The following is a 271369-nucleotide window of genomic DNA, read 5'->3' as shown; positions in this document are numbered from 1 at the left end:
GCCCTGGGAGAGACCCCCTTAGCCGTGCTGGTCAGACCTTGCCAGTCTGTCAGCACTTCCAGATCCTGCCTTCAAACCCTCTTTCCAGCTCCAGCCTCTTCTTCTCTTTCACCTGCTGTTCTCGTTCGCATCTCTTTTGTCTGACTGTTTGGTCGCACAGCGCCTTGAGACGATGGTGTCACGACAGAAGCTCTATAAAATAAATGCAGGTGGCTCTAAGAGTGCTCATCAATAACATCTCTCTTAACGAGCTCGCGGACAACGCATTTCATTGCCGACACTGCTGTATGCTGTACTGTTCAGTGCATTGTTAAATAAACCTTGATTGATTGATGGATTGATTAATTAATTGATTAATTGATAACCATATCACAGCCATATCACCCTGCAACTCACAACTGGCAACCCACTGAAGCTCAGCATGTGTGAGCCTGGTCAGTACCTGGATGGGAGACCTCCAGGGAAAAACTAAGGTTGCTGCTGGAAGAGGTGTTAGTGGGGCCAGCAGGGGGTGCTCACCCTGCGGTCTGTGTGGGTCCTAATGCCCCAGTATAGTGACGGGGACACTATACTGTAAACAGGCGCCGTCCTTCGGATGAGACGTAAAACCGAGGTCCTGACTCTCTGTGGTCATTAAAAATCCCAGGGCGTTTCTCAAAAAGAGTAGGGGTGTAACCCCGGCGTCCTGGCCAAATTTCCCATTGGCACTTACCAATCATGGCCTCCTAATAATCCCCATCTCTGAACTGGCTTCATCCCTCTGCTCTCCTCCCCACTGAGAGCTGGTGTGTGGGGAGCGTTCTGGCGCACTATGGCTGCCGTCGCATCATCCAGGTGGGGCTGCACATTGGTGGTGGTGGAGGGGATCCCCATTACCTGTAAAGTGCTTTGAGTGGAGTGTCCAGAAAAGCGCTATATAAATGTAAGCAATTATTATTATTATTATTATTATTATTATTATTATTATTATTATTATTATTATTATTACAACTCTTCCTGAGGTGGTGATGGGGGCTGAGTTGCAGCTACTGTCTGCAGTCGAGGGCCGTGCCTTCTTTCGGATCGCTGCTGGGCGAGGTGACGAGAGCACGAGCCTCCTGACTTCATACCCTGAGGCCAACAGATCTGGATCGGCCACACTCCAACACTTTGAGGCAAGAAAGATAAACAAATTAAACTTTGGGGGCCAGGACAAATATGGCATATGGCCTGTGATAAATTGGTTATAGCAATCCTCTGACAGGCATAATGGAGTAAATTACGGAGAGTGAATGACAGAGTGAGCAAATTTACATTTATATAGTGATAATGAGGCTGCATTGTGAGGCTCGCTTAATAAGGCAGCTAAATCGTATTATAATATTAATGAGTGACTATGAAGACGGTGTGTGGGTATAGAATGGCTTGATCTTGAAACTAATACTCTGCACTCTTTTATTTTTTTGCATCCGTAGTTGTTTTAACCACTGCCTTGGATCGTACTTCGTCTTTTGTTCCACTGTTAAAATGAGAAATAAGACGTAGAAACTGGAAACGAAACGTTCTAAATGAAAGCCTAAAATTGCCTGACCACTGAGTTAATTCTGCCCTTAACACAAGTCCTTACCACCAAACTCCGGACGTTGACAGAAGCGAGCCTCAGAGCTCACGTCACGAGCCCTGAATGAACAGCCATGTAAACTGTTCAGTATGTGACGGGGACACTATACTGTAAACAGGCGCCGTCCTTCGGATGAGACGTAAAACTGAGGTCTTGACTCTCTGTGGTCATTAAAAATCCCAGGCCGGTTCTCAAAAAGAGTAGGGGTGCAACCCCAGCCTCCTGGCCAAATTTCCCCTTGGCCCTTACCAATCATGGCCTCCTAATAATCCCCATCTCTGAACTGGCTTCATCACTCTGCTCCCCTCCCCACTGAGAGCTGGTGTGTGGTGAGTGTTCTGGCGCACTATGGCTGCCGTCGCATCATCCAGGTGGGGCTGCACACTGGTGGAGGTGGAGGGGATCCCCATTACCTGTAAAGCACTTTGAGTGGAGTGTCCAGAATAGCACTACATAAGTGTAAGCAATTATTATTAACAGCGCAAAGTGTCATGACACGGGCACGATGCCAGCTGTCTCGCTGTGTATTTAACCCTGAGGAACATAGTGGGCTGGGACCCAGAATCCTACTGTTCCAGGGCCCTGGCACATCGTGCCCGTGTCATGACACTTTGCGCTGTTAATAATAATTGCTTACACTTATGTAGCGCTATTCTGGACACTCCACTCATCATTGTGTTGTGCCCTTGGTTTGAGCCACAAAAGCAAAGGCCCAGTCAAAGAGACTGTGCAGCAGCAGCCAAATCTCTGCAAGTCCCTGTGTGTCATAATGTCCGCTGGGTGAGCTTTACTTGCTGTGAGAGACCAGAACCTCCGTCTGTCGTCCCCTCTGAAGGAGGTCTCATCCAGCAGCTCTGCAGGTCTATCAGTAGGCTGCTGTTTGTGTCCTAGCCCCCAGCTTTGCTGTAATAACATTGGAAACACAGAGGGTGGTCAAATGGGATGAAAGGGAAAGAAAGGGCATGTTCAAGTTCAAGTTTATTGTCATTATACTCATAAACAGGTATATGGTATAACGAAAGGCTATTTAGCTAGCTCTCAGACGATAAACAGTACGAAAAAACAACAATACAATTGTATAATAAAAGAAACAGAGACAGAGACAACAGGCAGTGTGCAAAACGACATCAGGTGTGCAAAAACATGCATCAACAGAATGAAACGAAAGGATAGAAATTATGGGGAGTGAGCTTTTGACATGTAAGGTAGAGGTAGATTTCAATGTGTGTTTGAGTTTTTGGTAAGTTTTTGGTAAAAACTATCTCTGAGTCTGGTAGTCCGGGCCCGAATGCTCCCAAATGTGCAGGTGGAAGAGGAAGCAGACGTTTTTTCCCCGTGCCAGGGAGCTGCTGGGAGCGTGCACCCTGGAAGTTCCGGGACAGAGCGACGACGGAGGTGTCAATACGATCCAGAAAGCGCCTGCCGGTGAGGAGAATACACAGCCCTGGCTCTCTTTTGTTCCCGCGCTGTCGATCCCAGCCCCTGTGCGTTTTCAGCCCTGGCAGACCACTGCTCCTGAGGTGAGGCCTGCAAACGCCGATAGTCTTCGCTAGCGGGGGATCAATTATAGCAGTTTAAGGGGGGTCTCTCGGGGGAGGATGGCGCTCGATAGAAACGGCACATCTCGTATGCGTCCCGTTTCACAGGGGGAAGTAAGAAAAAGAGAGAGGTTTCATTGAGTCCCAGGTCCCCATAGAAACAAACGGTTAGGCAGCCCCTGCTTAGGCCAATCCATATGAAAAATCCGTCTTGCTCCCGGGTGGAATCCTACTGCCGCTTTCAAAGGGAACTTTAAGGCCTCTAGGATGAACTGGGGCTGAGGAACAACATCCCTAAGAAAAGGAAGAAAACAGACCTCTTTTCCTTCTTTTAATGGCCTGAAGTTCTGACACCTCAGACGTAGAGTATTCAGATTTAAATGTGCTCTCCGTTACCACCCAAGGGAGCAGAGTCGGCTCGCATTTAGCAGACTGCTGTAAAAGGAGGAGAATGCCGCCCTCCAGCAGGCCGAACCCCTCCGGGAAATGTATAGAAATTGATAGAGAGGGAACAAAGGCGGCACTCAGTATGGTCGAGAGCGTAGCGTGGAAATTCTATTCAAAATATCTCAATTGTGGAAAACCGCGCGCAGCCCTTCATTTCAGCTGGAGAACTGGGAAACGGCATCTTCCCCGGTTAAGAGAAACTCTCAGAACGCAAGTTCTTTTTTTTTTTGTCTCCTTGATTTAAAACAGTCCTCAGAAGTCGCGGGGAGCGTCATTCAGGAGCAGAGTTACAAAGGCTCCTCTTCGTTGTTGGCCAGACACTTTTTGAACTCTGTTCTGTGGGATCCCCTCCAGAAAAGATGAGCTGGTGATATACTGTAGGTACTACTACTAATAATAAAAATGCTCACACTGATTGCTGGACAAACGCCCCCTCTGATCTGTAACTTTTCTTAGAATATTGGTTTGGTTTCCTAAATAACCAGTATTAAAAAGTCCAGTTTACAAGTTGTTCCCATGTGTGAAACTCATTCGCTTTAGATCTAGAAAAACTCTGTTTTTGAGGGAAATATCCTCTAGCAGTGTTTCACCCAGCTTTTTACTGCAATGCCTTTGGAGAAATTGTTTTTGGGGTGACTTAAGTGAGAAATAGTTTTGGGGTGACTTAAGTGAGAAATAGTTTTGGGGGAGTTATGTGAGAAATGTTTTTTGGGGTTAAGTGTATTGCTCGTGTCATTAGCACTGTTCTATTTCCAGTACGAAGCCGGTGCAGGGAGCAGAGGTATTTCGTCTCTGATTCTCTGTATCAGACTCTTCAAGGTTAGTCTTCGTCATCGAATATACAGGTCCCATGGCGTGCAGACGCCGCTGGCAGCCCGGGGTCCCGACGGCACGCTGTTTCTTCATCGGCGAAGAAGACCACACCAGACTTTCATCTCCTCCGCGTGTCCTGTATCACACCGCGCGCCCACGTCCCCCCTTCCAGTCTGTCAACATTATAATAATATCCAAGGACTGCCTGGGCTCCCTGATTACATCTGTGCAAACAAGATTATGTGGTTTTACACAGGAATTTAATATAATCCGAATACTAATAGCCGTCCGCTGTCGGTTAAGACGATATGGACAAGCTTACATGAAATGAGAATGTTCCGCCAGCACCGTGTCAGGCTGGGGGCCCGGCAGCGTCCCCAGGTAAGAAATTTTATTAGCCACCCCACCACATGCTGAGCTCTCTTTACTCAGTCTGTTAAAAAAAGAGCAATGTCTCCTGCGCCGATTTACAGAAGGATGAGAATGTGCCTTGACCCTTTTTTCTAGAGTCCCGGATCTGAATTGAAAATCCTTGTGTCCGAGAGTGCCCGGCTCTCCCCTCAGTTCCCATCAGACTGGGGTTCCTGTCCTTTAAATCGCGGGGCGCTGTAAGAGCGTGCGAGAGCTTTGATTTTTGTGGGGGGTATCCTTTTGCAATTCGGATGCGGCTGCCTGTACGCTTTGTTAATCATCCTGCCTTTAATTTGTCCTAAACCTCCTTTTGCCAGCTTCGTAATCTGTTCAGAATGCCGTATTTTGCCTTGGTTGTGATTTATTGTAGGAAGGGGGTTGCTTTTCCGAGCGCCTAAACCACAGAATGACACTTGATCACTCAGCATTTATCCCTGTCACTGTCAGAGCAGGGGCAGGGAGAGAGAAATGGACTAGTGAAACTAGGCCAGCGCAAGTACACGCACTGACTGGTTCCCTCTGCCACGTAGCCAACGTTTTCCTTTTCAGTCCTTGTAACACCGAAACAGACCCTCAATCGTATTCTTGTATTCCCGTTTTTCACTGAGGGGTCCAGAGTTCCAGAAACCTCTAGGGGTCCTCAGAGGCTCTCAAGGGGTCCTCCTAGGGAGCACAGAGGCTTTGATGGAGTTGATTCCACTGTCAAACTGAAAATGATTCATTGATTTGACTGGTGCTTTTATTCAAACTAGCATGCTGTCAGTATACAGTTCTTTCCAGGCCCTATGCAGACTTCACAACCCGGGGTAGCGAGGAAATACTGGGGAGAAAAGCATGCAGGATTCGGGAATAAAAACAGGGGGGCGTGTCCAAGGAGTGCTGGTGGTCGGGGAAGGTGTAGCGAGGCAAACAATCCAGAAACGAGTCCAAAGAGTAGTCCAAAACTAGGCAAATGTCCATGGCCAGGTGATCCATCCAAGATAGGAGATTAAAAACCAGAACCGGGTCGGGACCGGCAGGGGGAACAGGAACAGTAACTTAAAAGCATAACGGAGCCAGACGCATCCAGGTCCTGGGCTCCCATGATACGGGAACCAATGCAGAGCCCGGATTAGTGTCAGCATCTGGCTTTTAAGGGGGAACTGAAAAGGGGCTGGAACCAAGAACAGGTGCGGGGAATGAGGCAAAACAAGGAAGAGCTGGAGCGCCCTTAAGAGGAGGGGTTTGTGATCGTGACACATTCATTTGGACCCATTTTACCCATTTTGCTGGAGCGACACACCTCTACTTAAGGCTACAGCACCAGTGACCACACCTGGGATTTCCGGGTACGAGATCAGGCTGAGCCTGAGCCGGCACCCCAGTGGTCATCATCTCTTCGTAGACACAGCGACTGGCCCATACAGTAGCCTGTTGCGGTTGTATTGTCCGTGAGCGGTCATTCGTCTTGGTTTGAACAGGGGGATCCTTGCCAGCCTTCAACAGAGGGCCCCATTCCCTCATGGGGAAGTTCATCACCTCCATTTAGATCGGTCCTTCACACGACCAGCCCTGCCTCACTCACAAGCTGAGGATTTCCTGTCCTGTCCTTCTTCTTCCCCTGAGCTCCGTCCGCTGCCTCCAGCGCGTCTACAAGAAAGCTTTTTATCTTTTTCATTTTTCTCTTCAGCTGTCTGCTTTTCCAATGAAAGCAGGGTAGTGCACCTCACATCAGGGCGCCCAGGAAGGTGTTATTAGGTGCTCTGAGATTTCCTTTATTTCACTTGCAGAGTGAATTGTGCATTATTTATACCCTCCGTACCACGCTCTTAATAATTGGGCACAAATGAACTGTCATGGCCCACTGTCTCCATTCAGCCTGTTCCCTATCCCTTGTAGGGAACATGGCGCCCTGGGCCAACCTGTAGTTTGGTAGTGATGCCAGGGACTGGGGTTGGGGTGGTGCTCTCTTTCAAGGATCTGAGGTATGCGAACCCACCACATCACGAGGGTGTGGGTATTCACTTCACACCTTTTCCACGTTTGCGGTTTTCATTGGATACCCTGTCCCAAACCACCCCATCGGGGGAACACATTATTTTACCCAGGAGGCAGAGGGATTTTTCACCACCCACTGCCCAGCAGCAAACCCGGTCCTGCCTCTCTCACCCTGTGTGTTCAGGCTGGAGCAGAAGCTGTCACAGGAGCTTGTCCTCCTCCTCCTCACTGCCAGCTGCAAGGAGAGTCGTGCGTCTGTGCTGCTCTGAAGGTCCATCTGAACTCACTTCTATCAGAGTAGCGTTTCTGTTAAACCTTTCCTTTCACAACCAGCTCTGATCTCCATTTTCTATGGGGAAGTGGGAGGAGACATATTGAGATAATGGCTGTGAATGGTACTCAATTCTATTAATATTATTATAAACGGAAAATCTCTTTTATTATAACAACACACAACAAAATATGCATTTGCTAGTAATGTAATAGTCATGTAAATGCAGTAGTGCAAATTCTGTTTGTAATAATAATGATGCTCTCGCCATTTTAACAACACTGTTGAATGATGCTTCAGGAGCCCAGTGTCCACTCAATAAAAAGAGCTCTTCAAGGTAAGTCTTCAGTAATGCAGGCCAGCCCAAGCAGGGGGCTTTAAAGAAACAGTAGCAACCATATTTATTATCCTTATTGATTTTACAGTTTGCATATGGTGTCTAAAGTTCCAGTGTGTACAGGAAACACATCTGCCTGAAGTAGACACGTAACTTTGAGAATTACCCTGGAGGTTCTCCTAAGCCGGTCCAGTTCTGTCGAGGTTAATGCCCTCGAGGCGGTTCTGGGGCACGAGGGAGAGCCTGAGCAGCGCCAGTCCCAATGCCAGTCCGGGTGCCAAGCAGCGGCCCAACAGGAAGCACGCCTCGCCATCGCTGTTTATTAGAAACGGGAGACGTCCACTCCCATCCTGCCCCTTAAGACGAGATGTGATTAATCTCAGCTCAGCTGCAGGCTGGCCCATTTTTCAGGTGTACCGCGTTAAAAACTCAAGGCTCGTGTCCTCGAGGGGTCTATGGGCATCTCCCCTCGGTATTTATTGATATTCTGTTTCCCCAAATACAGCCCAATTTGTCTCCACTGTCACATCCGGCTCTGGCCTCTTGGCAGCTTGGCTCTGAATCGCGCCATGATTGATAGGCTATCTCGCCACCTGTGTCATCAATAGATTTTTCATCCCGGGGAAAAGATATTTTGAAGAACTGTAATTGCCTTCCCCTGCTGCTAATTGCTCCATTCGCTAGGTGGACTAATAAGTGAAATGAATCCCCCTTTTTTAAAATAAATTGCTCTTTAACCGGTACGTGGAGCAAGAGCCAGGAACTCTGCTGCCTCTTATCTGCCTTCATTATGTTAATCCACTTGTTTTGTCTGAGATGAGGTGTAAAACTCGTTTGTTAGCACTTAGCCCTGAAGTGAGCATTCTGCTTCTGAATCGTAATTGTCTGTGGTATTTTTATATTGTGTTTCAGCATCGTGGCCAGCAGACAGTAAACTCCTTAACCCTTTGATCTTGGGGGCTTCAGTGTAGAGTGGCTGGATGACATCACAAGATAATTCAACCGAGTGGCCCTCACTCACCTTCTGTCTGGGGGTCTCAGTGTGCAGCACATTCATTATGTGCCCAGGCAATTAATTATCCTCTTCAGCCGTCTGCTCGACCTTTATTACAAGTGCAATATGTCTTTCTCCCCAGATGCACTGTAACAGAAAGGGGAATGTTCAGAAGGACAGGCGGGGAGCTGCGTCAGCATGCGTAGGCTGCAAAGGAACAAGTAAGAGGTTTATTCCGTGCTAAAAAGAGAAGAAAGAAAAACAACGTTTCAGCCGTGGAGCCTTCTTCGGGTGTGAGAAAGACTGGGCAGTATCCAAAGGTAATGTAGCGGGAGAACAAAGGCTGGGAGAGAGGAGGAGCGAGAGGCGGGAGCAGGGGACAGAAAGAGAGGCCAATCAGGAGGTGTGAGGTCAGGAGAGGTGAAGAGAGGTGTGAAATGAAACCTCCAATGAATAGAGAGAATTTAGAAGAAAAGTAGTCTGTCGTTAAGAGAAGGGGGAAGGTGTGAAAGAGAGCAACACACAGGGGTCGTTACACAGGGATAGGGTGTCAGTATAACAGGGGTGCAAAACCAGTGAAGTATTTACACGAATCCGGGCGATCTCACCAGACTGTCCGCCTGTTTTGCAGTGGATCAGCTGCACTGGTCAGCAGCTTTCCTCGTCCCCGCCCTGACCACTACTACTCCCATCCTGCCCCTCGCCGCGTACCCCAGCCAGGCGCTCTTCAGCCGCAGCGCCGGGCGAATGAGCTACAATCCGAAAGGACCGGCGCGCCCTTAAGAGGAGGGATTATGATCGGGACAGAAACTATGACCAAGAGTGGTCACATGGCCTGCTTTTCCAGGATCAGTTTGATGGTGGATAAATAAATCCAAAAGACCAAACAAACACTCGAAACCTAAACCACAGTAAACAAATATTGGACAGACTATACTGGAGTGCGTTCCAGAACCCAAAACTCCACAACCAGGTTTCCCTGCTCAGTTGCTCACCGTGACATTCCCTAATACAAGTGGACGCAAATCTTTATCTGGGAAGGGGAAGACTGTTTTCATGGAATAAATATTCTCGAACGTAAGCTCCCACTCTTTACTGATGCTAAACAGAGCCTTTGATTGTTAGATAAAATGCACCCAGTGCGAGTAAGAGAGACCGATTTCAAAGGAGATTTTCAACTGATACGAAAAATACAGCTGCTTTCTCCAAATTTAAGACGAGCGCCCAGCACCTGAGCTGGGTTTGGCTCACCAAAGAGGAATAAAAGTGTTGAAGTTTGTCGCCCACACTCCTGTCTTCCTGTTTCTCCTCCTCCTTAAGTCTTCTTCTCCTGGGTGATCAATCGTTTAAGTACAGTGCTGGTCACATGCACTTGGCTGGTGTGGTCCAAGAAAATAACGCTGTTGAATATTTGGTGACTCCACTGAGTGTTTCGTACGAAGGCACAGTCAACATCCTATCCCGCTCAATCTAACAATTTGTAAACACCTCATCCATGAGGGACAAATTCAAATAACCTGCGTGTTCATCTTCAGCACTTGGCAGTATAAAATAATTTCTGTTATACTTCAGTGGCAGAGAAAAACGTACATGTTTTACCTGTGCTTCTGTTTTGTGTTGCTCTGAGCCCACAGTTAGGGGAATATAAATTCTCAGTGCTGGCAGTAATATGGATTGTTAATAAACGTCAGACGTGATGCTGCAATAAGACTGTGGTGGAGTGCAAATGTGCTCAGATGTTAAAACACTGAAATGTTTTTATACCTGCTGTTGTTGATATTATTTATCCTAATGATGGTGAAATAAATCCCTTATCTGTCAACTCTTGGTATGACAAAACACAGCCCCCCTGCAGGCCTAATCATGTGAAGCTAAATTGGAATCTACAGCTCGAGCTATTTGGCATGCTATCAGATTGAACTGTTTCAGATGCAGAGAGGAAGATGGAATAAAGCTCTTTGAATCCCAATGCTTTCAAAAAGGGCCGTGAGCTGTGTGAGGCTCTCCCCTCCAGATGGAAACGCAGTTTGGGTGATGTGTGATGTGGATCTGGAAGTAGGTTGCATTTTCACAGGACGCAGCTGCACAGAGCCCGGGAAAGGTTCAATTCGATTCAATTTATTTTATATAGCACCTTTCACAACAAGGTTGCCCCAGGGTGCTTAACAAAGCTGTGTGACAGTACACGACAGAGAAAAAGCCAGAAGACAACAGAGGAGAGGAACCAAAAACTCCTCTGTAAGGGATAAAGAAACCTCTGGGGGTCCAAGGTCAACTGGCTGCCAAGCCCTCTGGGCATGCTAACATTATACAATTTTAAAAAAGTACTAAATGTGGAGTATTAAGTCTTCCATCGTATCCTTCTGTGTGCCAGTACTCCATGCAGTTCGCTGTAGACCAGCAAATCCTCCTAAACGAATGCTGTATTCGCGGAGTCCCTCTTGGATCCATGGCAGTGATGCAGCATCCAACTCAGATGGTGCCCAGCTTGGCACGTCATGCATGTTTTGTGTTGAAACTGGATAAGTTAAAGGGTTTTTTCATGCGGAGGTTCCCAGTTAAGACTATGCCACTCGCTGTGTCTCCCCAAGCAAGTTTCTCAAGCTTTTTGTGCTCCGTCCTTCAGCCGAGACTCTGTAAAGCACTTTAATGTTGCTTTTGGAAAAGGCTTGCCATCCTTGTGCTGAATTATTGATTATGGGTCAAAGAAAGAAACCAGGTGCTCCTGCTCCCCAAGAAACTCGTACAAGTGAGGCGAAACACTGTGCTGTATTGATGTCCTTAGTTTTTTCTGTGCTGTTGATTTAGCAAAGGCACAGCGCAGTTCTCCTTTCTGAATCCCAGTTCATGCGTTGCCCTGAATTATCAATCCCAGCTCCAGTTTCTCTCCTATCTCGATCCCAGATCCAGTGTCTCTCTCCTCTCTTGATCCCAGCTCCATCATCTCTCCTATCTCGATCCCAGCTCCAGCGTCTCTCTCCTCTCTTGATCCCAGCTCCAGCGTCTCTCTCCCATCTCAATCCCAGCTCCAGTGTCTCTCTCCTCTTTCGATCCCTGCTCCTGCGTCTCTCTCTCCTTCTCGATCCCATCTTAAGATCCCGATCTTAAGTAGTTCAGGTGGGGACCTGCGTCAGCATGCATACACTGCAAAGGAACAAGTAATAGATTTATTTCATGCTGAAATAACTCGCACCAACCTCACACCTGAAGAAGGCTCCACGGCCGAAACATTGTTTTCTGTCTTCTCTTTTCAGCAGGGAATAAACCTATTACTTGTTCACTTGCCCTTTAATGTTCGGACAGAACAGGGGCTTTGTCTTCCAGTCCAGTAGGGGTCTGGTGGATGTGTTTGAGTCAGGTTAGGTTTTCTGCAAGTTCCTGTTGGCTTGGGGATGGGGTGGGAGTTGACGTCACGTGTCTGCTTCCACTGTGCTCAAGCTGTCTGTGTTCATGGAGGAGGCACTGTCTTACATGGGGAATAAAGCCTGTCCCCTGGTCTCCTGAGTTGTTGCTGTACTCTAAGGTCAACCCTCATATTCCATTCCCCTTCTGTTCCACTATCTGAGAATGACTGTTCTGAGCACGACTCAGCTCCCACGGCTGGGTGGCTTGACATTTGTACATGATCTAGTGACAGGCAGCTCGGAGATGGAGGAGAGATTTCTGATGAGACAGGCCCACCGGGAGTCCCAGAAAGACAGGAGATAGACAGCCGTGTACAGAACCTGGATTAACCTCCCTCGGAGATGAAGGCATTTTGTTTTTCTTTTTTTATATATACATCCACTTCGTATTGAAGGGGCGGGGGGGAGCTCTGGATGTTGCTCAGGGGGTCTGAAAAGAAATCCTCTCAAAGGCATCCTGTGCGAGTCCCCAGCCTCCGTCAGCGAACACAGGCACCCAGCTTGGAATCAGGATTATGGCACACGTCTGAAGATCAATGAAAAAAGACAACATAAGGCGTTGAATTCCCATCCTGAACCTATTTGATTTCCGTTAAAATACATCCCATCTGGGTGCTCCATTTGATAGTTTTAGGCTCCTCTTTTGCTTACTGTGGTTCTCCAACCAGCATATATTCCACTGTGATTCCTGCCTTGTTTACCGATTTGTTCCTTTGTCTTCCCACAACCCTAAATGACTCAGGCTTTTATGTCTTCAGAGGGAGGGCCTGCAGACCCCTGTTTAATGGCGCGTCCATGTCAGGCTGATATCACAACGTTACAGTGCCACTGTCATGATGAAGCTGATGTCACAATAGCTCTCTGTCGCTTAATTCACTCTTGAGTTAAGGAGAGCGTCTCTCCCTGAAAAAATCCCAGGAGCTGCCCGAAATCTGAGCATTCCCAGGACACCAACGACCCCACCTGGACCCAGTGATGCTCAGCCAGTGGTGATCCCCCCCTAGAATCCTGAATCTGGCGTGTCTCAAGCAACTTCCCACGTTTCTCAAGATTGAGGAAGGACCTTTTGATGTTTTTAAAGCTTTTTTGTTCGTTTGTTAATGTTGTTGCAAAGAGTGTGCATATCCAGCCTGACTAAATTCTGTGCAGATCGCAACGTCTGTTCTATAAACTCCAGAGATGGTCAGACAGGCTTTTAATATTTTAAACACTACAAGATTTTCCAGATGCTGTTAACAAGCCAGACTGTCCCACAAGCTCCCTATCCTCTCAGTGCTCTCTCATTCTTCACTGAACATTTTACCACCCTTTCTGAACAAGGAGCGAGCCGACATAAAAGAGTTCTGTTTGTTTTAAGATGTGTTCTTGACTTTTATGATGTCACAATAGCTCTCTGTCGCTTAATTCACTCTTGAGTTAAGGAGAGCGTCTCTCCCTGTGTTTAACTGCTTGACACCCTAGAAACTAACAGCACCCTTGGGAGACACTGTGGTCATTTTGGTCTCTCAGTCAGGTTTGCTGCTTGTGTGCTTTTTCCTGTCTCTCTTAATTAAATCGGTCGTTTCAGTGTCTTCCCTCAACACATCACACCGCTGGGTGAGTAACGAGTTGCTTTTTGCTTTTTAAAACACAAACACAGCTGATGAAGGGGGTGGCAAGGAAAGGTGACTTTATCATGTTGTGTGTTTTCAGTTCTTCTGCTCGCTGTTCTCCACCTGCTGTTTTGGCCCTGTCCAGCAGGGGGAGTGTCAGTGTACTGCCCCACTTAATCAGGCAAGCCTGAAATTAAAGTGTTGAGGATACCTGAAGAACAGGGATAACAACATATGGGACCAACAGCCAATTATGCAATGTAAAAATCGAATACTTCTGGGATGCCTATTAGAAAACTCAGGGTCTAAGTGCCCCGATCTATAGGAATCTCATTTCTTGATGAGTATTTAATGCTGCTGTTTACGCTGGGGATGTAAGAGCTGGTTAATCAGCCTGCGTACCCTTTAACGTGCCCACTACATCCATATTTGAATTATTCAGAGATTCCTTAAAGCGTTTCTTGTGTTTCTGTGAATAATTGAAGATGCAGAGAAACAGGTAAGAAAAAGAAGGCAGTGATAAGGCCTCAAATAGAGCATTAAAGAGGTCTGGCAGGCAAAGCTCTGCTGGCCGATCAGTAAATATTAGATGCAATTCTTGCATTCATTTGTAACTGGGCTTATTGACAGAAGCTCTGACTCCCGAGAGCTGTTGAGAGAAGGGTTTCTTTTCCTTGTTAAATTGTTCTGCACGGCTCACAGTAATAATAAGAGACCGCCATTCTCGAATTGACCAAAGAGAACTGACTTTTGAAAGAGCCCCCATCTGCGACTGTGAAATTGTCATCTTCCAGTAGCGCTCCAGCCCCTATCATATGAACGGCCCACATGAGGTTGCTGTTCTGCATGCTGCAAGACGCCAAGCTGATGAGTTTGTGCCTGCTCCAAATTGTGCTTGGTGTGGTATAGGTGGCTGGGTTTGCTTTGCATTACCATTGTGGGGAATCTGTTCAGCTCAACATGATAGAGCTTAAATAAGAGGACCCCCTAAACTGGGAACTGAGTAATATACCACAATTAACTTTGTGTGAGCTGTTGTTAGAATTTCTTTTTTGCTTAGACAAGCTGAGGCTGTTGGTGCCACCTGTCTACCTTCATTTGTGGGGGTGACAGATCCAGGAGCGCTGTTTGAAACTTAAATGCAGTAATATTTCCAAAGCAGATCTGACATTCTCGGTTGTTGTGGACACCGTCGCTGCGTTGGTTGGGAACCCACAGCCGATCCAAAGTGACGTTCTTTTGACAAAGGGCGGGGAGTGCTCACGTTAACTGTTCCAGAACAGACCAGTGTGTCTGCCGAAGTAAACCCCGCACAATCCGAAGGGACAAGGCCTCAGGTGTAACAATGGCTCTGTCGGACTCTCGGTGATCTCCTGACTTGTGTGCACGCAGAGACTGGCTGCCGGATCTGGATTAGTGTGTTCCTGAGTGGAGCATGGCAGTACTGCAGTGCCTGTTCAGTGCAGGGCAGCTCCACACTTCCCACAGGCACTTTCTTATCTAGAGGCTCCCGGCGGTGCGGCCCTAATTACATAACTACTTAGTTAACTGGCTCCTTAATTTAATGAATATGTTAAAAAAAACAAGAGGAGAGGAAACAGTGTTTGACAATTTTAATTATTTCTGCTCTAGTGAAGTGACTCAGCGTTGCACTGCCTATTTGTTTTTTGGCTTTCTCTTTATGACAGGGCTCCTTGCTGGATCCTGCGCTGAGAGACTCCCCGTCCGCCTCTCGCAAGAGGGCTCAGGAGGCCCCGTCTTTGCTTGTGACCTTTCTCTGGCAGCAGCTAAGTCTCCCTGCTTTGGAAGTGAATGCTACAAGAGATCCCACTCCTGCAGAGGGATGGGAAGTTCATCCCCTATCCCCTCTGGAAAACCGGGCTGGGTTTGGGCTGTAGGTGTTTCAGAGCTCTGCAGCTTGTACCCCACTCTTCCTGCTGTACAGGTGAGAAACAAGTAATAGGTTTATTCCATGCTGAAAGAAGAGAGAAAACACAATGAACTCTCTTTTCAGCATGGAATAAACCTATTACTTGTTCCTTTGCAGACTATGCATGCTGAGGCAGCTCCCCACCTGAACTTCTGCCGTACAGGTCCCTGAAAACACGCAGTGAGCAGAGAGAGCTCTAGAAAACCTCCGCCAGTTAAGCAACGGATTGATGCCTCGGAGTCATTCCATGGAATGGAAACCTCAAGACCCTCCTGCTCTGACGGCCAGGGTCATGGACAGGGGGAGCATTACCTCAGGTAGAGCTGGGACACGCACTGTGTGTCTCGAGAACACAGAACATGCAAACCTTTTACTTGTTCCTGGCTAACAACCACTCTCCGCCCTCTCTCCGACACACCCCAGGTGCCTCCCGTCCTCCATCTGCAGCTCCTGCCCAGTAGTGTTGACCTGCTTGTTGCTGGGAGCCAGGGGGTCAACTAGCTGAAACGCTGAGGGAGTGAAGCCGAGGGCGGACTCCTGTAGCAGGAGAAAAAAAAACACAGAAAAGGACAAAAAGGGAAAAACCGCTTTGCACAGCGTATTTAACGAGGGCCAGCCTGGGGGAAAAGGAGTGAGGCCAAAAGCAATAAGAAACTCAGCCTGCCCCCGTGAATCCTCACAGCGGGACAGGAAAAAAGAAGCAAAGACGCGGCCTCAACGCTCTCGTCACAGTCCCCGCTGGGACTGTTGCTGGGAGTTCCTCCCCTTGCTGGGCTCTGCTCGTCCCTCCGGGGAGGAGCTCAGTGTGTCTTCCCCACAGCTGGGGCTCGTCCTTAACTAGCCAGGGCAGCTGTGGTTGCTAAGGCAACGTCCGGGGCTCCGCCTCCACACTGACCACGCCCCCCGGAATGCCACACACCCTTGCTTCTCACAGCCGCCCCTCCCCCCTGCCCCGCCCACTCCGACTCGGCCCGCAGCCTTGTGTCCCCACCCTACCCCCCCCCAGGGGAAGCATCTGCCCTGCATCCCCAGGGCCCCACCTCTGCTTCTGTAAACGGCCTCATCTCTTCGTCCCCGCCGGGGTCCCAGGGATGAAAGCACAGCCCTGTGCATGTGTGCGCTGGCAGCACAGGAGACAGAGAGAGAGGAAAACGCACTCTCTCACCGTGAGTCACTCACCGAGGTTTATTTCTGCTTCTGAAATAACAGGTGGGTGTTAAATCACCATGGAAGCACTGCTATTACAGTATAAGAAGTACCTGATTGTATACCCTGATGCAGTGAAAGGCCCTTTGTGATTGAATCTTTTGTACCGAATATGTAGGAAGATGTGTCTCAGTTACGTACATTTTCATCATTTTTTAATATTTTTTTTACCAGGCAGTTGCATTGTACTATGAACATAATTATTGGTTTTAACTTTTGTCCTGCACATAACATTAATCTAAGTGTGATGCCTGTCTGGGAAAATGTTAGGAAAGCCTGCCTGAGCTCTGTTTGCAGTGCAAACAGCCTCAAAAGCAGTGTTCCCTTCCTTCATTTGGAAGCCATGAGAAGATTTGCAAAAATCTTTGTCCTCTTTCACTTATTGAGACACAAGAGCTCAAGGTAACTCTGTAGGGAAGGAAGCTATCCTGCCCACTGGTGCTTGTTAATTTCCTGTACACTAAAGCAATTCTGTCACAGGGCGACAGATAATTCAGAGGTGCACTTTCTAGCGTTGGTGCAGAATTGGCTTTTAATACATTTCCAGTGGTGTCCTTGTACTCGAAACGTGATGTGAAACAGCGATCAGCGTCACCTTTCTTGTATTTCCTTTAACGTTTGCAAAAACCAGTTTCATCCCAGAACGTTGTCTGTCGGACTGAAAAGATTAAGTTCCTTCGTAAGGAAGGGGGCAGACGTTCAGCGCCTCTAGATCGCTTGGCTGCCATTAACTAATCAATCTCGTCCAGTAGTTTGAATCCTTCCCTCAGCTCCTTAAATAAGTCATGGTGCTCCTTTATGGCCTTGCTGCAAAACCCTCTCTGTCCCTCTTCTTTAGTTATTTTAACGCAGAGCCTTGTGCAGCACTGCAGATGTGCAGAACGTACAGTGACCATACAGATGTGCAGGGTGACACGCTGGCCGCTGTGTCAGCAAGTGCACAGCACTGAGAGTGAAGCAAGAGATCCGTCATTCACAGCAAAATGACAGATTCGCACATTACACTGAGGGATTTGTTAGCTGCCTGCTGTAAAACCCTGGAAATCGGACACTAGAAATGAGTAATATGGCAGCACAGTTACTCATCTTTGTAGGAGTCTCTGGCCATTGATATTGTGCACAAAGGAGGCTTTTCTATGATTTGTTTCAGCTATTAGAAGGACCTCAGAAGTGCTATTCTCTGGATTCCTGCTTTTATGACCAGACAACGAAACAAGGCTAAAGACCAAAAAACTTCTGAGGCTGGAGAAGAGTTACTTGATAGTGTCCTCCTTCTGTGCACATCGAAGCACCTAATTTGAAGGCATTACTAGGTTACAAACCCCTAAGGTGTCGTCCTCACCATACACAGCAGGTAGCTGATTAATCCTGTTCATGAATAAGCGCGCGTTATTTTAAGACGACCGACATGACAGCCCTCAAAGATTTACCGGTGTATCAAAAAAGCATCCTTAAACATCACTGGACAGCCACTTCTGTCTGCTTACCTTGGGCCTTGTGAGGGTAGTGGGTGAAACAGTCACATGAAGCACGGTGACCTCTAACACCAAACATCACTGCACTGCTTTGCAAAGGTTTTAGGTCTTCCCTGTTTATTGAAATGAAGTTTTAAAAGCATGTCATTCCATGTTGGACGCAAGGAGACACAGAACAGGCAGATTTTCTATTGCACTTGTGAAGCTGTGTGCTAAACCGGTCAGCTGCCCTCCAGTTTATAAGCTTGTTGCAGAGGTTGGCACAGTACTTGGGCGGCAGTGTGGAGCACTGGTCAGGGTTCTGGAGTTGGAACTGGAAAGCTGTGGGTTCAGCTTGCTGCTAGGCGAGGTGCTCCGATCACTCCAGTAAAAGACCCAGCTGTCTAAATGGGTACGGATGAGCATTGCTTTGCATAAAACATTAGGCACATAAATTTATAAAACTATAATGTCTTACTCATGGTGCTTTTGAGAGAAATATTAGGAGACCTATAATGCTTTTAGTGTTACACTTATGGGTACAGGCTGCTGTAAAAGCCTAGTTCTGGATCTCGCTCTGCCTGTTCCCCCGAACTGAGGACAACCACAGCGCTAGATCCTTAAAACATTGTGTGCGCCTGTGTGCTGTATAACACAAAGTCCGGAGGCTGAACCCAGCGGCGTTTCCAGTGGTGCTCTTGGCTCGTGTGCAGACAGACCGTCGGGAAGGTGGCAGTGATGATGGGGAGGACAGTGGAGCTGATACCATCATTAATGATGTTCTCCTGCGCTGGGCCAGACGGAGATCGCGGGCAGCCAGCGGCCCCCAGCGCCGAGCCCATGATGCTCGTTTCTGAGAGCTGAGCTGAGCCTCTGGCCAGCCCTGGAATAGGAGAGGTGAGGCCAAACACCATGGGATCTGGGGGCTGGGTGGGGTATTGGGATGATGAACGTGGAGTAGATAGATGGAGTTATCACCAGTGTAGTCATTCCCCAGTTTCATAATAAACAATTCAAATTTTATCTAGGTGTCCAATTGGATCTTCAATTGTGTTCTTATCTGGGGGTAAGAGAAGACTGGCCTCCTAGCTTGTCTCATTGACATTGCACACCTTGATCCAGAACAGAAACAGCTGTGCACGCCAGAAATTCATCTTTCATTAAAGTTCGAAGGTTGCTTATTAGAATTAGAATTATTATTTTATTGCGAGGCTGGAATTTGTGACCCAGCAGAGAAAGAAACCAACTTCCTCGACAGGATTCAGGCAGCCGGTGCCAAACAGGCAATATAACATAATGTAATAATATTGCTTCACAAATTATTTTCTATTTCTGTTGAAAGAACACTGTTGTCCCAAAAATTAAAGGTACTGTCTGAATTGCAGTTGACATTTACTCAATGAATTAGCTTTCAGCTCTTTAATTAGTAGGTGTGCGTATCTCTGAAACAGACCTGAACATCAGTTCCATCAATTAACGGAAAAACAAGACGCAATTAATCTTAAATGATATGCATATAAAATGAGCACTTAAAATTAAGCTTTTTCTCATTTATGTTTTTTTTGCAAGGTGCACACATAGTGCTCCACAGGATCCTGTTGTTCCTGGCCGACCTCTGAAGGTGAGGGTTTGTTCAGATGGGAGGCCTTTCAGTTCTGGCCCCAGGTGATGCCTTTTTGAAGAAGAAGGTTCTGTGTCGAGATTCGGACGGTTTCTCCCTGTGCTTGGGTTATTGCCAGAGTCCTGCCATGTCCACCCTCCTCCTAGACACACACTGGCCTGGCTTCTCTGAGCTCCTCGATTGTCCCTTTTCTTGAACGGCCCTACAACAGACCGTTGAACAACGAATCCTGTCAAGAGAAAAAGCAGCCCTCTGCTCTGTCGCGCCTTAACATTGTACTTCCTGTGCTTCTGGGCTAGGGTCTGAGTGGTCCTGACCCTGCCCAGCTTAATGACGATGAAAGGATCGAAGACTGTGTGTCAGGGGCAGAGCTGGGGGTTTAAATTCTCTTCAGGAAATGAAAACCACTTTGTGGCTGAGGGAGACCGGGTTAGCAAGTCTCCCATTGTTTTTGTCCTGTTGACTGATACAGGATTGACGACGTTTCACTGTGCTGTCTGCCATATAGCGTCCTCACTGTACGCTGGAATATATTGTACCTTTCAAAAGTGTGCATTGTCTTCAAATGTGTCACAGATGTAGATGACAGGCTTTCAGCTGTAACACAGGTGATGCCCGACTTTCTGCGGGATTTCTGAATGACCACAGCAGGTATGAGCCTGGTCAGTACCTGGATGGGAGACCTCCTGGGGAAAACTAAAGTTGCTGATGGAAGAGGTGTTAGTGGGGCCAGCAGGGGGCACTCACCCTGCAGTCCATGTGGGTCCTAATGCCCCAGTACAGTGACGGGGACACTATACTGTAAACAAGCGCCATCCTTCGGATGAGACGTTAAACCAAGGTCCTGACTCTCTGTGGTCATTAAAAATCCCAGGGTGTTTCTCGGAAAGAGTAGGGGTGCAACCCCGGCATCCTGGCCAAATTTCCCATTGGCCCTTACCAATCATGGCCTCCTAATAATCCCCATCTCTGAACTGGCTTCATCACTCTGCTCTCCTCCCCACTGAGAGCTGGTGTGTGGGGAGCGTTCTGGTGCACTATGGCTGCCGTCGCATCATCCAGGTGGATGCTGCACATTGGTGTTGGAGGGGAGACCCCATTACCTGTAAAGCGCTTTGAGTGGAGTGTCCAGAAAAGCGCTATATAAGTGTAAGCAATTAAGTGTAATTAATTAATTCCCAGCCCAGCCTCTGACCACATGGCATTGCACAGACTGTCACACAGCAGCGCTGCACAGGGAGGCCCAGAGAGAGAGCAAGAACAGCTGCACTTGATACAGGAGTGGGACAAAGCGGAGCTCTCAGTCAGAGCTCTGGAGCGCGTGATGTAACCAATTGGAATGTTACTGTCAAACTGCATCCCAACATCAATCAGTAATTCTCATGCATTTTGATAGTGTTCCTGGTTTCTCTGCAGCACGTTGACAACTAAACAGAAGCTTCCCTTCGCTTGTAATAGGTGCATCAATTTTCTGGTCTTTTTATGGCTGATAGAAATGTAAATCTGCGCCAGTCTATTAATTTTCCGTTCGCCCCAGAGCTGTATCCTTAAATAAATCGCCACGCAGCATCGTCCCTTGATTGTGACAGGCAACGAGACTGCTGCGCTAACAACTGAAGGAGTGCGTTCTGCACATCGGGAACTGTGTGGCAGATAAGAGAGTGGGAGGACAAGGGGAGAGAGTGCTATACAGTCTGTCAGAAAAGGAAAGTCTCGGGTAACAGGTAACAGCTCCCTCTGTTGACAGTCCGGAGGGACTGTACCCCACCTGGCATGGCGGGGGGTGACAGAATCGACTGCCGGTTGGTGATCAAATGTTGCCGATTAAACAGATGTGGTGCTTCACTCTCTAGCCTCTGCGACAAACCCCTCCACCACACTCCATAGCTGCCCGACTCATTGAGAAAGAAGGGTTCGCTTGCAGGGGCATTAGTGGCAGAGAGGGGCGACTATCTGACCGCGTGAAAAATGAACCGAATTCCGTGGGCATTTCGACATGATGGAAACCTGGCTGCCAAGAGATATTTTATCTACAGTTTCTGTTTCTAATGCCCCTGGGACAGAACAATATGTGCGTGTTGAGATATATGTATTTTCTATTTCACGAATGCAGTAAAACATGCATAAAGGTTGAGTTCCAGGCTTCATAAATGCAGGCTGGCTTGGTAAACATGCTGGAGGAAAAGTCTCAGAGCCGTCTGATCCACTGCGACCTTGGCACGGTGTTTCTGTAAGTAAAAAAAACAGACTTTTATGGAAGGGGTATTAAGGATTCATACACTTTTGCCTCCTGGAGTCTTGATGATAAGGCTCCATCATCCTCCTTATCCCCCACATGTCAATGCTGCATAGTTTTTAACGCCAAAAAGCACATTTGTTTTGTTTGCTTTCATTATTAAAAGCACCACCCAAATCCCCAAGATTTAATTGCCACTGGGATGCGCAGCATTAAAAGTTTAGTATTGTCTTTTTTTTCTCTTCTGGAAGTGGGCGAGACATTATTGACCCAGTTGTAGCCCCTGTACAGTCAATAAACCGTATAGTGACCTTTCAGATCATTCTTGTGTCTATTTACAATCAAGGGGTGTTCGAGATCGTTTTTTAGGTTCAGTTTTAGGACAATGGGACTGGAGCGAAGGGGTTGGTTTAGGACAAGGAAACCGGATGAGTTCCCTGCACACAGTTAAGGCTGGAGTTTGTCTGAGGACTGGAATTTGCTGCAGGACTGAGTCTGGCAGGGAGAATGAAGGTTACAGTAGGTGTTACAGTGAGACTAATGAGGTCCGTGGCTGGGACTGGGGTCGCGGTCAATCGTTCAGCCTCCTGCGTGCTCTGGGAGAGTGGACTCATCAGCAGCTCGGCAGTCGGCGGTCTGGAGTGTTAACTCGGTGCACAGGCTGGTGATGGACAGAGTGGCACCGGATTAACAAGGTGCTGATCCCCATCAGACACGCACAGCCCTGGGCTGTGAAGGCAGGGAGAGAACAGAGACCTGCTTGCTTGTGTCTGGTGTGTGGCACATACCCTCCATACTCTCCTGAAGGCTTAAAATGCTCTTTGACGGCTGCAAGGCTTGTTCTCTCTTCCTGTTTCAAAGGCTGTGATTCCAGCACTTTCCCCACCCTGCGATATCAGAGGATTCACACTGGCGGTGGCTGACCTGCCAGGGCATAAATGCATCCGCGCGTGCTGGCGGTGCTGGTATCGTAGAGTGGAGGATCCTGATAGATTTCTTGGGCAGCACACCAGCTGGTCTAATGGTTCAGCAATTAATCATTTATTCATTATTGGAATTTTTGCCGTGTTTATCTCACTAAAAAGGGCTCCGGCTTTAGCAAACGGAGAACATTGTTTTTCACTTTGGTGGCTCAGTTTCCCTCATGAAGAGTCTGGCTCAGCTCGCGTTCTTGTGCACTGTCTCAGGTCAGGCGGGTTCCAGGGCCATTAGACTCCGGTAATGACCCAGTCGTTGAAAAAGAAGCCGTCAGCGAAGTGAAATTGAAAGCACTCCCTGATGTGAAGCAGCAGATGGAATTCTGTCGAATTTCTGTAGAGAAATTCTCCAATTTCTCGAACTGAAGCCCCACGTGAGATGACGAAAACAACGCCGTTGGGTGAATCTCATTCCAGGATTGCATTAAAATTTAGTTTTTGTGGATTAGTAATCTTTCAATTATGTGTGTTGTTGTAAAACGCGCACAAAGGACATTTTGTAGACAAGTACGCTCCATTGTCTTTGGTTGTTCCTCCAGCGCTATCAGGATACACCATTGCTCTAATTAATTATAATTTATCCATTAACTGCAGAAAGATAGCACTCCTAACTGGGATCGGAAGTGTTACATAAGTAACTACCTCTAATGAAAGGCAATGTTTTGAGTAATCAGCTGTGAAAGACCTTTCTCATGTTTGCCTCCTGAGAAAATTATTACATTAATTGGTTAAGTGACTACTCCTGTTGGAACCACCCATGGAAAAGACACCAGGAACCTCCAGGAGCTGAGTCTGAGACCTTCCTTTAGTTGAACTGTAGTAAAAAAACAAACCAGCAGCTTCACCCGAGTGAGACTCCAGATTGTGTCTTGCGTCTAATTGATTCGCGCACGCATTATCTGTACAGTGCAGAACCATAAGCATCTGCTGATTAAATCCTTTGCCTTCCCCTGTTAATCATTTTGATGCAAAACGCCACGACCAGGCGGGTGAAACGGGTGGCCCACCCCCGAGCAGAGGGGTGCCGCGCGTCTGATGCGCAATGACACAAAAATAAATTGAAATGCACTTTGTGGCGAAGTTAATTGCACTGTTGCTAATTAACACTCTGGCAGACAACCTGCCAATACCCTTCATAAAAGGGGACACGTTACCTTTTACTGTGTCTAATTGAACTGTGTCACCTTGATGAGGCTTGCGTGACAGATAAGGGCAGTCAGGAGGAGAGGGGGAGGCCGCCATGCCATTTATCCCTTACTTCTGCCTTCGTCACGTTCCGATCTGCGTTCGGGAACACCCTGCGCCAAGCAAGCCGCTGCAATAATGCGAAACTTTATTTTAATTGGCACCTTTAAAAGTGGCTCCTCAAAGAGTTTTACAGAATGACGACAACAAACAAAAGATATACACAATGAAAATACACATTGAGAGGAGACAGGAGATGGGTAGGAGCAGAGGCGGTAAATAGCAGAACCAGTTAAGTAAAGGCTCTTCTAAAGAAGAGGGTTTTGAGTCTGGATTTGATAGATTTTAGGGAAGGTGACTCTCTGATATCCTTAGGGAGAGAGTTCCAGAGCTTTGTGGCATAACAGGAGAAGTCCCTGTCACCCATAGAGTGTAGACAGGCTTCGGGGACAGATAGGAGACCAGAATTAGAAGTGCGAAGGTTGCGAGGCAGGGAGTAGGGCGATAGTAGCTCAGACACATATTGAAGTGCCAAGCCATGCAGAGCCTTATAGGTGAGGATGGGGATTTTAAATTCCACACGGAATTTGACAGGAAGCCAGTGCAAGGGCGCCAGGATAGGAGTTATAGGTGAGAGGTGAAAATACACAATAAGAGGAGACAGCAGAATTATACAATTGCAATAATGGTTAGGAATACATTGGGATAGCAAAGGGGCAGATACAAGGGCAGTTAGACAAAAGCCTTTCTAAGGAAGAAGGTTTTGAGTCTAGATTTGAAAGAACCTGGGAAAGGTGACTCTTTGATATCCTTAGGGATTAAGTTCCAGAGCTCTGGGCCACAGCAGGAGAAGGCCCTGTCACCCATAGAGTGTAGACAGGCTTGGGGGACAGACAGCACACCAGATTTAGATGAAGGTTGTGAGATGGGGAGTAGGACAACAGTAATCCAGGCAGGTGCTGAGGTGTCAAGCCATGTAAAGCCTTATAGGTGAGCAGGAGGAATTTGAAGTCAACACAAAACCGGATTGGAAGCCAGTGTGGGGACTCCAGGGTAGGAGTAATGTGATCACTTGCACTAGGCTTGCTCAGGAGTTGCAAAAGGGAAGCGAGAGACCTGTGTCACAGAGCCGTATACAGGATTGTGGGGGCCACAGGCCTGACCCCATGCACTGGAGCAAGGGGTCACAGACACATCTGACCGCTTGTTCCCAACATGTGTTACTGGCAGTGAGCCATGGAAGACCAGCCAGGGCTCTTTGGAAATGGTATTTATTTTGTTTTGTTTTTGTTTTTGTTGTTCATGGCTAAAGCCAGCTCTCCTCCTTCTGAAACTGAAAACCGTTCAAGCTTGATGTCAAACACAAGGCACTGCAGATACAGAAATAAAGAAGAGTTGGGTTGCACTCAGAATAAGAAACAATACCATAAAAGTGGGTCTGAATGTTTGCAAAAATGTTGTATACAATTTCCAATGGATGTTATTGATGACAATTTGATTGCTAGTCATTGGTGTCAATACTGCGTCCACACTTTTTCTGGGCCAAAGTAAAGGGGGTTGACTAAAGGTGACACTGTTGACAGAAAAGAGTGGTCTTCACGGTCAAACACATGAAAACCAGTTCATACAGCAATAACTCATCTGTTTAATTGGATTTTTTAAAGAGTTTTGTTAGGAATACAGCAGTGTGAAATTCAGATTTCCCTGTTAGAGCCTCTGTAGACTACAGCTGTCCAGCATTAGAAGAATTTATATCAGTCTCATGAAACTCAGATTAGTTCCCGTCGATAAGCAGCAGATCTTGGAAGAAGTTTTGTGAATTCTCTGCTCTGGACCATTAACTCACTATAACTAAGACAGATCTTCATCTCCCTCTTGTGGCTAAAAGAAATGAAAGTTTCTGACTAAGAATTTCACGAGGATGTGAGTGAAATGGGATAAAAACATAGTGTCTATGATAATAGGAAAGCCCCCAATACCTTAATGTACTTTTCCTTTCGTTACTAAGTCATAAAGCATTTGAGTGCTCTGCCAGTTCATTGGCATTAGAAATTCAATGTGAAAGAGCACTTCCAGCACTTTAAATTGTAAACTTTGCAGGAAAGTCTTAAGATAAGATAATAAGATCACTTTATTGGCCATATACAATTTCTTGCATGAGGAATCCAACTTTTCCACATACCCCAGCTTGCTCTCCATGAGACACAGACAGCGAGAGAAGCTCGGGGTCAGAGCACAGGGTCAGCCATTGTACAGCGCCCCTGGAGCAGTTGGGGTGAAGGGCCTTGCTCAGGGGCCCAACAGAGTAGGATTCCTCTGCCGGCCGCGGGATTTGAACCAGCAACAGGCGCAGATCCTTAGCCACAGAGCCACCGCACTGCCACGTTAGATACGTTAGAAAGCAAGTAAGCAAACAAATAATTAAACACTGCTGAAACCTCTTTTTTATCGTTAACAGGGGTAAGAAGACACATCCATTATGCCAGAAGGGGAAGTAAATGATTGCGGGACACATGAAATTGGTAAGAAATATTATTTTGTATCTTTTTAGTATATTTACATGCCAAAGCAAGCACCATGTTGTATCTGTTGACTGCTGTATTGCGGTATGATGGCACGAGATTTATAGATAGCGGGTGCTTACAGCAGGAGGAGGTTGGCACAGTGGACGACCTGATGGGAAATCGAAATGGCCATCTTCTTCTCTTGACCTGACCTGAGGTCAGCCCAGATCACTTCCAGGTTACCTTGAGAGCGGTTTCTAGCTCCCAGCTCTGGGCCTACACAGGCCCAACAAATCCCAGAGCCCCCTGCTTTTTCATCACTTTACCATACAACAGTCGAATGACTCACCTCTTAAACCTTCGGGGGCTGGCAAATAAAAAGGATATTAAAATTCGTTCTTTAAGTTTATTGTTGCCAGGAAAGGGCACATTACATTCATGTGCAAATCCAGTTACGGAGAAACTTCAACGAGCGTAAAAGCTTGCCAGGCAGGCAGGATAGCTTCCTGACCCTGCGTAACGGCCCCATGAATTTGAGTCCACAGATTAAAACGTGAAAGGGGTTATATATAACTGCACTTATATAGATTACAAACACATATTTTTCCGCCCGCCACGATACACTGTAGCGCGAGTTAGACCTCCCATTCAATTAAAGAAAACTCCTTTCATTGATTTTTTTCGACTTCTCGTTTGCAGAGGTGTGTGAGTGTTTTGCGACCTGCACTCCACTTTCACTGTGTCCTTGAGGAGCAGAAGAGGAGACAGCGTACAGCCACTAACGACAGCATATTCTTTTGACCGCCCAGCACTGACACGTCAGAGCGTTGGGTTTTAATGCTTTTGTGCTGAGTGACCTGCACTGACAGCTGTTTAGGCCTCTCTGAACTGTCCTGCACCTTAGCGTACACTCAGTTACAGGAGGGTTTCTGAAGTATTACCCTGAATCCTCAGATCCTGGTAGGAGGTCTCCAGTACACCGACATCCCAGCCAGACATTGCTGCCCGTTGAATTCCCAGTACTGTTGTCCAGTTGTCCTGGTTTCCCCATGACCCGAAAAGTCCGTTTTAAGCCGCTTGTGCCATTGTTCAGAAATCTACCTCTCCTCTCTCATGCTTCCATTTACATAGCGTTTATGAGGCCAAAGGATTTCCAGTATGGAATGGCCCAAAGCACTGCTGCTTGCGTCTCCAGGCCGCTGTACTGCTATTGGCCTGGGAGTCACTCCTTGATTTGACTTGGTGTGAGCCCGGCAGGCTTTTGAATCCCGTCCCCGTGTAGTGTTCGCTGTTGCAGGCTGCGCGTCGTGCTTCCTTTAGCCTGTCTGAGCCTGATGCTCTCTTCGGGCCAGGAAAACGTCTGCTTGCTCTGCCTCACACCGCCCCCAGAGCGGCAGTTTCTTGTCTGTTGCGTGGTGACCAGAATAAGATAAGATACTGTAAGATCAGATCACTTTATTAGCCATATACAATTTCTTGCATTGCAAATTGCATTAATTTGTCTTTTCGCAGACCCCAGCTTGCTCTCCATGAGACACACAGACAGGGAGAGAAGCTTGGGGTCAGAGCGCAGGGTCAGCCGTTTATATGGTGCCCCTGGAGCAGCTGGGGTTAAGGGCCTTGCTCAGGGGCCCAATGGAGTAGGATTCCTCTGCCGGCCGCGGGATACGAAGAGGCAACCTTCCAGTCACATTCACAGATCCTGAGCCACAGTGCCACTGCTCCAAATGGAATGCAGTACTCCAAGATAGGCCTAATCTTGTATAGTTTAACATGACTTCTCTTGATTTAAATTTGACACTCTTGGCACCCCAGACCTTTTGCTCCTGCCTCCTGGTGTGCACACACTGCGCACACACACACACACGTCTGTGAACCTCCCCCCCCGTCCCCCGTCGCCCATGATCAACAACACTGATTTAGCAACACGGCTTGGCACAGCACGCCGCAAAGGGTCTCCTCTCTGTTGCCCTGGAAACCCAAGGCAAAACACACCGAATCTGGGCGTCTCCTTGCACAAATCCACCATATTTCCGAATCGCAATATCTGTGTTTCTTGAACTCCCTGGGAGGATGCCCCTGAAGCATTTGAACCGGCTTTACCCCCATAGTGATGGTCCTGCTAGCACTGGCCTCTCTGAGGCAGGGCTATCCAGCATCAAGAGTCATTGTGCAGTCCCAGCGGAAATATTTCCATTGGGTAACAGTCTGTTCAGGAGGCAGTGATTCAGTTATCGACAGCAAGAGGGGTCACATGACAGCTCTGGTAAAGGCCCTGTCGAAACTTCCAGGTGGTGTGCTATTACATACAGTATACAGTATTTCATTTATTAATATAGTTCTAAATTCAGCCCGACTCTTCCACTGATATAAATATACAGTATTCACACATTATACTGTGTATATGTATTGTAGCACTCTCAGGTTCATGTGGGTATGCACCCTCACCACTGCCACCTCAGGTCAACATCCCACCACTGGGAACCCAGCCAGCTGAGCTAAAGGGAGATCTCCCCCCGGCCCGGCGGCTGAGGTCCCTGCTATTCACAGGGAAGGGCGGTGACGTCACCGCGCTGGCAAGCCGGCTCGCACAACCTGTAATGTCGGCTGTATGCGTGACAGTATCTTCTTTGCAATCCTGTTTTCTTAATTGCATTTGTCACCCTCGATTTGAAAAAAAAGATCTTTCAGCTGATTCAGAGGCACAAACTTTGCTTACAATAAATATATGCAGGTTGCTTTGCACAATGTTTATGTTTTAATATCCCACCCAATGGAAAAATCAAATTCGAAGTGAACGCTGAAGATACAAACCCCACTGCAACAAACACACTGTACCTCTAATTTATTAGATGGGTAAGTATATTCATTGAGTGTGTGTGCGCATTGCATGAAGTATATATTTTATTTTTCACAGAGGCACTTGGAGAAAGAGAGGCAATTACTCCTAAGCCACTTATGACTAATTTGAAATCTATTTCCATGTAGCAACAAAATTAGGGAGCAAAAGTGACAGCTGTTTAATTAAATTCCAGAGCCACTGAGTTGGCGTTAATGTGCAAAAACTCAGCAGAGCTGCAGCGAGGAACTGTGGAGTGAGCCTACAGCAACAGTAACCTGAACTGCATCCAGTCAAAACTGCGCTGGGGTCTTTTAATGTGTGTAAGGTGTTAATGCGTTGAAGAGACTTGTTTGAAAGAAAAGGGCAAAGTTAATTCGGTGGAAGTAATGTGAAGCACTAGATTTTATGATTCACAAACACTTTGCTGGCCCCCTGAGAGAGAGGAGCAGTTCGCTTTAGGATCTGATCACTGCATATTCTCCTGATTCCTCCCTGATTTTTCCTGTTTTTTTTCCTAGATTTCTTCTTAGACAGGGCTTTGAGAATGTCGGCTTCCCGTTATCTGTAAGTTATCCCGTTGACGGCTTCCCGTTATCCGTAAGGGCGCCGCCCTGCAGTCTTAATTGTCAAGTGCATGTACATCAGCACACTTCAGGCTTGTTTTCGGGATCATCGTTTGTAATGATTCTTCAGTTTTTCTATTCTACATGATCCTGATGCTGTTCTCCATGTTGACTGGGATCAGATGTGGATTCATGTGGATGAATGTCAGATCATACCAGTTCTGTCCTGCCTGATCTGTAAACCAAATGCTGCAAAACTCACTTGTGAAAGGACAGAGACATTTCACTTGTGCACTTGTGCACCTAACAATAAACCGAACTGAACTGAAATAGCCATAGCAAATGGCACAGTCAGTTATTCATGAAAACAGCATGCAAAGGCCAAATGATTTGATCCAATTGCTAAACCCAGCCGAAAGGGGTGAAAAGAGAGCTTGCGAGATGTTTGTTTTCTCCTTTGATCTGTCTGTGAGTAAGGTCTGAGTCTCCTCCTTTGGACCTATCAAGATGTCGAGTGAAATCTGAACCTAGTGAGGCACCTGAAAGATTCTGCGTGTGGATCTGGAACAGATGACTGGGTGGAGTGGTAGCTCTGTGGCTAAGGATCTGTGCTTCTGGCTGGAGGGTTGCTGGTTCAAATCCCATTGGGCCCTCTGAGCAAGACCCTTAACCCCAACTGCTCCAGGGGTGCTGTATAAATGGCTGACCCCACGCTCTGACCCCCAGCTTTTCTCTCCCTGCCTGTGTGTCTCATGGAGAGCAAGCTGTGGTCTGCGAAAAGACAAATTCCTAATGCAAGAAATTGTATATGGCCAATAAAGTGATCTTATCTTATCTTCCTCTCACACTGCATCCCTAACAGGACAGCCAAAGGCAAACAGGAGAGGACTGATTTCAGGGTGGAAACCAGAGTAATCGTAGAAATCCCATGTAGAAAAAAAAGAAGGGAGCATGCAAACTCCACACACACAGTGTCCCAGCCTGGGATCAGACCCTGGACCCAAGAGTTTTGAAGGACTAGTACTCACCACCACACCACTGTGCTATGATGATGAGCAGACGATGGAAAGAAAAACAGCTTTGAAGTTTGTTTTCAGCATCTCATCAAGCCCACATACTGTACAGCTTGCATTCCATTCTCCTCCATAGGCAGTGGGCATTCGTTTCGGCAGAAAATGCTACAGATATGTTTTTTTACCATTGAAAATCATGAATGTGGTCAGTCTGCTGAAAGATAAATGAGCGTTTAGCAGCTGCTCAGGATAACTCGCTCAGCTTAAGGCCTCTTCTTTCATCTGTGCACAGAGGGGAAGGCTGCCTGGCCACATGTGGTCTTGCACTAAGCCCTGTTTACTCACTCCTCGGTGAGCACAATAAAACAGAAACAGTTCAGATGTCTCCATTGTCTTCTGGTCTTCTGTTCTGTATGTATGTATGGTCACTTGCATTGCTAAGCGCCTTGGGGCAACCTTGTTGTGAAATGCGCTATATAAAAAGAAATTGAATTGAATTGAATTGAATGTTGGTCCGATAGAAGAAAGTTTAAAGATGTGCATTAAAATATAGAGATGGGCTATATGGGGTGCATTCAAAATACAGGGATATGATCAGCCTGCTCCTGGCACCCTCATTTTACGGTATGTCATCTGAAACATTGTGTTAGTGAGTGCAGTACAGTTAAGGTTTTAGAATCTATATCCCTCTTCGCAAACTTGAAGCCCAAAGCCGAGGGGCTTATTTTGTGCTCCCTGATGTTATATCTGTTACCTGTACAAACACACCAGCGTCCACAAGGTAGCTCCACGTGTAGGTGGTTATTAATAATAATAATAATAATAATAATTATTATTATTATTATAATTGCTTGCACTTATATAGCGCTTTTCTGGACACTCCACTCAAAGCGCTTTACAGGTAGTGGGGACTCCCCTCCACCCCCACCAGTGTGCAGCCCCACCTGGATGATGCGACGGCAGCCATAGTGCTCCAGAATGCTCACCACATATCAGCTATCAGTGGGGAGGAGAGCAGAGTAATGAAACCAATTCAGAGATGGGGATTATTAGGAGGCCATGATTGGTAAGGGCCAATGGGAAATTTGGCCAGGACACCGGGGTAACACCCCTACTCTTTTCGAGAAACACCCTGGGATTTTTAATGACCACAGAGAGTCAGGACCTCAGTTTTATGTCTCATCCGAAGGACGGTGCCTGTTTACAGTATAGTGTCCCCGTCACTATACTGGGGCATTAGGACCCACATGGACCGCAGGGTGAGCGCCCCCTGCTGGCCCCACTAACACCTCTTCCAGCAGCAACCTTAGCTTCCCAGGAGTCTCCCCTCCAGGTACTGACCAGGCTCACACTGCTGAGCTTCAATGGGCTGCCAGCTGTGAGTTGCAGGGTGATATGGCTGCTGGCTGATTAATACATCCTTTAATATGCCATTGTTAAAAATAGAATGGGATAGAAGACGGAGAAGAGGAAATGAGCTGGGAGGTGTACCTCCAACAGCGGGGATTCCTCTAGGTGAAGAATAAGGGCTTCTTGTCCGGAAGGAGGGGAGAGGGCGGGGGGAGGAGGTAAGAGGGATCTTCTTCCAGATGGGAAGTACAGGGGTGAAAGAACTAGAGCGCCTCAGGTGACCCCCGAAATAATGGGGCTCTGGACAGGGAAGGACATGTTGGCGGGAGCTGCGGTGGGGGTGCTCCCCACTCCCCCGAGAGGGGGGGTCAGCCCTCGGCGGAGAACCCCTGGCCTTTCCAGCGAAGACGCAGCGTCGCCCCCTGCTGGCGGGTACCGCTGGGCGTCCGTCAGCGTCCCACCTCTGCGCTGCCGGCCTGGGCGCCTCACACAGACACTCGTGCTCCAGGCTGAAGAGGCGTCTGCGAGGGTCTGACGTCCCGGTGGGAAAACCAGACACGTCGGGGGTGGAGTTCCACGGGAGGGGTCCTGGATCTCCACGGATGAAGAGCTTTGATGCGGACAAAGGCGTTTCAAATACGAGGAAGAAATTCCAAGGCTTAGATTCTTACCAGAACATTTGCCTCCCACACGCTGCCAGTTGACTTATGCACGGGTCCGAGTAAGTCTCGTAACCGATACTCAGAGCCTGCAAGAGACCAGACAAGATGTTAGCAATGAGGTCACTAGGTCATTTCTAGATCATGATGAGACTATTCAGGGTGGCAGTGGTCAGCACTGCTGCCTCGCAGCGCTGGGGTCATCATGGCGGCAGAACGAGGATTCGTGAGCCGTCTGAGTTTACACACACTTCCGCTGCGAACATGAGAAGCCATGAAACTAATGGGCAAGGACGGAGCCTGCTCACTTGTTGATGAAGTGCTAATTGATTTCCGCAGAGTGAATTACAGCCACAGCCCTCAGATTCACAGGACTCCTCTTTCGCCGCTCGGCAAGAGAGTGACTAATACACCGAGCGTGCCATGTTTGTACACAGCCAGGCGTAAGCATTCAATTCCGAATCAACGGGAAAAACACGGGATGAATGGAGTCCGCGCCGAGATCAGCGAGTTGGCTGTTCTGCTAGAGCTGAGGCTCACAGGTCTGGTTCCGCAGAGCCGCTCACCTGTGTTTTTGGACAGAACTGGCACTGGATGCAACACCAAGCATAGATCAGAGCACGCACCAACACAGGCGTACCTTGGTGGGGGTGGGGGTGTGAACGGGCGTGTTCATTGGTGCTTTCATTGCATTATTGAGTGCCCTTGCACGCTCGCCTCAGTTTATTTTTTGTCGAAATGCGACGGCCTCCCTCCTGGCGTCCGCAGGGTGGGGCGCGCTGGCAGGTGCCCGTGCGTCTGTGACCAGCTGGGCCGTGCCGATAACCAGGGAGCTCTTCGTCACTGCCAACTGCAAACCAGAGGCTTGACAGCTCTTTTGAGACCTGGTAAATGTCCTCTCTTACCGTGGTTTTGCCTTTGCTTTACTCCGTTGTTTGCCTATAGCACTAATCTACTGAAAGGCATAAAGAAAGGCAACAGACGCTGTGGTTTCTCACAGTCTGTCTGAACACGCTGCCCTGTGACTCAGAATAATGTGCTGGAGTCGTGGTTAACCGATAGCTCGCCTTTCAGAAGTACCAGGCCATGAAATGAGAGAGTGGTGTCTGCAGTGGTTAATGGTCTAAATGATCGTGAGCAGGAAACCAGTGTAGACCACAGATCCTGGATTTGCCAATATAAGACTTATTGACGCAGCCCAAAAAATCCAACAGCCTTTCAGTAGAAATTGATTATTCATCCCAGAGAATCTCAAGTATAGCTGAAGTACGGCCCAACTGTGCAGGAGATCAGGGGGAGGACTGAAAAACACGTCTCAGCTTGCTTTCACCAACCAAGAACACCCAAAGTGTAGCCCTTCCCTCTGTTTTTACACTATTGCAGGGACGCTACCACCTCCTGTCCCATTTATTGTAACGCAATAAGTTCTGCAGTGTGAAATACAATCTGCAAGCTTTCAGGTTCACTTTAAACAAGTAAAAACGTCTAAGAAAACCTTTGACAACCCACCCTTCCCACCATTGAGCCTTTAGCAGTACCTTCCTGCTGGTAGGGCTCCACCAGCGATCTCTCCTCCGCTAAGCCCAAGTCTGGTTACTGCGAAAGCATCGCTACCCTTCTTCAAATCGTCAGCAGCTCAGGGCTGTGGAGAAGAGATAAACAGGTCCTGTTGAAGCCCTAATTGGATCACTTGAACACTTCTTCCATGTTAAAAGGTGTTTATAACCTAAGGATGCCTAGAGAGAACCTGCAGGACTGTGGACCCTGGGACTAAGATCAGGGAACCAGGGTATCAGGGCTGTCCAGCCCTGTTTTTTTCTTCCCAAGCTCTCGGCTACAAAGTAGTCTAATTATCCGACTGCATAATTCAATCCTGTACCAATGAAACACGCCTTAGTGTCTGATTGGAAACTGTACTTTTAATTGAGGACCTGTACTGCTTTGAGTGATCAACTGTAAGGAAATTCCTATATTCTTGCAGAAAATATATACTAAGAAAATAAGGAGACAGTGTAATTGATTACTTAGGTTGGAACAAAAGCCAGAAGAGACAAGGACCTCTGGAGAACGGGGAACAATCTTAGAACAGTCCAAAGGCCAGCTCAGATCAAAACCAGAACTGAACCAGAGCACATGCTCATACTCATTCCCCACCCACCCCCCATTTTTTCCAGCTCTTCATTTTCTTCCATTACAGAGCCTGCAAGCAGCACAGCACCAAACTCCCTCACTTACCTGCCCGTGGGGCTAAGAGCGCTTGATGAACAGGATCACTGGTGTTGTTCTCTTCCAGGCGCCCCATTCTGAGCAGTGTGGAAATTCTACATTTCTACATTGTTAATCAGCACTCTTTTACCTTTCTTCTGGGCAGGTATCGTCTTTGTAGAAATGGCTGCCCTGTACTGCAGACGGAGGTGGGGGGAGACTCGGTGACGTTCGTACAGGAGGAGGAGACGATTTGCGCCGCGTCAAGCCAGCTCGTTACAGCGGGTTCCTGCCAACTGTGGTGCGGGCTGGGCAGAGGTGGGCTTTGAGACGTCCCTGCCCTTTAATGAGAAATAATGCTCCCTCCAATATCCTTTTCCATTATTCATGAGGTGGCCAGGCTGGGCCATCCGTTTTAGAAGTTTGCGAGTTATTTATATGAATGGTACTGGACTCTGTTTTTAAAAGTGATAAATTGCATGTCCTGCTTGTGTTAATTGGAAAAAAAAAACAAGCGGAACAGATGTTTTTTAAAAGGAAGCTACTTCCAAAGCTTCTGAGGTGGCAGCCGACTGGGCTGTGAAGTGGGCGCAAAGTGCAGTTGAGAGAAAACCAACAGGGGGCAGTGTTTTTGAACGCCCAATTAAAGAGAGCCTGCTGCTTTTTTCAAAGTCTGTCATGTTTTGGGGTCTTGCCATTCCAGTACTGTTTGCTAAACTGGTTTTTAACTCAGTCCCGGTTTTCCGGATAAGAATCTATGAAGAATTTTTGCATTTTAAAGAGAAACAAACTCGATCCCACAACAGACTTTCTCTGGACAGATGTTAACACAGTTGTCATGGATCACACCATCTTGGAGGCTCTGAGACCTCTGTGTGCCTGGCTCAGTGAAGTTGGCGTGATTTATGACCTTCCTACATGTGCCTTAGGAGTCCCAGAGGGTGACAAATGTGTGTCTGGAAGCTCTTGTACCCTGTGCCCTTCGACGTCCCCTGGAGACCCGCTGATAAACCCTCTCCACTGCTCTCTTTTAAAGTGCTTGAGCAACACTTCTGCTTCCTAAAGGTCATTCTTTGAAATGCCCCGTGAGTTTTAACAACTGGGGCAGTGCGGTGCCTCAGTGGCTACGGATCTGCGTCTGTGGCTGGAAGGTTGCCGGATCGTATCCCGCGACTGACAGAGGAATCCTACTCCGTTGGGTTGCATGCGGCCCTGGAACAGATGACTGGGTGGAGTGGTGGCTCTGTGGCTAAGGATCTGTGCTTCTGGCTGGAGGGTTGCTGGTTCAAATCCCGTTGGGCCCTCTGAGCAAGACCCTTAACCCCAACTGCTCCAGGGGTGCTGTATAAATGGCTGACCCTGTGCTCTGACCCCCAGCTTCTCTCCCTGTCTGTGTGTCTCATGGAGAGCAAGCTGGGGTCTGTGAAAAGACAAATTCCTAATACAAGAAATTGTTTATGGACAACAAAGTGATCTTATCTGATCTAACAAGGTGCCTCAACTGCTTTATGGCTTATAGTAACGTGCTCTTTCTGTGTAATAGAACTCCACTACAAGGATCGGGCATCCCCTAGTCTGCAAGAGGCATGGGCACAGTTCTCTTTGCAGTGTTAGCTTTCTGTGGGAGCTTCACAGGCTGGACATCGCACTCTGATCAACAGTTTAAACTGTATTTCATCTGTATTTCTTCAGATATGGGGTTGTTCAGTATCAGTCTCAGGTATGGTTTATTGTGCTGTGGGTGAGTGATAAATCCCGGTGTGAGTCCTGCGGTCCTGCTTCGGTCCGCCACACTGGAGCTGGGATAGTGAATCACACACCAAAACCACAGCAATTGTCACTTTTGTTCTGGGGGGGCCTGGAGGCAAATCCAGTGCGTTGTTCATTCCTTCTCCCTTCCTCTCCAGCGGAATCTGACCTGCTTAAGTGTCGGGCTTCACATCCAGGTCGTCCGGGCGACTGGCAGCAGGATTATGCTGGATATAAGGATATGTTAGTCTGCTAGATCTAGCTACTTCTCTCACAACATTGGAAATAACCATAACAACCCCAGGCATCTTTTCTCCACCATCAACAGACTGCTTTCTTCTAACCACCTGCTATTCCTTTACAGATGGCATCATTATAATATTGTAATGCTCTCAGGTGCTCATGGGTATGCGCCCTCACGGCTCCCGCCTCAGGTCAGCCCTCTACCACTGGGGACTCAAACCCAGGCTTCCAGTGTCACTCAACAGGAACCAACCAGCTGAGCTAAAGGGAGCTCTCCCCCCCAGCCCGGCGGCTGAGCTCCCTGCTATCCACAGGGAAGGGCAGTGACGTCACCGCACTGGCAAACCGGCTCGCACAACCTGTAATGTCAACTGTATGCGTTACAGTATCATTCCTAAAGGTTTTCGCCTGAAATTGAACACTTTCTCCTTTGACTCTGACACCACCCAGGGTAACACTCCTCACACCCAGAGAAGGCTGCACAGTCGAAACATTGCATTTCCTTTCTTCTCTTTTCAGCGCGGAAGAAACCTGTTTCCTTTCTTCTCTTTTCAGCACAGACTAAACCTCAACTTGCTCCTTCGGAGGTGGAATGAGGGCGCATTCCGAGCTGTCTCCCGCCCTGCAGCTCAGCCGGCGACAATGCCAGACTGTGACCGCTTGGGAAGCCCCACTGCGGTGCTCCCATGACCACAAGAGCCGTGAGTTCCGTTGCTTTTAATTAACGCCCGCTGCTCCAACGCACCACTGACACTGCAAAAAAACAAACAAATCAGAGGTCTTTAATAGTTCAGAATCTGAATCGCTTTCTAAACCGTTTCTAGCGGCGTGCCAACCACCAACTCTGAGATTTATTTAAAAAAACAAGGAACCTGTGCAGGGATTTTTCAGCTGGGAGTGGCGCTTTCATCCATATAATAACCCTGTGCCACTTTTCTCTCCAGAGTCTTACACTGGCTTTTTCTAGCGTTTCTGTGTTTATGAGACCTGCCTCTTAAACAAACACCTTATTTATCATCCTGAGAGGAGCGCTTGTATGGAGCTGCTCAGAGAACACTGAGGACTTAGAAAATGTTTGGAACCGTTGTGTGAAATAATGCTTTTAGACAAAAACAGCGCCTCTCCTGTAATCTACCAGGGATGTGAATGGAAAGCTGTCTCCTGCCAGCTGTCAGCATGTGGGGTGGCTATGAAGACAGACAGAGGTGAGCAGAAAACACAGGGGGCGTCTTTTTAACTCATTAACACATTCCTCTGCTTTGTGGCTGCACAGATGCACGGGATCAGATGGACACGAGCTACCAAACCAGGCTAGATGGGCCGAGAGGCCTCCCCTGCTCCGTAACCCTGCTAACGTTTGCAGAAACGCAGACACAGACTCGGACAGGAAGAGCAGAGCCCGCGGAAAGGCACAGAGAGACGGAATGTGTCACCGGCTATTTTCCTTCAAGACAGCGGCCCAGGGAAACGAGCTGCTGCCGTCAAAGGCGACACGAGCTGTGTGTGTCAGTGTCCATCCGGCTGGCAGGGTGGGGACACAGGCAGACAGTCTGGGGCCCACGGCTCCCCTCGACAGTCACACCGCCAGTCACCTGGGACGAAAGCTGGAGAAAAGCAATTTATTCCAAATTTCACTGCTCCCCCAAACCCCACCACCCCCCCCGACCTCGTCAGTTTTCAGCTAACACTGTTAAAAGTGTTGCAGGACGTGTGTCCAGTTAAATACAGCAACAGTGGCGCAGCAAAGGTGACAGAGCCCTTCTCACAGTTACAGTTTGTCCTCAGCCATGCCTGACGAGGAAGAAAAATGCTCTGCTCCTCTCTGAGATATTTCACCTTCCCCATCCTCTACAGCCTGTGATTATTTTTTCTTTCTTCTTTGTCCTCTGTTCTCTCCTGATTTTCCTTCTGCGACGCATGATTTCAGCGTCTTTGATTTTAATAAGGACAATGTCTGCAAGCATAATGCCAGTGTGGGATGAGCAAGTGGCAGCACACAAAGCCCTTTACACAAGTCGATTCTCCAAGCAGTTTGCGATGTGGTTGCGATGATAGCTCATCAAGCCCCGCTCTGCGACGTGGCGTATCAAATAAATTAGCGTGATTGCATTTGAAAGGATGTCAGCGTTTGGGCTGATTAGCATTTAAACTTGCAGGCTCGGACGCGCTCAAAAGCCTCAAACTCGCGCTGCAGTTTCCTGAAACCATTGTCCAGCTGAGGAAACCTGAGAAATAAGGGACAGAGAGCAAAGTTTTAAAAAAAAACAATAAAGCAGATTGATTTGGCTGAGTAACAACCAGTGGCACCCGGACAAAAGATTCCTGCCACTTTCAGTAAAGGGTTCACGTCTCAGAACACAATTAAAGATGTTGTGAAACTCATCACTTTTGGCAATATTGGCAAACAGCCGTAAAAGTGGAACACGTGTCCCTGGCATTTATTGATAGCTGGTGGGCCGTGCTGGTTCAAGGCATGTGCTCAAAACAGGTGCACAATTAAGTCAGCTTCCCAGTGAGTGAGACCCACAGAATCCTAAAGGTGTTGGACTCTTTCCTGTTCATTTACAGCAAATGTTTCTGCTGGGGAAGTGATGAAACATTTTTATTGTGCCATTTTTTTTAATGCATGTGTCCATGAATTATTGGTCGTTTTATTTTTTGGTTAAGGTTACAGAAAAGCCGATATCCAGGTCACTGTGTTAGAAGCACAGTGAGCAGTGGAACAAAAGTGACAGCAGGCATCCTCTCTCATTAACAAGTGCAAATGAAACACAGTTTAATGTCCACTTAGAATCGCAACAGGGGCCACAGCAGCTCCTGGTGAATCTCTCTTAGATTCCTTTATTTTTTTTTGTAATCTATTCTGCGATCACAAAATCGATGACTTCACTCACCGGTGAAGTGCAGCACAGCAGATCAGAGAGGAGTGCTTAGGAGTCCGGACTCATTACTGGGAGGTTGCAGGTTCAAATTTAATGTGAAAACACGGTGTGGTTCTTCAATGAGGTGCTTTTTTGAAACGCCCTGCTGTATGAATGCACACGTCAAGAGCTTTCAATAAGAGCATCAGACAGGTAATAATAAAATGACATCGTCGTATGACTTAAGGAGGAAGGCACTTTTATATCTGCTTACAAATCAGGTCAGTGGGTGTGATGCCTTCCCTGATATCAGCACAGTCTTGAAGTGTGGCCCACCTTGCTGACTGGCTAGCTGCAGGGGAGATCTCGGCAGTTTCAGATTTTATTCTTCTCCATGGAAACCGCCTGTGTTTGTGCAGTGCGAGTGTCAGACTCTAATCTCCAGCAGTAAGGCAGACAGAAGGATTGGGGAAACGACTGTCAAGTCCAGAACAGCAGCAGCATTTCAACTGACTGGTGGACGCTGGGTTGGACAGGGGGGGGTGCAGTATGTGGTTCTGTTTAGCCTGTGTTCAATTAGCTTTTTTCCTGATGACTTGACATTTTGTCTCGGCAACAAAGGCAGCACCTGTAAGTGAAAATATGAACACTAGTGCACAAGTAATGCTGTGTCCATGCAGTTCTGAAAAGTTGCACGTTAAGAGTTAACAGTCATAGAGGTTGGATGTTAGTCAGCCCTGACACCAGCATATGTATGAGCAAATTATGAAAGTTAAATACTATAACACCCACATGGGTCAGGGAATACTGAACAAGGTCACATGGCCTCTTTCATTTTCTGGGAACAGGCTGTGGTTGTGAAATAGGCAAGAGCTTAGCAGACGAGGACTTAAAATGTAAAACTAACACTGAACTAATATTTATCCATTAGCCACCACAGCCACCCTTCCCTACTCAACTGCTCACTGCCACAATGCCTAACCAGCAGAAACGCAAACAGAAATCTTTGTCTGGGGACATAAAACCTTCCATTAAACACCTGTCCTCCTAAGTGAAGCCCACACTCAAAACTGATGCCAATAAAGCAGCCCTCGTTCCTTACAGGGAGTGCAAACCAATTATGCTTTTCAGGCACTTAATAATTCTTTTCACCAAACGGCTTAACGTGCAAGAGGAGGCTCGCCTCACACACCGCTGAGGTGCAGCTCGGGCGGAGGCTTCACCTGTGGACATTGGGGGAATTTGAGGGCACGTGGATTGTACGTTCCAAGAGTGTCATTTTAGGCAGGCAGGCCCCCCGGGAGCTCAGATGAGGCCCAGGGCCCTTTCACACTGTGAGGGCCCCCTCATTGTTTGGGAAGAGGAGTAAAAAATATTTGAATGTAAAGAATGGCATGATGGGAAGATTAAGGCGGGCATTTTGAAAAACCGAAAGAATGGTAGATTCAGCACTGAAAGGGGGCCGTTTTTTCACAGCTGTGGACTTGAGTGAAGAATCACAATATGTGGTAAAAGTCCCAAATTTGACTCAAATCAACAAACACAGTCAAAGGGTTAAAGTGGAGGGCCATCCACCCTGGGCTGAGGTGAGGCCTCCCTGTGAGGTGACGCCTGGGCCAACTGGCCCTACTGCCCCCTCCCCCCTTGTAGGGCCTATAGGTAGGATACAGAGATTAAGACACCCATTGTAATCAACCTGGACTCAGTTTACCGTCTCATCTTCATTACAGCACCTCCTCTGCCATTGTGTCTTTAGTCACCATACAAGGCAGTGGTTAGGAAATGTTTTACCAGAGGGAAGAGCACCCCCTACTGGTCCACCAACAGCTCACAGCAGCCTGTTTCTTTTGCCTCGCCTGGTCCACCCTGGCTTGGTTCCTGAGATCTGATGAGATCAAGGTAAAAGATGGTAGGTGGTTCATTAGTGAACTGATGGATGATTTGACAATAGTGCTGGAGACCCCCTCTCCTTTCCGTCTGTGTGCTGGAAATAGGTTAACAACAGCAACTGCACTAGTGGTGGGTGCTGCACTTCGGCGGCAGGTGAAGTGAAAAAAAATTGGGATCCTTAGCTGTTCGTGGCAACGTGAACATAGCAGGTAAAATCCAGAAAAAACATCCAACCTCAAAAGTCCAGCAAAAACATCTGGTGCCTCCACTGGATCAGGGGTTTGCCAACCTGATCAGATACCCTTGCTCTCTTGTCTGAGATAAGTGCTTGTGGGTTCCTGTAATATATCAAGCATCTCTGAGAAGAAGAAGAGCATTTCATACAGCAGTACTCCTTTCCAAACGAGTCCTTTAAAACCATTTTTGCAAAACAGTCACATCCAGCACACACTTCTTCCCTCGCAAGGCTGTATAATCTATCTTACCTTCACAAAAAAAGCCCTGGGAGAATTTAAACACTCTGTAAAAACTCTTCGTGACAATAGACGTTTTCATTGACATCAACCTTGAAAAGAATGTCACTTAGCTTAGGGGGAAAAAAACAACAACTCTTATTTCACTAAAGCAGAAAAAAAACAGTCTGTGCCAAGAGCAATAACTGGGGCTTCACTGACATCTAGTGGTGAGGTACCTGAAGATCTCGGCAGTGCTCACTGCTGTGTGTCTTCCTCACAGCGACCAGAGCACTGCGCCACCTGCTGCTGAAGAAGAAGAGTGCTGGCAGAGGCCCTGTCGTCCACCTCCCATGACCATCCACGACCCTTCTCTGCTGTTCGGATTGCACAGCAGCTTCAGGCGGATCGAGGCCGGCGCCTTCTCTTCTCGGCACAAAGTTCCGTACTGGCGGGACACTGGCCCGGAGCAGCTCGGATCTCCTCGGGGTTAATGGAAGGTGAGCCGTTTCCAGGCCGGGATCACGCTGGCCAAGAAGCGACAGCACAGCTGGCACAGTGTCACCTTCCTGGAGTTCATTCAGATCTGGGAGCAAAGGCTGCAGCCTCAGCGTGTCTACAGCTGGGGCGGAGCGGTGGCTCTGTGGCTAAGGCGCTGTGCCTGTGGCTGGAAGGTTGCTGGTTCAAATCCCGTGGCTGGCAGAGGAATCCTACTCTGTTATGCCACTGAGCAAGGCCCTTAACCCCAGCTCAATGAGGTCACTAAGAGGTGAGCTGGAATGAAAACCCAGAGACACAGTGGCCCTGCAGGACTGGAGTTGTGCTCCATAGACTCAGAACATCATGTGTCCCAAGGGGAGCTGAACTCTGTTCCTGGAGGGCCAGAGTGTCTGCAGGTTTTCATTCTAATGTGACTCTTAGCAAGCTAAACCAGCTTCTAGTCTTTAAAGCTGTGCTGAGATCATCCTGAGCTCATCCCTGTATTGCTGGGTTCAGTGTTTTCAACACCTGTTTGTCAGGTCTTGGTGGGAAACAAAGTGGCTGAAAGGCTGTGGCCTTAGTGTGTCTAGTAGCTGGGATGTGTGACAGCCCTTCCTGCCATGTCCTGCCAACGGATAGCCCAGCCCAAGGTTCACTGCGTTTCAGGTGTGTGTGGTCACTTACTTTCACACAGCTCGTGAAAGAAAACGCCTCTGTGCACCTTCCGTGTCTTCATCCCTCGGGACGCTGATAGAGTGGGCTCGGCATTTTGAGGCCAGATGCTCTCGGCTTTTCCTTCAATGCAATATTTTCAGCACATTTCCTGAAGTGCAAGCTGAGTGCGTTAACACAGCATGATAAACACTGCACTCTTGCTACGTTAATGGCACTGAATTCCTCTTAGCACCTCTGTTACAATATTCTTTGTTTTGTTATGATAATCGGGGCTTTTCATAACACTGTGACAACGGTGCAATTCGGCTGTGTTAAGACCTTAATTATTCTCTAGCTGGTTTTCTACTCTTTTGTTTATTGTTTGCTGTTTTATCAAATTATTGAAAATCCCTGACAAACTCAGCCCAGCGAATGTCTTCACGTTATTTCACTTATGCTTGTTCGAGAACCTTATATTTTGCTACCTAGTTCCCCAAGACCAGATTTTGCTCAAAGATGACCTTCACAGGCAATTTCTTCATAATCAGCATCAGATTTCAGGTTTGTCTTTCAAAATTGAACATTAATACTCCATGGTTCAGCGGATACTTCTCTCGGCAGAGTAAAACATAGAAGCGCAAAGCCGTTCAGGACTGTTAGCGATGTGTTATCAACAGTGAAACACACTTAGAATACAAAGGGTACAATGTGAGGAGATCGCCATGTTAGAGAAAAGATCAGGTGGCAGCCCACACTGGCTGGCTGAAGGAACTGAGTCTCTTTAGTCTGAAGGGAGTGTCCCTCACTGACAGGCTTGAGGAACTGAGTCTCTTTAGTCTGATGCGAGTGTACCACACTGACAGGCTGAGGGAACTGAGTCTCTTTAGTCTGAAGGGATTGTCCCACAGTGACAGGCTGGTGGAACTGAGTCTCTTTAGTTTGAAGGGAGGGTCCCTCACTGACAAGATGAAGGAACTGAGTCTCTTTAGTCTGAAGGGAGGGTTCTTCACTGACAGGATGAGGAACTGAGTCTCTTTAGTCTGAAGGGATGGTCCCACACTGTCAGGATGAAGGAAACTTTCAGTCTTGAAGAGAGAAGGATACTAGAAGGATTCAAAATCCTCAGAAGCCAATGACAAAGTCCAGCCAGCAGAAGTCTTCTAACTGACTAGTGAAGTAAAAGTGGGGGGAGGTAGTAGACATTACGTGGAAGTGCACTTAAACCTGAGAACACTGTTTTACACAAAGGGTGGTGGGGGTCTGGACTACCCAGCCATGATGTAAAAGCTGATATCCTGGCATATTCAAGAAGTGGCTGGATGAGATCCTGGGATCAGTTAGCTGCTACCAGACAGGCTGATAGGCCAGATGGCCTCCTCTCACCTGGGACCCTGTCTTATGTTCTGTATGGAGCCCTGAGACCTATTTCACGACAGGTGCAATAAAATGAAGATTTTGGCGATGAGAACCTGATGTGTTACATGTTCTGTACAAGTTCATTTCAAGAGCAAAATATGGAAAAAAAACCTACCTGCGCGTGAGGAAGAGCCCTTGATTCACCTGGGTCTTCACCTGCCCGCTCGCTGCGGAGCCCCTCCTGCCTGCCCGTACAGGAGGAAGTGAACGAGTTTCCCTCTTGCTCGGCCTGTACACACAGCCCGCTGCCCACTCAATCGGCGCCAGACCCCCGCAACTCTTTGTGCAAAGGTGTGCCTCCTGTTCTCTTCTAAATGGAGACAAATTTACTTTACTATAAGACAGAACTGGCGCTGTGGTAGCTCCTGACTGGAAGGTCCCGGGTTCAATCCCAGATAGGGGCCAGCAATGTAGCTTGCTCTTATTCCTTCCTGACAGCTCCCAGGTCCACTCAGCCTGCTCTCCAAGTGAGTCCCAGGGGTTAATCCTTCTGGGGGAAACAGGCCGGCAGGAGCGTGATGCTGACCACAGTGATCCAGTGTCGGATAGTCAAGGAAAAATGGTGGCCTTGCCCCCCATTCCCCATGGGCCTGGATGGCCTGAAAAGGGACCTACCTACCATAAGATGGGACCTGTGGGCTGACTTGGTCAGGGCCTTTACAATGGCACATGTTGCCTCTCTTGCAAAGCTCGAGAAGGTCTTTATTATTTCCTTCCCGGCGCATTTTCAGTGGAGGGCGCAGAAGAACTGTTTCTGTGTTTGCGTCTTTCATGCCTAATGTTCCAGAGTCTGAACAACAAAGTGCTGACTCTCCAGAGTTCGGCCTCGGCCTTATCTGATCGATGTAGCGCATTTAATTAGTCTCTTATATACAGCTGTAACAGCCACTGAGGGGGGGCGCCCGAGATGCATTCATAGTGCGTGGAGTCTGCTGTGCCTAGTGCAACAGAATTGTTCATCACTGTGCTGAAGGCAGGACGCTGCGCAGATCACAGATGCCAGTAGCTGTGCGGAATGACGCTCTGCTGCCACAGTGTAGATGAAGGAAACCAGATCGGGGCATCCCAGTGTAGCTACTCCCCCTCTTCCTCTTGGCCTGTTCGCAGCGCACGACAGTGACTCACTCACACAGGTACTGCAGGTGCTAACGGCCTCTGAAAAGGGGGGGAGTCCTGCCCATGGCCACCCTAGAGGTGGAACTGTCACCCAACCTGAGCAAAGCAGAACACTGAAAGCCAGCACTTGAAAACCAAATCAGAGATCAGTTTCAGAAATCATTTTCTCAGTGGGGAGGAGAGCACAGTGATGAAGCCAGTTCAGACATGGGGGTTATTAGGAGGCCATGACTAGACCAGGGGGAAATTTGTCCAGGTCACCCTGGGTAACACCCTGGGACTTTTAATGACCACAGAGAGTCAAGACCTCGGTTTTACATCTCATCTGAAGGACGATACCTTTTTACAGTACACTGGCCCCACTAACACCTCCTCCAGCAGCAGCCTTAGCTTTCCCAGGAGTCTCCCCTCCAGGTACTCTCCAGGTACTGACCAGGCTCACACTGCTGAGCTTCAGTGGGCTGCCAGCTGGGAGCTGCAGGGTGATCTGGCTGCTGGCGACATCTCGTGAACCTACCATTTTAATCCGAAAATGAATATAATGCCAATGGGTTTTGTCTTCAAATCAGCTTGTCTGTATTGCAAACAAAGACTTGTGCCACTCCCCTGGTGCTGCTGTGCCATCAGAGATGGCTGATGGGGGTTTCAAAGCTGATCTTTGCTAAAGGTGGACTACCACAACATTGCCACGAATAGCTGATGCATTTTATTTGTACCTGAGCATTTCTCCAAGCGTGAGGCTTCCAGTAGAACTAAGAACCCAGATGGCAAAAGAAAACAAAATCCTGAAATGAACTGTGAAGTAAAGTCAGGTCGATTTCAGCTGCTCTGGAGGAACCGCAGAACGAAACACTAATTCTGATTAATGTATTTGCTTTCTCTGTGCGCCGTAATTTTACTCTCATCTTAGGAAGGCGGTAAATGAGAAGAGGCAAATATTCTCGCTCCTTTTTTTTTCCTGTCGATATGGTGATTTTTGAACAAAAGTCATTACATTTCCATTAACATCTCTTTAATGGCTTTTATTGGAGTCTAAATATGCATGAATTAAAAAATGCTAAGTTTATATCTGGCATCTCTCTGGTCCTTCATGACATAGTGTCAGGAGTGTCTCGTAACCTTTTTAATGCACTTGATTAATAGGTCATGTGAGCTCTGCCGGCATTTATTATAATTATTTATGGCTCCAGTTTCCAGCTCTGTATGACTGTGGCATTGGGGTATTAAAAGCTTGACTGAAATTTTAAATCTTTCACGTTCTCCTCAAAAAGAGAGGCCCGTCTTCCGCATTAAAGGCTGTAACGCAGGCGGGAAGCCAGAGCGGCAGAAATTGAAACACTAAATAAAAGGAAATCCTGAAAGATGAGGGAGACAGGAACAGACGATGCAGAGACCCCCCATGCAGAATTGTGTCAGGGGTCACGGTGTAATTTATTTCAATCGGGTTATGCTGCACCATGCACGGCGGTCGCCCTATATAGTAATTTGCAGTGGTGCATTCTGCATCTTTCCTTTTTTTCAGTTTACCTGTAATATCATAACCTTTATTCTATAAAGCAATCATCTCAAAGCAATACCTGCCAACATGTAATGTCCCATTGCGTACAATGCAATTCGATTATTGAATCTAGATAAAGGGGATAAATAATTACTAATTGAGCAATTGCACTGCTTGTACTTAGAGGGTTTAAATAATGTTCATAAGAAGTCGTTTTAGAAGTAAAACAAGATTGAAAATGAAAGGACAGGCTTTTGCTCATAATGAACTCGAACAGATCTGTCACGTAAAATGTGAGTTCCGAATTACTCTGGGGAAAAAAGGAATATTGAAACCTACAAACCCATGTGTAACAGATTTGCATTATGACACCCATGCTTTAAATGCAAATATGCATACAGATAAGAATATGGAGATGCATGATTGAATCATAACGATAGTATCTAATATTTTAGAAAATAATGGCTAAAACGTTCATACACTCATGATGCTCTTTCAATGTAGAGTGACATTGTTCAGGGAATTGTAGCTTGAATTTCTGGAATAAGTTCAGGACACTAGAAAGGTGTCATAACGAATAAAAGCTATCAATAATCATCTTAGAACAGTGAGTGAGGTGCCACGTCAGAGTACTGAGGAGCTGAGATGTGTTGAGCGAGTGTGTGCGTGAAAAAGCCCACATGTGTGGTACTTACAGTACAGAACAGCCGTCCAGCTGGTTTCACTGAAGAGTCAAGGGGAGCTGGTGTCCAACCTGACAGGTACGGAGGCCAAGGTGGGACGCCAGTCCATCGCAGGGCACACAAACACACGCACGTCCAGCACGCAGTGCAGAGACCCAAATTAAACAGCACAGCAAGTCTTCGGACTGTGGGAGAAAAGCAAAGCAACTGGAGAAACCCCCCCATTTGGACAGTGGGAGGACATGTTCTAATACCAGAACCAAAGAGCTGGAGAGAGTGGTGGCACTAAGCGCCTCACTACTGTGCCAACCTGGCATATATATACATAGCAATTGTTGGGAAAAATCATTAGTAGTAATAGTTTGAATTATGAAAAGGCATTTCACAGCAAGCTCCCCAAGAACAACACCAGAAAAGGAGCAGAAAGTGACACGTAATTTCACAACACGACGCAATAAGCAAAGCACATGATTGGTGTTTTTTGGCTGAAAGTGCACGGTGCTGGGCCACAGGCGGACAGAGGCGAGGAGAGAGGACTGGGAGGGCAGGGAGCACGACCACCCTGCCCTACTCCTGCGCGTCCCGCGGAGCAGCGGGGTCGCGGCCGCGGCGGACCAGGAAGACCGGGCACCCGCCCCCCCCCCGTCACGAGCACGTCCCCTCGACCCCCCGGAGCCTGGGTACCTGCCGCCTCCGCCCGGCCCCCAGACAGCGGGGAGGCGAAGGTTTGAAGACTCGGCCGGCCCGGCGCCAGTGTTTTCTCCCCCTCAGTGAGCGTTCGACCCCCCGGCCGCCGGAGCGCGGGGCGGTCCGTCGGCCGCCCCCCTCCTCGCCGTAAGGCACCGTTGTCACAACTCTTAGCGGTGGGTCACTCGGCCCGCGCGGCGATGAAGAACGCAGCTCGCTGCGAGATTGATCATCGACACTCCGAACGCACCTTGCGGCCCCGGGTTCCGACACCTGTCTGAGGGTCGCTCTGCCATCTATCGGGATCGGCCCACCCCCCGCGGCTGGGGCCGTCGCAGGGAGAGCCCGGAGCCCCCCCCCACACACCCCACTGGGAGGAGGAAGCCCGTTTGTCAGCTCCTCTCCTTCGCAACGGGCGGGGGCTCGCGGCCGCCTGGCCTTTCCCAGCGCTAACGTGACGAATCCGCCGAGAAATCCTCTGGAACCGGAGAGGAGATGAGAAGTATCATCCTGCGCTGCCGGAGAATCTGTGGGGGGGGGTGGGGAACAGAGAAATCTATTTAAAAAAAACAGATTCTTATTTATGAGCAAAGGGCTCCATTGCAAAGCCACCTGAACTGATGCCTTTAATCTCACAGCGCCCACAGCCCCGCCGCCATTAATCTGAATTAGGGAAGCCTCCGGGAGGCTCCCAGCACACCGATTCCGAGGAGGCGGGCAGCTCGAGCGCTCCGGCCTTCACAGGACTGCTCGGCGGCAGCAGGGAGCCAGGCCGGAGCAAGCTCGGCAGCGGCAGGGGTTCTTCAGGTCCAGCCGGATCGGCGGTCTCGTTCTCCAGTAGGGGGCGCTCCAGCCAAGGGTTGGGGAGGAAGGTGCGAGGCCACACCAAGGCGTGTACTCGGGTTCAACGCGAGGACGCCGTGTGCCAGAGAGCCAGCTGCTGGGCTCATCCATCTTTGCAGCAGTTTTGCCCGTCCAGAACATGTTAATTTGCGCTTCTGATAGATAGGCTTTCTAGAATAGTCATTCTAGGCTTTGTCAAGAATGCCCCCCCAACCTTTCTGGTTTCACTCCAGGGCTGTGATTTATCACAGAGATATAAGAGCATACGGACACTTACCACTAGATTCTTCAATAGCTTCTATCCACAAGCAGTGAGACTGGCGAACACATTTAGCCATCCCCCTCGGACCACACCTACACCATCACCATCTACCTCATTATGATTTCTTATCTATTGCACATCTCCAGTCATTGTTTACACGTCTGTATTGTTTACATTCAAACTGTCTACATGTTTACTTGCACATTGTCTATTGTTTGTCTGTACATTGTCTTGATGCACTGTCTGCACTTTGTTTTGTTTTTTACACTTGTTTTACAATCGAGAGACTTTCTGTAAGTAAGAATTCCATTGTACCAGTACATGTACCGGTTACATATGGCAATAAAGTTCAAGTTCAAGTTCGTAGCAGCACTGGTGCAGAGGCTAGGGGGTTGTTTGTCTTCTGTGCACACTCTCACATAGGAAGAGAGCACGCTAGAAACTCGCTCTAGGCCCGGCCGAGTTTGCCTCCACCCTGCAGTGTTAGAGCGTGCGTGTTGCACAAGGCCAGGGCTGTGGGCTCCGCTCCCTTCGGAAGGGGAATTCCCGTAACCACCGACGGGAAAGATCAAGCCCTGGCCTGAGCCGGCGTGCCAGATCAGTCCGGTGGGATTCTGTCCCGCCACACGGACTCCGTCTCCCTGCGTCTGGACAGCTGGGTGGGTGGCGATGTCACTGCCCGAGCTCCGCCGACGGCAGTGGATCGCCGGGGCGACCCGGGACTGGCTCTCGTTCTGCCTTTCGGGCTGCGATCCGGATCCCGAACGTCGCACGGAAGCTGGACCCGTGGCCTCTCCGAGGAAGAGCTGGGGAGTCACCTGCCCCCGCCTTGACTTTCCCAGTGGACCCATCCAGTCCGTACGGCAGCCAGGAGCGGGGTGATCGGAGGATCTCTGAACTGGCTTCATCCCTCTGCTCTCCTCCCCACTGAGAGCTGGTGTGTGGGGAGCGGACTGGCGCATCATCCAGGTGGGGCTGCACACTGGTGGTGGTGGAGGGGATCCCCATTACCTGTAAAGAACTCTGAGTGGAGTGTCCAGAAAAGCACTATAGAAGTGTAAGCAATTATTAATAATTCTTAATTAGCTCACCCAGCTGCGTCTTGAAAAGAAACCGAGGTTCCGGCTTCAGCAACACAGCTGGGCAGCTTCTTCCACCCTTTTCTAAGCTACTTACAGTACGTTGCTCCTTCGTGTTGAGGACCCCACCCCAGGTGCTTGAAAGCAGCCACGCCGGACTTGTCTGGCCCTCCCGACGACGGACACAAGCCTCCCGCCTCCGGAACCCTTCCGGGTGAGCTCCACCTCCTGGGCCCCCCTGGGACGTCCCTCCCCGGCCCTCGCCGGGCTTGTAAGCTCACCTGGGTGGGGAGAGTGTGCCCTCTGTGTATGACACCTGTTCACACCAGCCTGGGCACCCCCTCCCCCCCGGGCGTAAGTGCCCTGGGCCCTTCACAAAAGGAATCCAGGCGCCTGTCCTGCTGGCTTGCGGTCAACCCGCCTGCAGTGTCCGGCTCCTCTTCTCCTGCTACAGAGAGAGAGATGCAGACCAGAGCTCAGGACCCGGGGGCCTCGGACAGGTAGCGCAGAGCGACACAGCAGGGCCAGGAGGGCTGATCTGGCACGAACACAGCCACAGCGGGGGGAGCCTTCTGCCCCAGCAGCTGCATTTGCCCCTGCGGGGGCAGCTCGTTCCAGCAGGGGGCAAAGCAGCAGTTAACAAGCGGGGTTCGCTTGGCTTCGTCACATCGGAAGAAAGCAATGTGCATTAAGAAGTGAACTCAACATCCATTAGGAGTTTATTAAAAATAAACACCTGTCTCTCCCCCCCCCCTCATTTTGTTGCATTGACACACACAAATCAGTCCTGAGAGATCTTTTCATTGTGGGTTTAAGGCCTATAAGATGTAATCTGATGCCAGGGCAAATTGCCTTTAAATGAGTCGGTATTTGTTTTGTCTTGTAAGCGGGCATTAATTCTGCTCTGCTGAGGGGAGGGCTGCAGGACACCGAGCGGATCCAAACACCGGTGCAAAGCGGACTGCTGCCGAGGAAAAGCATTATTAAACCGCTCCGATAGGATCACTCACTCGTACAGGAGGAATTCAAGAGATTCTGGTGATGCTCTGCCCAGGCTCCGAGGCTGAGAAAGGCCGAGAAGGACATTGAAGGGTTTTCTTCCCTTCGGGGTCTGTAGTGCATTTCTACAGCTGCTTTACAGCAGTTTAGAGACACGACAGTAAACACATAACCTCCCCTCCCCACACAGAAAAGAAAAGCTTTGCTGGGCTTTGGTCATTTTCCTTAGACAGTCTGTTAATCAGGTGAATCAACACACCCTGGAGCTGAGGTACACTTTTAAGCAGAATCTGGTCTGGTACACATGCATTTTTCCTTGTCCTCGCCTTCTGATCTGAATGTGACGTTTTTACCCAGTAAAATGTTCCACAGAGGGCAGCCAAGCGCTTATACTGCTGTTGTACTGAATACTCTAGTCTAAGCAATGTACATGTGCAAACTGTAACTTCTGCTGTCTTTTGTGGAACAGAACAATGATACAAATATAAATACTTAAGACAAATGACCGATAAGAAGATGGGTGGGCATTCTTCACACCCGAAGAAGGCTCCACAGCCAAAACATTGTGTTTCTTTTCTTTTCGGCATAGAATAAACATTTATTTGTTCCTTTGCAGCCTACGCATGCTGACGCAGCTCCTTACTTGAACTATGTAAGAAGATGGCCCGGATTTAACCCAGATCTTTCAAGCGAGTGTTGCACCAGTATAAAGAGTTGATGCTATAGGAGTCCAGTCGACTTGTTCCAGTCCAGTTGACCAGATTAATGAAAAGAGTCTCTACAGCAGCGCAAAATTCAGCTCCCACAGAGGTGTATCAGACCGTGCCAGCATGGGTATTTTCTGTTCCCTGTCCTCCAGAAACCAGGTGAATTCCCTGCAGCTTCATTAATCCTACAGGCCAGGCCGGAGCGCTTTAAAGGAGCCACAGACAACATTTCTAGCTGTGCTGCTCCTGTGGTGGCCTGATAAAAGTCAAGAGACATCTGCCCACTGCACTGAAGAACAGAACATTCTCATTATACACCTGCCGACACAAGACAGCAGATTTATATAATCGTTAAAAATAGTAACTTTTTCAGGTAGGCACAGCCAAGATAAACGTAACTGCCTGTGAGGTACAGAATCCTTGTTATTCAATCGGGCTGAATGCCGATAGTCATGTACATTTGAAACAAACGGTGCCTTTCTAATTTAACCTCTGGATACCTGTTCATTTACAGGGAGTTTTTGTCTTTGTGTATCTACGTGTAGGTGATGCTCAGAAACGTTTCAAGATTGCACTTCAACAGAGGAAACATGACTCATTTCCCTAGTAGAGAGCAGCTATTCAGTGCTCACACACTTACACACACACACTATCAGGCTGTGTGCTCGCATGGGTCCTAATCAGATGAGATGCTCTCTTTAATTGAAATAGTCCATTTTTGTTCCTGGTTCACCTAATTGCAATAACCTGCTGACTAAAATAGAAGGTAAGCCATTGAAATTAGAACACTTGTTGTTTTAATGGAAACGTTAAACTGTGCTTTATCAGTTACAACCCACGGCTGTAAATTCAAGAAAAATATAACATGATCATCTTTTTCCACTCCTTGAATGTTTTATGATTCCAGTGCTGAATGCAAACTGCCACAACCTCTTAAACTGTTGATTACTCTCTGACTTCTACCACTGGATTCCAGACAGTAGTAGCAGGTAACCCAGGAGGTGGCCCAAGAGGCTCATCGGCCGTGGTCTCACAGAGATTAAACAGCTCTATGAGGACTGCTGCTGTGGTAGAATTCTGGCCATCACAGAGGACAGTCACCACCCCGAGCATGAGCTCTTCACCCCACTGCCCTCAGGCAAGAGATACAAGATCATACGGACACTGACCACCAGATTCTTCAATAGCTTCAATAGCTACCCACAAGCAGTGCGATGGGCGAACACATCTGGCCATGCCCCTCGGACCACACCTACACCATCTACCTCATTGTAATTTTATTTATTGCACATCTGCAGTCATTGTTTACATGTCTGCATTATTTACATTCAAACTGTTTACTTGTATGTTGTCTACTGTTTGTTTGTATATTGTCTTGATTCACTGTCTGCACTTTGTGTTTTTACATCTTTGTAACAAATCGAGAGACTTTCTGAAAGTAAGAATTACATTGTGCCAGTACATGTACCAGGTTTCATATGTCAATAAAGTTCAAGTTGAACCTTGTTTGGGAATCTGTGTCTAGCCCCCATTTAACATTCTGGTGTTTAAAATGTCTTATTTTGCTGAAATTATCCACTGAGTGCTTGTTTTAGAACAAAACAATAGAATAGAATAGAATTAAAACAGGCCTGCCCTGCCCTCTTATGGAACAAAATGTAAATGCAGTGTTGATTTTTTTTGTTCAGTGTTGATTTGAATGATTGTGGAATTTAACCTGGTCCAAAGCTGCTTTTTCATTTTTTTTCAAAATGTCTCAAAAAGGTTCTCATGTATTGTTAGAAATATACAAAGCCATTATGAGGAATGACATTCACCAACCTCCTAGAGTTCAAGTAAGATCAGATGGTGGGGAGGAGGCGGAGTCTGAGATGGGGATGGGGAGGGGAGGAGGCGGAGTCTGAGATGGGGATGGGGAAAGGAGGTGGAGTCTAACATGGTGATGGGGAGGTGAGGAGGCGGAGTCTGAGATGATGGTGATGGGGAGGAGAGGAGACAGTCTGAGATGATGGTGATGGGAGGAGAGGAGACAGTCTGTGATTACAGTGATTGGGAAAGAGGTCTAAGTTGATGGTGACTGAGGGGAGTAGGCAGAGCCTGCGATGATAGCGATATCCTGAAAGACACACATACCCCTTTACAACACAACTGGTTTCACCCCTCATGGGGTCTACTTGAACAGGTCAGATTGCACACAGCAGACGTGAAACCAAGCCCTCTCTGCGGTTCAGGACCTGCATGGTGTACACCATGAAACTCCCGGCCAACCCAAGCAGGACAACTCAGCAGGGCGACACAGCTGTAATGTACTACATCGTCTTGTCTGACCTACACGGAACAAAACGTAAAGCAGTAAAGGGGTGTAGCGGTGGCTCTGTGGCTAAGGATCTGCGCCTGTGGCTGGGAGGTTGCCGGTTCAAATCCCGCGGCTGGCAGAGAAATCCTACTACGTTGGGCCCCTGAGCAAGGCCCTTAACCCCAACTGCTCCAGGGGCACCGTATAAACGGATGACCCTGCGCTCTGACCCCCAGCTTCTCTCCCTGTTTGTCTCATGGAGAGCAAGCTGGGGTATGTGAAAAGAAATTTCTAATGCAAGAAATTGTATATGGCCAATAAAGTGAGCATCCAGGTGGGGCTGCACACTGGTGGTGGTGGAGGGGATCCCCATTACCTGTAAAGCGCTTTGAGTGGAGTGTCCAGATATAAGCATAAGCAATTGTTATTATCTTATCTCTAAATGAAGTTAATGACTGTGCATTGCTGAATTAAATTCAAAATTAAAACCTGGAAGTAGAACACATCTGCATCAAACTTACATGAATAAAAGACACTCACCGTACGACAAGCAGACTTCATTTCTTACCTCCAGGCAAGTCCCAGCTGCCGGCAGGGAGCCCGTGGGAGGCTGGAGGCCTGTGATTCAGCAGCCCGGAGTGCTGGTCTTCTACCACCCCCAAACACCCACCCAGCACCCCGCCGCTGCTACAGGACCCCATGAGACACAACTGTCCAACCTCACTCCAGACTGAGTCGGGCCACGGCGTCTTTTCATCTCAGACTGTGTTTTATTGGAACACCAGACGGGCTCGGCCCGCACGAGATCCACTCAGCAAGCGAAACTATGTCAAAGCGTCACTCGTTTATTTTTTTTCATCTCTTTTGTTTGGTAGAAAATGAAACAAACAGGGAAAAAAAAAAAAAGAAAAGAGGTCTCTTGTACAAACGGTTAAAAATTACAAACCCTGGGAGGCCAACGTCGGAACGTCGCTGTACAAACGGAAAGGGTCAAGGTTCCTGGAACGGCCCCCCCGTGGTCGCGGTTGCCATAGCGATGCTGAGAATGCCACACGCGCTCTGCCCCTTCCTTTCGGCGTGTGCGTGGGCGTGGCGCTGCTGGCTGTGCTGGGCACCACCGCGCCGGTTCTGTCGGTTTCAACCCCTCAGACCCGAAACCCGGTCCGGCAGGGAGTTGGCTTCTAGTGGAAGGGCAGGAGTAGTCCCGAGTGTTGACAGACCACAGCTGTGTTTATTGCCCTCGAAACAGGAGAGGAGGGCAGGGCGAGGGTGTTCTGCGGTCACTGTCCCACGGGCTGTAAACACGTCCCTCCTCTTGTCCAGGGCCGTCTCCGCTCTGCTCCTGGGTCACTGGCCGCCCTGGCCTTGACAGCACAGCCCGACCTGACCCGACTGAGGTATCCAGTCCTCACAAAACCAGTGGGGTCTCCCGAGCTGTCAAGCTCTCTCATTTGTCCTTTGTCCAGAATCATTTTTACCGTCATCATCGTCATTATTATTAATAATTAATAGCATCTTATCTAATCATCCCTCCCCAACCCGCCCCACCCCCACCCCCATCACTCCCCCCGACAGCGATGCTCCGGAGCAGCGGCCCCTGGGAAAGGGGAGCTCTCCCAGGGATCCTCGGGATCGCCCCCCCCCGGGAGGAGCGCCGTGCTGCGCCTCGCTCCGGGAGGCAGGCCGCCCCCCCCCCCCCCGCGGCGCGGCGCCGTGACGATCGGGGCGGGGGCGCGGGGAGACGGGGTGCTACTTGCTCTTGAGCAGCTCCAGCTGGTCCTGGTACTCGGTGAAGAGCCTCTGGAAGCGGAGGTTGACCCCGATGACGGGCAGGAGCTCCCGCAGCAGGTCGCGCTTCCGCAGGCCCTGGGGGCCGGGCAGAGAGAGAGAGAAGAGGGCGTTAGCTGGGGGAGCAGGGGCCCGAGTCCTCCTGCCTCGCTGGCCTGGGGGCAGAGCAGGGGCCCGAGTCCTCCTGCCTCGCTGGCCCGGGGGCAGAGCAGGGGCCCGAGTCCTCCTGCCTCGCTGGCCCGGGGGCAGAGCAGGGGCCCGAGTCCTCCTGCCTCGCTGGCCTGGGGGCAGAGCAGGGGCCCGAGTCCTCCTGCCTCGCTGGCCTGGGGGGAGCAGGGGCTGACAAGCAGCTGACAAGCAGCCTCCATTTAGGCCATGGAAGGGCCCAGCTCTGTAACTGGACACAAAATGGAGGCACGACAGACAAGGGCAGACTGCAGACCCACAGAGCTAAAACAAAACAGGACCACTGAACAGCAAAGGACCACCTCAAGAGAGGTCACAGGACAAAGGCCTGCACTGCCTTCGTCACAATTACTAATATCAGTAACGCTATACTGTCACAACAGTACAGAAATGTGTTCCCTGCACAAACAGCTCCTGGCACGGTCTCTGGCAGGGCCTCACGCAGACACTCGTGCTCCAGGAAGAGGCGTCTGCGAGGGTCTGACATCCCAGTGGGAAAACCAGACACGTCGGGGGTGGAGTTCCACGGGAGGGGTCCTGGATCTCCACGGATGAAGAGCTTTGACGCGGACAAAGGCGTTTCAAATACGAGGGAGAAAATCCCAGGCTTAGATTCTTACCAGAACAGTTGCCTCCCACACGCTGCCAGTTGACTTATGCACGGGTCCGAGCAAGTCTTTACACAGCTCTCGTAACCGATACTCAGAGCCTGCAAGAGACCAGACAAGATGTTAGCAATGAGGTCACTAGGTCATTTCTAGATCATGATGAGACTATTCAGGGAGGCAGTGGTCAGCACTGCTGCCTCGCAGCGCTGGGGCCTTGGGTGCTGTCTGCGTAGAGCTTGTATGTCCTCCCCGTGTCTTGTGTGGGTTTCTACATGGTGCTCCGGTTTCCTCCCACAGTCGAAAGGCATGCTGGTGGGCTAATTAGCTTCTGGGAAAACTGGCATTAGGTGAGCGTCTGTGTTTGTGCCTGCCTGCCCTGCACTGGAGTGGCGTCGCGTCCAGGGCGTACCCTGCCTTGTGCCTGCTACTTGCCGGGAGGCGCAACGCTGAAGTGGAAGAAGTGGTTAGAAAATGGATGGAGGGATGGAGGGATGGAGGGAGGGATGGATGGATGATGTTATTCCAAGGAGTTTCAATTAGCATCACATACAAGGGGACCCTACTTCACCCACTGCTGAAGTGCAGCCCCAAACCCAGTTGATCAGGTGGAGACCAGGGTGCCAGACGGTACAAGCCCAGAGTGGGACACAGCACACCAATATTAACACCCCTATTTTTACAAGGAATGTTGTCGGTCACCTCTTCCTCAGTTTAATGCCTTTTCTGAAGGACTCTCCTACCGCACAGTATCCCCACACCATACTGATATATTGGCTTGGAAAATGTAGTCCAGTGGGAAGAGCCTTTCCTTAGAGGTCTCCCATCCCAGTGCTTACCAGGCTCAGCTTTGCTGAGCTTTGAAGGTCCAACAAGATCAAGCTACACAAAGGTGCAGGTTCAGGCCATGTCACTTAATAATAATAATAATAATAATAATAATAATAATAATAATAATAGCTTACACTTATATAGCGCTTTTCTGGACACTCCACTCAAAGCGCTTTACAGGTAATGGGGATCCCCTCCACCACCACCAAGTGCAGCCCCACCTGGATGATGCGACGGCAGCCATAGTGCGCCAGAACGCTCACCACACACCAGCTCTCAGTGGGGAGGAGAGCAGAGTAATGAAGCCAATCTATAGATGGGGATTATTAGGAGGCCATGATTGGTAAGGGCCAATTGGAAATTTGGCTTTGGCTTTTTAATGACCAGAGAGTCAGGACCTCGGTTTTACGTCACATCCGAAGGACGGTAATTTTAACAGAATCCCATCCAGGAACTGAACCCACAACCTCCAGATTCAAGCTTACAGCTCTGAACTCTCTTCCACACTGATTGGTCGCTAGCAGCTAACCAATCAGAGAACGTCACCCAGACATTCCATGAAGCCAACAACAGGACTTATTTCAGACCACCTATAACCTTTGAGTTAAAAAAAAAGGTACCTCCTGTTCTCAGTTTTAAACGCACTTCCACTGAGTCTCTGGAAAGTGCAAGTTCTGATCTTCCAGGAAACTTCGAAACCAATCAGGACCAGCCCCGCAAGAGCCATGGCAGGGCTTATTGTAGTCCATCTGTCAGGTGACCTATGGGCTTGGAAGGTCAGCTGACAGACTGGGATAAAGTAAACTAGACAATGTGGATTAACAACTCTGATCTTTAAACATTAAGCTCTCAGGGGCCAGGATCACAGAGGGATGTTGAGACGAGATGCATTTAGCAGTAAAAATAGGAGGCATTTCTTCACATCAGGAGTTGCAGGGGGTTGGCGCTGTTGAAAAGGGTACCCTGGGTTTGATAAGATAGTTGATCGATCAGCTGCTATGCCAACACCCTCCTCTCCTTCGTGACCCCGCTCGCGGTTCGACCGCGCACGTCACTCACCCTCGTTGACCAGGAAGCGTGCATAGATGAGCAGCCAGTGGCGGTACTCCTGGCTGGATTTGAGGATAAGTGCCGAGGCCAGCTGGTTCTCCAGGAACGCCAGCGTCATGCCCTGCTGGACGTGGTGGGGGGTGGAGGAGAGCCTGGACGCCTGCCGCCCCGCGCTGCAAGCACACACGGGGAGACGCGCGAGTCAGTGGTGCTCTCGCCTCGACAGACCCGCGCCCCCCAAAACCTACACCCCTTGGAGAAGTCACACGGTAGTAGCCCTCACGCGTGTTTGCGGCAACAAACGCATTTCAGCAAGATCTACATATCCCCGTGAACATCATCCCCTCCCGGAGAACACTTCGGATCCCCAAGCAGACGGACAGCAGTGACCGCGAGTCCGGCCCTCGCAGACCAGGCTTACTTGACAGTCCGCCCCTGCGTCACGGCCAGGGGGCCGCTGGCCATCATGGCTTCCTGTGAGGGGAGGCAGTTCCGATAGTCCGCACAGTGGGCCAGGGAGTCCTGCTTGTCTGCAATCAGGTTCCTAGACGACAAGTTACACCAGCGAGGTTAGGCACACGCCCCTTCCCTTAGCAGTAGGACAGTCCTACAGTCAAGACCTACTTTAGAGGCAAGAACCTGCTGGGCAGGCTTGTGAAAATATGTCAGAAGATCACTGGTGTTGATCTTCCTGCCCTCTCCTCCATCTATCATAGATGGGTTTCACAAAGAGCAAAATCCATCTGTGACAATCCTTCACACCCCTTGTTTAATCATTTCCAGTTACTCCCATCAGAACGCAGATACCGACTCCCCAGCTCCAAAACCAACAGATTTAAGTTCTCATTCATACCTGTAGCCATATCCTTACTTAATACTTGACTCTCTATGCAAATATGTATATTGTTGTTCCTGTTGTGGTTTTTTTCTTCTGTCTGTCTGTTCACCAACACCCCTACTGTAAAAATTCACCCCCTCCAGCGGATAATAAAATCTCTCTCCGAGTCCAGTTTGTCTGTAATTGGCTTGTTCTCTTACCCATGAGAGCAAGAGTTAAGTACATTTAGTTTTACGCTGATCCTCTCTAAATAATGAGCAAATAATGAAATCTTTACTGCACTCCAGTCCAGAATCCTGCTGCCTGAAAATGGGGGGAAAGTGGTTAATAATTTGTTTTCAGCACTAATCTTCCGAGAGTTCACACACGGCACCCAGACGTCTCCCCAGGGAACTGCAGTGCCACATTCAGCAGGTAACAGAAATGTCCGATGTCTTTCCAAGAGTATTAAATCGCTGGCACTTTGTTGAGGCAGGAGGACTCTAACTAGGAGGAGGGCAGTGCATGAGTGAGGAACCAGAAGGGAGGTGGACCATGTTGGACAAGTAGCATGTTCAGAAACCTGCCCGGCTCGAGCTGCAGATGAGAGCCATTTATTCAAGCTTCCCGTACCGGCTCTGAGCTGCGATAGACCCCTTTCCCGAAAACGCCTTTGACGCCAACAGCCGAAAGATCCCGAAAGTAACGGGACGCGTGGCACAGCGCCGGGCGAGTGCCAACACTCTCGCCACAAGGCACGGAGGGGGAGGACACCGCTAAACGCTCAGCGAGATGCTCAAGAGCCCAAAATCGCCTTGTGAAAATCACCTTCCGGCACCTGCCAGCACAGCTGTCAGACAGGCGTTGAATGCCTGGTTGAGGAACCCGCACTGACAATGAGGAGGCAGCTCTAAGTGGAAATAAAGAGGTCTGTCACTCGTCTGCGTGCTCTCGCTGAATTTGCTCAGCTCTTGGGACAGGCCAGCACCCCCCCGAGACCCATTACAGGAACAAAAGAAGCCACACAACACGAGCAGCAGCCAACATGAACACCACAGCCCTGGGACTTGGCCTAACAAGCCAGAATCCTGCAATATGCAACTCTGTCAACCACACCAAAAAAGTACTTGAACTAGACAACCACAGAGCTTTAGAAACTTGTGCGCTGCGTGCTCATTGCCTTATTGTGATACTCACCTCTAAAAGCTTACTGTTTTTACACAGTGCACGGAATCTGCTTATATCCCGGAGTTTCAGATTAACCCATACAAATTGCATTCAAGCACACATAGGGGGAGCTACATTTTGACGTTTCCATTTAAATACAATCTATGTGAAGAGGCATTTTGACCCACGGGTTTAATAATTATCAATGTGTCTCAGTGCTGATGAATGAACACCAGCCAGAACACACCTCACCTGCTCCAGGTGTTACTGGAACCCAGTAACAGGTGCAGAGAATTTAGACTTCCCACCTTGGGTGCAGCTGTGCTAAAACCATACTGCACTGTGCTCTTCAACTGCCATCAGCGGGACTGGCAAAACCCGAAATGGATGACACTGCTATGGAAGATCTTCCCACTTGACCCCCACGGCCCAGCACACAACACTCACCATGTTTCCAGAGAGGTGTTGAAGCAGTAGGACTTCCCATTGGAAAGGCTGATGACTGGGACTCCCTGCTGAGTCAGGAAAGACTGGGAGACCGTCGTGTCCGTCCCTGCAGGGACAGAAACCCCATCACACCCCATCTCAACACAAACAGCTTCCTTGTCCCCCCCCACACCGTGAGACAGCGGCCCGTCTCCCGTCAGAGGACGCAGACTGAGTGGTACAATGCTACAACACCCCCCCTGGTAATTAGCACCAGAGGACGCACTGTCAGATACAAGAGGCTGATGTCGTGATTGTTTTCATCAGTTCGATCTGCCCAGTGCAGCTGCTCGCCCTGGTCCCGACCAGCTCGCTGGGCAAGAGGAAGGTGAGTTTGTCCACACCGCAGCGTCTCTCTTTCATGCCTCTGTTTCTTTCATGGTCAGGAAGAGGGCTTGGTAATGGCTTAAAAAGGACTAAAACGAAGACCCTTTTGCAAAACCTTCACATTTACCAATATATTTTGCGATGTCACTTTTCCTCATGACAGTCAAAACACAGAAAACCACAACAGACCAATAATAATAAACCAACATGAAATCCACACATCACATTTCTCAGATTCTCAGGGGCACCTCCTGTCTGTTTTTGTTCCATCTAAAATTTGAGCTACATCATGGAACTCATTATTTTATTCAATGCCGAACTGTAACGCTACTCAGCAGACGCTGGGGCATTTTCACAGGAGACTGCACTTCAATGAAGGGAATGTTTTGCGTAATCGGCTGTTCAAAGAAACAATTAAAAAAAGGTTGTTTGACAAGTAGAGTTGGAACCAAAACACGCCAGATCTCTGTAAGGCCTTCAATTTAAAAAATGAAGTGCTCTTCTGCCAAAGTGCCCAGTGGAGTACACCAAAAATTTCTCTCACCTGATAAGATAATTTGTAGAGATTCGTTTTTCACCAGAACACACTGCTTCTGGACATCCCTGTAACGCAGACAGTCATTAAATCATATTTTGCTCCTTGAACGAGATTCACTGCCGCTTTGTCTAAAAACACATGCAGAGGTGTAGCAGAGCAAAACCTAGGAAGACTGAACGCTGCAGGGGAACAGAGAAACCGCGTTTGGGTGAGCAACGCAAACCTTGCACAAGACCGAAACAAAACTTCAAAAGTCATCCTGTTGGCGTGAATACGAAAATAACCACAGAACAGATTATGTTCTAGCCCAGGAACTAAAGATGCAAGCTCATCTCCTGTTGAAAACAGTTCAGATAATGACAGACATTCAAAACGTAGCAAATGAGCACTGGAGGCAATAGCATGTGCCTTTTTAATGACTTTCAGTGTATTTAAAAGCCTTAAAGGGGAGCTGCAGTCCCAAGTTTTCAGACCGGCTAGCAGATCTCGGTAAGAAAATAAATTCATTGACGCTATAGAAAAAAAATTACAAACTTCGTATTAAGCACAAAACTGTAACTTTGTGAAAGTACTGTAAGTTCCCATGTCGTTGCAAACTCGCATTCAAGTTCCCACGAATTGCGACGTGATGTGGCCCTTCCTGCTCACTAGTCCCTGCGATGACTAATGTACAGTATGAGAGAATAAGTGCAGGTTGTGCACCAGACATTTCACTGCAGACATTTTCCAATATGATCTGCCTGCAGAGTTAACAAGTAAGTGGTATTCGTTGGAAAAACTGTCTTGAATTCAAGAGCAATATTTCTATTGGATTAAAAGAGATGCATTTACAAGCCCACTTGTTTACACTGTAGCAGGGCCACAACACGTCACCGGAAGTCTCGATGCCTCGTTCTGAACTGCAGAACATGGTGCTGCGTGTACCTGGAAAGTTTATCTATTTTGTGATGTGAATAGGAGGTTTTACATGTTACTGTGTACATTTTACTTTTACTGTGGTTTGAAATGCACTCATCCATGCTGATTCTTGCTAACCCGGCAATATAAAGATAGCATTGCAGCTCCCTTTAAAACCAGACTGATGTCGGTGGACCAGTAGGGGGCGCTCTTCCCTCTGGGCCAGAGTTTTAAAAAGCCAAGGCCAAGGTATGGAGACAGGGCACACTGTACTGTAGCAGGTGCGAACCTTTGGGCAATTCATTTAATTGAGGCATTTAAATATCATTATAAAACTCCTAGCTGTTCGTAAGAGTTTGTAAGGGTGTTCTGGCTGAATTCCAGTCCAGACCAGTACAGTTCGGCCTTCTCGGGATGTAAATTGGAGGTTTAACAAGTGTGCACATGTCACTTTTACTGCGGTGTGAAATGCTCTCATCAATGCTGATTCTTACTAACCCCTTACTAACAGATATGAAAATAGCCTTGTAGTTGCCCTTTAAACAGAGGGTTTTAACTTAAACAGTGGACCAGCGGACACTCAAACGCGCAGATTTCAGCCAACGCCAGCAGAGCAGCCAGTTTCCTCGGACCCAGGTTGCCCGGACATCCCAGAGGGGGGCGGCGCCCTTACCAGACGGAGAGCGTGGCGCAGGCCGTGAGAGCCATGACGTAGAAGCCGGCGCAGTGCAGCGCGGACATGGGCGCCTGCAGGAGGATGGCGGGGAGCAGCCGCCGACCGCAGGCCGAGAAGACGGAGAGCATCCGGTCCTCGCACGCCACGCAGATGACGTCACTGGAAGGAGACAGAGGAACAGCCGCTGAGCCCCTCCCGTCCGCGGTTTCTTCCTGCCTGCTGCTCCTTTTCGCTCCGTGGAGGAGTTCTGGCCCCTCAGGCCCACCCCCAACCCAGAAGGGGATGTCATTTACTCTTCCAAGAATATTTATTAGCAATCGGTCATTTCTGTAGTGTAACATTCATGGTTTTCGTCCAACCTTCATTTATTTCCTTAACTGTCTAATGGTAGCATGCCCATGAGGGGTTGGGCAGCCAGTTGACCTTGGATCCCCAGAGGTTTCTTTTCTCCTTACAGAGGAGTTTTTGTTTCCTCTCCTCCGTTGTTTTCTGGTCTTTTCTGTTCTGTATTCACAACATGTATGGTCACTTGTGAAAGGCGCTATATAAAAATAAACTGAATAGAACTGAACTGAACCTTCGATGTCACTGCTATCCCAGCCTCCAAAGCTCCTGCTCACCGCCTCGATGCAACATCATCGCTCCGGCGCTAAACGGGTTTGAAGGAGCACTCCTGCAGCTCGCCGGGCTGCTGAAGGAGCGTGCGCCCGCACCGCAGGGACTCACCAGCTGCCGGCCGCGGTGATGATGCGGCTGGGGAGCAGGGCGTCCCACTCCCTGCCTTCCCGGTGGCACTTCAGCCGGCACAGCTTGGCCCCGGCCAAGGCGGACACCTCGTTCTCCACCTCGATGTACACGGAGGGCTCCGAGCTGATCTGGGGTGAGAAAACGAGACTGTCGAGTCCTCCCCAAGCGCTACTTCCGCAAGGTTAGACCCCCGAACTCTCCCATACCATTTTGCAAGAGCAAAAAAAACAGGATTTAAATGCACAGAGCGTATGATTTTGCACAACTGTTGCCATTTTGCACATTACCTGTTACTTGTTGTTTTGCACATTGCCTGTCGTTGTTTTGCACATTGCCTATTGTCTCTGTCTTTCTTTTCTTACAATTGTATTGTATTGTTGTTCTTTTGTACTGCTTACCAACTGAGAGCTAGATAAATAGCCTTTCGTTATGCACGAGTGCACCTGTGCACGAGTATAATGACAACAAACTTGAACTTGAAAATATCCAATGGCTTGAAAATGTATTCATACAGAACTCCAACACAGGTCACGGATGCCATTCAGCTGAATGCGTTTCTGCGTCACGCCCTTGTTCACTCAGTCTTCTGTACTTCTGGAGCTGAGCTTCCCCAGTATCAGGAGGTCCAGCAGGAGCTCAGATACCAGGACTACAAATACAAGCTGCAATAAATGGCCCCTTCTAGGGTTCGAGTGCTCTGCGGAGTGCAGCAGTGTTTGAGCTCGAGCCCCCCCCTCCCCTCACCTGTAGTGTGAAAGCTTTCTGCGGTGTGGGGGTGGGCAGCTTGAGCACCGCCATGGGGGTTACAACCCTGGAGGGCTCCTTCTCAGCCGAGGGGGTCAACTGCAAAATAAACACAATGCGACTGTCGTTAGGAGCACAGCGGTGACTGCATGGCTAAGAATCTGTGCCTGTGGCTGGAAGGTTGCTGGTTCAAATCCCGCGGCCGGCAGAAGAATCCTACACCGTTGGGCCCCTGAGCAAGGCCCTTAACCCCAACTGCTCCAGGGGCACCGTATAAATGGCTGACCCTGCGCTCTGACCCCCAGCTTCTCTCTCCATGTCTGTGTGTCTCATGGAGAGCAAGCTGGGGTCTGTGAAAAGACAATTTCCAAAAACAAGAAATTGTATAGGGCTAATAAAGTGATCTTATCTAATATTAGGGGTTGGTTATTCAGCAATATGGAAACTGCAGCTACTGAAAAAGTAGCAGCAATTCTCTACAATTACGTACAGTACTAAAAAAGACATACAAATAATTCCATGACTCTCTTAGCAGAGAAGTAATAGAAAATTACCATTTTCATTTCCGATACTTGCAAGAACAAGCTGGAGGATGATGATGACGCGACAGCATAGACAGGAACATTGAAATATTTTTTGGAGGTTTGTCGCCAGTAACACAACTCACTCACTGCAAATTCAAAACGACCACAACCTGAACTGGACTCTCCTCGCCCCTGTGGGGTACCTGCAGTGTCGTTGGCGTAAGGGTTACAATTTTGGCGGAGTCTTTCCTCGGCCTCCCTTTCTTCCTCTTCTCCACCACCTCTGCGCCCTCCGCATCGCCCTTCCTCTTGGACAGGGACTTGATGGCTGCCATCTTGTCCTCGCTGTCGCTGCTCGTCTCCTCCTTCACCCTGGACTCCTTTGCGCCGCCCGCGTCTTTCACCCTGCGGAGGAGAGAGAGAGAGACGATGGTCGAATCCTCAACAGCCAAACCGAAACAAAGCGCATGGCTCTGCTGACTTTCCAAGGAAATCAACGCCTGTCTGTAAGCAAACACTTTTGGGAAAGTTCATCAGGGACAGTTTAGAGAGGTTAGATGGTGATTACTTGAAATCTGATGTGTATACTTATGCAAGCATAAATAAATCAACTTTGCCACATCATTTTTTTTTAGGATTGGTTACTTTAAGTCCAAAACAATCTTCAACAGCACTTCCAGAGATCTCGGACTTGTCTACATGGTGCCGGAAATCAAAAAAATTATCAGGCAAAGCATCACGAGAAGCACAAACAGCCTCTGCACTACGATCATGATGACCTGAACACTCAACGGTCAAGTCTCACCGTTCTAAGGGGGCGACACTGACTGCAGGAGAGGATACGGCGACCCCAGGCGTGGCCTTCGACCTCTCGGTGAACCGGGAGTCGAGTGCTTTCATTGGCTCGATCTTGGCCGCAGTGGTCAGCAGCAGGTTCGTTTTCATGACAGTAGAGTTGGCGACAGTGGCGGGAACTGAGGAGGAGACACCGACGCTGCAGGACAACAGGCAAACACAGGGGGATCAGATCAGAAACAGGATCTTAAATATCATAGGCCTAAGCATGCTGGCTAACACACATGCACATGCATGACCACGCCCATCTCAGGCATGAAACCACACCCCTTCCGTATAACCACACCCCTCACTACCTAACCACACCCAATATCATGCAGCTAATAGCACCCTGTCCATCTAACCACACCCACTATCACGTCCATCTCAGCCCTTGGCCTCCTGGTTTTCTTTCTTTTTTTTTTTACACTTAAAACGGCCTCATCAAGTCACTACTGATTTCAGGTCTAAATATAGCAGCCTGTCAGGAGAAGAGGCCTGGTCTCCCGTACACCCACAGCTGAAGGAAACAGTAATAAACCAATCAACACGCTGTAGTACAATCCCAGGCAGAACCCCCGGGTGCTGACATCAACAGGGCATCTCTTCCAGGCTGTCAAAGCAATCTTCCAACTCCTAAAGACAGATTTCTTCATGGATTTCCCTATACCCCCAAACAGACAGTTCTTTTCCTACTGTTAGTGCAAAGGAATCTAATACTTTAAAATTCAAGGCAAACGCTCACACAGAAGACTTTCACAGACAATGTGAAAACTACAAGTGGGCAGAAGTCTTTTGCAAACACTTTGAAGAAGTTTCAATGTTTCTGATTCTATACCAGGGGGAGCCTGTTTTTGCCCTTTTCAAAACGGCAGTGTTCAACCTGATGTGGAGGTTGGCGGGGGTCACCCACCCATCTTTGTGCTGGGGTTCGTCTGGGGGCTTGCTGGGGGGCGCGGGGGGCGTGTCCTGAGAGGGCTTGAGGCCGAGCGAGTTGGCGGTGTTGGAGTCGGAGGAGGTCAGCTGAGGAGTCAGCTGGGAAGACATGGACGACCCGGGCAGGATCGGGACACTGTTAAAGAGGGCTGGCGAGAAATCCCTGAGGGAGAGACAAAGCCACACGGTTAATCGATTTTCCGAAAACCGCCCGCAAAGACCCGCGAGTCATTAGCGCTCAAGAATTATGCTATTTAATTTGATTCATCTCCTCTTATGATTGCCTTGTAACAATAAACTTGATTAATCTCAGTAAAGTCCTGCAGTGGAAAAGGAGCGTCATATCCCCCAATCTGGGATGTCTTCCCAAAGACTTCCAAACTTCCAGCAGCAATGAAAACCGAGTCGGCCAACGACGCATCCTGGCTGGGAAGGATGGATGAGGGTTTGATTCTAGCCAGACCCAAGCAGAAGACGTTCTGTACATGGCCAGTATAGATCAAAGCCTACAATAATGCTGCCTCACTCTGTTCAAGTCTGTTCAAGCCTCAACTGAAGTGATGATCTGAACATCTGACGGAGATCGTGCTACGTGGGCTCCTGTAGACAAAATGCTAATTAAACCACAGCGCTTGATACTTTGTCCCCTGAAGGGGCGTCAGGCGGGCCGCAGCACTGAAAACTCATTGCGCCCAGAGGAGCACACGTCAGGAAGGACAGAAGGAGCCTCACCCCGTGTCCAACTGAGCAATGCACAGAGGAGTGATCCTGCGTCGGCCATCCGCAGTCCTGGTCTCCACCTGCTTCTTCAACAGGTTCTGTCACACGGGAGCAAGGACACAAAACGTCAGCAAATCAACGACCAAACAGTACGACCCACACGCCGAAAACACTTAAAACAATAACTGGGTGGTGAGGCCAGTGATTCAGGTGCAGTGGAACTACAGTTCCGCCAATTTTGGGAGCAATTGAAATGATTAAATCAACTGAACTGGTCTCAATTAACTGGAGCCACTAAGAGATTGATCAGAACGGAACCCAGAATGCTCCACGGCTCTCTAGGACCAGGGTGCTGGGCCGTCGTCAATGCCTTGGTGACGTACTTTCCTGATGTCCTCCAGGGACTCGCCGTTCACCACGCTGGTTAGCTTGGGCGCAGCGGCCTCGCGGCTGGCCGCATCGCGGTGCTCCGCCACCTGCTTCTCCTGCTGGTACTTCAGCATCTCGGGGTTCTCGATGATGGTGGTGGACAGCTGCGCCTCGGTGGTGATGGCCAGGCTCTTCCCATAGATGTTCTGGTGAATGGAGTTCTGCCAGCAGGCAAAAACAAAACAGAGATCTCAGCACAACACAAAACACAGCACGCTGGGAAGTGCAGTAAAGGGCCCGGCACAAAGTCCTTATATAAAGTCCTTGCAACAGCATGACCTAGTGCCCAATTAGAACTGTGAAGCACCTGCGAACCACAGAGTTGAATGATTATAACAGACAAGCGAGTTTGTCCTTCTCAGTTTCTCAGGTTATTGAGTGGACGTCACCAGCACTTGGGGTTAGTGCAGACACAGCACTGTAGGGGGCGCCAGGCTCCTGAAAACGTATCACCACTGCTGTGACACAGGCAGTCAATTGCAATTTGTTTGTATTTGAACCAGGTCACCCCAGGCAGAGGACTTCAAAGGGCAAAGCTCCCAATCCCACATGGTAAAAGGCCCCTTTACCTTTTCATCCTCATTGAGAGGGTCCCCAAGTTCATCCTGAGAGAAGTCCAAAAAGGCTACTGAGCCGTCCATCGAGCACACCAGGATCCCGAGCCCATTTAACGTCCTGAGGAGGAGAGACTGGCTCACACGGCTGAGCTATACAACGATTCCAGCCTTCTGCATGCAACTGCGAAAGCAGCACGGGCTCTAGTTGAACTAGTGCTGCTCGAGGCCACAGTCTCACAGGGAAGCAGAGCGCATTGCTCACAAAAGTCTGAGCAGGTTAAAGCTGAGTGGCAAACTCAGACAAGCTGGTAGGCGCATACAAATTCAATAGCACGTTATGAATGTTTAACTGTATTGCCAAAACAGAAAGGTGCACAGTATCACACAAAAGGCTGAATTTGGACTTAATTGACTCTTAAATGCCATTCCCTGTTCACAGATGGAAGACTGCATGCTTTCGCTTGCAGTTGGGTTGGCAAGGGTATATGTCAGTAAGGGCCTTACCATGTGATATCCATAATGGACTTGTCAAACAAATCGTGGATGACCACCAGGGGGCGCTTGAGGCAAGTCAACTGGAAAACAGACAGAAGGAACGAGACATATTCATAGATGGCTTGAGGCACGACTGTACTGCACCGAGAATGCCCTTGTCCATTGTAGCCAAACGTAACAGTTCTTATTACAATTTTAACTGGGCTGACTGGTGTTTTCAGAGATGCAATATGTACTTGAACAAAACCAGTTATACCACAAATATTTCCTGGAGCCAGCGATGGAAGTCTATTGAGCATTATTTAAATAGAAGGGTATGTGGTTGATCAATAAGGTCTGTTTCAACCTGTGAGATCACGGGATAGGGAAGAGGACCCATTATCAAGATGTTTTAGAACACCGTCAACCTCTATTTGCTTGTTGTTGTTACGACAGAATAATTAACTGTTTTTTCCAAACTCATGCTTTCAGGGTTTCCAATCAATACCATGATTTTACAAGCCCATACAGGACAAGATGGTAACCCTGGCTCCTATTGAACTCTCTTCTCGAGCTTCTCACCACTCTGAAAACACATGGCGCTGTGGGTTATGGGAAATCGTCACAAATCGTAAATAAAATCAATTGACTGGTTTTCCTGGCGTTTCCAAAGATTAAAAGGAGAGAGAAGGAACTCTTACAAGATGAGAGAAAATATTGGCCACCTCCGTGCACGGCAATCTATCGGCAGGCTCCAGAGCCCAGCCCTTCTGGGTCCCATGAGCAAAGAGACCTGAAGTCTTCAACACCCTAGCTAACCTGCACTGACTACCCAAAACCAGACAAAACAAACGGCACTCACCCGTACTAAACTAGTGTACTAATACAAAATCAACTAAGTGTGTAAGTGTACCCAACAACCTAAACTAACCTTATATACAAAAGTTCACACAAAAACACAAGGGAACCAGGAAGACAAATAAGGGAAAACAAGAGTAATCAACAGGAGCAGGGTACAAAAGAACACAAAAGTTGAACATGTAACACTGGGGCAAGGTAATGGCAAAACAAGGATGAACACACAAACAAACGAAAGTAACACTGCTCCTCGCGGATCGACCCCAGGCGCCCACACCCGGCTCACCCAGACCGAGACAGATCTGTCCTTGCTCCCAACAGCGCAGCAGCAGTACGGGCAGCTGGGCTTCGGGGAGCTGCCGTTCTTCTGCTTCTTCTTAAAGATCTTCGGATTGAATTTCTGCAACAAAAAAAGACGCCGACTTTGGAAACGTCAAGGGGGCACGAGGGTTTACACAACGGTGTTTCCCCCCCGAGACGCAAGCACTGACACGGCAGATCCCGGCATCTCGAAAGAGCAACAGAGGCCGCCAGCGTTTCCAGACGGTCGGAACCTGGAACGGTTTCATGGAGCACTCTGTTGAGAAACGCAGCAGCTCGGAAACGAGCAACACATTCGAGTTAAAAAAACGCCGTGCTCAAGAGGTCGGCTCTTTTGGTCCCCGTGCATGTTCTTGTCCTCAATACCCTCACATGATCTCTTCAAAAATGTAATGAAAAATCCGTGGAGCATCTCGACCCACAAAGAAACCACCGAGAGCTCAGCAGGTTGAGGGCAAGTATGGAGACAATGCCTGTCTGATCCTAGCACGATCCTCAGCACGATCCGGTGGACTGGCTAGAGAGCGCTGAGCAGAGAGCTTGATGGAAAACACCAACCCAACTGGAGAACACGTTAAAAAAAAAAACTAGGAATGGGTCAGCTGCTATTCGACCACCATCAGGTCAGCCTCAGGTGACCACCTTGTCGTTTAAAAAGCAGCCGCAGAAGGAGGACCACATGATCCATGAGGAACACTTTCGCTTTTCATTTTTTTCCGGGATTTATTTGTGATTTATCATAAAAACTGATAATCTTTCAGCAGAAAATGCCCCGTTTGTCCAAGAGAATAATACCGCTAGGTTCTGGACTCTCTCCATAAACACGCAATCTCTCAGGCATCAGAAGGCGCTCGCTATAAGCATCCATTACCCAGAGTGTCTATTCTAATCCACCTAGGCTGTCAACACTCCCTCATATATAATATAATTAGCATTCAGCATCTGCATAAGGCCCTACACAGCACAATTTATCAGATATTGCTGGGCTTGTGCATCATGATTCATCATGTGCTCCTTATTGTTCACAGTCACTACTATTTATAATTGGACCGACACATTCATTCAGAGCTCTTTACATCTGCACCTACTTACACCACTGAGTAGTTTATTTGCACAGGGGTACAAGATCAGTCTCTCCCCACCCAGGATTTGAACCCACGACCTTGTAGTTTGTAGTCAATATCGGAGCCCTCACCTCTCTGCCACACTGCCCCCTGTGTTACAGGTGGTTTAAATGCAGAGCAGTGGGTCTCAACCTGGGGTCTGAGACAGGCCAGATTTATTTTGAAGTTATGTCATCTTAAACACAAATTAAGCACAGGCACATAAGGTCAACCACTGTGCTGCATTAAAGCTTGGTATTTTAAAGTAAACCTAAAAAAAACTGTTTAATTTTGCATGTAGTCTCAATTTTACCACGGAATTCATTCTTTCATTCTACAGTTCTGATCTACCTTAGATTTAAAGGAAAAACACAAAGTAAGCACAGGCACATCTGTACACATAAGTACAACTAAGTTGCGTCATGAAACTGAGATATTTTAAGGGAAACTTTCCAAACAAATTCCATGCAATTCTCAATTTGACTGGAAAATGAAATTAAACATATAATTCAGTCTCTTTCATTCTGTAGTTCTGATCTATCTTAGATTTGAAGAACTGACCTGTTCTTCAATGTTCAAGGTGTTCTTGATCAGGGGTGAGCGAACAGGTGCTGGGAGCCGAAGTGCAGGTTAAGGGAGCCGAGAGCCGAGAGCCACGCAGAGGCGCCCCTCACTTACCACCACCGTCACGGCCTTCCGGTGCCCCACGAAGTCCATGTTGGTCTTCCAGCCGTCCCGCTCGATGATCTGCGCCGTGGGGCCCGAGTTGTTCATGGCGTGGGCGGAGACCAGGTACTGCCCGTCCGGAGACCAGCTGAGCCGCAGCACGTGAGTCGTGCCCCCGCACTGCGTGCACGCGTGGAGACACGAGCGGGTTAACAGGGCCGCTCCGGCGCCAGGGATTCGATTTTTCAACACACAAGCACACAAGCACACAAGCACACAAGCACACAAGCACACAAGCACACAAGCACACAAGCACACAAGCACACAAACACACAAACACACAAACACACAAACACACAAACACACAAACACACAAACACACAAACACACAAACACACAAACACACAAACGACTGCCGCACTCACAAGAGACCCCGGTCAACTACATAGCATGAAGAGCCAGAGGAAAAAGACAAACTCATCTCATCTCTCTCTTACTCCATGTTCAACCGGCTGCAAGGGTCAGCATGCAGCAGACACACAGTCCAGGAAACTGCCCCCAGCAGGGCCGTGCCGCCCTGTGGCGGGGTCCACTTCCTGAAGCCCCCCCGTGCCTCACCTCGTTGAAGGGCTTGGTGATGCTGGTCTCCAACTGCCAGTCCATGGTCCTCCACACCTTGAGGCTGCGGTCGTCGGCCTGGGAGGCGATGTACTTCCCCACCGGGTCCCAGGTCAGCCCCTTCACCAGCCCCGTGTGGCCTTGCAGGGTCGTGATGATCTCTGAGGGGAGCAGGCGACACCCAGATCCTGAAAACCCCTGCGTGCCGGTGCCAGCCCCCCCCCCCCCACACACACTCCTCCTCGCTACCACATACACAGACGCTACCTGCACAGCACAGGCTGCTGTTTCGAGCAGAGAGGCCTTCAGAGTCCAGGAAAGAACCGCTGCACAGCAGAAGCCTGCATAAGGTTCTGCAAATCTGCACACGGTTCCAGCAAGTAGACATATACAATTTAGTCACCTTATGCACGGCTATTTGAAGTTGATCAGATAATATCCAGGAGAATGCCTGCACCAGCAGTTATCCTACGACTTACTCAGGCAGCCCAGAACAGTTCAGAGAGATTTCCCCTTCGTGGGTTACACTATACCACAGTGAGACAGTTCTTCTCCAAATGCTTGACTATATATTTTATTGCAAAGGCATCTAATACCTTTCAATTAAAGGCACATGCTCAGAGAGAAGACTTTCACAGACAGACATTTTTTTCCCCTCCAGGGTGAAAACTACACGTGAGCAGACATCTCATAAATACTTCGCAGAAGTAAATGTTTCTGAATCTATACCGGTTGGAGCTCGTTCTTGCCTTTTTCCAAAACCAGAGTGTTCAGCTTAGAGGGGAACTGCAGTCCCAATTTCTCAACCGCTTATTACATCTCGGTAACAAAATACCAGAAAAATGTATTGCCGGTATAGAAAAGAAATGACAAATTTCGAATTAAGCCAAAATCGTGAACTTTGTGAAAGTACTGTAAGTCGCCATGTTGTTGCAAACTCCCGGTCTCACCACAGGAATTGTGACATGATGCAGCCCTTCCTGCTCACTAGTAACAACTAACGTAATGCGATGTGCCCCGAATAAGTACAGGTTGTGCAGCACACATTCCACCACAGAAATGCTCCAACGTGATCTCCTTGCAGTGCTAACAAGTCAGTAGTCTTTGTCGGCAAAACCACCTCAAAGTTGACAGCAATATCTCTATTGGATTAAAAGAGATGTATTTGAAAGCCAGCTTCTTTACACTATAATAAGGCCACAACACATCACTGTGCTGGGGTTCCCTCCGGGCGGCAGGTCTCCTCCCTCCACCCTCTCTGTTCGCCCGGACTCACCTGGAAACTTGCGGGCGTTCCAGATGACGACGGTGTTGTCCACGCTGCAGGAGGCCAGCCAGACGTCGTGCGGTGACCACGCCACATCCATCACGTCTGCAAAAGCACAGCGTCACGTGCGTGGCCCCCGAAGACCCGCAGCCAGCGCGTCGCCGGCCACAACCGAGACCCCCCGCCCCCCAACCGGCCTCCTGGTGCCCCAGTCTGCACGCCCACTCGCCCGATCCCCCCCGCCGCCCGGCCCTACCTCCCGTGTGGCTCCTCAGGATGGTGACACACCTCCACTGCTCCACGTTGGCCAGTTTGCTGCTGGAGCCGAAGACGGTGCTGGGACCGATGTACCTACAGCGAGGAGGACAAACAGAGCGTCGGGGGTCGCCCACGTTCGTGCCAGCCATTTCCCTTGCCCGAGAAACGTTCTCGGAGAAGAAAGGCGTCTGACCGGTGTCTGGAAACTCCTGGCTTGCGGCGGAGTTTGCCAGAAAGCGCCCATCGCGCGGTACCCATGATTACACACAGCACGCAGTATGGGCCTGGGGATCTCACTGGTGAGCTGGGATACGTTTATTATACGTTATGTTCCCTCTAAGTTGTGCGTGTGTGCGCAAGCACACACAGGTTATGAAATCAGCACACATAAGAAATTGAACTGCGCACAAAAAAATTAATTACAAAAAATGATCAAACAAACACGGTCGTCAATTGAAAAATGCTAAATTGACCACACGAGACTGGCTGCGATAGTAATGTGTGCATCATTATTGCTTCAGTGCTCGAGAACCGAGATCAGTGCTCTCGTAGTCTCGAACCTCTCTGCTCACACTTGCTCCACACTCAGTCTCTATGCCTGGACTTGTTGAATCGCTGTCCCGGTCTGTTGGTGATATGAGGATGACTAGATTAACAAAAAAATATTTCAGGTTTACAATTTGACAAACACTCAATTTAGCGCGCACACGTTTTTGTCCCTGGGAGGAAATTTGCACATCTTGACATTGTTGTGCACAAAGGCAATTAAACATTAGAGGGGGCAGTGGTTATAAGACAAACACATCGCAATAGTCGAGGGTTTGCGAAAGCTGGATTTCATAGCAGCAGGCCTGGGAGTGTCGTGTGCTACCGACACCGACAAGCGTCACCTTTAGGAGTCTCTTGCCTCTTACAGAGGGTGATGCCATTTCTATAGCACTGCTGATCCCATTCCCACCCAGAAACAACAGAGGCTTGGGGCACCTTCAGTTGGCAAAGGAGAGGACAGACAAGTGGTACCATCTGCCCCCTTGCCAACCCCCCCCCCAGACTGGAGCCCTGCCAGGGACCAGGCACCCAGGAAAGGGGAGAGTACGTACGCCGCTCTCTTCCACACCATGACCAGCTTGTCGTCGCCCCCGGACGCCAGGTACAGGCCGTTGTTGGACCAGCGAACGCAGTTCACGCAGGCTGCGGAGGGGGAGAGAGAGACACACAGTCAGGGGGTCAGACACGGAGGATCACTTCCCATGGACCACACCTTCTTCCCAGCACCCCCAGGGCATTCCGAGAGCCGGGGGAGGGAGCCCTGGGGAGCGGGACTGCAGGAAGCGGGGGGACGTGCGGAGAGCGGACTCTGCAAACCACACACTCGGGGGGGGGACGGAATAAAGAGGCGCACCGGGATCCTATCTGACTGAGGCCACAGAAGACATGCAACTAAGAAATAAAGTAACCACGTCACACACACAAATAAAGATGTATTCAACTACTTCTTTGCGTCATCCGTCCAGCCTCTCATCGCTTTATCCCATTCAGGGTCAGGGGGGAGCCGGAGCCTATCCCAGCATGCAACGGGCGCAAGGCGGGGTACACCCTGGGCTGGACGCCAGTCCACTGCAGGGCAGGCACGCACCGGCCCTGGTGTGAGTGTGTCTATTTCCCCAGAAGCCAGTTCACCCATCAGTATGTGTTTGGACTGTGGGAGGAAACCCACGCAAACGCAGGGAGAGCATGCAAGCTCCACACAGACAGCACCCCAGGAATTGAACCCGGGGCTCCTGTGCTGGGAGACAGCGATGCTCACCACAGCACCACCCATCTTTCTCTGACGATCGCTTGTTTTTAAAAGTGCAGCCGCCTTTCAATGAACGTTTCCTATATCGGCATAACAAAGAACGCCGCGTCATCACTAACTTGTTTTCATGAATTAAGACTGCTGTCCAGAGCATGACATTTTCTGCAAATAAAATAGTTTTGATTGTTAATAGCATCCTGAATCATGACACTGGCAACGCTCATCAGATACCTTTCCTTCCACAAAACAGGACTTCTTGTGGCCCGAATGGCTCCAATAGAAGTTTCATGTAAGACATCTTTAGAAATATTGCTGTATTATACAATGCAGGGTAGCAGCAGTCTGCAACAGGCACACGCCTACAAAGCTAACCACATCAGCATGCCCACGTACAACACTATACTGCGTGTTTTTACCACTGATGAGCGCATGACCGTTTTCTCCAAAGAAAACCAAGCTTTGGCCAGTACCTAAGTGGTTGTCCATTTGGCAAAGCATCTTGGGAACGGTCTCGTTTTTCTCGTCCTCTTCTCGGAGGACGGGCGCCATGTTCCAGATGACAACCTTCCCAGAATCCTCTCCTGTCAACCGAACAGCAACATCGTCAAGGTGCGAGGACAGCCAGTACGAGACCCGAGGGGGAAAAAAAACTTCAAGAATTTTTCGCAAAGAACAATACACAACCTCCTCAGACCTTAGCAACTCGTTTGGTTGCTACCAATTACTAGAGCCAAGGCTCTTGAAGGATTGTTTCCAGCTTCAACGACACATCTAGGCTCCTAGTGCCCCCTCTGTGGTACAGACGCACCCGTGTTCAAATTAATTTCCAGGTGTCCTCCAGTCTGGCGCATCCATGATGACCTCACAACCATCCTGGCACACAGTTTCCAACATTAACAGGCAACATGGGTCACTTTGTTGCCCCCAAAGGCGAGAGGAAACAGTATCTTCCCTTGTAATTAAAAACCAATCTGGCCAGACTGGAGCCTCACCTTGTCCACCTGTCGCAAACTTTGTTCCTTCGGGATGAATGTCAATAGAAAATATTGGTTTTCCTGAGGAAAACGAAAGAAAAATAAGAGTCACCAGGCACACAGAATGGCAGCAGTAAAACGCTAGTATAATGTGTAACTTTTCTGAGATGTTTGATCATATCTGACTGCAAGAGAGAACAGAGATATTTAAAAATATTAATTATCGCACATACTAGATATATAAACTGAAAGCGGAAATTGACTCAGTCAATGTTCCGAATTTTAGTGTGTTTTTATATTAACTCTGCCTCCTGAAAAGCGCATATCAAACGCGTCAATGTCTGAAGTCTGCAATAACACCTGTGTTCTAGCTACACGTGCACGGCCAATATACAAGTTACCGTTGGAAAGAATCATTTAATTCAAACTGAAGCCAAAACTATGAATGCATTAAAAAGAAGAGCAATAAACAGAAATCCAGAAATCCAAAAGCGAGCTTTAAAAAATAAAGTAACTTATATGCAAACAACAATTGTCCCTTAACTTTAAGTTCTGCTTTAACACCGACATCTCTTTCAATCGATATGCAATTTATAAATGACGTATTGTTTTTCCAACTTCAAGCATGCAACATTCGGTAAATGCAAATAACACTTCACTATGTTAACAAAAAAATAACTTCGGACAATCCTATCAAAAGGTAAATAAAATAAATGCCGCGGTCTGTAAAACCAACCATGTAAACAACAGCGCGTTTTCATGAAAGAAAATGTTTCTTTTTTGCGCTGAAGTTCGCTACACTGTGGAAAGCGGGGTCTCCTGTTCACACACACAGCTCCACAAGTTAAAAAACAAAATGTTTCGGCTTTGCAGCAGCGACAAGTATTTTCCTGACATTCTCGGTTCTTCCGAGTAAAAAAAAAAACTCAACCTTGCCTTTTTTTTATTTTGCTTTATCTGGTACCTACCGCCGGGGATGAAAGATCATTTTATGTTCTTATCTTTCAATAAAAAAAAAGACACTTGCATGCGCTTCGGCGAGGACCTGCAAAATCCCGAACAAGTGTCCGGCGAGCTCCAGCCATCCCCAGCCCACAACAAAAGCGCAACTTCAGAGCCCCGGATTCCAGCGCTACAGCGAGGTGACTCCTGCTTACCATTGTGACTGACCCAAGTTGGTTTCAACAGCTTCATCTCCAGCGCAAAACCCCAATTTTAAGAAAAGGAAAGTCTCGGCTGCCGGCTCTCCAGTCTCTCCCCCCCCCCGACGCTCCACTCTCCCCTCTCCGTCGCCCCTGGACTGTGCTCCCGGGGTACCCTTCCCCCGTCTCTCCGCGCACTGTTTCGCCTGTAGCCCCGTTAGTTACTTCGGTCCTTCAGTGAAACTCCATTCCCCTCGCTGGCATCCCTCAAGCTCCCTGCAGCCGCAGCAGCAGCAGCAGCAGCAACACAGGAAGTATCCGACCTTTCCTAAAGTTCCCCTGGAAACACATGCCCTGAGAGAGGTCAGGCCCGTGCGAGCTTTTTTTTAATTGCGTGGCCCTACGAGCGAGAGAGCGGGCAGACCCAGGGTGCAGACTGCACGTTTCTGAGTTCAGCTCCCGTCTTAGAACGCTATTTTCTAACTTTTCTTCCTAATTGATGTGATGGACACAATTCTCAACGTTTGTTTTGGAGAAAAAAAAAACAGCATATCAACCCAACACTATACTATCGACATCTAGGGGTTAATAAGCTTGAATGAGTTTAAGGTATTGGGGTTTTTTTCCAGAGACATACATGACAATTAAATCAATCATACCCACCCCCCCCCTTAGTTAAATTAGACTTCCTTAACTTTCTTCTGTCACTTTTTTACTAATAATATAATCGGTTTTATTTTCACACTGGGGGGCTTTGTAGTTTAAACGACGTCGTGAATGTGAATTCGATTTTTGTGAGCAGAATCCCAAAATGGTTTTCTGTACTATACGCATTTTCTTCGAAGGAAAAAACAATTGCAATTGACTTGATTTTAGATGGATTCAACAGTGATGATAGAATTGGAGTCCCAGGACCCCTGACACCTTCTCTACCACCCACTATCCTCTCTGGCCTTTAACAGTCAGAGGCTTTGTGCATTTCAAAAGCTGAACTCCTCAGTGCTAACATCAGAAAATATCCCCCCCCCCCGCCCTCCTTCAGTTCCTTCTGGCAGTAAGAGGAGCATTTTCTTCCACGGTCTGTCTCAGCCCCATCTGCGCAGGGGACTCGGTGACTGGCCCCTCTCGGGGTCTCTAATGCTGAAAACAGTGGAGCTTCAATATCACTGGAACACGAATCTGAACAATCACAGTTGGAAGGTGAAGGGGGCAAAGAAGGCGATTTGGTTCAGAATTTTGAATTGAAGTGTCGAGCAGCTCCACTCTGCTGTGACTCCCCATCCAGGACAGAGCCTGGGATATTTCTCGGAGCCAGAGGGACCACAGTGGCCCTCTTCGTCTGGACTCGTCCTGAAGCACCCCGAGCCGACAGGAGCTGGAGAGGAGCTGGCTGGGAGGACAGGCACGTGAACAGCACCAGCACTGGCATTCCGGCGCCTTTCCCCCTCCGCAGTGCTGGGGGAAGGAAGACCACCCTCACCCGCGTCACCAGGAGCGAATGAGCCTTCGGAAAACAAAAAACTTGTCATGCCATCATTATATCTACACCTACAGGCCTATCCGCTTGTCATAAAGGGGCCGTTCGACTGCTCAGGCACCCTGTAGTCCCCAGCAGGGGGTCCAAGCAGGGGTGGACAGGGCCTCCCTCCTCAAGCTGCTCCTGGGAGCACCAGGGCACCCATAGAAACCCACCGTCCGAATTCGCACCCCGGTCCGCCAGGCCCGCTCGGCCGCACGTGGGTTCGGCCATTTTCAGTGCAGCTGATCTCCGTGCCGACCGATCCGTGCTGTAAACACACGCCGAGCCTCCGGAGCGCGGAGGGCGGCCTGTGTCTGTCTCAGAGCCCCGAGCACCAGCAGGAGTCACGCTGTCTCTTTTTCACTCTCCAGGACAGGTACTAGTGCCTGGAGGATCTTCTTCAAATGCAAAGGCATTTTGAAGTCTGTTTTACACACAGGAATGTAATACAACATTACAGGAATGAAATGTATCCAGCATACATTTTTATATGTGTTCCACGGAAATATGTAAAAGACTAATTCTATGCCGAAGAGCAGAAAGTAGAAACACAACTTTTCAGTTGCTGGTTCTCCTTCAGCTATGAGCTCCCACGGGTCCTGGTCCAAACTTGAACCCAGCAACAGGTAACTGTGGAGTATGAGCAGGCGTGTTTATGAAAAACAATATGTCCCATTGACTAGTTTAAAAGTTCCCATCCACTAGAAGTCATGAAGAAATCAAATATATATTTTTGGGGTTGTGCTGCAGGAATTCATACGGGTCACTGACATATCGGAAATCCGTCGCTCAAGTGCGGCGAATCAAGCTGGAAGCCGAACGCGCGCATTTACAGGAAGACCGAAGAGAGGAATCAATGTTGCGAGGAACAGAAATGATTCGTGCGCGCGTTTCCGGCCGGACAGGGTCGACTGGGACACAGGGTGTACAACTTGTGGAGAGGAGGAGAGCGAAGTCGGGACGGCAGGTTGACTGGTGATCTGTGTGGTACCGCGTTTTTGAGCTTCCCCTACAACGATAAGGCGCTTGTGACTGTCGAATTGGAAAAGCTAAATTAAAACCAGCGATGTCCGCGCTTGCATCTCGCTTTATGTCGTTATGGTCCCGACAGAGTAATACGCTGTGGTAAGTCCTTGATGTTTGCAGATGAAACACCATGCTTTTATTTCCAAGATCATTTTTATCAGAGCTCAGCACGAGCAGGCAGTGCATCGACCGCACGCTTGGCGCTCAAGGGCATTTAAACTCCAGTCTTTTTTTCCCCTTAAATGTCTGACAGCTCTTCCACTGTTAAAAAAGCAAAAAAGGGACTTGTTTTATTTCCGTTTCGCCCACAGCAGAGGCACAGATGGACATTGGCGTGTTTTAATGACAGTAAAGTTATATTTTAACGCCGCCTCCGCTTGCGAGTTCGTCTCCAGCAGAGTCCTTCATCTGTGACGTTGTGCTTTCTTCCATTGGCCAGCAGAGGTCGTCGCTGGGCTGTTGTGTCTAAACCGTGCGTGTTTCAGTGCAACTGTATTTGGCATTATACTTACACGGGTGCATAGTATGGTGAAAAGTGTTTCTCATTAGTCTCTCAGCATATAAATAGAACAGCAGACAAGACAATACACCGTAATACAATAAAAATAACAGTGTACAAATCAGTATGGTGCCAGTGCACAATTGTCAAGAACTGTGCAAATCTGCAAACAGAGAAAAGTATACAAGCAGGACAAAAACAGTGCAAAAGTAATACAGCGATTAATAAATTGTACAACTAGTACAGTTTTAAGTACAATTTAGGCTTACATTTAGTTGTCATGTATGCAGTGGTGTAGGAGTACAGTCATTGTGGGTACAGGAAGAAGTGAGGAGAGATCAGAGTATGATGGGAGGGAGTGGGGGCGTCACCAGCTTGATGGTTCTGGGGAAGAAGCTATTTCGGAGTCTAGTTGTGCGCGACTGGAGCGTCCAGAAGCTTCTACCAGATGGTAGGGGGACAAACAAGTTATGAGTGGGGTCAGACATAATTTTTGGTGGCTTTTGTCAGACTGCTGGTGTTGTAGGTTTCCTGGATGGATGGTAAGGCACTGCCGATGATGTGTGGGGCAGTTTTGACCACCCGCTGCAGTGCCTTGCGGTCGGATGCGGTGCAGTTGCTCTGCCCCAACGTGAGGCACGAATTCTGTTCTCTGAATTGCATTAACAAGAGGATAATTATAACACGAACTTTATTTCTTGTTTGTAGCTCTCTTACAGCTCGGGACCTCCAGAGCAGAAACAGTCACTGGTTGCCCTCGTTGTTGGCCCTGAAGACCTCTCCCCCTCTCAGGTGAGGATGCTGTGCTGCCTGACCTCCTCTGAGAGATGCTTTGCAGGGGAACGGCTGCCACATAGTTGTTCATTTGCACAGTCTTGATCACATTGTGCTAAAATGCAATTTTTGTATTCTTTTCACATTAAGCCTGCAGTGAGCATACTGTAAATGTAGAGGAACAAGCAAAAGGTTTATTCCCTGCAGAAAAGAAACAACGTTTCAGCAGCAGAGGCTTCTTTGGGTATGCTGTAAATGTAAATTGAATTGAGTGCAGTTGTCATAATATTTAGGATCAATATTCAGATTTTTTTATTTGCTTTCCTGTGTGTACATGTATATACTGTTAAGGTAGTCTGCTCTTAATGTGCCGGTTCCAGTGAATTGGCTGGCATCGAGGCTGCATTAATGCTCGTTAGTTTACTGGCTTTGCTCTCAATCGACGCCTGTTCTCGTTAAGTTCAGTTCAGTTTATTGTCATCTGCACATGTGCAAATGAAATGCGCATTTGCATGTGTGCTCCGATAAAAAGACATTAAGGAAATGCCAAAAACATAAACACAGAGCAGCAGCAGCAGCAGCAACAGCAAGTTAAATAACATACATCTTAGAAAAAAACACATCAGTGTGAGTGAGTGGCAGGGGTAGAGTCCAGTATTCTGACAGCTGGCGGGGTGAAACTGTCTCTGAGTCCAGACATTCCTGCCTTTATGCTCCTGTAACGCTTCCCAGAGGGAAGGGGGGAGAAAAGTGAGAAACCAGGATGACTGATGTCCTTAGCAATATTTCCAGCCTTTCTGAGCCAGCGAGTTGTAAAAATGTCCACAGTAGAGAGGAGCTGTACCCCAATGATGGACTGGGCGGACCTGATCACCCCCTGTATCGCCTTCCAGTCAGACAACGAGCTGCTGCCAAACCCCACTGTAATACCACACGTGAGCACACTCTCAGTAGAGCACCTGTAAAATGTGGAAAGGACTGCTGAAGGACAAGTTACAGCAGGGAGGTACAATTAAAACTAACAACAGCAGGCAGATCCAGGGGTGGCAGGAGTCTGGGACCAGCTGCTCAGCCGTGCTGTTGAAGCTGACACTCTGGCTTCAGATCCAAGAAACGACTGGATAAGAAACTCAGGACAATTATCTACGACCAAACGAGCCACATGCATAAAAGCCCTCTTCTCAATTTTAGCCTTAATTTTGTCTCATTTGTATTTGTGATATTACGCAGCTAATTTTTTTCCCAGAATGTGTCCTTTCTAGTGTCCAGTCAGACAGAGCAGCTGCAGTTGGCTTGACCTGAGTTATTCTAAAATTTTGCTTGCTTTTAGCCGTAGGGAATTTTCCTGGTCTCCAATCCTCTTGTCCTAGATCCAACTGGCAGCTGGTTAAAGTCATGATTTCTTCCCATTCCTACAGCTGTACTCCACCCCAGATATATCCCTGTAGTGGCTTCAGGTGGTGCTTTGAAGCACAAGTCTACAAGATCTCTGGCTGTGAAGAAAGAGACTTCAGAAGTGATTTTGCTTGGGCAGTGTGGTCAGAAAAGATGTTATTAAAGGCTGCTTGTCTTATATACTTATTCCTCCAAGTCAGATGGCAGTAGACGTGTAGGTATGCAGTGCGTGTCTCTGTGTATTGATTGGCCAGCAGCTGATGTCTGTATTTTCTCATCCGAATGCGTCTCGGGAGCAGAGCGGAGCCCAAGAAGAAGAAGAAGGTGGACCCGAAACGCGAGCTGGCTGCCAGGGACCGTCTGAAGAAGAAGCTGAAGAAGCTGGAGAAAGTCCCCCCTGAGCTCATCCCCATCGAGGACTTCATCACCCCAGCCAAGTACCTGGATGAAACGAGGTACCCCGTGCCAGTAGCCTCTCACCCTAGGCGTTGTGAGGTGCAACAGTTTAGATGTCCCATTCAGCTTTTTTTAAACCGGCTTAAAATGTGTTCTAATTCCTACCCACTGCTTGCAGGTGAGGCCTGTCGTGTTTGAAGAAAAGCAGGTTTAAGCACAGGCTGACCAAAGTCACGACAACACAGTTCACACCCAGGCCTTCAGCGGTCACGCTGATTAGTGTTTCAAAAGGGCTTCTGTATCATGTAGCGAGACATTTGCTGCAGAAGATGGGGTCGAGTCTTTCATCGGGGAGGTCAGGGTTGCAGATGAGCTATTGATTCGGGCATGTTGGAGTGTCAACACAGAGTAGCAACGTGAAAGCATTCTTATTGAAGGGGATCTGCTCTCAAGATTTCTCAGTGCTGCTCTCGGTTATTAAAACTGGGGAACAAACATCGACAGTATCGCAAAAATGTCCAAAGTACTGTAAATCGCCATGTTGTTGCAAACCCCTGGTCTTGACGCAGGCGAGAGTTGACAACATTTGTGATGTGAAGCAGCCCTTCCTGCTCACTAGTCACGTCACTGTAATGACTGATGTACGGGGGAAATAAGTACAGGCTGTGCAGCAGATATTTCACCACGGACATGTTCCAACATGATCTGCACGCAGAGTTAACAAGTTCAATTTAACAGCAAAACCATCTTGAAGGCGAGGGCAATATTGCATACGAGATGTATTCACAAGCCTGCTTGTTTACAATGTAATAGTGCTGCACCATGTCACTGGAAGTTTTGTTGCCTCATTCTGAATCGCAGGATGTGGTGCTGTGTATACCTGGAAATGTGGTCTATTTAGTGATGTAAATTAGGAGGTTTTACAAGTAAAACTTACACAGTAACTTTGATTGTGGTTTGAAATGCACTCATAGGTGCTGATTTTTTCTAACCCCTGAATAAAAAATAGCACTTCCCAGTTCCCCTTTAAGGTGCAATTTTTTTGAAACCAGTCACTTTAAGACGTACCTTTCCAGCAGCACCTGTTTCACGATTTAATCTAAAGGTCAGTAGGTCACTGTAGTGGGGTCCCCCCTCCTGCTCGCTCATGCCCTGTGGCTGTGTTCCTCCCCCGCAGGGTGCGCCTCCCTCCCCAGCTGTCGTTCGAGGAGAGCGAGCGGCGGGCCCTGCTCCTGAAGGAGTGGGCTCGGTACAAGCAGTCTCAGCACGAGGCCGAGATGAAGGCCATCGGCTCAGCCCTGGAGGCCCAGCGGGAGGCCCTGGAGGAGCTGCGGCTGGAGTCGGAGGAGCTGTACCAGGCCGCTGTCCGGCCAGACCTGGAGCTCTTCCCCTTCGAGCGCCAGGGGCCGAGCTACACCCCCCCGAAACCCGGCTACCAGGCGCCCGATGGCAAATACAACGACATCACCAAGGTCTACACGCAGTAGGCGGCAGATGAAACAGGGATCCATTCTGATCCAGTCCAGGCTTTCCAGTGACTCACATGAAGGCTTAGTCAGAGGCCCCGTCTGCTCAGCCACTGGTAACAGCCGGGTCGGACTGAAGAGCCGAACTGGACTACACGGAGTTGCGGACTGCACACCACGAGCTTCTCCATGTGGACAGGTGTCTCAGACTCACACTTGGGGGTGTGTCCCACGTCGGAACATGTTTTCATTTCACCTGGACAAAAGCAGTGTTTCTCTCCAGGCATGCAACTGTAAAAGCAACCGTGACCTTGAAAGCAATATATAGACCTGCCTAAAAACGACTTCACTTGAGAACCCAGGATTGGAAACAAGATGCCCTCCAAGAGCTCACCATGTTCTGTCTAGATATTTAATAAATTTATATAAAATTCAACACCGTTTTCTTGTTTCCTGTGAAACCATGTCTGGATGTGAACAAAAGCCAACAAAGGTGTGAAAGTTGTTTTTCTGAAATTTTTAGGAGCATGTTACACAGTAATGGACATCTACATTGAATACATTTACATCAGTTAAACTGATGAGAAAGCATTATTCATTTTTATACATGCAAAACTTGCATTAAACAGAGTACCGTACCTTGCGAGATCTTGAAATCTCTGCTCCGATTCAATTTGAAACAATCACAGCTACGATGCTTTTTACATTAAATGGAAGAGAAAATGTCAGTGATAACCCAGTTGTATCCTGGCTGGGTGCACAGCAGAGACGAAGACAGACATTCTGGTTCTGCGCCGGTAGTCTGCCTCGAGGCAAACTGGAAATAAGCAGTCAAACTAGAATGGGACGGGTACTGTATTTAATCAGAAAGATCTCAGCTCAGGTCCTGAAGAAACGCCGTCAGTCGTGTGCATCTCTTCACGAGAACTTGACGAATGCTGGACCGGCCTTAAGCCGACACACAGTTCCGGGTGGTGGCAGAGGTCTGGCTGCAGTCCTGCTGTTGTCACAGCATCACGGAGGGCAGCTGGGCTCCTCCCCCCGTCGCTCAGGAGCCCTTAAGCTTCCCCTGCTGGAGGGGCGCGTGCCAGTCCGCTGGGGGGGTCTGCCGGAGCTCCCACACGGGCACGAACCCCCTCTGCTGCTCCACTCTGGCTCGCTCGCTGTCCCGCAAGGCCTCCTGTGGTCACAGAGGAAAGTCACTGGTGCACAGAAACAGGGTTCACGCCGTCTAATCGCTGTGCCTCGTGCCCAAACTCCCCAAACCCAATTCTCCCTGCGCCACAACTGGCAGGCGGAGGCCACACGGTCCAAGCAAAGGCTTGATCGGCGAAGAGTTCCTGGTTCAAACCCAGGCGCTGCCACCAGCGCGCTGTGTCACCCTGCTCAAATCATTGAACCTCCTCTGAGCGCAGACCTGAGAGTGAGAAGTGCATTCGGCACCTCGAACCGCAGCGTCTGCCGTTTACACGAAGAGTTGCGGGGGTCTGGAACGCGCTACCCAAGCACGTTGTCGAGGCCGCTATCCAGCCGTTTCTGAAAGGCGCCAGGGTAAGAACCTTGGACTGATTAGCTGCTAACCACCAACACAGCGAGACCTTTGGTAGAAGGAACGTATTAGACTTACTACTGACTTATTACACATGCCCTTTCTTATAAGGAGTAGAACTAAGGTTATGTTGAGAAGTAAATCCCAACAGGCTACGATATAAGAACCTGCCGAGGAAAAATGGATCAACAGACAGCTTGAACAAACCACTTGCTGATCAACGGAAAGGCCAAGGGTGACCAGGGTCCGCACGGCGCTCACCTTGGCCTCCGAGCCGCGGTGCCTCTCCCACTCGCAGCAGCTGTAGTGGTCCGTCTTCCACTGCTGGCACGAAGGGGCCCGTCCGAAGGTGTAGTAGTGGTGCAGGCGGTTCATCAGGCTCCTGCAGTGCCTGTATTCGCTCAAGTAGTCGGCGCAGGACCGGGGAGGCTGCAGGCGAAGCACATGGAGGTGAAACTGTTCCCCACAGTGCTCGCAGGTCACTCCTCCCGCCAGCAAGGGCAGAGAGCACAGCGAGAACCCTTACAGTAAGAGCAACCTATAGACATCTACCTATACACATCTTATAATAATAATAATAATTGCTTACACTTATATAGCGCTTTTCTGGACACTCCCCTCAAAGTGCTCTACAGGTAATGGGGATCCCCTCCACCAGCACCAGTGTGCAGCTCCACCTGGGTGATGCGCCAGTCCGCTCCCCACACACCAGCTCTCAGTGGGGAGGAGGGCAGACTGATGAAGCCAGTTCAGAGATGGGGGTTATTAGGAGGCCATGATTGGTAAGGGCCAAGGGGAAATTTGGCCGGGACACCAGGGTTACACCCCTACTCTTTTCAAGAAACGCCCTGGGATTTTTAATGACCACAGAGAGTCAGGACCTCGGTTTCACGTCTCATCCGAAGGACGGCGCCTGTTTACAGTATAATGTACTCATCACTATACGGGGGCATTAGGACCCACATGGACTGCAGGGTGAGCACCCCCTGCTGGCCCCACTAACACCGCTTCCAGCAGCAACCTTAGTTTTTCCCAGGAGTCTCCCCTCCAGGTACTGACCAGGCTCACCCTGCTGAGCTTCAGTGGGCTGCCAGCTGTGAGCTGCAGAGTGATATGGCTGCTGGCTTTACCATCTTAACCATGCTCCGCTCATTTCTTTATCTTTAAAACTCGTATTTAGAAATATCTTTACTGCTATTAGGAAAATGCTATTAGGGTTAAGTATGAAGTGCCAGAAATGATTCAGTATTCAAGAGTAAGCTCATTTCAAAATGTATAACGGTAACTACCAGGGTAAAAACAGAAGTGTTCGGTGAACACCGGCGTATCTGTTATTTAATGGATTTTACTCTGCGGAGAAGCTACCGGTCATTCAGCTAATCGATCCGTACTTTTTTTTTGTTGAGACCACAAACCATATTCGAAATATTTAACGCCAAATTTATAAGCTTACCCTCCAAAGCGCCATCGTGAGCAGCAGGACTTCCGGCAAGGACAGGAAGTTTTGAGGCTGTTCTCTGGTCAGCCAATCACAGACAGGGCATACGCTCTGCCCCCTCCCTCTTCCCTGCGCTCCTGTCACCAGGCTTGCTTCCTAAGTAATCACTTGCCCTTCAGCTCCTGATGTGGTAATGCGAGTCAGTTAGACGCCTTTCTCATAAAGATAAAGGGGGTTCATCCATTCATAGTTCTACTAATAAAATTACTTTTCCATTCCATTAAACTGTGTGCATTTAGGAAGAAACCAGACCACCCTGCAAAAAGTCTCAAAACAACACAGGAGAACATGCAAACTCCACACAGAGGTGTCTGAGGTCAGAGTCGAACCCAGGACCCTGGAATCATGCAACAGCAACACCCACCACCATGCCAGTGTGCCAATCCCAGCAAGCTTTATAGATCAGCAGGAGCTTCAGCCCTGTGGTAAGAGGGAGGAACTAGTCCAGTTAAGCCTTAATAATAATTGCTTACACTTGTATAGCGCTTTTCTGGACACTTCACTCAAAGCGCTTTACAGGTAATTGGGATCCCCTCCACCACCACCAGTGTGCAGCCCCACCTGATGTAGTGCACCAGAACGCTCACCACACATCAGCTATCAGTGGGGAGGAGAACAGAGTGATGAAGCCAGTTCAGACATGGGGATTATTAGGAGGCCATGATTGGTAAAGGTCAATGGGAAATTTGGCCAGGATGCCGGGGTTACACCCCTACTCTTTTCTAGAAACGCCCTGGGATTTTTAATGACCACAGAGAGTCAGGACCTCAGTTTTACATCTCATCAGAAGGATGGCGTCTTTTTACAGTATAGTGTCCTCATCATTATACTGGGGCATTAGGACCCACACAGACCGCAGGGTGAGCGCCCCCTGCTGGCCCCACTAACACCTCCTCCAGCAGCAGCCTTAGCTTTCCCAGGAGTCTCCCCTCCAGGTACTGGGCAGACTCACACTGCTGGGCTTCAGTGGGGCTGCCAGCTGGGAGCTGCAGGGTGATATGGCTGCTGGCTAATTAATTGCCTTAGTAAGGCAGTTTAATCCTCACCCTGATGTCAATGCTGATGTTTCAACAACACGAGTGGGCCCTTCGCATCCTACAACCACAAACCATTGTGTGAAGAAGTCTCTGCTGTTTCCCGTGCGTGATCGATTTTCTATTGAACTTTTAGGATTTCAGTACCTGTATTAGTGCCCATGTTGTCAGGTCATGTGTTCAATGCTATAAGGATTTCTTTAAACTGTCTGGAAGATTTTCTTATCAGCCCAGGAAATAACCTTGCAGGGCCGAACGTTTCTGAGCCAATACCTCAGAAAACTTCATTCTTTAATGACATCCCTGAAATTAAACACAGGGATCTGCAAATCACACTGCTGCACCATATAGGAGAAAACAAAATATTGCCTCTTCAAATTGTACAGACAATACAGATGAAGAATAAAAGCACTCATAAGTGGGTTTATATCGGCTTTATTAAAAGTATTAAGTGGTTTTGATATATATAGTACATAAATTAGCAAAACAGTGAATCCCTGTATTGTATTAACCAAAAGTTATAATGCAGTTATGTGAAATAATTCCGATATCTGTAGGACAATTGTTTTCTTCCCCAATCTTTTTCCATAAGTTTGTTCCTGTGTGAAAATTCTTTGTTGAATGAAAACCAGGAAAAAAAAAACTCTTCTGGGGCTCCGAATTCCGAAGTGAGGGACACGCAGAGAGGAAGTCTGGCTCTACCCGTCGGCAAATTGATTTCACTCGTCACTGGTGGGTCCGGGTCGGAGCTCAGGGCCTGCGTGTCCACCCTCTGTCCGTTCCCTGCTTGACAGGGGGGGGGGTCCTAGGGTTTCCTCCCTTTCTTGCGCAGCGACTGGCCCTCACCGGAGAAGGCGATGAACCTGTTCACGGCATCCTCCTGCAGAACAGTGGAGACGGACAGCAGACAGCGCCTCGTTAGGCTCTCTTCAGGAAGCGGCCTCAACAGGCATAGGGCCCCAGTGCATGGGACAGCTGGACGCCACGCCTGGCAACCAGGAGGGAGTCTCCACAGCTGCTTGAGCCCACTGAAGCTCAGCAGTGTGAGCCTGGCCAGTACCTGGCTGGAAGCCTCCTGGGAAAAACTAAGGTTGCTGCTGGAAGAGGTGTTAGTGGGGCCAGCAGGGGGCGCTCACCCTGCGGGCTGTGTGGGTCCTAATGCCCCAGTATAGTGACGGGGACACTATACTGTAAACAGGCGCCGTCCTTCGGATGAGACGTAAAACCGAGGTCCTGACTCTCTGTGGTCATTAAAAATCCCAGGGCGTTTCTCGAAAAGAGTAGGGGTGTCACTCCGGCATCCTGGCCACATTTTCCATTGGCCCTTACCAATCATGGCCTCCTAATAATCCCCCTCTATGAATTGGCTACAACCCTCTGTTCTCCTCCCCACTGAGAGCTGGTGTGTGGGGAGTGTTCTGGTGCACTATGGCTGCCGTCACATCACCCAGGTGGGGCTGCACACTGGTGGTGGTGGAGGGGATCCCCATTACCTGTAAAGCGCTTTGAGTGGAGTGTCCAGAAAAGCGCTATATAAGTGTAAGCAATTATTATAATTACTAATTATTAATTAAAACACTACGACCAGCACATGAATTCGGGATTTAAAGTGCAATATAAAACCGAGAAGGACCCCACTGCTATTTTGACATGGGAGGGGAACCCCACTTTGTTCCACTGCTATTTTGACATGGGAGGGGATCCCCACTTTGTCCCCCACTGAAGTGCAGCCCAAGGTGAGTGACAGGCTGCACCTTTCTGCACAGTCTATCAGGTGGAGGAGTGACAAGCTGCTTCACTAAATGAATTAAGCTGGGACTTTAGGAAGGCCAGATTGTTCAAGAATTTAAACAGGACACCAGGATTACACCCCTACAGGGCCAAGAGGTCTTTAATGAGCAAGTAATCAGCTTAATGTCTCTCCCAAAAGGACAGCACCTCCTACGGTAGCAATCTGGTCACTACTGGTGTGGAAATTGTTTTAGAGGAAAGAACGCCGCCTACTGACAGCTGGACAGCCATCTTGCACAGCCATCTTGCACAATGGATTAACGCAGGGGAGTTAAGTTTTGATTTCATCTGCTTCCGAGTTAAAACATGCAGGGACAAATTCAGAACTTGAATCTCTTTTTAAGTTGAAAGGACAAAGACAAAAAAGGGCAACTATTTCTTTCTTTCCTTAACACTTACATCGTCTATTTTCTTCGGCTGCGGCCGTGAATTCCTGATGAAGGTTATCTTCCCCATCCTGAAGTCGTAGTTCGGAATGCCCCTGAGGGAGAGGGGAAAACCACCGGTCACTTCAAGCCGAATCCTTGCGGATCAGTGCGGGATCTCGGCTCACACACCTCCCAGGATGCGTGATGTCTAAGAGCTCGGTGCGCAGCTGAAAACACCTGAAAATACAGCGATTCCCTACACTTCCCCCTTTGCCTCCCTCGTCCTGCTTACCGACAGGCCTCGCCGTCTTCATATATAAAACCATGTTTCAGTAATAGGTGTGCAAGATGGAATCACCAGTGCACCGGTCATCAACACTGCCCTCCCACCATGGGGCAGGAGGCACTGCCTCTCCAAAAGCTTTACCCTTCTGCCCTGCGCCAGAAAAAAAATCCCTAGTTCTTGGAAGAACTGTCCAGAAGCCACAATACATTTAGGTAGGCTCTAATCTCTATTCTCAAACATTTTTTTAGAAAATTGGCTTTTTGTTTTTTGAAGGCTCTGAACATCCGTGCATGTCATCAAGTTAATGGGGCGGAGTGGTGGCTCTGTGGCTAAGTATCTGCGCCCGCAGCCAGCAGAGGATTCCCACTCCGTTTGGCCCCTGAGCAAGGCCCTTAACCCCAACTGCTCCAGGGGCGCCGTATAAATGGCTGACCCTGCGATCTGACCCCAAGCTATTTTTACTTTCTGAATACAATGGTTAAAGCCCCAACATGTTTAACAACAAGCAGGTCGAATGAATCTTCATGTGAAGGGTCTGACTGTGAAACTGAGGGCTCGGCTGGAACACGAACAAACAGGTGTGCTCGTCACCAGCACCAGAGCTGGGGACCACTGCCACAGACTCCAGGCCCAGACGGTACCTCCCAGCAGAAGATCCCCGCTCTGGGATTGGCTGAATTAGAAGCTGGCAAACGAATCGGCATGCTCTGATTGGGCGGGAAGTCATTCCCTAACTTCCCTTCTCTAATGTTCTCCTTTCTGGCCCCTTTGCTACCGGAAGATGACCAGGGGACCCGAGCTCTTTTTGCGACACGGAAACGCACAGACAGGCCAGCGTGAGCGGGTGGGAGACCTTTTGATGTCGTTGGGGTCCAGAGGCGCAGGGCTGGGCTCGATGCCCTTCTTCTTGCCGTCCAGTCGGTTCCCTGATCCCGTGAATGCCTGACAGGGACAAGGGAGGATAAGAACAGGATCAGACGAGATGCAGCCCTTTTCGCTCCCACAGTGCTGAGCAGCTAGTTGACCCCCAAGATCTCATCCTGCCTTTTCTGTTCCTTGATCGGGCAACACACCCCCCCCACTCTTTGTGTAAACCAGATTAAATATGACAAGAAGAAGTGCTGATCATAAGTGAGCCCACATTTATGATTATGATGACGGATTATTACTATAATAATCTGCTTATAACTCCTTGAGTCCTAGAATCGATTTCTGCACTTCAGGAGTTTGCACTCCTTGTTTACTTTAAACTTTAGGAGGGTTTGCACTCCTGGAGAGACACGGGGCCTCAGTTTCATTATCTAACCAGATGTTCCGTGAAGTACGTCTGCTCCCAGTTGTGGTGTGGACTGCCTTCACTGGTCTGTACTGCTCTGGACGGAATTATAATAATTCCAGACAAGCAAATGCAGATATGGTTTCTTGATACAATTGGCCCCAACCCCAAGCTGCTCAACAATGTATTATTTTATTTCCACAGGAAGAAATAAAAAAGAGTCATAGAATCCTAGCAGTGTTGCTTTTTCAAACACTGATTTACTTCAGATGCAAAAATACATAAGAAGGTTTCCAGTCATGAAACCATCATTCCATATTCTGTTTAACTGGGAAAAAAAGTGTCACGGAAGCACGGAAAACTCACTCTGAAGCCAACATCCATTTCAGCATAGCTGCTATGGTCAGCATCCTCCTCCTACGCAGAGAATCATGGGAAATCAGTTCAAAGGGCAATGACAGTACAGCTACAGGAGCGTTTACCCAGACACAACCACAGCGTGAGCACTGCCAACGCAAGCTACCAATAAAACGACTGTTTAGATGGATAGGATGGATACGACAAACCTTTCGATAAAGACAGCAGAGGCACCCCAGAAAAACGGGCGTCCTTAAAGACGGACCCCGGCACACCCCCATCTACAAGCTGCGGCATCCCACCAACGTGGAGGGTACAAATCAGTGCCGGACCAAAGATCGCAGGGGGACGTCACTTGTCGTTCCTGCCGCCGCTGTCCTGCTTGCGCCCCCCTGCCAAGCGCGACCGAGACGGAACCCCGCGCCGCGGCTCCCATACCGTGGGCTCCTCGTGATGCTGCGAGCGCCGCTCCGGCTCCTTGTAGCCCAGAGGGGCATCGAAGTCCACCTGCAGGAGACGGAGAGACGGAGCAGAAAAGAAGACATGGTGAGGGACCCCCGCTCTGACCCTTGCTGCCAGGGGCGGATTAAGAGCAGGCTGGCATAGGCTGTAGCCTAGGGGCCCCAGATTGATCAGGGGCCCCTGATTGGCCAGAGTATTTTTTTAACTGACCTGTGGGCCTGTCCAGGGGCCCCTGATTGGCCAGAGTATTTTTTTAACTGACCTGTGGGCCTGATCAGGGGCCCCTGATTGGCCAGAGTATTTTTTTTTAAACGGACTTGTGGGCCCCCATTGGTCCATATAAACATTGAATAATTTTTGAACCAATGATTGGTTAGATGCAATGGGTTCACAGTTCAAATTTATTTTGGCGCATTCATCGGGTCAGTGATCTCTGGTGCAAGTTTACGGTAGCCAGCCTCAAAATAAGCAGTAGAGAAATATTGGATCGTCGGTTTCAAAATAAGCGTGCGCATGATTTCTGTTGTCAGCTCGCAGATTGCCTGTGAATCTGATTAATTGGTTGCATTGGTGTACTTGCATTACAGGCTATTGTAGTGTGTGTGTGTGTGTGTGTGTGTGTGTATTTGGGCTCCCTGTGTACGCGTGTGTTCCCTGCGTGTGCCGCGCTACATTCCGTTTGAATAGGCGGTAGCAGGCTCGTACTCCAAGCGCGTCACTGAATTATTAAAGTAATTTCTCTCGCTTTTTTTCTGGTAATGGGATGGGGGAGGGACCTACACAACGCGTAGCCTAGGGGCCTCTGACCACCTTAATCAGCCACTGTTTGCTGCATCCTGCCAAGGAAGCCCTGCACAGCAGCAGGTACTGTACTGGGACACTAGTGTGGAAAACCCGGTCCAGAGGCAAGAGCACCCTCTACAGGTGAACCGAAAACATTGACAGCAGCAACCTGGTTTTCCTTAGAGGTCACTCACCTCAGCACTGACCAGGCCAAGTCGTGCTGAGCTTCTGAGATCTGACCAGATCGGCAACGCGTATATTTTACGGTCTAAAATATACCAAATTCCCCTAACACAAAGTAAAACCGTCTAAACTGTTACAAGAGCAGCGCTCTGCATTACGGTTTGACAAGAGAAACGTGTAAAATAAAATAATAATAATAATAATAATAATAATAATAATAATAATAATTGCTTACACTTATATAGCGCTTTTCTGGACACTCCACTCAAAGCGCTTTACAGGTAATGGGGATCCCCTCCACCCCCACCAGTGTGCAGCCCCACCTGGATGATGCCCCAGTCCGCTCCCCACACACCAGCTCTCAGTGGGGAGGAGAGCAGAGTGATGTAGCCAGTTCAGAGATGGGGATGATTAGGAGGCCATGACTGTTAAGGGCCAATGGGAAATTTGGCCAGGACGCTGGGGTTACAGCCCTACTCTTTTCGAGAAACACCCTGGGATTTTTAATGACATTAATAACGCCAATGTGAAATGTGTTATTTATTGACGTGTGTTCTATGGCTTCATCAGGTTCATCAGTGTTGAGGACTGAGCGGCGGCTAAGGCTCTTACATTCATGTCGCACTCAATGATGGACACGGCCTTATCTGGTTTGGTCTCCATCACTCGCAGCTCGTAGATCTGAAGGGACAAGGGAGGGGAAACAAAATGATGCCAATTCTGTACAGGCTGCACATCAGCTGTACCTCTGTCAGCACACGCGATCCATTCTAGTATCCCTGACCTAGACTCTAGGGATCACTCACAATTCCAGTTCAGTCACCAACGTTTTACATAAGAATATAAAGGAGGATTTGCGAAAAGACAAATTCCTAATGCAAGAAATTGTATAGGGCTAATAAAGTGATCTTATCTTAAATAAGAAGAGGTCATTCAACCTATCTTGCCCATCTGGTTGCTGGGAAACTCCTCGCTCAAAGATCTCATTTTATGGAATGCACTTCACTGCAATACCCTCAGGTCTGATAAGAAAAAAACAAATTCTTTACCTTTTCATTGTAGTTGATTGCAATGACATCACCAGTCGTGAGGCAAGCGAAGTTCCTCAGGGCATTTTCTAACCTATAGAAGTGGAAGTGTCGTGAAGGAAACATGAATGGCGGAAAAATAACTTAAGAGGAACAAGCAATAGGTTTATTCCCTGCTGAAAAGAGAAGAAAGAAAACACAACGTTTCGGCCGTGGAGCCTTCTTCGGGTGTGAGATCTCTCTGGGAAGAGATCTTATCCCAAACTGCCAATTCTTGAAGGTTCAGGAAGTCTAGAACTGCTCCACGATTCAAAAGCCGAGTCCATAGCTGTCCACAGGAATAATTACAGCAATGTTGTCTGAATAAGAACAGATCACTTCATTTGGCCATATACAATTTCTTGTATCAGGAATTTGTCTTTTTGCAGACCCCAGCTTACTTTCCATGAGACACTTTGACAGGGAGGGAGAAGCTGGGGGTCAGAGCGCAGGGTCAGCCATTTATACAGCTCAATGGAGTAGGATTCCTCTCCCGGTTGCGGGATTTGAACCGGCAACCTCCCAGCCACAGGCGCAGATCCTTAGCCAGAGTGCCACCGCTCCGCCCAAGGAATGAATTGCCTGTCATCTTATCCAAAGGTATTTGCTCTGTAGGAATATTCTGTGGAATTACTCCTGTGGAAAGCGTTGTCATTTTAAGTAGGATCTTTCTCCAGGCCTTAGTGGTACTTGAACCCATGTCTGAAACTGGAAGGATACACTGCTTTGGGGTTGGTGATGTCGAGGAAGTCTGGGCTCTGGGGTTGGAACTTTGAGTACGTTGCGACCATGAGATTCACACTCTCCACCTGGACCAGACCTCCTTCCTCCAGCAAAAGATTCTGCATCATCTGAAGGAAAACAGGCCAAGCAGACAAATAAGTGAGGGCAGGAAAGGCAACCAAGTCAGCAGCTTTCATTGAATCAATCACCCAGCTCTTACTGCCTGGGCACAATCAATGTTCACTGTAACCATGCAACATGAAGCAGTTCTCGGGGCTTTATAAATAAAAGTATGCAAGTGTATGCTCTTTTACTCCAATTGCCAGATCGACAATAAAACCAACCCCTTTTACTTTAACAGACATTTTATAAACGTTCACCTACAGTTTTTTACTTTCAATACCCGAGTAAAAACATGAGAAAGGTTACAAATAAGAAAAAGCAGTGGAGCTGATCCAGCCTCTAGATTTCATCACTGACTGATCTGAGGATCTCCACCAGCTCTTTCAGAAAAGAACCCTCAGCAATAGCTCATGCAAACATGTCTCTCACATTGTTTGTTATGTCACATGACATAAAAAGACTTTCAATTCACACAATAAAAGCTATTAACAATACTATTTAATACAGATGATTTTAAAGCGGAATATATTTTTTCAGCTTTACCAAACAGAAATAGCTTTACCAAAGCAAAGTTACATATTTTATTAAAACATTTTAAGAAGGGGACACTCACCCAGTGAGGCAAGTAACAGATTCCTTCGTCCGCGACAAACTCCAGCACTCCGCAGTGCGTCATGCGGTCCGAGTTCTTATTAGTCAGCTTGAACAGCATTGGATAGGTGATGTTGAGACGACCTGAAGGAAGACTCGAGTTAAACTGTGCGTGCCCGACAAAGCAAGGCTCTTACGGATCTGTTTTCCAGACGAAACTGCTAGTTCTTCATTACCAACACAGACGCACATGGCAAACACAGAACATATTTTTATATATTACATATTTTGTCACTGGCGTACTTACTGAGCTGGTCCAGCGCAGATGGAGGCATTATAACTAGAACAAAAAAAGAACAACAAAAGCTTAGCATTGCTGAAATACATTTCTTTTACTATGCTACATTATGACATAATAAGGAACAGGTAAACGTTTTTTTCCTCGCTGAAAAGAAAAAAGTGAGACAAAGTTTTGGCTGTGGAGCCTTCTTCAGCTGAGGAAGAAGAAGGCTCCACAGGCAAAACGTTCTTTTTGCAGCAGGGAATAAACCTTTACCTGTTCCTTTGCAGCCTAAGCATCCTGCTGCAGCTCCCTACCTGAACTTATGACATAATGTCATATACTGTATCACATTTATATTATGCTATGTTCTGTGGCAAGATGTTACAGTGCAGTACAGCTGCTCAGCAAGCCTGTCAGAAACTGAGCTTTTCACCCTATTGGCGTTCTAAATGGGTGGCATCAAGCCAGCTGCCCAGACCCCACGCTGAGGACCGGGCGACATCTCAGGAGACCCAGCAAAGCCTCCCCTGCTCTTACTTTTCCCTCCTTTCTCGACGTCGGAGCGGTCGTTGGGCCCGGCCAGCATGGAGACGGAGTAGCAGCGGTACTGTGTGGAGAACCGGTTCTGGAAGGCCCGTGGAATCGGGTGGTCAAACATATTGAAGGAAAACTGAAATGAGAGGACAGAACGATCAGCCCCCAGAAAACAACAACGAAGGTTTCATCTCAATAGGTGTGGAGACAGCTGGTTGTACAGGTATACAGCGTGGTTCCACTCACACTTCTCTGACCAATCTGAAATCAACTTCAGCTCCAAATACTACTTTCAGAGATTCCATTCAGATCTAAAATATTTTCGCAGAGACCTGGACTGTCATTGGAGCTCCTGTCTTTTATTATAATAATAATAATAATAATAATAATAATAATAATAATAATAATAACTGCTTACACTTATATAGCGCTTTTCTGGACACTCCACTCAAAGGTCTTTACAGGTAACGGGGATCCCCTCCACCACCACCAGTGTGCAGCCCCACCTGGATGATGCACCAGTCCGCTCCCCACACATCAGCACTCAGTGGGGAGCAGAGCAGAGTAATGAAGCCAATTCAGAGATGGGGATTATTAGGAGGCCATGACTGGTAGGGGCCAATGGGAAATTTGGCCAGGATGCCAGGATTACACCCCTACTCTTTTCGAGAAACACCCTGGGATTTTTAATGACCACAGAGAGTCAGGACCTCGGTTTTACGTCTCATCCGAAGGAGAGCGCCTGTTAACAGTATAGTGTCCCCGTCACTATACTGGGGCATTAGGACCCACATGGACCGCAGGGTGAGCGCCCCCTGCTGGCCCCACTAACACCTCTTCCAGCAGCAACCTGTTGTGAGTTGCAGAGTGATATAGCTGCAGGCCATTTTACAGCCTATTGCCATTACAAATACAGGCACCCTGGTGTTGTTCTGCTCTCGCACAAAAAGCACAACTTTCAGACCTGGACCATGTGGGAGAATGTCAGGTCCTTCGTCAGGAAATGTGATTTATATAAAAGGAGCAGCATACTGGCTACTGCTTTTCCTGCTGACATCCCAGATCAAGGATGTCCAGTTATGGCTCTGGAGATCTACCCAGACGTCTGGTTTTCAGTCTAGAAACCAGGTTTCTTGACTGAGTTCATAACTGGCTTGATCAGTAATCAGGCTCTGTTGACTGAAACTCCGGGCTCTACAACTGGGGCAGGAGCACTCGATTTGCCTCTGCTTCTCCCCACCATCAGGTAAAAGGGCACCAGAGTTTTGCCCCCGTTTATAACCGCTCTTGGGGTGGTATCTCCCCGCAGGCCCGAGCAGCCCTCCCGACCTATTTTTTTGGTCGTCAAAAGCACGAAGTCAGTCCCTGGCAGATTGATGTCAACTTTCTGTTGCTGCTCAGGGTCTCCAAAAACCTTTATTCCATTCCGCCGCGGGTGCAACCCAAACACTGCTGTTCTCATTTACGTGCAGACAGAGAGGATGACACCTATCTTGATATTTACACCTACGCCACAACGCACAGGGCGGAACGTCGCTCGAAGAAGAGTGGTCTTTCCAGTGTTTACATCTTTATGTGAACTTGAGAAAATAAACTCGTCTTCAGACGTCTGCTGTCATCACGACGCCTGGTTTATTAACAAATCTGTCCACATCTCGGGAACTTGTAACAGTGACGGTGCATCTTTCTTTCTGTACAGCTCTGGCGCTGTAGTTCAATATGCGACGTATTAAACACAAAACCACCAATCCTTCTGTACTTACCATGATGAACTCTTACTCTTTAGGGTACGATGTTTAATGAAAACAAATGGTTTCAACCAAAGAAGAATAAAGTGAACCTACAATCGACCATCTCCTAATAGCAGAAGATTATTAAGAGGAGTTTGTTCCGTAACCGGGAAGTAAATAGTCGCCAAGGGAAGTGACCCGAGGAGAAACAACAACCAATCCCCACGTCGTTTCCAAAGTCAATAACCAATCATTTAACAGTACACCGCCTCTACGTAAGTGATTGGTCTAAAGTTTTGTTTTGACGTGACGTCACACCAATCCGCGTAAAATTCTATGGCGCATCGTCTACCTGTGGTGGCGAACCATTGGCTTGTTCCAATAACCTATCAGCGACGAGTAGCTGAAGGATCTTAACTCTGATTGGCTAGATCGATCTGTTACAAGCCAATAGGAAACAGGAGTCCATCAAACTGATTTGGCGCCAGGTTTTTAACAAGGAACGGAAGATTCTGTATCTCTGAAGGAGTTGGTGTATTTTAAATCAATTTATACGTTTGTACGAGTTATTTTTTAATTTATTTAAAAGGTCATTTTTATTTTTTTTTATTCCTAGTCGTCGATAGAAAGGGGTTTGGAAATGTTCGTGTCTGATATTCGGAAGGAGTTCTACGATGTTGTTGTGAATCAGGTAAAAAGATCCCTTTGTGTCGTAGTGCTCAATTATCGAAGAGAGACTATTAAACGTGAGGGTTTCGTTTTAACGCGGTGTATTGTAACGAATTCGAGAGGTATTAAGGGTATTAGTGCCAGTTAATGGTCTTCAGGAGTTCCATATTTATACTTGGGTGTTTTAGCAGACGTTGGATACTTAGTTTGCCTGTTTTTTCAGGGGTTGTCATAACTCGCCCAAAGAAAAACAATGTTGCACTATCTTTTTAGGGCGGCAGTTTAAACAGGCGACCGAGAGGGCGATTTATTTTTCTATTTTAATAGAAGGAAGGTGTTTGGTGTTATTTACCTTCGTGTTCCGTGTGAGTGTTTACATATGACATCTGTAGGTGTTAATAAAATATCGTCGCTTCATGCGAAGATGTGTTCTGTAATTGTCTTTATATTTTATTGTTGTTTTTCCTTTTTCAAGTGTTTTGTCTTCTGTGTTAGATCAGTGCCTGGCCCATGATCAGGTCGACGTTGGCAAAGTCAATCCGTCATCAAGCTGACTTGCTACAGAGCATTATTCTTCCATTATATACAGTGCATAGAAACTTAATGACAGGTGTAGCCTTGTATTTCCTCAATATAGTGAAGAATAGGAGGTCTAGGTTCTTTATTCGGGGCCCACACCAGGCCGGCCCGAAGAAAGCCGCATCCTCAGCTCAGCTCGGCCACAGATTTAATATTTTTTCTCTGTTTTTCCCCCCACCCGTGATCCTCTCCCTCCCTGTTTCTCCAGAGGGTCGCTCTCCTGGTCTCCTCGGACATTGACGCGCTGTGCGCCTGTAAAATACTGCAGGTGCGTATTTAAGAGTGCAGGAGCGTTCTCTGAGAAGTGTCCTCTACAAGGTGTTTTTGTAGACGTTATCCTCTTTAGAGCCTGTTTGAGAACCATATAGGGGAGAAAGAGTCCTTCGTCAGGAAACGTGCTTTATATAAAAGTTGCTGCATACTGGCTACTGCTTTTCCTGCTGACATCCCAGATCAAGGATGTCCAGTTATGGCTCTGGAGATCTATGATCTAGAGATCTGGCAGTCCATGCTCTAATAATGCGTTCTGAGTGCACCTGTGCGAAATCGGATTCAAAGCCCAGGGAAAGAAAGGCGAGATCCAAGAGTATCAATTTAGCTCATCTTTATTAAAGCAGTGTGGCGCAGTAATTGGGTACTGTAACACTGAACTTTGCAAGTCTGATCTCTTTCACTTGAGAAGCACGGAGGCCGTAGGTCAGTTGTTATCACGCAAGCGTGCACAGGGATGTGCTAGTCCTCACAGAGTGAGCCATTAACTGTTGATAACGGGCCAGGACAGCTGGAAACCCAAGAGTCTCCTTGGACACAAAGCGAACCGCGCTGGGCGTGAGTTACAGGTTTTGGACAAATAATGCCATGTCACCACCGTTCAATCTCAGGCTCCCAGGCTAACTCCTGAGCCAGCAGATCGCCCGCTGTAGGATCTGTGATCTGTCACTGTTGCCTTGCGGATCTTCTCGAAATGCAAATAGAAGAAAGAGTCCCAGTCCATCTCCCCCAATCCTTTCCAGCATCTGACACGAACTTTCAACCCGTCAGTCTGTGTGTGAATGATAAGGACGGGTCTTTATCGACGTAATCCCTAACTGCCGATGGAGGTGTTTCATCAGTTGGGAGGTAAATTTAGTTCCCTGGTCAGTCAGACTTTGTTCAGCCTGCACGGTCACTGACTTTGGCTTTTGATGCCGTTATTGGGCAGCTGGTATCCTGCACTATTTTCTCCAAAAGTCCAGTTGTTTCCACACTGAGGATGTTTCCGTGTTGCTCAGCGGACGCTGTCAGGTCAGGAGTCGGCCGCCTCCCGTCCAGGCTGCCATCGCTGAAGACGGGATCTCCAGACGAGGCCATGTCCGGAGGACAGAGCACAGGGCGATTCGGTGCCCTGCTCGGGGGGAGACTGTAGCAACTGTGTGGCTGAGACACGGGACCTGAGTGGGGAACCTCCCAGTCACGAGGTCTTTAAAGAGAAAATGACCTGCGTGCTGTTTTTCCTTTCAGGCTCTGTTCCACTGTGACCATGTTCAGTACACGCTGGTGCCAGTCAGGGGCTGGCAGGACCTGGAGACAGCCTTTCTGGAGCACAAGGAGCAGGTCAGGATCGTGGCATAATGCTGAGTTTGTGAGGACAGGGTGGTATTTACTGTGTTCTCCTATTTTAAAAAGCGGGATGTTGAGGATCTCTCTGGTGGTAGCTGTTCCTGGATGTTTTGCACCAGAAGTTGACATTTGTAAGGGATGAATGGGAGGAAACCTGTCTATAAACTGTAATAAAACTAACAGGCTACTGCGATCCTGGGTTCGAATGTGGGTCACGTCGCCAGCCGATTCCTCAAGTAGCACATACAGTTGAGTGGGATTAGTCACCCTGTCTGTAAAACAGTGCCCCTTTCTGTCAATGAGGGATGCGTACTGTGTTTAATCCCATCTGTCTCAAAGGTGGGGAAGTGGGAGGAGTCTGCCTTGACTTCCTTATTCTCCCCCGTGTGTGGTCGCAGGATTCATAGCTGTGAGCTGAGGTCTGAAAAACGTTAGATAAAAGCATTAGCCCAAAAATACATAAAACTCCTACAGTACATTACTTTTTATCAATAACATTCATTAATGTGTTTTAAAAAGTCAGAATTTTACTGGTAGCACAGATCCTGAATCCTGATAGGAGCCCGTTCCTTGCCCAAACGCATGGGCTTTGATGTCTTGAGTTTTTCCCCTGGGGTGCTCAAGCCTCGTCTTTGTGTTGCCTCGCAGTTCCGTTACTTTGTGCTGATTAACTGCGGCGCCAACGCTGACCTGCTGGAGACCCTGCAGCCGGAGGAGGAGACCGTGTTCTTCATCTGCGACACGCACAGGCCAGTGGACGTGATCAACGTCTACAACGACACGCAGGTACGGCCGGGGGCAGGCTCGGCACGCACGCTAGGCGTCTTCCAGTGGCGCCCGCATGTGGTCTGAGTTTGGAGCAGGGCCTTTGAGCCACTGGACTTTCCGTTGAGCTGTTCCTTCAAAGACTCCAGGCTGTGAAGCGGAGGTTTGAAGGCAGTGTGGTTTCTAGCCCATTCCTTTGGAGGATTTTAAAAGAATGAGCTTGTTAGATTTTGGTGTGTTTATACTGAGGCCTCCCAAGCGCGTTGCCTCGTCCCTGCTGTTTGCCCACTCCTCTCGCCCCTTGCTCTCCGGCAGATCAAGTTGCTCATTAGGCAGGACGACGACCTGGGCATCCCTGCCTACGATGACATCTTCAGAGACGAGGATGAGGACGAGCAAGACTCCGGGAATGAGAGCGACGAAGGCTCCGAACCCTCTGGGAAGCGCAGGCGTTTCGAGGAGGCAAGTTTCCTCGTTCTTTTCTTCCTTGGTGGCGATTTCAGAGACGGCTGACTCAGCTTCGCTTGGTGGCAGGTTTTCCGTCTGAATGCCTGCCGTTTGGTCTTTGTCCTGCTGTTCACAGTGTAATGTAAAATCTCTTTAAGAATCTTGATTTTGTTTTTGTATTTCTTGTGTAGTTTTTTCCCCTGTCTTTATTACAGGAAGACCAGTGATTTTAAAAAGTGACCTGTCTGAGTATAAAGGTTCAAATCCACGAAGGCAAACTATGGGAATCCGGAAAATAATACCCCTATTTTTCTTTTTTCCACATCTGTTCCATTAATTTCCGTTAACGCCACAGTCGCGCATCCTGTACTAAGCTTTTAGGGGTCAGTTAAAGCTGGAAAATTATTCCAGTTGGCACATGGCTTTAGGTACTAAAAGTAAGATCTCCCATCTAGAAGCATGTTCCATTAAACATCTTGCATTATCCTGGAAGGTATAGCTAGTACAGGTCAGATTGACAGCTTGACAGGTTGAATTTAAGGTAAAGGACTTGATGTATAAATATTGCCCTCTTGTAGACCACAGGCGGGGATTAAATTTAATTGAATACATCAGCTAAGTAAGAATTAAGGTGGAAGGAGTCAAAGAAGCCTTGAATTGCTGGGTTTGAAGAACATGGAGTGACCCAGCCTGTTGCCTGTGGACCTCCTGCAATGGAGAAACTGCCACTTGAATGTGGGCCTGAGGGTCTGTGGGCTGTGTTGTGACGCGCTGCTCTGTTCCTCTGCAGGGAGCTCTGGAGAGGAGGATAGAGAGGCAGAGGGAGAGGAGGGAGTGGGAAGCTCGCAGGTGGGTCTCTAAGCTTTTTGTCAGTGGGGCGGCAGTGTGGAGGAGGGGTTCTGGGTTCGAATCCCAGGCGAGACGCTGCTGTTGTACCTTTGAGGAAAGTACTGCAACAGAATTGTTCCAGTGAAATACCCAGCTGCACAAATTGGTGCAAATGGATGAAAGCTTCAACCAAAAAATAATTTATAATAAAGTAAGATTGTAAAATTGCTAGTGATTACAAAAAAGCTTAAGTAGGAAAATACAGTATAAGAAACCTTGCAAATGAGGAGGCCATTTAGCAAACTGACCCCAGAGTCTCATCCAGGATTCTTGAAAGATGCCACCACGTGGTTGAATAGCGTGTTCCCTGCTCCCACAACCCTTTGGGTATAGGATTGTCTGCTGTTCAGTGTTGCTTCCACTCCTTCACCCTGGTTGATTCCGAAAACGTCTTGTGAGCTGTCAGCTCTGTCAGTCTCTTGGAGGGTTCTGCATCCCTGGGCCTCGTAACCTTCTCCGTTCAAGGCTGAAAATTAATCTTTTTTCAGCCCGTTAGTGTTGGAGCACTGTTAAAGCATTCAGGCATGCACTGCGCTGTTCCACAAAGGGCAGTTAATAAAGTCGTATGTGCACCATAAACCTGTTACCTGGGATTACGCAGCTTAATGCAAGGTAATGCCTCTTGAGTGTGCTGACTTCCTGCTTTACTTATCGCAGCATGCAGAAACGCAGACCCCTCGTGCTGTACAGCGCAGGAGTACAATACAGCACCCTCCACTCATCGGCCTGCTACAGCTTCTTTTTAACCCTCTTTTCCACTTCCTTCGTAGGCGAGAGATCTTGTTTGACTACGAGCAGTACGAGTACCATGGAACATCAGTAAGTGTTTACCGAGGACTGCGTCCTGCTTGGCAACAAGTCTTTTATTTTCACAGAGGAGATGGTTTCCTTCAGCATTAAAGCTCCTCTGTTTTTTTTTTTCCCTTGTTAGTCTGCGATGGTGATGTTTGAGCTTGCCTGGGTCATGTCCAAGGACACCAAAGACATGCTCTGGTGAGTGACTGACCTTCCATGTGGACACAAGGACTTTGTAACCAGTAGCTTCAAAGGGCTCTTAGGTGGCATTTACTGACGTCCTTCCTGAGACCCCATCTTTAACTCTTTGAGGTTTCCATATGTTCATCTTTCAGAACATGGGGAAATGGGAAATTCGTAAAGAAGATCCGAGAGCAGATAAACCGTGTAATAATAAACTTGCTTTTGTATAGCGCCTTTAACAGTAGCTTCTCAAAGAGAACTTTTTATAGTAAGAATTAATACAATGATAGGAGATAAGTTAGTACAATAAAAACAAGGCTTTTGCATGTGGTAGAAAATGCCAAGGGGCAGCAACAAACATTAATTAAATAAGAGCCCTTCTAAAGAAGAAGGTTTTGAGTCTGAATCTGAAAGTGCTCGGGGAAAGTGCCTCTCAGATATCCTTAGGGATAGAATTCCAGATATTTGGGGAACAGCAGGAGGAGGGCCCATGATCCACAGAGTGTAGATGGGCTTGGGGAACAGACAGGAGACCAGAATCAGACGAGTGAAAGTTGTGAGGTGTGGAGTAGGAAGATAAATCAGACAGGCACTGAGGTTGTTGCCAAGCCATGCACAGCCTTAAACCAGATAGGAAGCCAGTGCGTGAATTTCGGGACAGGAGTATTGTGAAGAATACCGTGCAATTAGCAGATACTACAGCTGTGCTCATCATTACTCTCAATCCACTTCATTCTAAAAGACACTTATTGAAATTGAACGACAATTTTTTCCTTGGCTAAATTGTAGGTCCTCAAAGGGTTGTTTTTCTGCCTAGCTTGCACTCGTCAATGGCGACTGGCCATACTGTTGCCGCTAACGACCATCATTCTAGGGTGACCACGTTGTCTGTTTTCTCGAGCAGGTGGTCGGTTGTGGGGCTGACGGACCAGTGGGTGCACGACAGAATACCCCAGTAAGGAGGCCTCGGCTGCCCTTTTTTTTTTCCTTGTTGTTTCTGCCACCCGCTCATCCGCCCCGGTCGGTAACGGCGGCCTCGCTCTCTTCCAGCATGAAGTACGTGACCGATGTGGCGACGCTGCAGCGGCACGTGTCCCGGCACAACCATCGCAACGAGGACGAGGAGAACTCCCTCTCCATCGACTGCATGCGAATCTCTTTCGAATACGAGTATCCTTCCCTGGCGGGGGTTTGTTCACAGCCTTGCCGGTCGGCGCGAGGGCCTCGTGAGCTTTATTTGCGGTTAACCATTTGAGTCTGACCCTTAAGATGTCAATTTCACTCCATTCCCACACTCCAGTGGAAAGGTTTAAATGCGCCAACTTTTCCCCTATTGTGGAGAGACGCCCAATTTTAATAAGCGTCCGAGACGGAAGTCAAACTTCCCATTTCAGACCGTTTGGACTTCATACATGGGGAAATTGTCAGGAACAGTAAAACATTTCTTGTGATTGTGGTTTGATTTTCTTAATGCTTTCCCTGTGTTCAGCTCGCCAGCACAGATGGGGGGGGGGGGGACTACAGTAAAACAATAAAAGATAAAAGGGGGTCACAGCAGCCCCAGATGTAAGACGCCTATTCTACAAGCAGCACTGAAACTCCTCAGTGATGTGCAGCATCCCAGCACTTAAGAGTGGCTGTCCGGGTTTCTGTCCGCTCTGCGGCTGGCCAGCGCCGTGCTGGAAACCCTGTGCCGCTGTTGGCCTCCTTGACCGCGTCTCCCAGCCTGCGCCTGGCCCTGTACCAGCACTGGTCTCTGTACGAGAGCATCTGCAACTCCTGCTACACCTCCTCCAGCTTCAAGCTGTGGTCGATCCACGGGCAGAAGAAGCTGCAGGAGTTCCTGGCGGATATGGGGTGAGCATCCCGCGCGCCCCAAGACTGCTTAATATTGCAGAGCAACGTCCGATGTGATGGACAAGCTTAGATTTAGGTTTTTTTGCCCCCCCACATTGTTTCAAGAGATCAGATGAATGCACCTTAACAAAGCACAGACCCTTTGCTGTATAAGGACACTTTGTAGTCATTGTGTGATATATTTTTTTAAAAAATATAACTCCCGCAACTGTGCGGCTTTCCTTTTCAGAGCTTTTGAAATGAAGGGCGTTCTGGGTCATTGGTGACCCAGCCTTTGTCCTCAGCCTCATTCATGTCATCAGCGTTTGAACATTGTGTAGGGGGCGTAGTTGGGGAAGGGGGGGGGTGGGGTTTCTGGTTTTAATTCTGTTTTTTGCGTTTCTCTCTCTCGCTCACACACAGCCTTCCCCTCAAGCAAGTGCGGCAGAAGTTTAACTCCATGGATGTCTCCATCAAGGAGAACCTCCGCGAGGTCATCGAAGAATCTTCAAATAAATACGGGTAGCGGCCTCGTTTTCCCGGGATTTGCATTGTGCTCTCGGCCGACGTACAGTAGAAGGCCAGGGGCTGCGAGCAGCCTTGACTGACCCGAGGTGCGTTTCTTTTTCCCCTCCCTTTCTGTCCCCAGCATGAAGGATATCCGGATACAGACCTTCGGAGTCCACTTTGGCTTTAAAAACAAATTCCTGGCCGGCGACGTGGTCCACGCCGCTTCTGCGCTGCTGGAGAACGTGGAGAGGGACGAGAAGGGCACGGACAACTTCATCAAGGCCTTGGACTGCCTGTCCAGGTACTGTCCAGGTTTTGTTTCCGTCTCCCTCTACTGACAGCCGCCTCAGAACGAGTCGCTTGTGCCCAGACTCCTCAGAGGGTCTAAGGCCACTGCAGTTGCTGTGAGCATCAGTGTCTAAGGATAGCCAGCAAACTAGAAGACTTCTTGAGTCTAGACCTGCATGTAAACCCATCCATAAAAACAGAAGTTGCAGGTTGTGGGTGCTGGGGCTCTGCTGGGGCTAAAAGGGGGCACTGTCCATTTATTTTCAACTTCCACTGTGTCAGTGTTTAGCTTATTCAATAACAAGTTAACGGGCTTGACCCATGCAGAGCCCCGTGCTGACTTGTAGACCGAACACTGCGTCTCCTAAAACCCCCGGAATAGATCTGTCGGCTGTGGCGTGATCTAATTGTTTAATTGCACAGTGTGGGTTTTTATCCCCCGCCCCCATTCCATCAGTTTGAAGCATACCCCAGAACGGCGATCGCACGTCTCGAGGACGTGGGATTCTGAAATGTGCGTTGTTGTTGTTTCTTATCTTCCCTGCCGCAGGAGCAACATCGAGCAGCTGCACCAGGGGATCGACCTGGGGAAGAAGAAGCTCATGGCGGTGCAGCAGACGGTGGCCAGCTGTATCTGCACCAACCTCATCATCTCGCAGGGGCCCTTCCTCTACTGCTACCTCATGGAGGTGAGGCCCAGCGCTCGGGCCTAGAGCGGAGGCCATTGGGGTCCTCAGGAGCCGGCTTCACTGTCCCTACAGGCCGACTGTCAGATATGAGCATCCTGCTAAATCGGAAGGCCCTCTGAAACTGAGGGCCCGGGATATTGGTACTGTGGTCGTGAAGAAAACTCAGTTCAGGGTTTACTGTCCCCCTGGTGGAAATGTCCCTTACAGCAGAATCCCAACACGACAACAAAAGGACAGACATCCCCAGCAAACAGTACAGCACAGCGGTGCTTCAGAGATAAGAATTATTTTATATTGTTTTGGAGCGAGATTGCAGAGAGGGACAAAAGAGTTCCTCCATCTGTTGACATGAAGGCTGCAAGTGTTTGTGTGTTTCTATCACGGGGGGGGCTTCAGGAAGGGTGTGATAAGAGAACAAGTGCTGGTGTGCCTGCAAGCAAGGGACGGGAGTATTCCCTTCTCCCCAACCTGTCTTTTTTTTTTTTTTTTTTCTGGTCTTGCCGATCTGATTTTCCTGTTCGCCGTGTCTGGGTTTCTGCAGTGCGTTTTCATGTGCGGTGCAAGGCTGAGTTTTTGTTTTTTTTTTCCCCTCTCTCTGCTTCAGGGGACCCCAGACGTGAAGCTCTTCTCCAAGCCCCTGTCTCTGACTCTGCTCAGCAAGTACCTGCTGAAGGCCTTCGTCCGCTCGGTGAGTGAGGCACTTTGGATCGGCGGGCGGGTGTGTTCATCGGCACGCGCCCAGCCGGACCGGCTAATCGCCCTCTCCTGCCTCTTGGAGCACTTGGGCTCTGTGCACGCTGTCTGCGTCTTTGCAATCCTTATACCAGCAGTTAAGCACTCCGGGTGGCGGATCCTTGTTTATTTTTGTGTGGAGCTGTAGGGGGGTGGGAAGGGAGTGGGGGGGTTGCTCACTAAATTCACCGCGGCGGCTCTCTCTGCCCAGCAGACGAGGAATAAGCGCTGTAAGCTCCTGCCGCTGATCATGGCCGCCCCGCTGGACACGGAGAAGGGCACCGTGATCGTCGTGGGCATCCCGCCGGATTCGGAGTCCTCGGACAAGAAGAAGTAAGTGGGTGCGCGGATGTGCCCTCTGGCGGGCAGAGCTCTGTGTTCGGGAGCACGAAGGGCCCCATTTCCAAGGGGACTGTTTGGCCCGTCTCGCTTGTCTGGTGCTCAGTGGGTCATTGATCCCAGGATGGCATTGTGCTGTTGCTTAATTAATCCCGGGGAGCTGCATTCAGTGGCTCAGCGGGGTACTTAATGTTCAAGCAAACCTGCCAGGACCCCGTTATGTGAAGAAATTCTTTCCGTCATCAGATCTGAATGCAATTTCTTAACATCCACTTGTGTTCCGAAGATTTGTCGTTTTATCCAAGTGAGCAAGTCCTGGGAGACGTAGCCGGCAGCTGCTGTATATTGTTCTGCAGCTCCCAGCTGGCAGCCCAGCAGTGTGAGCCTGGCCAGTACCTGGAGGGTAGACTCCTGGGAAAGCTAAGGCTGCTGCTGGAAGAGGTGTTAGTGGAGCCAGTAGGGAGCGCTCACCCTGCGGTCTGTGTGGGTCTTAATGCCCCAGTATAGTGACAGGGACACAGTACTGTAAAAAGGCGCCGTCCTTTACATGCAATGAAAAACCAAGGTCCTGACTCCCTGTGCTTAGTTAAAAAACAGGGATTTTCTTGAGAAGAGCAGGGGTGTTACCCTGGTGTCCTAGCCAAATTTCCTCCTCAGCCTTTCATAATCAGTCTTCACACTGATCTGGCTTCATCAGTCTGCTCTCCTCCCCACTGAGAGCTGGTGTGTGGGGAGCGGACTGGTACATCATCCAGGTGGGGCTGCAGGGGATCCCTATTACCTGGGAAGTGCTTTGAGTGGAGGGTCACCCCAATGATAAGGGATCATGATCATGTAAAACCAAACCAAAACCGGAATTGGAAAGTGCTATGTAAGTGTAAGGATAATTTATAAGTGATGTTTAGTTGGGATGACTTTGGCAACTGGGTCTGAATAGTTTTTAGTTTTTAATGGTTCCTTAGAGCCTCTGCTTCAATCCCCTGTGCTCAGAGATTGTTAGAGGTTCAGTTCCTCTGGTCTGTGTGCGTTCCCTGCGGCGCTGACAGGAATCGGAGTTTCCCTTCCCTTGTAAAGGCCGCTGGCTCACCCATGTCCCTTTCTCCCTCTCCCGCGATGCAGCTTCTTCGGCAGGGCGTTCGAGAAGGCCGCGGAGAGCACCGGCTCCAGGACTCTGCACGACCACTTCGACACGTCCGGTGAGCGTTTCCTTTTAACTTGTATCTGATTGAAATGTTTTTGGGTTCCTTCAGATACTCCCTCCTGCTTCCGGCTTCTTAAGAATCCAGTACTTACAGATCTGCGATTGAACTATTCAAATCTCTGCTAAGAAGCATTCCAGCCACTACAAATGCTGCTGGTACTCATACTCTTTTTGCTTCTTTTAATGCCTCTCAGGATTCCTGTTTTTCTGGACTCGGCAGTAAAATCTGTGAGCATCTCAAGTAATTCAAGGCCGATATGTGCCACTAGGGGGCAGGCCACTGCCATTATTCCCTTGCTGAACAGACCAGCTCAATGCATTCTGACCACTTGGGTGTGTCTCTTGCCTGCACAGATTCTGAGTTTTGCACAAAAGCTTAGAAGAATCAGTTTGTCCGGCCTTTGCCAAACTCATTACTCGTCCCAATATCTACAGCACAGACCTAGCCTGGCCGGAGGCTAACAGAAACGCTCGCGCGCATTGGAGGGGGGCTGTGAATTGAGCAGCTCGAGCACAGGCCACGAATATACAGTGACGAAGTTGTGCTCTGCCTGTGTTCCAGTTATCGAGCTCAAGACCGAAGACAGAAGCAAGTTCCTGGATGCGCTGATCACACTCCTGTCGTGAAGGTGACCAGGTTTGCGTTTTTGTCCCCGAGTGTCTGCCCTCCCCCACTGCACAGCTGATCAGGAGAGGGGGTGGGGAACTAATTTAGTGAATTATGGGTGAACTTCAGAGAGGCCAAACTGGACTGGACTGGAATTCAGCCAGAACAGCCTTAAAAACTCTTACAAACAGCTGTAAGTTCTTTAATGACAGTTCAATGCCTCAATTAAATGAATCGCCCAGAGGTTAGCACCTCCTACAGTACAGTGTGCCCTGTCTCCATACTGGGGCCTTGGCTTTAAAACTCTGGTGCAAAGGGAAGGGTGCCCCCTACTGGTCCACCAACATCTCTGGTTTTAAGGGGAGCTGCAATGCTATCTTTATATTGCAGGGTAAGCAAGATGAGTGCATTTCAAACCACAGTAAAAGTAAAATGTACACAGTAACTTGTAAAACCTTCAATTTACGTCACAAAATAGATAAACTTTCCAGGTACACGCAGCACCATGTTCTGTAATTCAGAACGAGGCAACGAGACTTCCTGAGAAGTGTTGTTGCCCTATTACATTGTAAACAAGCAGGGCTTGTGAATACATATTTTTTTAATCCAACAGAAATATTGCTCTTGACTCAGAGATAGTATTGCCGACAAATACTACTCATTTGTTAACTCTGCCTGCAGATCATGATGGGACATTTCTGCAGTGAGATATCTGCTGCACATTATGTACTTATTCACTCGTAAATCACATTGCATCAGTCATTACAGTGACTAGTGAGCAGGAAGGGCAACACCACAATTCGTGGGAGCTCTCGCCCGTGGGGAGACCACATGCCTACAACAAAGTTCACGGTTTTTCTGCTTAATTTGAAGTTTGTATTTTCTTTTCCTGTAACATCAATTAATTTATTCCGTTGCAAGATTTAATGATTGGTCTGAGAAATTCTGACTACAGGTCTCCCGTTCTGACCCAAAACAGGCCTGTTCTGGCGTGTTTCTCTACTTTGGGTGTCAGTGCCTTTGAGGATTTTTGTTCAAGGCTAAAATTTATATCTAGTTTAAGGTGATATTTTATGCATTTTGTTTTGTTTGTTTTTTTTCTAGGATTCAAATCTGGGGGAAGATCTTGTACAGTCGGGTGCCAGTTTTGTATGTACATTGTAGACTTGATTTTTATGTTTTGTTTGTGTAACCCATTGTAAATACTGTGTACGTGTAGCATATTGGAGAATAAAATATGTTAAGCTTTTAATCTTTGAAAAGTAAAAAGTTCTATGTTGCTGTATAGTAGAAAGCCACATGTCCTGTCATTGTCCATGTTACAGCCACCTGTTGTGCTGTAGATTAGATTATTTCTAATACTTAAATATTAGGGTATCAGAAACAACAATAGGGATTTTCATTAAATGTTCATCAAAATCAGAAATTGAACCTTGTTGGCTTTATCAAATTTATCTATAACGCCAAAACCTTTGCAATTACAAAATCACTTCAATTATGCCATTTGAGGTCAAACTATGAGTTAAATTCTTTGATACCTAAAACGTCTGGAATTCAATATTTACAAACACTTGAGGATGAGGACTATTATTGTGAGACTGCAATTATAAAACCCCCCCTGTATTTCCTGACACTCCTTGTGGGGGGGGGGGAAGTGTTTACCAATAGGATTGTAAAAATTCTGGACTCAGAGACAGAAATCATGCGGTTTCCTTGACCCATTCCTGTTGGATAGCACTTCCAAAACAGTCCTCCTTCAACAGGAAATGAGCGCGCAGGCTGATTAACGTGTTTTCATTCCCAGCTGGGATCACGCTAATGACCGCTGAAACATAGAGAACCCCCGCCACTAATTAACAATGTCGACTGAAGGCAAACTTCCAAAAATTAGAGCAAAGTTCATTTCAACAGGCCCGAGAAAACCTCGGGCTGTGCCTCCCTTGTGCTGTTGCTCCTGATCTTTCTTTTTTTTGTGCATCCCAGAAACGATAAGAATAGTTCCTTCGTATGAAACATGTTTCGCAAACCTAGTGCTTGATACAGCCCAAATCCCTGCTCCAGTTCCAGCAGAGGAAGCAGTGAAGGCTGTTTTCTGGTGCTATTATACAGACAACTGGATGGATGAATACCCTCGTTCATTTATTTCCTTTTTTTTTTAATTGTCTGATGGTAGCCTGCCCAAAGGGGTTGGGCAGCCAATTGACCTTGGACCCCTAGAAGTTTTTTTTTCTCCTTACTAAGGAGTTTTTGGTTCCTCTCCTCCGTTGTCTTCTGGTCTTTTCGGTTCTGTATTCACAACATGTAGGGTCACTTGCATCGTTAAGCAACCTTGTTGTGAAAGGCGCTATATTAAAATGGAATTGAACATGTTCCGTATGATAGGTCTGAGTAACCCTATAAAAATGTACTCTTCTGGTAGTTCATTTTAGGAAGAACTGAGCCAACTACCTCTGCTACCTCGTCGTCAGCATCTTGCAGGAGGACTCTTCATATCCAACCCTGGTCATGGAGGGGCCCGGGAGTTTCAGGATAAGCCTCCAGTGCTCCTGGCTCCTGCTGTGAAGTGTTTTGGCACAAGAGCTTGACAACCTGCTGCCACGACGTGACCCTTTCTTCTGTTTTCCAGTTCACTCTTGGCAGCTGTTCTGGCTGTAAATTCGGGATGTTTTGAAAGGCATGCACCAGCTGTGCTCCAAATCCGCATGTTCTCTTTCAGCTTTTGTTTTGTTTTTTTTTCCTTAAAAAGATTAAAGGTATAATTAGAGGTGTATTTATAGGAGTTTAAAAAAAAACAAATGTGGAGGAAGACGAGTCCCAGCACAGTCCCAGTTCTCCAGATCGCAACGATTCGTTTCAGGTACTTTAAAAATAGACACCTGGGATTATAGCTTCTTGCCGTTTAAGATATCAGTTTTAAAGGGACTTCACTTCCGTTCTTCCGCATTTGCAATTTTCCTGCCCACTAATAACGGGGTCTGATTGCGGGCAGTGGGTCTGACGGCAGGACCGTGGAGCTTTGTTTCTGAAAGGGGCTGGGCAGTGCTGCACCGGTTCTGAGCCGGTTTACTCTGGGCGTGCATGAGCTGCTGCGCGCAGCAGGATCTTCGCAGTAAGCCGGCCCAGGTGCCCTTGGCCTTCTTACTGTACTGGCCTCGCTGTACCTGAGGCTGCGCTCGTCTTGAGGGTGAACCGGATCTGACGGTTCTACACTCGTCTCATTAAAGAGCAAGATTTCAACAGTTGCCCACGGTGTTCTTTGAAGCTGGTATTGACGTTATTGAAGGCTGTCCATTTTTCTGGAGGTGGTGGGGTGGGGGGAAAGCCCACCGCTAAAAGCAGCGGACTCTGTTCGGCCCGACCCACGCGTTCGCGAAGTGTAAACTGTTCAGTCATCCTGCTGAAGAACTGAAATCCTCTTCCGATTCCCTTTGTACCCAAAGCGCAGGCCCTTAACATTGATCCCCCTGTCTTACAAATAAACCAGGGATGGGAGAGAGTCGAAGCGTTTTTTTTTTCCCCTCCCGGCTGTGAGAAGATGTTTAACGAAACGTTAGTAAGAGACGCCACGCGGGAAAGCGCGAATCCGGAGTGACTCCGATTCTCTCGCTAGCTCTTAATCTGGTGAAGACAAAATCCCAACCCGGACGCGGTCTAAGGTTTTACTCTTCGAGCTGAAAACAAAACGAACCGGGTAGCTTTCTCTGCCAGCAATTTATTTCTGAATTCTCACCGGACTTGAGAGGAAAAAGCAACAACCGAAAACGACTAAAGGGTGGGAAGTTATTTTTTCCATCTATTTTCTACACAGGAGATGACAGGGTATTTTAAATTGCTGGTTATTTTTAGAAATGTTTCTCTGCTCCCCTCTCAAGTCGTGGCCAATTAAATTAATTGTGTTTTTAATATGCCTTTTTCATCGAGCATTTTTTATCCTCTCGTACTTCTTGAGACGTTTCCTGTGTGGATTGCTCTGTTATCGTCCGGTGCAAATGAGTTTCTGCTCATGAGCAGTTTTTAAAGATGTATTTTGCGGCCGGCTCGCGACGGGACCGTGCCACGCGTGGGACCCCTGCAAGGGTTTCGCGCGCGGGGCTCTCGTGACTGCGGCGCATCCACACGCACGGCCCTGTTTACAGCCTGCTGGGCGGGTAGCCGTCTGCCGCCCGTGTTTATTTTCTGTAATTGTTGTTCCGAACAGGGCAGGGGGTAGAACTGAGCCAAATAATTGTTTATCTGCGCTTGTCTTGGAGGAATATACAGTGACGATAGAGGCGAACGCGCTTTCTGGAGGGAACCGCCCACGCCGGGCTTCTTGCGTGGGGGGGCTGATTATCACGGAGTCGGGAGCAGCTGAAAGCTTTTACCCTGATAAATTAGGTGCCCGACCGAAGCTGAGGTGCGCAGAGGGGTGCAGGCGTGTTTCTCCTGAAGAGGGATCTCTGGGCAACGTCCTTAATCTGGTGCGGTGACCTCCCGGAGATGTTCCGGATTTGTAATAATAATAATAATAATAATAATAGTTCCTTACACTTCTATAGCGCTTTTCTGGACACTCCACTCAAAGCGCTTTACAGGTAATGGGGATCCCCTCCACCAGCACCAGTGTGCAGCCCCACCTGGATGATGCGCCAGTCCGCTCCCCACACACCAGCTCTCAGTGGGGAGGAGAGCAGAGTGATGTAGCCAGTTCATAGATGGGGGTTATTAGGAGGCCATGATTGGTAAGGGCCAAGGGGAAATTTGGCCAGGATGCCGGGGTTACACCCCTACTCTTTTCGAGAAACGCCCTGGGATTTTTAATGACCACAGAGAGTCAGGACCTCGGTTTTATGTCTCATCCGAAGCACGGCGCCTGTTTACAGTATAGTGTCCCCGTCACTATACTGGGGCATTAGGACCCACACAGACCGCAGGGTGAGCGCCCCCTGCTGGCCCCACTAACACCTCTTCCAGCAGCAGCCTCAGCTTTCCCAGGAGTCTCCCCTCCAGGTACTGGCCAGGCTCACCCTGCTGGGCTTCAGTGAGACTGCCAGCTGGGAGCTGCAGGGTGATGAGCGGCAGAGCAGAAACGGCTGTTGCGCGCGTGATGTCTTGCGTTTCTGTTCACAAGGGGCACGGTGCTGCGCGCGGGAGCAGTCCTTCCGGTTGAAGCTGTCTCGTGGCGCAGCATCAGTGGTGCATCGGCACGGCTTTCAGGCTTTCCTCTCCCACCGCCCCGCCACCCCGGGGTTACGCCGTGCAGAGAGCCGGTATCAAAGAAACGCTCGGAGATCTCACCCATACCCCTGCCGGTTAGGGTTCGGGGGAGAAGGAACCCCCTTTTCATTCAGTGTCTCCGAGTGTGAAGTCTAGAAATCTAACGCACGGCCTTACAGCCCCGCTACTTCCGAGTTGGCAACAGGTGTGGAGAAGCCCAGCGATGGCTTGTAACGGGCGCGGGCTGTCTCGATTCATACCCGCAACGGGTGCAAGTCCACGGCTCTTCTGCCCTTTTTTTTCTTTCGGTACATTCCCACGTTCAGCCCGTCCTCCTTGCGATCTCGCCCATGAAACCAGGCGACAGCGAGTCGAGCTCGGTTCTGCGTCCGAAATTTGCAGCTTTTGCGCCGCGTGCCCCCGTGGAATGCGACAGCCGCGGCTCGCGTGGGGGGCATTATTATGCTGAAACGGGGCAGAGGGGTGAGTCGGGACTCGAAAGCCGGATCGGTGCGAATGCATCTCCAGCCGCCGCCGCCACCTTCTTTAACACAACACGGAGTCGCGATTTCCAATCGCTGCGCCGCTGGGGAGAACGACTCGGCCCTGAAGAACACAGCCGCGTCGATCCTGAGCCGCGTTCGCTGCTAAGTTTGATCCCTGAGTGCAAGGCCGCAGGCCGGAGTCGCTGGGCTGGGAAAGACAGAGGAGGGATTCCTGGCTGGATTAGCGGTCCCCCAGCCCGGACAGTGGGGCAGTACTGTTGCCCTCCCGGAAGGAGTCAACGGCAGTCAGACATTCCCGGCTCTGTCCTCCCCCCCTCCCCCGGTACGAGAATCTGCACCTTCCAATGCACTGACCCCCAAATTCACCTTCACCCCGAACACGTTCCGAACACCCCACCCACTGTTGGGGGTCGTATGGAGCGGAGGTTGTTCGCTAGTTATTAAATACCCCGGTGCTATGAAGAGCTGTGAAGCGCACTGATACTGAGGGAGGCCAGCCGCCTGGCCTGACTGTGACGGGCCCGCTGTGATGCCGGAGTCTGCACACTCCAGCGATCTCAAACAGCGCAGTCGGCTGTGCACCGCGGAGCGAAGCGCTTTGGCTAAGAGATGTGTATGATTTCACACCGTTTCTCACCATGAACGCGTGTGAACCCCGCTGGGATCTGTGAGACGACAGTCCACCTTTAACGACACGGCTGTTGCGTCTCAAATCTGAGCGGACAGACTCAGTCCCTCACACAGGGGTGCCCAGCCCTCATCGCAGCCGAGCGCTCGGGTGCAGTGAATCCCTGCTCTGAGGCAGGGAGAGTTGAAGTGACTTCCGACGGGCGGTAGTTAAAAGGCGACGGCCTGCGCGTTAGGGAACTTTGTTCAAACTAAAACCTCTCATTGCTGCGGTTCAGTTCTTTATTTCAGCTCTCGGGTGGGACAGACCCCAGCAGGTATGGGGGGGGGTCCCCGGGACCGCAATTCGGAACCCCTGCACCCCACTAATGAGAACGAATGGAAAAGGCACATGTGCGCGTTTCCGGTCTTCTTTTGTTGTTTTTTAAGTGCTTTTCAGGGAAATAAAGCAAGAGAGGACGCGTTTTTCTTAATGCTTCAAATACACGTGTCCGCCGGCTTGGACATCATTATTATTGTTGTTGTTGTTGTTGTTGTTGTTGTTGTAGTGGGGCACACATTGCCACATTATCACCGAACGCAATACCATCTTGTAGCTACCTTGGTTCACTTTCACTGCTCAATCCCAGCGAGTGTGCTTCTGGATTTTTCTACTCAGAAAGCGGGGAGCTGGTGGGGAGTTTTTCTGTGTTCAGCCCTTAGGAATGAGAGCGGGGGGTCAGTCCGAGGCGGTGGGGGCGAGGAGGGGAAGCTGGGAACAAGAAGGTGTTACGGTAAACCGAGGTGTTACGGGAGGACCTTCTGACGCAACTGAAAACGCATTCCGGGGGGCTGTAGACCCTGCGGGGCGCAGGCTGCCCCTAACCATGCTCGGCAGCTGAGAGGCGGTCGGTCATGTGGCCTGTCAGCCGGCCCTGTGCTGCGGTGCGCAGAGCCGGCGGGCAGATCGAGTGCTCGCCGCGGAACCGCACGGATTCCCGCAGTGAAGCGCCAGGGCTCTCGGTAACAGGTCTTCATGAAAGGACTCGATTGCACAAAGCTTTCATCAGCAAGAATCCGCAATCGGGTGGGGATTTGTATTTCCAACCTTCCACTTGGAACAGCAGAACGGTTCCAAATTCAGCCCAGACAGCCCGTTTAACATAGGCAGTGAGTAGCAAAATGATTTCCGGATCTCATTTTGAGTTAGGGTAGGGTATGTTCCACCCTCCCACCACTCTTTGCATAGAGACGTGCCCCCTGTTCAAATACACTGCTACCTAGTGAGTCAAATTATCAGAAGTGTCTCTTGAAGTAGACAATTTAAGTGACGTCACTCAGCGTTTGTAATACCTTTATACATTAATAATAATTTATAATAATTGCTTGCACTTATATAGCGCTTTTCTGGACACTACACTCAAAGCGCTTTCTAGGTAATGGGGATCCCCTCCACCACCACCAGTGTGCAGCCCCACCTGGGTGATGTGCCAGTCCTCTCCCCACACACCAGCCCTCAGTGGGGAGGAGAGCAGAGTAATGAAGCCAGTTCAGAGATTGTAAGTCTTCCCTGTATTACCAAACCAGATGGTAATGGTAACCAAAATGAAAGATACACAATACGAAGCGCAGATCCAACACTGTTACTAACAATGAGAATCTGTTAACATTTCAACATGCGTGTATAACCTGTTGAGGTGAAACTGCTAGAGACACCCAGAAGGATTCATATTTCTACCCAGATAGTTTTTAAACAAACCAGCTCCTGCTTTGTTGATGCTTCTCCAGCAGAAGCAGAGATTGCGCGATAAAAATATCCCCAGACTGTAAACAGTGGCATGTCAGTTTCCTGCGAAATGGTATCTGCTTTCCACCACCACAACAACAACATTTTTCTTGAATTGTTTTCTGTGTCGATAAAACCAGGATCCGAAGGTGGCTGCTGGGAAAACACCCCCTCGGTCCCCTCTCTCCACCCTGAGACCGAGTTCGATGGTTAGATTTTCAAAAGCAAGGGCAAGCGATCACTTGTGTCAGAGAAGTAACGCACACTCATACAGTCAACTATGTTGACACGTAAACCCCCCCAGATAAGTTACACAATAGAATGAACTGTGATTGCACCTGGACCAGGACTAGTTTAGAAACCTAAAACAACAAAGTCAAATGTTCAGATATTGCTGCAAGGCTGAGACTCTTTCAGACTTGCCGACAGTCTGACCAGTCTGGGTTCGGGGTGGTTTTTATTGTGACAGGGAGCACACACCTGATTAAAGACTGGATTACGCCTTGACTTGGGATTCGATGATTGTCTTGGGAGGGCAGCAGTCTTGTTTCGTATCATGGCATTGTTTAGTTCTTGGATTGTTTTATTGTTGTATGTGTTATTCGCCTCACGGGCAGTAGAGGTTAATTCAGTTTCGTACCCTGGTGCAGCGGTGTGCCCTGCTGCCTCACAGTGCTGGAGCCCTGGGTTCAGTTCCTGGGGGGCTGTCTGTGTGGAGTTTGTATGTTCTCCCTGTGTTCTCATGGCGCTCCAGTTTTCTCCCACAGTCCCAAGTCAGACTGGCAGGTTAATTGGCTTCTATGAGAACTGGCCCTGCTATGAGTGCGCCTGTGTCTGTGATGGACTGGCGTCCTGTCCAGGGCGTGCCCCGCCTTGTGCCTGTTGCTGGTGTTTGACGGTTCGGGGGGTTCCCACCCCTGCCGCTCCTGCCCTGCCAGTTCGCCCCTCACTGCCTGGGCTCGAACCCGGGTCTCCGGCGTCACGCAAGAGGGATCTCGCCAGCTGAGCTAAGGGAGAGCTCCCCCAGCCCGGGCGGCTGAGATCCCTGTGGTACGCAGGGGCGTATTCGTGACGCTTGCCAGGGTGGGCTCCAGCTCGCCTGCAGCCCAGAAGGGGAAGAAGCGGGTAGGAAAGGGGGAGCTCTTTCCTGGGGCCGGCACAGGTGAGGGCAGTCCTCAGGGTGACCGTGCCCCTGCTGCCTCCTGCCGGGTCTTCCTCCGGGAATGCGAGATCACCCCGCGGGTGACGACTGCGAGGGCCCCCCTGCGCCGAGCTGCTTTCCCTCCCTCTTCCCGTTCCCACCCTGCAGGCGGATGTGTGGCGGTCTCTCCCTGCAGCTGCTCAGAGTCCCTGCTCTGACACAGCTCGCCCTGCGGCCTGTTTCTGCTTTTGACGCCTCTCTCTGGAAAACAACCCTTTTGAATAGATATTTCCCCTATTCACACACACACACACACACACACACGCGCCCGCCTCCCCCCCTCCCTTGCTCCCAAAACCCGGAATGCTCCTCCGGGTTTCACTGGAAAACCAGGATGGCCATGAGCTGTCACTGTGGTCACAGTGCATCGAGCAGGCAGGGAGAGCTGTCAGCTCTCAGGCTGGTTCTGCTCGTTCCCTCCTCCCTCTCTGCTCGCTGGCAGCCCGATTCTCTGCTTTTTTTTACGTTTTGATTTAGGCTGCATGGCAAAGCATGAAGGACAGCAGAACAAGAGAACCGTGAGTCCATTTCTTGGTTTTTTTTTGCCTTGCCTGAGTTTGGCGTCAGTTTTTAATTGGACCTGTGCTTTCCCTGGAAAGCTGCTGGCACCTCCTGTGTGGCCACACGTCGCCGATGCTGGTTGGGCGGGTTCAGGTCGGGGGGTCAGAGACCGCAGGGTGGCCTGCAGTGGCAAGTGGCTCTTCTCTCCCCCGTGGGCGAAGGGTCAGGGCGTGCGTCGGGGGAGACACAACGCTTACAGGCCCAGTACAGCACAGCGCTTTCTGCCAGCTCAAGTGTAGCACAAGCACGAGGCTCGAAGATCTATCACAGGCCCTAAAACATCACGTCTCACACCAGGCTGGAAGGTGCTACAAGACCCTCTTTAGTCCTTGTGTCAGCCTCTGCCTTAACAGAATAACTCAACACAAGTAGACAACGTTTGGATTTGCAGTGTCTTGCACCAGACCTCAGTCCTGTTTCGGACACTTGTGATGGTTTCAGTGTGATCGTGCCTGTTTGTGACGGTCAGCTTTGCAAGCAGACGGCTGTACTGCAATATAATCGCCACACACACACACACCAAAATCGCATCTAATCACAGATGTACTGTGGCTGTGATCTGAATTCCCTCTGTCACTAGTGAAGATTCTGGAATGCCTCTTGGGCAGTTCTGGAATCAGAGTATTGCACGGATTTGTGGAATCAGTAGGCTGGGAGGAATTTGCTGTTCTGTTAAACACGGCCGTTCTGACAAAGTTGTAGCCGGTCCCTGTATCCAGGCAACCAATGGCCCTCAGCGGTTGCCATGGCGAGAATTCTTTTCAGTGATGTCATCACCGCCAAATCTCTCCTTTTCTCCCCTCCGCCGAAAGCAGGAATGAGGGGCTTTTAAAGGGGGCAGAAGACCCCCCACCCCCGCCCCTCTGTCTGCGTGGAGTGGAACTAACAAGCTCACAATAAGCAGCACTGAGAGCCGAGCCCAGCTCCAGCTGCTACACCCAGGCCACTTCTGGACTGGAAAACAACCACCATGACCAGGTCTGACAGGCACTGAGGAGCAGTCTAAAGACACCGCGTGCCTGCTCTGAAACTTACTGGGTCATTTTCATGTCTGAAACCCAACCTGAGTCCTCAGTCCCACAGCTCTCAAGGCACGTGAGTCTATACCACGAAGGATGTCGTGGGCAGAGTTTGTTTCGCATTAATCTCTTTATCTCGTGTATCAGGTCTGCTGCTCTGTGCCTGAGGAGCCTGGCGGAAAATCGGAAATGAAAGGTTTCAGCGCGCTGAGGGCACCCAGCGCTCATTCTAACGGCTCTTGTTAACTTTCATTGTGAGTTTCAGGTGCTGCGGGAAATAATCGCAGGAATTGTTCTCGGAAATAGATCTCAGCTCACAGGGCCCCCGGAGTACAGTTTGTCTCTGCTCCCCCCCCGATCGGGTGAGTCATGAGGAAATGAGCTCAGGTCCGAAGCACAATTCCGTGCAACCGCCGGAGCTGGAACCAGCACAATTCCAGTCATCGCAGCGGGAGGGGTTGCCAGGGATACCAAAGAGATAACAGGCTGCGCAGTTACAGCGGCGAATGAAGCAACAGGTGTTTCGCCTTAAATGCAAAAGTCACGTATGCGTTCTGGCACAGGGACGCGGCCCAGGAGTTTCTCCATCTGCTTTGTTCCCGCAACAGATCCGACCAGCAGAACCCAACTTCTAACACACCCGCCGTGTCCCCCTGTTACTCATACACCTCGGGAATGAATATGAGTTTCAGACCTGGACTGGTCATCTTCGCATGACACAGAAGATCGCCTGTGCAACTTCAATGTTCTCAAGATCCCAGCTGGAACGCAGCGGGATTGGGTTGACATCTTACGTAATCACACCCGAAGAAGGCTCCACGGCCGAAACGTTGTGTTCTCTTTCTTCTTTTTTTTCAGCATGGAATAAACCTCTTACTTGTGTCTTACGTAATCGATTGGTTCGATGCACTAAGAGCCGTGACAGGCGGCGGGGGAGACGTGCTGGCGGTGGGATGCATCCTCGCCCTGCCTGACCCTTGTTATCTGTCCGCCTTACCCTGCCTGCCCTGTCATTAACACGCACCTAAATGCGTGCCGAGGAGTCAGTCTCAGAACTTTCTGTGGGTTGGTTTTTTTTGTACCCGTCCACTCTCTCCCCCCACATTCGCGCTGATCGGAGCTCTGACCTCAGAGAGCGGGGGCGGGGTGGGGGTTGAGCCGGTTGTCTGACTGGGGTTGTGCGCTGACGTGCTCCCCAGGGAATTCGCTTTGTCCTGCGCGCTTTATGACTTAACAATTCGTTCTCCCGCGGAGTCCTGGTGCAGGCTCTCCCGGGGGACGTTTGGACACCCGAAGAATTAATCTCTCAACCCTCCCCGAGACGGTTATTTGTCGGGGAAACCGCGGCGGTCAATACCTGCTGTAGTCACAAACGTTATTCTGAACGCACGCCCCTCAGTGCGAGAGGTAAATCTCGTAGCTTTCTGCTTCTTTGTCTGGGCAGTCAGGGGAGCCTGGGACGCGGTGTATCTGTTGCCGGAGAATGAAAGTTTCCGAATATTATTAAAGAGTCTAAAACCGGTGAAAATGCACTTGGTGACCGCGCATTTGAGGAGTTAGTTTGCGGTGAAATAAAAAGACGAGAGAAGGTTCTGGAGTTCTCTCCCGCAGCCTACAGTAGCTCTGCTTTAGACGAGTACTTTGAAAATGAACCCCAAGAGTGAGGCGAAGACAGCGCAGAGCACCGAAACAGATGTTCGTGAACACCACAGAAGTTCACACAAGAAAATCTCAAGCATGAGAGCAGTTTATTTCTCTGTACTTTTTTTGTTTTACACGTCACACTTGAATTGATCAAACATGCATTTCTTTTTACCATTTCTTAAATACAAAAATAAATGCTTTCAGATGAAAAGGCGGTTGAAAAAAAAACGTTACACAGTTGCGCACGACACAAAGCCGGACTGGCTGTACAGGAGAGTTACGTGGTTTAGTTTTTCTGTCTTTAAACAGAGTATTTCTGCTCGGATGCAGCCAAAACAACGAACAAGCAGCCAGGGACGAGCGAGACAAAGCTATGAGCTCGCTGCTGTTTCTAAAAACATCAGCCGCGTCCCTCTGTTACTGATGCACCTGAGGAATGAATATGAGTTTCAGACCTTAACTGGCAGCTTTGTATGACATAGAATTTCGCTTGAGCGACTAACTGTTCTCAAGTTCCCAACTTGAAGTTGCTGGATTTAGTTTCAGTGAAACATAATGACGGAAAAATGTCTTTGGGGGACAGCGGTATTAAGGCAGTGAGCCCCTCTTATCAACAGTAACACGCTTCCAGGAACACACACTTCACGTTCAGTTCAGTTACAGAATATTCAGAAATACACTTTTCATATAACATTTACAGATACAAATGCACAAGGGCTATCAAATCCCGAGTTACAAGGTGTACAACGGTTTAGGAAAATCGACGAGCTACGACTAAAATCTAAAGAAAATATATACTTTCAAATTCATAACAGAAGCTCCGCAGTCGAGCCTGCGGCTGAACCCGGGTACCTAGAAGAAATGCGTTCGACTGGTCGTGTCCTCCTCTCGGTTTCCTTGGATATGTCGAAACAAATTCGGTCACACCGATTCGTTTATTTGCGATCCATGACAAGTCGATGGGGGGGAAAAAAAGCGAATCGTCCCGATTCCAGTTCGGACTGGTCGGATCACATGTGCAAAAGCGTGATTTCCAGAGTGGGGCTCTGCTGGCAGTCGATGTGAGGTCTTCGATCAGCCCAGAGACCGACAGGTGCCGCTGGCTAAAAACACAACAGCTGCCCTTCACGGGGCGAGATGGGGGGCAGCTAAACGTAATTGCCCTTGTCGTAGTCGCCGTTCTGCGTGGCTCTTTTTGTAGGGGCGTATTTGACCGAGTAGGAAGAGCTCCCCGGCGGAGGACACGAGCAACAGAGCAGAGTCCCGCCGATCAGCAGGAGAGCCGTGGCCGCCCAGCCGATGTACAGCGCGGCTCCGATCTCTCGCTTCTGCGACGTGGGCACCTCGGGGTTGTAGAAGTCCACGATGATTTTGTTGGCCATCCAGCACAGGGGCACCAGCACGAACAGGCCGCTGATGATGTAGATCACCCCGCCGGCGTTCACTACGCGAGCTTTCACCTCCTCGCCCTTGATGCAGTTGGTGCACTGCGCGCCCGCGATGGTCACCATGAGCCCCAGCACGCCCATCACCGAGGAGATGATGGTGAGGGCGCGGGCCGTCTGCAGGTCCTGCGAGAGCGCCAGCACGGAGTCGTGCACCTTGCACTGCATCTGGCCCGTGCTCTGCACCACGCAGGTCATCCACAGCCCGTCCCAGATGGTCTGGGCCACCACGATGTTGCTGTCGATGAAGGCCGAGACCTTCCACATGGGCAGCCCGCACGCCACCATCACCAGCAGCGAGCCCACGATGCACAGCCCCAGGCCGAGTATCTCCAGTCCCGCAGAAACCATGTTCCCTGGCTGCCTTTGTGTCTTCGGCGTCTGCCTCGCAGAATTCAAAAGCGTCGCTTTTTCTAGGGGGGGGGGGGGGTCTTATTCTTGGCGCTGGAGTTTAAAACCTCCGCCGTGCCTTGGAAAGCGAAGAACTTTTTTGTATTCTTCTCACTCGCTTCGAGGGCACATCGCTGTCTGTGGGCTTGCTTTCTTTCAAACAAAACCGAAAAGGGTCTTTCCTTGGCGGCCGTCCCCGTGTTCCCTCCGGCTGAGACGCGTCGCAGACTGGAGTGCAGAAGTAAGCGGCTCGGAATATTTAACTCGCGGGGTGGGGATTTCCACGGGTGTGGGGAGCCAGGCGAGAGGGAGGCCGGCGCCCAATGAGGGAAGCCGGCATCCTCTCTCGGCCAATGGCGAGTGCGCTCGACAGGGAGTGAGAGACACAAAGCGCCGGCGATTTCCAAGAACAGTTACTCAGCGCTGAATGGGACAGGGGACAGGGGTGGGAGAGGCAGAGGGAATGGGGGGAAGAACACGTTCGTTGTTTCGTACATCCTGCCGTGGTTTTTAAGAGGGCTTGTTCGTAAAAAAAAAAACGTTCGCTTTCTGCTGGAACAACCCATTGAACTCTGCGGCGCTCGGGTGCACCACCATGGCATCTGGAAAGCAACAAGTGCGGGGCTCTTTCTTGCAGTTGTTACAGCCTCAGAAAACAAACGCCGAACCATATTCTTCTGTAATAACCGACTGTGTGTTATTTTATTTTACAACCAGGCTCGTTGCGGGTTTTTTTTTGTTTATCTGAAGGAGAAACGTGTGGAAGGCCGCGATTGTATTTAGTCACGGCGAGCATCCGTGCCCCTTCACTTTCAGTTACCGCTGACAAGGTGTCCGAGACCCCGAGCTCAGCCGGCAGACGCGGGGGTGATCAGGAGCGCGAAGGGTGATCAGGTCTCCTTTAACCCCCTCTTTCAGCATCTGCGCCTTCACCCACGAGCGTGTTCAGCAGATTTCGCATTGTTCCCTTTTCTGTTTCTTCTTCTACTTTATATGGTAGTCTGTGGAGGCTCGGGGCGAACAATAGCCGTGCGTTTCTAAAAATGTATTTCGGCGCTGCTGCAAACAATCGCGGGAGTTTGAAGCACCATCTTTCGGCTATGAATACTTTTTTAAAGGACAATAAAAGCCCAGATCCCTATCAGACATCTGTACTGTGGTTTTCTTCGCTGCACCAAGCCCGACTTCCACACCAACACGAGGGGGAGCCTGGGGTACACCGGCCCCCTGACATTCTTTACCGAACTGGCTCCCTGCTGCCGCGGGTTCAGAAAAACAAGCCCTCGAAGACACGTCCACAGCCCTTCCTAAAGTTACCATTGGAAAACGACAACAGTGGGTTAGAAAGCGCGATTTTTCTCGTCAATCCCAGAACACGACCCGAAAGCCGCTGTTTTCGTCTTGGCTTCTTGTAAATCGTTAACCCTGTCTCGAAGCCGCACTCCTCTGGGTAGTCCGGCGAAGTCCAGCCCGCCGTCTCCGGGAAAATCGCTTCCTCCCCGCCGGGCGCAGGGAGGCTGGAGCCGAGCCCAGCAGGGCCGGACCCAGTCCGTCACATGCGAACTCCACAGGGGCAGAGCGAGTCCACCACCCTCCGGCAGGGCTACCCAGTGCACTGCCCTTTACCACGGAGCGCAACAGAAAGGCACTGGTCTCTGTCATCCGTGGCTTGAACTGAAACCCAGAGCACAGCTTTGCGGCAGCTCATCCAGTGGCTACAAGCAGAGTGTGTGCCCGGACACCGAGGGCTCAGCTGGGAACTGGGAACCAGTGTGAAATGTGCTGAGAGGAGGGTTCCCTATTCCAGATGAGCTCCAGAGTCTGGTTGGTGACCCACCTGGTCAGACTGTTCCAGGAGATCACAGAGTGCACCTCCGGACCCCCAGAGTCACAGTCCAGCAGGTGTCCTGGGTCTCTTTTAAACTGCCCACAGCTGCAGACTCTTGGAAAAGTGCTCAGCTGTAAGACCCGATGATCAGCTCAATGAGGTTATGTAGGACAACATACACTTGATTTCTTGTATTAGGAATTTGTGTTTTCACAGACCCCAGCTTGCTCTCCAAGAGACACACAGACAGGGAGAGAAGCTGGGGGTCAGAGCGCAGGGTCAGCCACTTATACGGCGCCCCTGGAGCAGTTGGGGTTAACAGCCTTGCTCAGGGGCCCAATGGAGTAGGATTCCTCTGCCGGCCACGGGATTCGAACTGGCAACCTCCCAGCCACAGGCACAGATCCTGAGCCACAGGGCCACCGCCCTGCTGTGTGGCCGGACTGCGATGGTACAGGCTGTCCAGCCCTCCAGCACAGGAGCTGTGCACCACTGTGCTAGACCCTCTGTTGCTCTAATATCTGTGCTTCGTATAGTTGTCTTTTTTATGATGGCGTCACAGTTCCAGGGTCGGTGGTGACTCTGGCCAAAGACACCTGTCTGTGTGGAGTTTGCGTGTTCTCTACAGTCCTGCGACTGGTGTCCCTTGTACGTGGGCGCAGGCGGACAGGCTCCAGCTTGTCGCGCCCCCTGCCAGGGTCAGCGGATTTGGGATAATGGGTGGAATCATCTCACTCCCGCAGCTATCCGTCCCTCGGATTGGAATTGTGCTGAATTATTGTGTTAATTGTTTTCTGTGTGTTCTTTGGCTCTAGATCGTGTTTTGCTCCCAAAAAAACTAAGTTTTTGATTGTCTTGGAAGTGAGTCACCTTGGATAAATAAATACTAATGGGAGGAAATCGCAAGCTGCTTCATCTGTAGCTGCGTTTCTTCTGACATGTGAGAGCCTGACCATGGCGGACCCGGAGAGAGGGAGCTCAGACTGCACTGGATTCGCAGTCCGGGCTTCAGGCTGCTTTTCAAGTGCATTGAGCTCCAGACCTGGTCACAAAGCCCTCATGAGCACGCGCAGTGCTGGATTCATCATGGGACTTCTGTGCTGCTACTGTGGATGCACCTTATTTTCCTACGGGTTCCTATGGATCTCACATGTCCTCCAGGCTTTTGCGGTCCCGGACTTCGGATTATAGTCCAGCGCAGTAAAGGACAGGGATGTCACGCTAAAATCATATGAAACCCTTGTAGACTGTGTCGTATGCAGTACAAACACAAACAGGAGCATAGATCTCCCCCAGAACGTACGAACTGTTACAAATCAGAGGGGGGCTATGGGTCCATCCAGCTCATTTAGTAATTAATTGATCCAGGGACTAGCTGTTTTGCTGGAAGCAGCAGGGTAATCAGTTTTGACTACATGGCTGGGAAGCTTGTTCCAGACCCCCACAACCCTTTGTGCAAAGACGTTTCTCCTGTGTCCGGTTTTAAACTCACTTCCCTGGTGTCCCCTGGTAATCCCGAAGTAGGACATTAAACATAGCGGCAGCTGTGCCGCGCTGTCAGTACGGTCTCCAGACCCGACACGAGCGCCTGTGTGGATGAAATCCGGAGGCCCCCAAGGCAGGCCCCTCCTCCGTCCGCACTGGCACACCCCCGGAAGGAAAGCGCTCTTTCCCAGTGCTGCCCGAGATCGCCTTCCATCATCTCCAGAGCTCCGGGAGCTGTTGTGTCTAAGGGAGAGGTGGGATTGAGCCGGTTTGTTTTGTGTTCCCAGTGGATGCACTTTAGGCTTTCCGTCCTGCAAACCCTGGGAGTCAAGGATGAGTGTGGTTTTCACAGGGAGAGAACTTGAAGTACATCACTCGCCACTGGAAGTGCTTTGTACAAACTGTCCATAGGAAATCAGCTTGGAAGGTTAGCACTGTGTACTTATTGAGCCGACACAACGCACAGTGATTGAATGATGCTCGCTGTGTGGTCTCAGCGCCTTTCTGTAATCCATGATAATTATCCTGGATTTGTTCATGATGCATAAGATAAGATAAGATAAGATAAGATAAGATAAGATAAGATAAGATAGGATAAGATATATATAATATTTTTATGGACACCCAGCACTCCTGAACATTTAAATAGAATAGAATGCAAAAAAGAGAGAGAAGAAAAACATGGCACATTATACTATTACAAAAAATAAGAAAAACATTGCACATTTTACTATTTAAAAAAATAAGAAAAATATTGCACATCACTCTACACTCTACAGTATAACACATAACAACATGTAACATTTATAACACATCACAAAAACATATTGCACTCAAGTGCAATTTTGACTCAGAGTCAAAATTGTGTTTATCCTTGACATTTGTGTTGATGGCTTTAATGGAGAGTGGAATACAGGAATGTTTGTATCTGTTTGACTTTTATTTGGGAACCCTAAAACGTTTGCCAGAAGGAAGATGATATTCAGAGTTGAGGATGTGGGAAAGATCTGATATAATTTTTCCTGCCTGTTTGATTAGGGAGTTTTCACAGATTGTTTGCAGGGAGGGGTGCTGTTTCACTCCCATGACCTTCAAAGCTGTCTGGATGAGGCGGGTGATTTGCGATTTAAAAATGAACTGATAGATGACCAAACCACACGGTAATACCATATCTGATAATGCTCTCGATTACAGCACGGTAGAAGAGTAGGATTACTTCCTGTCGAACTCCAAACACCCTTAGTCTTCGCAGGAAATATAAGCGCTGCTGAACTTTGGAGCAAACACTCTCCACATGAGTAGACCAGCACAGGTTATGGTCTATGTGTACACCTAAGTATTTATATGAGTCAACCTGAGCGATAAGTTTGATGTGGACTACTACCTGTGAGTGATCACCAACTGTCCTGGGATCGAAAACTATTTCTTTTGTTTTATTAGCATTCAAAATTAGGCTGTTGTTGTCACACCATTGCAGAAATCTTATAATGTTATGGTTAAAAGACATTTGCTACAGCTTATAATCAATAGATGGGGCTGCAGCAGAGCTGAAGTCCACAAACAGCATCCGAGCATAGGCATTGGGGTCCTCTAGGTGTTTTAGAATAAGATAAGGGGGAGTAGTGTCTCACAAATATGTAGCGTTCTCTTGGAGATTTCACCTGAGGGACGAGAGCCGAAGTTGAAAGGGTTGTCATTTTTCTGTTGCAAGTTGGTGCCGTTTATGAAGAGCCCTGCTTTCCGAAGGCTAAGGCTTTCTTTAAGGACTCTTTTAGGAGCGAAAATCAAACTTGCATCCCTGCCTGGTGCCACACGTCGGTCCCCCTGTGTTGTGTGTCAGCCTGCACTGCTGTAGCCTTGACCTACTGTGCCTCCCTGGCTTAACAGTGTGCTGCTGTGCTGAGCAGTGTGAGAGCAGAGAGCAGCTCAGGAAACTGCTCACATGCCTTCAGGAGAATCAAAACTCTTGCACAGAAACCACGAGATGCAGGAAGGTCCAGTCATTCTGAAGTGCATCATTTTCCCATAATTAAACTGCAAGATGAATATCACTGTCTATAATTACTTATGATCATCTTAAATTAACTTCCTGTCATTTATCAAGCGTCAAACAGAAGACCAGAAAAAAAACCCATCCTCAAGGAAACTCTCAACTTTTAAAGAATGTATTTTGCTCAAGTGTGAAACATAACAGGAAACTTGCAAACCCAAGGGAGAGGGAGGGAAATGGATCTGGCCAAACTGGGCTTTCTGTGTCACAGAGGGCTTTACTCGTCAGGCACCTGTCCAGCTCAGGGAAGACATCACCAGAGCTGAGCCCTGTGACCCCTGACCCATAGTGTTCCAAACATGAGAGTACCTACATTGCCAGAGTAGATAGACTATGACAAAAGAGAATTGTGGACACATGGTTGGGCTCCAAGTTATATTTAAAACATAAGAAAGTTTGAAAATTAGATGACACCATTTAGCTTTTTTTCTATTCTGTAACTACAGGGTTAACCACCACTAAGTCCATAAGCAAAAATCAGTGTCAAAAACTACAACAAACACTTTACAAAACTCATCCCACTGATAATACCAAGGGATATCAAAACCACACTAATGTACCTGTCCATTCTTAGTTCAATCTGGTTTCTGATTTTCTGGCTCCAGGATTCTCAAGACCCGCCAGCTTATCAGGATGCTGTTCAAGTTTTGTTTTTGTTGCTCTGCACTTGTTTAGTCTGAGACACCAACCTGTAATTTTGCTTCTAAATTTAACAGTGTGATCCGTGTGGCAAACCTACTGTTTGTAGTGTAACCTACATGACATTAGAGTTCCAGTCGCTGCCAGAGCTGTTCTCTGATTTCTGTCTTGTCTCTATCCCCTCCCCCAGGTTTCTGGCCTTTTTTACATTGAGGAGCAGCGCTGGTGAATTCACACAGATGGCAGGGCATACAGTACAGTAAGGTGTAGGCACGTATCCAGTCATGCTTGTTTGTGTATTTCTGCATGTAAATAAGTAGCAAAAGAGATCACAGCTGAAGTGAAGACTGATTGCCTCAGAGGATGAGCAGTATAATAATAATTATAATTAATAATAATTGCTTACACTTATATAGCGCTTTTCTGGACACTCCACTCAAAGCGCTTTACAGGTCATGGGGATCCCCTCCACCACCACCAGTGTGCAGCCCTACCTGGGTGATGATGTGCCAGTCCTCTCCCCACACACCAGCTCTCAGTGGGGAGGAGAGCAGAGTAATGTAGCCAATTCATAGAGGGGTATTATTAGGAGGCCATGATCGGTAAGGGCCAAATGGGAAATTTGGCCAGGACGCCGAGGTTACACCCCTACTCTTTTCAAGAGGCACCCTGGGATTTTTAATGACCACAGAGAGTCAGGACCTCGGTTTTACGTCTCATCCGAAGGACGGCGCCTTTTTACAGTCACTATACTGGGGCATTAGGACCCACATGGACCGCAGGGTGAGCGCCCCCTGCTGGCCCCACTAACACCTCTTCCAGCAGCAACCTTAATTTTTCCCAGGAGTCTCCCCTCCAGGTACTGACCAGGCTCACACTGCTGAGCTTCAGTGGGCTGCCAGCTGTGAGTTGCAGGGTGATATGGCTGCTGGCAAATGACTCTTTATGGTGTCTGTGAATGCAGGGGAGCAACATGGATGGGATGCCAGTCTGTCACAGGGCAGACAGCCACATGCTCATGGCAGGGACAATTTTCCCAGAAGCCGATATTCCTACCAGCATGTCTTTCGAGTGTGGGAGGAAACCGGAGCACCTGGAGGAAACCCACACAGACGGGGGAGAACATACAGACTCCACACAGACAGCACCCCGGCTCAGAACAGAACCCAGGACCCCAGCGCTGTGAGGCAGCAATGCTAACCACAGCACTGCTGTGTCTTTCATTAACCTCTCAAACTGGAACGGCAGAAAAAAGTTACATGGAGAGTCTGCTCATGAAAAGAAGATGAATCAGTGTTTTGGGTGTAGTTTTGTCTAATGTTAGGGGTCGGGTTGCAACTGAGTCAGTATAAACAGCTTCCTGTTCTGCTATAAACAGAGGATTACAAGGCGATCGCAACCCCAGTTGCAAAACTCCTAAATCGTGACTTCTTGTGCTTGTGGGGTCAGAACAATATCTGATCACGGGACCTGACAGTAGGCTTTATCAGTCAACCAGCAGGAATTTCTGCTACATTCCTGCAAGTGCGACGCAACTAGGCCAATGACCCAGATGTCCAGCAGCTATTCAGAAGATTAAAAAAAAATCCAATCATGATCTCGAAACTGTCAGTTTTGCGGACCCTTGCGTGGTTCAATTGTTAGAATGTGCCCAAGTATGGAAAGGAATTTCAACAGGTCGGCCTGTCACAGCCAGAGCTGCAATTATTTGCTAGCTGATAACTGTGCAGTTCAATGTAATTGCAGCTAGGACGCTGGCTGTATGGGTGTGCTGGATGAAGTGGACTGTAAGGGCCTCATGCAGAGTGGGTTGGAGATGAGTGACCCCAGCGCAGCCTGTAATTGGCTCTTGAAGGTCTGCCAGTTGGAAGGCACAACCCAATTATAAGATCTGACAGAAACACACAGCAGATGCAAATTATTTTGGCCTGCTCAAACAGAGGAGCTAGAGCAGCCTGGTTCCTCTGCAACATAAGACATAAGTTGAAATCTAAGCCACGGTAGTATTGTGCAAACGACGTAGTGGAATCGAAGTTCTGCACAAAATGTTTGCACAGGGTCTTTTCAGACAGCAGACACCGAGAGGCTGAAGGAGCCGAGCCTTTTCGAGTCTTGGACTCACAAGACTACAGGCGGACTACAAGCGGACCTCATCCACGTGTCGAAAATCCTCCAAGGCTCTGACAAAGTCATCCCAGAGGTCACAAGTGGGAAGCTGTGGACATGAGTGTCAGTCTGAACAGGAGGCACCTCTTCACTCGGAGGACTGTGGGAGTGCTGACACACAGGCGCCTGGGACTGTGATTATCGCCAGAGGGATCGTTGCACTGAGCACGTCGGCTCTCCTTTCACCATTTCGTGTGCGTTTCACAAGACTCGGTCTTCCCACACTTTCCAGATCTGAACGTCAACCATTGCTCAGCATCCCCTGACTCTACCTCATCTCCTGCTTCTTTTATTTAGTTCAGCTGTCAGTGGTATCCAAAGCGACTTAACATCTGTTTCCATCCGAACAGCTGGGGTTTGTACCAAAATTAGTTTTCTTCAACAGAAAAGTCCTTCTCGTCACCATAAGGGTAGCAGAGGGAGTGAACAGGTCCCGGGTTCGATCCCAATCCTCTCCCTCCCTCCCAGAGTCTGACTTTGATAGGTCGTTGGGATCCTAACGAGCGAGAGATGAAGATGTATAAAGTATAAGAACAGCTGCCCATCCCTCCCCCCCACTGCGAGGTACAAGGGTGTAGATGTGGAGGCAGAGAATGTGAAAGAGATTCAAGATCCGGGTGTGAGACTTGTATTCTTTTTTCCAAAATAAACTTTATTTCACAAAATACATTTCACAAAAGATAATTGTAATATAGGTATAGGTAACAGGTAACAGGTGTGGTGGCTCATTCGAAAAAATGTTATTTGATGTTAAGCTAATCATTTTTTAGAATGTAAGAGATAAGATCACTTTATTAGCCCTATACAATTTCTTGCATTAGGAATGTGTCTTTTCACAGACCCCAGCTTGCTCTCCATGAGACACACAGACAGGGAGAGAAGCTAGGGGTCAGAGCACAGTGTCAGCCATTCATACGGCGCCCCTGGAGCAGTTGGGGTTAAGGGCCTTGCTCAGGGGCCCAACGGAGTAGGATTCCTCTGCTGGCCGTGGGATTTGAACCAGGAACCTCCCACCCACAGGCGCAGATCCTGAGCCACAGAGCCACCGCTGTGGAACAAACTGTCCAGCAAGGTATTGACTCTGATACCCTGGCTTCCTCTGGCAAGAAGCTGGCAGGATGTCTGCTGTCAACACCATCGCTTTCCCCCGAGGGACAGCGACCGCGTTTTCCACAGACCCAGCTTCGCGTTCGCCCTGACGATCCTCTCCCTCCAGTTGAGGGTCTCGTTGTCTTGGCTCTGGAACGAAACCCCCAATATCCTGAGGGGCCCCCGTTCAGAGCGAGACCTTCCGGAGTCCTTCCAGGGTCCAAAGAACTTGGGTGCGAGATTTATATTCGTAGATAAGCAAAAGTGTGTGAGATTATGATCTAACCTTCTGCCTGAATTTGTGTTGTAAACTCCATTTGGACTGTATGAGTACAGGCTGTGGGACTACAGTGAAAACAATCAGCCTGCAGCTCCAGACTGCCACCCCATCCTAATCATTAGTGGATTTTCCGAAATGTAGATATTATTTTAAAATAATCCGGTTATCTCTTTTAATGTCAAGTCTCTTTTCATGAACACAGAACGATGCAGACCTGGACACATATTTGGCTGTATTATAAAAAAAACATTTAAAAAGAGAAAGAAAATCTTAAGCTTGCTTGCTGCTGCGTATTGCATGTAAATAGCGCGGTACAATCGCATTAATTTCACGTTTTCGATCATTGTAGTAAACCTTACTTCTAATTCGAATGCATATATATGTTAAAACTCCAACACAACATATCATATGTGTATTTGGCTTCTCTCTGCATGATGCTATTGCATCTGTAAAATTAATTCGTTTGAACACGTTTTAAAATTAGTTTTTATGTTTTTAAAATGCAAGAGAAACGAGAAAGGGTGACGCCACCAACAGAAACAATGGAACGAGAGGAAGACACTGCGTCCCTCAGTCCGCCATGTTGGCTCAAAGCTACCTTTCGGTTACACCCTTTACCGCTGGCTGTTAGATCCAAAATGGTTTCCGTTTCACGCAGTTTTACAGTGTTTTCCGAAGCGTAGCGCAGAAGTTTGCATTATGGGATAAAGGCGGAATAAATCGGGGAGGTTCCGGATTCCCTGGATCGGCCTGGGATAGAGAGAAGAGCAGAGGGAGACATCATTTTTAAAACTTTATTCAGGTACATTAAACTGAGGTAAGGAGTGCTAAAACAAACTGCCTAAACTCAGGTGGGCGTGAGCTGTGACGTTAAGGACAAAACCTCCAGGGTCCATTTGTTGGAAGTTGTTAAAGTAATCCTTCTGGAAAACACAGAAAACTTTGGGGTGTGAACAGCTTATTTTGTATCCAGGTGCCCAAAAGTTTTTGTCTATTTGGAAAAAGACGGGAAGAAACGTCGATACGACGTTACCGAGCGACGAGTTAACTAATAGGCGCACAGTAATGTGACACAAACTGTCCTTTAATGAGCTCTGGTCTGAGTGCAGCCAGTTATAACCCTGGTAATGGCTCCGTCCGGACTCTCTTCTCCCAGCTGGGTGGGGACGGATTTCGGGATTTTGGGGAAGAGAGCGCGCCCTACCTCCCACGAGCTCCTTTTTTCCCAACAAATTTGCTATGCACACCTGATTAACTGCAATAAAACATAAAATCGACAAACTGTTTAATAGCATAATTTAGTCACAGCAATAACGACTCCTTTAATAATAATAATAATAATAATTATTATTATTATTAGTATTCTTTTCTTACATATATATAGCGCTTTTCTGGACTTTCCACTCAGAGCGCATGTTATTATTAGTAGTAGTGTTGCGTTGTTTTATCAATAACGATGAAAATCCATCCAACCGGTTTAGTCCAGCTGTAGTCCACCAGTGATGCGTCTCATAAGTGTCATTTAATTCCTTGATAAGAGAGACACATCCTTAAAACCTGACGCAATCGCGGGAAGTTGTTTTGGGAAAAAAAAATTGTTTCTGACAGAATTAATTATTAAAGCTCTTATTCCCTCGTGGTGTTTTGGCATAAGTGACCCCGCTGTGCTTCATCATTTTTATAACACCGTTTTCCTGTTTCAAAGAAACAATCATTAAAGCTCTTATCGTTTGGTGCGCCAGTAACATGGCTGCGAGCCACCATTGAATTTGCTCGGCGGCCGTGATCCCTGGTTGTGCGGGATAAAATATTGTCTGGTTTGCCCTGTTGCACTTTGAACCAACTTTCTTACCTCTGTTTACCGAGGAAAACTTCCACAGTTTTTGAATTGATTAAGCAAATGAAGGTAATGGAACTGTGACTGAAGTGTTTTGTTTTATTTCTCAAAGCTTTATGAAATTGAGCACGAAAGTCCATGAATTTGAAATTGGCGACCGTTTCCATCCTCACTGTTACAGCAGTGCTGTGTTTCCTCAGGCTGGGTGTCTGGACACTGTGAATATGAGGGAGAGGTGAGAACACCAGAAGAGTTTTTTTTTTCTTCTAGATGTGCGGCGAATTCCCCGAGAGCACGCTAACCTTAGTGCACGTTTGGCTTCCAGGAGCTGAAAGACGATTCTCCGGGATTCACGTCTTTCATTTTCCCTGTTTTTATCGCCAACAGAACCTCTTGGGTTCCCTTGCTGAAACGGCAAATTAAAGAAGCTAGGAAATGATGAGAAAATATGTATGGAGCTGCAAAAGGGACCTTAGCTCTCTCTCTCTTTTTGTGTGTTTTGAGAAAAAATGACAAAAGCCTGTTTTTGTATATTGATGAAATAGTTCAGGTGGGGAGCTGCGTCAGCATGTGTAGGCTGCAAAGGAACAAGTAATGGGTTTATTCCATGCTGAAAAGAGAAGAAAGACACCACAACTGTTTTCTTTTTTTCTCTTTTCAGCATGGAATAAGCCTATTACTTGGTTAAATTAGTCCCTGTGTTGTTTTGATTAATCGGTCATTCATGATTGATTCACTCGAGTGGCTCTGCGGCTTGAGCCCAACACCACCTCGTTAGGGAGGAGCTGATTGGCTCAGGGGCTGGTGTGAGCGTCGAGCCTGGGGGAAATCAAGACCGCGTCCGGCTGAAAGGGACCGGCAGGTCCCCGTTATCAAGAGAGCGGCGCCTTTGTGTCGTCGATGAGCCGGAGGCCGGGCTGAAGCTCTCTCCGCTGGGGTGAGCACAGCCCGCGGTTTCGAACCTGGCAGGACGAGCGCCGGTGTGTGGCAGAAAGCCGGCCAGCCTGGGTCCTGTGGGCCCCCTGCTGGACAGCCGGCATTAACGGATCTAGCCGTGTGAGGTCTGGTCAATTAACTGTCAGCCCGCCTGTCCGGGGGGGAAAAAAGGCTTTTGTCCTGATCGATCCGCCGCAGATTCCCAGAGGCGATGAGTTTCTTTTTATGCTCTGTGTACGCTAACGTCTGGCGTCGGAGCTTCTGCTTAAAATAGGGAAAGATAACAGGTTTTGTTTTTCGGAGAAAGAAACAAAGGCTCGACTTTGCTGCCGGGCTCGACTTTGCCTGTGCGTTGAAGGAAGAAAGCTGAAGAGCTTCTCTGCCCCGGCTCTTGTAGCTGTAAACCACCTGAGTCTGGGGCTCAGCTTCAACCCCCTGGCTGGGTAGCTGGTCCCAGATCCTCTCCTCCCTTTCTCGCTCCCGGTCAGAGCTGAAGGGATTCTGAAACCCGGCGCCTCTCCCAGGCCTCCCGTTCGCGAGAGTGGAGCAGCCTGGAGCTGAAACGGCCAGCAGTGTGGCACAGCAGTCAGGGCTCCAGACGAGCACCTGAGGGGTGGGGGGGTTGTGGGTTCAAATCCCAGGGGCGGCACAGCTGTAATGCTCTTCTGTGAGGGGGCGTCGCTCCGTTTGCTCCAGGAAAGAAAATCCCCAGGCTGTGTGTGAGTGGGCACAAGTTTAAGTCACTTAAAAAAAGTAAAAAACGAGCCATCGTGGTGGGGGGGGGACAAGACACAAGTCTGGATGCAAGCAGAGCTCTGTGCGGAATTATATTTCCTTTGGTTGTCAGTTATCAGCTGAGATCTTCTCCCGTCCTGTCGAGGGGAGCAGGGCACGTGTCGTGTGTGTGACGTGTCGTGTGTGTGACGTGTCGTGTGTGTGACGTGTCGTGTGTGTGACGTGTCGTGTGTGTGACGTGTCGTGTGTGTCGTGTGTCGTGTGTCGTGTGTGTCGTGTGTCGTGTGTCGTGTGTCGTGTGTCGTGTGTCGTGTGTCGTGTGTCGTGTGTCGTGTGTCGTGTGTCGTGTGTCGTGTGTCGTGTGTGCCCAGTTTTGTGCTGCGGCTCACCTTCTTGAACCTGCGGTGACCCTCTGTGCTCCCTTTGGTCTCGCGGTGGGGGCTGTGTGGTAAAATGAGTCGTCTGTCGGCGTGAGTTGAGCTGGTGGCCTTCATTTCTTGAATACGAAACCGAAGATCTCTGACATTCCTTTTGCTTGGGTTCAGCAGCCCACCCAATCAACAGCCCAGTGTGGATTGTTGTGCAGTATTCTCTAGGTGAGACGCAGTACCATTACAGTTCTTGTCTGTCATTCTTTGTCGGTAATTTTATTCTCCAGGGAGTTAAAAAAAGTGCCCAGTACAGCGTTGCTTTGTAGCACACCACTTGTAAAGTACCCACCTGAGAACAGTAAAACAAAATCCCGCAGCCAATTCAAAGTCGGAAAAAGGTGTGCGGACGATTTTGATTTAAAAAAATGACATCCAAGGAGTCTTGTTCGCCTCTGAAGGTCTTTGATCCTGGCTTTCCTCAAAAGCAGCTGGATTGGTCCTGTGGGTGTGGCGTGGCCCAGAGAGCTGCGTCCGTCTGTCAGGGGATCTGAGTAAATAATTCACCCCTGTCGCTGGCCATCTGTTCCCTGGCAGCTTGTGGTTTCCTGCCGCCAGGAGCGTTCTCAGCAGAGCAGAGGGTTCGGCCTGAACCCCCGAGACCCCTCACGCTAACATCTAACTCGGAACTAGCTGTGTTTATTTGAACAGATCGCCGGGCACCATGTTTTTCCGAGTTGTCTGTGGGTTCTGAATTCCGTTGATTGTTCGGGAGTTTCGCAGAACGCCCCGCTCTGCCAATGCTCTGCTCCCCAGATAAGGCAGCAACACAAGACGCTCCAGAACAACACGTGAAGAAGAACTTTTTTTTTTTAAGAAAGAAAGGGTACCTGCTGTAACTGGCAGCGGCTGTTTCAGCCGCGGATGACAGTTTTAGTGTTTCGAAAAGACTGGCGTCTTTCTGTAGCGGGGTGTTCGTGAGAACCATTGGGGATTTGAAAGGATTGCACTCCTCGTTTCCTTTAGCGCTTGACTGATTTCTTCTTCTGCGGCCGTCGGGCAGCTGGACACGACACATCTGTGAAAACCTCGCTGCGTATGGACGGCTTCAAACTTTCACTAAATCTCCACTGAAAGATTTGTGGGCCCACTTTGTTGCTGTTGTAAATTCCATTTGGGTTTTTTCTACAGTCCTGTGCTTGATTAATCATCTCCCAGATAATAAGTTGAAGTTGATTTAATATTTTCGCAGAGCACTCCAGGTTCAGTTAGCCGGCGCTCTGGAATAACAGCCCTCCGCAGTTCCGGGAGCTGGCTGGAGGTCTGTTCCTGCTGGCGGATACCTTGGCCAGCGCGGTGGGGAGTCTCGTGTTTGGATTAGCTGTAGCTGTTCCTCTGTGGGCCGGCGTGGGGCTGCACCGGTTAGCCTGGCTTCCCTCCAGCGCAGGGGCCTAGGGTTCACTCCCAGGCCTGGGGGTACTGTCTGTGTGGAGTTTGCATGTTCTCCCCATGTTCACATGGGTTTCCTGCAGGCGCTCTGGTTTCCTCCCACAATCCGGTTAAATAACTTCTGGGGAAATCGGCCCTGGTGTGTGTGTGTGTGTGTGTGCCCTGCCTTGGACTGGCGTCCTGTCTAGGGTGTACCCCGCCTTGCATCACACTCCTGTGGCCTCCTGCTTCTGCGTCAGTCATTGACCCCTGAAACATTCCCCACAGTGTCGCAGCCTCTCGGCGCCGTCCTCTGCTGCCTCTCTCCACCAGGCGCTTGCTTCACGCAGTCCGGCTGCTTGGGCAGTGCGACTGCATGGGGGGGGTCAGTTCTGCGGCGGGGTCCCGGGTTCGATTCTGGGCCGGCACGCCTGTCTGTCTGGAGTCTGCATGTTTCCTGTGGGTTTCCACCTTCATCACACAGGCTGGTTGGGTTTGGCAGGCTAATCCAAATGATCTCTTTCTAAAGGGGGGTTTCAAAGGGACCTCGACCTCGATCAGTAGAGCCAGTGACCTCCTCTCCGGTGGCCTTACTGGTGTTTTTTCAGGTTTGTCTGAAAGAGGTGGCACAGTTATAAAAGACATCTATCAAGAGCAGATGAGAACGTCAGAATGGGAAAGAGACATGAAACAGACATTGTTATCCTCAGCCTGCATTGGTATCAGAATATTAGGCATGGTTAGGAAATTTGGTCCAGTTTCCGTACAGTAGCAGGAAGCCCTCAAAAGGTCGTTTTCTGAGCAGGCTGGGCTGCTTTCTCCGTAGGCCTTTGATCCCAGTGGCCTGTCGTTACTTATTATACAATTTCTGGGCCCTCGCATACTTTTCCCCCACTTAAACCAGAGACCAAGCTGTTTATTTCAAGCCCGACGCGAAACGTGCTGGGAAAGATCCAGGGGCTGCTGGTGAGCTGCTCTGGGATCAACCCCGCGGAGCGTTTCTGCTGGTGTCTGCGCCACGATGGCGGCTGCCCGAGCTGAATCCCCAGCAGAGCGATGGAGGAAGGAAGGCTCTTCAGCCGGGCTCGTAAAACCTCCTGCCTCATTCACATCCCCGGGTTTTTCTTTCCCACAAAAGAAACCTGCACAATGGGGCTGTAAAATGTCTCATAAATCTAGGCTCTCTGTAGGCTCTTGAAATGCCTCTTTCAGAGTTTGTTTTCTTAACTGGCGTTTTCTCTGAACAGCAGTGCAATGAATGAGCCTCCTGTGTTTGTGTTGTAGGTTTGGGCTCCTGGTCACTGGCGATGTCTCAGTCTGGAGAGAAAGGGAAGGTGAGTGAGAGTTTCCACAGGCTCTGACTGTCAGAAATTTCACTTGGACACCTGGACGTCTCTTAGTGATAATAGTCACTAATTCCCTACACTTATTTAGCGCTTTTCTGGACACTCCACTCAAAGCTCTTTACAGGTAATGGGGATCCCCTCCACCACCACCAGTGTGCAGCCCCACCTGGACGATGCGCCAGTCCGCTCCCCACACACCAGCTCTCAGTGGGGAGGAGAGCAGAGTGATGAAGCCAGTTCGGAGATGGGAATTATTAGGAGGCCATGATTGATAAAGGCCAATGGGAAATTTGGCCAGGACGCCGGGGTTACAACCCTACTCTTTTCGAGAAACCCCTGGAATTTGTAATGACCACAGAGAGTCAGGACCTCGGTTTTATGTCTCATCCAAAGAACGGCGCCTTTTTATAGTACAGTGTCCCCGTCACTATACTGGGGCATTAGGACCCACACAGACCACAGGGTGAGCGCCCCCTGCTGGCCCCACTAACACCTCTTCCAGCAGCAACCTTAGCTTTCCCAGGAGTCTCCCCTCCAGGTACTGACCAGGCTTCAGTGGGCTGTCAGCGGCGAGTTTCAGGGTGAAATGGCTGCTGACGAAAGAAAGCTCTTGCCGTCTTCCTCACTGCTCTTCTGAATCAGCACTGTAGTGCAGTACATCTCTTGAGAGCTAAGTTAGTTTCCACACTGTGCTGCAGGTGTAATGATCTTGGTTATGGTGCTGGACTGCCTTCAGCACTCGGTCAAAATACCGTATAGAGGCAGTTGCAGTCAGCGCAAGAGACAGGTCCTTTCAGCATGTCTTACTGTTCCCGTTTTCAGTTCCCAGAGGCTGCAGGATATGTGGGATTTGCCAACCTGCCGAATCAGGTCCACAGGAAGTCGGTGAAGAAGGGATTCGAATTCACCCTGATGGTCGTGGGTGAGTCTGCTTGCTGGAAGAGTGGTGGGGGCCGTGGGCTTTCTGGACGGACCCCTCCATGGGGAGTTTCTCTGCCCGAACCTCGGTCATTTCAAAGGCTGACCTCTTGAAACTGTCTCCTGGAAATAAAAACTGGGGTCTTGTCCTGCCCGAGTGGGTACAGTGCCGGTCCCGGGAGCACCGGGTGAAGCTCCTGCAGAAAGGCGTCTTGAGGCTCAGCGTGGGGTGTGCTGTCTCTGTTCCTGCAGGAGAGTCGGGCCTGGGGAAGTCGACGCTCATCAACAGCCTGTTCCTCACGGACCTGTACCCGGAGCGCTACATCCCTGGGGCCGCAGGTGAGGCCGAGAGCTGCCCACGTCCCCTGCCCCTCGGAGGCCTGGGGGAGGAGCGGCTGGCGGTGGCAGCAGCAGGACTTTGCCGGACCCCGGTATAGGTCCGGCAGGCCACGCTCCTGCTGTACAGTGGAGCAGTGTAGCTTGGCAGGTGCCAGGGTTGCTTGGTGGTCCGTCCGGTCTTGACGCGCAGAGCCCCCAGCACAAAAATCGTAAGGAGGTTTGAAAAAGAGAGGAGTCTGCTGAGCCCTTCCAGATTATTTTGGCTTTAGTAGCTAAAATGTCTGAGGATCTCATCCTCATCCTGTCTTTGACACCATTTTATTTACACATCCATCTTGGAATTGCCGATTGTGTGTTTTTCACATGCCTGCACACGGCCACAAACCCTGTGACTGCACACGGGGGAGAATGAGGACGTGCACAGGCAGACTCCTCCTCCCACCCTCCTTCGAGCCAATCGCCTTTTAACACGTCACAGATGCCCCTCCCCCGCCCTAGAGGTTTTGGCATTGATGGGAGGAGCGGCACCACAAGCCTGCAGGCTTCTGCCTCTCTGAGAAAACGGACAACCCTGTCCGGATAATCAGACCTCATCCCTGAAAAGCCGAGCTTGTCGTGTGCCGCCACATTGGGAACCAGGTGGCAATGTGACCCACGTGACCCCGGCTCGAACCCGTGACGCCCAGATCTCAGAATTCAACCTGCACCTTTGCCAGCTGAGTCCCCCGGGAGGCTCTCGCGTCGATCCCATCGGCCGCGTTGCTTTCTCCCGTCGCCGAACGCGTCCTCGATCCGGTGGGCGGGCCCCTTGCGGTAACACGGTGTTCCCTTCGCCTCCCAGAGAAGATCGAGCGCACGGTGCAGATCGAGGCGTCCACGGTGGAGATCGAGGAGAGGGGTGTGAAGCTGCGGCTCACGGTGGTGGACACGCCGGGCTACGGCGACGCCATCAACAGCCAGGACTGGTGAGCCTGCTCGGCGCTCGGCCTGTCCCGCCTGCGTCTTCCCCGCTTGGCAGCGCTGCTCTTTCTGTGTGTGTTCTTCTGGCGTTGGGGTCGTCGACGTCCTCTGTCTCGGGGGAAGAGGGCGAGACTCCTGGGGTATAAAACGGGGGTTTGTCACCAGCATTCTCGGGGGCTGTGCAGGGGGGGTCCCCAGAAACGAATGCTTCCAGCGGCATGTCGGGTAATAGACACCCCCACGCTGGCAGTGAACACATCTCCTGCAGTTTTATAGTCAAGAGTAGGAGTAGTCAGGTCTTTAATCTGGTTTATCTTTAAACTGGGTGGCTCCTCCTGAGAGGGGTTTCTTTGCACAGTGTCCTCCAGCCAAAAAAGTCTGGAAACGGTTCTGTAAAAGGGGTTTGTAGTGTTTGAGAAGGGACACTACAGATCTGGTGTTATCTGAACAATCTTATTTCCCTCCATTCCCGGCCAGTCTGTGTAAAGTGAAATGACCCATCGCCTTGTTGTTGTTTTATTCCTGGATGGATTATGTGCCTGGATCAGAGCGCTGTCCGCTGGCAGTCTGGTCCGTTTTCCTGTGTTGTCAGTGTACAGCAGCAAGAACATGGCTCTGCATGCATCTCCTGCCCAGTCCTCCAGCCCGCCTGAGAACGAGACAGTGTGAGAGGAGAAATGGTTCTGGTTGCTTCTGCGTTTTTTTTCCGGACCAGTTTCCCGAGATGGGCCGCATGTGTGGTAGTTTTGCACAAGAGAGAGGGGAGAAAGGAAGGGTGAGGGGGGGTGTCTCTGTCAGGATTCTGGGGAGCGTGAAGGAGAATCCCCCAGCAGTGAGCCAGGGGCGCTGAAAGCCCTGTTGTCGCAGCTCCGTCTTTTAAAACAAACAAAACGAGGTTGGGAAAAGCCCAGAAAATCCAAGAAGCAAGTAAGATCGGGCAGTGGGTGAAAGTTGGACATGGCTTTCCTCCAACGGAGATGACAGATGACGGAGGGGGTGGTGGTGGGGTGAGGTTGTATTTTTTTTTGTTTCAAAGTTCCCTTCCTCCCAGTCCTCTGCACTTCCGCAGCGGGCTGCTGACGGGGCAGAACGAGCTCCCCTGGAATTCACGGAAAGCTCGGACTTGCGGCCGTCCTGGAACAAGTGTGTCGTCCGCCCTGGTTTGATCCCCAGGGACTTGCTCAGAGATCCGTTAAACCTCTAGCGTGAGGGTCAGGACTTGCAGTAGGTTACTGCTTCCAGCCTGGCCAGCAGCAGTGCAGCACCTTACCGCTGTGCAACATCCATCCATTTCCTAATGGTCCATCCTGGGCTGGGGCCCTGGGTTCAGTTACTGGGGCGCTGTCTGTGTGGAGTTTGTCTGGTCTTGCTGTGTTCATGCAGATTTCCCCCAGGTGCTCCAGTTCCCCCCCCCACAGGCCAAAGACTTACTGGCAGGCTAATTGGCTTCTGGGAAAATTGGTGTCTGTTTGCCAGCACCGAAATGGGCTGGCGTCCACGTGTACCGTTGCCTTCTGGGACAGGCTCCGGCTCTCCCGCGTCCCTGAGTTGGATGAAGGGTTTAGAAGACGGGCGTGTCTCTGGTTTCATTGTATTTCTATTGTACAGTTTATGTCAAGTGTCTGGGAATGCAATCACAGGTGCTGGCGGAGTGAGGCAGGGGGTCCCCCGAGGGCACAAGCGGAAAACTGCGTTTGAAACCGAGAATAGGAGGCCCTTTAACTACCTTACACAAAGGGTGGTGGGAGACTGGAACGATTAGCCACAGACGGGCCAGATGGGCAGAAAGGTCTCCTCTCGCCTGTACACTTTCGTACTTCACGTGCGGCGCTCCTGGTGTACCTGCGGCGTCCTTTTCCTCCCGATGCACAAATGGGAGCTGACGGACAGAGCAGCTGGACTTCCTTCCGAGACCCCCAACCCCCCCCCCCCCGCCGGGGGCCTGCGGGCAGGGCATTGTATTAAAATCACGGCTTCCTGTTTATTGTCCTCGTTTGCCTGTGTTTATCTGTCGGGCTTTCATCCAGCTGTCCTGCCGCTGTCCTCCCTCTCTCTCCCTGTTCCCCCAGAAAGAGCAAACCATCTCTCTCGCTGACCGTGCCTTCGGTCTTCGCCGTTTCAGAGTGAAGCTGTTTATCTGGGTGATTCCTGAGTGCCGGCAGCAAGCTGAGAAAGAGAGGAGTAAACAGGAGGGGAATCGTGCTCTTGGCAGGGAGCTCTGTAACGACGGCGACCAGCCAGACTGGGAGACTGGCGGGCGGGGGGTCACGGAGAGGGGTGGGGGTCCGAGACGGGGGTGGGGGGGCAGGATCCTTCTCGGTTCGCGGGCTGCTCTCCGTCTGGGGCGTCCGCCGTGGGCCGCGGTTTGGAAGTGCCCATCCCGGTTTTGGGCTCACGTGCAAGATGTCTGGGCCTGTTTCTGCACCGTCGGGTGTGCACGTCAAGACAGTGTTTAAGAGTCCAGTTGTCCAATAATTCCTCACCCTTCTGAAGAGCTTTTCTGGACACTCCACTCACAGGAGCCTTCACAGGTAATGGGGATCCCCTTCCACCAGCACCCCCGATGTGCAGCACCAGAAAGGGTGCCATTGTGGCTCTGTGGCAGGAGCTGCTACCTCCCTCCTCCTGGTTTTCATTCCCAAAGAGGGCACCCTCTGTGTGGAGTTTGCATGTTCCTACTGCGTCCTGTTGGGTTGCCTCCTGGCTTCCAGAGAGGCGTTGGCTAGATTGATAAAAACGATTATAGGAGCTGTCAAGGGCTGTCCCACTGTCCCACTGAAGAACAGATTAAACCTATTTGAGATGTAAGCTGAGGTTGCTGATGAAGGAGGGGGTTAGCAGGACCAGTAGGGGGCGCACACCCCGCGGTCTGTGTGGGTCCTAATTCCCCAGTATAGAGACAGGGACACTGTACTGTAAAAAGGCCGGCCTTCAGATGGGACGTAAAACTGAGGTCCTGACTCTCTGTGGACATTCAAACTCCCAGGGCATTTCTTGAAAACAGTAGGGATGTTACCCCGGCCTCCTGGCCAAATTTCCCCCTGGCCATGAGGCCTCTTAATCATCCCCATCTTCAACTGGCTTCATCCCTCTGCTCTCCTCCCCACTGAGAGCTGGTGTGGTGGGGCTGCACACTGGTGGAGGTGGACGGGATCTCATTTACCTGTAAAGTGCTTTGCATGGAGTGCTCTATATAAGTGTAAGGATATTATATGATTAATATATGTTTTCAAATCATTTTTAAGAACAGCCGACAATAATTTACTCGGAGTAACAGCACCCTCGAATGGAGGGTGCTGTAAGGAGTCAGGAGTGTTTAGTGAAAATATGGCTGAACCCGCTTGGCTGAGGGCGGGGCTCCTGGCCAGAGGACAAGGACACCCCGGGGCCCCTGTGAGTGAGGAGTGACCCAGGGGCAGCTGCAGAGGGGGAGGTGGAGGAGGGAGGCAGGAGACGAAGGGCTCACATGTAGGATTTATAACGGTAGAGGTGGATAGTGGGTGTCGGGAGTGACTGTGAGATACTGACAGCCGAGTCTGATTGAGCTGGGCCGTTGTCGTCCCTCCTGAGCTTTCGTTGTAAACCCCATTAATAGTGCCGTACTGCCGGGGTTCATACCTACCTGAGCCACAGGGCCGAGTCTTTCCTGACGAGCATGACGTCGGTGTCAGGCAGTTACAGAAAGCGTTGTATTTTTTTCAAAGTGCAAATCCAGTTTAAAGGGAGAATATGGAAAATGCGCTGCAGTTCCACGCTCTGTATGGGCATCATTAAAACCACGTAGTACCTGGGGAGGACCCGACCCCTGGAATCCGTGCTGCGCGGTTTTCATGTCCATCCTTTTTGGAGCTCGAGAAGGCGGTAAACGTCTGCACTGTGCTTTTAAATGAAACGCTTCTCTGCGAAACACGGCCTTTTAATTGGAAGACTCGGGGGGAGCCGTCTCCGAGCAGTCAGCCAGGCTTTGAGGTTGGCCCCCTCTGGGATCCAGAGGCCGGGCAGGGAGAGCAGCAGCAGCAGCAATGTGCTGTGTGTACCGGCCCCGGCCCTCCCTCCCTCCCCGCCGAGCCGCTGTGGCTGCGGGTCGCGGGAGGGCGATGTGTCACGGCGATCACAGACGCGCTCGGTTTTTAATGAAGTCTTCCCCGCTGAGGGTCTGAGGGCTCAGTCCTGGCATGTGCCGAGTCTAGACAGGCCGGCCCTCCATTGATCGAGCGCTGGAGGCTCGCAGCCCGTCGACAGAGCTTAATTAAACGGAGCTACACGCAGAGTCGGCTGTAATTTGTCGGCTAGAGTGCGGCGGGATTGTTGCCGCCGCACGTCGCCGGCTGTGACCCAGAACCGCGACCCCGTCGCGCGGTTGCAGTCTTGATTTAAGCGGTGGGCTGAGCGCTGATTGGAGGGAGAGGCATGTCCCCCGGCGATTTGTCCCTGCAGGTGTTCGGGAGACGGCAGGGGGCGCTGTGTCACGGGGAGACGGGGATGTGTCCTGGCTGGGTAATCCCCACCCTCCCCTGCCCCAGCAGCCCCTGAGCCGAGGACGTCCTGATGATCCAGACTCGAACCCGTGACACACCTGGGTCACCGCACTCAGTCCTCTCCTGTAGCAAGACATTTTACCAGTTGGGTCCCATTGATCAGCACTGTTCAAGGTCTCTTTACGAGAGCTGGAGGATGACAAAAGTATCAGTGAATACAGAGAAACCATACTGTATTCAGGCACTGTTGTTATTTTTTGTTTTGAGTGTAAAATGAAACTTCTCTCATGGCTGTATCTCAAACCCACATGCACGAAGTGTTTTAACAATGGGCGTTGTCTTAAGAGACCACAGAGAAGAGGGCCCATGTGGTCCGTCTAACTGGTTTGTTTCAGTCGCTAAGTTGATCTGAGGATCTCATTCTTGAACACAGGCAGGGTATTGGCTCTGGCAGCATAGCTGGGCAGCCTGTTCCATACTCCCGCAGCCCTTTGTGTAAAGGGCTTCCTGTTTCCTTGCTGTATTGTCTCCAGAGGCTTTTAAATAGGAGTTTTGGTGTTTTGGTGACTCCCACGTGTATCGCCGGTGTCCCCTGTCTTCATGCACCCCGTCTCGCTCTGCACCCTCTTTTCCTTCATCTCCTGCGTTTCTGCCTCCTCTCCTGCAGCTTCAAGACCATCATCCAGTACATCGACAACCAGTTCGAGCGCTACCTGCACGACGAGAGCGGCCTGAACAGGAGGCACATCGTGGACAACCGGGTGCACTGCTGCTTCTACTTCATCTCGCCCTTCGGACACGGGTGAGAGGGCGGGGGCAGGGGGGCGCTGGGACAGTCGCGGGGGCGCGCCTGTTGGCCTTCTGCTACTGGAGCTCTGTGGTGAAGGAGGTGCCATGGTGTCGCCCGCTCACGGTCTTGACACAGGCCGGTATGGTAACACTTGGCCCAGTCTTTGGGGAAACGGCACAGATGCTGTTGTGATGAATGCAGGGGTGTGCAGCTGGCATCGCCATCAGATGATCGGATCGGGCGTTTCCTGTCCTGCTGCAGGAGAGCCACTTAAACCCTCAGCTTACATAAACCTTTTCAAATCGTCTGTTACCTGCTGTACAAGGGGTATCGGAAGTCAAAAGGAAATATGTCTCTTCTGTCCTGAACTGGGATCCTGAAATGCAATATCAGCTCTTGTTTCTGACTTTCAATGCTCTAAACAAACTGTCCCCATCGTACTTCTCTGAACCCCTCCATGTTTACACCCTTAGGCTCCAGCCAGCTGAGGCCGGTCCTCTACTCACTGTATCCAGGGCTAAATCCCAGACTTTTGATGGCCATGCTTTCTGCGTCGCTGCTCCAGTCTTGTGGCATGACGTCAGACTTTACGAGAGGCTGAAGTCTCTAAACTCTCTTCAAATCTAAACTAAAACTTACCCTTTTTGCCAAGGTCTATGTCTGATTACCTACAGTCAATTTGTAAAATTATTATTGAACTGGCTGATGGACGGGACGCCCTAGCCAGTGGCGTGACCTCCACAAGGTCCAACTCCGGCACCACTAGACTTTTTCCAGTGGGAACAACCGGAGTCTGTGGTCTATGGTCCGAACCAGACAGCACTGCAGCCCTTAGGGCAAAAATTCGGAATGCACAGTTTAAGATCACTGCTTCCGTCTCAAGTATTAAGAAGACATTCATAAGACATTCATAAAATATGGTATGGTATGGTAAAGGCAACTAGTTTCAGCAGTAAATGTTTAACGTGTCCAGATTTCCGATACACTCTGTATAATCTTCATCTTTATAGAGCAGGTGATTTAATCACAGCCTAGCAGAAGGGCTGTGGCGGGGAACTATGGGACCCGGTCCGCAGAGGTCCCGTGGTCATCGTCCGTCCGGTGCCCCGCGGTGACCCGTTCTGTCTCCTCAGCCTGAAGCCGCTGGACGTGGAGTTCATGAAGGCCATCCACAGCAAGGTGAACATCGTCCCAGTCATCGCCAAGGCCGACACCCTGACGCTGAAGGAGCGCGACAGGCTCAAGAGGAGGGTGAGAGAGCCGGGCAGCCCGTCCGTCTCATTCTGATACACGGAGCCTTCTCAGTGCGCTCCCTATCAACTACACATACAAACGCAAGTACGGTGCACGAGAATTACAGTAAAACCATGTATGAATGTGAAATGAAAAGGAGGAGGTTAAGAACCCAAGGCCATTGAAATCGAGCGGAGGCGCCGTTCTCAATGCGGTCAGGGAGAGTATTTGCAGACGAGCGGCGAAGGCTTAGTCCCCTGACGTGCTGTGTGCGGCCTTGGGGATGCTGGGAAGCCCAGAGCCAGCGGGACGCCGCTCTGCAGCGGAGAGATCTGGGATTCGGGGTCTTATTTCCGTGGGACTGTTCTGGATGGGGTTTCCCCGTTGACCCTCAGCCGGCCTGCTCCTCGGCTGTGTTCTGGAGCCTCTGGATCGGGGATGTTCTATCCTGGGTCTGCTATACCAGCTCAGCTCTTATTTAAAGAATTCCCCCTCCCCGTTTAACCAACACGACTTTTTGGAATTGGCTCCAAAATTATAAACCGTTTATAAAACTGACGAGGTCAAGTTTTTTTTTCCCCCTAAGACTTCATTAATCATTTGATGGCATCTGCTATTGAAGAGCGGGGCATCGGTTAAAAAGGTCCGATTAATCAGGCGGTCGGTTCGTTTAGGGCTCTGACTGAGCCTTTGGACGTTCAGCTTGACAGAAAATCAACAGATGCTGGCGTTGCAACTGCCAGGACCGGAAGGGTCTTCTCTGGTGTGTTTTCCATCCGAGCTGAGCAGGTGAGAAGAGATGTTTTTTCCAGTAGAGGACGAGAACAAAGCCAGGTCACAGCCATGTGGCTCGTCGTTCACCTGCACACCAGAACAGCGGCACGGAAATAATCCCGCGCTGTTTACTGCAGCGATCTGGCTGCTGCAGAGGGAAGGCCGAAGTGGGACTTCCCTGCGTGTCTGGAGCGGTCTCGCAAAACACACGGCTTGTTTTGATAGCTGTCGGCACAATAGCGCCGACCCAACGAGAGCGCGTGAAAGAAAAGCACATCTCTGTTTGTCGGCGGCAGGTGTTTCCTGCTGCCTGCTCCGGGGGCCGGCGGTGCCGCTGGCCTGCAGGTGCTCGCTGCTGCTCGACCTCCCCGACGTCTTTCCAAAACGGTCTTTGGACCGGGTCGGGCAAGTGCGCGCGGCGGTTGGAAGTTTGCACAGTCCCGACCGGACCACGGGCAGCCCGGCACGGCGCCAGCTGGCCCTTTTCCTCTCCTCCCTCGGCACCGGCCGGGTTCTGGGACCGCGGGCAGCGTGCCCCTCCGTGGAGCAGCGGCCTCAGCCCCTTGGTAACCAAATAAACTCCACGGGGCAGGAGAGGATTGCATTGTATAAATAGGATTTCCTGCCCCTGTGATATCACATCCCTTCCTTGAGCTCTGGACGATTGTTCCTAACAGGGCACTGTTGTGGATTTCTTTTTTGTTTGTTTTTAATGGGCCGTCTAAAAGGGCTCTTGATTTGAGCAGTGCCCACTCTGCGTGCAGCTCCTTCTGATTAAAACGCCGGATGCAACAGCACACGTAATCCTTCTATATTATATTCCGTTTTTCTTTCAATTGGCTCTTTCGGGCGAAGCCCTGGCCGTTTTAGCAGCGAGCCCCTGCACTAATTACTTGAATTCTTCTGGATTGGATTCAGATTCGGTCCTTACAGTCTCACACTGCAGGGCGCTGTTTGCTGATGGGTGGTGTAAAGCAGAAAAGCTTTTGCGACAGCGTCATTTGAGATACTTTTCCAGTGCTAGGAAGTGATTAACAGGCAAACGGAATGTTATTACCTGGAAATAAGTGTCCGAATTAAACTTAACGGATGATAACATTGTATAATGCTCATTAACAACATCAGAACAGACTGGAACAAAGCGCTCAGCCATGTTGCTGAAGCTGATATTACGGCTTCTCTTTAGACACAGCTGGATGAGATCCTAGGATCCATTAAGCACCAGACTGGCTGAATAGCTCCTCGTGTTTGCAACTTATCTTGATTCTGTCAGCTGGACTGTATCCTATTTGATGAGTGCATGAATAGCAGAGTGCTCCCCCTTCTCTTGCCCCCCAGCTCCCTGCTGGGCAGTGTACTCTTTCTCTGCCCACTGCTGTGAGTGAGGAGGACAGGTCATCAATGCCTGCCCCCCCCAATCCTTTGACCAGCAACAATGACTCTGTCATTGAAGGCAACTGTTGGGGGCAGGAATGCCCTCTGCGCTGTCCCTCACCAGGGTCAGTGCGGTACAGTGAGAACCCCTTGACTTCCTGCCGGCGTTTTGTTCCTATAACACTTCTCCCTGCAGCAAAGCTTCCTCTCACAGGGCACCCCAATCCCCCTCCCCCCTGTACGGGACACCTTGCATCCCGAGCACGATGGGGATTAACAAGTTGAAACAGCAGCATGAATAACCCTTCCACTCCCTTCTTCTCATATTTGATCAGTTTCGATTGTTATCACTGTATTTCCTGCGTGTTGGGTTTAGATATTTGTGAATCCGCTCATTAACCAACCTCACCAGGATCTAGCATTATCTTGATTATGGTTAGAAAAGCAGTGTAGGTAGTTACTGTGCGTCAGGCCCTGCACAAGGCAGAGCTGTAGCAAATTTGTGAATTCTGTTTTGCTTGTCTGAGGTTTTGCCTCACGATTCCGTGGGCATAGATCTCCAAATCAACGTTAAGCTTTTTTTTTCTTGCAATTGGCAACGCCTATGAAATATACAAAGTATCGGCCAGTCAACTTGTTTGGTTTATTTGACACCTTTCGAGGAAAGGACCTGAAGTGCTTCTTGTGGATAAGAATGAGCTGAACATTTTTTTAAAAATATTGAACAAGATTTAATGCCTTTTCCATAAGCAGCTGTCCTGGGCCTTTGAAGTCAGAAGGAGAGCTGAGCTGTTCAGGGTTTAGAAGCGAGAGGGAGAATTTTACATTCTGAAACCGGTGGGAAGCCAGGGCAGGGAGGCCAGACCTGGAATGAAAAGCAGCTCCTGTGAGGCGCATTTCTTATTGCTCGTGCTTGGAAAGCAGTGCTGACGCAGCCCCAGCACAGGGGAGGTCTGTACCTCGCTGGGGGATCCCCGATAACGTTCCTCCGTCTCGCCCGGGAGACTCTGCCGCCCCCGAAACCTTGTGGGCCTGCGGAGGTCTTTCTTATAAACAGCGGGGCTTGTTGCCATGGCATCCCCCTGGACATCCTGCGGTGTGATGAGATCTCCATGAAAGGCCCCGAGGTTTGCGCTGTGCACGTGCGTTTCCCAATCGGTCAGTCGTCGCGGGGAGCATACCCCTGTCCTCCCTGCGCACCCCGAGCCCCGGACCACTGCGGCCTGCGGTTTGGAGTTATATCTTCCGCTGCCTGGTGTTTTGGTTTATTTTGTTGTGGCTTCCTCTGTCTGAGAAGCGTCTCGCACGCCTGACAGCACGCGGGACCCTGGGCCAGGGTGGCAGGACGGGGGGGTGCCAGGAGGCCCCCGGCGGTGAAGGGGCCCCCCGACGAGGCTGGTTTGACCCCCACCCCCTCTCCCCCCACGCAGCCAGTCGGTCAGCCTGCCGAGGGCAAGCCACCGGGGCACCTGGAGACTTGGGGTGTCCTGGGTCCCCTGACTCGCTGCGCGGACAGGTGGACGTGGAGTAAGATTGCGTGTGGTGATTCCAGGCTGGACAGCTCAACCAGCCTGTTTGGTAATGAGTAGTCAGCTGATTCCAGGGTCTGATCCAGCTGCATCTTGGAAGAAACCAGGGTATCGGCTTCAACAACATGGCTGAGCTGCTTGTGCCAGACTCCCACCACTCTTTGTGTAAGCAAGACTCTCCTGTTCTCCTTTTTAAATTTGCTTCCAACAGTATCCTTTTTCTGCTCTCTGCAGTTGCTCTTCATGATCATCTTTTTCCTATTGTGTACTTATAGTTTGTTTTGCTCTTCTTCATGTAATGAAGGTGTTCACTGCATCTTGACTTCTGTCTATATCTTTTTTGAATGTGTTGGGTGATTAGCCCTACTTTGCCCATGTGTCAGGCCTGATTGTATGTATATCGGTTAGTACTTCAGATTGTTTTTGAAAGGCGCGTACGAGTGGATTATATTTGTGCTCAGCTGGGAGTAGAACTATATTAGCTACAGTACAGACACTAGCTGTGAGACCCTTCCACTTCCAGCTATATTGGCAAGGGAAGACTTGTAGGATATGAACACGGAGAGAAAAGCATCATCACTTTTTTTTTAGGTTCTTGCTCTGCTTTCACTTAAGCCCTTAAAGCCTTGCTGGGACCCATGAGTCATCTTTGCAATATTTTTTTTTGGGGGGGGGGATGTCCCTCGACTTTCTCACCATTGCACGGTGCAGGTCTCACGGCCCAGCGTGGCGCGTGGAGTCTTGCCATTGTTCTCTGCCAGTGGGAATCGGTTGGCGCTGAACAATGCATGTTTCCTGCCATGCAGCCGAGACGAGGCTTCGAGGCTCGGCCGCTGTTGTGCCTGTTGATCCTGGTGGTTTGTGTTGCCAGTTTCCCTTGTTCCTGAAAGGCTTCTTTCCCAGCTGTTTGAGAGGAAGAAGGGCGGGGTCCCCCCCAGCTGTCCTGCCCTGTTGGCACTGCCCCCCCAGGACAAAAACGGGGTGGCCTTCCCATTGAGCCGGGGCCTGCAGAGAATTTCCAGCTGACCGATGCTCAGACAGTCCTCCTGATTTCACCCAAGAGAGCGCCCTCTCCAGGAAGGACCGTGTCAGTGGCTGTATAGAGAAAGGGTGCGGCCTGCAGCGCCAGGGGTCGGCACTCCTCATTAGGAACCTGAAAGGCCCGTTTGCAGACCTTAAGGTTGGGCTTAAGATTTGGGTTTCCGATTTAGATCTGGGGAAAAGCCCGTCAGCAGCTTCTCTTTATCTTAAACAGCAAGCTGCCCGTCACTTCCTGACTCTCGCTGCAGTTATCTCAGCCTCTTGACCGACGTTTGCAAAGGAGAAGGGGGGGGGAAACACACCCAAAAAAACTATGTTCACTCTTAAAAACAAACCTGTCAAAAGTGGCTTTGGTGTTACCAGTGACAATGTGTTAACCTCTCTGAGAAAACAGAGGAGAGAACTCTTTCCTCTTATTTATAATCTTCTCTGTGTCATATTCAGAACTTAAGACCTCAAGAGTAGAGAGAAAAAAACAGACTTGCTGAGGTTGTGATTGAGTAGCATGTCAGTTGACGTTCAGGATTTCAAAACCCAGCAGGTGTTGGGGATCCCTGCCCTAAACACAGGAGAGCAGCAGGGTCAGGACAGCAGGATCCAGGGGTCATCAGATTGGCAAGAATTACCGCCGGTACCCCCTCTCTCCTGGGACGCGTCCGGCCCGAGTCCCAGCAGGCTCTGCTCGCCTGGCGATGCGTCCGCAAGGTGATCTAATTGTTGGCGTCTGCGGCTGGGGCTGCCACAGGAAGGTGGCCGGGCTCGGCAGCTGTAATAACTTATCCTCGTGCTCCTTGTCACGGGCTTTCCCGTCATTGTTTCTGCCCTGTTTCTTCCTGCGAGCTCTGTCAGGCGTGATGGATTGTCCTGAGAGAGCGGCGAGCGCGCGGCCGAGCCCCGGGCCCAGGGCAGGGCAGGGCGGCGGCAGGGTGGCCGCTCTCGCCGCTGGCTCCCGGAGAAACTCGCCGCCGGGCGGCTCTGCTCCACCCCCGGCGCAAAGCGGGTGCGTTTAGGCGTCTTGCTCCAGGAGCACGAGTGGCAAGCCTCAAAACCCAGTTTGCGTGTGGTGAAACTACCGTTCGGAGTGCCTCATTCACTGAAAAGTGCCTCATTGCAGTTGATTCATGTGTTTTTTGGTAATGGATGGATCTTTTTCTTCTTTTGGGATGTACGCGTCGCGTGTCTGTTGTAAGAGGTGGCTGTGGCGGCGTACCCCGGTCGGCGCCGGATCCAGGGGATTCTGGGAAACAAAGTGGCCACTCCCCTTCTCTGTGTTTCCTTAGGATCTTAACATTTCCTCGGAACTGTTCAGCACTTAACTTCCTAGTGCGGAGGAGTTGTCAGGCACTTGTACTGTTTTTCCCTGCATTTTTTGGTGAAAGTCACGTATGGGGAAGAGTAGACGTCCTTTCTGCGTGTGTTTTATTGGCTGCAATCCGAGAGCCGTGTCGCGTGTCCGGTGTGGACTCTCTGCGGCTGGCCCGCCAAGGGGATCGCAGTCCGGGGTCAAGGGTTTGACGGACACGAGCCCTGGGTTTGGCCACCACCACCTCCTGCGGGAGGATCAGCCGGCTGTCAGACAGACCAAGAATGCGCTCTGCTCGGCGTCCTGGGCGGCAGGCCGGGGAAGGACAGAGCCGAGAAAACTGCTGTCTGCCCATGCAGTTCCCCTAGAAATGATTGTGTCGCCTGCTGTGAGTGTACCAGTCTGGCCCCGTGATCCTGGTGGGTGGCCCAGGGGCCTGTTTAAACGCAACTGTAAATTCGGGGGGAGGGGTGCATAGTGATAGGAATCGCCCCCCCCCCCCCCGTTCCTTATTGAGCTGTTGCCGTGGAGATGGTCTGACATGCAGGGCTGCTGAACCTCTGGTTTGGGCAGCTCCTTCTGACTCATTAAATCGCTCCCCAGAGCTGCCCTTATCTCCGGCAGGGCTGGGTTGGAGGCACCACAGCTCTGCCAGCCGCCGGAGGCAGGGAGTCGTTTTTAGGAAATGAAGGAAGGTAACGAATGAGCGTCTCTCCCATCCAGCCCAGGTGGCGGCGGATCCAGCTGCTGTGGGTTCAAGCCTGGCCCCGTGGCGGAGCGTTCCCCTCTGCCATTCCCCACAATTCTGTAGCCGGAGGAGCACGGTATCGGCTTTGTACTTCAAGGACAGCCCCGCTTTAACACTGCATTTCGGGTGCTCATCTCGGGCAGGCTGCACACTGCGAGGTTACAGTACCTCCATCACGTTGTCACCACAGTGCGGAGGGAAACCCTGTGCGCTGCTTGTGCTTGTTCAGCCTTGGTGACGCGTCCTGGGTTTGCAGCAACCCCTGCAGTAAAGTGTGGATCAGTGTGGGTTTTCTCTTCAGTGAGCCTTCGGCCTTCAGCAGAGCTGTTGGCACCCAGGAGAGCCGAGCCGCGAGGGCTGGGCAGAGGCGTGCGATGGTCCAAGCTGCCGTCGGGAGCAATTTAGGATTTAGGGTTGAACGGCGGAGTGCGGCGGATTGGATCCTTTGCACACGAGCTCCTACAGCTCTTCCCTGCGGAGTAGCAGCCCATTCCCAGGAATAAATCAGCTCCGTAGAACAGGATTCCTTTTAATGGGAGTTCGGCTGAGGACAGCCCGCGTGTTCTTGTACAGCAATTACTTGGAACGGAGGAAGGCTTATTGTTTCAGCTTAATTAGGTCTGATTTGTGGTATTGATTGCCGGGGTGGGTTTTCAGACAGATCCTTCCAGCCTGCCAGGCCCAACGGAACCGCCTGTCCCCCTGATTTCAGACTTGGGGGCGCTCTGCCCACCGGTTGGACAGTTTCCGAATTTCGGTCAACAGACCAGTCACGTGGACGAGCCGCCCTGCGGGGAGCCTGGGCCCCCAGCGGCCGGCTCTTTCTCGGGGGGCCGAGCGCAGATGTTGTTCCTGCTGAGACTCAGGGGGGGGCGGGGGAGCAGGTGCAGGCCAGGAAAGAGCTCGGCCCGGGCAAACAACGCCGAAATAAACAAGCTCCTCTGAGCTATAAATACCGAGCAAAACAAGCGCAGGAGCCAAGCAGAAAGACCAAATGAGAACAGGGGAAAAGACTGAGGCAGACAAACAAACGGGCACAAACCCCGCAGCAGGATGGGAGGGCAGAGGGACCCCTGAGGTCTGGGGGTCCGGGGCCCCTGGCTGGTCCGAGACGGACACCAGCTTGTCAGTCCAAGCAGTGGAACCGGGCAGTGGGCAGCCGCCTGTCAGCAGTGGACACGATGAATAAAACACCAGTGCGTCTCTTGTTTTTAAAGTACGTCCTCTCGAGATCTCGAGATCTCGAGATCTCCCCGAGGTCTCGCTCTTTCTGTTTTTCGAAGACCCGTGTCGGGGCGCCCGCGGCAGGATCGACGTGGACTGAGCCGCCCCCTCCTTGCCCGCCTGGCCTGCCACCAGGGGGGCACCGGGAGGTGCAGCGCCCCTCCACCGCGGTCACTGGTGGCCCGGCTCGGTCCACACGGCGGGAGAGCCTGTCCGGTCCGCGGGCACAGGCAGGGCCAGATCCTCCGGGACGTCCCAGAGCAGGTGAAAGAGGGGCGATCTCCCTTTCGAAATTAAAGGGGGGTCCCCCCAGAAACGCTGTTGTTTTTAGTTTTGTTTTCCTTGCTTTTCCTTTCCCGTCATCCTTTCATTTTCTTCTTTTAGCGGTAATTACCGATGAGTGCGACTCTGGAATCGCTGCCAGTTCAAACAGGGAGCAGGAAGCGGGAAGCTGACTGCTTTTCCCCCCCCCCCCCCAAACTGCTTCATTCGAACCCGGGTGTCATTGGTTCCACGCGTGCCAAGTTGGATACGGGGGCGGTTTGCTGTGCAGTTTCAGGCCTGAGTGGAGCCACCAGCTTCCTAATCTCTTCCCGTTCGGTACACGTTTGTTTGCTCCTAGGCAGCGGCCATCCCCAGAAAGTCACAAAATGAAGTCGCGCGGCGCAGGCAGGTCCCGAACCAGTCACAGGCCGTTGCTCAGGAAGTGTTTTCTGTTTCTGAAATCTCCAAGCGGGGCTGACTGGAGACAGTATCTGGGTGGCAAAACCTTAAATCTGCATTTTCCGAACTCAGTGGCTGCCTGGTTTTGTATGCCATTGTAACTGCCTTAAAGCAAATGAGTTTCTGAAAGCCGTCCTCTTCAGTGGTCATTTTTAGTGTTGAGCTCTTTGGAAGGGGGGTTGCCACTGATGCTGCCGAAGAGGGTTTTGGGTGGGGTCCAGGGCCAGCCTGTTACTTTTCAGGACATCGGGGAAAGGGAAGATGTGTCATTGACGAACGGCCCAGGCTGTTGGGTCCCGATGCTGGAGGGCGAGTGCTTGTCCAGGTTTTCCATGTCTCTTTCCCACAACAGCACCTGCAGCCCAGGGAGGAACTGCCAGATTCATCCAGTTGAGCCAGTAACTAACTGGGTTGGTTACCAGTAACCAAGAGACGGGTTATAACAAAACCCTGGATTGCCTCCGAGTCGGGATTGGACATCCCCAATTTAAGGAGTTTTATAAAGAGCATGGTCATTCAGAAAAGAACTCAAGCTGGACAAACAGACTCTAGTTTTGGAAGAGCTGAACACTTCCATAATAATAATAGTAATTGCTTACACTTATATAGCGCTTTTCTGGACACTCCACTCAAGCACTTTACAGGTAATGGGGATCCCCTCCACCACCACCAGTGTGCAGCCCCACCTGGATTTGTGACGGCAGCCATAGTGCGCCAGAACGCTCCCCACACATCAGCTCTCAGTGGGAGGAGAGCAGAGTAATGAAGCCAGTTCAGAGATGGGGATTATTAGGAGGCCATGATTGGTAAGAGCCAATGGGAAATTTGGCCAGGATGCCATGGAATTTTTAATGACCACAGAGAGTCAGGACCTCAGTTTTACGTCTCATCCGAAGGAAGGCACCTGTTTACAGTACAGTACAGTGGCCCCACTAACACCTCTTCCAGCAGCAACCTCAGTTTTTCCCAGGAGGTCTCTCATCCAGGTACTGACCAGGCTCACACCTGCTGAGCTTCAGTGGGCTGCCAGCTGTGAGTTGCAGGGTGATATTGCTGCTGTAAGGAATTCCTTTCTCAACTGGTCACGGATGTTGTGAAAAGGTTAAAAAAAAGTCTCGTCATGCAAGGAGTCCCGTTTGGTTTTTTTTGTAAGTACTTTTTGATTGAAAAAAAAAAATTGCGCAAAATCTCCCAGAGCAGAATCGCGGGCTTCCCGCGTTGCCGAGCCAGAGGCCTGATTCCCAGCGCCGTTCCCAGCAGCAGCACGTCTCCTCGGTGGCCCTGTTCCGTTTATTTTCAGTGGCACAACAATGCGGTCCGGGGTGATCTTTACCTCGGTCAAACGGTCTTTGAATTCATGTTAAGCAAACAATCCAAAGGCCTAACAATGTGTTTTTTGGGGAGGATTGAATAGTTGCAGGTTCCTGCTGCATTGAAGTCTGTTCCTTTAGATGCAGAGAGGTGGAGGGGAGGAACCAGAAACCAGGAAAAGAGCTCTGTGCTTTTCTTCAGCATTGTTATGTAATGCATTGTTAACAGTTATACAAAATATTGCTTTGATGTCTAAAAAAATAAACACTGGGGGGTCAGTTCTGATCCCCTGATATCTGTACAGAAAGCATGATTATTTTTTGCAGTCCAGATTTAACCTGTGCATTCGGTCTAAGTTCAGATCTTGCTTTTCTCCTTTTTCCTGCTTGGTGGCACAGTGTTGCCATTCTCCTGGCAGTGAGCAAGCCGACAGCCTGCTGCGCTGGTTTCGGCACTGACTGGATATGGACTGGATTGCAACAACAGTCATTGCTCCATTCCTCTGCCACCTCTCCCCCCTGCTCCTCCAGGGGCAGTTTTAATTAAACTTCACGCAGTGTCAGCAGGAACGGTATTCCCTGATCATTATTTCTAAGGAAAAAAAAAAAGGCTCAAGACTGATCTGCTTATTCTCGTCTCAACTCTGACCTGCGGCGTCTTGTGTGCTGGTAGATTGCTTTGGAGCAGAATGATGCATGTGAGTGATCAAACTGTTCCCTTCATAACCAGAAACCTAAAACCTGCTCTGAGCTCTAGGTGAGACTTCTTACTCTTTGCCTTCGTAGGGACTCGCAGCCTTTCAGCTGCAGTTTGTGTTTCAGTAGTTGGCGCATCTCGAAAACGTTTCCCTTTAATAAATGGGGAAAGAACCGTCTAGCCTCAGAGCCCGGTGTGGCAGCACCGGTTTCAGGAACGAGGACAGCATGTGAAGAGTTGAGAAGGGAGGGTGGGTCATGGGATCTCGACTGCGGCCCTACAGCGTGTGGCGGAGCAGTGCCCGAGCGCTTGGCCGGTCTCTGTCGGGGCCGCCTGGCCCAGGGTCTCTGTCCGAACGCTTTCCGCTCTCGTCCGAGGGATTTCACCTGGGGTCTCCGGGTCTCCGCCCTTCCAGATCCTGGATGAGATCGGGGAGCACGGCATCCGCATCTACCAGCTCCCGGACGCCGACTCGGACGAGGACGAGGAGTTCAAGGAGCAGACGAGGGTGTTGAAGGTGAGGGAGCGAGAGAGACCGTGCCGGCAGAGCCTCAGAGCAGGAAACTGACTTTTTCTTTTCGTCGTCTTATAATTATTTTTCCCCCCCCTCCACCCCTACCCTCTGTCTCTTTCGTACTCCTTCTCTTCCTGCGTCTCTCTCCCTGCGCGCACCCCTCCCTTTTCCTCCCCGGCCCTCGTCTTTCTCTCCCCCTCCCCCTCTTAGGCCAGCATCCCCTTCGCTGTGATCGGCTCCAACCAGCTGATCGAGGTCAAGGGGAAGAAGATCCGCGGTCGGCTGTACCCCTGGGGTGTGGTGGAGGTGGAGAACCCCGAGCACAATGACTTCCTCAAGCTGCGCACCATGCTGGTGTGAGTCACCGTGGCGATGGGGGGGGGGGTGCTGAGTGATGTCACTTGGGCTCTAGAATCTTCTGGAAGCTCAGAGCCACATCCCTGCAGGTCGCTGGTGGCTGCACGGCCCGGGATAAACAACCTGAGTAAATAGGGAGGAAAGAGGGCAGATTTCTGCCCCGGGCACATGGAAGCCCGTTTGCCCGTGTGGATCGGTTCCGCTCTGTGTCAGTCAGGTAACTGCCAGCTGCCTAATTGTTTTATTGAGGGGCTGCAGGGCCTGTCTGCCGAGACTCTGGAGCGCAGTCTGTGTCCTGTCCTCCCAAGACTGATCTTAAATCGCCCCCTAGTGTCGGAGGAGACAAATGGCCTCTTTTGCTGAATGGGTAGAAACGTGTGCATCCACAGACTCAAGGAGGCCCTGCTGGTCGAATTGTCCGAATGCTTTGCGGGCCATTACCTCGGGGGGGTTAAGAATGCTGAGGCTCTTGAGTCGCTCGCCCGGTAAAGATGCTAGCCCAAGCAGTCAAGCTGAATGGCCCAAGTGTCCCGGGACAGAGTCTGGATCATGTCGTGGGAGCGGGGAGTCAGGATCCTGCTCTTGGGTTCCAGATGGGCGCTGGGGGGGGTCACGTGCCTCTCCTCCGGCTTCACAGAGCATCCTGCTGCAGTGGCGCCCTGTGGCGGCGGTGTTCTGCACTCTTCCTCTGCTGGGTTTCCCTGCCCTTTGACACTGCTGCTGCTGCTGTTCGGGTCGCCGCCGGCCGTCTGTGTGAGTCACACTGTCGCTCTGTTCCAGGACCCACATGCAGGACCTCCAGGAGGTGACCCAGGACCTGCACTACGAGAACTTCCGCTCCGAGCGCCTGAAGAGGGCCGGCAGGTGAGGGACAGGCGCCCAAAGCCCAGTGCTTCCACATGAATCGGACGGGCCCATTCTGATTAACGTCCAGGGAGCTGCTCCACCTGGCGCCTGCAGGCCGGCGCTGCTAGAATCTGGCTGTGACGTCACCAGAGCTCCCAGCAGCCCCGGAGCCGCTGGAGGCCCAGCTGTGACGTCACCAGAGCTCCCAGCAGCCCCGGAGCCGCTGGAGGCCCAGCTGTGACGTCACCAGAGCTCCCAGCAGCCCCGGAGCCGCTGGAGGCCCAGCTGTGACGTCACCAGAGCTCCCAGCAGCCCCGGAGCCGCTGGAGTGGGAGCCAGGATGGATGTGATATAATGGTGCTGGTGGGGTGGGGGAGTTCAGCACAGTGAACCATGTTTGCTGATTCATTGCGCCTTGCCGTGCAAAGGAATGTTGTCGTCCTTTCGTGTGTGTGTGACTAACAGAGTGAAGAGTACCCTGTGGCAGCTGTGTCGCACGTTAGCAATGTGCATGAGAGCTGTTCCATCACTGCACATGAACTGCTGGGCTGCAGGGATCAAGGAGGGGGTGGGGGGTAATTTCGGGCCCACCCAGCCGTGCGGGGGTGCCTCCGAGCCGACCGGAGGGGGTGTTGTGACACTGCCCCTGGGTGGTGCTGCTGTGGCTCCAAGCCGCGTGTCTCTCTGTCTCCCCCTGCAGGGCGGTGGAAGACGAGGTTGTGGATAAGGACCAGATCCTGTTGCAGAAGGAGGCTGAGGTGAGTGAGGGTTGGGGCGAAGGGGGCGCGAGGAGCAGCTGAGCAGCAGAGGCTGTGTGAGGAACGCCCAGTGCACCCCTCCGGACTGAGATATGAGGCAGGGCGAGTGTGGCTAACGAGCTGCATGCAGGCTGACACACGGTGAGAGGTTCAAACCGCAGACCCCTGGCGAATGCTGGTGCTGGTCTCCATGTTCCGGTGGGATTTAGCTCCTTTTAACAACGGATTATGGGCACCACAGCAGCTGTAGTTGTCGGCGTTGCTGCCTCACAGCTCCCGGGGTCCCTGGGTTCGAATCTGCTCTCCGCTGCCTGTCCGTGTGGAGTCTGCGTGTTCTTGACACGCCCCTCACCAGGATAATCGCTGAGCCCCTCACTTAAATTAAACCAACAAGTTTCGTCCTTCCTGTTCGACACTTGATTTTAGGTTCCAACCACCCAGGCGTTTTGGATGCCGAAAACAAAGCGTTGAAGTGCACCCTGTTATTGGCTGGTGTGGGGGATCCCCAGGGCCGGAGCTGGGAACCCCAGTGTTACAGATGCCGTCATAGGGAGAACTAGAACCAGGGTTCAGGGTTCCCAAAGGTTGTTCCGCTGCCCCGGACTGGAGGGAGGAAAGGGACACAGTAGCGCCGCCTGTGAATTTTTGAGGGGCAGGATTAGGGAGGAACTGCTTGGATAAATGGCTTTGTGATGTTGACAGGCAGCAGAGGGCCTCCTGTTCCCTGATATTCTGCAGTCCCAGCCTGGTGGAGTGTAAAGACTCCCAAGTCTCTAAATTTCAGAGAGTGGCGACAGGCTGAGTTCGTTCTTCGAAAATTAGCAACATCTTTTAGGTTTGTTTGTAAGAGGCAGGGGAAAAAAAGAACATAGAATCCGATAAAGACATAAACTCAGATCTAGCTAGAATAGTCGTGTTACTCGGTTCTAAGTCAATAAAAATGTCTCAAAGGAAGAATAGTGAAGCTACTAAAACAGAAGCCCGTTTGGTAAAAAGATCACAGTAGCTCTGCTGATGTATTCTGCACAGCTCCACTAGAGGGCGCACAATCCCTGTGTTCACTACAGGATGGCCTTGCATGTGTTGGTTTGCTTCTTCACATGTAGTATAATTGCTTTAAAACATCCTGCCCAGGCCTGTTTCTCCTGATGCTCTGGTCCCTCCCACCTCACAGAGACACCCTGGTTGGGCTCGTGGGTGTTTCCGAATTCTCCGTACATGTGCCCTGCGGTGGACTGGCGTCGCATCTGGGGCTGGGTCTTCCCCTGGCGCCCTGTGCTTCTGTGTTCAGCTGCCAGGATCCTATTCAGGAATAATATAAGCGGCTTCTGGATAATGGAGGAACAGAGCCAATTAGAAGGCAGGATACAGGATTGTATCAAATCAATTCCATCTCCTAGGCTCTCAAGACGCCATTGCGCTGTAGAGCAGTATGTAAATAATTAATTAATATTTAGCAGTTTTGCAATTAGGGTGGAGCAGAGGTGAGCATTGCTGCCTCGCTGCACTGGGATCCTGGGTTCAATTCCTGGGGTACTGTCTGTGTGGAGTTTGTATGTTCTGCCCTTATTCACGTAGGTTTCCTCCCGGCACTCCAGTTTCCTCCCACATTTCCAAAGACATGCTCGTAGGTTAATTGGCTTCTGTTAATTGGGAATATTGGCCCTGGAGTGAGTGAGTGTGTGTTTGTGTCTGTATGTGCCCTGCGATGGAGTCCCCCACAGCCCTGAATTGGAAGAAGTGGTTTGAAAATGGACGTTACTGGTGGTTAACGACGGCCCCTAATAATTCGCGTTGGCCCCAGAATCGCCCGGCCTGTGGAACCTGCTCTCTGACCCGCCCCTGTCTCTGCCCACAGCTGCGCCGGATGCAGGAGATGATCGCGCAGATGCAGGCGCAGATGAGGAGGAAGCCGGCGGACGAGTGAGGGGGGGGTTGTCGGCAGCGGGGGGGGGGGGGCGGGCGCGAGCTGTCCCCCCCTGCACAACGACGCAGGTCAGAACTCCGTCGGGTCGCCCGCTGTTTGGAAGCTGCTGTCGATCCCTGAAGCTCCTCGTGGACACGAGCTCTGGTCATTTTCCCACTTTCAGTACCAAGACCCTCTCAAGTCATCGAGCAGGAAGTAGCTCCTTTCTCTGCCTGTGTCTGGCAGCTTTAAGGATGTACTGCGCTGCAAGAGATTGTAAGATTGTAAGATCACTTCATTGGCCATGTACAGTATCTTGCATTAGGAATGTGTCTTTTCACAGACCCCAGCTTGCTCTCCATGAGACACAGACAGGGAGAGAAGCTGGGGGTCAGAGCGCAGAGTCAGCCATTTATACGGCACCCCTGGAGCAGTTGGGGTTCAGGGCCTTGCTCAGGGGCCCAATGGAGTAGATCCTCTGCCGGCCGCGGGATACGAACTGGCAAACCTCCCAGCCACAGACGCAGATCCTGAGCCACAGGGCCACCGCTCCGCCCGAAGGGTGCTGTGGGCTTCAGCCCGAGCAGCCGGCAGCGAGGGGGATGAGCCCCAAGCGTGGCTGTAGCTGGTAGCTCAGCCCCGCTCACAGCAGAGCCAGGCCAGCTGGCGACAGTGGGGAGCACTGCTGTGATTGGGGCATCATTGTAATGTGCCAAGGGCAGTACCATCCCGCTTTGAGTTGGCACAGCTGCAAAATGCCAGATGGCCACTAGATGGCGCAGCATACACATTTATTATTATAATATAATAATTGCTCACACTTATATAGCGCTTTTCTGGACACTCCACTCAAAGCGCTTTACAGGACTCACCTCCATCACCACCATTTTATGATCTTGTTGTTCAAGGAGGTAGTTAATGGGGAAACCAGTTCAGACGCCACATGTAGTAAGATAACAGTTACTGGATTGTCCTTCTTTGGTACGCTTGTTCGGCCTCATTTTGAATCTTCCATTGCCTTCCGTTGCGAGCGAGTGCTGCTGTTGCTCAGGGGTTTCTGCAGCAGCCTTTCAGGGCTGGAGAAAAGACCGCCGGCGTGGTGCAGCACAGGGAGTTTCTGCTCCTGCGCCAGTTCAGCCCCCTCCCTGCCGCGCGCCTCTGTCCCAGGGAGGGATGAAGCTCTGGGGGCCGTCGGGCTCTGGTCTCCCCTCCTGCGCTCCGTGATGACGGAAACCTCTTCCGTTGTTTTTTTTCCCCTTTGTTAAACAGCAGACCGAAGGCCACCTCTGTCCACCCCCGGCTCCTCCCTCCTGCGCGCCGCTGACAGGACTCCTGCCCCCCGACGCCCCGGCGCCGGGGCAGGGGGGCCCCCGAGTCCGGCCTGCCTCCGCGACGCCACCCGCAGCCTCTCTCCCCCCCTCCCCCCCCCGTCCGTCTCCTTCCCGGCCCCGAGAGGCCCCTGCAGTCCCAGCAGCTCCGGCTCGTCTGCTCCCAGCGCCCCCTCGCGCGTCTCATTCCGCTGCAGCGGGACCTGGGCCGCGCTGAGCGCCGTGGCCGGTCGCCGCCGGCGGGGCGTGCCGTGTTTCGGCCTGTCCCAGCGCCCGGACCCTCACCCCGATCCCCCACCCCCCCTGGACCTTGCCGTGAGATCTGCCACAGCAGGACCTGGGGGCAATCCCAGAACCCTCTGGGATAAATCCCGCAGATGGAAAAGTCCTCAGCTGAGCAGTGGGGCGCTGGGAGGGGTGGAGAACCAGGGCCTTCCCCGGATAGTACTGTTAGTTTTCCCCACCGGAAAGCAGCTTGCAAGTCATCGTTCCTGTCTGCTCTGAGCCTCCCCCTCAGTTCCCCTTTTTTATTGCAAACCGTTTTCTTGGGAAGCTCCGCTGCTCTCGTTTCCCAGTCGCTCGGAACGCTGCATTTTTTGGGGGTTTTCAAGACATTCTCTCGAAAGCCCTCAGAACAATGACGCGTTCAGCCAGGCTGCAGGCCGAGGGCCCGTGCTTCAAACACCCCCAGGGGTCTGAAAGTGACAGGCTGGGACCCCCTGCTGCAGGGATCCTGGAGGGCAGGATCCTGGTCGGTCTGGGGGTCATTTTCCCCAGATCCCTTAAGGATCATGGGTCTACAGCAGGGCTCCCAAAGTCCAGTCCTCAAGGGCAGCACCACAGCGGGCTTGGCAGGTATCCTTACAGTTAAGCCAGTGGGTCAGAATTAATTAAGACCTAATTGGCGCACCAATTAAGCTTTCATTGAGCTAATTTAACCCTCGCGCTGAGGAGCTGTGCGGCTGATGTTTCGGGGCGCCTGCAAACCTGGGCTGTGGCCCTCGGGGACAGGACACGGGGACTCTGGGACACGGGGGGGCTCACTCCAGAGAAGGATTGGACAAGCAGGTGCATCCCGAGCTCCTTCATAGGCTCAGCGTGGGAACGGGAGGCTGTTTGATATCTCGGTATGGTGTGAAGTCTGCTGCCCCTGCGCTGGGTTCCTGTGCCAGGGCCAGACTGGCGCATGCTGGCACCCCCAGTCCCCTCTCCCGCGGGTGCTGAAAGCAGATGGCACGGTCAGCCCTGGCTGATGGGAGCATCACGCAGATCCTCCCCCCCCGCCACCACGTTCTCGTTTGGGATCGGTACGCGTTTCTTGAGAGCTCGCTTTGTCTTCGCTGTCAGGGAAGAGAGAAGGCAACCGAGGGCCACGCTGCACGAGAAACACCTCCACGTTTTCCTGATATTTCCTTTGTTTTAAGCCCCGTCTGCTGTGAGGGTGCCGGATGTTGCCGGTTGTACCGCGTTCGCGGTATCGGGCTGGCACAGAGCTCGGGGGCGGCGCTCTCAGCGCGGGGGGAGGTTTAGTTGCTTCTGAAGGCGGTAACTGGTGGTGCAGGACAAGACGGAGGAAAGGCTTATCGCAGCAAAATCCCGACTCATCCTCTGCAGTTTCTCCGTGAGCCGAGGGTGGGCTGTCCCAGGCTGTTCCAGATCCCGCGCTGTCGGAGCTCCGCAGCCTGGCCCGGACACGCGTCGGACCGGACCGGACCGGTCCTGGACTGGCTCTAAAAGACTCCCGTTTTATCGAGGAGGCAGGGCGCTGAAAACCCCCTCTCCTTGTTGAAGAGGGGCCGGAGGAAAGTGACAGCTTGGCGTGAGTTTTTTATTTTTTCCCCGGGCGTTGTTTTCCAGACGTGAGCTCTGTGCCAGCCCGCGGCCGCCGCCACTGTGGCCCGGGACCATTACCCTTGGGGCCGAGCCCAGGTCTCCGGCGCTGGCTCTCTGCGCTTCTGGGGCCGGGCCGGACCGGGTCTGTGTTCTGTCAGACTTCCCATGTGTCTGTATTTTATTTTTTTCGGATTTCCACACTACAGTTTTAATAAGAACCTTGAACAATAAAAGATTTGAAGAGAAGAACGCAGTGGGTGTCTTTCCTTTGGCTCTTGTGGTTGATGGGGAGTAATTCTCCTGTCCTGCGACCTCGGTGCTGGTGCCTGTTCCCTCCAGAGCTGACGTGCTGGGCAGCCGGACTGCTGGGGAGCCCTGTTGGCACGTCGCTGTACCCCAACTTCGAAGAACTGGTGGACTGCAACACGGTTTACGCAGGAGAGGGAGCAAAAGGGCCTGAAATGTAGTCAAATGGAGTGAAATGCTACTGAGGGACAGTATAGCCTGGCGGGTCAGTCTCTGGACTCGTGGCCGGCAGGTTGTGGGTTCGAACCCCTGCTGCAGACCCTGCTGTTGTCCCTTGAGTGAGGTGACTGACCCCAGAGGCTCCAGTCCCCCAGCTGTGGGAGGGGGGACCTGTGTTCACTGGGACTGGCTCGGTGATGGCCTGCTGGACACTGTGGTCAGCAGGATGAGCTCTGGGCCACTGTGGCTGGAAGCCAGGAGGACCTGCCTGCCTGCTGTGTGACCGAGGGAGATGCACTGGGCCCTGAGCCCCCTGGTCTAGAGGCCACAGACCATGTGTTCATGCCTCTGCTCTAAAGCCCGCCCCCCTGGCTGGACCAGAGTCCCCCTCTACTCAAACACTGGAGTCCTGAAGCTGCTTGATGCTCATTTATAGTTTTAATTCTCAAGCAGAACCTCCAGCCCACACGTCCTCACTCACCCTCCGGTCAGCGATGCGGCTGTTTGTGTGGTCACTCCAGAGTTCGCTCCACGCCCAGGACACCGGGATGAGCTCTGGACCAACCCCAATCAGGCCGAGTAATCACCTGCTGCAAGGGGTCCCCAACACTGGTTCTGGGGAACCCCTTCACCTGCTGGCTTTTGTTCCAGAATAATTCTCTGCACTTCTATGGCACTTTTCTGGACACCCCACTCAAAGCGCTTTACAGGTAATGGGGATCCCCTCCACCACCACCAGTGTGCAGCCCCACCTGGATGATGCGCCAGTCCGCTCCCCACACACCAGCTCTCAGTGGGGAGGAGAGCAGAGTGATGAAGCCAGTTCAGAGATGGGGATTATTAGGAGGCCATGATTGGTAAGGGCCAATGGGAAATTTGGCCAGGATGCTGTGGTTACACCCCTACTCTTTTCGAGAGACACCTGGGATTTTTAATGACCACAGAGAGTCAGGACCTCGGTTTTATGTCTCATCCGAAGGACGGCGCCTGTTTACAGTATAGTGTCCCCGCCACTATACTGGGGTGTTAGGACCCACACAGACCGCAGGGTGAGCGCCCCCTGCTGGCCCCACTAACACCTCTTCCAGCAACAGCCTTAGCTTTCCCAGGAGTCTCCCCTCCAGGTACTGACCAGGCTCACCCTGCTGGGCTTCAGTGGGCTGCCAGCTGGGAGCTGCAGGGTGACAGAGCTGCTGGCTCTTCCTCTGCAGATGCTAGAGATGATGGCGGAGGTGCCTTCTGACCCCGGTGTTTCCCTCAGCAGCCCCAGATCTCCGCCTCCTGAGTGGGAAGCATGCAGTGGTTCCAGTTAAGCCCCTCGGTTTTTCGGGTTCAGCGAAGCAGGGGGGCTGGGCAGAGGCGTCCTCCACTGTACCGACCTGCTTGTAGGCAGAGGGGCTCCGCAGGGGCGCCGTGCTCTTGCCCGTAGTCCGTCAGTACACGCAGCGGGATAAAGTATAAATGTAAAAAGAGAAGACGAATCGGTAGGACCCCCGCATGTCTGTCCGGCTCAGGCGGCTGCAGGAATGAGCACTCTTCGAGACTCCAATCGCACGGGGATGATCTTGTGTTAGTCTTATCAAACAGCGGAGAAAAAAACAGCGACCTGCCAAACCACAAATACCTAAAAAAAGGAGCACAGTCTCGGGTGCGTTCCTAGCCTTTTTTCCTTTTACTGTTCTCGTCCTCGGCGTTTTCTGCCGTTAGCCACCAGCTGTAACCCCGGCAAGCGGCCGCTGTCAATCACCCCACCAGCAGGGGCGTGATTGGGTGAGCGCGGCGAGGGCGGGGCCCCGCGCCGCGGCGGCCAATGGGGAGGCGCTGCGGGCACGGAGCGCTACCGTGCCGGAGCCGGAGCCGAGCAGGCAGCGCACACCGCTCGGCGCAATGACCACCAACGTCAGGTACAAGAGCCGCATGATCAAATCCGGTAAGCAAACACATCCACCTGCCGGGCAGTCGCAAGGGTTTCGTTCCTCGGACGCCGCTCTCGAAGCCGCCGCCTTGCTTGTGTGTTCTAATGTCATTCCCCTCCTGTCTCCTGCTCTCCCGTCCTGGGGCTGGGAATGAAACCGCAACGCCCGTGCGCGTCTGGGCGTCGCTTCGCACCCCGAACCGGTGACGCGCGTCTGCACCTGGGCATCCGCCGCGGCCGCCGCAGAGGACGGGGAGGTGAGTACGGGGGACGGGTCTGGGCGGCGGGGGCGCGCACGGCTCGGACCCAGCCCGCCTCAGCCGAGCCCCCCGCACCGCGGTCCGGGGGGCGTTTGTACTCTGCTGCGCGTCTGCTGGCGATTTTCGGAGACGGGCGAGGCGCGGGCGGGGGGGGCTGGAAAGGTGCGGCCAGGTTGCCCCCCGGGGGTGCGGGCACGTCATCGCGCGGTGGCTTGGGGGCCGGGCTCGAGGCATCCTTTTGTCTCGCGCCGCGGTCCCTTGCGAACAATGCGCACGGGGCGGCCGGCCGGCGCGTGGCCGCAGCAAGGTGACAGCGCTCGCTCCGCACGCGTGGGGCAAGAGGAGGGGGGGCGGTAAACAAACCGGGGTCCCCCTGCGCACGCACACGTGCTGAGAGCGCTGGGGGGAAGCGGTCCGAGGCTCGGACCTCCAGATGTGCTGAGCGGGGCGGTGACGTCAGCTCGTCTCGGTCGCGGGCATCAGGGAAGCAGGTTGGTGTGACAAGCTGGGGTGAAATCGCGCCTCACGCCGTTTGAAATGAAGCCGCAGTGCAGCAAGTCTGAAGAATGATCTGACAGAGGAGTGCGATTCTTGACGCAAAGCATTTGATCAGTTTTGTCTGTTTTGGACACCGTGGGACAAGCTGTGTCTGATAGTCGGTCACCGTGAGCTGTTTGCACTGTTACTGCGTCCTGGGGCTTCACAGTATTCTTGCAGGACTGTCCTGACCTGAGAAGGGAGCAGGTATGAGCTTGTCTGGACAGTCTGGAGCTTGCAGGGGGCAGTGCTGACCACTGACCACTGACCGGGAGCGTGCGCCTCTCCAGCAGGGCCATGAAACAACTCCAGCTCTACAGACACTGAGAGGGGCTTTCTTGTAAACTGGGAGATCTTCCTTTAAGGACTCCACAGGGCTCTAGACTCTTCTAGTGGAGTTCAGTACACTGACACAGCCCAGTCACAGGGCTCTAGACTCTTCTAGTCCCTGTGGAGTCCAGTACACTGACACAGCCCAGTCACAGGGCTCTAGACTCTTGTAGTGGAGCCCAGTACACTGACACAGCCCAGTCACAGGGCTCTAGACTCTTGTAGTGGAGTCCAGTACACTGACACAGCCCAGTCACAGGGCTCTAGACTCTTCTTGTCCCTGTGGAGTCCAGTACACTGACACAGCCCAGTCACAGGGCTCTAGACTCTTATAGTCCCTCTGAAGTCCAGTACACTGACACAGCCCAGTCACAGGGCTCTAGACTCTTCTTGTCCCTGTGGAGTCCAGTACACTGACACAGCCCAGTGGAGTCGTCTAGTGGAGTCCAGTACAGTGTTTTTTTTCTCTAATGTATTTGACTGTGTTCATATCTGTTACTATACTGAGAGGAAGGCAGAATCAGTTTGAATTGCAAACGATCCTCAGCCACCTGTCAGCGGTGGGTGTGGAGGTTTTAGTACCTTGGCGTAATGCAGCGTCACAGATGGTGTTATCTGCTCGGCACTTCTTAACCTCTCACTTGCAGGCCTGTATCTGCACTCTTCCGGATGAGAGAGATCAGTGAACAGTGCTGGTTGCATCAGCCCTTGCTCTTCCCCCACGTGGTGCAGGTGTGACCTCGGTATGTCTCAAGCAGTGTGAAAGAACAGAAATAGGTTGCTGAGGGACTTTGTACAGGCTGGCTTAATAATAACATCAACTGTAACATTGTCTGCAGGCACCTGAGCCCATTTGAACAGTGAAAGTTATTTGAAGTTCTGCAACTTTCATTTTCATGTCATTGTCTTGGGCCTCAAGACATTGTGTCTGTACTCCTGCGCAGTGGGCTGCTGTCGGTGTTTGTACTCCTGCGCAGTGGCTGCAGTTGGTGTTTGTACTCCTGCGCAGTGGGCTGCTGTCGGTGTTTGTACTCCTGCGCAGTGGCTGCAGTCGGTGTTTGTACTCCTGCGCAGTGGCTGCAGTCGGTGTTTCTACTCCTGCGCAGTGGCTGCAGTCGGTGTTTGTACTCCTGTGCAGTGGGCTGCAGTCGGTATTTGCACTCCTGCGCAGTGCCTGCTGTCAGTGTTTGCACTCCTGCGCAGTGGGTGCTGTCGGTGTTTGTACTCCTGCACATTGGCTGCAGTCGGTGTTTGTACTCCTGCGCAGTGCCTGCTGTCAGTGTTTGCACTCCTGCGCAGTGGGCTGCAGTCGGTGTTTGTACTCCTGTGCAGTGCCTGCTGTCGGTGTTTGCACTCCTGCGCATTGGCTGCAGTCGGTGTTTGTACTCCTGCGCAGTGCCTGCTGTCAGTGTTTGCACTCCTGCACAGTGGGCTGCTGTCGGTGTTTGTACTCCTGCGCAGTGGCTGCAGTCGGTGTTTGTACTCCTGCGCAGTGGGCTGCTGTCGGTGTTTGTACTCCTGCGCAGTGCCTGCTGTCATTGTTTGCACTCCTGCACAGTGGCTGCTGTCGGTGTTTGTACTCCTGTGCAGTGCCTGCTGTCATTGTTTGCACTCCTGCGCAGTGGCTGCTGTCGGTGTTTGTACTCCTGCGCAGTGGCTGCAGTCGGTGTCTGCACTCCTGCGCAGTGGCTGCTGTCGGTGTTTGTACTCCTGCGCAGTGGCTGCAGTCGGTGTTTGTACTCCTGCGCAGTGGCTGCTGTCATTGTTTGCACTCCTGCGCAGTGGGCTGCTGTCGGTGTTTGTACTCCTGTGCAGTGGCTGCAGTCGGTGTTTGTACTCCTGCGCAGTGGCTGCTGTCGGTGTTTGTACTCCTGTGCAGTGGCTGCTGTCGGTGTTTGCACTCCAGGGAACGTGGCTGCTGTCGGTGTTTGCACTCCAGGGAACGTGTTCATGATGAAAGTCAGACTTGCTGATCTCTATTAATGGGAGGAGAGTAGCCTACTGTGCCAAGATGATTACCATATATTTGACTAGCAAAAGAACAGAGACCCCCTGGATATTCCTCACTCAGTAGTTACATAGCTGCTAGAGACACTCAAAATACCTTTCCTTCTGGCAGTTGAAGCCGATCAAGAAATAGCTGAATGAGATCCAGGGATCAGTTAAGTACTATTTACCAGACAGATTTGATGGGCCAGATAGCTGCTCTTTGTCTGTAACTGTTCTTGTGGTCTAGGTGTGGATCGAGCTCCTGCTTGTGACTGTGTGGTGTTTGCTGTTACAGTCGTGCACAGTGCGATTCATGAAAACAAGAAGCAGAAATTAAACAAGGGCAAGGTAATTTAGCTGGACCGTTTTCTCCAGACAAGGGCATTCTTCCATCTGGCAGTGAAATTCTGGTCTCCCTGGCAACTAGAAACAGAGCGAAAGAGAGGACCGGTGCGATTGCGAGGCCACAGCAATCTGCAGACATTTCTCTTCAAGCCACCAGGCTGTTTGTGCTGCCTGTGCGCCGCAGGATTGCGACACGATTCAGATGGGCTGCGTCTGAACCCCACGACCCTTGCATGACTCACACATGACCTTTGACCTCTGATTTGTCCCCGCCCGTCAGAAGACCATCTCATTCTTAGAAAAACACGTAGTTTAAGCGTTTATTTCGGGTGTGCAAAGTCTTCTCTTCCTTTTAGAGTAGAGAACATGCATCTTAACACAGGCTTGCGTAATAGTCCACGTCATGTGGGGATTAAGAAATCGATTATATTGTTTTTTTAGTGTAGTATCGCCGTTGATTTTTACTACACCCACTGGGCCTGGAACAGGTAACTGTGTGCACAGTGCAGAACGAGGAAGTGCACAGGCTGACTCCTCCCCCTCCCCCTGTGTGCCAATCGCCTTTTAACACATCACAGATGCCCCTCCCCCAGCTGTTGGGAGAGGGGCATGTCCTGTGTCCCTGCAAAAGCCCAACACCTGCAAAAGCCCAGAAGGCCACATGCTTTCGCTTAAACGGTGTGCTTATCTGCGTAAATATTATAGTAAAAGGCAGTACAGTTGCACATTCTCGCAGCACTGGGGCCCTGGGTTCAATTCCTGGGGAGCTGTCTGTGTGGAGTTTGCATGTTCTCCTTGTGTCCATGTGGGTTTGCCGCCGGGTGCTCTGGTTTCCTCCCAGAGTCTAAAGACATGCTGCTGGGTTAACTGGCCTCTGGGAGAAAATGCCCCGGTGTGGGTGTGGGTGTGCCTGTCTGCCCTGCGATGGACTGGCGTCCTGCCCAGGCTGTATCTTGCCTTGTGCCCGTTGTTTGTTGGAGGCACCGGCTCCCCCACAGCCCTGCGTAAGGCCGTGAGAAGATGGAAGGATGTTCTGATGAGAACAGTTCCTCACGTACATGCAGCGGTGTAGAAGGAATGCCGGTCAGGGTGGAGGTGCTTTTTAATGCTGTGAAATACTGTAGGTAGAGACAGTCCCCCAGCTCGGAGCGGTCCGACGGCTCTCCCTGGCCGTGGGCAATCCTGCTCCATCCCGTCCTGTTGCCAGGTGAGGAGGACCGGCCGTTCCAGAATTCCTTTCCGAGGCTCGCTCCGGGATTCCGGGCAGCTCCGGCGTGGGCGCCTGTCTGCTCCCGCTGGCTCTGCAGCGGCTGCTGCCCTTGTGCAGAATTCAGCACCTGCAGGCTCTCCTCTGCCTCCGCAGCCCCGTGCTGCAGGCGGCTTTCCTTCAATAAGACATGAAAGGAATTCTCGGAATGCCTTGCGGACGCAAACACACGTGTTCACAGAGGGAATTCAGACGGAGGGGCTTGGGCAACAGGCTCAGGTCTGGGCTCAGGAGCAGCGCTGGTCAGCAAGACAGAGCCTTGCAAAGAGAGCCGCCTCTCTCCAAGGGCCTCCGGCTCGCGCACTGCAGCCAAAGCCCTTGTTGATGTTTGTCAGCGCCCGGCGCAAGACGTGTGCTCCGTCCGGAGCTTCCCCAGAATTGCCCAGATGAGTTTTGAAGGTTCAGGAATCCGAGAAGCGGGCCCTTCAGGCGAGGGCCGTGCTCTGAGCCTGGGTCTCTGGCGAGCGTGTGGCTCTGCACAGCCGGAGAGGTGTCTGCGATAGCTGCAGCTGCAGTGTGTAATTCAAACATTACACAAAACCTAAAGTGGATTGCAGCATTTAAATACAGGACAGCAGACACACAAAACGGGAACCTAGAGTAGCAGGGAGTGGGAGTTGGTGTTTCGTCTGCGATGGGTTCCTCCCTGCCGTAGTCCGGCCAGGCACAGCTGCACGGTTCATGGATTAGTCCGCGCTGAAGCGTCCAGGGGTGCCCTGGGGTTTTTTCCACCTCGACTGGCATTCAACTGCACAGCACTAAAACAAACCGGCAGAAAAGAAATCCAGTGTCTCGCTTTAACCTGGTTACCTCTGATTTACCGCGCTCCGGGACAGAAGGCCGAGCGCCTGCACCATGAGTTACAGCGCGCTCAACCCAGACGATCAGGGGACTGTGTTTCTCACACCAGCCCCACAGTCACTGTCCATCTGGCCTGAGACACTCCTGCCTCTCGTCCAGAAATGAGCTCTGTGCTGTTAGACAGGGCTGAGGGAGAGGAAGTGTCAGTATTACAGCAGGACGCAAGAACAGTTACTAACAAGAGGCCTCGCAGCCCATCTGGCCTGTTCGGTAGTCTGTAGCGAATTCATCCCAGGATCTTGCCCGGCGGTGTCCTGAAAGAAGCCGGGGTATCGGCTTCAGCAACATGGCTGGGAAGCTTGTTTCATAGGGTAAAAAAGTGGCTCCTGTTCTCAGATTTAAATGCACTGTCACATAGTTTCTACTTGTGTCCTCTGGTTCATGTTTCACGTCTTCAGAATGGACGTGCTCAGTCCGTATTCAGTGTGTGCTCACTCTGTGCTTAGTCCATATTCAGTGCATGCTCAGCCTGTATTCAGTGCGTGCTTAGTGCATGCTTCGTCTGTGTTCGGTGCATGCTCAGTCCATATTCAGTGCATGCTGAGTCTGTGCTCAGTCCATATTCAGTGTGTGCTCACTCTGTGCTCAGTCCATATTCAGTGCGTGCTCAGTGCATGCTCAGTCCGTTTTCCGTGCGTGCTCAGTCCATATTTGGTGCGTGCTCAGTCCATACTCAGTCTGTGTTCAGTACATGCTCAGTGCGTATTCAGTGCATATTCAGTGCATGCTCAGTCTGTGTTCGGTCCATATTCAGTGCGTGCCCAGCCCATGTTCAGTCCGTGTTCACTGCGTGCTCAGTCCATGCTCAGTCAATATTCAGTGCGTGCCCGGTCCATGCTCAGTCCGTGCTCAGTGCATGCAGTCTGCATGCTGCTGTGGAGTGTCACCTGCCCAGTCAGGCTGCAGCTCTGGATGACAGCGCTCTGTCTCTGTAATGCACTGACTGTGGACAGTATCCCAGCCAGGGCAGTGAGGTGTAGCACCGCTGGCTTCAGCTCTGAGGCCCAGAGGTCTGTCCGGTGTCGCTCTGTCCCAGGGCTGCTCCTGAGATGTTCTGGGGAGTCGTCATCCTGCTGTCCTCTGTGTGTTTCAAAACTGCCCATGGAAGCCGGGGAAGGGAGTGGACGTGTGAGTGGGCTCAACCAGGGGCCAACCGGGCTCGGCACGGCTCGGCTCGGCTCGGCACAGCTTGGCATTGGAGTGTAAAGAGGGGTTCCCAGCAGTGTCTGCCGTGGGAGAAAAAAAAAGGATCACCGAGCGACAGCTAATTTATCTGTCCAATGAGGAGCAGAAATCCCCTGTCTTGTCCAGGCTACGGGAGTGAAGCAGCTCTCCTCCTTACAGACGTGACTTTTTAAACACTCCATTCCAGGTGGAATAAATTATATCAGATCCCTTTAATATTCCTAACTTCTTCCCTCTGGAAAAGGTTTTAGGGCTCCCAAATGTAGATCAAACACTGTAGATGCAAATATTCACTTGTTCCCCTGAATACAAATAAACGGCAAGGGTAAATGCTATTGCATGTGAACCATCAGTGTACATACAGTGGCGTTTACCCTGGTACAGTATAAACCGTTTATGCTGTAACAAGCTATATGGTTAATAAGTCATGACGTTTTTTGTTGTTGTAACACATGTGCAATAGGTGAGATGTGTAATGTTTTGTGATGTATTCAGATGTACAGAAGCAACGTGCGTCTATATAAAAGTTCCCCTAGAGGACAATAAAGTTTATATCACCTTAAATAGTAAACATAGAGACTGCCTGAGGAAGAGCTTTGTGCTTGAAACGCGCTGCGTTGGGTGTGGGGTGTTGTGTGCTGTTTGCTCCTCGGGCTCTGTTTATTGTTTCGCGCCCGTCGAGGTAGCAAGTCTTTTCTCAATCAAGTGGCTCCCTCCCGCGGCGAGGGACGAGGGCGGACGGTGTCGCCCGTGACCCGCGGATCCAGCTGCCGGGAGACCCTGGGTTTCTTTCTGAACACTTCTCCGCGGTCGAAAGCACGACCGCACGGGATCTGCCCTGAAAAACACGACCGCAGGCTATCTGTGCCGATGGTTTCGTTTATTTGCGTCCCTCCCAAAAACAAAACCCCACGTGCAGAATTTCCGGTTCATTACTTCATGGTGTCATCTAGCAGGGCTCGATGTAAACGCGCGAGGAGCCAGACGTCAAGGCGTGAGACCGGTCCTGCCGCGCATCGCTACGAAACAGCATTTCAGCCCTGAAAATGGACGTCTTGTGGGTGCCCACGTTCTTGTTTGGAGTTATAATACTGCGGCGAAACCCCGCTTACTGTGGCTGCCCGTGCACGGCGGCGCACCGTGACGGTTTCACGACACGAGAGTGGGTGTGAGTGCTGGGGTGCCCTCTCCCTGTCCTGCTCTCGCACGCAGTGAGGCCTCTGCCTGTGCTGGCGCAGGTCGGGACAGCAGGCTGCTTCTTAGCGAGAGCCTTGTGTTTTTTTTTTTACCAGACCGGCAAACACTGGGCCTCTGTTGTGCTGGAAACCCCAAATACGAGCTGGAGACCTGCGCTGTTGGCAGGGTGCGACTGTAGGTGCTGCTCTTCCTGTGGAAGGAATGTAGCGCTGTGTTTTCAGAAAGCTGAAAGCTCTGATTGTCATGCGGCGCGCGCCTGTGTTTCAGGGCACGTGTGTGCGTGTGTGTGTAGGGGGAAGATCAGCGAGTGTCGTGTGAGCTATGAGTCATTGCCTCAGTTCCCCACTGTGAATCTCAGGTGCCCCGGCAGCTGGGGAGTGACTGTGCGTGTCTGTCTGGAAAGGTTTGTGTGTGTGTGTGGTGGTGGTGTTGGGGAGGGGGGGGGGGCAGGCATCGCCAAGGCAACAGAATCCTTCAGTCTTCAGGGCTATTGTGACATCACAGTGAGACATCTGCTCCATTCATGTGTGTTTCCAGCACCCTGCTGAGTGCTCACCCTGCCTTCTAGACAGACATACTCACTGGCCCCAGCAGCTGGTCCCGAGCCCACCCTCAGCCCCCTGGGTCACAGCCGCCCCCCCCCCCCCTCCCCAAGAGGTCGAGTTGGGATGCTGTAAGCCAGAGCGCCTTTGCCCTCTATAAGGGGGTCTTTATTGTTTTGAGCTAGGCCACTGTGTTGCTTGCTTCTGTAATTGCTGACTTGCTGACAGCATTTCTTGGGGCTCAGAAAGATTTTTGACATCATTTCTTGGGCGGTGTGGCGGCTCTGTGGCTCAGGATCTGCGCCTGTGGCTGGGAGGTTGCTGGATTCTATCCCGTGGCCGGCAGAGGAATCCTACTCCATTGGGCCCCTGAGCAAGGACCTTCACCCCAGCTGCTCCAGGGGCGCCGTATAAATGGCTGACCCTGTGCTCTGACCCCCAGCTTCTCTCCCTGTCTGTGTGTCTCATGGAGAGCAAGCTGGGGTCTGCGAAAAGACAAATTGTATCTGGCCAATTAAGTAATCTGATCTCATTTAAAAAGAGGTGTAGGGCGTCTGCTGAGGTTGTTTTTCTCAGCCGCCTCAAACAGGACCAGTGTTCCTCTCTTTTCTTCATGCTCTCATTGCTGCTGCTGCTGCTGCATTATCATTCATATTATCAGGCCAGGGCTGGGCTGGCAAGCAAGCCAGCTGTCTCATTATTAATGAGCGCTGTGCTCCTGGATGGCGTCATTCCTGGCTCTCCGCTGCCCCCTTGTGGGACGGAAGAGAATTGTTCCAAAGCCCGGAGCCCTTCGACACAAAGACCTTTCCCTCTGGAACAAGCCTGTGGGTGTGGCAGCGCTGCCCTGGCAGGTGATGTATTGGGAATCGGTTCGGCTGGGAGCTCTGTGTAGCTGCAGTGGACTAAGGCTTCGGCTTCAGCAGGGAGTCTGGAAGCAGCGGAGGGACTGGGGGCTGTGATGATTTGGGGGTACACAGCACAGCCTGCAGAGCGGGAGCTGTGTGGGTACAGGCTGAGGGAGAGGGGGGGGACGTCCTGCATCCCTGACAGAACTGGGGCGCTGTTTTCCTCGCAGACTTCAGCCACATTGCTGGTAAACCCAGCGCACTGGCGAGCGCTAAAAATAAACAGAAAACCGAATAAAAAGGAACCAGTCTTTGTGCTTTGATACCCACGTAGAGCAGGAGTAGGAGAGTCAGCCTGGCTCACCCAGACCCCTGGGGGCAGGAGCCTGCGCACACCGGCGCTGTCGGACCGCGTGTGAGAGCCCAGGGCTCGTGATAAATCCCGGGCCGGCTCGGGCTGCTGTGCAGGGGGAGTGCGCGCACCCAGCCCGCCCCCCGCCTCACTGTGTCTGCTGCTCAGGCCGGTGACTGGGAGCGCTGGTCCCCACGTCGTCTCGCGACTGGGACCAGCACAGGGCACGCCAAGTCGGGCACAGAAGCCAAGCAAAATAATAATCATAATTAATAATAATTGTTTACACCCTCCTCCACCCCCAGTGTGCAGCCCCACCTGGGTGATGCTCCAGTCCTCTCACACACACCAGCTCTCAGTGGGGAGGAGAGCAGAGGGATGGAGCCAGTTCAGAGGTTTATATGCACAGAGATGTCTAAAATAAACACTTCGGTGTCGATCCCTTTGCCCTGCAGCCTGATTCCTCCAGCTCAGTGAGGGGCCCGCTTCTCAAGGGCAGACTTCCTTTGCAGTGCGCGAATAACACAGGCCGCCATCGCGGTTTCCTCCTGCCGGCAGCCGTGAAAGAACTCCGTCTCGGATGAAAGCTCGGGCTGTTCGCTGCCGGCTGCGCCCCTCGCCTCTGCACCACCCCCCCTCGGAGGCAGGAAATTCCACTCGGCTGGCCAGAATTCCAGCCCTGCTTCCCAGAGCTGGGGGGAGGTCTCTGAGAGGGGGTGGGAAGGAGGGATGAGGGATAGGGATAGGGATGAGGAAAGAGGAGGAGGAGGAGGGCGGATTGAGCGCTTCCTCGGCTCGGCCGCTGCGTCTCCGGGCCCTCTCCCCGCCGGCTCCTGCCTCTGTGGCCATGGACGCGATTATCCTGCAGGAAAAACTGGTGGAGCGTCTGCTGTCTCCCAGGATCAGGAGCAGCCGGGTGAAGGTAGGAGGGGGAGGTCTGGGAGACGGGGAACCGAGCTGATGGGAACTGCAGGCGAGGTGGCGAGAGAGGGGCGAGCCGAGGGCGCGGGTCGGGAAGAGAGGAAGGGGATGCTGGGAGGAAGCGGGGGTCAGGGGTCACTGGCCGACCCAGGGGGAGAGCGAGGGCGAGAGGGAAGCAAAGGTGATGGAGGGATAGAGGAGGAGATTAGGAGGAGGAGAGGAGGCAAACAGATCAACCTGCAGCCTAAAGTCCCTGCAGGACTCCAGTGGGGTTCAGCTGCGAGGGCAGTTGAGCACTGAAGGACCAACAGTGTAACAAACAGTTGTCTGGATGAAAGCCCTGGAACGGGTGGTTTGGAGGAGAAGAGGCTCCTGGCGTAGGATTAAACAACCCTGGGCGTTTGTATGCTCACGTGTGTGTATGTGTGTGCGTGTATGCGTGTGAATGAGTGTGTGCGCACGTATCTGTGCATCTGTTTGAGTGTGTATATGTGCGTGTGTGTGTGTGAATTTGAGTATATGAGGGAGTTTGTGTATGAGTGTATACTGTATGCATGTGCATGAGTGTAGATGCATGTCTGTGTGTGTATGAGTGTGTGTGAGTGCATGCGTGTGTGTGAATGTGTTTGTGTGAGTGTATATGCGTGTGTGTGAATGTGTGTGTGTATATACGTGTATATGAATGTATGAATGTGTGTGTATATGCGTTTTTGTGAGTTTGTGTGAGTTTATATGTGTGTGAATGTGTGTGTGACTGTATGTGTGTGTATGTGAGTGAATGTGTGTGTATATGCATGTGAGTGTATTAGACTGTGTGTGAATGTGTGTGTGTGTGAGTGAGAGTATATGCGTATGTGTGTGTGTATGTTTAAGAGTGTATGAGTGTGCATGTGTGTGAGTGTATAAGAGTGTGTGTGTGTGTGAGTGTATAAGAGTGTGTGAGTGTGTAAGAGTGTGTGTGAGTGTGTGAGTGTATAAGAGTGTGTGAGTGTGTAAGAGTGTGTGTGTGTGAGTGTATAAGAGTGTGTGTGTGTGAGTGTATAAGAGTGTGTGAGTGTGTAAGAGTGTGTGTGAGTGTATAAGAGTGTGTGAGTGTGTAAGAGTGTGTGTGTGTGAGTGTATAAGAGTGTGTGAGTGTGTGTGAGTGTATAAGAGTGTGTGAGTGTGTAAGAGTGTGTGTGAGTGTATAAGAGTGTGTGAGTGTGTAAGAGTGTGTGTGAGTGTATAAGAGTGTGTGTGAGTGTATAAGAGTGTGTGAGTGTGTAAGAGTGTGTGTGTGTGTGTGTGTTAAGAGACCCTGAGCTGCTGGCTGCTGGGAGAGCAGGACTCTGGTGCGTCAGACCCGCCAGCCCTCTCCCGTCAAGGCCCTCTCAGTGTCTGCGAGAGGCTGGCAGGAGCAGCCCCGCGGGCCCCAGTGCCAGCTCTTGTTTACAGAGCGGGCCCGCGGGGCTGGCACGGCCCGGTTCCCCTGGCGCCGGGCTGCAGGACGGCGTGTGCGTGGGGGAGCCCCTGAATGAGCCCTGTGTCTCAGTGTGCAGGCTGGAGGCGCCGGCTGTGCCACCAGCCCGTCCTGCGCCCAGCTGCTGCCGCGTCTCAGGGGTACCAGAGCCCCCGTCTCACTGGGACTCACTGGGACTCTCACTGGGACTCACTGGGACTCACTGGGACTCTCACTGGGACTCTCACTGGGACTCTCACTGGGACTCTCTGGGACTCACTGGGACTCTCACTGGGACTCTCACTGGGACTCACTGGGACTCTCACTGGGACTCACTGGGACTCTCACTGGGGCTCTCACTGGGACTCTCACTGGGACTCACTGGGACTCTCACTGGGACTCTCTCACTGGGGTTCTCACTGGGACTCTCACTGGGACTCTCACTGGGACTCACTGGGACTCTCACTGGGACTCCCCTGCACTGAGGCGCTCGTGACATTTCCTTTAGGCCTGGGCTTATTCTGGCTCCTTTCCTCCAGACCCCTTCCGGGGTGTGATGTCCGGTCTCTCCTGTGGACAGAGTATTCCTGCAGTGGTCTGAGCACTGTGCTGCGCAGCTTTGCCAGTTAGGACATTCTGGGGCGGGACGGCAGTGACTCTCCCAGGTTCGGGACCCGGGGGTCGAGCTGCAGGAAGGATAGTTTTCATTCCAGCTCTACTTTGCTGCTGGGACCCCGCCAGCCATGTGAGGGGTGTCAGGAAGCTGGCCTGCATGGGAAGTGATCGGAAATGATGGATCAGGCAGCTGAAGGCCCTATTCAGCTCTGGTCAATGAACTCCCTGTTCCGGCCTCTGTGTGTCCACACAGGGCCAGCTCAGCCCATAGAATAAACAGACAGAGAGGGGTTCATCGCTCTCAAAGGCTCCCAGTCTGGCGTAGAAAACGTTCCCCAAGCACAGGCACGAGCCTTTCGTTTCTCGTCAATGCGGCGTCTTGTTGCGTGTGAGGAGCTCTCTGCAGGTGCTACAGGACAAGCCCCTGTGACAGGGGGGTACAGTCCTGGTCCTCAGAGGGGGGGCAGAGTGTCTGTAGGTTTTCCTTCCAGCACAGCTCTTGACGAGCTGAACCGGCGGGTTATTTTTCATAACTGGACACATGTAACAGCCTCTCCCTGCTCTTCAGGTGCTGCGGGTTTAGAGGAGGCTGGGGGAAACCTGCAGATATAGCGCCCTCCCCCCCTCCCAGGACCGGGACTGCACCCCCCTGTCATAGGGCTGTGTGGAGCGTGCTGGGGCGCTGGGGTGAAAGGGGGTGCCGAGCAGCCCTGGCTGACCCGCTTTCTCTGTTGATGGTCGGTCGAATGCCCAGTTGGCCCGCCTGTCCTCTCTAGACCTGGGTATGATATCTTCAGGGGTGGCAGTGCAGCGTGTCTCTGGATCGGCCCTGGGCCGGTACATTCTGTATGTCCAACTAAACCCTTTCCAAAGACTGGGGACACCTGGAAGGTACTGATTGCTTTAAGCAAGAGATTTGTTGGACGAGAAGATCTCTGTTCCTCGAAGGCCGTGTGGTATTTAGAGTTTTATTCTCAGCAATCGACACATGACCTGATCTAACAGATCAGCCGCTGAACTGACTGGACTCGGATCACTCCCACGTCTTCAGAAACTGGCGGCTCGGAGGTAAACCCCTAATGCCGGGACGGGGAGTCCTGAGGAGCCGGGATGCAGATCCCAGCTACCATCCCCTCCTGCTCCAGAGCCGACAGCCAGCTCGGTGGTGTCGGGGGTCCAGTGCGCAGCTGACCAGAGACCCCCTGACCATCGAGAGGCGGAGGCCGGGAGCCCTGACGAGTCCGGCTTCAGTCGCAGGATCCATCAGCACAGTTGATAAATGAAAGTCCTGCGCACTCGGTCCTAACTGTCTGCCTCTCTCTCTCTCTTTTTTTTTGGGGGTGCCAGGAGAAGCAGTATGTGGGGTTCGCCACCCTCCCCAACCAGGTGCACAGGAAATCTGTCAAGAAGGGCTTTGACTTCACTCTCATGGTGGCAGGTGAGAGACCCTTGGTCTTGGTCTGAGCGCTCCGCTGCGTGGCTGTCCTGAGGCGGCTGTCACGCCTCTATGCAGTTTCATGGTGATGTAGTAGTGCAGGAGTAGCGGCTACTGATTGTCTACCTTTCCTGTGGCTTATGTGCTGCCCAGCCGCGCTGTCAGGGCATAGGTCCCTGGCGCCTGTCAGGCAGCTGAGCTCACCGTCGCCGAACAAGCCTGAGCGTCCTTTCACTGTGGTCACCGGTCCAGTCAGTCTGGGAGATCTGGGGAGCAGAGGGGCAGTCTGGGAGATCTGGGGGGCAGAGGGGCAGTCAGTCTGGGAGATCTGGGGGGCAGAGGGGCAGTCTGGGAGATCTGGGGGGCAGAGGGGCAGTCAGTCTGGGAGATCTGGGGGGCAGAGAGGCAGTCAGTCTGGGAGATCTGGGGGGCAGAGGGGCAGTCAGTCTGGGAGATCTGGGGGGCAGAGGGGCAGTCTGGGAGATCTGGGGGGCAGAGGGGCAGTCAGTCTGGGAGATCTGGGGGGCAGAGAGGCAGTCAGTCTGGGAGATCTGGGGGGCAGAGAGGCAGTCAGTCTGGGAGATCTGGGGAGCAGAGGGGCAGTCTGGGAGATCTGGGGGGCAGAGGGGCAGTCAGTCTGGGAGATCTGGGGGGCAGAGGGGCAGTCTGGGAGATCTGGGGGGCAGAGGGGCAGTCAGTCTGGGAGATCTGGGGGGCAGAGGGGCAGTCTGGGAGATCTGGGGGGCAGAGGGGCAGTCAGTCTGGGAGATCTGGGGGGCAGAGGGGCAGTCAGTCTGGGAGATCTGGGGAGCAGAGGGGCAGTCAGCCTGGGAGATCTGGGGGGCAGAGGGGCAGTCTGGGAGATCTGGGGGGCAGAGGGGCAGTCAGTCTGGGAGATCTGGGGAGCAGAGGGGCAGTCAGCCTGGGAGATCTGGGGGGCAGAGGGGCAGTCAGTCTGGGAGATCTGGGGGGCAGAGGGGCAGTCTGGGAGATCTGGGGAGCAGAGGGGCAGTCTGGGAGATCTGGGGAGCAGAGGGGCAGTCTGGGAGATCTGGGGAGCAGAGGGGCAGTCAATCTGGGAGATCTGGGGGGCAGAGGGGCAGTCAGTCTGGGAGATCTGGGGGGCAGAGGGGCAGTCAGTCTGGGAGATCTGGGGGGCAGAGGGGCAGTCTGGGAGATCTGGGGAGCAGAGGGGCAGTCAGTCTGGGAGATCTGGGGGGCAGAGGGGCAGTCTGGGAGATCTGGGGAGCAGAGGGGCAGTCTGGGAGATCTGGGGGGCAGAGGGGCAGTGTGGGAGATCTGTGTTAGTCCTGCGTCTAGCTTCAGGCCAGCTTCATGGGCTCCTGTGTTGTTGTTTCCCAGGGGAGTCTGGGCTTGGAAAGTCCACTCTGGTCAACAGCCTGTTCCTCACAGACCTGTACAAGGATAGGAAGCTCCTCAATGCAGAAGGTTGGTGTCTCTCTCTCCTTCCTCTTCTCCTCCTTCCTCTCCCCCTTCTCCTTCCTCACCTCCTCTTGCTCTCCTCCTGCTGTTCCTCTCCTCTTCCTCATCTCCCTCTCCTCCTTCCTCCTCATCATCCTCCTGCCCCTTGACGTGCTCTTGTTTGCGCAGAGCGGATCAGCCAGACGGTGGAGATCACCAAGCACACCGTGGACATCGAGGAGAAGGGCGTGAAGCTGAAGCTCACCATCGTGGACACCCCTGGGTTCGGGGATGCCGTGAACAACACTGAGTGGTGTGTGTCTGCAGCGCCGTGGGGTTCTGGGGTCCCCCAGGCTTGTGGGCCCGTGATGATTCACTGTTGTAGCCTCTGTCACGTGGTCTGAATTACTCCTCAGGCACAGACTGTGCACGACTTGTCTTCTGCTGTGGCATCAGCTGATCGGAAGTGCAGCTCAGTTATGGTGATGAGTTCAAAGGTGCAGGGATTTCATGTAGGTTCAGAATTGAAAGTGTCCCTCCAGCAGTGGTGGAGTGGCAGGGTGGGGGTGAGGGGTTTGACAATAGTGCAGACTGCAGGGTGAGGGTTTGACGAGGGAGCAGACTGCAGGGTGAGGGTTTGACGAGGGTGCAGACTGCAGGGTGAGGGTTTGACAGGGGTGCAGACTGCAGGGTGAGGGTTTGACGAGGGAGCAGACTGCAGGGTGAGGGTTTGACGAGGGTGCAGACTGCAGGGTGAGGGTTTGACAAGGGAGCAGACTGCAGGGTGAGGGTTTGACGAGGGTGCAGACTGCAGGGTGAGGGTTTGACGAGGGAGCAGACTGCAGGGTGAGGGGTTTGACAAGGGAGCAGACTGCAGGGTGAGGGGTTTGACGAGGGAGCAGACTGCAGGGTGAGGGTTTGACGAGGGTGCAGACTGCAGGGTGAGGGGTTTGACGAGGGTGCAGACTGCAGGGTGAGGGGTTTGACGAGGGTGCAGACTGCAGGGTGAGGGTTTGACGGGTGAAGACTGCAGGGTGAGGGTTTGACGAGGGAGCAGACTGCAGGGTGAGGGTTTGACGAGGGTGCAGACTGCAGGGTGAGGGTTTGACGAGGGTGCAGACTGCAGGGTGAGGGGTTTGACGAGGGAGCAGACTGCAGGGTGAGGGTTTGACGAGGGTGCAGACTGCAGGGTGAGGGGTTTGACAGGGGTGCAGACTGCAGGGTGAGGGTTTGACGAGGGTGCAGACTGCAGGGTGAGGGTTTGACGAGGGTGCAGACTGCAGGGTGAGGGTTTGACGAGGGTGCAGACTGCAGGGTGAGGGTTTGACGAGGGAGCAGACTGCAGGGTGAGGGTTTGACGAGGGTGCAGACTGCAGGGTGAGGGTTTGACGAGGGTGCAGACTGCAGGGTGAGGGTTTGACGAGGGTGCAGACTGCAGGGTGAGGGTTTGACGAGGGTGCAGACTGCAGGGTGAGGGTTTGACGAGGGTGCAGACTGCAGGGTGAGGGTTTGACGAGGGAGCAGACTGCAGGGTGAGGGTTTGACGAGGGAGCAGACTGCAGGGTGAGGGTTTGACGAGGGTGCAGACTGCAGGGTGAGGGTTTGACGAGGGAGCAGACTGCAGGGTGAGGGGTTTGTCAAGGGTGCAGACTGCAGGGTGAGGGTTTGACAAGGGAGCAGACTGCAGGGTGAGGGTTTGACGAGGGAGCAGACTGCAGGGTGAGGGGTTTGTCAAGGGTGCAGACTGCAGGGTGAGGGTTTGACAAGGGAGCAGACTGCAGGGTGAGGGTTTGACGAGGGTGCAGACTGCAGGGTGAGGGTTTGACAAGGGAGCAGACTGCAGGGAGAGGGGTTTGACAAGGGTGCAGACTGCAGGGTGAGGGTTTGACGAGGGAGCAGACTGCAGGGTGAGGGTTTGACAAGGGTGCAGACTGCAGGGTGAGGGTTTGACGAGGGTGCAGACTGCAGGGTGAGGGTTTGACGAGGGAGCAGACTGCAGGGTGAGGGGTTTGACAAGGGAGCAGACTGCAGGGTGAGGGTTTGACGTGGGTGCAGACTGCAGGGTGAGGGTTTGACGAGGGAGCAGACTGCAGGGTGAGGGGTTTGACGAGGGTGCAGACTGCAGGGTGAGGGTTTGACGGGTGAAGACTGCAGGGTGAGGGTTTGACGAGGGTGCAGACTGCAGGGTGAGGGTTTGACGAGGGAGCAGACTGCAGGGTGAGGGGTTTGTCAAGGGTGCAGACTGCAGGGTGAGGGTTTGACAAGGGAGCAGACTGCAGGGTGAGGGTTTGACGAGGGAGCAGACTGCAGGGTGAGGGGTTTGTCAAGGGTGCAGACTGCAGGGTGAGGGTTTGACAAGGGAGCAGACTGCAGGGTGAGGGTTTGACGAGGGTGCAGACTGCAGGGTGAGGGTTTGACAAGGGAGCAGACTGCAGGGTGAGGGTTTGACGAGGGAGCAGACTGCAGGGTGAGGGTTTGACGAGGGAGCAGACTGCAGGGTGAGGGGTTTGTCAAGGGTGCAGACTGCAGGGTGAGGGTTTGACGAGGGTGCAGACTGCAGGGTGAGGGTTTGTCAAGGGTGCAGACTGCAGGGAGAGGGGTTTGACAAGGGTGCAGACTGCAGGGTGAGGGTTTGACGAGGGAGCAGACTGCAGGGTGAGGGTTTGACAAGGGTGCAGACTGCAGGGTGAGGGTTTGACGAGGGTGCAGACTGCAGGGTGAGGGTTTGACGAGGGAGCAGACTGCAGGGTGAGGGGTTTGACAAGGGAGCAGACTGCAGGGTGAGGGTTTGACGAGGGTGCAGACTGCAGGGTGAGGGTTTGACGAGGGAGCAGACTGCAGGGTGAGGGTTTGACAAGGCCGTTGTGTTTTGACTTGGCCCTCAGCTGGAAGCCCATCACGGATTACATCGACCAGCAGTTCGAGCAGTACTTCCGGGACGAGAGCGGCCTCAACAGGAAGAACATCCAGGACAACCGTGTCCACTGCTGCCTCTACTTCATCCCGCCCTTCGGACATGGGTGAGCCTCACCTCTGACCTTTGACCCTTCACACTGCCACCGCCTGGTTCAGCACCTCCCCCTGAACCTGGCTCGCCCTCTCCTTCGTATCGCCGCTGTGTTCCTTATAATATTTTAGATAGTTGGATTGGGATAACAGTAGGATGTAAATCCGTTTCCAAATTGTCCAGTAAGCGTTGATTATTTCAACTGGCAGTCCAACAGCTTTTATGGTGAATATCAGACATCTTTTGAGTCATCATAAGATACAGTTTATGATTACTTATTAATAAAACCCTTCCCTGGTGATCAGAGATGGGAAAGATGATTCTCTCTCCCAGTGACTCCCAGTGACCCCGAGACTTGTGATCTGCTGACAGAGCCAGCCCCTCCTCCCTCCTGCACCTCTGTGGTGTTATAGAGCCCCTCAGTGTAGATTTAAACAAAATGAGCAATTCCTCTCATGCTCAGCCACTAAATGAGCTCACAGGATGGGAGTACTGGTCTATGGACAAGTGCTGTCGGTGGATTATGAGCAGCAGTATAGAGGTTGAGTGTAATTATAGGGCTCTAGTGTAAATTTACAGGGTGCTGTAGGAGTGCTGTGTAATGAATACTGTATGTGTAGGTAGATGTCTGTTATGTAATGTACAGAAGTCTTGTTTGTATGTTTTGGAGGCTTCTGTCTGTGTAAATCGTAGCTGCTGGGATGAAAGACACACGTCTGTCTCTCCCTGTGCTTGGTGCCCAGGCTGCGGCCAGTGGACGTGGAGTTCATGAGAGCCCTGCACGAGAAGGTCAACGTGGTCCCCCTCATCGCCAAGGCCGACTGCCTCACGCCCAGCGAGGTCAAGAAGCTGAAGGACAGGGTGAGAGGGGGCGCCCCCTGGCAGAGCCAGGCCAGTGCACCCCCACAGCCGGGGCAGGCCCGCGAGGGGATCCCCCAGTCTCGCGTCAGTGTGGGTGTCCTCTGGCTCAGCCCTTCCCTGAACAAGCAGGTTCCCTGTGTCAAATCTCAGCTCCTTAAAGACGAACTGTGACACTATTTTTATATATCCGTGTTTGAAAGAATCAGCATTGCTAAGTGCATTTCAAACCACAGTAAAAGTAAAATGTACCTTGTAAAACCTCCAATTTACATCTCAAAATAGACAATTTCCAGGTATGTGCAGTGCTAAGTTCTGAGATTCAGAACGAGGCAACAAAACTTCCGGTAACGTGTTGTGGCCTTATTATATTGTAAACAAGCAGGCTTGTGAATAGAAATATTGCTCTCAACTTCCAGATTGTTAGGACAAACACTATTTACTGGTTAACTCTGCTTGCAGATCACATTGGAACATTTCTGCAGCGAAATGTCTGCAGCACAGCCTGTATTTATTTGCTTTACATCACAGTACATCAGTCATTACAGTGACTAGTGAGCAGGAAGGGCTGCATCACGTCACAGATCACACAAATTCTCGCTCTGGCCCGTGGTGAGGCCAGGGGTTTGCAACACCATGCTAACTAAAAGCACTTTCACAAAGTTCACGATTTTGAGTTTTAATTCGGAATTTGTCAAAATCTTTCTAGAACATCAAATAATTTATTTTGTTGCCGAGATTTAATATCCGACCTGGGAAACTGGGACTGCGGTTCCCCTTAAAATCGGTCCCCTTCACCCTCTGTCCTTCTCCTCCTGTAAACCCAGATAAGGGAGGAAATCGACAAGTTTGGGATTAAAGTCTACCAGTTCCCAGACTGTGACTCGGACGAGGATGAGGAGTTCAAGCAGCAGGACAAGGAGCTGAAGGTGAGAGGGGTAGGAGGAGGAGAGCAGGCCTGCGCACTGCCCCACCTAGAGGGGACAGGTGGCATTGACAAACAGACACTTTCTGCAGCTTTAGCGAAGCCCTCCGACGAGCTGTGTGCACTGCCCAGCTTCATTTACCCACAGGCATTGTAAACTCCCCTGAGAGCGCGGGCCGCGGGTTCGAGCCGCGCCTGTGTGATTAGCGAGCTGTGTCTGGGACTAGGGTGTGTGAAGCGCAGTGGGACCCCTGAGGACAAAACGCTGGAGTGACCTGCAGGACAGGCGTGTCCATGTGTCTCTCTTGTCTCTCTCGCTCCGGGCAGGAGCCGCTCTGGGTGAGCTGAGCTGTGTTAGGGGCGATTCCAAGTGAGACAGGAATGATATATATTGTTAAGGTTTTTTACAGAATCGGTGGCAGGAATTCTGCTGCTGAAGTTTTTCCACTCCTTCCTCCTTCTCACTCTTCCTCCTCTCTCTCCTCTTCCTCCTATTTCTCCTCTCCTCCTCCTCTCCCTCTACTTCTCTTCCTCCTATCTCTGCTCCACTCCTTCCTCTTCCATTCCTCCTCTCTCCCTCCTCTTCCTCCTCGATCCCTCTTCCTCATCCCCTCTCTCTACTCCTCTCCCTTCTTTGTAGGAAAGCACCCCATTCGCTGTCATCGGCAGCAACACCATAGTGGAGACCAAAGGTCAGAGAGTTCGTGGGCGCCTGTACCCCTGGGGTATTGTGGAAGGTAAGACACCTGTCTTTTTCTTCACCTACCTTTGCTCATAGACACATTTACCTCCGAATTCAGGGGTTCCCGAACTGGCTCAGCACAGGAGACCCCATTTCTCTCAGTTCTGCTTTTACCAGATGTGTGTGTGTGTGTGTCTGCAGTGGAGAACCAGTCACACTGTGACTTTGTGAAGCTCAGGAACATGCTGATCCGCACCCACATGCACGACTTGAAGGATGTGACGTGTGACGTCCACTACGAGAACTACCGGGCGCAGTGCATTCAGCAGATGACCAGGTCAGTGCATTCAGCAGATAACCAGGTGCTCAGTGCATTCAGCAGATAACCAGGTGGCCAGTGTATTCAGCAGATAACCAGGTTAGTGCATTCAGCAGATAGCAGGTGGTCAGTGCATTCAGCAGATAACCAGGTGCTCAGTGCATTCAGGAGATAACCAGGTGCTCAGTGCATTCAGGAGATAACCAGGCGGTCAGTGCATTCAGAAGATAACCAGGCGGTCAGTGTATTTGGCAGATAACCAGGTGGTCAGTGTATTCAGCAGGTGACCAGGTCAGTGCATTCAGCAGATAGCCAGGTGGTCAGTGCATTCAGCAGATAACGAGGTGGTCAGTGTATTCAGCAGGTGACCAGGTCAGTGCATTCAGCAGATAACCAGGTGGTCAGTGCATTCAGCAGATAACGAGGTGGTCAGTGTATTCAGCAGATAACGAGGTGGTCAGTGCATTCAGCAGATGACTAGGTCAGTGTATTCAGCAGATAACCAGGTGGTCAGTGTACTCAGCAGATAACCAGGTCAGTGCATTCAGCAGATAGCAGGTGGTCGGTGTATTCAGCAGATAACCAGGTGGTCAGTGTATTCAGTAGTTGACCAGGTAGTGCGAGGGAACAGGACGATGGTTCCTCTCTACTACTACTACTAATAATAATAATCATAATCATAATCAGGGTGAGCGCCTCCCATTGGCCCCTCTAACACCTCTTCCAGCAGCAACCTTGTCTTTCCCAAGAGGTCTCCCCTCCAGGTACTGGCCAGGCTCACACCTGCTGAGCTTCAGTGGGCTGCCAGCCGTATTGCAGGGTGATGTACCTGTAGCTGCTGGCCCACTTGAAATTCGTCTGTTCAACCTGAACCTAGCTGTGGTGGCAGGGGTGGGATCTGCACACAGGATTAGGTGGGGTCTGACCTACCCTGATGTAGAAAGCCCCTGCAGTCTGAATTCGGTCTGTCACTTGCACGCCTTTCTGCTTTCCTAGCTGACAGGTGGATCCCGATTGCCTGAGGACGAAAACAGAAACCAGGAGTTTTATTGCTCGCAAGACGGCAGCAGTCTGTCTTTGAGATGTTTACGCCCTGGGTCCCTGAACCTCCCCCTAATAAGCAGATGTCTCACCACAACACTGAGTTTCTCACTTTCGCTAATGACTGTGAGGGTCTAGCCCAAGCCTGGGTAGACAACCTCCCGTTTACACTTCGAGCCTTTGAGCCCTTATGTATGGAACACAGCTTCCAAACAGGTGAAGCCGGTGCTCTAATAACCTGGAGCAAATGTAGCCGATTCGTTTTCTCCTTTTTCTGGAGCGTGTTGACACCGCCCTCTGGTGGCCGAATCCGGCTTTGACGCTCCAGATCCAGCTTCTCTGTGACACTTGCCCAGTGTATGTGGTTTTAACGCCATCAACCTCTCTCAAGGCTTCGCAGTGTTGCCTCCCTACAGCTGCCTGATCCAGCTGGTGAAGTGATTCGATTAGTGAAAGGAGCGGGTGAATCCCCAGGTGTGAGCTATTTTTACAGATGATGCAGTCAGATCTACAGTATGATCTTAAGAAGCTGGATTTGTGAACTCCCATCCGGGATGAGTCTAGAAGGGCACACAGTTTCACCCGTGATGCTTTTGTGCTCTTAAGTGAAAAATGGATTCAACGCCGCCGAGGGGTGATGAGAAAGCTGACAGCAGACAAATATATCTGTGTCAAACACGAGAGACGCACGCTGTCTCAACAAGGCTGCAGCAGGGATATTTCTTCTCGAGGTTCGGGGGGCAGCAGTAACTCTGTACTGGGAGCAGTTAGGGCTCCTTCCCAGTCCTGCACTGAGCCCGAGCCTCCCTCCCTCTCTCCTCCTCTCCCCAGTAAACTGACCCAGGACAGCAGGATGGACAGCCCCATTCCCATCCTGCCTCTGCCCACCCCGGACGTGGAGACAGAGAAGCTGATCAAACTGAAGGACGAGGAGGTGAGTGTGGGGACAAGGGGTGTCTGTATCTCTGTGTCGGCATGTCTGTGTGTGTGTGTCAGCGTGTCTGTGTGTGCGTGTATGTCTCTGTGTGTGTGTCAGTGTGCGTGTATATCAGTGTGTGTAGATCAGTGTGTCTGTGTCAGCCTGTCCCTGTGTATATCAGTGTGTGTATATCAGGGTGTATCAGTATGTGTAGATCAGTGTGTGTGTGTCAGCCTCTCCCTGTGTGTATCAGTGTGTGTAGATCAGTGTGTGTGTGTCAGCCTGTCCCTGTGTGTATCAGTGTGTGAGTGTGTGTGTGTGTAGATCAGTGTGTATACCAGTGTGTGTGTGTGTGTGTGTAGATCAGTGTGTGTACCAGTGTGTGTGTTGATCAGTGTGTGTGTGTAGATCAGTGTGTGTACCAGTGTGTGTGTAGATCGGTGTGTGTGTGTAGATCAGTGTGTGTACCAGTGTGTGTGTGTAGATCAGTGTGTGTACCAGTGTGTGTGTGTGTGTGTAGATCAGTGTGTAGATCAGTGTGTGTACCAGTGTGTGTGTGTGTAGATCAGTGTGTGTACCAGTGTGTGTGTGTGTGTGTGTAGATCAGTGTGTAGATCAGTGTGTGTACCAGTGTGTGTGTGTGTGTAGATCAGTGTGTGTAGCAGTGTGTGTGTGTGTAGATCAGTGTGTAGATCAGTGTGTGTGTGTAGATCAGTGTGTGTATCAGTGTGTGTGTGTAGATCAGTGTGTGTACCAGTGTGTGTGTGTGTAGATCAGTGTGTAGATCAGTGTGTGTGTAGATCAGTGTGTAGATCAGTGTGTGTGTGTGCCCACAGCTCAAGCGGATGCAGGAGATGCTGGAGAGGATGCAGCAGCAGATGCACGAGCAGGAGCAGTGAGCCGCCTCGCCCGTCACGGCACGAGAAAGACAGACTCCACAGACCAGCGAACCTGGACAGAGCCCCTCGGCGCTGGCCGACCATCTCCTGTAAATATTGCGTGTTTAGTCCATGGTTTTCCCAGGAGCATGTTCTGTGTGTGGTGTCCAGAAGCCTTCACCGGCACAAAACAAGATGGACAAGACCTCCAGCCGACTTTAATCTGTACGTGCCGTCCGTTTTAAAACAACCACGTCGACGAGGAGAATAATCCTGTATGTTCTGATATTTAAACGAGTCTCTATTTATGAATATGCTCAAATGTTTCTTAATGCGCATTCAGGGTCTGGACTGCTCTGAAGAGTTTTTGTGTCCCTGCTGTCCCGTGGTCCGCCGTCTTTGAGAGCTGTGTTGTCAGTTGTGGATCTGTGCCCAGGTCAGCTCTTCTCGTCACCGTGCGAGAGGGAGAAAAGGGGGTCTCGGACCCCCGGGGATCACCTCGAGGTGTTGTGTACAGAAGGGGCCGGACTGACAGGTGCCCCCCGGAGGAGTCCGATCGCCAGAGGGAGCCGTGCTCTGTTCTGAATACTGTGAAGCCCAGACAAGCCAGAACAAGTTTAAACCTTTTAACGCAAGACTGGGAAAACGTCCTGTTTCGAGAGCTGGAATCTAATCGCATTAACTGCTTCGACACTGGCCGTGTCATTCTGTGTCTTTATTTTTTCATGTTTAAATGTGTGAGTGCACTTCTCTGGAGCCCAGGAGCCAGATAGCTACTGGTACCCTACAGTCCTCTTCTGCTGTCATTACCAGATCAGCCAAACGCTACACAATTCACTGTGATCACAGTGATATTACATGATATCACCATATCATATCGTGGTATTTCAGTGCCAAAACACACAAAACCCCCCAACTCACTCCAGAGCTCACCCATTCAGTTAAAATCTTGCATTGCTTGTACAAAAACTTCGCATTCTGGCAACTTAAATTCATTGACCGTGAAAACATGCCAGTCTTTTCAGCTCACACATTCGGTTTCCAGCTCCATGCAAAATAATTTCATACGCAAGATGGAGTCCAACTCAACCCATAATTTGGCCAAGGAAGCCCAGACATTTCCTGTTTATTTCTCTTACAGCGGGCGGCTCTTGTCAGAACAGTTTGGCGGTTTTGGGATGTAGGGTGTCACTTTTACACACTTGAAGGCAACAGCCCCTCCTTCATTTAATTCCAGCTCATTGCCGACGCGATTGGATTAACAGTATTACATTTTTAAAACTGGGGTTACAGCTGCATCTGGGCCTCTTGAGTGGAGGTGCTGTATCTGCAAGATACGTTTCGGAGAATGGAGAGAGAAGTGTTAAATTATTCTAGCTAACGTTTAATTAAATAGACTAAGTAATTTATTTGGGTGGTAATTAAACAGGGGGTCCCGAGGACATTGGAGGGGAAGAGTTGGCCTGTTTTCATGCGGTTCGCCCCTGATTGGCCCAGCCGCAGCTGAGAGGACCAATCGCCTGCCTTCCTGTGGCTCTGTGTGGGGCAGACTCGCCCGCCTGCCCGTGATCCCAGTGCTTGTGTGCTCTTAGTGTCTCACGCCTTCCCGCCGTCCGGCTCCCAGCGGTTTCCCTTGCTACAGTAGCCCTGCCTGCAGTGCGAGAGCCGTGCACATGTTTGTACCTTAATAAAAAAAAAACTCCTGTCTCCTGAGTTCGTCTGGAGGCTTAATTTCATGGTGTGCGTGAGAGCGTGTTTCCATGAATGTATGACAGTCTGAGTCTGACTGTATATGCGAGAGTGTGTGTATGCGTGTGTGAGTGTGACTGAGGACTTTTCTGGACACTCCACTCAAAGCACTTCACAGGTATTGAGAAATCCCACAACTGCCACCAGTGTGCAGCCCCACCTGGATGATGCCCCAGTCCGCTCCCCACACACCAGCTCTCAGTGGGGAGGAGAGCAGAGTGATGAAGCCAGTTCAGAGATGGGGGTTATTAGGTGGCCATGACTGGCCAGGACGCCGGGGTAACACCCCTACTCTTTTCAAGAAACACCCTGGGATTTTTAATGACCAGAGAGACAGGACCTCCGTTTTACGTCTCATCCGAAGGATGACACTATTTTACAGTACTGTGTCACTATACTGGGGCATTAGGACCCACACAGACCGCAGGGTGAGCGCCCCCCACTGGCCCCACTAACACCTCTTCCAGCAGCAGCCTTAGCTTTCCCAGGAGTCTCCCCTCCAGGTACTGACCAGGCTCACACCTGATGGGCTTCAATGAGCTGCCGGTGGTGAGCTGCAGGGTGATATAGCTGCTGGTAAATGTATGTACAGTGTGTGTGTGACTGTGTGTGTATGTGTGAGGGTGTGTGTGTGACTGTGCATGTACAGTAGGTGTGGGAGTGATTGTGTAAGCTTGTGTGTGTGGTGTGGGTTGGCCAGCATGAGGAAGAGACGGTTTCAGCTCTCTGCTGGTTTCTGACATGTCTGTTAACACTGCAGTTGTTCCCAGCTCTCTCCTCAGGAAGAGGCTGTGCTGAGTCACCCCTTATCTGGGCCCAGGCTGCAGATGGAAGTGTCCCTTGCAGTTTCCTCGGGCTTCAGCCATCAGCGTTATCACAGCACTGGCTGTGCCACAGGGCGCCGACGCCCGCCGCTGTGTGCGCCTGTCATCACAAACAGGGGCTCTGTGGCCCTGGATCTGCGCCTGTGGCTGGGAGGTTGCGGGTTCGTATCCCGCGGCCGGCAGAGGAATCCTACTCTGTTGGGCCCCTGAGCAAGGCCCTTCACCCCAACTGCTCCAGGGGTGCCGTATAAATGGCTGACCCTGCGCTCTGACCCCAAGCTTCTGTCCCTGTCTGTGTGTCTCATGGAGAGCAAGTTAGGGTCTGTGAAAAGACAAATTCCTAATGCAAGAAATTGTATAGGGGCCAATAAAGTGATGTTAAACATGGAATGAAACAAATTGAAGTACCAGGCTCTCGAGTGCCACCTACTATACACTAGATGAAACTACAATTTAGTCGAAGACATTAAGAAAAGTTCAAGTAAGTAGGTAATTAACCTTTACTTGTTCCTTGACTAAATTAGTTCCGTTAAGAAAAGTCATACAATTGAAGGCTAAACATCAGGCACTTCAGCAGCCAGCTGGGGGTCAGCAAACATGCCTGAGAAAGTTTCATGTTTTTTTTAGCATTCGGAGGGATTGAGTATTTCCTTCCAGTAGTATTCCAATGCTGGAACTGGGGCTGCTGCACTGAGGCTGTAACACTTTGCAGTGTGAATTCCTGCCCTCATTTCGTCAGAGGAGCTGCCCGAGACAGAACCACATCATGAATAACCGCTCAGGACATCAGGAGCTGTGAGCTCCTGCCAGTTCCTGGGGCTCCCAGTCTGCGATCTGTGTGTTTCCCTCCCTGCGGCCGCCTGTCAGTGTGTCAGGGGCTTATCTCTCTCCCCCAGCTGTTTCTCTGTCACGGAGACAGATGTACCAGCCGTCCTCCTTCCAGAAGCACAGCAACTCCGTCTGCAGCAACATCGGCTCAAGTGAGTACAACTGCTCTCCCAGCCTCTTTTCTCCGGGCTGTAGATTTTATTTTCATTTCACAGGCGCATCTCGTAAGCGGTATCGTGCGCACATGCCGTCTTCCCCAGTGTCTGAGTTGAAGCGTGAGGACAAGGGCAGGAGCTGCGTCCCCCTGGCTGCCACCAAACGTACATTTACAGAGTTTCAGAAACACAGAATTTGCCAGGGGAATTGTTTTCTCTAATATGGACGGGTAAAAACAGAAGTGGCTGGTCTTTGGCGGAAAGGGACAGGGTGGTCTTTGAAACCTGAGTGTCGATCTGCCCCCGACTTTGTGTCGCCTGCGTTCCTACGCCTCGCGGGTCTCTCAGTACGCCAGAGCTGCGCAGTGTGAAAGACCAAGCTGGGCTGTGGCGCCCCCCCCCGCCCCGTATCCGGGCCCGATCGGGAGTGTCCTGCCCCGGTTCTGCTTCTATAGAGCTGAGGCGTCTTCTGGATCTCCGTCCCGCTCTGAATGGCTTCCTGAGTGGTTTCATGAAGAGACGTCAACATGCCTGAGCCAGCAGCCGTCTCACCCTGCAGCTCCCAGCTGAAGCTCTGGAGCTCACTGAACTCCCTGCTGCTCAGCAGTGTGAGCCTGGCCAGTACCTGGAGGGGAGACTCCTGGGAAAGCTGAGGCTGCTGCTGGAAGAGGTGTTAGTGGGGCCAGCAGGGGGCGCTCACCTTGTGGTCTGTGTGGGTCCTAATGCCCTGGGGACACTGTACTGTAAAAAGGTGCTGTCCTTTGGATGGGGCTTAAACTGAGGTTCTGCAATCTGCACTATTTGCGTGATCTACCATGTTTTTTTTCTCACTACCACATATCTATTGTTCTCCACAACATGTTTATTTTTCTGGCTGTTGTCATTTGGAATGTGCTGTCTACGTTGTGTGGTGTTGTCGGCTGTACTGCGTATGTCCCAGGAGATCAGTGAGAGGACGAATTCCAACGTACAAGTACATATGGCTATAAACTTCTCTGCTGAACTACTCTACTCTGCCGAGATCTCTGCTCGCCCGCCCCTTGAAGCCCAGACTGGTAAACTGGCAGGGCTGGGGCTCTTCCAAGATGGGTGAGACCATCGGGGCTCAGCGAGGCTCATGGCAGCGCAAGACAAGCTGCCCAATGGGACACACGCACACACGCAGATCGCAGCAGAGCCCAGGTGGCTGGCAAGGCTGCTGGTATTTATCAAGTCCTTCTTTCTCCTTTCGCCTCAGACAGTAAGGGTCAGGGCATCTCTTTGTGCCCTGGTTAAAAAAAGCTCAGATTGCCGTGAAAGTCCCTGGCAATACTGTTAGCACAACCTCGGCAAGTAATAATAATAAGAAACTTTATTTTATATAGCGCCTTTAAAGGTGGCTTTTCAAAGCGCTTTACAGGATGACAACAACAATAAATAAAAAGAATACTCAAGATAAAACAATTACAATATACAGAGGAGACCGTGGATGGTGGTACTAAGAAAAGCAGAGGGGTGAAGAATGGAACAGTTCAGTAAAGGCTCTTCTAAAGAAGAGGGTTTTGAGTCTGGATTTGAAGGAGTTTAGAGAAGGTGACTCTCTGATATCCTTGGGCAGAGAGTTCCAGAGCTTGGGGGCATAACAGGAGAAGGCCCTGTCACCCATAGACTGTAGACTATGGGGGCTTGGGGGACACTAAGGAGAGCAGAATTTGAAGAGCGGAGGTTGCGAGGTGGGGAGTACGGCGATAGTAGCTCAGACAGGTACTGAGGTGCCAAGCTATGCAGAGCCTTATAGGTGAAGTAAACTTTAGGAAAAGCTTCTATCAGTTAATTGTTAGTAATTGCTGGCTGCAGGTATTACCACTGATATTTTTGATGAGCGCAGAGTACTGTGTGGACCACTCTGAGTATCTGGGCAGCTCTCTCAGTACCAGGCCTGCTGGTATCATGACGTGTTAATCAGGCCCCTGTGCAGACGGTAGAATCCGGAAGGGAGTGAAACAGACACGGGGGAGAAGACTAGGAGCGGGGCTGGTAGACGAACAGGGGGGCGTGGCGATGGTGCACTGGTGTTCAGGGGGGGGAGGGGCGTGGTCCAGGCGAAAGTCCAAAGGGAGTCCGAGGGAAATCCAGGGTGAAAGCAAGAGTCCAGAACCGGGTGATCCATACAGGACAGAGTGGACAAGGTTTAAAAACCGGAGCGGGATCCGGTGCTGGGACGGGGAATAAAAAGGGATAACGGGGCCAGGCGCTCCCAGCCCCGGACCCAGATGTTCAGGATGCCGTGATGAAGCCGATCGGGTCTCTCCTGGACCTGCTGGTATGCGGGCTTCCGGGCGTCCGTCTCCCAGTGCTGAGCCCAGAGTGGCAGGAGCGTCTGGCTTACAAAGGAAAGGGCTGAGACAGGAGGGCAGTGCAAAAACTAAGGTTGCTGCTGGAAGAGGTGTTAGTGGGGCCAGCAGGGGGCGCTCACCCTGCGGTCTATGTGGGTCCTGATGGGTATAGTGACGGGGACACTATACTGTAAAAACAGGCGCCGTCCTTCGGATGAGATGTAAAACCGAGGTCCTGACTTTCTGTGGTCATTAAAAATCCCAGGGCGTTTCTCGAAAAGAGTAGGGGTGTAACCCCTGTGTCCTGGCCAAATTTCCCATTGGCCCTTACCAATCATGGCCTCCTAATCATCCCCATCTCTGAACTGGCTTCATCACTCTGCTCTCCTCCCCACTGAGAGCTGGTGTGTGGGGAGTGTTCTGGTGCACTATGGCTGCCGTCGCATCACCCAGGTGGGGCTGCACATTGGTGGTGGTGGAGGGGATCCCCATTACCTGTAAAGCACTTTGAGTGGACTGTCCAGAAAAGCGCTATATAAGTGTAAGCAATTATTATTGTTATTATTAAAAAAATCAACTAAAACAAGACAGAGCGGGAGCACTTCCCATCGTGACAGCTGGGACTGGATCCAAATAAAGATCCTCCGGGGCGCACAGAGCCCACATGTTCCCCCAGCACAAACAGTGAAAGACGAGCCAGAGGCTGAGAGTGGAAACTATGTGCAAGTGTCTTTAAAACTGAGAGCAGCAGCCAGTTCTGTACACAGAGGGTTGTGGGAGTGTGGAACAAGCCGTCCACCGTCATGTGGGTGAAGCCCATGCCCTGGTTTCTTTCAGGAAACCACATGGCCTCCTCTGGTTTGTCACCTTGTGTAAACCTCTCCACCTCCGGCGCAGGTTCGACTGGAGAATGAAAGGCGGTGCCAGGCTGTTCCAGCTCCTTGCTGCCCTGCTCCCCCTGCTGGTCATGGAGGGCTGCCCGGCCCCCTGCACCTGCCGGCGCGGGACGGTGGACTGCAGCAGCCGCCACCTGCGGACCGACGGCCTCCCCGCCGCCTTCCCCAGCGACGCCACGCGGATACGTCTCCACGACAACCGCCTCAGCTCCATCCCCGCCGGGCTGTTCGACCGCCTGCCCGTCCTGCAGGGGGTGTCCCTGCACGGCAACCCGTGGGCCTGCGACTGCGGCCTGTTGTACCTGCGCGCCTGGCTGCTCAGGCAGGAGCACCGGGGGCTGTACAGGAACGTCACCTGCAGCTCCCCCCCGGGCCTGCGGGGGCGGCTGGTCATGTACCTGGCGGAGGAGGAGGTCCTGTCGTCTTGCCAGTACTGGTACTGCGACCTGGCCGTGCTGACGCAGGCCTGCCTCTTCCTCTTCGTCCTGCTGCAGGCCGTGCTGCTGGTGCTCGTCGTCGTCTTCCTGCGGCGCTTCCACAGGCTGGCGGAGGCGGCGCGCGGGGGGCCGGAGGAGAGCTCCCCCGCAGACGCGGACCGCCCCTGGCTGAAGGCCAGGACTGAGTGAGGCGCCGGGGGGAGGGATCCAGTGCGGAGCACAGCCTCAAGGCTGCTGCGATCTGCTGCCTCCCTGGACGCTTTCGGGCACCAGAGCCTCAGCACGCCGATAAAGGCTTCTGCTCCCATGCACACACACACAAACAACGCCACTAGCCTCTCCCGTTGATACTAATACTAATACTAATATTATTATTAAGGTCCCTGCCCCACTGTGGCTTTTCGCTTGCTTGGACCTGCGGATTCACTTCCAGGTCATGCCTGCTTGGCAGAGTGGTGGCTCTATGGCTCTAAGGATCTGCGCCTGTGGCTGGGAGGTTGCTGGTTCAAATCCTGTGGCCGGCAGAGGAATCCTACTCTGTTGGGCCCCTGAGCAAGGCCCTTCACCCCAACTGCTCCAGGGGTGCTGTATAAATGGCTGATCCTGCACTCTGACCCCCAGTTTTTCTCCCTGGCTGTGTGTCTCATGGAGAGCAAGCTGGGGTGTGTGAAAAGATGAATTCCTAATGCAAGAAATTGTATAGGGCTAATAAAGTGATGTTATGTTATGTCAGGGTGGGAGGGGAGGGCATGGCCTAAGTGGTCCCGGTCACCCTTCTGTCTGCCGGCTTTATTTCCAGCTCAGATCCCAAATTGTTTAATCCAGTCCTTAATCAAAACCAAGATCCTGGCAGTCTGAACTCTGAACTGTTTTGAGCTGACGAGGTTCCTGTTACAGATTTATAAGAAAACCCGTCGAATAACTGCGACATTGGTGCAAAGCTTTACCACCTGAAAAATGATTCCACAGCCCTGATTGGCCAAAAATTGCCAGGTCAATTAAGGGTTTAATTAAAGGACAGAGAAAACAGCTGGAAAGAAAACCAGCAGAGCTGGGAGTCTTGAATACTCCTTGTTCCCTCTTATCATTAGCAAAAAAGTAATCAAAGCCCAAAGCCCTTAATCACATTATCAATCTCGTCAGGTTTAAAGCACAGAGACAATGTTACAGTATTACCTTCAGAACCCAGAGTGAAGGTGTATGTTGCTTTGCTAGAGTTCGTACAGACATGTTCGCCCGAGAGGAAGCTGCTCTTCCTCTGTGGTGATCACGCCTCTTGTGCTGCAGGTCGGTTTTGAAAACGGTTGAAGTGAAACACGCCTGTGCGCTACAGGTGGGAGCGAGGCCATTCAGCAACACTCTCGATCCCGAGTCCAGGAGAGTGCCCACTCTTCCGCGCGCTATAGCTGTCTTCAGTGTGAGGCGGAGACACTGTATTTGCCCCTGACGCACTGAGACAAGAAGTGGCTCAATGACATCAATTAAAGTGGGACTGGGGAGGAAACGTCCCCCGTGTGATCAGGTCGGCATTCGGGGTGATCTTCCAGGTGATTTTGTGGTAAACAACATGCTAAAGCCATGACTCATTGTTACGTCCCAGGGTGTGGTCTATGTGTGTCTGTTGTTATGTTCCACACTGCTGACTTTGACTGTTCTTCCTCCCCCATTGGTCCATCATTACACCAGTTTCCGTATGACATCATCTTCAATTAGCTTCTCGACCAATCACAGCTCATCTTATTCAGTATAAAACATGGAGGTTCTCAGAAGGAAGAGGCCTTTTGTTTGACTTTGGTCCTGCTCGGCACCTTGCCCACACTTATTGTATCAGCCTCTGTTCTTTTGTACCCTGTTACTTGTCTACTCTCGTTTGTGTTCGTAGTTCACATGTGTATTTGTGTGATTTTGTGTATAGAGTTAGTTCAGGGTTTTTGGGTACATTTTGCACACATGTAGTTGATTCTTGTATGAGTCACACTAGTTTAGTACGGGTGAGTGCCGTTTGTCTTGTATGGTTTTGGGTAGTCAGTGGAGGCTAGCTAGGGTGTTGAAGACGCCGAAGACCGTGTGTTTCGGGTTTTCTTTTGTAGTGTGGTCAGCTTTCCCTCACTTTCTTCGCCAGCTCCATTTTGTTTATTTCTTTTCTTTGGCACCATTCTAGTTCCCTTACCCTGTGTTATTGTGTCCAATTACAAACCAGTCACTTATTCAACTTAAAATCATCACTCTTGCACTGACCCTTGTTATCACACTTCCTAGTCCTCACCAGAACCCACCTGCTTCCAAAAACTATCCTAAATGTTACACCCCTTTACCCCTAGACACTTGGGATTGTAACACTCATGCAAAGAAAACCTACAATAACTGTGCAGCGGCTTAAAAGTGGTTGGTCTGATGCTTTCCACACGAGGAATGAAGTCCCCCGGATCTCTGGATAGCTCCACAGGGCTGAGCCTGATCGCTGTGCTTCTACAATCCCCTGGTTGGGAGTTAAATGAAATATCAGCAGTTAACTGCAGCACCTTGCAGCAACCAGAATGATGTTACAGGACTTTAGAAACCTGACCAGGGCTACGACAGGCTCTGCTCCATCCGGGTGCCAGGATCCAGTGTGTGGGCACTGTGAAGATCTCACTGGGAAATGTGGGAGAAGCACAACGCCTGGAATTCCGAGTCTTGCCCCCTCTTGTGGTTACAGCAGGAAGGAGGCTCGTGTGGCTTCCCCAGCTTGTCAACAGCTACTCCGACTTGTTCAATCCAAGTCGTAACCTTCAGTTGTTTTATATGTGCCTGCCCTTTCCTCAATAAATCACATTGATCCCTGTGTTTTTTGGTCTTGATTTCCTCCACTCATCTCCTTGAACAGCTCAAAGAAACAGGGACCAGCTGCACATTTAAAAAATAAGCTCATCACACCACCATCCATTACAATGATAATTCCTGATAGAACAATGATGCCTCACATTTATATAGCACTTTCCATCCCAAATGATCCCTATAATTTCTATGGAGGTTCATTTGTTGGGATCTGGAAACCCGTGGAATTGTACTAAGGCAGTTTCCTATTTGCATGTAACCCACATTTGTTAATCAGACCTGAAGAGACGAGCGGGATCAATTGTACTCAAACCGCATTTTTATCATACACTAAAATGCATTTTTTATCTACTATCTATTAATGTATCCATGTTCATGATGGAAAGGGCATAAATTAAGTCATTGAACAAACATACTTTTTTTGTCATTTGGCGTACACTTGGGACACCATGTTACCAAGTCCCGGTTTTCAATTCGTTTTTTCTTGGTTTAGGCGTTGATATGTTTACAGCGTGTTCATTAGGTGCTGTAGCCTCGTTTGGAATCTAATTCTGGGGTTAAAAGCTGCCCACATGATAACAACACCTGGCGTACTGCGCCAGCATCCAGGATTATCCCCCTGGTGCAGCAGGGCAGCTCGGGGTCCCCCAGGTGGGGCAGGGCTGTGGGACCCCTCCTCTATGTGCAACGCTGTGGGATGGAAAATAATCAAAATAATAATAATAAGAATTCATCAGGAATTGACCGAGCAGTTTAGTCCATAAGTAAAATAATTATTCATAGCCCCCAGCTTGTAAGGGAGTAATTTCTGCAGAATATTGCCAAGCGGTTTGTATAATTAGACTGAAGGCATGTGAAGACTTTATTCTCTGGCCCAGCTTTAGCGAAGAGAGTAATAATCCAGGCACGCTTGGTTTAACAAATATTATTAACAATGACAATAAACACAGCAAAACATACAACACACAAGTTACTAAATTTACTGTACATTACGTACAAACAAGGCGCTTCGGAGGCCTAACATTCTCATCAGCCGGAAAACCCCAGACTGCGACCGAGTATGGAAGACTTAAATAATTAATAGGTTTATTCCATGCTGAAAAAAAGAAGAAAGAGAACACAACGTTTCGGCCTGGAGGAGCCTTCTTCAGGTGTGAGAGAGACAGGGCAGTAGGCAAAGGTAAAGTAGTGGGAGAACAAATGTCCACAATAAGAGAAACGCTGCCCTCTTAACAAATGCAATACAACCTATCATTGAATCTCTCTCTCTGCAGACCTGCCACAAAATAAATGGGAGCCTATCTCCCTATTTTAAAAATGCACCCACAAGCAGGAAGGACTTTTCTAACTGAGGTAGCTTTTAACCAGGAAACCCAAGTTCCATAAAAACCCAGAATAGCAGCTCTCTCTAGCGGGGTTAGGTCCTTAGGTCCAGTCAGGTTTGGTTTGGATGATCATGAAGTAGGGGCTCACGCCTGGCGCAAGCTTCAAGTCCCCACTCCTCCAGACTCCCCTCCCTCTTCTTGATCTCCCCTTCTGTGCTCTTAATGTGATCTTACATGATGTGTTTGCTCATGGTCACTCATTAACCCACAACTTAATTACCTAGGTAACACCATGGTCAACGTTACCATAGTTTGTGCTCGGGGACCCCCCCACCCCACCTTACCGGCCACTCCTCTGCTTTGAGCTGGAAGTGTTTACTCTGCCAGGTGTTGCAAACTTTATCTCAACTCTTAGAGACACTTCCTAGTCACTCGACAATCATAACGATTATAATAATTAGGAGTCAATATATTATTAATAAGTGTCTAATATTTAATAACAATAATAATTATTGTTATTATTTGCAATTAATAAGATGTCGCCAACACTAGGAAGACGTTTGAGGGAAAAAATGAATTTGAGAAAAATGTTGCACCTCCCCGTCGGGGAATCGAACCCCGGTCTCCCGCGTGACAGGCGGGGATACTCACCACTATACTAACGAGGAGCGGGCTGAGAGCAGCGGCCCCGTTTCTGGCTTTAAACCTTTACTTACAATCGATTTAAGGACCGCTGTTTTAATCTCAAAACTCAGTGTATTTTCTCTTCATTTCTGCCCAAGCCCGAGGTGGAACTGAAGCCGCCGCAGCTGTCTTAACTGTTTTGAGCGTGGAGACGTTAGTTATTTCTGTCAGCATTAAAAACTTTTTTACGAAAAAACGACACAGTTCTTTTCTTTTTACACCTGGTGGTTGGTTTTTAATTCGCAGTACACAGTGACAATGTTTCGTGTTTGCTCGCTAAATAAAAACCGGCCGATTTCAACGCATCGTGAACAGCAAGTCTGTCGAAATACAAATTTCACGAGTGTCCCACGTAGAGGACATTTTGATTTGTGCATGGAATATGATTGTAAGTGGCGTGTAATTAAATATTCGAGTCGAAGATAATTTCCGCTCCGGTATTTTTGTCTTGTTTTTTATTTGTAGTGATGACATCGGAACCTTTATATTTCGAGACTCAAGAGCGCACCGTCCGATGCGATGGCGGAACTAATTTGGGGTTGCACCCATCACTTCCTGTTGGTACATGTGAGTCTCACGTTAGAAGACTGAGGTATGTGGTGTTTTCTTTGCTCGTCTTTTACAAGCAGCAGTTGTACTCATGACAAACCACATAGTAAAAACGATCACACATACAGGGTACAGATCTAAAATAAGCGTAGACGACAAAGAAATTGCAATGCTGGTTTTGGTGCCAAAACTGTATTTAAACTTTTGAAGTTAAGCCATGAAGAGTTAGCGAGATCTTTGCTATAGCTGTATTTGTGGGTCCCGAATGCATACGCGTGATAAAATGTGCTTTGGTTTCCCGGTGAGAATTTTGTGTAGACGAAATCTGCTTGTTGCAGCTCCTCGCAGCGCTATCAAACACTTAGCGACGTGTTCCGAGACGCTTGCCGATTCTGGAGGCTTGTTCGTTGGAAAATAATTCAGAAGTATTCGAAAACACATCCAGAACTCTTAATGAGAGTTCAGCCAGGCTGCACGGCAGTTTATTGTAAAGAAAGATGCAACGTTAAGCGAGATTTGGTAGTGAAAAGCAGCACATAAGATTGAAGATGATAAGAGCCATCATCTTCGTGTCAGTTCACGACAATAAACGAGTTCAGACGTGATGGGGTTTCCTAAATTATATCGGACTCGGTTGACAATTTGGTTTGTCCTTTTCGTCCTGAGGGATTTAAAATATTCGCATACAGAAGGGGACCCACTTTATCCACGTCTGATGAGCAGCCCATTAATTACATTGCCCCAAACTGAGCATCCTCCCCTTATCTGTATTCTGTGCTGTTGTGTGTTAACGAGTGCTCGATGCACATTCACCTCTTCACCTTGAATGCATACTGCCTAAAACTGAAGTATCGATCTTTCATGAAGGGACGAGAACTAAGCTGTCTGAAAATCTAAATAAACTTATCGCATCCCCTGTTTGTGTCCCAAGTTCGTTAATCAAAACCCATCTTTTCTAAATCCATGTAGACTGTCTCATGGAATCCCGTTGACATACAGGTGACTGGTTCTGATGATCCTTTCCGTGACCCGCCATGTGACAGACACAAGACCTACTGGTCTGTGATTCCTGCAGTTATTATACAGGTGTGTTGCTGGTGTTTCCAGAGTCTGAGATCGTGCCCTTTGTGTGCATCTGTGACATGTTTCTGTCAGGACAAGTCATTTAGCTAGCAGCCATGTCACTCTGCAACTCACAGCTGGCAGCCCACTGAAGCCCAGCAGTGTGAGCCTGGTCAGTACCTGGAGGGGAGACTCCTGGGAAAAACTAAGGCTGCTGCTGGAAGAGGTGTAGCAACGGGGACACTACACTGTAAACAGGCGCCGTCCTTCGGATGAGACATAAAACCGAGGTCCTGACTCTCTGTGGTCATTAAAAATCCCAGGGCGTCTCTCGAAAAGAGTAGGGGTGTAACCCCGGTGTCCTGGCCAAATTACCCCCTGGCCCTTACCAATCATGGCCCCTAATAATCCCCGTCTCTGAACTGGCTTCATTACTCTGCTCTCCTCCCCACTGAGAGCTGGTGTGTGGGGAGCGGACTGGCGCATCATCCAGGTGGGGCTGCACACTGGTGGTGGTGGAGGGGATCCCCATGACCTGTAAAGTGCTTTGAGTGGAGTGTCCAGAAAAGCGCTATAGAAGTGTAAGCTATTATTATTATTATAATGATTTGGTTCGTTTCCCAGGTGGAGCCTCCCTTCGTGGCTGCTTAACTTCTGTCCGTGACCCCAGGAGTGTGGGGGGGCTGTAGCCGCCACCGCCGCCGTCACCTCGAGGCCGAAACCCGCCCCGCGGCGCCGCCATGGGGAGACTGAGGAAGAGGCACAACTGGAAGAGCCGCCAGCAGAAGGGCGCCGGCGCCGGGCCGCAGGGGCCGCAGAGCGACGTGGTGGTTGAAGTGGAGGGTGAGGTTTCCGCGTGGCGTCGGCCAGTCCTCCTCGCTGAGAGGAGAGGGGCTGACTGCCAGGTGTACACCTGTAGTGAAACTCTTATTCCCACTGATCTCTCAGGATGTACAGCGGACAACACCACACGATGTAGACAGTACATTACTAACACAATTAATAATAACCAGAACAATGAATATGTGGGAGGGAAAAACCCTGGTAGTCCATGGAGAAGGTGCAGAGGTGCAGTGAGTCTGAGGCAGAGCAGTGAGCTGTCAGGATGGGCGCTGCAGTGGGTAGGAGCAGCTCTCAAGCCTGCTGGTCTGAGCCTCAACAGTGCCGTCCTGCTGGCCAGAGCACAGGGGGGAGAACAGTCTGTGGGGGGGATGGTTGAGATCCTGAATGATGGATCGGGCTTTGTTGAGGCAGCGGAAGGTGTAAATTTCACTGATTAATGGTCAATCACATCCTATAATATGCCAGCAGCCATATCACCCTGCAGCTCACAACTGATAACCCACTGAAGCCCAGCAGTGTGAGCCTGGTCAGTACCTGGAGGGGAGACTCCTGGGAAAAACTAAGGTTGTGAAACTGAAAGAGGTGTTAGTGGGGCCAGCAGGGGGCGCTCACCCTGCGGCTCATGTGGGTCCTAATGCCCCAGTGTAGTGATGGGGACACTATACTGTAAACAGGCGCCGTCCTTCGGATGAGACGTAAAACTGAGGTCCTGACTCTCTGTGGTCATTAAAAATCCCAGGGCATTTCTCGAAAAGAGTAGGGGTGTAACCCCGGTGTCCTGGCCAAATTTCCCATTGGCCTTTATCAATCATGGCCTCCTAACAATCCCCCTCTATAAATTGGCTTCATTACTCTGCTCTCCTCCCCACTGTGAGCTGGTGTGTGGGGAGAGTACTGGCGCACTATGGCTGCCGTCGCATCATCCAGGTGGGGCTGCACACTGGTGGTGGTGGAGGGGATCCCCATTAACTGTAAAGCGTTTTGAGTGGACTGTCCAGAAAAACGCTATATAAGTGTAAGCAATTATTATTATTAATTATAATCCCCTCTGTGCTGTTGCCACAACCCACAGGATCAACACTTGACCCTGATGCTGCCAGAGCCCCTGAGGGTTAACCAGGCTGCACACAGAGCAAAGACAGCGGGTCAGAGGGGGTGCTCAGGTGCTTCAGTGTGCTCACTGGCCAGTAGTTCACGATGCTTATGGCTATAGGGGTCACATCCAGCTGTTCCTGTAGGATTCTGGGGAGACTGTGTCTGTAAGCTGGTTGGTCAGTGTGTTACAGACACCTGAATGTGAATTTCCTGCTTTGAAATAACGCCAGGCACACCTAATTTCCACCAGAATATTGGGGTCTTTCCTCCTCTCTCCGCGGCAGTCCTAAAGCAGTTCCTGGTCGCCTTGTTTTCCACATCTGATGAGCAGCCCATTAATTACTGTCCCACCAAACTGAGCATCCTCCCCTTATCTATCCTCTGTGCTGTTCAAGTTCAAGTTTATTGTCATTATACTCATACAGGTATATGGTATAACGAAATGCTATTAACTAGCTCTCAGACATAAGTAGTACAAAGAAAAAAAAACAACAATACAATTGTATAATAAAAGAAAGACAGAGACAACAGGCAGTGTGCAAAAACAACAACAGGCAATGTGCAAAAACAACCAAAAGGTAACAGGTTATGTGCAAAAACATGCATCAACAGAATGAAATAAAAGGATAGAAATTATGGGGATTGAGCTTTTAACATGTAAGGTAGAGGTAGATTTCAGTGTGTGTTTTTGGTAAGAAAGAAGGCACTGTGAGGTTCAGATCACAGGTGAGAGTGAGAGGCTGGGAGTTTAATAGTTTGATAGTGCTGTTGTGTGTTAATGAGTGCTCAATGCAGATTCACACCTTCATCTTGAATGCCTACTGCCTAAAACTGAAGTATCGATCTTTCATGAAGGGATGAGAACTAAGTCTTCTGAAAATCTAAATAAACCACACCGTTTGTGTCTGTTGCTTGTTCAGGGATTCGGTTTGTGAATCGGTGCCTCTCAGGACTCGACTGGCGTGTGTTTAAAGAATATTCTGTCCCTGTTTGTCCAGTAAGTAACAGTTCTTGCCCCCTCTCAGACGGAGAGGCGCTGAAGGGTGTGGATGAGAGCAACCCCCTCGTCCTCCCGGCCACGAAGAAGAAGAGGAAGCCGGGGGGGGCGCTGGAGACCAGCGCGCCCAGGAGACAGCCTTTAACCCGGAAGCAGAAGAAACAGCTGCAGAAGGTCCTGGAGCTGAAGGAGAAGAAAGCCCAGGTGAGCCTGATGGGCCGGGAGCCACGGTGCTTGGGTGCAGACCTGCTGTAAATCAATACATCACCGCTGCGCCGGTTTAGCCAGACGGATCTGGTCTGATGCACTGTGGTTTGAGACCTTTTTTAAGTCTTTCCTCCATTCATTTGTAATTTCAAATTTAATAATTGTAAAATTAACATTGCATTAATGATTATTGTTCATTTTACTAAACTGTTACTTCCGTGCTGTTTGTTGACCCACACCTCTGCTTCTTTCCTTCCTTGTCTCCCCTTTGACTTCCCTTCCTTTTCTTTCTCCTCCTCCTGCCCTCTCTCTCTCCCCGATCCTCTCCTCCTTCTGCCCTCTCTCTCTCTCTTCCCCATCCCCTCCTCCTCCTGCCCCATCTCTCTTCCCCATCCCCTCCTCCTCCTGCCCCATCTCTCTCCCCGATCCTCTCCTCCTCCTGCCCCATCTCTCTCCCCGATCCTCTCCTCCTTCTGCCCTCTCTCTCTCTCCCCGATCCTCTCCTCCTTCTGCCCTCTCTCTCTCTCCCCCATCCTCTCCTCCTCCTGCCCTCTCTCTCTCTCTCTCTTTCTCTCTCTCTCTCTCTGATCCTCTCCTCCTCCTGCCATCTCTCTCTCTCTCTGATCCTCTCCTCCTCCTGCCCTCTCTCTCTCTCTCTCTCTCTGATCCTCTCCTCCTCCTGCCCTCTCTCTGTGCTCTGCAGCGCGCGGAGATCCTGAGCAAGCTGGCGCAGGTGCAGGTCAGCGATGCCGAGATGAAGCTGCTGTACACCACCTCCAAGCTGGGCACAGGGGACAAGCTGTACCAGAGCAAACAGTATGAAGGCTCCTTCTCTCCCGGCTCAGAGCTCAGCAGTGGTTTTAGGTCTCCCACAACCTTCCCAGAACCTTGTCTGCCACATGCAGCGAGTCGGCTGTAGTGGCTCGATGTTTCTTACTGGTAACATTGTGTTGTTTCTGCAAAAGATCATGTGCTTAGAATGTATGCAAACATGCACATACAACCAAGAACGGGCGAGTGTCAGCTTCAATGTACCTGTTATATCTTATTTTGGGCAATACTGGGTCTATATTGTTTTGAGCAACGTATACAAAGAGCCTGCTGCTGGAAGTGGCTCAGACCTCTAAGCAGAGGGAGTCTTTTTTTGGAGGCCTGAATATCATTCTTCATAGCTTAAGCGCACCCTTCATTCCCCTGGTCTGTCTTCCTCTTCTCCCAGTGTCATGGAGGACACGGGGGACGGGCTGGCCGGCCAGGTCAGCAGTGTGAGAGGGGCCAACCGCAAGAGGAGGAGGAGGAAAGACGCAGACGAGGAAGAGGAGGGGAAAGAGGGAGGGGAGGAATCGGACAGCAGCAGCGGCAGCACCTCCGAGGAAGACGAAGAGGACGAGGGGGAGAGAGACGAAGGGCAGGCTGAGAACAGAGATGAGCCGGTAGAGGAACCCGTGGGACCGCCTCCAGAGAAGAAGCCGGCACCGGTACCGGAGCAGCCGGGCCCGCGGCAGGCGGAGAACAGACCGCCGTCGGAGCCTGCGGTCTTCATCCCAGTGGACAGGAGTCCGGAGATCCAGGTGGGCAAGAGGAGCCGGAACGGGGGGCGTGTTTCAGCTCCCAGGCCCCGGAGGTCAGGTGCTGGGCCGTGCCGAAAGCAGTTATCCGACCTCGGCAGTGGCAGCGGTGTGTGGGCGGTCACAGCCAGGAACACTGCCCCCTAGCTGGCAGGAGGAAGCAGCACAGGCCTCTGTTGAAACAACCAATTCTTAGATCACAGCGGAACAGGTGAAGGCTTGTTCTACGTTGAAAAGAGATACAACGTTTTGGCTGTGGAGCCTTCTTCAGGTGTGAATAAACCTCACCCGTTCCTTCGCAGCCTACGCATGCTGATGCAGCTCCCTACTTGCAGATAGTGATTTTTCTGCCTGCAGCAGTGCTCTGCCACCTGCCTGCATACAGTATCCCGGTGTCCGGAGCGCTGTCGTGTCCGGAGCGCTGTCGTGTCCGGAGCGCTGTCGTGTCCGGAGCGCTGTCGTGTCCGGAGCGCTGTCGTGTCCGGAGCGCTGTCGTGTCCGGAGCGCTGTCGTATGGATCCCGCTGTTGCGTGGATCCCAGTGTCCAGAGCGCTGTCGTGTGGATCCCGCTGTTGCGTGGATCCCGGTGTCTGGAGCGCTGTCGTGTGAATCCCGCTGTCGTGTGGCTCCCGGTGTCTGGAGCGAGGCAGCGTGGGTCCCGGTGACGGCGCAGTGTAGGAACAGAGGGGCAGCCGCGCCAGTGCCCTGTGCTTCCCTGACCCTGTCACCCTGCTCCACGTGTCTCCAGGCCGCCCGGCTGAAGCTCCCGGTGCTGTCGGAGGAGCAGGCGATCATGGAGGCCGTGCGGGAGAACCACTGCGTCGTCCTGTGTGGGGAGACGGGCAGTGGGAAGACCACCCAGGTGCCGCAGTTCCTGTACGAAGCCGGATACGCCAGGTACACAGCTGTTTCTCCACCTGCTTGTGAGCTCTCAGTCAGAAGCGGCTGTTTTCTCCTTGCCATGTCATTGCACGATTCCTGTTACACTAGACAAGTGTCCAGTCTGGTTCTCTCTCTCCCCCCCCATGTGCATCAGCGGGGACGCCATCGTTGGCGTGACGGAGCCCAGGCGAGTGGCCGCGGTCAGCATGTCCCAGCGGGTGGCCAAGGAGATGAACCTGTCCACACGGTGAGTGGGTGAGTGGGTGAGTGGGTGAGTGGGTGAGTGGGTGAGTGGGTGAGTGGGTGGGTGGGTGGGCGGGCGCTTCTTGGGGTGGCCTTCCTGACACCGGCCCCGTGCCTCTGTGCCTGCGCGTCCTGAGCCGCTCTGTCCTCTGTCCCCCCTCTCCGCAGGGTCGTGTCCTATCAGATCCGCTACGAGGGCAACGTGACCAGCGACACCAAGATCAAGTTCATGACTGACGGCGTCCTGCTGAAAGAGATCCAAAAGGTACTGAATCCAGAAGATCGCAGAGCTGTCGCAGAAATACTGTATATTCTTAATCTAGAGCTTTTTACCCCATACAGTCGGCAAGAATGGCAAACACATGGTCCAAGCTGCCATTTTTAGTGTAAGGCTCCACAGCCGAAACATTGTGTTTCCTGTCTTTCCTTTTCAGCTTGGAATAAACCCGTTTCCTGTTCCTTTGCAGCTTATGCGTGCTGTCGCAGCTACCTAGTTGAACTATAATGTGTATGTAACGTACGGTACAAATTACCCAGTAAATCGGTTCATTTATTCTGGTGCAACAAGGTCTGTTTCCTGTCGGTCTCTGGCATGCTGACCCGTTTATCTGCAGGCGTGTGTGTGTTTGTCCTTGCCGGTTGTGTACAGCTTGGTTTGATGTCCGCGGCCTCACGCTTCAGAGCCTGGTCAGCAGGAGCTCCAGCAGTAAGGCAGAGCTGTGCGCCTGGCTCATGTTGTTTCCGAAGCGCCGAGGAAGTCTTCCCGGGAGGTTCCAGCTTCCTTTCTGCTCCCTTTTCAGGATTTCCTGCTGCAGAAGTACCGGGTGATCATCATCGACGAAGCCCACGAGCGCAGCGTGTACACCGACATCCTGATAGGGCTGCTCTCCCGCATCGTCCCTCTGCGCCACAAGGTAGGGGGCGCCCTGCTGCCTCGAGGGCTGGGGTGGGGCGGGAGAGGATCGGTCCCTCATCTCTCGGGTGCTCGGAGAGAGACGTGATCGGGAGGCGTGTGGAGCTGCCGCCTCGCAGAGTTTGGGTCTTGGAGTCCGGATTCTGGCCCGGGTGCACCTTCTGTACGGAGTTTGCACGTTCTCCCTGGGTCCTGGTTGATTGGGGTCCCTGCATTGTCACCAGATGCATGTATGTGTATCCTCACCAGGGTGTCGTCCCGCCCTGCGATCACAGGACAGTGATCTGGGTGGTCAGGAAAGTGCGACAGCAGTGCCTGGCGTGTCTGTGCATGATGGCGTGAGCGGACTTGCGCTGAAACTGGCACCCGAGCACAGGCAGCGCAGGCGTTCAGGTTGCTCTTGCGCCGATCTCCTGTGTCTCTTGGTGCAGTCGAACAAACGTGTCGCCCCCCCCCGCCCCCAGTACGAGCCGTCACCTGCAGGGGCCCCGGTCTGGTGGTACTTGCGTGTTTACGTGTGTCTGCGTGTGTGTCCTCTCCACAGAGGGGCCTGCCTATGAAGCTGATCGTGATGTCAGCCACGCTGCGGGTCGAGGACTTCACCGAGAACAGGAGGCTGTTCCCCGTCCCTCCGCCTGTCGTCAAGGTCAGAGCGTCCTGCTGCTACCGTAGACAATATTATTTTCATGCCAGCAGCCATATCACCCTGCAGCAAGCCGCTGGCAGCCCACTGAAGCCCAGCAGGGTGAGCCTGGTCAGTACCTGGAGGGGAGACTCCTGGGAAAGCTAAGGTTGCTGCTGGAAGAGGTGTTAGTGGGGCCAGCAGGGGGCGCTCACCCTGCGGTCTGTGTGGGTCCTAAAGCCCCAGTATAGCGACGGGGACACTACTGTAAAAGCAGCTCCATTTGCCTTGAGTGACCCCGTGCCCCCCTAGTCTGGGGGAGAACCCTCGGTGCCCTTGAAGCAGGCCCAGGGTTCGAATCGGTGTGACTCAGGCTGCGCGTTTGCTCCGCAGGTGGACGCCAGGCAGTTCCCGGTCACCGTCCACTTCAACAAGCGCACCCCGCTGGACGACTACGGCGGAGAGGCCTTCCGGAAAACCTCCAAAATCCACCGCCTGCTGCCGCCGGGTGAGAGTCTGGCCGCGCCGCGCGGTTCGGTTCGGGTTTTACCCACGCTCCTGTACAAAACCGCGAGTGGCTCGTGAAGCGTCCCGCTGGCTCTGGTTTGAGCCCGGAGAGAATGAGACCGCCGAGCGCTGGTCCGACTTCTCCTCCCCCAGCTGACCCGAATCCTTGCGCCCGTATTGAAAAGTCCCGCCAGGGTCACAGCGTTGGGAACGGACGAGCCTGGTGGCGGGCAGTGACGCTGGAATCAGCCGGAGTCTGTCCTCACTGACGGCTGTGTGTGTGTCTGTCTCGCAGGGGGCATCCTGGTGTTCCTCACGGGCCAGGCAGAGGTCCACTCCCTGTGCAGGAGACTGCGGAAAGCCTTCCCGTTCCGGCCCAACAGAGCCGTGCCAGGTGAGAGCTGTCCGTCGGCCGGGCCTCGTCGAGCCATTCGCTACTTAGATTAGATTATTCTTTATTGCCACACAGCAATAGTTGGTGGACTTTGCTTTCGGTACAGCAAAGAACACGGATGAGACATACATACAACATATACAGTACAAATTTAAATAGGACAGAAGACAAACATCATTACATATGTAAACAACTTTCCATGTAGCGGCATTATTATACCATGGAATTCAGAGTTTGTGTGGCAGTGGGAAAGAAGCTGAGGTTGAAGGCCTTGAGAGGAAGGATTTGACACGTTCTCCAGAAGGGAGAAGCTGAAAGAGATCATGAGCAGGGCGAGAGGGGTCGGAGATGATTGTCTTGGCACGACTGGAGGTGTGGCTTGAGTAGAGAGATGGAATGGAAGGGAGTTCACAGCCAACAGTTCTTGCAGCTTTGGACACAATCCTTTCCAGTTTGCCTTTGGAGTAGTTAACCAAGCTCCCACACCAGACTGTAACAGGGGTTGTCAGAACACTGTGGATCATGGCTGTGTAGATCTGAAGGAGAAGTTGCCGGTTCACTCTGTGTTTTTTGAGAAAAAACATCCTCTGCTGTGCTTTCTTGACTATGTGGTCGGTGGTGGTACTCCACTTAAGATCAGTGTTTGTTTGTACCCAGAAATGTAAAGTTTGTAGTCTCTATGGGAAGATCATTAATGAAGATTGGAAGTTTTGTGTTCTGGATGCGTCGGAAGTCAGTGGTGATTTCCCTGGTTTTAGAAGGGAATCTGCTTTAGGTAACAAGTCTCATCATTATTCGAGATGAGGCAGACTGACTTGTTACATGTTAACTTTGCACACAGGTCACTTTAGAACATTTTCGCAGTGAAACGTCTGCTGCACAACTCATTTTTATTCGCTTTGCATCACGTTACATCAGTCATGACAGTGACTAGTGAGCAGGAAGGGCCTCATCATGTCAGAATTTGTAAGAACTAAAATGCGAGTTTGCACTTTCATAAAGTTCACGGTTTTGTGCTTCATTTGAAATTGATAGCTTTTTTCCATACCGTCAATGAATTGATTTTGTTACCGAGATTCAATAACCGGTTTGAATAATGGAACTGCAGTTCCCTTTTAGGTGTTTGTCTTGTTAAGTGATTTGAAATGTTGTGATGACGTCTTTGGTCTGCAGAGGGAGACGAGAAGGGGGACTCGCCGGAGGAGATGAGGAAGTTTAAGAAGGCCAAGCCGAAGAAGACGGTGGTACGAAACCATGCAGCTCCCTTGCCTGCAGGACCCTGCAGTCGATGGGTTCAGGTCGTCCCGGAGCGGGGGCTTCTGTAGCGAGGGGCTTGCAGAGGCTGAGAGGGGCCCGGTCGCTTGGACAGCCGTTGTGGATGAGCAGCACCCTGCTCTGGGTTGTCTCTTTTGTTTGCAGTGGGTGTTTGGGTGTTGAGTTGGGTGGGGGTTAGCAGAGCGGATTCTGGAAGTTGGGAGAAGGATGTGCTCAGGGTTCCGTTGCCTGCTCACGGCGACTGGAGAGCACCGGATGAAATCCGCTGGCCGCAGATCAGACTTCCCTGGAGTAGCGGGTGGATACATTGCAGGTTTTACTGGCTGCAAGGCTCCTGATGAAAGCAAAGTGCCATGTGCTCCCCATCACTGTACCCCTACTGCTGCTCTGTGTACCCCATCACTGTACCCCCACTGCCGGTCTGTGTTCCCTGTTACTCTACCCCCCTGACGGTCTGTGTTCCCTGTTACTGTACCCCTACTGCCGGTCTGTGTACCCCATTTCTGTACCCCTACTGCCGGTCTGTGTTCCCTGTTACTCTACCCCCCTGACGGTCTGTGTTCTGTGTTACTTTACCCCTACTGCCAGTCTGTGTACCCCGTCCCTGTACCCCTGCTGCTGGTCTGTGGTTTGCTCAGTTTTCCTGTCAATATCCAGCTCTTAGTTCTGCCTGCGGCCGGTAAAGTCCGAAATGGATCGAACGGCTGTTCCATGGGAGTCTTGCGCGCTTGCCTGCGCTAACCCCCCCCCGTGCCTGCCTTGCAGTCCATGCCTAAAATAGACCTGGATAACTACTCCGCCCTGCCGGTGGACGAGGGCGATGAGGACCGCGGAGCAGGGATCGGTGACGAAGAGGAGGGGTCGGACCTTGACCTGGATCTCGGGGAGGAGGAAGGGGCTGACGGAGGTACAGCGGGGTGCTGGGACAGCTTTAATGAAACGGATCAACGTAGTCATTCAGACCGGAATTATCGCCCAGCGTGAAACCCTTGGAAGTTTGTCTAATAATGTTGCCCGAAGACACGGTGTTCTGTAACCTGACTGGCCCTTAACGCATTAAATTGCTTCTTACTGCCAACAGCCGATAGGGTGTTCATCCCATACGCAGGGGTATCTACATGGGCACATGACAGCGGAGCTCAGCTTTGCACAGGGAGCCTGTTGATTGTGTCTGGGCTACAGGAAGTTCAGTGCTGTAAGCTAACTATCTTCCTGTTGTGATTCTTGTCTTTTCACAGATGCGAAATCAGACCCTAGTCTCCCCCTGTATGTTCTCCCTCTCTACTCCTTGCTGGCTCCAGAGCAGCAGGCTAAGGTCAGTGCTTGGGGGCACTCTTCTGCCCCCATCTGGGGTCCCCTGGTCTTGAGTTCACGCGCGCAGCTCTGTGACGAGTGCCTGGGGGATGATTGGGCTAGGATCTAGTCCTTCTTGGGTTGTGTCCTTGGTGAACTTTGCACTTTGCTCAGGTGCATGCAGAGCCCTCCTGGGATAAATAAAGTATTATGAATTGACATGCAAGGGAGATTTTTGGACCCGTGCGAAACTAGCGAGACTCCAGCCTCGTGGATGCTGTCTTACCGCCGTGCGCGTGACTGTCTCTGTCCGCCTCAGGTGTTCAGGCCCCCTCCCCCGGGCACGCGGCTGTGCGTGGTGGCCACGAACGTGGCCGAGACCTCGCTGACCATCCCGGGGGTCAGGTACGTGGTGGACTGCGGCCGGGTGAAGAAGCGCTTCTACGACCGCGTCACCGGCGTCTCCTCCTTCAAGGTCACGTGGACGTCCCAGGCCTCCGCCAACCAGCGGGCGGGAAGGGCAGGCCGCACAGAGCCCGGCCACTGCTACAGGTCAGAGTGCAGAGGGCACGGGGTCACCGCGGGGGTGGGAGGGGGAATCGAAGTGGGAAAATATCTGCCGAGCTTTCCACCCTAGCCATCTTTCAGAACTTTCAGCACAATCCTGATTTAAAAACAAATTCTTGTGAATACACTTGTTCCAAATTCACTCGCGTGCCTCAGGGTGCACCAGCAGCACGGGCACAGTCACGGGGGTAACGGTTTGTGCTTTTAACACCGGGAGAGTGGAGTGGATCGAGTCGGTCCCCTTATACGTACCCCGAGCCCTCGTGCTGTAGTGTGGACGTCAGTGTAACTCAGAACGTGGCTGAAAGCGGAGACCAGACAGCCCCTCCGCCCGCAGTCGGACTGACTTTTTCTGTGCGTCCCGGGACAGGCTGTACTCCTCGGCCGTGTTCAGCGATTTCGCAGAGTTCTCGGAGGCGGAGATCACGCGCCGGCCCGTGGAGGACCTGGTCCTGCAGATGAAGGATCTCAACATCGAGAAGGTGAGGGGGGCAGGGCACTGTGGGTAGGGGCGGGGCAGTGGCGGGGCACTGTGGGTAGGGGCGGGGCAGGGGCGGGGCACTGTGGGTAGGGGCGGGGCAGGGGCAGGGCACTGTGGGTAGGGGGCGGGGCACTGTGTGTATAGTGGTGGGACATAACAGGTGTAGGGGTGGGGCATGAGGCAGGGCAGGGTGACACCTTGCTTCCCACTGTGAGAGCCATGTGGTTTGCTGGGGGGGGCTCAGGGGCTGGGCCTCCGCTTCTCCCGGGACATCTCGGAACGGAAGGGCAGGAACGATTCATGCAGGGCTGTCTCGGCACTGCTCTCTAGAGACACGGCGCCGTCAGTTTTGGTCAGTTGTGATTCTGCACCCTTCCCACGCTGAGGAGTCTCTGGCCATCACCAGCAGAGCTGCGTTCCAGCGTGTGTGGTCCTCAACACGGAGGCTGCGAAACATTTCCTCTGCTCTTGAGCTCTGCCTTTCTCTGCACGTAGAAGTTTCCGTCCATGCGCTAGGAAGACAGCCCCAGGCAGTGGCCATCTACCCTGAGTTAGCGGCCCGAAAGGCCACTGTGTTTGTTCTCCTCTCTCAACCGGTCCAGTGTCTTCACGGACGTGTTCTCTTCCCTGCGCAGGTGATAAACTTCCCGTTCCCCACGCCACCGTCCACCGAGGCCCTGATCGCCGCCGAGGAGCTGCTGGTGTCACTGGGGGCCCTGGAGGAGCCCCCCAAGACTGGCCGGTGAGGGGGGTGGAGCCCCAACTGAGTGATGAGTTTGGGCAAGGAGTGGCGTGTCTCCCTCGCCTCATGTCGCTGAGTCTAGGGTCAGAGAGTGTGAGAGAGTCGAAGAGGGGGGTTTTGCCCAGTGAGTGTGTGTGGCACAGTGAGTTTGTGCCCCAAGGTTAAAACAGTGTTTTACAGAAGGAATGTGGTCGATATGCTTGGGGGCCAAAGCAGCATGTTTGAAGGAATAATAATTGCTTACACTTCTATAGCGCTTTTCTGGACACTCCACTCAAAGCGCTTTACAGGTAATGGGGATCCCCTCCACCACCAGTGTGCAGCCCCACCTGGATGATGCGACGGCAGCCATAATGCGCCAGAACCCTCACCACACATCAGATATTTGTGGGGAGGAGAGCAGAGTAATGAAGCCAATTCATAGATGGGGATTATTAGGAGGCCATGATTGGTAAGGGCCAATGGAAAATTTGTCCAGGACGCCGGGGTTACACCCCTACTCTTTTCGAGAACCGCCCTGGGATTTTTAATGAGCAAAGAGAGTCAGGACCTTGGTTTTATGTCTCATTCGAAGGACGGTGCCTGTTTACAGTATAGTGTCCCCATCACTATACTGGGGCATTAGGACCCACACAGACCGCAGGGTGAGCGCCCCCTGCTGGCCCTGCTAACACCTCTTCCAGCAGCAACCAGCAATGGTTGGCACTCCTGGGCAGAGGACCTGCAGTGCAGTCTGCAATGCTGAGTGAGCACTTCAGGCTCCCGATACAGAGCTTGTGCCCCTGAAGCTGTAACGGTGTGAATGTTGACTCCACGTGTCGGCCCATGCAGAGCTCCTCTGCTGAGCTTGAAATACTCCGACCCCGGCACCGGCCTACTTCCTGGATCCTGCCGCTGGCTGTTGTGTGGCAGGAGTCCGTTTATAACGGGGTTTTCACTTCCCTTGTTCCCCAGGCTGAAGGTGTTGGAGCGGGCCCGGCTGAGCTGTCCCATCACCCCCCTGGGCCGCGTGATGGCGTCCTTCCCCGTGGCGCCGCGCTACGCCAAGATGCTGGCGCTGGGGCGTCAGGAGGGCTGCCTCCCCTACGTCATCGCCGTGGTCGCCGCCATGACGGTGCGCGAGATCTTCCAGGAGCTGGACCGGTAGGCGCTGCAAGGGCCTGGTTCCGGTTTTGTTTTCTCTCTGCCCCTCGCTCTCTCCTGCAAACACCTCATGCACCGGGCCTGGTGTTCAAGAACCTGTAGCTCCAGTTCTGCTGGCTGGGGGTCACCAGTTTTCCTCCCCAAGCGCATTTTCAATCCCGCAACCAGGCCGGGCCGTCTTTGGGATGATCTCTGGGACCAGCAGATCTCCAGGCTGGGATCTGGTGACCCTCTCTTGGACCGGGGCTGTGTTCCTGTGAGACCTGCTGGGCAGCAGATCTCCAGGCTGGGATCTGATGACCCTCCCTGGGCCTGGGGCTGTGTTCCTGTGAGACCTGCTGGGCAGCAGATCTCCAGGCTGGGATCTGATGACCCTCCCTGGGCCTGGGGCTGTGTTCCTGTGAGACCTGCTGGGCAGCAGATCTCCAGGCCGGGATCTGATGACCCTCAGACTCTGCCGATTGGTCACCCCCCCCCCCTCTCCCCCCATCTGTCTCTCCTGTGTTGCAGGCCAGCGGGCAGCGAGGAGGAGCAGGGCGTGCTGACCCAGCGGAGGGCGCGGCTCAACCAGATGAGGAGGCTGTGGGCAGGGCAGGGAGCGTCGCTGCAGCTGGGGGACATCATGGTGATGCTGGGTAAGGCTGGCGACGGGGGTGTGGGGGTGCGGACCTGGCTGGGGGGGAGGAGCAGGGCCGCACAGCTCTTCTTCTTCAATAGCTCGGGTTCGAGGCGGGAGGCTCCTTTCACAGCAAAGGTTCTCTGGAAGCAAGCGACCCGGCCCGGTCGCTCACGCGCTCAGCCACCGAGCGGCCTGCTCTCTGGTGTACAGGCCTCGCCTGCCTCAACGTTGGCTCTTTCTTTTCTTTGCACTGCTGTCTGCAGGGGCCGTGGGGGCCTGCGAGTACGCCGGCTGCACCCCCAGGTTCTGCGAGGACAACGGGCTGCGGTACAAGGCCATGGTGGAGATCCGGAGGCTGCGAGGGCAGCTCACCACCGCAGGTAATAATAATAATAATAATAATAATAATAATAATAATAATTGCTTACACTTATATAGTGCTTTTCTGGACACTCCACTCAAAGCGCTTTACAGGTAATGGGGATCCCCTCCACCCCCACCAGTGTGCAGCCCCACCTGGATGATGCGCCAGTCCGCTCCCCACACACCAGCTCTCAGTGGGGAGGAGAGCAGAGTGATGAAGCCAGTTCAGAGATGGGGGTTATTAGGAGGCCATGACTGGCCAGGACGCCAGGGTTACACCCCTACTCTTTTTGAGAAACGCCCTGGGATTTTTAATGACCACAGAGAGTCAGGACCTCGGTTTTACGTCTCATCCGAAGGACGGCGCCTGTTTACAGTGTAGTGTCCCCGTGCGGAGGTACTTCGCACCAGGGCCCGCCCGCGGGGAGAAATCGGCGAAGCCCCGATCCGACGTAATCCCTTAAGCCGTGGGGGATTCCTAATGGGATTCCCGGTGAGCCGATCGGTGCTGGATTGAGACCTGAGCCGCCCCTCCCCTCTCTCTCTCCCTCTCAGTGAACACGGTGTGCCCCGACGCCGGCCTGTTCCTCGACCCAAAGATGGCGCCCCCTACGGAGAGCCAGGTGCTGTGCCTTCGGCAGGTGGTGCTGTCGGGTCTCGGGGACCACCTGGCCCGGCGCATCCAGCCTCACGAGCTGCTGGACCCCCAGTGGAGGAACGGATACAAGGTCCGACGCCGACCCGCCGGCCGCCCTTCTCTCTCCACCTCCCCTCCTCCGCCTCACCCTCCTCCCCGTCTCCCCAGACTCCTCTCCTGGACGATCCCGTGTTCATCCACCCCAGCTCCGCCCTGTTCAAGGCCCTGCCGGAGTTCGTGGTCTACCAGGAGATCATGGAGACGAGCAAGATGTACATGAAAGGTACGTCCGCCCCGGGCCGCGGAGGTCAGGCCCAGGCCTTCGGCTGCTGCTCTTCTTCTACGTGAAGAGTTGTAGGTGTCTGGAACAAGCTGGCCAGCCACCACATACTGAGGCTTGGCAACTGTGGAGAAACAGCTGGGGGAGATCTTCGGATCACTTAGCGGGTGGATCAGACGAGCTGGATCTTTGCGTTGCTTTTAAAACCGGTCTTGCTTTGCAGTTCATGGTTAGCGCTTAGGAACAGCTAGTTGCTGTTACTTGTGTTTGTTTCTTTTATACCTTGTGAGAAGAATTGGAGGTGTTTCCTTGCGAACACTTGTAGGTTTGTGACCTCCGGTAGAAGGAGCTTTGTTCTCAATTAAACCGTCTTCCAATTTAACTGCCTCCTGCTCTCCTTGCCTCCCTGCCCCTCTCCCGATCCCTCTCCAGGCGTCTCCGCTGTGGATCCGGAGTGGATTCCTCTGCTGCTGCCCCAGTACTGCCATTTCGAGAAGCCCCTGGAGACGCCGCCCCCCCGCTTCTGTCCCGAGAGCGGCCGGGTCCGAAGTTGGCGCGAGAGCACCTTCTGTGAGTGACCCGTCTTCGTCCGCGCCCCGCGCGCTCGCCCCGCGGCCCCGCGTCGCTAACCGCGCGCCGTCTTTGCTCGCAGACCGAGTGGGCTGGCGGCTGAGTGCCATCGAGGTGGATTACCCAGAAGGCCTCGAACGCTACAAACTCTTCGCCAGGTTCCTGCTGGAAGGACAGGTAGGCGTCACGCCCACACCTCCCTCCGCGCGGGGGCAGCTCTGCAGCGTTTGCCCTGACTGTGATCCTGTCGTGGAATTTTATCAAAGAAGAGCCAGACGAGGCGTTCTCATTCCCTCAGTAAGGTCTTTATTCATATTGCAATAAGGGAAAAAGCCATCACCCGTCTGTGCAGAGAGGTGGAAGCTGATTCAAAAGCAAGCAGGGAGAGCCCTTGTTTTATATCTTTTTTTAAGCTGATGCAACACTTCAAGGACAGGTGAAGCAGTAATTTTCCATTCCTTATAGGTTTTTGCTTTAAGCAAAGATGAGCAGTTAGTCAAATAGTTTCTCATACTCCCTTCTCCAAGCAGCAGAGATAAACATGATTAAAACATCCCGTGCCCTTGGCGCGCTGGGTGCTATCACACTTGGTTCTAAGTATCCAGCTCCTTCTGCAGCACCGCTCTGTCCGTAAACAACATTTGTAGGATAAAACACTTTTTCTCAGTAACTTTCCATTACAATCCAGAGAGACCGACGCGCAGCGCAGAGGGATTTCGAAATGGGACCAACCTGCGCTGCCAGGGCAGCCGGGGTCTTTAAAAAATGGCTGGACGAGCTCTTTGCGTGATTTTAAAAGGGGTTTAACACACAACAGCCACGGGACCAGAATTTCCAACCTCATTCTCCGGATCTCAAATTCATCTGTTCTGAGCTCTGGGGTTCCCTGTGCAGTAAGAATCGTGCAGGTCGATGTGCCTGGTCAGCAGGTCTTATGGCTGTGGGCAAAGAGCTGGTCTGAATGCTTCTGCTTTTTTATAGATGTATTTTGTAAAGGCCGAATAGAGCTGCAGTCGAGACTGTTGTGTTGCATTGCTTATGGTCACGGTTTGCTCTTTGAGAACTGTAATGGAGAGCACGGAGATGAAGGGATTCTGGGTCCTGTGAAAGGAGAAGAGCGCTTCCTCGTTTCCTCTCCTTTTCCTGCAGGTCTGTCCCAAGCTGCGCTCCTACTCGAAGTGCCTGCTGTCCAGCCCCTCCACCATGCTGAAGACCTGGGCGAAGTGAGTGTGGGGCCTCTGGCTGCCCAGCTCTGGCCTTCGGTGCCAGTGCAAGAGAAGGGGATCGTTCTCTCTGGGTGCCCCTGGGGGTCCGGGCTGCTGTGGGAACATGCAGGAGGGGGTGTGTCTTGCACCCCAGCCCGTGAGGGTTTTAAAGGGGGAGCTGCAGTCCCAATTTGTCAAACCCGTTATTAGATCTTGATAAAATAAATGAATTCACGGTATAGAGCAAATTTACAAATTTAGAATTAAGCACAAAATTGTGAGCTTTGCGAAAGTATTGCGAGTCGCCATGTTGTTGCAAACCCCTGGTCTCACCACAATATAGAGAGAGAGCTCCCATGAATTGTGTTGTGATGTGGCCCTTCCTACTCGCTAGTCACTGTAATGACTGATGTCATGAGATGTATAGGTTGTGCAGCGGATATTTCACTGCAGAAAGTTTTCAATGCAATCTGCAGGCAGAGTTAACGAGCAAGTAATATTTGTCAGTAAAACCGTCTGGAAGCTGAGAGCAACATTTCTACTGGATTAAAAGAGCCGTGTTCACCAGCCTGCTTGTTTACAGTGTAACGGGGCCACAACACATCACTGGAAGTCTCGTTGCCTCGTTCGGAATCACAGAGCATGGCGCTGTGTGTGCCTGGAAATTTCATCTACTTAGTGATGTAAATAGGAGGTTTTTGCAAGTTACTGTGTACACTTTACTTTTACTGTGGATTGAAATGCACTCATCAGTGCTGATTCTTTCTTAGCCCGAAATATAAAAGAGAGCGCCGCAGCTCCCCTTTAAAGAAGGAAACTCCTCGGTACCCACTGCAGGGCTCCTCGGTCCGGCTGGGTGTCCCGGGATCAGGAGTGTGAGCGCTGGGGTTCCCCATCCTGGTCCTGGGAGCCCCCACACCTGCTGGGCCTCATTCCAGCTGAGCTCCATTGCCTCGTTGAAGCCTCGATTGAATCGATATGCTGCCCGATTGTAACTTTTGCACAAGTATAGTTTTTCCACTTGAGAGCTTGGGATTTGAAAAGGCTGCTGCCAGTAGGTTTAAAAACTGAAAACAGCCACACAGCTCAAATCAATCCTGTGATTAAATCGATTATAGATTCAGTGGTGTGGCTGAAACGAGACCCGACAGGTGGGTGTCCACTACCAGGGCTGGGAGCCCGTGTGCAAGAGGCTGGTCTCGTCTTGGCCCGGGCCCGTGGGGTGTTTCTAAAGGAAACAGGGCGCAGAGAGCCTGGTCAAAAGTGGGGAAGGACTCGCAGACGTCGGCCGTCCATGCCTCGTTATCTAATTAGAAGGATCTGCCCTCCCTTCCCCCCCGCAGGCTGCAGCCCAGGACGGAGGCCCTGCTGGGGGCGCTGGTCTCCGAGAAGGCGGACTGCCGCGACGCCCTGCTCGCCGCCTGGAGGAGGAACCAGAAATGTGAGTCCGGCTCCAGCCCACCCGCCCCCCCGGTGGCCGGTCCCGTTTCTGCCCGCGGGGTGCCAGGTGGTTAGGATGAGGTCCGTCAGCCCACACTATACTGGCTCAGTTAAAAGATCAGCTAATGATCAGCTCAGTGATCAAAGCACTGCAGACCTCCAAGATTAGAGCTGCGTCCCAGTGTTTAAAACACTGGACGTGCTCTCACGGCGCCCTCTGGTGGATAGTGGCGGTGTGCACATGGTCCCGTTTGTGTACCATGTTCCGACGAGCGCAGCTTCGACAGATGTTTTCAATGGGCTGTATTATCTAAGTTGATGAAATCTGCGTTTCGTTTGTTGTTAAAGCTATGAACGTGTCCACCCAAGAAGCCTTTTTTAAAACAGAATATATCTTTCTGATGGGTTGATGCTCATAGTTTAGTCCTCATAGACAGCGCTCTTCACCTCTGGTTTCCAGATCTGCTGTCGCCCTACTGCCAGTGGCTCCCTGAGGCCATGCACCAGGACATCGCCAAGAGCTGGCCCCCACTGTGACCAGCGCCAGACATCCAGAGGCCTGGTCATCGCCCCCGCGCACCGCTTGTCCCTGTCCCTGCTGCTGGCCTCCCCGATCTTGACCTCTGACCTCTGACCTCTGCCGGAGCGCACACCCCCTGCTGGCGAGGAAAACCGAACGGGTCAGAACCCACTGGCCCCGCAGGGCTGGGGCGGATCCCGAATCCCAGATGGTCCAGCAGGCCTGGCAGTGCTGTCGCCCTGGACAAGCTGGTCATTGTTAGAACAGGGGCAGGAAGCCAGTTCCACCGCCTGGCCACTTAATATAGAGCCACTTGATTTTTTTAAAACACAAACAAACGGATACTTCGAGATCTGACTTTCGGCGACGGGAATGTTCAGGATTCGGGCAGCGGGGCGGCTCTCTGGGAGGAGCGGCCAGGTGTCCAACTCCGGATCACCAGCAGCTGCCCTGCGGACCTGAAATGAGAGACCGGTCTGGGATCCTGCGAGATGAAGATCAAGGCTACAGCGTGGAGCAGGCCATGTGGTTTGTGTGGTGGTTTCAGGGCTGTGGTGTGCCAACTGCACACAGCAGGACTTGCCAAGTGTGACTTAAATACTCTTCATGTACCCACCACGGGTCTTTGTAAGACCCTCCTTCCTATATGTACAGTTTAACATTATCATGTTTTAATAAAGAGGTTGGATAGTAGTGGTGAAGGACTTGCTCTTTTAAACATTTAACGGTGTGGGGTAACTTCAGCACTTCAGTTTTTATCTGGCTATTGTTATTTTCATGCACCTTGCAGGATGTCAAAGTACTTCAGGTAGAAGAGGGTAACCGCCACACCCCTCCCACTGCACACAGATCAGGGGGACAGGAGCAATGTGCCCTCTAAGCTGTGCGCACACACGGCGCCCATAGGAAATTAAAAAATTAAATTCCAAAAAGAAAAATGATAATAAAACCAACACAGTCGTCAATTGGAAAAAGTGACCACATGAGACTGGCTGCGATAATAATGTGTGCATCATTATTGCTTCAGTACTCGAGAACTGAGATCAGTGCTCTCGTAGTCTCGAACCTCCCTGCTTACACTCAGTCTCTATGCCTGGACTTGTTGAATCGCTGTCCCTGTCTGTTGGTGATATGAGGATGACTCGATTAACAAAAAAATATTTCAGGTTTACAATTTGACATACACTCATTTTAGGACGCACAAGTGTCTGTCACTGGGGGAAAAAATGTGCACAACTTGAATTTTTTTGCACACGCAGGCCATTAAAAATTAGAGGGCACAGTGGACAGGAGAGAGACTCCAGGTGTCAGTTGAATTCAGATGTGTCCACCCCTTATGGTGATTTCAAAGCACTGGTTTCAGTGGCTGGGTGGGGTGAGAGATGAACTGGCAAAATGCGGTAAAACCGAGAGCTGGAGATGCCGGGGATTGAACCCGGGGCCTCATACATGCAAAGCATGCGCTCTACCACTGAGCTACATCCCCACCTTCGGAATAAGAGTTGACGGTGTCCCTGTTTTTTTTATAGTTGTGTGCCTTCGGGCTAGTAGGGAATAAAGAATATAAAAATATTTGTTCTTTTGCTGGCAGTAAGGCGCTTGCTTCTAACCGAGAAATAGCAGGTTTTTTAATAGAATAGAAAATAAAATGTTGCACCTCCCCGTCGGGGAATCGAACCCCGGTCTCCCGCGTGACAGGCGGGGATACTCACCACTATACTAACGAGGAGCGAGCTGGAGGCTGCACCCTGCCGCAAGCTCTTTAAACACAGACCCAGCGATGACGTAAGTCACTTCTCCGGCCGCGATGGGACCACTAACATTCGGGTGTGTGACACAGACCTGGGCGGCCTGTCCTGTTTGTTTAGTCGTAAAAGTAGCGCGACCGAAGGAGAAATGTGTGAAGGAAAAGGCGAGGTCTATGCTTTGTTGGTTTCTGTGTGAACAAACGAAAAATCTCCAATATTTTTCTGGGCGGTTTTTCACCTTTCGAAAGGAAAGCGAAATGCTTGATTTTAACGTGCGGTTAGTTGTTTTTACCCGTGACTTGACGAGATTCGGTATGGTATATCCCCTATAGCTGAGGTTTTAACTGATATCCGCTTCGAAAGCCGAGCTAGCAGCTGTGGGGATGTAGCTCAGTGGTAGAGCGCATGCTTTGCATGTATGAGGCCCCGGGTTCAATCCCCGGCATCTCCAAGCAATTATTTTTCTTAACAATTTATAACATCGAAAATCATACTGCCGTTATCATCATCTCAAATCTGTCTGCAAAAACGTGTCTTTAATCTCTTATTAAAGCCAAAGACAGGGAGCATTAGTTTTATATTCAGCTTTTTGTTTTTAGAATCCGTCCTAAAAATCCAATTTCTACAAATTTCAGAAGACGAAAAGAAATAGCATGTTGCATATTTTGTATTATAACTACTGATTACACTTTCCACATCAACACTAATAAACTTTACTTCATTCGGCAACTTTTAAGACCGGATTCGTTTCAAAGCGGGCTACGATAGAATAAAGGGCATTATTTTAAGCACAATGTTTTTAAATGTTGTGAAAATAAAAAAATCAATTATTCCACAATATGTGATTTGCATATTCAAATATACACGTTTTAGACTTTTACGAAAGTTTATGCACTTTCCCTTGACTGTAGTTTTTATCTGTAGTTTAGCTGCAAAGCAGCGAGGGGTTAAATTGCTTCTATTATCTGCATAGCCCCAGCCTGACATGCGCGATGGCGATTCTCGGGGGCGTCTCCCACATGACCGCCTGCCGGCGCCGCTCTGGACCAATCAGAGGCCTGTTGCTACGCTCTGCCTGTCACCTGTTTATCTGCCACCGGGGGCCTCATCCACAGCAGGTCTGTCCTGTTACGAGCCTGTATGAAGTTGAACTTCACTCAAGAGGGGTGGTCCAGTAAGAGCCTGTGTAAAATTCACCATTTGCCAAAAGGGTGGGTTTAGTGTATATTTCTGCTTCAGTGGGGAGTTCTGAGTCACCTGGGTGTGGATATTTGTTTTTTTTCTGATCTGTGATGTCATGTAACCATATTGATGACAGTCCTGCCCTCGAAATGATTCAGCGTTTCCTGAAAACTATAGCATTACATACTAAACTTTTTTTTTCTGGGTCGCAACTCTCTTGTTCCGAAATATCTTTAAAATATAAATTTAAAAATTCCCATCAGTACGTTGCTGAAACCTAGATGCCTGTGAGTTTTAAAACGTGGGCTCAGTAACGATTTGCTAGTTGTGAAGAAGCTTGTCTAAATGAGACATACATTCACATTACATATACCCCATTCGCTCTCTAAATAAAAAAAAAATGTTTTTTTTTCCCCCAAAAGTGTTCAGTTGACAGGATTATCCGAGCAAACTAGTTTCCGCGTTTACGGAAGTATTGAAGGACTTTAAGAGAAAATTCGCGAGAACGGATTCGTTTCCATTTTTATGGACATTAAAACCAGTCCTTTTAAATAAAAATTATTCACCCTATGTATATTTTTATTACGTGATTAAAATATGTTTTAAAACTGTATTATTCATGCAGTCCAGGCTTTATTTGTTGTACCATGTGTGTCTTAATTCGATTATTATATAAATATAATTAAATTATATAAATAGCTCGTCTTATTATTGTTATCAAGTCGGGGCAGAGTCTGAGCACGGTTGCTAGGCAACCCTAAATGGGTCAGCAGAGAATTAACAGGCCGGCTGTTTCCAATACAGTATTTCCTTGTTCCTCCTGCTTAAAAATAAAGGCGAACAGATTTTAAATGCCTTAAGTAAACTATTTACTGTCTTATTAATATATATTTTTATCCTGTTTACTAATTAATAAGGTTCTTACCACCTCTGTATTTCTGTAATTTTACTACAGCTACCAAGAATAATTTTGCTAAGACAAATGTGTCTCTGTGGCCGAATAAAACAGGGAATGAAACGCTTTAAAATTAAACGAGCAAGTTGTCAATATCTTGTGTGTATCCCTTCGTTAGGCGATTTCTGTATGTCACTAAAAATACGTTTTAATGTGACTGACCAGTGACCTCAGGAAAAGCATTGTTACATTTGTCTAAATTGTGAGGCACTGCGTGATGACTTGCAGAGTTTTAAGAGTCAAAACTGTCCTCGTTCACATGTGAGGGGTGATCCAAACATTTCTGTCAGGACACCTGCACTTAACAACACCTGGTAGGTTCTGTCTGTGCTCTAATGGTATATTTTATCAAGTGCCCCCTTTTTTCTGTTCTCAATGGACTTCTCTGGTATCATATTATTATTATTATTATTATTATTATTATTATTATTATTATTATTATTATTATTATTAGAACACGAAGCCAAAACTGCGTTTATAGAGTGTGTTCACTAGTTAACGTGTTTCTCGCCATTGCTTTATGTTGTTTGATTCTTTTGTTTGCACAGCAAACTAAAGCCGATACACCCCACCCATTCCTTGTTATTTTTCTAGAAAAATAAAACATTTTCGGGGCGGATCTATTCTGGAAGGTGTTCGGGGGAGCCGAATCACTACTGCCTGTTGTTATGTCTTTGTCCACCTACAGCAAAACACTCGCAAATTCCACCCCCAACTAGGTTCAACGATAGCACAGTATTCATATAAAACTAAATTCCTATTTTATATAATTTTCTTCTGGCCTGGGTCTTTCTCTGGCGTTCACGCACGGTCATTGTTAAGGAAGTGCGTAGTGTCTAGTCCCTGGCTGGGGTAGCGGCGGAAGGATATGCCAGCTGGGGTATAAATAACCGAGCCCTTTGTTCACACCAGACATTTTGTGTGTTTACACGGAAGAGCGAGGAGTAAAATTCCAGTGCAAGGCAAAGCCAACAACTATATGTAAGTATTGTTTACGTGGGTGTTATATTTTGAGGTTTCTGTATTTTTCCTAGCGTAAACGATAGCCTTTATTACAGATCTCCGGCCAGAGACCGTTAAAAATGTCGTCCGAATTAGTTTTTTTCTGTTACTAGTCTGTGTTGGATCTATTTGATTCTGAACATTTTAACTGGGGAGGCTATCAAAAGGCGGGAGAAAAAAGGCTGCGGACGGAAGAGCTCAGGTTTATATCGGTAGGTTGTCGTTATGTTAATTCGCGATGACAGGGAAATAAGGGAGTCGAGTGGCTTAGAGGAAAGGCGTCTGTTGCCGGCTGGTTTTGTAAGCGATTTCGCCGGGCTCAGTCGTTGCCGTTTCCAAAATGGAGGCTGCGCGAGAGGCTCGCTGTAATGGCAGCTGGTGACGGGTGAGTCAGGCTTCCTGTCCGCGGGGACAGGAGCGGGGCGATGACGTCTCACCACAGTTGCCTGGCAACGACCTTGAGATCGACCGTACACCGAGGTGATGAGAGGATCATGAGCAATAATCGTAATTTATCGGGGGTGTTGGATTGGACTTTTTTTTTTTTGGTTGGGGGGGGGGGGAGAGCGTCATTAGACTTCGTATGATAAGTGACTCTTTTTAGAATAAGAATGTAGTAAGTGCAGTACTTAAATTCAAAAGTGCTTCACGATAGTTAATAAATCTCTCAAGCGCTGCAGATATTGGGGTTCTCTGTGGTTATTAACGTAGGTTGAGTAGTATTTATTGTGGGGGGGAAATAATGCCCCTACTAGTGAATAGTAAACACGATTATGGTGCTTAAGTATCAATTCAATTCAACTTTGTCATTATACTTACACGGTGCATAGTATAATGAAAAGTTTCTCACTAGTCACTCAGGTGCAGTATATAAATAGGACAGAAGATAAGACGATAGACAGTAAAACAATAGCAATAACAGTAACGTGTAATAACATAAATAACGTAATCAAAGCTGTGCAAACTTCCACAGAGAAAATATAACAGGGCAAAACAGTGCAAGGTAATTCTTGAAATTGCAAAATAGTATGGTTAATAAATATTAAATACTACAACCAGTACAGTTTTACTGGGCTATCGAGGGGACAGTACAATTTTGGCTTATGTGTGTGTGTGTAGTGGTGTAGGAGTACAGTCATTGTGGGTACAGGAAGACCCACAATGTGGTATGCACTTTCAGTCTGAGTGACTGTGTGCTTGATGTTTTAACTTTAGACTTCTATTTTCTCATAGTGCAACCATGCAGATCTTCGTGAAGACCCTGACTGGCAAGACCATCACCCTGGAGGTTGAGCCCAGTGACACCATTGAGAACGTGAAGGCAAAGATCCAGGATAAGGAAGGCATCCCTCCCGACCAGCAGAGGCTGATCTTTGCCGGGAAGCAGCTGGAAGACGGGCGCACCCTGTCCGACTACAACATCCAGAAGGAGTCCACTCTGCACTTGGTCCTGCGTCTGCGTGGCGGGATGCAGATCTTCGTGAAGACCCTGACTGGCAAGACCATCACCCTGGAGGTTGAGCCCAGTGACACCATTGAGAACGTGAAGGCAAAGATCCAGGATAAGGAAGGCATCCCTCCCGACCAGCAGAGGCTGATCTTTGCCGGGAAGCAGCTGGAAGACGGGCGCACCCTGTCCGACTACAACATCCAGAAGGAGTCCACTCTGCACTTGGTCCTGCGTCTGCGTGGCGGGATGCAGATCTTCGTGAAGACCCTGACTGGCAAGACCATCACCCTGGAGGTTGAGCCCAGTGACACCATTGAGAACGTGAAGGCAAAGATCCAGGATAAGGAAGGCATCCCTCCCGACCAGCAGAGGCTGATCTTTGCGGGGAAGCAGCTGGAAGACGGGCGCACCCTGTCCGACTACAACATCCAGAAGGAGTCCACTCTGCACTTGGTCCTGCGTCTGCGTGGCGGGATGCAGATCTTCGTGAAGACCCTGACTGGCAAGACCATCACCCTGGAGGTTGAGCCCAGTGACACCATTGAGAACGTGAAGGCAAAGATCCAGGATAAGGAAGGCATCCCTCCCGACCAGCAGAGGCTGATCTTTGCCGGGAAGCAGCTGGAAGACGGGCGCACTCTGTCCGACTACAACATCCAGAAGGAGTCCACTCTGCACTTGGTCCTGCGTCTGCGTGGCGGGATGCAGATCTTCGTGAAGACCCTGACTGGCAAGACCATCACCCTGGAGGTTGAGCCCAGTGACACCATTGAGAACGTGAAGGCAAAGATCCAGGATAAGGAAGGCATCCCACCCGACCAGCAGAGGCTGATCTTTGCCGGGAAGCAGCTGGAAGACGGGCGCACCCTGTCCGACTACAACATCCAGAAGGAGTCCACTCTGCACTTGGTCCTGCGTCTGCGTGGCGGGATGCAGATCTTCGTGAAGACCCTGACTGGCAAGACCATCACCCTGGAGGTTGAGCCCAGTGACACCATTGAGAACGTGAAGGCAAAGATCCAGGATAAGGAAGGCATCCCTCCCGACCAGCAGAGGCTGATCTTTGCCGGGAAGCAGCTGGAAGACGGGCGCACCCTGTCCGACTACAACATCCAGAAGGAGTCCACTCTGCACTTGGTCCTGCGTCTGCGTGGTGGCAACTAGTTGAAGTTCACCTTTGCACTTTATTCTAACTGACGCTTTATTCCCCCCCTCACTTCCAGTTCCTTGTAACCTTGTCCCAATAAAGTTCAAGCATTCCACATCTGGTCTCCTTTGTTCTGTATACAGTATGGTTGCCCATTCTAGTCTGTGTAATTTGCTTTAACTAGGAGGATATTAACAGGTTTAAGTTGCCAATCCTCTCTTTGAAATAAGGTTACTTTATTATGTGGGGGTTAACAGTCTTAGAGGTCATCTGCTTTGGTGGTTTTTACAGGTGTGCATTCCAGCTCTTTGAACTGTAGTTGGACATGCTGCTATGTTGGACCATGTCCTGAGATAGGTGTCCACTGTATTACCAAGTGGGTTGTTTGCTTTAATATCACCAGTTATTTTTCTTGGTGGGGAGAAATTAAAATGGTATTTCTTTGGTGGGGGGCAGGCTATCTGTGAGTATATAGCAGGAGGGCAGCATGTGGTCATTCTTCTCCAGGTAGGTAAGTTATCCTGAGCACTGGAGCTGGAGTGACGGGACGAGTTTGCTGAAGCAGTACTCTCGGCGGTGTAGTCGCAGCCGCCTAGTTGCGACCGAGGGGGGGTGCTCTCGAAGGAGTAATGCGAGACGTCGGCTGTGGGACCTCCTTTCCTTGTAACCGCTAGTTTCTCTTCGGGGTGAGAGCCGCCGCGGCACAGGTGCGCGTTGAGTCCAGCCTGGCGCTTACTTAAGCCCCGGAAGCCCTCCGGTTTTCCGCCGGCGTGGAGATCCTGCCTGCAGCAGGGAGCAGTTCTGCTTACTGGGCGTTTGGCAGCGTTCTCCTGAAGAAAAAAGTACTCTCCCTCAACCTCGGCAAAACGAGAGCTGCTCATCGGTTTTTAGAAAGCGGGGTGGTTGTAGAGATGGGTAGCAGCTTCGACGTTCCGGCTCCCTTCATGACTGGAAGGCGATACAGGGGGCGATCAGGTCCGCCCAGTCCATCATTGGGGTACAGCTCCTCTCTATGGTGGACATGTTTACAACTCGCTGGCTCAAGAAGGCTGGAAGTAGCACTGATAATAATACACTTTATTTATAGAGCACCTTTCATACAAATGGCAGCTCAAAGTGCTTCACAAACCAAGCGTCAAAATAAAATCTTAAAATTAAGAGAGACTATCAGTTGTAAGGGAACACACAGTAATACAGTAAAGCAACATACATGTCAATTTATGCTTGAAAAAGAAAGAAATACAAATTAGAAAAGTCGTAATAAAGGACAGCTGATTTCTCACAATCATCCCAGTCAGGGGAGGAGCCCGCAGCTGAGCTCATCCTGGTTCCTCGCTTTTCTTCCCCCGGGAAGCGTTACAGGACCATGAAGGCAGGAACGTCTGGACTCAGAGACAGTTTCACCCCGCCAGCTGTCAGATTACTGAACTCTACCCCTGCCACTGACTCACACTGATGTGGTTTTTCTCTTCTCGCACTGATTGCCTGACTTGGTGTTTTTTAAACTTGTATGTTATTTAACTTCTTGTTCTTGTTGCTGCCGCCGCCGCTGTTCTGTGTTTACGTCTTGGTGTTTCCCGAGTGTCTTTGTAGCGGAGCACACCTGCAAATAAGCGTTTCCTTGCACTTGTACACAGGACAGATTAACTGAGCCGCACTGAGCAGAGCCCGAGGCGGATTCTCGGTAAAAGGCGAGCGGTATATCTGCGTATCTGTAGATCTGAGGAAACGGATAGTTAAAGGGACAGTCTTCTCGTGTTCAGCGTCTCCAGGTGGGGCTGCACACTGGTGGTGGTGGAGGGGATCCCCATTACCTGTAAAGCGCTTTGAGTGGAGTGTCCAGAAAAGTGTAAGCTATTATTATTATTATTATTATTATTATTATTATTATTATTATTATATTGTCAGCCTTCGCGGTTTGTGCAACACGAGCGGTTTCGTCACAGGAGGTCAAGGCCCCGACCACTGCTCTGAAGTGTGTTAATTTCGCCACTCGATGGCGCTGGTGAGACAAAAATAGACCTGAACTCCCGTTGACGCTGTAGTATTATAGTTTACACAACGTTTTTCATCTCAAAGAATCCCTGAGCAATTTGGTAAATCGGGGGACCTATTTCACTCCACACCAAACTGCCGTGAGGAGGAGAGAGGAGAGCCGGAGTGGAAATTCCCCAGGACACGAGGGAAAACACTCCTGCTCTCTGCCATTGGAGCTTCAATGCCCAGGTATTGGGACCTCGCCTTTAAAGGGTTCCTGCAGGAGATCACTGTCAGAGGCCCTGTAAGACACCAGAGCTCTCCCGCAGCGCCCCTCTCAGTGAACCGCAGGGTTTGCGGGGATAAGTGAGCGCAGGCCTGGGTTCAACACGCACCTGAGCCGAGGGCGGCGCTCACGCCTAAACGGTTATAACTCAAGGAGATCCCACAGCCGACACTTCGCCATTTCTCCCTTTCCCAGCGTGAAAGTGACCTTTGTGCCAGCAGCCATATCACTCTGCAACTTACAACCTGCAGCCCACTGAAGCTCAGCAGTGTGAGCCTGGTCAGTACCTGGAGGGGAGACTCCTGGGAAAAACTAAGGCTGCTGGAAGAGGTGTTAGTGGGGCCAGCAGGGGGCGCTCACCCTGCGGTCTGTGGGAGTCCTAATGCCCCAGTATAGTGACGGGGACACTACACTGTAAAACAAGCCCCGTCCTTCGGATGAGATGTAAAACCGAGGTCCTGACTCTCTGTGGTCATTAAAAATCCCAGGGTGCCTCTCGAAAAGAGTAGGGGTGTTACCCCGGCATCCTGGCCAAATTTCCCATTGGCCCTTACCAATCATGGCCTCCTAATAATCACCATCTCTGAACTGGCTTCATTACTTTGTTCTCCTCCCCCACAGGCGGAGCGACGTGCCAGTTGGAGTATTTCTCGGCCGCAATTAATGGCAACGTCAGCTCAAAGATTTGGTTCAAACCACCAAATGGAGACGGGCGGGCGGACAAGCGGACAAGCGGGATTAACGCTGGGAAAGAGAGCGTGAAGGTGACCTTTGCAGCTGACACAGCGCCCCCCGATTCTAGCAGCGGCATCGTCGCCGCAGGCTGTGGCTGCCCGCTGCGAGCAGGACTGCTGCCCCCTTCCGGCAAGCGCCTGCATTACTCCAGCAGACGCCTGTCACGGCGCTTTGGGTCGCGGTCATTCTCCCTGAGAATGCACTTGCGGTGACAATATATTGGAATTCCTCATTTGGAAAACGCATTGATTGGAAAATAATTTGGATGATGCCCAATAAATATTGTATAACCAATAAGGTTAAGGCGGTTTCATACAAAATAATTCATTGAATTTACCCAGTTAAGACTCCTGTTATCCAGCGATTTAAAATTGATATAGATGATAAATGTGTTTTTTGTGACAATAGCCCTGAAACTATTCATTTCATTTGTTTTGGTTATGTCCCCAGGATAAACATTTTCTGGACTAAGTTGCAGACTTATATTAAAAAAAGAAACCAATATCGATATTTGTTTTGATGAAAAAAAAGATGTTGTGTGAAGTTTCAGCCCCATCGAAAACAATATTAAAATATCGTTTGTAATCAATGTAATTATTATAATTCAGATGGGGAGCTGCGTCAGCATGCGTAGGCTGCAAAGGAACAAGTAATGAGTTTATTCCCTGCTGGAAAAAAGAAGAGAACACAACGTTTCGGCCGTGGAGCCTTCATGACACACCTGAAGAATTGTTGTGTTCTCTTTCTTCTTTTTTTCAGCATGGAATAAACCTCTTACTTGTTCCTAATAATTATAATGGCACGTTATTATATACAAAAAAATGAAGTGGTCTGGGAAGACCCCTTTGAGCATTTTAAACTGGATCTAAGGGGGTATTTGCAGACTATTTCGAAGTGCAAACCTTTTAAAGCGGTGCGGACGTTATTTTGATTTAATTTGTTTAATCTTTTTTTCATAACTTGAATTGATGTTGTAATATGTACCCCTGACGATCTTTTTGTCTTGAACTGTTATATGTGCTCTTGTTTGTATTGTAATTTGTGTTATTCTGTTATGCATAAATAAAAATAAGAAAACAATACATAACATCCCCCCGTATATACGAAATGCAGAACATTTAACCCTTTTAATGCCATTTTACCTCACCTTTACATACCTTCATTGTAAATGAATTCCTTGTAAAGCTCTTAGATTCCCGGTCATTAGAAATGATTTGAATAATTGATAAGAGACATAAGACTTGATTGATCCCGAAGGGAAATTGAGGTGTTACAGCAGCCCAGCCCAAGACAAGCAAAAACAGACACAAGAATAGGCGAAAAATGAAAATAAAATAAGTACAGCAATACAAAATAAAATATAGAGAGTTAGGCGTGTTCAAAATATGCTCATAGTCACTGTATTTAAAAAGTTGCTCAGAGAGCGTCATAACTCCGAGAGAAAAAAAACCCGAAAGTAAACGATATTCAAAACTAAAACTAATATACACTACAGGTAGTAAACAAACAAAAAGACACAAATCACAAGATTACAAAGGAACCGGAGCTGCTGCTACAGGCTGTCGCACGCACGGGGCTGTTACAATTACTCACAATTAGTTGAAAGGGTTACATTTCTGCTTTGATAATTAGTTTCTAACCATTTGCTCTCGGACATATTATCACTCATGATCATCCATTAAGCGTCTTTCCTGGAAGACGGATATTTACATTTGTGCTAGTTTCCCCTGTTCCAGTACAAAAGGATTGTAAAACTGGCCGCCTGCGATGGCTCTTGTGAAGTGTTCTTGGGACTCAGGACTGCCGTCTAAAAGCTGATGAGTGTGAATCAAATCGATTAATAGGCAGCCAGCGCTGAGCAATGGCGTCTCACACCACGCGTAATTCTTTTTCCACGCCCGACGACGGCGCACCCCGCGTGCTCCGACAGGCGCTTGTGGGAAAGGAGGTCGCTCGACATGTGAGCGTCAGCGTCGGGTCAGAACCGGTTATCCACGCATTGCTGCCCTTTTCATAATTCAAGCCCAACGAAATCCATGATTTTCCACGCCAGACATCTGACACGCAAACGTACAGTATGGAAGCCCGTTTCCGCCAGGGAGTAAAAAAAACGCGCTGTAGCATCTCAGAATTGCGACTTAGTAACTCAGAATTCCGACTTTATATCTCACAAATGCAACTTCGAAATAGCCCACATTTCATTGCCTGTCCTTTTGTTATTGTAACGGATTCGGGTTCGAGGGCTGGTGCCCTCGCCGCTCCTCCCTAGTTCGTGCCTCGCTGCATTGACTCAAACCCAGGTCCTGCCAGCTGAGCTAAAGAAGACCTTTTTTAAGTAAAAAAGGACATACAATGGAAATATGTAAAAAAGTATAAGTTTCAGCTTTTATCATTGTGAATTCATCTGGATGTGAAGTGTCTATTTCTGTATCTTATTTCATATTCTGTCTCCGTTTTTGTATTTCTGGTGTTTAAATAAAAACGTCTTTAAAAAGCCCACCGTGCACTATTCCATCCGGGTACTGTGGAAGCCTCGCTGGCGGAAATGGGATTCTATAAAAAATTAGTGTAACCAGTGTACACGGTTCATGAGACCCAGCTGAAGAGGTGTTCAGCGTTCGGACACAGTGCAGGTCCGGCTCTCCTGCTACGGCACCTATCAGCGACCATTCGCTGCGTCGGGTACCGTCCGGTTCCGGCCCGCTCAACTCCAATCACTCTCGCTGGCCGCTGGCAGGCTGATCCAATCTCTGACCTCGGTTTGTTTTTTTGGGTGGGGGGGGCTCGGTTTTTACGCAATCGAGTAGCAGATAATACAAGGCGCAAACCCAGGGGATGTAATTAATAGAAAATTAAATGTATAGCTAGACAGAAAAATCTAAGAACAGTTCTAAACATCTTTCTTTAAAAAAAAAATCCAGTTCACTAGGAGTCATTAGATTAGAGTGCGTGAGGGCGGTGAATCGAGATTAAGTCTGGGGAGAGGTTTGAGTTTCTCTGAGGAACAACATCCTGTCTGAAATGTTTTATTTTCTGCAATGGCATGTAAGGTCTCTGAACTGGGACAGAGCCAGACACGTTGAGCGGAAGATGCCCTCCCTTTAATCTCCGCTGAATGCTGTACCTGTTTCATAACCCTCTGTGCCTCTCAGTGATGGAAGAGGATTCTGTGCGTTTGTGTCACGGACGTCGGGAGAGACGAACCGTGGAGTGGCAGGAGAGTGGACAAAGACCCACATGCGTAGTGGAGGAACGGGGGGTTAGCCCGGGCTCAGGGGTCAGGGGTCGTATAGAAACCAATGCCCTCAGGCAGCGGACGGCCTCGGGAGGGAAATAATGTACAGGCCGCTACCCTTAGGAGGGGACGTCTGTCCCAGATATTGCTACGGAGCTGCTGAACATTTTCCTGGCCTCTGTTCTGAGAGGCTTTGAGACAGCACCTGAAGCGCGGACCTGGACTTATTTTGCCAGGCCCTGGGTAGGTAGGGGGGTGTTCAGAGTGTGGGGTGTCAGACCCCAGCTGGATGTCCCACTCTCTGACACATGCCCTGCAATTTATGGGACAGTTAAAAGCTTTCTAAGATCTCACCCAATCGGCCGTATTCCCCTCCGAGATGTCAGCGTCCCAGAACTGGAAGAGCTCGTTGCACCTCGGAACAATAGGCAGATCCCCTGTGGGCATTTTGACATCAGCCCAAACAAGGGAGGTGTGGAAACACACATCCTCTCAGTTTCTGTGCAACGTTCTTGTACCCCAGGGGCCTCACCTCCAGCCCTCGCTGTGTGAGGGTGGGCTGCGGTGAGGAGGAGACTGCGACTCATCTCCTGTTGCCCTGCTTTTTTGCTAAGGCTTTCTAGGCCCAGTTTGAAGACTGGTTGCAAGCCCTCTCACCCCACTTTTCCCTGACCGCTGCTTTCGTTATATACAGCATCTGTCAAACACTTCAGAAGAGAGTTTGACAGGATCTGGGCCATGGTGAACAGTGGGAAAGACGCCCTGTGGAGAGTGAGGAACATGGGGCTGTTCAAAGGCATCGAGGTCCCAGTCAAGGCAGCAGGTAGCTTGGCCCTGTCCATCACCCGAGAGAGCTATCACCTCAGAGATCTGTGGAGAGAAGGGAGGGAGGAGGCAGAAAACCTGTGGGAAATAGAGGGCATAGGACAGTATCTCAAGAAGCTGGGAAAAACATGATCATGATAACCACATGCAGTACAGACATCTGACTGGTTCACTCCTTGAGCTCAGTGATCTCTGTCCTGTTTCAGCAGCTCAGGGAGTTCAGGCTGTGTGACCCAGCAGGGACAGACAGGCACTCTGTGGCTCAGCTTCATGAGTCCCTGCTCTGTACAGTGGAGCCTCTTCCCAATCAACTCTCATTTCTCACATGGTGCTCGTACTCTGACTCGGGAGTGGATTTGCAAGTATATGTATTAAAGGGTAAAAGAACAAACACGACAAAGACACCAATCTGTGATTCCTTCTAAATGTCTCACTGCCAGCCTGGCTATAAAATAACCAGAACTCTAGTTTGTCCTTCACACTAGCTTAGCTCTAGAGAGTGAGTTCTTTTTTTTACTTGGAGCAGTCCAGGCCAGCAGTGGTCCAGTCCAGGCCAGCAGAGGTCCAGTCCAGCAGCAGTCCAATCTAGGCCAGCAGTGGTCCAGTCCAGTCCAGCAGCAGTCCAGTCCAGTAGTGGTCCAGTCCAGTAGCAGTCCAGTCCAGTCTAGCAACAGTCCAGTCCAGCAGTGGTCTAGTCCAGTAGCTGTGCAGTCCAGTCCAGTTGAGGTCCAGTCCAGGCCAGCAGCAGTCCAGTCCAGTAGTGGTCCAGTCCAGTAGCAGTCCAGTCCAGTCTAGCAACAGTCCAGTCCAGCAGTGGTCTAGTCCAGTAGCTGTGCAGTCCAGTCCAGTTGAGGTCCAGTCCAGGCCAGCAGCAGTCTAGTCCAGCAGCAATCCAGTCCAACAGTGGTCTAGTCCAGTAGCTGTGCAGTCCAGTCCAGTAGAGGTCCAGTCCAGTCTAGCAGTGGTCCAATCCAGTAGTGGTCCAGTCCAGTAGCGGTCCAGTCCAGTCTAGCAGGAGTCCAGTCCAGCAGTGGTCTAGTCGAGTAGCTGTGCAGTCCAGTCCAGTAGAGGTCCAGTCCTGGCCAGCAGCAGTCTAGTCCAGACCATCACCGGTTCAGTCCAGTTCAGCAGCGGTCCAGTCCAGGCCAGCAGCAGTCCAGTCCAATCCAGTCCAGCAGCGGTCTAGTCCAGACCACCAGCAGTCCAGTCCAGCAGCAGTCCAGTCTGAGGTGTCGCCCGCAGTGCTGTGACACTCTTGGCTGTGAGCCTCCCGCTCCGGAGAGGGGCGTCAGGTGATGTGTGCAGGAAGTGGAAACCCTCCGGTCAGATGAGGAGCCCACAGCCCCTGGGCCATGTGATGTGTGAGGAAGTGCAGGCAGGAAGCATGCTCCTCAAACTGGCCCTGAGCTCTCTGAGGAGCTATTGTAGGCAAGGAGCCACCAGTAAAACTAAGCAGTCAGGAGAACAAGAAAACCTTCTGTCTTCTCAATCCATTCATTTTTTAGCTCCTTCACAGTCCTCATGTCTACATTTTCCCCTTGTAATTTATTCTTTCTTGGCTTCCGTCCATCATCATCATCAGGAACGCACTCATTCTTGAAGCACAGGACGGTGTTGTCCTGGATCCCATTCCTGAAGCACAGGACACAAGGTGGGATATTTCCTGGCAGGGAATACACACACACACACACACACAATTCAATTCAAGCTTTATTGTCCCACAGCACGCTCCCAACATTACAACACCAGCAATGACTGACACAGTTGTACCAACCAGGACGCCAGTGTAAACAGTGTTACAGCAAGGTAAGGGAGAAGATAGTTCAGCTCAGGTTCCGATACAAAGACATGAGGAAATCAGCAGAACATAAACACAGAACAGCAGCCACAACAACAAGTTAACACACAACTTTGAAAGTTGTCAGCAGTGTGAGAAGCAAAAAAAACCCACACACATCAGTGTGAGTAGTAATTTAGGTATAGCGATGTAGATGAGTTACAATACATTGTTGTAAAGAGATATTGCAGTGGGTATGAAAGATTTAATGTGTCTATTAGTATTACACCTGGGGACACAATTTGATACAGCCTGTTTCGAGGGGTCCAGGGCACATAATAATAATAATAATAATAATAATAATAATAATAATAATAATAATAATAATTGCTTACACTTCTATAGCGCTTTTCTGGACACTCCACTCAAAGCTCTTTACAGGTAATGGGGATCCCCTCCACCACCACCAGTGTGTACCTCCATCTGGATAACATAACACCACCCCCATGACCTGAGCAGGATGACCTACCGGTCCACTCAGACTGGTTCTGCTTGGAACCAGTACTGACCCGGCCTGGTCCCACCGAGCTCCGGCCATCTCACCAGATCACTGCAAGGCGGCCTCAGCTCTCCAGAGCTCAGGAGCTGAGCTTATCTCTATTGCTGTGTCATTTTTATTTCTTCCGTTGTTTCAGTTAGAGGCTGCAAAGGTAGGCAGGAATATGAGAAAATATCTTTTGTCCCATTGCTCCCCAACTGATAACTGTACTTTACCCCCAGTGGAGTTCACCAGCTCAGATAAGCGCTTATCACCTCTGGGACGGTTTTCTCTGGAAGAAACTCAGTTGCACACAGTTTTCTGCTGTGGACAGGTATTGAACAGGTGGAAGACGGAGAGAGCTGGCATGGTGTCAGACCCGGGACACAGCGCATGCAGTAACCGGGCGGAAACAGATTTAGCGGGGCGGTGTGGTGGCTCTGTGGCTCAGGATCTAGAGATAGATAGATAATACTTTATTAATCTCGTAGGGAAATTGATAGGGAAATCGATGTGTTACAGCAGTCCAGCCCAAGACAAGCAAAACAGAAATCAGAATAGTTATAATCTGCGCCTGTGGCTGGGAGGTTGCCAGTTCAAATCCTGCAGCCAGCAAAGGAATCCTACTCCATTGGGCCCCTGAGCAAGGCCCTTAACCCCAACTGCTCCAGGGGTGCTGTATAAATTGCTGATCCTGCACTCTGACCCCCAGCTTCTCTCCCTGTCTGTGTGTCTCATGGAGAGCAAGCTGGGGCCTGCAAAAAGATCATTCCTAATGCCAGAAATTGTATAGGGCCAATAAAAGTGATCTTATCTTATCTAAAGTGGAAGTGAGAAATATGTTTTAGTTCATTTGTTGCTCTCCTCCTGAAGGCAATGCACTGTCCCTGGTGAACCCGCTGCTGTCTGGAGCCCCTGTCCAGCCCTGGCTCAGGTTTGGGGGTTGGTGGCTGTGTGCCCTCCCCCCCAGTGGTCAGCGGGCACGGCAGCTGAGGGGCAAGTGAACCCCTGGGGTCTGCTACAGGCTGACACCTCCATCATAATGTCCATCCCTCCAGAACACCTGACCTTCATTCAAACCCAGAGCTTCATTCAGGCTTAGAGCTTCATTCAAACCCAGAGCTTCACATTGTGACCCAGAACCTCATTCAGGCCTAGGGATTTATCTTGTGCAGACATCCTCATAGTCAGCCGTTTGTATAGCAACAAAAATAGTGGTGCCCATGTCTGCAGTCAGCCTCCTAATTACCTGCGAGTAACGAGGGTTGTTTCTCCAGCTATGCTTGCTTCTCCCTGGGATCCCCCTTAGGGGGCGATGACTCACTCGGGTCAGCAGCAGGGTAGGGGGTACACACCATGCCCCCAGATTGAGAAAGGAATAAAGATCTAAAGGGCGTGCCGGCGCTGTCAGACACAGGCTTCAAGCAGTCCACTGAGATAATCCACCCAGCCCGGTCACCCCGAATTCACAAAAAAGCCCCAAAATGTAAAGACACAGGTGGAAGAGGTGCAGCAAGGGCGGATTAACAGCAGGCTAGCATAGGCTGTAGCCTAGGGGCCCCGGATTGATCAGGGGCCCGATTGGCCGGGGTATTTTTTAAAATGGACCTGTGGGCCCCCATTGGTCCATTAAAACGTTGAATCATTTGTGAACCAGTGATAGATAGATACTCTATTGATCCCATGAGGGAAATTGCAGAATTTGGTTTGCTTAGATTGGTTAGATTGGTTAGATGCCATGGGCTCGCAGTTCAAATTTATTTCGGCAGCTTCAGCGGGTGATCTCTGGTGCGAGTTTACGGTAGCCAGCCTCAAAATGCGCGATAGAAAAGATGAGAGAGGGGCGCGAAAGTGAAAAGCACGACGGATGAAAGAGCAGTGTGAGCAGGATCTGCTTGAAAAGATCCCCGTTATTTCAAGTTTGCCGAGCCGGACCCCGCTCCCGTTGTCGGCTAACGGTGCGGCCAGTGCTACAGCAACCGCGGTGGAAAAGTTAGCTGCAGCGGGCTCGAGCCTGGGCGCAGTCTACATCCACGCCAAGCACGAGGACGAGCCAGCTCCCGCCACGAGGTCAGAGGCAGAGCCGTCCGAAACGCCACCGCCATCTCCACAAGCCCAACGAGCCCCGTCCGAGCCGCCGCCATCGCTGTTGCCCCCCGCTGCCGTGGGGCCAACGGAGGCCGCAACAGCAGCTCCCGCTTCCTAGAGCTCGGACCAGCATGCTGGGGTGAAATAGGGGAACAGAGGCGGCCATACTGGGCTAACTTGGGCCCGAAATCGTGACAAAACCAAGACGCGGATGTTGCAGCATCGGAAAGACAACATGAACACTAAAAGAGGTATTTCTCCAAAACCCTCTTCAAAAGAAAACTCGGAAATGGCGAGTGTGGATCAAGAGAATGGCTGCTGTCTTACCCCTCGAAAGGCGTTTTGATTTGCATGTACATTTTTTGGGGACAGCGCCGATCAGTCCGGACTGGCCGCAGGCTGTAGTGACTGGTAATCTGCCGCCGCACGCCTGGCTGAACACGAAGTGCCGGAGAGCCGTAGACAGGCTGTGGTTGCACACAGTATGCGCTGCGCTGATAATGGTCTAATAGATTCAGAACTGAAAAGACAGTTTGACAATGAATATGAGTTTTGGACTGACGTCTTGAAAAGGGTGGTTGAAGTGTTTAGCAGAGCAGAGAGGTCCCGGGTTCGAGCCCCTGCAGTGAGGCAGGAGCTAGGGTGGGGGCGGCGAGGGGCACCAGCTCAAGAACCCGAATCCCTTACAATAACAAGAGGACAGACAAGGACATGTGGGCTATTTCGAAGTCGCAATTGCGAGATAAGAAGTCGCAATTCTGAGTTTTTAAGTCACAATTCTGAGATATGAAATCGCAATTCTGAGTTTTTAAGTCGCAATTGCGAGATTTAAAGTCGGAATTCTGAGATCCAGAGTCGCAATTGCGAGATACCATAGCGCGTTTTTTTTTTACTCCTTGGCGGAAACGGGCTTCCATAGGTCATTGGTCTCTGCTGCGCTGATCTTCTTGCTGTGTATCGTCGGTTTCAAAGTAAGCGTGCGCATGATTTCTGTTGTCAGCTCGCAGATTGCCCGTGAATCTGATTTATTGGTTGCATTGCTGCACTTGCATTACAGGCTGTTGTAGTGTGTGTGTGTGTGTTTGGGCTCCCTGTGTACCTGTGTGTGTGCCCTGCGTGTGCCGCGCTGCATTCCGTTTGAATAGGCGGAAGCAGGCTCGTACTCCGAACGCGTCACTGAATTAAAGTAATTTCTCTCGCTTTTTTTCTGGTAATGGGATGGGGGAGGAACCTACACAACGCGTAGCCTAGGGGCCTCTGATCACCTTAATCCGCCACTGGGTGCAGCGTGTGAGCAGCCCCAGTGCCTGAAGTGAAGGGGACCTGAGGTGTCTTGTAGCTCAGCCTGGAGCCACAGGGCTGCAGCGCTGGCTGGTTCTCCTCAGCTGCAAGCCCTTCTGGACCCTGTCCGGTCAGCGATACTCCACGCCTTATCTAATCTCACTGCCGGGAGGAGGGAGGTGGGAGCAGCAGCTGATCTGCCCCCCCTGTGAATCGCTCCACAGCTGCGCAGCTGAGCCACAGGACTGGAGTTCTCATCCTCGACAGCGCCCCTCCGGCCCCTCCGGCCCCCCCGACCCTCTCCTCCGCAGCCGAGAGCAAACCTTTAACCCAGCAGCGGTCGTGCAGGAAGTGATATGGCAGCTGAGCCAATATCCTGTTCAACCCCAGTGGACGGTGCTGCAGAACAGATTTCTGGTCACCCTTCTTGTCTGTAGGGGACACAGTGGAGTTAAATAATTACCTGCAAGTAACCAGCAGCCATATCACTCTGCAGCTCACAACTGATAACCCACTGAAGCTCAGCAGGTGTGAGCCTGGTCAGTACCTGGAGGGGAGACTCCTGGGAAAGCTAAGGCTGCTGCTGGAAGAGGTGTTAGTGGGGTCAGCAGGGGGCGCTCACCCTGTGGTCTGTGTGGGTCCTAATGCCCCAGTATAGTGACAGGGACACTACACTGTAAACAGGCGCCTTCCTTTGGATGAGACGTAAAACTGAGGTCCTGACTCTCTGTGGTCATTAAAAGTCCCAGGTGTCTCTCGAAAAGAGTAGGGGTGTAACCCTGGCATCCTGGCCAAATTTCCCATTGGCCCTTACCAATCATGGCCTCCTAATAATCCCCATCTCTGAACTGGCTACATCACTCTGCTCTCCTCCCCACTGAGAGCTGGTGTGTGGGGAGCGGACTGGTGCATCATCCAGGTGGGGCTGCACACTGGCGGTGGAGGGGATCCCCATTACCTGTTAAGTGCTTCGAGTGGAGTGTCTAGAAAAGCCCTGTATTAGTGTAGGGAATTTATTATTATTATTATTATTAAATGCATTGCATTGTGTGGAGCAGAAGCATTGTGAACACGAAAAATCAGAAGAATGAAACCCATTTTTCACTCTTTATTGTTTTTTTTTACAGACACTACTTTCTGTAGTAAGAAGTGTCCCAACCAGAAATAAAACATCAGGTATTACTGGATACTTGTCTGTTACGAGCACGCGGAGGAGGAGCTGCAGCGGCGCTCGAGAGACAGCGCGACAGCTGTCTGAACTACATTTCCCAGAATCCCTCAGTTAGGGGCGGGGCCCGCCAGCACAAACCTCGCATAAACTGGGCTCGTTATCAAAACCACGATGGTGCGTTACAAAGTGAGCATTATCTCTGCATCAGTGAACTTTAAAATCGGACTTGGATTGTTCACGACGACCCGGAAAGCTTCCAGCCTTATATAGCTTCCAGAGAGATCACCCCAGCACTGCTGTTGTTGTCTCGGTCGCAGCTCCCTGATGTAGCTGTCAGGGTGAAGGGAGAGCGCACTGACAGATACCAAGTGGGTTTATTCCGTGCGCGCTGTTCTTAATTAAAGCTAGATACTCTTTTAACTTTGCCGGAGCTGTGCACAGAGAAATGGTTCTGTCTAGAACGAAGTTAGCTCTAGGTCTGGGAGTGTCCGGAGTCCTGACTGCAGTTTTCGGGACTATTCTCGTGTTCGTGGGACCCATTGTGATCGACCAGCAAATTGTCAAGGTACGTTGTTCACCTTTTTAAGCTCATTAACATAATATATATACACAAAAAAAAATACATGAAGTGTCACAGGAAGCATATATTGTTCATTGGAACAAGTAATAGGTTTATTCCATGCTGAAAAAAGAAGAAAGAAAACACATTGTTTATTGTTCAGTTGTTTGGTATCGTTGTTAGGGATATAACTCGTTACTCGTGGGCAGACACCTGCCTGTTCTGACCTGCGGAGCCTTCTGGTGAGCCGCATCTTGTGCAAGAGGAGGCGCGCTGGCCAGCCCACAGCCCACAGCCCACAGCCCACAGCCCGCAGGAGAGCAGCGGCTCAGGTCGCGTCCAGGGGATTTTCACTTTTCTAGCTGGGGACGTGACCGGCGAGACTGCCGTGATGCCTCCTGGACGTCATGCGAAAACCGTGTTTTCGAATCTTCTTCGCCGTTAAAGGTCGTTTTAAAACGCACGATGGTTGTGATTTGGATGTAACGTGGCGTAAAAGTAATGACGTGCGATGGACTGGCATCCCGTCCAGGGTGTGCTCTGCCTTTTATCCCCCGTTGCTTGCCGGGATCGGCTCCGGCTCCCTCGCGACCCCGACTTGGACAAAGTGGTTAGAAAACCGATGGGTCGCGAATGACGTCACTAAATCTGATCTATAATTCTGAGCGGCAAATGCTCGTGCCAAAACCGTCTTGCAGTGCCGAGTGGGACTGTCCTGGGGGGCAACTGGGACAGCAAAGTCCAAACTGAACTCTCCTTTCCAGTCAAGCAGGTTGTAAACGAGATCATGAAATTACCTGTAAGGACAGTATGTAACATTCAGTTGATCACATTAGAGAACAAAAATACCTTTGGTTCAAGTCACCAGAAGTACTGGGACACATTCGGGTTTAAGAAACCTTTTGCGAATTGGAGTGTAAATCTCAGTATTTGCTTTCACTCCCCTTTGTGTCTGAAGTCTTTGACCCGCTGAGCTCTACAGACTGCGACGTCGGTCGAGCTGCTGTTGTTAACCCTCTGCTGCCTACTTTGAGTTCTTTCCTATCGGAATGTTCTGACATCGCTTTTTGTCTTCAGCACATGAAATCCACGCTCAGTCGGATTTCAATCCGAAGGTTGACTTGGCCAGTCAAAGATTTTCCACTTCTTTTTTGCTCCTGTGGAGCTCCTTGGTTGTACAGCCAGTGTGTTCTGCCTCATTGTCGCGCTGTGCAGTTGAAGCACAGCCCAGTAAGTAGGGCAGTATTTTATTCTGCACAGTGAATACACTACAAAGCTTTACAGAGAGGTGTACAGTCAGGTGAAACAGGAGTCCTCTTTTTTGTTCCTGGATCAGGTTTATTTTGAGACTGGGGTAGCAGCCAATAGGTTATAATCATCTTTGTTGTAGTTACTGTGCTTTCATGATTTGATTGCATGCACTATCAAATGTTTTCCTCTAGGAGTGAGCTCAAATTATTTTCTCAATCATTCTGTAATTAGGAAATTTGTGGACAAGAACTCAGAATTCGCCCTGCTGCTGCCATGATCAGTTACAGAATTAGTACTGACAAGCAATCCAGTTCCAGAGCCCAGGCCATGACATCACCTCTCCGGGCTCCCCTCTAGAGCAGCTGAGCCAGATCCAGAGCCCAGGCCATGACATCACGCTCCTTTCTAGAGCCCAGGCCATGACATCACTCTCCTCTCTAGAGCACCTGAGCCAGTTCTAGAGCCCAGGCCATGCCATCACACTCCTCTCTAGAGCACCTGAGCCAGTTCTAGAGCCCAGGCCATGACATCACCTCTTTGGGCTCCTCTCTAGAGCATCTGAGCCAGATCCAGAGCCCAGGCCATGACATCACGCTCCTTTCTAGAGCCCAGGCCATGCCATCACGCTCCTCTCTAGAGCACCTGAGCTAGTTCTAGAGCCCAGGCCATGCCATCACGCTCCTCTCTAGAGCACCTGAGCCAGTTCTAGAGCCCAGGCCATGCCATCACTCTCCTCTCTAGAGCACCTGAGCTAGTTCTAGAGCCCAGGCCATGCCATCACCTCTCCAGGCTCCTCTCTAGAGCACTTGAGCCAGTTCTAGAGCCCAGACCATGACATCTTCTGCAGTGTATTTTAAAATGGTTGATTTTGGTATACCCCATTTATGTGCTGTAATTCCTGGACTCTCTTGAATATTCGTGGAATAGCCACAGTACTGAGCAGACCTGGCAGATATGTCTGACATTTCATTTTTACCTGTTAGCTGTTTCCTTTATACATTTACATTTTTAATTAAGTGTTTTTTTGCAACTCGATTTGAGCATTTTATGCGAGACCTTGTAAAAGGACATTCGAAAGATCTCAGAATTAATAGAACACTGTTTTCATGTTTAGACAAGCAATGTGAAGTGTGTTTTAGTGCAGTGAAACTATCTGTATGTTTTGTTATTTAGATATGTAATCCTTTATTTTTCTGTCCCTGTGTGCCGATTTTGTGATCGAGCTGTCCTGAGTCAGAGCTGTACAGTGAGACATACTGTACAGTCAAGTGAAACATGAGTCCCCTGTTTTTTTGTTCCTGGATCAGGTAAGTTTTCAGATTCAGACAGCGACCCATTAGTTCTAAACAACTTTATCATAGTTACTGTGTTCCTTCCGCTACTTTGCTTTCATGATATGAACTATTAAATGTTCTCCTCTATGAGTGAGGCAGAACCGTTTTTTAAATTATTTTGTAATTTCAAAATTCTGCATGTTTAAAATAGTGACATCCTAAGACATTGCTCACTGTATGTTTTGTAAATTATTGTTTGCAGGCATCTTGCAGTACGAGCTGTTCCTATTATCTTGAAATCTGCATGTTTGATGATTCATGTTACTGTACGTTTGGGATCAATATGTGAGACAGATGTGACTAAGACAACATTGTTAGAACTTCTACAGGAAAAAAAGGAGCCCTGGAACTGATCTTATTAGCGCCTGCATTGCCACAATTGGTCATGACCGGTTCTGCTCGATGTAGATGTGTTGGTTTGTAAATAAAACTTGATTTTATGTGCTGTGTATGAGTCTGATCCACTCCGGGTTTGACAGTACGCTGCAGGGCTCTGGTCCTGAAGTCAACACCAGAAGCAGGAGATTTCATGTTTGTTAGTGTCGGTAAATTAGCCTGGCCAGGCTCGCTCTGCTAAACTGTGTGTTGCTTCCCTGGTTCAGCCTGTAGAGCTTGAACCAAAAGACCGCTGCACCAAGGAAAACCTGAAATGGATCAAACAGCTGTGTAATGGTAGTTGCTGTCCCTGCGTCCTTATGGCTGTGGACTCTGTGTTGCCCCCAGAATGTGCAGATCGACCCCAGCAACAGCATGTCCTACACCATGTGGAAGGACATCCCTGTGCCCTTCTTCATGTCCGTCTACTTCTTCCACATCCTGAACCCTGAGGAGATTCTCCGTGGGGAGAAGCCCATGGTGGAGCAGAGAGGCCCGTACGTCTACAGGTGAGGATCAGAGGGTGGCGTGTGGTGGGCGGGTGAGGTTGGTGTGTGGGTGGTGGGTGGTGTGTGAGGGTGGTGGGTGAGGGTGGTGTGTGGGTGGTGGGTGGTGTGTGGCGTGTGAGGGTGGTGTGTGGGTGGCAGGTGGAGGGTGTGGGTGGCGTGAGGATGGCGTGTGGCAGGAGAGAGGGTGGCGTGTGGATGGCAGGTGGTGTGTGGCGGGTGAGGGTGGTGTGAGGGTGGTGTGTGGTGTGTGGTGGGTGAGGGTGGTGTATGGGTGGCAGGTGGCGTGTGGCGGGTAAGGGTGGCGTGTGGGTGGAGTGTGGAGGGTGTGGGTGGCGTGTGGATGGCAGGTGGCGTGTGGCGGGGGAGGGTGGTGTGAGGATGGCATGTGGGTGGCTGTTTCACTTGTTTTTCTCCCACCAGCAGAAGTGTAAGTAACATGTGGTCTAGAGGTGGAGACCTTCCCTACTGGTATCCGGGAGTCGATTTTGTCTCTCTCTCTGCTCAATTGGCCCCTTGCCCGTGTGGTTGCTGTGCAAGCAGTGGTTAACCCGAGCTCAGAGGAACTGCGCTGCTGTCGCCGCTCGTAGTTTCAGGACAATGGAGTAGACAGTGCTGGACAGTCACCACAAGTCCCAAGTCTTACACAACACCGGCTCCACAACTTGCATCAGCGGTTTTAAAGCTAGAGAATCTGATGACCTCAACATGGCGTGCGCTGGGCATGGCGTGCCTTGCGTGGAGAAGTTCTGCCTGCTTGATGCCTGTGGTGTCATGTGCTGGCTGTGGTGGGCAGGGAGGAGCCTTTGGACCTCAGGGTCCAGTCATTTGACTTGTGCTTCCCCAAAAACCTCCAGTGGTATTTGCAAGGTTCATGCTGATTTATTGCATCAAATCAAAAGGCTTTGAAATCATTGACACTTGCAGTGCTTGACAAGAAATTCAGTTGTTTTTTTAGAAGATTCCTTTACGTATTGTGGGTGTGCGTGTAAGAACATAATGATCACGCACATTATGAGATGAGAGAAGTCATTCAGCCCATCCAGCCAGTTTGGTAATTAGCCATTAATTGATACCAGAATCTCATCCAGCTGTTTCTTGAAAGAAACCAGGATAGCAACAACATAACTGTTCCAGACCCCCACCACCCTTTGCGTAAAGAAGGACCTCCGATTATTGGTTTTAAACCCACTTTCATGTAGCTTCCAGTTGTGCCCTCTGGTTTGTGTTTCACTGTTCATTCTCAAGATGTTGGCTGGATTGAATCTTATCAGTGCTTTTGAGGTTTTTGAGAGTTTGTATAAGGTCCTCTATTTTAGTGATTTCAACGGGTTCATTCTGATTTTCCATGATGACTTTGACAAAATACTTGTTGTCGTCCTTTGAAGCGTTAAAATCAATCCTGCTGATTGCCAGCGAACTGACAAGGGTCATCCGGCTTGTTAGGTGGCTAAAGCGAATTTGGGAGTCCCCATAAGTGCTTTCCACCATTTTCCAGTCCCGTTTGTTTTTCTTTTCCAGGGAATACCGCCAGAAGCATAACATCACTTTCCATGACAACAAGACCGTGTCCTACAGGGAATACCGCCAGTACCACTTCTGGCGGAACATGTCTGTCGGGAACGAGTCGGATGTCGTCACGGTACCCAACATGCTGGTGCTGGTAGGTGTTGGGCCTCCATACGGGCAGCAGGGCGGTGCTGCTGGTGGGGCTGAAGCACTGAAGCCCCATGACCACCCTGACCTCTGACCCCCCCGCGCTGTGTGCTCTCTTGCTCCCCCTGCAGGGCGCCGCAGTGATGATGGAGGACATGCCCTACTTTGTCAGGATCATGGTGAGCACCACCTTTAAGGCTTTTAAAGAAGGCCCTTTCCTCACAAAGACGGTGGGGGAGCTGATGTGGGGCTACGAAAGCAAGCTGGTGGATTTCCTCAAGCAGTACTTCCCCAACATGATGCCGGTCGAGGGGAAATTCGGCCTCTTTGCAGAAGTGAGTACTGCTTCACCCCTGTCCCTGCAGGTCTCTGTGTGTCGGCACCATCCCTGCCAGTGACCAGAAAGACCACTTGTCCCTTCTTTTTTTCCTGCTTTGCAGTTCAATAACTCCAACACAGGCCTGTTCACGGTGTTCACCGGAGTGGACGACATCAGGAAAGTTCATAAGGTCGACTCGTGGAATGGCCTGAAAGAGGTGAGCAGATTAAAATCTATCCGCACTTGTTGGATTGATTCTGGAAATTGGTGTGCACCTGTAATATGCGGCAGCTGGCGATAGTTAAGAAAACGGCAATAGTCAAATAAACCCAAAGGCAGGCAGATTTTGCTCCACTCCGCGAGCAAACAGGACCCTGTTTACAGCAAGCACCAGGGACAGGCTGGCATGCACCTGCCAGCACGGTATAGGCAAACACTGTCCAGAGTGAACTCCAAGCAGGTGAGGTTCAGAGCCAGGTAAACACAGAAGCCCAGTGCCAAGGGAAATCCATGCTTGGAGCTGATGGGGAACAAGCAGAGTCCTTGGACAAAGAGGCACAGTACAAAGCACTTAGGGGATATCCAAGGAATGTAATGAGGGTGAAGTGAGGGTCCAGAAACCAGGAAACAGAACGGCAAGAGCTCAGGAAAATGAAACAAATCTAATGGGTCCTCAATACAAGTGGTGATGCATAACAGGGTGAACTCTGTGACAAAGTTCCTGTTTACTGCCAGATCACCGCTTGAGTAGATTGAACCACCTGAGGCGGGCATGGTGAATAATCATCTCCAGGTGGTACAAGACTCTTGTCGAATTAATTACCATGATAACCTGTGCGGAATGTCAGGTGATTGTAGGTGTGACCCGCCACAGGCTAGTCCTCCTGCTCATCTGCAGCTCCAAGCACGACAGAACCGGGGAGTAACACATTTGCACAGGCCGACATGGTGAGGAGGAGGGCACATGAAGGGCTTCTGCATGACGCAAGGTTACTGGTTGCTTCCGCAGGTGAACTACTGGAACTCCAGGCAGTGCAACATGATTAACGGCACAGCTGGACAGATGTGGCCCCCCTTCATGACCAAGGAGACAACCCTTCCTTTCTATAGCCCTGACGCCTGCAGGTATGCTCTCAAGTTAACAGTCCCCTACGACGATATGGCACCATGATAACGACCCTTCCAATGAAGCGCCCCTACAGTAACTGACCCCTACAAGAATGTACTCCTACAGTAACTGAACCCCAAAATGATACACCCCTATAGTAACTGATCCCTACAGTAACTGAACCCCACAATGATACACCCCTACAGTAACTGACCCCTACAAGAATGTACTCCTACAGTAACTGAACCCCAAAATGATACACCCCTATAGTAACTGATCAATACAGTAACTGAACCCCACAATGATACACCGCTACAGTAACTGATCCCTACAGTGATATGTCCCAACAGTATCTGACCCCTACAACAATGTACCCCTACAGTAACTGACCCCTACAAGAATGTACTCCTACAGTAACTGACCCCTACAAGAATGTACTCCTACAGTAACTGAACCCCACAATGATACACCCCTACAGTAACTGATCCCTACACGAATGTACTCCTACAGTAACTGAACCCCACAATGATACACCCCTACAGTAACTGATCTCTACAATAATGTACCCCTACAGTAAGTGGTCCACGAGTATCAAGCCGATATAGTAACACTAGTCTGTGCAGTCACCATGTTTACCCCGGTGGTCCTGTTCCGTCTGTCTCTCAGATCCATGGACCTGGAGTACCAACGGCCCGGAGAGGTGGCTGGCATTCCCATTTTTCGCTACGTGGCGCCCAAGACCCTGTTCGCCAATGGCACCGACTACCCCCCCAACGAGGGCTTCTGCCCCTGCAGGCAGTCGGGCATCATGAACGTCAGCACCTGCAGACACGGTGAGAGCTTCTGTACTTTCGATCTCCCGGCCCTTCCCGACAGGCGCCGGGTCTGGCACGGGCTCCGGCACAGGCAAATAAACGGGTTGTAAGTCACGTAGGCAATGAGGAGGGATGTGCGTGTTATTAATTTAATGCCTTGCCTGATATGAGCCTTTGCAAAAAAGGTGAAGATTATAGATTGCCAGTGATATCCTGTACAGGTACAGTATGGGGGTGTGCACCTAGAGGTGTGCATACGGGGGTTCGATTACAAGGGTGTGCAGATAGGCTGCATGTTTGGGGGCTTATGGAGTTGGTTGTGTGTAATGGGGCTCACATATGGGGGTGTCCTGATAGTGATGTCCATATGGGGGTGTGTTCATAGTAGTGCATGCACAGGGGGCACGAGTGCTTGTGTGCCTTTCGGAAACCTGGCGGTTGGTTGTGTTTTCTGCAGACTCCCCTTCGTTCCTCTCCCACCCTCACTTCCTTAATGGCGACCCTGTCCTGCGGGAGTTCGTCCTCGGGCTGAGCCCCAGCGAGGAGGAGCACGGCCTCTTCATCGACATCCACCCCGTGAGTCATCGCCGCCGCCGCCGCCTGCCGTGCGCCACATACTGGCGCTCCGTTCCCAGATGGGAATAATGGGAAAGCAGCAAGGGTGTGGGTGATGAGGAGTTAAACTTCTGTCCTCTTGATTAGGATCTAAAAACGCTGTACACACAAGACTGTGTTTTATTGGATTTAGGGCGCCCTGACCCTGTAGTCTAATCACACTTGAGAGATTTAGTCATAAAAACACAGAGGGGAAAAGGGCTTCGTGAGCATTCTGATCCATTGCGCAAGATGTTATCTGGCTGAGACCGATGTGCTTATGCTGCATTTCAGAATCTTTCTCATGATCTCATGACTGCTCTGTTAGAGTCAGTGTGTACTGGACTCCGCTACAAGAGTCTAGAGCCCTGTGACTGGGCTGTGTCAGTGGACTGGACTCCACAGGGACTAGAAGAGTCTGGAGCCCTGTGACTGGGCCGTGTCAGTGTACTGGAGTCCACAGGGATAAGAAGAGTCTAGAGCCCTGTGACTGGGCTGTGTCAGTGTACTGGACTCCACAGGGACTAGAAGAGTCTGGAGCCCTGTGACTGGGCTGTGTCAGTGGACTGGACTCCACAGGGACTAGAAGAGTCTGGAGCCCTGTGACTGGGCTGTGTCAGTGTACTGGGCTCCACAGGGACTAGAAGAGTCTAGAGCCCTGTGACTGGGCTGTGTCAGTGTACTGGACTCCGCTACAAGAGTCTAGAGCCCTGTGACTGGGCTGTGTCAGTGTACTGGACTCCACAGGGACTAGAAGAGTCTAGAGCCCTGTGACTGGGCTGTGTCAGTGTACTGGACTCCGCTACAAGAGTCTAGAGCCCTGTGACTGGGCTGTGTCAGTGTACTGGGCTCCACAGGGACTAGAAGAGTCTAGTGCCCTGTGACTGGGCTGTGTCAGTGTACTGGACTCCACAGGGACTAGAAGAGTCTAGAGCCCTGTGACTGGGCTGTGTCAGTGTACTGGACTCCGCTACAAGAGTCTAGAGCCCTGTGACTGGGCTGTTTCAGTGTACTGGGCTCCACAGGGACTAGAAGAGTCTAGTGCCCTGTGACTGGGCTGTGTCAGTGTACTGGACTCCACAGGGACTAGAAGAGTCTAGAGCCCTGTGACTGGGCTGTGTCAGTGTACTGGACTCCACAGGGACTAGAAGAGTCTGGAGCCCTGTGACTGGGCTGTGTCAGTGTACTGGACTCCACTAGAAGAGTCTAGAGCCCTGTGACTGGGCTGTGTCAGTGTACTGGACTCCACTACAAGAGTCTAGAGCCCTGTGACTGGGCTGTGTCAGTGTACTGGACTCCACAGGGATTAGAAGAGTCTAGAGCCCTGTGACTGGGCTGTGTCAGTGTACTGGACTCCCCTACAAGAGTCTAGAGCCCTGCGACTGGGCTGTGTCAGTGTACTGGACTCCACAGGGACTAGAAGAGTCTGGAGCCCTGTGACTGGGCTGTGTCAGTGTACTGGACTCCACAGGGACTAGAAGAGTCTAGAGCCCTGTGTCTGGGCTGTGTCAGTTCATTCTGCAGGGATAGTGCATGTTAACTCTCTGGGTCCTGTACATTTGTCACATCACAACAAACAGCAAACTAACACAGCAGTAGCTGGTATAGCAGAGCCTTGTGCAGTGTGCAGGGCCTGTCACAAACACCTGAGTCGATGTTTCATAACATAATTAGCATTATTATCACTAATGCTGTTATCTAATTGAATTATTGTTTTCAAACCCTGCTCTTCTCACAAGTGAGAGAGATATTGATTTCAAGCAGTGTGTTTGAGGGGGTTTCTTGAGTTTTTATTTTTTTATGACCGACAGTAAAACAGCAATGATCTCTGATAAGGTAATTAGAAATTACCCTTTGAGTAATTGGCATTCAGCTGAAAGCTGATGTGTATCTGCAATGTCAGAGATAATTGTGCAATAAAATAAATTAAGGCTTCATGTTTTCCACATGTGAGGACATGTTGTAAGTTTGGTCAGGTGCTATTGCAAGGGGCTGTGCTTGTCTTGTTTAATTGGTGTGTGTGCTCTGAGATTTACTCTCATGCAGGAGAGAATGAATTCAAGATTTCGTTAATGGCTTTGGTATTCGTGCTGGTGTGTGTACCCCAGCATCCTGGCTCAATCCAGGTCAGGAGCTTTCAGCCTCGGCTTGTCTGGGCCTTCCCTAATCCCCTTCCTCGTCCAGGAGCACAACCATTTGATCCACGGCAGGAGCAGACCTGAGAGCTGGTGAAACAGAAAATCATGCTTTAAGTAGTTTCTGGGCTCATGTTTGTTAGTTCAAATGAACTCATAATAAGGCAACAAGCTTGATCTATCTATTAAACAGGTTGTGGATGTCATGAAAGAATGAATGAATCCCATTGGAGCTGTGCATTGGGAGTCAGACTGACCATATCGTCAAGCCTGGCGTGGATCACACTGCTGTGCATCGGGAGTCTAATTTCCACTGTCTCTGTCCTTGTGTTTTGGACCTGCAGGAGACGGGCGTCCCTGTGAACGTGTCCATCAAGCTGCAGCTGAACCTGTTCATTAAGAGCGTGTCGGGCATCACGTGAGTCCAGCCCGCCCAGCTCCTGCTCTGCTGCGGCGCTTCGATCTCAGCCTGGAGACACGAGCAGAGGGGCTTGGATCATCCAAACTGTCCGCCTTTTGTTTCTTAGATTGTAGGGCTTTAGTCCTGCTGGTTTGTGAGTATCTCTGCGGTGCTGGGAGTCCTGGGCGGTGTTCCTCTGAATGGCTGTCTAGCCAGAACCCCGCCCTGTAATCCTGTTTCGCACTGCCTGTCTGCATCAGACAGGCGTGTCTGGCTTTGCACAGTGCTGAAGATCCAGCGCTGCTACCCACTACTGCGTCCGGCCGCGGCCTGGCAGCTTTCTCACACTTGTTTCCAGAATGCCGAGCTCTGCAGGAGTCGTGCATGTTTTACCCAAATCTTTCTCGCCACGTGGCAGGTGGATTGGCTTTTGTCTCTCTTGCTCGGCCAGCCATGTGAACCCACTGACTTCAGCAATACGATAGCTCAGTGCTGCTGGTGGCTGGGCTGGGGATGGCACAAGGCTCTGAAGCCCATTGGTGAAGTTACACGCTCAGGCATCTGACAGTCCCCCTGTCGTCGTTTAGCTTGAGACATTTCTGAGACATTTCTGTCTGCGCTGCGGGGAGGTGAGTTCACTGAGGACCGAGGACACCAGTGCAAACCATCCAGCTGCTTTGTTGAGGCTGATTCCTGACCATTAGCTACCAATAACCAGGCAGCCTCTCCTTGACTGTGACCTTTGTGTCTTACTCTTACAGTCGTTACTGCATCAGAAAGGCTGGGGTTGACGGGGGCAGGTTTGGGCCACATGACTCTCGGTGGCTCAGTGATCCTCAATCGCCCTCCTGTGACTCGGCAACCCCAGTGTTACTGGGGTCCTCTCAGTCCCCCGATTCCAGCAGCACAGCCCTGCGGTTGCCGAGTTCGGGAATTTGGAGAACCTGGAACTGGAGAGTTTGTGTGGTCCAGCTGGCTGAATTCTCCTTTCTGTTTTTACAGAGAGACGGGTAAAATCTCTCCGGTGGTCATTCCGATGCTGTGGTTTGCAGAGGTAACTAGTTCTTGTTTTTTAGGGCTGGCTGTTTAAGGTCAGTTTAAGCTCTTTTCTTTGTTTCAGCCTCTCAGTGTCAGCTGACTGAAATTGGATCAGATGTCCGTTTTCTACCTGATCCCTCAATCCTCAATCCCGATCCCTACCTGAAGTGCTGTACTTTACAATATCATTTTGGGTATTATTCCATAAAGACCTGGAAACACCAGGAATTCTGACTGATTAAGTCTAATTGGTTAATTGAAGTCCTCGGGATCTGGGAGACGGGGAGAGAGGTCAACAGACTGATTTGGCCCGTGTGTGACCGGATGTCCGATGACCTTCTCCTCCTCCTCCACAGAGTGGCTTCATTGAGGGATCGGTCCTGACCACCTTCTACAACAACCTCGTGCTCCTGCCCGCCATCATGGAGTACCTGCAGTACATCTTCATCGCGCTGGGCCTCGCCCTGATCGCGGTCTCCATCGGCCTGGCGCTCTCGGAGCAGGTAGGACAGCCCTGCATGCGCCCAGTCTGCGGGCTGGCGCGGGCAGACAGCCAGACCAAAGCCAGGGCCCCTGTCTGGGCACTGCCCAGGCCGCAGTCGCTCCTCACTTCCTCATGCGAGTTTTGTTTTTGAACTGTGGCTTGCGTTTTGAACCTGCAGAAAAACCCCCAAACAATCCTGCTCTTCTTTTACATGGCTGTATGTACGTTCCTGTGAGACTCCGCCTGCCTGCTCCCTCCTGCAGCTCTGCGTTTATTCTGTCCTGCAGCTTTTGCACAAGTTAAATCTCTTGTCCTGCAGAGTTCGCCGTCGTGCGCGAAACTGCGCACTGAATAACAATGCCTCTGTCTCTCCCCCCCCCCCCTCCCCCACTGCTCTGACATCAGTCCCTTCCTCTCCCAGCCTTTTCCCTCCCTTCCTGACGACCTTCAATCACTTTCCCTGACCTTAATTAGGGCATCAAGCTAATGAGATGTCTTTGGTGGCGTTTCTCAGGAACACACCACACACACACCACACACACACACTTTTCAGAGGGTGGGCGCTCTGACTTTGAGGCGTTCAGTCGTGATCCCACGGGTGCAGCTTAGCACCCCTGGCTCCTGATCCCAGCACAGACCCCACCTGCCTGAACCTGGAACATTCGCTAAAACAGGAAAGACTGACAGGGCTCTGCTGCATCTTCGGACCCAAATGCTCATGCAGAACTCATACCTAGAAATATGTGACGTGCTGTCATAAAAGATCATCACCCTTCCTTTCATTGAAAGTGAAGCATTTTAACCAGATGAAACTGACCACAATTCTTATTAACTCCGATGACTGTTGTGCTGAGAAAATCTCACGTGAATATTTGTCATTTTTTTAAGTGATCGTTCTCAATCACAAGTTGTTGGATTTTTTAGATTGTTGCCGATACCCAAGTGTAGTGATTAAAACGCAAAGCAGGTCGAGAATAATTGGGTTTCTGTTTTTACAAGATGTTGATGTAAAATCAAATTGAAGTGGGGAAATTGTGGTTTTATTGGGAATATTTGTCGCTTATTGATTTAGGCCAAAATTCAGTCCGATTCTCACCTGCCTGTTACTTGCAGACTTCAGACCCAGTGATTGATGTCTGCTTTCCACTGGAAAGAGGGAATGTTCCTTCAGGCGACCAGACCAGTACCTGGGCTGGAATTTGTGACTGGGCCAAAGCTTCTGTTCTTGAGGCCCTAATCAGTCTGCCTGTGGTCTGAAGCATTCGGCTAGCTCAGAACCGCTCCGACAGTCCAAAAATCCAATAACCGATCCTTGGTTTTGATTTTTCTCGCAATGTGTTGACATTGTCTTGTCTTAACAGCGCCTCCGAACCCCTTCCTGAAAAATAAACAAACCCGCTAAAATGAAACAAAGCAACTGTTACTGGATATGATCTCTAATCAACGTGCATGTTGTAATTAAATAACATTCAACCTTAAAATCGATCATCTAAAACAAATCCCCAGCCGTCTCCACTAGCAGTCCTACTCGGTATGTATTCCAGACATTCCAGGTATTGGAAAAATGACATTTTATGACCATTGCATGGAAACCAAATGAAACTAAACCCGATTAAAATAAAAAAGAAATGCAAACTAATGATCTTGTACGCAAACAGAAATAATAACCGCGGGTGTAATTGACAACAATCAAACCCTACTATAATTAATGTCATCTAACCCCGTACCTAACCCTATTAAACGAGACTGATTATCTTTTAGGACAACCAGGTTAATAGCTCAGTAAACAGCTCGAGTCATAATGAGATGCAGTCCGAGAAATTTATCGGGACGAACAAGAGCAGCAAAGTCATACAAGAAGCCCATTTCTAGGTGGGTGACAGGTTTGAGAACAATTTATTTTTTCTTTTACGTGGTTTTTAATTGCCTGCAATTGAATGTGAAAAATCTACATAAAATATACATTACCCACCCCAATTCCAGCAAAAGCAATGGTAATTCAAGTTAATTCCGTTCATTTAATTTAATTTCTGGTAGCACTTTACATCTCTTTGGAAAAAGATGAGGGTCTGGGGTGGCCATGCGGGGGGCTATGTAGATTGTGAAGTAGAAGGCTGAGGAGACGCAGCGCCACCTGCTGGGCTGGAGCTGGAGTAATAATTATCACTGTCGCCGTCATCATGAAGTTTTATTCTCCAGATGAGTCAAATTCAGAACAAATTCCCCTTTACGGCCTGGTTTAGATTTTAAAACGTAATGTTTAAAAGTTAAAAAGGAGTTACAGGAGGTCCTGTTCCACTACTATGACCTTGACCTCACTGTGCACAGTAAAATTTAAAATAAAAGTAACTCTTAAATGTAGTTTCTCAAACCCATATTATACTCAGAAAAGTACTTGTAAAGTGTTACCAGTTGTGAAAAGGGACACATGCACTGTTGATGAAAGCGTTAATTTTTGTGTCAGATCATTTAAATGTATGCAGAATTTGTATTTCATTAGTTTAATTCTACAATTAATTTTTATGTCTGAGTCTATGCTTTTAAGCAGCCAGATGCTTTTGAAATATCAATGCACTTCCTGACCTGTGTCATTGAACTTGGCGATTGAACAGACTTTGGTACGAGACCTTCCAAAGCAGAATCGCTCCGGCTGTTAGATACAAGAAGATTGTGTGGATGCGATGGTCCCACCCCCACACCTCCAACTGCCCCCTGAAGTTAATCAGTAACATTGTATCCTCAGACCACTGCTGTATGTTGAGCCTCATGTCCAACTTTCACCCCTCACCTGTGTTAAAACTCAGCTCCACTGAGCTGCAGGCCTACATGATGCAGAGTCTTTGCAGGTTTTTCTGAGCTGGGCCTGTGCTGGGTGTGCCACACTGCACACACTGCCTGGCCCTCGATCAGGTGCTGTCCTGTGGCAGTTCTCGGCTTTGCTGGGCACATCTTTGTATATCATGCATGTGTACAAGTGTGCTGGAGGATGCTCGTGCATGCTTGTGGATGCTTTTGCACGATGTGTGTGTGTGGTTCTATTCCCGGGCTAATTCAGGTGTACACTGAGACTGAATAACTGCATTGTTGACTGGAGGGTGAGTGAGGACGTGTGGGCTGGAGGTTCTGGTGGAGAATTAAAACTATAAATGAGTATCAGGGGGATTCAGGACTCCAGTGTTTGAGCAGAGGGGGACCCTGTTCCAGCCAGGGGGGCAGGCTTTAGAGCAGAGGCATGAACACATGGTCTGTGGCCTCTAGACCAGGGGGCTCAGAGCCCAGTGCGTCTCCCTCGGTCACACAGCAGGCAGGCAGGTAGGTCATCCTGGCTTCTAGCCACAGTGGCCCAGAGCTCATCCTGCTGACCACAGTGTCCAGCAGGCCATCACCGAGCCAGTCCCAGTGAACACAGGTCCCCCCTCCCACAGCTGGGGGACTGGAGCCTCTGGGGTCAGTCACCTCACTCAAGGGACAACAGCAGGGTCTGCAGCAGGGGTTCGAACCCACAACCTGTCGGCCACGAGTCCAGAGACTGACCCGCCAGGCTACACTGACCCCCACACAGGGGGTGTAATTATTTAATTAATTGCAGGATTGATGTTTTCTAGGTGACTGTAAACTCACTTCTATCACATTGTTTTGAGTTAATTGACCAGAAGAGACCTGCATGTTTTGCAAGAATAAAATCGGGTTAATTGACTGCTTGGGGTGAAACCCAGAAGACACCAGGGCCCCAGGCGAGGAGTCTGGGACCCCTGCTGTCCAGTCACATCAGGGGGCACGATGCCAGTGGAGTCAGTCAGCGGTGCGATTCGCCTGCCAGCTGCACAGGAAATCTGAATCTGCTGTTTTGTGGTCCTTCAGAGCCGAGCCGAGGAGAAGACACCCCCAGCCCTGGACCGGGACGAAGGCCTTTCAGCTACGGAGAGAACCCCCCTGTTACAGGACTCATCCCAGCATGCTCCCCACCGATAGTGGCAGACTCACGGCAAGGCCTGGCCTGACCGGGGCAGCAGGGTGTTTAAAGCCGTGTCCAGTGAAAGGGCACGGCCCAGTGTTGCCCATCAGCTGTAGCTAAAGGTCCGTCACGTGGTACAGCCCGCGGTATTGCACTTGCGTGAACCCCTGTGCCTCTCGTGAGAATTCAGTAGACGGTGCTCCCTAATTCCCTGTCTCCCTTCTAACACCCGGGCAGTTCTTGAAACACTAACAAGCATTGCTTTCCTGTGCCAAACGTGTGCATCGACCCCCAGTCTCCTCTGGTCGTCGGACGGGGTCACCCAGGAGGTGAGTCCAGATCCCTGACTGTAGCAGGACAGCTATGGACGTGCGAGACACCCAACTGTGCCACACGCGATTATTAATAAACTTAAGAGCAAGAATTAGTAAGTAAATCATCGTCATTAGTCTTGAAGGAGGCTCGTCCAGCGGTTTTACTTGGAATCAGCTTTACAGATGCAAGTGGGGGGCCTTTTACTGAGTTAGAATTCGGCAAGAACTGGTGAGAAAATCAGCTGAGCCTGACTTTCAGGAAGCTCGCTTGTGTCGACGGTACGAGAAACTGCCCACGTTTGTGCAACAACGTGTTCTGTTACTGCTTCGTAACTTTGCACAGAGCTACGGATATGGAACACATTTTGCAATTTTAATGAATATTTTATATGTAAGTGGCTGGATTTTGATGATCTCTTGATGATAAAAAGATGCTTCTTACTCGCCCCGGTCTCGTTATTGTGTGTGGTGATAGGGCCCTGACAAGAGCAGCTCACCTTGTGCATTAGGCTAGATACGTGGCTCCCAGACTCTGGGAGGCTCCCCAGTGCTTCCACAGTCCAGCGGGGTGGTCCCCTCCTGATCGCGGTCGGTCCTGCAGCTCCGAGCGCCATCCCTGGACACAGTGGCATCTCCACAGAGCTCTCCTGCTATTTACAGCTGCCTTAGTGGGGAGTCTGCTGTTCATCTCTGCTGCACTGCTGCCTATCCAGCTCCAGCAGCACTGCAGCATAAGCCAGAGGCACAAACAGGAACAACCAGAGAGTGGATCTGAATGCAACACACTACTTTACACACAGGGGGGTGGGGGTCTGGCACAAGGGCCCAGTCTTGTTGTTGAAGCCGATATCCAGCTGATCCTGGGCTCCATAGCTTAACTGACAAACAAGATGGGCTGAAGACCTCCTCTCGTTTGAATCCTTCAGGGTCTTTGAAACCGCTTAGAACACCTCTCAGCGTATTTTTCTGGCAAATGTGATCAGACCCTTCTGTGTGAACGCGGCCTTGTTACAGGGTTTACTGGATATGATGCTGCATTGCCTTTTTATTCATGTTTACAGGGAGCAGCTTGGATCCAGCTGTCTTTGAGCCCGAGGTCAAAACTGACACCTTTAATTATTGCATTTCTTCCCTGTTCGTCGCCCACGGGATTCTTCTGCAAGGGTGCGGGGAGGGGGACAGGGACAGGGAAACAGCGCTGGGGTGGTTCAAGATGTGCCGAGGTGCAGGACACAGTGCCCACTGGACCTCCCCCCCCCCGGCCAAGCAGCTCCCGTCTCCCACAGCCAGCCCAACAACTCCTGCCACCTCCCACACCAGCGCAACTCGCTCTTCTCTTTTCGAAACGTTTATTAAAAAAATAGGAAAAGATAAAGAACAGTCTGAGGTAGGATAACACACTTTCCCTCTCACATCCCCCTGAACCCCCCCCCACACACACACACATATCACGGTCACTGCCCTCACCGTGCAGGGCCAGAGCCCTGGAGCGCCCCAGGAGAGGGGACCTGGCACCTGGTTTAGGGTTGGTGGAGGGGAGTGGCAGCCCCTGGAAGACCCACACCCAGAGCAGTGGCTGCAGAGCCAGCAGCCCCGTGCCCGACGCTTATCCAAGGGCTTCGTCACCAGGGCGTTGGGCTGCTCTCTGCACGCCAGGGCTCCTGGGAAAAATTCACCTGCCTGTCAGGGCCGATCCAGTGCCTTGCCCCTCTCCTGCTTGTGCCCCTGACTGCATGCCACCAAGGTCCAGCTCTGTATCCACTCTGTACAAGAGCAGAGGCGGACAGAGACGACGCGCGTGTCCAAGCAGCCCAGAGCAAGCCTCTCGCACGGGGCACACGTCTAAAACAGGCTTCCGGATCAAGACCCCTTAACAGCTTAAGAAATGCCACTGCGAAGTCCTTTTCAGGTGTAGTGGGTTTCAGCTGGTCTGTTCCGTGACCTTTTCACATTCCACCCCGCGGGGGCCCGGTGGATCGGTGCCACAGGCGCGCCCGCCCGCTGGTTTGAGGATTTTTGGTCTGGCTTGGAGCGCCTCGGTCCCGGACTGCGGAGAGCAGCCCGGCAGCCAGGGGGCGGGGTAGGCCCAGCGCCGACGCAGGGGGTTCAGAGCTGATGGAGCAGCGCGCACGTCTGTCTTCCCGTCTCGAACCCTGGGCCGGGGGCTGGATTCCAACGCTCGGCGAGGGAGTCCAGGGGAGGTTAAGGACGGAGCCGCCGGGCGCGCGTCTCGGGCTGCGAGGCAGGGGTCCGCGCGGGAGAGCCCCCGCGCCCCAGGTGCCTCTCGCAGTGCTTCAGGAACACGCCGAGGGCGGAGAAGGTCCTGCTGCAGACCAGGCAGTGGAAGGGCCGGCAGCGCCACGCCTGCGCCCCCCCGCGCCGCCGCGGCGCCCGTGCGTGCCCGATGCCCAGTGAGCACACGCTGCAGCGCAGGAGGCCGCCCTCCGCGCCCGGCCCCCCGCCCTCCGGCTCCCCCCCGGCCCTCCTCTTCCTCTCCCAGGCCAGCCTGACGTGGCTGCGCTTGTGCACGCACAGGTTGGACAGGTGGCGGTAGGCCTTGTCGCAGAGCGGGCACTGGTAGATCCGGGCCTGGTCCCGGCAGCCCGGGCGCCGCTGGTGCGCCAGCAGCTGGGCGCGGCTCTGGAAGGACGCCCCGCAGGCCGGGCAGCCCTGCCCCCGCGCCCCGCCGTGCTGCAGCTGGGTGTGCTGGGAGCGCGAGGCGCCCTGCAGGAAGACCCTGCTGCAGAAGCGGCATGGGAACACCTTCGGCACGTCCGGCCGGC

General features: G+C 50.8%; 12 protein-coding genes, 2 long non-coding RNA genes and 4 other non-coding genes across 23 annotated transcripts; 11 read left to right on the top strand and 7 right to left on the bottom strand.

Annotated features, from left to right (window-relative positions):
- The first annotated feature begins 7749 nt into the window (after window positions 1–7749).
- Window positions 7750–9674, top strand: LOC138224500 (uncharacterized). The gene is made up of 2 exons (XR_011182999.1): window positions 7750–8609; window positions 9020–9674. It is a non-coding gene; the product is annotated as an uncharacterized lncRNA (long non-coding RNA).
- A 5760-nt stretch (window positions 9675–15434) lies between these two features.
- LOC107079699 (uncharacterized) lies at window positions 15435–26515 on the top strand. 2 transcript variants are annotated; one of them, XR_011183005.1, is made up of 4 exons: window positions 15435–15631; window positions 15738–18871; window positions 19544–19595; window positions 26452–26515. It is a non-coding gene; the product is annotated as an uncharacterized lncRNA (long non-coding RNA). The 2 variants fall into 2 exon arrangements; XR_011183004.1 differs by lacking the exon at window positions 26452–26515 and having other exon boundaries at window positions 19544–20430.
- A 29354-nt stretch (window positions 26516–55869) lies between these two features.
- On the bottom strand, window positions 55870–79709 carry hira (histone cell cycle regulator a). The gene is made up of 25 exons (XM_069182070.1): window positions 79398–79709; window positions 78259–78321; window positions 77737–77847; window positions 76569–76659; window positions 75467–75561; window positions 75220–75315; window positions 73944–74104; window positions 73338–73505; window positions 71522–71635; window positions 70408–70478; window positions 69916–70021; window positions 69301–69507; window positions 68930–69015; window positions 68175–68360; window positions 67233–67421; window positions 66631–66832; window positions 65904–66002; window positions 65139–65287; window positions 64410–64571; window positions 62846–62904; window positions 61936–62041; window positions 59926–60048; window positions 59514–59677; window positions 57639–57727; window positions 55870–56910 (listed from the first exon to the last, which is right to left on the bottom strand). The coding sequence occupies exons 1-25, from the start codon at window positions 79432–79434 to the stop codon at window positions 56794–56796; spliced, it is 3051 nt and encodes a 1016-aa protein (XP_069038171.1). The 5' UTR covers window positions 79435–79709; the 3' UTR covers window positions 55870–56793.
- A 2088-nt stretch (window positions 79710–81797) lies between these two features.
- mrpl40 (mitochondrial ribosomal protein L40) lies at window positions 81798–86893 on the top strand. The gene is made up of 4 exons (XM_015365830.2): window positions 81798–82026; window positions 83135–83218; window positions 84895–85050; window positions 86169–86893. Exons 1-4 carry the CDS (start codon window positions 81968–81970, stop codon window positions 86476–86478), a joined length of 609 nt encoding a protein of 202 aa, XP_015221316.2. The 5' UTR covers window positions 81798–81967; the 3' UTR covers window positions 86479–86893.
- Window positions 86894–87301: 408 nt separating this feature from the next.
- On the bottom strand, window positions 87302–89568 carry c22h22orf39 (chromosome 22 C22orf39 homolog). Its single transcript, XM_069182068.1, has 3 exons — window positions 89460–89568; window positions 88268–88435; window positions 87302–87637 (listed from the first exon to the last, which is right to left on the bottom strand). Exons 1-3 carry the CDS (start codon window positions 89472–89474, stop codon window positions 87506–87508), a joined length of 315 nt encoding a protein of 104 aa, XP_069038169.1. The 5' UTR covers window positions 89475–89568; the 3' UTR covers window positions 87302–87505.
- A 1389-nt stretch (window positions 89569–90957) lies between these two features.
- On the bottom strand, window positions 90958–101288 carry ufd1l (ubiquitin recognition factor in ER associated degradation 1). Its single transcript, XM_015365823.2, has 12 exons — window positions 101129–101288; window positions 99369–99501; window positions 98856–98888; window positions 98571–98692; window positions 97832–97962; window positions 97094–97166; window positions 96657–96725; window positions 95055–95123; window positions 94626–94676; window positions 93837–93925; window positions 92729–92810; window positions 90958–91418 (listed from the first exon to the last, which is right to left on the bottom strand). The coding sequence occupies exons 1-12, from the start codon at window positions 101129–101131 to the stop codon at window positions 91344–91346; spliced, it is 930 nt and encodes a 309-aa protein (XP_015221309.1). The 5' UTR covers window positions 101132–101288; the 3' UTR covers window positions 90958–91343.
- Window positions 101289–101584: 296 nt separating this feature from the next.
- Window positions 101585–114474, top strand: cdc45 (CDC45 cell division cycle 45 homolog (S. cerevisiae)). Its single transcript, XM_069182223.1, has 19 exons — window positions 101585–101786; window positions 102552–102611; window positions 103844–103936; window positions 104591–104728; window positions 105023–105169; window positions 105945–106003; window positions 106813–106861; window positions 106974–107035; window positions 107925–107975; window positions 108071–108190; window positions 108746–108877; window positions 109280–109378; window positions 109506–109667; window positions 110205–110343; window positions 110948–111031; window positions 111290–111408; window positions 112534–112610; window positions 113178–113244; window positions 114327–114474. Exons 1-18 carry the CDS (start codon window positions 101736–101738, stop codon window positions 113240–113242), a joined length of 1707 nt encoding a protein of 568 aa, XP_069038324.1. The 5' UTR covers window positions 101585–101735; the 3' UTR covers window positions 113243–113244; window positions 114327–114474.
- Window positions 114475–125828: 11354 nt separating this feature from the next.
- On the bottom strand, window positions 125829–127996 carry cldn5a (claudin 5a). Its single transcript, XM_015365820.2, has one exon. The coding sequence runs from the start codon at window positions 127535–127537 to the stop codon at window positions 126890–126892; it is 648 nt and encodes a 215-aa protein (XP_015221306.1). The 5' UTR covers window positions 127538–127996; the 3' UTR covers window positions 125829–126889.
- A 9826-nt stretch (window positions 127997–137822) lies between these two features.
- Window positions 137823–170995, top strand: zgc:63587 (septin-2). Of its 2 annotated transcripts, none has more exons than XM_006640100.3 (13): window positions 137823–137930; window positions 143702–143751; window positions 144586–144685; window positions 144934–145020; window positions 145862–145985; window positions 151126–151260; window positions 152382–152499; window positions 163620–163721; window positions 163929–164074; window positions 164856–164939; window positions 165622–165679; window positions 167538–167674; window positions 168855–170995. In XM_006640100.3, exons 2-12 carry the CDS (start codon window positions 143725–143727, stop codon window positions 167604–167606), a joined length of 1050 nt encoding a protein of 349 aa, XP_006640163.1. In that variant the 5' UTR covers window positions 137823–137930; window positions 143702–143724; the 3' UTR covers window positions 167607–167674; window positions 168855–170995. The 2 variants fall into 2 exon arrangements, with proteins under 2 accessions (XP_006640163.1, XP_015221378.1); XM_015365892.2 differs by having other exon boundaries at window positions 137824–137915.
- A 2292-nt stretch (window positions 170996–173287) lies between these two features.
- On the top strand, window positions 173288–199012 carry septin5a (septin 5a). 2 transcript variants are annotated; one of them, XM_069182133.1, is made up of 11 exons: window positions 173288–173383; window positions 187161–187251; window positions 188611–188697; window positions 188860–188983; window positions 191556–191690; window positions 192421–192538; window positions 193363–193464; window positions 194101–194197; window positions 194344–194479; window positions 196334–196436; window positions 197258–199012. In XM_069182133.1, the coding sequence occupies exons 2-11, from the start codon at window positions 187242–187244 to the stop codon at window positions 197318–197320; spliced, it is 975 nt and encodes a 324-aa protein (XP_069038234.1). In that variant the 5' UTR covers window positions 173288–173383; window positions 187161–187241; the 3' UTR covers window positions 197321–199012. The 2 variants fall into 2 exon arrangements, with proteins under 2 accessions (XP_069038234.1, XP_069038233.1); XM_069182132.1 differs by lacking the exon at window positions 173288–173383 and adding an exon at window positions 183573–183761.
- Window positions 199013–200506: 1494 nt separating this feature from the next.
- Window positions 200507–207327, top strand: gp1bb (glycoprotein Ib platelet subunit beta). Its single transcript, XM_015365881.2, has 2 exons — window positions 200507–200852; window positions 204068–207327. The coding sequence occupies exon 2, from the start codon at window positions 204081–204083 to the stop codon at window positions 204690–204692; it is 612 nt and encodes a 203-aa protein (XP_015221367.2). The 5' UTR covers window positions 200507–200852; window positions 204068–204080; the 3' UTR covers window positions 204693–207327.
- A 1914-nt stretch (window positions 207328–209241) lies between these two features.
- trnad-guc (transfer RNA aspartic acid (anticodon GUC)) lies at window positions 209242–209313 on the bottom strand. The gene has a single exon. It is a non-coding gene; the product is annotated as a tRNA-Asp (tRNA).
- A 124-nt stretch (window positions 209314–209437) lies between these two features.
- On the top strand, window positions 209438–231039 carry dhx37 (DEAH (Asp-Glu-Ala-His) box polypeptide 37). Of its 2 annotated transcripts, XM_069182135.1 has the most exons (29): window positions 209438–209921; window positions 210878–210964; window positions 211565–211783; window positions 213904–214079; window positions 214786–214898; window positions 215302–215653; window positions 216399–216547; window positions 216687–216779; window positions 216944–217040; window positions 217576–217689; window positions 218233–218334; window positions 218704–218818; window positions 219113–219211; window positions 220385–220455; window positions 221252–221393; window positions 221725–221801; window positions 222099–222331; window positions 222717–222828; window positions 223463–223569; window positions 224524–224712; window positions 225223–225347; window positions 225595–225711; window positions 226250–226422; window positions 226500–226614; window positions 227044–227181; window positions 227264–227358; window positions 228331–228404; window positions 229730–229827; window positions 230287–231039. In XM_069182135.1, exons 3-29 carry the CDS (start codon window positions 211681–211683, stop codon window positions 230361–230363), a joined length of 3456 nt encoding a protein of 1151 aa, XP_069038236.1. In that variant the 5' UTR covers window positions 209438–209921; window positions 210878–210964; window positions 211565–211680; the 3' UTR covers window positions 230364–231039. The 2 variants fall into 2 exon arrangements, with proteins under 2 accessions (XP_069038236.1, XP_069038235.1); XM_069182134.1 differs by lacking the exon at window positions 210878–210964.
- Window positions 231040–231760: 721 nt separating this feature from the next.
- Window positions 231761–231832, bottom strand: trnaa-ugc (transfer RNA alanine (anticodon UGC)). The gene has a single exon. It is a non-coding gene; the product is annotated as a tRNA-Ala (tRNA).
- A 171-nt stretch (window positions 231833–232003) lies between these two features.
- On the bottom strand, window positions 232004–232075 carry trnad-guc (transfer RNA aspartic acid (anticodon GUC)). Its single transcript has one exon. It is a non-coding gene; the product is annotated as a tRNA-Asp (tRNA).
- A 398-nt stretch (window positions 232076–232473) lies between these two features.
- On the top strand, window positions 232474–232545 carry trnaa-ugc (transfer RNA alanine (anticodon UGC)). The gene has a single exon. It is a non-coding gene; the product is annotated as a tRNA-Ala (tRNA).
- Window positions 232546–235103: 2558 nt separating this feature from the next.
- LOC107079723 (polyubiquitin-C) lies at window positions 235104–237945 on the top strand. The gene is made up of 2 exons (XM_069182108.1): window positions 235104–235212; window positions 236467–237945. The coding sequence occupies exon 2, from the start codon at window positions 236474–236476 to the stop codon at window positions 237845–237847; it is 1374 nt and encodes a 457-aa protein (XP_069038209.1). The 5' UTR covers window positions 235104–235212; window positions 236467–236473; the 3' UTR covers window positions 237848–237945.
- Window positions 237946–251730: 13785 nt separating this feature from the next.
- scarb1 (scavenger receptor class B, member 1) lies at window positions 251731–269030 on the top strand. 2 transcript variants are annotated; one of them, XM_015365938.2, is made up of 13 exons: window positions 251731–252308; window positions 255611–255771; window positions 257290–257431; window positions 257556–257759; window positions 257865–257960; window positions 258753–258868; window positions 259518–259684; window positions 260124–260242; window positions 262740–262813; window positions 263798–263849; window positions 264190–264336; window positions 266079–266189; window positions 268179–268267. In XM_015365938.2, the coding sequence occupies exons 1-12, from the start codon at window positions 252189–252191 to the stop codon at window positions 266187–266189; spliced, it is 1509 nt and encodes a 502-aa protein (XP_015221424.1). In that variant the 5' UTR covers window positions 251731–252188; the 3' UTR covers window positions 268179–268267. The 2 variants fall into 2 exon arrangements, with proteins under 2 accessions (XP_015221424.1, XP_015221423.1); XM_015365937.2 differs by lacking the exon at window positions 266079–266189 and having other exon boundaries at window positions 251739–252308; window positions 268179–269030.
- The last annotated feature ends 2339 nt before the right edge of the window (window positions 269031–271369 follow it).

Source organism: Lepisosteus oculatus, chromosome 22 (genome assembly GCF_040954835.1).
Source record: "Lepisosteus oculatus isolate fLepOcu1 chromosome 22, fLepOcu1.hap2, whole genome shotgun sequence".
Taxonomy (NCBI): domain Eukaryota; kingdom Metazoa; phylum Chordata; class Actinopteri; order Semionotiformes; family Lepisosteidae; genus Lepisosteus; species Lepisosteus oculatus.
Note: the sequence above shows the minus strand (reverse complement) of the source record. Positions and strands in the feature narration are given on the sequence as shown.

Excerpts from the sequence above, each read along its gene's own strand:
- ufd1l (XM_015365823.2), bottom strand. Across the intron at positions 96,726-97,093 it reads CAATCAACTACAATGAAAAG|ATCTACGAGCTGCGAGTGAT; the intron begins GTAAAGAATTTG and ends TTGTCCCTTCAG. Across the intron at positions 93,926-94,625 it reads AAATGGATGTTGGCTTCAGA|GCATTCACGGGATCAGGGAA; the intron begins GTGAGTTTTCCG and ends TGTCCCTGTCAG.
- zgc:63587 (XM_006640100.3), top strand. The coding sequence starts at position 143,725 with ATGTCTCAGTCTGGAGAGAAAGGGAAG. Across the intron at positions 143,752-144,585 it reads AGTCTGGAGAGAAAGGGAAG|TTCCCAGAGGCTGCAGGATA; the intron begins GTGAGTGAGAGT and ends TCCCGTTTTCAG. Across the intron at positions 164,075-164,855 it reads AAGCTGCGCACCATGCTGGT|GACCCACATGCAGGACCTCC; the intron begins GTGAGTCACCGT and ends GCTCTGTTCCAG.
- c22h22orf39 (XM_069182068.1), bottom strand. Across the intron at positions 87,638-88,267 it reads ACCGCGGCTCGGAGGCCAAG|GAGGCCTTGCGGGACAGCGA; the intron begins GTGAGCGCCGTG and ends CTGTGACCACAG.
- gp1bb (XM_015365881.2), top strand. The coding sequence starts at position 204,081 with ATGAAAGGCGGTGCCAGGCTGTTCCAGCTCCTTGCTGCCCTGCTCCCC.
- cdc45 (XM_069182223.1), top strand. The coding sequence starts at position 101,736 with ATGTTCGTGTCTGATATTCGGAAGGAGTTCTACGATGTTGTTGTGAAT. Across the intron at positions 108,191-108,745 it reads CGAATCTCTTTCGAATACGA|CCTGCGCCTGGCCCTGTACC; the intron begins GTATCCTTCCCT and ends CGCGTCTCCCAG. Across the intron at positions 110,344-110,947 it reads TCTACTGCTACCTCATGGAG|GGGACCCCAGACGTGAAGCT; the intron begins GTGAGGCCCAGC and ends TCTCTGCTTCAG.
- mrpl40 (XM_015365830.2), top strand. The coding sequence starts at position 81,968 with ATGTCCGCGCTTGCATCTCGCTTTATGTCGTTATGGTCCCGACAGAGT. Across the intron at positions 82,027-83,134 it reads CGACAGAGTAATACGCTGTG|CTCTCTTACAGCTCGGGACC; the intron begins GTAAGTCCTTGA and ends TCTTGTTTGTAG. Across the intron at positions 85,051-86,168 it reads AAGTACCTGGATGAAACGAG|GGTGCGCCTCCCTCCCCAGC; the intron begins GTACCCCGTGCC and ends CCTCCCCCGCAG.
- LOC107079723 (XM_069182108.1), top strand. The coding sequence starts at position 236,474 with ATGCAGATCTTCGTGAAGACCCTGACTGGCAAGACCATCACCCTGGAG.
- hira (XM_069182070.1), bottom strand. The coding sequence starts at position 79,434 with ATGAAGCTGTTGAAACCAACTTGGGTCAGTCACAATG. Across the intron at positions 75,562-76,568 it reads ATGGTGTGGAAGAGAGCGGC|GTACATCGGTCCCAGCACCG; the intron begins GTACGTACTCTC and ends TCCTCGCTGTAG. Across the intron at positions 69,016-69,300 it reads CCCTGGAGGACATCAGGAAA|AACCTGTTGAAGAAGCAGGT; the intron begins GTACGTCACCAA and ends CCCGTGTGACAG.
- septin5a (XM_069182132.1), top strand. The coding sequence starts at position 183,588 with ATGAGGAAAGAGGAGGAGGAGGAGGGCGGATTGAGCGCTTCCTCGGCT. Across the intron at positions 187,252-188,610 it reads CTTCACTCTCATGGTGGCAG|GGGAGTCTGGGCTTGGAAAG; the intron begins GTGAGAGACCCT and ends GTTGTTTCCCAG. Across the intron at positions 188,698-188,859 it reads GAAGCTCCTCAATGCAGAAG|AGCGGATCAGCCAGACGGTG; the intron begins GTTGGTGTCTCT and ends TTGTTTGCGCAG.
- dhx37 (XM_069182134.1), top strand. The coding sequence starts at position 211,681 with ATGGGGAGACTGAGGAAGAGGCACAACTGGAAGAGCCGCCAGCAGAAG. Across the intron at positions 214,080-214,785 it reads TGAAGGAGAAGAAAGCCCAG|CGCGCGGAGATCCTGAGCAA; the intron begins GTGAGCCTGATG and ends TGTGCTCTGCAG. Across the intron at positions 218,819-219,112 it reads CCACCGCCTGCTGCCGCCGG|GGGGCATCCTGGTGTTCCTC; the intron begins GTGAGAGTCTGG and ends TCTGTCTCGCAG.
- scarb1 (XM_015365937.2), top strand. The coding sequence starts at position 252,189 with ATGGTTCTGTCTAGAACGAAGTTAGCTCTAGGTCTGGGAGTGTCCGGA. Across the intron at positions 257,760-257,864 it reads AATTCGGCCTCTTTGCAGAA|TTCAATAACTCCAACACAGG; the intron begins GTGAGTACTGCT and ends CCTGCTTTGCAG. Across the intron at positions 257,961-258,752 it reads CGTGGAATGGCCTGAAAGAG|GTGAACTACTGGAACTCCAG; the intron begins GTGAGCAGATTA and ends TTGCTTCCGCAG.
- cldn5a (XM_015365820.2), bottom strand. The coding sequence starts at position 127,537 with ATGGTTTCTGCGGGACTGGAGATACTCGGCCTGGGGCTGTGCATCGTG.